The 253,791-nt window shown below is 44.7% G+C and overlaps 24 protein-coding genes across 26 annotated transcripts; 11 read left to right on the top strand and 13 right to left on the bottom strand.

The window, feature by feature from the left end:
• Window positions 1–16,747: 16,747 nt before the first annotated feature.
• On the top strand, window positions 16,748–17,743 carry LOC128720473 (zinc finger protein 677). Its single transcript, XM_053814143.1, has 2 exons — window positions 16,748–17,369; window positions 17,466–17,743. The coding sequence occupies exons 1-2, from the start codon at window positions 16,748–16,750 to the stop codon at window positions 17,741–17,743; spliced, it is 900 nt and encodes a 299-aa protein (XP_053670118.1).
• An 11,951-nt stretch (window positions 17,744–29,694) lies between these two features.
• On the bottom strand, window positions 29,695–31,490 carry LOC128724277 (aprataxin and PNK-like factor). The gene is made up of 3 exons (XM_053818013.1): window positions 31,281–31,490; window positions 30,392–31,217; window positions 29,695–30,010 (listed from the first exon to the last, which is right to left on the bottom strand). Exons 1-3 carry the CDS (start codon window positions 31,374–31,376, stop codon window positions 29,835–29,837), a joined length of 1,098 nt encoding a protein of 365 aa, XP_053673988.1. The 5' UTR covers window positions 31,377–31,490; the 3' UTR covers window positions 29,695–29,834.
• A 907-nt stretch (window positions 31,491–32,397) lies between these two features.
• Window positions 32,398–34,675, top strand: LOC128732137 (uncharacterized). The gene is made up of 4 exons (XM_053825306.1): window positions 32,398–32,430; window positions 32,515–33,770; window positions 33,842–34,070; window positions 34,423–34,675. Exons 1-4 carry the CDS (start codon window positions 32,398–32,400, stop codon window positions 34,585–34,587), a joined length of 1,683 nt encoding a protein of 560 aa, XP_053681281.1. The 3' UTR covers window positions 34,588–34,675.
• Window positions 34,676–34,812: 137 nt separating this feature from the next.
• Window positions 34,813–36,731, bottom strand: LOC128724266 (guanine nucleotide-binding protein-like 3 homolog). Its single transcript, XM_053818009.1, has 2 exons — window positions 36,643–36,731; window positions 34,813–36,575 (listed from the first exon to the last, which is right to left on the bottom strand). Exons 1-2 carry the CDS (start codon window positions 36,662–36,664, stop codon window positions 34,813–34,815), a joined length of 1,785 nt encoding a protein of 594 aa, XP_053673984.1. The 5' UTR covers window positions 36,665–36,731.
• A 1,120-nt stretch (window positions 36,732–37,851) lies between these two features.
• Window positions 37,852–39,115, top strand: LOC128724255 (4-hydroxybenzoate polyprenyltransferase, mitochondrial). Its single transcript, XM_053817999.1, has 3 exons — window positions 37,852–37,922; window positions 38,005–38,821; window positions 38,898–39,115. The coding sequence occupies exons 1-3, from the start codon at window positions 37,852–37,854 to the stop codon at window positions 39,108–39,110; spliced, it is 1,101 nt and encodes a 366-aa protein (XP_053673974.1). The 3' UTR covers window positions 39,111–39,115.
• A 795-nt stretch (window positions 39,116–39,910) lies between these two features.
• Window positions 39,911–40,576, top strand: LOC128720058 (dolichol-phosphate mannosyltransferase subunit 3). Its single transcript, XM_053813704.1, has 3 exons — window positions 39,911–39,998; window positions 40,082–40,318; window positions 40,388–40,576. The coding sequence occupies exons 2-3, from the start codon at window positions 40,169–40,171 to the stop codon at window positions 40,520–40,522; spliced, it is 285 nt and encodes a 94-aa protein (XP_053669679.1). The 5' UTR covers window positions 39,911–39,998; window positions 40,082–40,168; the 3' UTR covers window positions 40,523–40,576.
• A 1,448-nt stretch (window positions 40,577–42,024) lies between these two features.
• LOC128730389 (GILT-like protein 1) lies at window positions 42,025–45,151 on the top strand. Its single transcript, XM_053823433.1, has 3 exons — window positions 42,025–42,345; window positions 44,192–44,680; window positions 44,749–45,151. The coding sequence occupies exons 1-3, from the start codon at window positions 42,283–42,285 to the stop codon at window positions 44,920–44,922; spliced, it is 726 nt and encodes a 241-aa protein (XP_053679408.1). The 5' UTR covers window positions 42,025–42,282; the 3' UTR covers window positions 44,923–45,151.
• Window positions 45,152–48,312: 3,161 nt separating this feature from the next.
• LOC128731880 (dedicator of cytokinesis protein 3) lies at window positions 48,313–97,464 on the top strand. The gene is made up of 11 exons (XM_053825032.1): window positions 48,313–48,349; window positions 53,276–53,517; window positions 53,620–53,768; window positions 80,157–80,277; window positions 80,355–83,168; window positions 93,070–93,179; window positions 93,632–93,649; window positions 93,819–94,191; window positions 94,272–94,493; window positions 94,592–94,986; window positions 95,059–97,464. The coding sequence occupies exons 1-11, from the start codon at window positions 48,313–48,315 to the stop codon at window positions 96,788–96,790; spliced, it is 6,213 nt and encodes a 2,070-aa protein (XP_053681007.1). The 3' UTR covers window positions 96,791–97,464.
• On the bottom strand, window positions 55,267–65,406 carry LOC128731884 (innexin inx3). Of its 2 annotated transcripts, XM_053825036.1 has the most exons (6): window positions 65,097–65,406; window positions 58,296–58,953; window positions 58,093–58,209; window positions 57,898–58,022; window positions 57,493–57,824; window positions 55,267–56,932 (listed from the first exon to the last, which is right to left on the bottom strand). In XM_053825036.1, the coding sequence occupies exons 2-6, from the start codon at window positions 58,881–58,883 to the stop codon at window positions 56,892–56,894; spliced, it is 1,203 nt and encodes a 400-aa protein (XP_053681011.1). In that variant the 5' UTR covers window positions 58,884–58,953; window positions 65,097–65,406; the 3' UTR covers window positions 55,267–56,891. The 2 variants fall into 2 exon arrangements, with proteins under 2 accessions (XP_053681011.1, XP_053681012.1); XM_053825037.1 differs by lacking the exon at window positions 55,267–56,932 and having other exon boundaries at window positions 57,132–57,824.
• On the bottom strand, window positions 83,991–85,604 carry LOC128731883 (pre-mRNA-splicing factor RBM22). Its single transcript, XM_053825035.1, has 3 exons — window positions 85,473–85,604; window positions 85,348–85,401; window positions 83,991–85,277 (listed from the first exon to the last, which is right to left on the bottom strand). The coding sequence occupies exons 1-3, from the start codon at window positions 85,524–85,526 to the stop codon at window positions 84,072–84,074; spliced, it is 1,314 nt and encodes a 437-aa protein (XP_053681010.1). The 5' UTR covers window positions 85,527–85,604; the 3' UTR covers window positions 83,991–84,071.
• Window positions 86,670–91,317, bottom strand: LOC128731881 (transmembrane and coiled-coil domains protein 2). Of its 2 annotated transcripts, XM_053825034.1 has the most exons (2): window positions 89,774–91,317; window positions 86,670–89,569 (listed from the first exon to the last, which is right to left on the bottom strand). In XM_053825034.1, the coding sequence occupies exons 1-2, from the start codon at window positions 90,727–90,729 to the stop codon at window positions 88,438–88,440; spliced, it is 2,088 nt and encodes a 695-aa protein (XP_053681009.1). In that variant the 5' UTR covers window positions 90,730–91,317; the 3' UTR covers window positions 86,670–88,437. The 2 variants fall into 2 exon arrangements, with proteins under 2 accessions (XP_053681009.1, XP_053681008.1); XM_053825033.1 differs by having other exon boundaries at window positions 86,670–91,317.
• Window positions 97,465–103,682: 6,218 nt separating the features above from the next.
• Window positions 103,683–104,464, bottom strand: LOC128724243 (ubiquitin-binding protein Rv1468c-like). The gene is made up of 2 exons (XM_053817994.1): window positions 104,440–104,464; window positions 103,683–104,254 (listed from the first exon to the last, which is right to left on the bottom strand). Exons 1-2 carry the CDS (start codon window positions 104,462–104,464, stop codon window positions 103,683–103,685), a joined length of 597 nt encoding a protein of 198 aa, XP_053673969.1.
• Window positions 104,465–104,979: 515 nt separating this feature from the next.
• On the top strand, window positions 104,980–105,506 carry LOC128721880 (partner of bursicon). The gene is made up of 2 exons (XM_053815681.1): window positions 104,980–105,127; window positions 105,211–105,506. Exons 1-2 carry the CDS (start codon window positions 104,980–104,982, stop codon window positions 105,504–105,506), a joined length of 444 nt encoding a protein of 147 aa, XP_053671656.1.
• Window positions 105,507–105,892: 386 nt separating this feature from the next.
• Window positions 105,893–113,217, bottom strand: LOC128721879 (uncharacterized). The gene is made up of 4 exons (XM_053815680.1): window positions 113,168–113,217; window positions 110,224–110,777; window positions 109,326–110,156; window positions 105,893–108,943 (listed from the first exon to the last, which is right to left on the bottom strand). Exons 1-4 carry the CDS (start codon window positions 113,215–113,217, stop codon window positions 106,041–106,043), a joined length of 4,338 nt encoding a protein of 1,445 aa, XP_053671655.1. The 3' UTR covers window positions 105,893–106,040.
• Window positions 113,218–114,256: 1,039 nt separating this feature from the next.
• On the bottom strand, window positions 114,257–116,969 carry LOC128724232 (TATA box-binding protein-associated factor RNA polymerase I subunit B). The gene is made up of 2 exons (XM_053817991.1): window positions 116,605–116,969; window positions 114,257–116,533 (listed from the first exon to the last, which is right to left on the bottom strand). The coding sequence occupies exons 1-2, from the start codon at window positions 116,967–116,969 to the stop codon at window positions 114,490–114,492; spliced, it is 2,409 nt and encodes an 802-aa protein (XP_053673966.1). The 3' UTR covers window positions 114,257–114,489.
• An 11,950-nt stretch (window positions 116,970–128,919) lies between these two features.
• Window positions 128,920–141,425, top strand: LOC128724221 (protein phosphatase PP2A 55 kDa regulatory subunit). Its single transcript, XM_053817988.1, has 5 exons — window positions 128,920–128,989; window positions 132,364–132,669; window positions 139,098–139,249; window positions 140,151–140,960; window positions 141,057–141,425. Exons 1-5 carry the CDS (start codon window positions 128,920–128,922, stop codon window positions 141,423–141,425), a joined length of 1,707 nt encoding a protein of 568 aa, XP_053673963.1.
• A 3,918-nt stretch (window positions 141,426–145,343) lies between these two features.
• LOC128720471 (allantoicase-like) lies at window positions 145,344–146,678 on the top strand. The gene is made up of 2 exons (XM_053814141.1): window positions 145,344–145,430; window positions 145,498–146,678. The coding sequence occupies exons 1-2, from the start codon at window positions 145,347–145,349 to the stop codon at window positions 146,608–146,610; spliced, it is 1,197 nt and encodes a 398-aa protein (XP_053670116.1). The 5' UTR covers window positions 145,344–145,346; the 3' UTR covers window positions 146,611–146,678.
• A 122-nt stretch (window positions 146,679–146,800) lies between these two features.
• On the bottom strand, window positions 146,801–149,698 carry LOC128730945 (protein Skeletor, isoforms B/C). The gene is made up of 3 exons (XM_053824037.1): window positions 149,599–149,698; window positions 148,685–148,904; window positions 146,801–148,618 (listed from the first exon to the last, which is right to left on the bottom strand). The coding sequence occupies exons 1-3, from the start codon at window positions 149,696–149,698 to the stop codon at window positions 146,812–146,814; spliced, it is 2,127 nt and encodes a 708-aa protein (XP_053680012.1). The 3' UTR covers window positions 146,801–146,811.
• Window positions 149,699–153,008: 3,310 nt separating this feature from the next.
• LOC128720239 (protein fem-1 homolog C) lies at window positions 153,009–155,180 on the bottom strand. The gene is made up of 3 exons (XM_053813898.1): window positions 154,691–155,180; window positions 153,323–154,605; window positions 153,009–153,233 (listed from the first exon to the last, which is right to left on the bottom strand). The coding sequence occupies exons 1-3, from the start codon at window positions 155,178–155,180 to the stop codon at window positions 153,009–153,011; spliced, it is 1,998 nt and encodes a 665-aa protein (XP_053669873.1).
• A 2,683-nt stretch (window positions 155,181–157,863) lies between these two features.
• Window positions 157,864–158,942, bottom strand: LOC128720664 (luciferin sulfotransferase). The gene is made up of 2 exons (XM_053814349.1): window positions 158,599–158,942; window positions 157,864–158,506 (listed from the first exon to the last, which is right to left on the bottom strand). Exons 1-2 carry the CDS (start codon window positions 158,940–158,942, stop codon window positions 157,864–157,866), a joined length of 987 nt encoding a protein of 328 aa, XP_053670324.1.
• A 3,614-nt stretch (window positions 158,943–162,556) lies between these two features.
• On the top strand, window positions 162,557–164,381 carry LOC128724210 (uncharacterized). The gene is made up of 3 exons (XM_053817979.1): window positions 162,557–163,515; window positions 163,669–163,951; window positions 164,058–164,381. Exons 1-3 carry the CDS (start codon window positions 162,557–162,559, stop codon window positions 164,379–164,381), a joined length of 1,566 nt encoding a protein of 521 aa, XP_053673954.1.
• A 1,126-nt stretch (window positions 164,382–165,507) lies between these two features.
• LOC128724199 (ADP-ribosylation factor-like protein 3) lies at window positions 165,508–166,410 on the bottom strand. Its single transcript, XM_053817968.1, has 3 exons — window positions 166,384–166,410; window positions 165,643–166,140; window positions 165,508–165,546 (listed from the first exon to the last, which is right to left on the bottom strand). The coding sequence occupies exons 1-3, from the start codon at window positions 166,408–166,410 to the stop codon at window positions 165,508–165,510; spliced, it is 564 nt and encodes a 187-aa protein (XP_053673943.1).
• A 205-nt stretch (window positions 166,411–166,615) lies between these two features.
• LOC128724188 (E3 ubiquitin-protein ligase HERC2) lies at window positions 166,616–168,091 on the top strand. The gene is made up of 3 exons (XM_053817957.1): window positions 166,616–166,682; window positions 167,024–167,516; window positions 167,590–168,091. The coding sequence occupies exons 1-3, from the start codon at window positions 166,616–166,618 to the stop codon at window positions 168,089–168,091; spliced, it is 1,062 nt and encodes a 353-aa protein (XP_053673932.1).
• A 23,709-nt stretch (window positions 168,092–191,800) lies between these two features.
• On the bottom strand, window positions 191,801–251,847 carry LOC128724177 (mushroom body large-type Kenyon cell-specific protein 1). The gene is made up of 7 exons (XM_053817946.1): window positions 251,754–251,847; window positions 213,199–213,558; window positions 212,757–213,131; window positions 212,333–212,682; window positions 212,016–212,259; window positions 211,714–211,948; window positions 191,801–198,180 (listed from the first exon to the last, which is right to left on the bottom strand). The coding sequence occupies exons 1-7, from the start codon at window positions 251,845–251,847 to the stop codon at window positions 195,066–195,068; spliced, it is 4,773 nt and encodes a 1,590-aa protein (XP_053673921.1). The 3' UTR covers window positions 191,801–195,065.
• Window positions 251,848–253,791: the final 1,944 nt, after the last annotated feature.

Genomic DNA, 253,791 nt, shown 5'->3' with positions numbered 1-253,791 from the left:
TTCGCACAGCAACGGGTAATCGGAATCGATACTTCAACAGCGAGCTACTTTTGATTTAATGAGTTTTACTTTCGTCCCCTTTTTATGGGAATTAGAGGCATTTTTTTGGAGTCTTTTACCGGTTCACATCAACATTCTAAATCGACTTTCTTGAAGAACGAGCGGAGATGCAAACATAAGCGGAAAATAAGCTGAAAGTAGGGCTCCAGTTACACGCGAACTCGACCAGCAATCACCTCAAATTAAACTCTCCGATTTCCGCGTTTTCCACAAAACTACGATTGTGATTTTTCCAATTAAGCCCTTCCAGCGCATAGAAAAAACCGAAAGTTCTGACAAGTCTGATTCCTTTCGAACATCGTAACAAAAAAAAGAGCCTCATCGAACCCGCGTGCACCGTTCCTGTTGCACCAACCATGCATAGCTTCTTACTTATCCCGCCCAATACCCTTTTTGCCATCGTTAGACACGTTTATGCACGTCTTTTACTAGGCCGTCCAGCGTAACCAACCACCTTCACTCCACATGCATTTCAATTACTCTGTGATGAATAATAAATGCATGCTCATCGAGGCTAGGTAGGAGAAAAGCAGTGGAGAAAAACTAACACAAAATTTCACCACGTCCTTCCCGAGGGCTACATGTCGTGGGGTGTCGTTGCGGTTTAATAATTGCTTTATTTGCGCGTCCACAACCCGTGGGTGAACTTGGCGACCCGTCGTCGATGCATGGACGGAATACGCAATCACTTGAATTGCTGGACGTGTCCGTGGGAGCCAGCAATCCGTCGACCGATTTTCGCCATCGTTCGTCCCACCCGATGCCGGTGGTCTGGTTGTGAAGTGTGAAGTGTTCGCTTTTTTCCTCAAGCGCTTTCATCGCTTCGTACGCATCACTGTCGTTTCCGGCGTGGAAAAGTGGAAAAGACTCGCCGGCCGCCAAGGCACACCCACGAACGACAGTTCAACGGGGAAAGGACTGAAAAGAATGGACCGGATGAGGTCATTGAAAACCATCGGAAACCACGTTGTTTTGTGGACATTTTTTTTCTCAAACTTCACTTTTCGCGTCCCCATTCGCTGGAACGCTCCTCTAGCTGTAGTGTAAGCAGCGAGTGATTCACTAATAGGCCCCCATGGAGAAGGATGCGATCGTGAAGCTGCGTGCAGTGAAATGGAGCAAATGGAGAAAGGCGCTTAATGTGGAAAGGCGGATGTGTACATTATGGTGTTCTTTTCTCGATTTACATTTCCTGCTTTGGCAAAGCGTACCGTTTCGGTTAGTGAGAGAAGCCCTCCATTCGGTTAGGAACAGCGTTAGGGACGTCCTTTGCCCTGTGCTAAGTTTGGCTACAAAGAACAGGTCACTCAAGGACGAGATCTCAAGTAACGAAAGCTGTTTGCCTTCCACATAAGCGACTGGTTGGGAATGAGGAAAACAAGAGACCGAGAGAGACGAATTCATTTACACGCAACGAATTGCCCACTCCGGTCCGGCAGCCAGGTGTAGCTGGCAGGAAGAAAGGACAACTTGGTCTATCCCGGTTGTGCGAAGGTTTAACGCGATTAGAGCAGTGAGTGTTTTATGAATAAACAGCGCTTAATGAACTGGGGAACACCATGGAGGGAAGAAAGCAAGGGAGAAAGGCGTAAGGTTCCGATCCCAAGGATGCTATTTACGGACGGCCACTCCCGGGGGGTTGGAACCGGGGAATTCAATTTGCCCGACTATGCGACCAGCGGGAAGCAAACGATGGCAGCACTAGGAACCGCGTTAAGCCCTGTGCCGTTCCAACGCGGGCATGCTAATTGAATAGTGTGCGTTAGCAAGTTAGTTCATCTCGCCGGGAATTGAACAATGTTTTAATCCCAACACACAACCCACCCACACATTGTCTCACCGGTCCCGGCCGGGAGGGAAATAGTTGACGTTGCATAAAAACAGGCGTGAGGGTGAAAAAGCGTTTACTCACGTGAACCTGTTGTGAAGCGTTTTCGTACGAGCAACAATAGTTCAACTGCACTCGTCGGCACACGGGACTTTTGGGAAAACGGTGCGTCAATTATGTTTTTGTTTTGGGGCACGAAAAAGGGGGCCTTCATTTGTGTTGCGGTTTTTGATGTGGTGGATCTTCGTCTTTGGACCAGTCAGCTGAAGCCAAAAGAGCACATTTATGCCGCTTCATTAGGAAAATGACTCATTAATGCGCGCAGAAAGCGCGTCCAGGCTTGGCACGACCACCATAGATTAGATGAAACCCTCCAGTCGAGGGGAGGGAAAACTTAGACACAAGTTCCACGTTTTGGCGTGTGCGGGATTGCGGCTTGGTGTGTCCCTTCACGTGCTTCCCACAAACTTGAAGGTCGACGCAAACCCACACAAATGCTGTCGCTGGTTTGCTGCCTTTTGCACCCTTGCTATTGACGATGAAACCGAAGTTCTCGGTGGCGCAAATAAACACCACGACCACAGGGATCAACCACATCGCACAGCCGTTTTGTTTGTGGTCCTGCCATTTTTGTCCCTTTTATTAGTGCCCGTTTTCCGTACCGCAACGACTCCTTGTGTGTGTGTGTGTGAGTACGCGTTGCTTCGTTAATCCTCGTCCAACCGGTAGAAGTGCAATTATGTAACGAAGCTTATGCTCCTGCTGAACCGGGACGTCGCGACTTTTGCCATTCGGGCTTTCGCTAGTCAGCAATACAGCTGTCAGCAACGCAGTTGAGACCCATCGTAGCAGGCACAGACGTACGAAAATTCTTCCCAAACTTCAAGAGGATGTGTAAGGGTCCGAGAGAGTTCAGGATATTTTTGTATGTATTCTACATGTGTGCGCTTGGGTCATCACATCTTGTAATTTCTTAAGTAGTTCCAAACTCATTGAATGTGGTCCAAATTATTGGTAGCTTTGGAAGGTCAAATGGGTCACTATATCGGCACTAAACGGGATTGATCAAACGACATTCGCACACGAAACGGTGCCAAAAGTAAATACCAATTAACGATAGCGCATGCTTTTGAGTCGTTTGCTACGACCGCCGAAAGGACAACGAAAAAAAAGAGCCCATGAATACGGAGATGAGACTGCAATAATCGAAGGGAAACCGAAGACGCCTCCAGCAAACATCGAAGCTGCATCGAAGGGACATACATTCCAAGAGGGTTCGAGCTCCATCGCCGTCATCGATCGATACCGTCGGGATGATGAGCATGTTTTGGAGAAATGTTTCCAACCAATTTTGCTAGAGCATGCGACACAGAGCCAGGATTCTACTCCCCAGATCGTTAAGGTGTTTTATTACCCACAGCTAGACCTTTCGAAGTCCGCGTCTGATGGCCATATTCCGCTGGGTGACATCGGCGGACAGTTGGTGCAACTGGTCACATAAATGTGGGCCCCCTCCCCGTTTTTTACTGCCCTGCTTTCCACCATCGACACTGCCGGCTGGACGGTTATCGATTTGTTCCCGTTCTCCCGTTTCTAGGCGCACCGGAATGGCCCTCTAGCGTGTGTTTCGGGCAGTTTTGCAGGATGAAAAGCTACAACCATTGTACATTATCGCGTCGCATTTGATCAGCGCACGTGAATCATCATAATGACGGGGCATTGAACGAGTACATGTACATGTATCAAACGGGGTAAGCACACCAAACACACCTTTCCGATGGATGTTTCCGAGCACCTGCCTTGTGAAAGAGGAAAATGCTTGCTTGTTGTGTGGTGCGATGTATTAAAATGAGTGCTATTTTTGTAGGCAATGGCTGGGCGTGTGTGTGGTAGAACGTTTACCGATAATTTTCACGCCTCTTATCACTTTCCCACGCCACTCTGCTTCCTTCAACGGCCCTTTACTACCCACGAAACGAGACACCGATGCGTGACTGGCGCCCCAGCATTGAAGCTGTGTGTGAATGTGCCAAAAATCGTTACGAGTGCTGGTCGACCCACGGTGGAAAACTGTCGGAATCCGCAGCAAGCAGATTTCCGTATTCCGTTCACTCACTTTGCAGCTACATTATTTCGCTATTCATTCGGCCGATTTTTCCTCGCCAGTCGCCAACGTTTCCGGCCACGTTGGGCTCGGTTTCTCCGAGCGGCTCCATTCAAAAGTACACCCTGCTTAAGTATTCCTCCCGGCTGGTACGCAAAAACAAACGACCGGTCCCGTGCCAGGCGCCATTCTCGCCCTCTCGCGATTATTACACCCCCACCCAAACACCCTTAAGGAATCGCCAAACCACGGTGAGTTCCCGTTCGTCCTTACGATGCGCGCAAGCTGCCATCACGTAACCTTCGTTTTGTACGCTCAGCGACCCGAGAGCACTCACGTGGCGCCACTCGGCGTTTTGTGGGTTTTGTGGAGCAAAAATAAAATAGCAGAATCCACTAAAAGCACACCTTCTCCTTCTGCACCTCCTCCTTCCGGGGTAGGTTTGGAAAAACGGAAAAATCCGTGCCCCACGAGCCGCATTCTGGCCACGAGCGGGAAAAACGGGATGCTTGCCCTTGTTTCGGTGTTGGAGCAGCACGGCGTAGTGCAGCACGGAGCGCTCAGCATCGGATCACGAATCCGGTACGACCTGCCCGTTGGAAAGCAGTGCAGTCAGCACAAATTTTCATTGATTTTCTATTTTGGATGCCCCCGTTCATGGTGGCTGGCGAACGCGAGATAGTCAGCCATGGTCGAATGCCATGTACCGAGCGTGTACCGGTTAAGATGGACACCGTTGGTCTTTGCTTCAACCTTAGCTTACGGTGCAAACCGTCTGGTGATGTAAGTCGAAAAACGCAAATCAAAACGCTCCCAATATCAGCGCCAAAAAGGATCCCAAACGATCTGCATGTGAGAAAGTGAAGAGGCTTATTTCTACGATAAACCCCCCTGGCAGGGAAACGTTTGCTTCTCGTCACGGTTCGATGCTGTACGAGCCGTGTGTAGTACTCCTTTTCACGTTTTCCTCTTGCGTCACACACTGCTTCCGTTGAACGGAAAGATACCGACCGACACAGGCTCTTCAGGAACGTGTACCCAGGAATTCGGCACTACGATGTTCACATGTTTCGTGATTTGATTTCCGGAACTTACACACACGAGTCCCACTTACATTCCAGAGCCTGCTACGCCTGATGTGAGCTGATTTTTCTCGAAGAAAACACTGAACAGGGGACCGAAATGGAGCTGGCAAATTTGGCAGCTGCGTCGGGGTTTTGCTTTCAGAGTAGCCTAAAAGGGCAAACGGTCCCATCGGTTAAGGAAGCACAGTTACCGAGTGCTCCCCTCCGAAATTCCATTCACGAGCAGGATGCTTTTCCATCGGTTTTTTTTTTCATTGCTCCAATTTATCCTAGTGCCTTTCAACCTTTTTTGCCCCAACCTCCCCACACCCACACAAAAACACACACAACCATGCACGCGCGCACACTCGGTCAACGGTACGGTACGATACCTTCCCCTAACACACGCTCAAGCACACGAGTGCACGTGTACGTCCACACAGGCACACACACACACACATACACCTACCCATACACACAAGCGCGCGCGCACACACATCCGCATACACTCGTGAAGAGGTGTCGTACCTGTACTTCGTTCAGCCTACCTTTGGAAGCCTTCTATTTCCTGCTTCTTCTAGTGTGTATGATTATCCGTTGCGATAGACGCGCACACGCACCCACACGCACCCACACATGCACGGCACACACGTACACCGCGCACACTCACCCACACACACACCCTCGCACAGGGGCTCCACAGGATTGTCCACCGCTCGGTGACCGGCCCGGACACGGACGAGCGTACGCGCGAGTCACAATCGCAAACTGAATGCCGATGGCTCGTCCATCGACAGGCTCCACCAGCGGACGTCACGACGTCACGAGGAAAAAGCATTTCGTGAAAAGCGAAGCTACTCGTTGAGTGCGAGACGGGCGCCAATCCTCCCTCGGTGGCCAGGTTTTCCACGGTTGCGCACTGATGCCGTTTTGTGGGGAGCTCACGAATGAGCTCAGTACTCCGGATACTCGTGGTTCGTTTGTTCCTGCCGGGCTGGGAAAACCTGCTGGACCAGACGATGTTTGTGAGTCGCATGCTCAACACCACCTACCTAGATGTCGGTTGGAGCGAATTTGAGCTTCGGCCGATGCGTCTAAACACGCTTTGACAGGGTGTAATCGTAGTAGGCCGCCCTGGATGGGCTCTTGGGTTCTAATCCCTTGACAACGGCTCTTGAGCAATGGGATGTGCTTTCCGGAGGAAATACAAATGTAATACCCCACACGCTCTCGAGACGACCCGCTCTGATGCACTTTGGTGTCTGATTTAGCTCTGTTAGCCTAGCTGTGTCTGCTGTGAGACATTCCTTCTTCCAGTGGGGAATGTTTCCCCAAAGGAAAAGGAAAGTAAATAAACACATCATGCCGTACCGTTTGAAACCCTTTCTAGTGGCACCTGTTGCGGTTCAGGCGACTGTTCCATCCTCAAGGATCAAGTCACCGGTGGTTTAGAAAACGTGGAATAAAAATTGATCCCCACACAATCCGAGCTGTAAGGAGCAATTTCCACATCACCGATTTCCATAAATCACCATCGGAATGTAACCCACCAGGGAATGCAGCGATTGCGGATTCATTTCCCATCCCACCAGCACGGATGCTAAAAACCACAAAACTTACCGCCTACCGTGAAAATTGGTTTCCCCCATGCGGATATCCGTACGCCCGGTCGTCCTTTCCCACCGTACCGCGAAGGGATGCACCGGGATGAAACATTCGCTTACGTCAAATTGACCTAAGGGTTCATGAAAGTTAGTGGGAAAAAGCTGACAGCACGCTGTATTGCGCTAAGCAGGCAATACACACCGAGAAAACCCGTCTATCCGGCGAACGAGACCCCGTCGTGGAAGAAAGCAATTATAGACACAAAGTCTGCGCGAAGTTGCAAATTCTGCTATTGACCGGAAGGGAACGTCAAGACTGCACAAAACTATCATCTCACTCGAATGGTACATTTTGCCGTTTTTGCCATTTTTCTTTCCACAATTTACTCATCATGCCCATGTATGCACACACGCTCCACGGGAGAGCATAATGAGAGCAAATCAAAGCGGCACAGCATGGGGCGCATCCAGGCGAACTTGAACGCCGACGATTTACGGCAACGAGCCGTTACGGAACGAAGAACCACCCGTTGGTGGGAGAGAATTTGCGGTTGGGCAAATTAGTCACCACAGCGGCTGGGAATCGTTTTCAATGCGCGAAATATTTGTCATCGTGCTGGGATGAACAAAATGATGACAGTTTTATGTTTTGCGGGGTAAGTTTCTGGTTTTGAGCGACATGAGCAAAATCCCTCATGTATTTTTATAATTTTCCGAAATTTTGCCACATACAGAAGATCACATTTGATCATGCATATAATATTTTATTCTTGTCCTTATTCCTGAATGAAAGGAATGTGACCTGGCATATTAATATGGCTGGGATGAAAGGAATACAATGTTGGAACAAGAGGTTCACACGATTAACCTTTCTATTTACGACCGTTCAACCAAAAAAGTTACCATCCATTTCTATACTTAGTGTAGGATCTCGCTACCATACGTGGTTCAATAAACGACTCGGAAACCGGTAGTTAAGCCAACACGGTTTTATCGTAACTGGTGGGCTAGGACATTATCGTTAGAACCTTTTGGCTCGGATGCCTAAAGTAGCCTAAGATATCTTGTTAATTTAATACACAATTTAATATTTTCTTACTTATCTTTAATGTATATGCCAAAAATGTGTAAAATAGAACATTAATAATACAGTAAACGCAATGCGTTAAACCATGGACGAAACATTGCTTAAAGCTATGTCGATTTCGGTATGAGCGAGTTTCCTGTTGTATTCGATGATCACAAAAAGTAGTAAGGATATCGATAAATTAGACATGGGAACCAATTACTTATGAATGGTGGTAATCAATCGCTCAGAACGAAAAGAAATCTTCTAAATGCTGATCGATCATTGCTCACACTATCGTTGATATAATCAAAACACGTATGCCACTGTTGTCGATTTCGCACGCATTATAAAGTATAAGCTAATCAGCTACTGTGCTGTGGTTTACTTTTTAAACTTGCACTTTCACTTTCACATCGACGAACGAAACATGATCGATCGATTTGTAACGACCGCAGCCAAACGGGGAAAGTGTTAAAGGGGTTTTTCTTATTGTAATGACATATACGTTCCATGGCCGAAACCCGTGTTTAAATTATTCTCCGTAAAAGGGGTTAGAAAACAGGCAGATCGATGAATTACGACCGAAGAACTCCCATGCCCGTGACTGTTGCAAGTGTTCGATCGAAGAAGCAATATGTCCCTGCTCGCTAACACGTGATCGATTCTGTGCATCGCGAGACACCCGTTTTGCTGGTTGAGGGCGGAATTGGTAAACTCTCTTGCCGCTTGCCCTCTTCTTGCTACTTCAATCCATTATGCGCCACCAGGACCCCTGTACTGAAAAGATGCGTCGATCGTTCGTATAGAATCGCAGGAGTTTAGCGAGGACAACGGTAGCGCTGACAGTTCAATTTCGCTCGCTGTATCGTGCCAAAGGATGCCAAATACACACATCCGCCCGTTCGGCCTGCCGATGACACTTATGATGATGACCCGGGAACCTTTGTCACACGTTTTGCAAGGCGGGGTACCTTTTCGCACCTATTTCGTTCACATTTCACGTGACTTTTGAGCGTCATCCTTTTAAGCGATTTTACCTCTGTTGTTGTGGTGCCGCTTTGTGAAGCTGCCGTTGGGCCGCTTCGCCCTCCTTTTTTTTTGTTTTCGGCAAACTTTCCACGAGGACCTTTATCGCAAAACCAACTTTAAAGCTGTGTCGGTCCTTTCGAGCTGAATCTTTGCCGGTTGCCGCCATGCCGGCAACTTTCGTTTGTTGTTGCACTGCCTTTTTTGTGTCTTTGCCCGCTCGCACTCACAAAATCCCTTCCACCCAAAAGGCCACGTCATTTTTAATGCACCGAACATCAACCTCAACAAAGGTAACGCTCGAGTACAGGCCCATTGAAACCCGCTCTTTTTGACGGCACGCCTGAGGAATGGTTCCTTCCAGTTGGCTTCTGGCTGAAGTGCGTTGTATCGATGGGTGCATCTTCATAATTCAATGCGAAATATCGGCATCGATTTAGTTTGCCTGCCAATTGAAATGGACCGAATCTCATGCCCAAAATCCATTGTGTGGACGCTGTTTGTTTGCCACACGGCGATTAGGCTGACTGTCTGGATGGTTTACATGGTACTTAACTTCACGCAGAGCAATTGTTACTGGTCAATACCAAACCCAATGTAACGAAGACGCTACCGGTATTCCCGCCGTCCTAAAGTTCAGTTTTCTCAAGGACATAAAACATGAAAGATATACGAACAATAATTGCTATATCAGCGCTCGGGAAAGTGCGTCTACTGAACAGAGAAATGAAATCATACCGTAAGATACTCAACGGTCGAAAACCTACTGAAAATGGTTTTAAATAAAGTTTTACTCAGCAGCCGAGAATCCAATAAAATCCATGCACAAAAGGAATGAATGTTAATGCATGATAACAGCACCATCGAGACGTTTTAAAATGGCGCCAGCATTCAAAGAGTCAAGTTGATTAACCATCAGAAGGCGAATCTGCGAGGCTAGAGCGAGAGGTAAAATTTAAACGAATTAGGCTTCTCCATTGCCACGGTTGCCACCGTTGTGGCCCAATTCGGATGAACGTTGCAACGTTGAGCAGCCAGAGCGCGTAGGCTTGAAAAGGATGCCTGGTCGCCTGGTCTGGTTGACTTTGCGTTGGTAATGAGATTTTTATCGTTACACTTTCCCCGCTGTTTGGGATTTACTGCAAACAATCGCTTCGGCGGTGAACAAGAAAGCCCTTGTAGACGCGAGGTAAACACAAATGCGATCGTATTTACTTAGATTTTTCATTGATTACTCTTTGGTCGAACTTTTTCGAGGAAGGATCCGGATGAAACGCTTGTACCAACTCACATCCGACAATGAGTATCACATTCACACTAGTAAAACGGGAGAAGACTTCAATTTTACTGTGCCTAAAACTAAACTGACAGCAAAGAATTTAATGGTATTATATACGTTCGATTTTATCCCGGAACTTGTTCTCAAACATAAGCCCAACAGATAGCAAACATTATACAATTTATCCACAATTTCAGACCATCGAAAGTTAAAGCAACGAGCGCCACTTCAGCCCGAGATTCATCTTTTGCGGATTACCATTTTGAGCGAGCAAATTTACGCTTATCACCTACTCCAGCAGCTACGGGTTTTTATTCTTCAAATAACTTTGTACGGCATTCAAACTCGCGCTGTACCGTCTGGTTCCTGGAAGACACCCGGACGATTCCTTCCCAGCGGCCTCGAAGAGTGTAAAGGCTAAAAGGTAAGCGTCAGGATTTATTTCTAATGCCAGACAGCCTGACGCTGACTTCTGCCCTAAGTTGCTTTCGTTCGGTCTTTCCACGAGCCAGACTATCATCATTCCATCCTGACCGTGATCGACCGAAAGCGTTGTTCTCGCTATCCTCGCAAGCGTGTCCTTGTTTATTCCAACTCCGTGCCATTTCGCCTCGGTCCCAGCGCCCTTGGTCTTCGTGGTTCTGTCACTCCACTCGTTCCTTGCTCTGGTGCATTCCGTACGCAATCCCAACGATCGCCGGGGGCCACATCGAGAACGGTTGGCCCGAGCCACAATGCAACAGCGTCCGTCCGTGGGCAATTGATCGGGCCGTTTTGGTTGGATTTTCATCTTTCATTACATTTATTACATCCTTAAATGACACCCAAAGGAACAGCGCGCGATGCTTCTTGGGTCGAAACGGGACAAATGTTCCTGCCACATTGCACCTTTTCCATTCGTCGCGTCCTTGTGCTCACATTTCAAGGGGAAACTCGGCGAACTCGGCTCGTCTTGCACGGATGCACATTCCTGCGTTTGTTTTTCGGACCACACTTACGTGCGCTCGACTCCCTCATAGCGAAGGAATTGAGTTGTTCCCCATTCATTCGACACGGATTGTCCACGGTTGGCTCTTGAAGAGGCAAAAATCCGTAGCTAATGCAGCGCGACGGCTAGGTGAGTTAATTAACATGACATTGCCACCCAATAATCCGGCTAACTTCGGGGGTTGCTTGGTCGAGTTCTGTTTTTTTTTGTTTTTAACTCCCTATTCATCTGCCGACACACCGAGATCGCTGTCAGAATGGACTTCGAAAGTGGACATTCATTCATTACTAACGCTGCATCCCGCTGCCTGGCCCTGAAAAAAAGGACATCTCGGTAAAAGCTCGGTTCCTAATCCCACCACCGTTCGTCCAAAGGAAGCGTGCGGGTTGTGCCTCGACTTTAACGTCACCGGACCGGTTTACACATCTGCAGGAGTGCCTGCTCTGTCATCTGCCTTGCTCCCGATGGCCGGTGGAAATGATCCGGAATGGGATTAACCATTTTGGCAAACCAAACAAAAATCCTAATCCCCGACCTGAGGTGCCGGTGCCGGTAATGAATCGACGGTAAAGGGAAATTACTCGTGCGAAAATGGCCTGAAGCCGGTGCCCGGTCGGTTGGCACGCACCAAAACTGCTCGTCTCGGTTCCGATCAATTGGGATGGTTGTGAAAGGAATTATGCTAATATTTGCTTCAATTTGTCCCGATCCCCGTGCCGCGTCGGATCGTTGGCCTGGGCGAAGGATTCAATCGGGAAAAACTTTTCCCTCCAAAGGCTTTACGAGTGTTTGGAGTTATGAAGCACGTTCTGATGAGATCAATTACCAAGTCTCGCTGAAGTTGATTTAGGTCGACATCCTATTTCTAAGCACGGTGCAGTTGCTCGCAGAAACTCAATTGAATACTTTGGAGGAAAGGAGCGCTTCGAAAATGCTTCCGTGAATTCATTCACGTATTCATCAAAATAGGCAAGAAAAAGATGCACAAAACGAATTTTTATCGACATTTTGTGCACAAGCACAACTATATTTAAGAAATCTGGCGCTTTTGATCTTGTACCAAAACTATATAAATGTTGTAGCGTTGTTGTACAAATTTATAGCCATAGAAGTTTTAGTATTAAAACAATAATATTTGTTCATCGCATCGGTTTGTGCAAAGCCTTTTGTATACAATTTATATACCGTTACTTATATGTTTGTTTCCTATTACTTTCTGTTTAGAACTTTAAAACAGAGAGCTAAACATCATGCTTAATTTTGTAAGTAATCACTTTATATAAAACAAGTCCTTGTTTATTCTTCGCATTGTTCAGAAGAGTTTTGTGAGGTGAAGAGAACTGATGGAGAATGTTGAATTTTTACGATTTTTCTTGCTGCAGAAACTAGATTTAAGATTGTAGCAAAACAGATTTATTGCTGGCACTCCATAATATCTCACATACACCGAATATCAAAGAAATAAATTCTTCAAAAATACCATTACGAATTAACCTTGCATACTATTTCATTCAATTTCATTCAATATTTTTTGTTGCTGCAATATGTAGCTGTGTAATGTATAGCGGAAGATGTTCATATTATGCCAAACAAGTAAGATACATTTCAATTTCTGCTTCAAACAACTAAACTAAAAATATTTTCATATTATTATGCATTAGTGTTTTAATTTATGTTTTATATCAACATCCTAAGACTTGTATGTCATGGTAAAAAAATGTATTCCATGGATATTAGAAACATGGACACGATTTTATGCATATATTTTGATGATTGAAGGAAAATGTTCATCAACGATTTTTTGATGATAATCAAAAAATATTAAATTACAGGCGCGTAGCGAGCTTAAAGTAACCTCTTGCGGTCATTGCAACTGGTTCATGTTTAACTTTCCAACATATTCTGCATCAAAAATTGCACCCGCCATTTTGCAACATAAAATCGCCACCATTGTTGTTACGCATCCTTCATCACCCCTCGTAAGAAGCGTTCGAGTATGTTTCGAGGGTTGGCATAAGGGGTTCTCTGCGTTTGTAGTTACGGCATGTGGCACGGGGAACTGTTGGAAATACATGAAAGTCGGCAAAATTGTCCCTGCGGAGCAAATGCTATCGTGAGGTTTTCTAACCAACCATTTTTGCTAGACACGCAAAGCAATGTTAGCATCAATCCTCGATACTACGGCCATTTGATCATAGATTCTTTCTCTACCACAGCCTGTCATTGAGCTGTTTCTCTCTATACAACACACTCGAACGATACAAACCATCGCTCGACGAAAACTCCACTGACCAGCAGTGTGTGGCGACACCCATTACGAGGTAGCAATCGTGTTCAAAAGCAAAGGTATAGAACACCCGGCGATCCTGAAGGCACCCGCCACGGGCACTACTTTTGTTCGAACGTTCTACCGCGCTTCGAATCCGAATATACGGGGGTAAAATGATTAATCCTTACCAGTTGTGCGGCAAACAGGACATGAGGCCGCAGCAGAATCGCGGCAAACCACAAGGATAAAAGAACCGATCGCCGATGCTGTGGGGCTAGCTAGATGAGCCCAATAGGCAACGCGCTCGTTGACAAAGTGTGACACATTATTTATGACATTTTTTGGAGGTTCATTTTGGGCGCTGCTGACATTCACTGTAGTAGCGTTCTGAACGGCTGCGATCCGCGCGCGGTTTGAGAAAGAGCAAAGGCATAAAAGAAAACACGTGCTCTTATTTGATCGTGCGGATCGTGACCGAGCTGCTTGGATGTGGTAAGGATGTAACTGACCAGCCGGCCCCTAGTGGTGAATGGTTTTCGTTGAAGCGATCTCTGAAGAGGACACTCGAGCTAATTTACGATGGCTCGATTCGTTGCAAGCATGAGCCTGTGCTGGGTGTCATAAATAGTTCTTTATGGCTGTTCGAGTGAAGCTCTAAGATGAAAATTAAATATATTTTTTTTACTACATACATACAATTTTTATAAATTTTGGAATGTTAAGATCTATAAAATCAGCCCTTTCCCCACTCTCAACTTAACATTATTAGAATAAAAGTGATATCCCGTGTAAAGATTGATAAAAAGTCAATACTATGTTTACAACATTAACGTTACGTTACACAAATTTATTAAATTAACTTCGATATGTTCCAAGTTCCCTTCGCTAACATGGTGTTGTTGAAAATATTATATCATATATTTACTCTTCAATCCTGCTACACTATATGAACTATATATATATACCCTTCTTTGCTCTACATTTTTGGCTTGAATATGCTTAATGATACATAAGAGTGTGTTTTTATGCAAAATTATTAGTAAAAAATAGAAAATTTCATAATTATAAAACAACAAGTTTTAAACTGATCTTTAAACTTATACATAAATTGGTTCACAGAATGTTTTGCTATTTATGTCGTATGCAATATATATTCAATGCCATTGATAAACGAAATAAATTAAAATTTAGGATTTCTTGTATTTAAAATAATTGTGATTATTACAATAACTATTTGCTGTGAAGATGTACTGTATTCAAGTTTATTGTGAAATATAAAAAATATAACAATCGTGATCTGATAATGTCTAATAGTCAATATATATGTTTAGAGAAAGCTAGAACGAACAAAGAAGACGTTATTTCACACGTGCAAATGTAATTCAGAAGAAAGAAATTTGACTTTGATAAACTTTCTAAATTTGCTGTCCCAAAAAGCTTTCCAACTTCGTATAGATTTATAAATTTAAAAAAAAAGTTGAAAAATCTAATCGTAAAACACATGTACCGTATCACAATATGCCTTGAAGTTTTAGTTTTAGTGCGACAGAAGGTACCGTAGTTATAAATTTATTTTCTTTTATTTTTATAAATTTATATTTGTTTTTATAAATATTGCATGAATTGTAAACTTTGTACTTTTTAGTTTTATTGAAGAAATTACGTTATCTTTTTATAACTGTGATTTTTTACATGAAAGTTGAGAAGCGCACTTTTTCAACGATAAACATCACTCTTCGTATTTTTTGTTGTAATTTTTGCTCAAAAAAAAACCTTCCGTATCGATCATTCGATTCCTATTTGATTCAAGTGGCCGCTTTTATGTGCGGAGGTACCGAGAACAATAGAGCATTCCAAAAATACGCAGAATTTTCGTGCATTGGTCCGGTCTAGCGGCTGAAGGTTTTTTTTCTTCCTCTTTACAGGGTCCTGTTTGATGAAAAAATAGGTCGCTTCCACTCCTGCACACAATATGACGCCGATTGGGGTGATGCGCTTTTATTCGGGCTAATGCTAAAATGGGTGTTTCTGCTTATTGAAAAAAAAAAACATCTTTTTGCACCATTGGTAAGCTAGGCGAACCGCTAGTGTAGTCCTTTCTTGCGCCTTTTTGCTTTTCTCCACTCTTCGATGACACCTTAAACGATTTACAAAAGAAGTCCTGGATCGTCTCAAGAAACGCTACAATAAAAACCACTAATAAATTTCGAATAGACCGCTCGTGCTCGTGCGATCGTGCAGTATTGATCCCTACAGCCACAGAACACAAAGCAGAGACACACGGTGCAACGAGACGATCCATTTTGACGACGATCCATTCCAAGGACGACTGGCGCGATCCGTCAAAATTAGCGCAAAATGCCTGCCAGTCACTTAGACTTCGGTGCCGGTGCGAAAGAAAAGATTTTCGCATGTCGAATTTTTGACAGCAGCAAGATCGGTTGATGGATCATCCGTTTCGGTGTAACCTTTTTTTTTTTGCTATCAGAGTTTGCCTTCTTATCTTTGCAATACTTTGCAACGTACGCTCATTGTGCAATTCTTCGTCCCACACCACCAAAATGTGCCCTAGCTCAAATAACCCTCCCTTGAGTACTATTGGCCCCTTCACGCCAATGAATTTACGCGAGTAGGCAAACGTACGCATTCCGGGCGCTGTTTCAGATCGGATAAAATGGGGGACGCGTTCCTCGCGTTGGTTTGATGCGAATTCATACTCACCACATACCGGGGACGGCAGTGGTCGATTACATCAACGGCATTAGGGATTAGGTCGACGAGAGTGCTGAAACCCGTGTTGCTCTCGAGATTTGTGGTTCTACGCACTGCCACGCACAGGACACGCTTTTCCGAGTAGGAATTGAACGGGCTGAACGGGATAGCGCGTCATGGGTGAAGCGAGAAAACGATCGAAATGGAGGGAAAAAAAATAAGCGAACAGGACAAAGCGAAAAACTGGGAGGAGGCTATGGCACTGCCTGGCATGGGTCGGTTAAGTTGCTGGCCCCTTTAGGGTTTGTCTTTGGTACTTCGCAGCGAAAAGGGCCTTCTACGCACCCCTCCTGTTTGGTGAAAAGGCATTCTAAGCCCCGCAGCCTCCCGTGGCCCAATCGATGTCCTGTTTCTTCGAACCTTCGCAGACAGTCTGTCTGTAGGTTTTTGGAGAATGTTATGGGTAGGTTCGTTTTTTTTTTGTTCCAGGAGAGCTCGAACGAAATCGAAAATAGGGGAATCCCTCTGTGTTCCGTTCAAAAAGGGGCATCGATCCCTGTTGTCCATCTCACTCTTATCCTTGGCCGGGCTCCGGGCCGTGTGTTCCGTTTAAATTTGTCAGTTTCCCTGCTCCGACATCTCATTCTGCGCAAGGCTTCGCAAGTGTGAACATCTCGCGCGTCGTATTTTCCCAGTAATCCACTCCCGTTCTGTGCGCTACTCGGTGCCGTCGTCGTCGTAAAAATGTCGACTAAAACGCTACCACCGCCGCAAACGTATTCGCGACTGTTTCGTCCTTGGGACGGTAAAGAAGCAAGGCCAGATTACCCAGTGTCGGGCGCATTCTGTGAATCGGATTCCACCCGCAGTCATGTAGACGCCGAAGATTCGGACTCATACAGTGCCAGTGACAGTGAGAGTGACCAAACGATCAAATCGGAACCGATGGACTACCACAGCCCAGTGAAAGCCAAGCTCAGTGAAAACAAAGTGACGCTAACCGATCCTGCCACGATGCACTATCCTTCAGCGGAGGTGGCTGCGTACTACCACTACTGTTACCAGCAGCAGCAGCAGCAGCTTGCCGAGCATCCTTTGCCAGCGCAGTTACACGCGTTAGCGGATGTGCACCGAGTTCCGGGTTCGATCGGAGCCTTCGGAAACGCCTGCATACCTCCGGTGGTCGACCCGTTGGGATTCACTTACGATCAAATGGAGCAAGAGTACATGCGTGTGCTGAGTGAGGATGCAAAGGCGAAGCTGCTGGCGAGTCGAAAGCAACGACCGAAGAAGTTCAAATGTCCCCACTGTGATGTGGCATTCTCCAACAATGGTCAGCTGAAGGGACACATCCGCATCCACACCGGTACGTCGTTGTTCCTTGTCCCGCAGGACACACTTAGTCAAAACCCACGCAACATCCCATCTAACTCCAACGTTGTACGCTTTTCTTCCCCCACAGGAGAGCGACCTTTCAAGTGTGATGAGCCGAGTTGTGGCAAAACCTTTACTCGCAATGAGGAACTGACGCGGCACAAGCGCATCCACACCGGCATTCGACCGTACGCGTGTCAAACGTGTGGGAAAAAGTTTGGCCGTCGGGATCACCTCAAGAAGCACACCAAAACGCACATGCCACAGGAACGGTACACGTACGGGCTGATGCCAGCGTCGGCTGCAGCGGCTGCGGCAGCAGCCATGCTAATGCCAATGTACGCAACCCACGTCTTTGGTTACTAGATGCTTGATCAGGCGTAGTCGGGACTACTCTACCGGATACTTCTGCTTCCCAGTGATCGCTTTGAACCGTGATAAATCTGCAGACCGGCACGGAACGAGCCTGATCCGTGCTCGTTTGTGGTGCAACAAAGACTAGTAGTAATAAGGACAGAGAACAGCAGCGAACTATTTTGTGAGAATTGTTTTATTTTTTTCTAAAATATGTCAAACCAGGTCTTGTGATCTGTTGGTGGCGTGTTAATAAATCAGTACAAAAAATGTAACTCCATATGTTTTTTTTTTCGGAAACAACATTACAAAGCTCTATGAATGAGGCTCAACATGCATTGGAACTTTTTAGATGCATTGGATGTACTTTTCGTTGCCGTCATATTTTAGCATGCGACCATACATACATAAAAATATGCATAAATTGAAATCCTTCATAAAACTAGCTAAATCTTGGTAATCTACTCTCCTCTTTTAAACTTATGGGAGCGTAAATAGCTTTCTTTCACCATAAATAACACAGTTCCGAAATTATTATGAACAAGTTTGCATTTTGACACGGCATCTAATTTACGGTTTTCAATTTTTGTAATCAAAATACTTTCTTGGTAGGTGATGGCGTAATTTTGAAGACCTTTGAACATGTTATTTTTTATTAATTTAAAAGTACTTCATTTGGAATGCGCGAATAAACGACGGTGTGCATTTCTATCGTAACTGCTTTAATTGCTCTTTTACACAGGTTGCAAAGCTTGCACCTTCAAAGCACGGTGTACCAGCGGCAAGCTGTGCGAGAAATTGGCGAATCAAATTTTGATGACTTGTTTAACGCTGCACAACGGAAGCATATTTCCCGCAGTCCTTTGTATTTCGCACTCCCTCCTCGAGGCTTTGATGCTGTGAGCAATGAGTAAGCTGTACGGTTATTATTCATCAAATTAAGGAAAAGAATCGTGTGCGAAAGCGAAGAGGTGTAGGTTACACGTTCCGCTTTCTGAAGCATGGTCAGCTTGCGAAATGTACGGCTCTATTTCAGTTGATTCCCAGGATGACTTGAAGAGCTCATAGAGACCGTATTTAAAGCTACCTGTGCGTCAGTCGTGTACGGTGTCGTAAAACAATCATCGCTTTCCCGGCAGGACCTACGAAACGAACCATTGTTTTCCCGCAGGGGAATAGGACTCCGAATAGGTCCAGGCGAGCTACTAGAAGAGACATCTAGCCAGCCTAATCAATCGTCCTACAGTGCTGCTTCTCAGCATGAACCTGCCGTGATGGTGTGTGGGAAGATGAAGGCGAGAACCGTAACCGAAAACGACATAAAAGAACCGGAGCTTGCACGCCTTTTTATTATCATTCTGTATCCTATTATCCCATTTTCCAGTCGTTCAGGCTTCTTTTTTTGTCCCACATCCGTCGGTGGAAGGTGGAAAAGTGCTGTGAGGAAGATATCCTTGGACAAGTGAATCGAAAGACTCGCACTCGGTCGGTTGGCATGCTGGGAGTCAAACCGAACAGAAAGACGGATCAAATTAGCCCCGGTAGGTAGTGGGCTGATGGAAACTCAACCAGCATTCCCACCGGGACATTCGTTCACCTTGACGACACGAGGTTTTTATCATCTACGCTCCGTCTCGCTCTGGCGAGGTTTGTCCCTTCCCGCCAAGACTGCTGTCTGCGAGCTAATCTGGCCGACTCCCGTAAATGTTGGTTTTTATTTATGGCCATTTATGCTGTTACTTGTGGAACCGTGTTCCCTGAAGTCAGGTATCCCACTCTAATCTTCCACCCTCTCGAGTTATTTGTACCACGAGTGCATTGAGCGAGCGGGGGAAAAAAAAGTTTCAATAAACGTCCATCTGAAACACCCACTGGGTACACGGTCACGGGGATGTGCTGGCGAGACACGACGGCGACGGCCAAAAGGTAGACAAATTTGGGAAAGCCGGTGCCAGGCAAGAAGTGGGAATAAAAAAGTTCCCTAAAGGGGAATACACCTTGTTCCATGCATGGGCCAGTTGTGGCCAGTTGTCCGAGTTTATGAATGAATGGAGGCATAAAAAAGGACGGGGTTCTAGCAAAAGGGCTTAGATCAACCCATGAATGGGTACCCAACGGCCCAGACAGCCTGTCGTCATCGTCGTCGTGGTCATAAGCAGTTCCCGGGTGGGCAGCCTTAACCCGGAGGTCGTGCGAAACATGTTCGAGAGGGGTTCGATTGCATACCCAAGCATTGATCGAAAGTGGTCAAAATCCCGGTGATCCCGAGCTGGTTATCAATTGAGACAGGTCTGTGTCCGCGATGGAAAGTGTCTCCTTCAGCGATGAATGAAAGGACACACATAAATCAGACACCTTAAAAAGGCGATGGAAAATCAGAGCAGGTAATCGAACACGCTTTGCGCGTGAAATTCCTTGGAAAGTGTGCATTTTTTTTGTTATTGAGTAAATTGATTCCGATTAACGAAATTGGGCAATCGGTGCGGCTTGCGGTTTCATTCAACAACTGATGGATATCGTTCGCCTGTGCGTAGGCATCGTCCGCACGGTGGGAAACTTTTGGAATTGTTCTAATTTCTCAAATAATCGTGTCAAGTTTTTTCCGCCCTCGGTACCATGCTTGCGTTTTATAGTATTTTTTGTTCTGCTCGAAGCCTGCGAAATCATCGCTTGCGATATCAGGTGTCTCGGAGATTTATAGGATAGATTTGTGTCACATTTCAAGCAATTGTTTTTTTTTCGAACGCTCTGAATGTTAACAGGATTTAACAGCAGCTTAATCGATATCCATTCACTAGAGTTGTTTGCTCGACTAGCGTAATGCTTTACCATATCAGAATCGTTAAATCAAATACTATCAGATCACTCACGGCTTAGTAAGACTAAAATTTACGCGTTTTATGTTCTTTAAATACTCACTTATTTCAATATACCTGTAGCGTACGTGTTATTATATCAGCTCTAGCAGTTGTTACAAATTAGTAGCTGATTTTTTTTAAATTTCATTACTTGTTTGTTTATTCACCATTCCTGTATGATCCGTAAACATGTGTTTGCATCGAATAATTGTGCAATGATAGCATGGTATATGAGAAGATTTAGAAGATAATTAATATTTTATCAAAGTTGCTTTTGGCTATGACTAGATATTTATTATATAAATATTAAGATAGATATTAAGTTATTTATTTTTTATCGAAATCATTTATGTATACTGCGTTGAATGGGCATACACAAAATACATAAATTTAAAGCTGCTATCTGATTTCTATGAATTTTAAAAATTGCTACAATGCGAATATAGATATTGGACTAGTTTGAACTAAAAAAGGATTGTTTTATTTAGACTTAATTGATTAGGCATAAACACCTTTACAAATATGAAATACATTGGCCCAGACTTATATCCTTTGCAATAGCTATGCTTACTAATAATATACTTACTATGCTTACTTATAAGAATAATAATAATACAACGAGAAGAATAATAATATATTGTTCAACCGTTAATAGTAATAATAAATAGTGCCAAAGTAAATAGAAATTTGTAATCAATCATGCACCAACATTAGACAGCTGAATCAAGCTATCTATCAAGCATTTCAAATATCTACTGAAAGGATTTGTATTTTTTAATCAAAACTAGTCTCAGCATGTAGGCAAACATTCATTCACAGAGCTTTTTGCTTACCATGGTCAATAGCTCATAGGATAAGATGAGATAAGATAAGAAACCTATCGTTTATAAAACAAATTGATGGCTTTACCTTAATTGCTCGTTGGAAGTTACTTCATTCCGCCCGTTTGATTGTAGATATTTTAAACAATCCCTTCATCTCCTACGTAAAACCGTCGTATTCTTCTGCGGCCTATCACAAGCGTGTCGCATCCAAACGCCCAACAAGTTCGTTGGGCTAGCGAAAGGCCAAATCGGACGGCAAGGGGAAAAGCCATGCTAACTAACCACACACACACACACACACACACACAAGCACGCCCGATATACGAGGCTTTAGCAGAACGCATGCATGATTGAACGAAGCGCTAAGTAGACCTGCCAGTGAATCCCCTCAGGAGAACAGAATTTGTCGCAAACGTCGAAGACGTTAGTGGCCGCATCGCACCGATCGCTTCGTCTTTCAGCCATCAGACCCATGCCATGGATGCTGTTATCGTTGGGCATTCCATCTTGCCAAAACGCGCGACAAGCGCACTGTCAGGCGGGAAAACGGGCACACGCACGCACGCACGCCATTTTTCAATTTCCCTCCACGACGCGCATCCCCGGGACGTCATGCAATGAGGGCACCGCAAAACATTCGTTCCCTTCGAATCGCCCCTCGAATCGTCGCCGTCACCGTCGGTCAACCATTATTCTTTTATTCCTTTCTCCTTTACCGCCTCTCGAGGGTGCCGGGAAACGGGCGTTGGGTTTGATTCGATCGAATAAATAATAGGCAAATGTGGCCCTCCCGAGTTCGGTGACGTTCATCTGCCGGCGGGCATTGGTGAGGTTAGGTGCGGTTTGTCATCGCGGCACCGACAGCGGGGCTTGTTCCATTTTGTGCCGCACAAAAATGGCAGTTGCACTTATTTTTTCCCCCCGGCCCGAGGATGCTTCGGCACGGAAGACACCGGCAAATTCGAGGGAAAGACACCCCTACCGGGACGATTAAATCACCAGACCAGAGTGAAGCGTCGGTCGGTTTTGGGCTGTCGGAGGGCAAGCATAGTTCCCTCCTCGGTTGTGCCGGAGTCATGCGTGGAAAAAAGCGTGGAAAGGCAAACAAATGGTTATGGGGGTTTATCCGGAGGGTTCGTTGTAATGTGCATATTCAATTGTGGCTGCGAACGGGGCGAACAGTAACGATATGATATATTACGATTGTTGGGTTGTCTAATCGTGTTATCCGTTTTGCTTCACTTATTTTGTTGGTTTTGCTGAGTGCAAGTACTTCGTTTTTCGCACACGATGCATCTCGAAGGTTGTTAAACGGTGCCATGGCGTACGAACCATAAAACTGCCACGCTCGGGATTTAGCAAGTAGGTCTCATTTTTAACGATATTTGCATCAAGCGCAACGCATTTCAGATAAGCAATTTGATCTTTTGTTGTTACCTGTTTAAATTGTGTAGAGATGAGCGGGCGTAAACATTTTACCGCCATAATTAACTTGTTTAGCTAACTTAGACCAGCATGTATTGGATAAAAATTAACAAACTCAAATAAATACTCATGAGCTTTGTATTTTGTTTTCCTTGGTGAACATGAAAGCCACAAAAGAAAGAAAAAGCCATAATTTAGCTCCAGATTAAGTAGGTACCATTACTTCCATGTCGAAACCGTAGAATCACCAATGTATTTCCACAGATTACATTCTACACATTTGTTATTGTTATTGGTATTTATTTAAGAACGGTCTGGCCGTATTTAGATTTGAATAATTATTTGTGAGCTGAAAGGCATTTCCTCCCAACAGCCGCAGAGAGCCTTATCCCGGGCTGACTCGGATAATCTACACATTTGTGTTAACGTCACTTTCCGGTCTAATGGTCTTGTACCAAAAATAGCTAAGTGTAAATAATAAACCCGTGTTAAATTTCTGTATTTATCAGTCACGATCATTTGCAATCACAATGTTAAAGAGATGCTTGGTTTACTGTTTTAGCGATAGACAAATTTGAAAAAGCAGTGATTTAAACAAGCACGTGCTCTATTGTATTTCGTCGATTCAGACCCATGCTACGCATTCTCAAGCCACCTTTCGTCTAGTTGGGCCACACAAAAGGTGTACTTTGGAAAAACGCAACGTATGGAAGACTACCTACAGGGACCCATTTGTTGAATTAACGTCACAAGCAAAGGCATCGTAGATAGTCCCGCAGATTATTGTAAACGTGGCGAGCGCGATCGCATTCTGTGTGCAATTGTGGGTGTTATGTTGCGAGGATGTTAAAAATCTTTCGAGGCGCTTGGATTTGGGATCTTTCAATCCGATTCGCTAAGCGACGCAATTAACAAGACGGATCTCTCGTGAAGAATAGCGATCGAAAGAATAGATAATTTCACCAGAACTAACTCGACACAGGGTGCAAAAGAAACGATCCAAAGACCCATATAGGCACACTGACATCGGGCGACATTTATTGTCCTCAATGGTGCAGCGAACTTGCTCAACCTCCCAAGTAGTGATCCGCACAGGATTATTAAACGATTCGACAACTCAAACCGTGCAGAACAGAAAGGGATCGTCGTAGATTTCGCTGGCATCGAAATACGATCGATCTTAGCTCCTCTCTTCCAAGGACGATCGCGCTCATTTGGGGTTGTGATGGTACGACACATCCCTGTTGCGTGTGCGTTTACAAAAGAATTACGTTATAACATCGGTTTGATGGGCAAATAAAACCATATCTTCGAGCGGATGAAATGTGTGCCAAAACTATAGAGCAAAAAAAAATGTTACGAAAAAAGAAAATGCCATAATTCTCGTAGATATCGATCAGTTAGCATCTCTTTCTACTTTCACCTTCGCCTGAGTGGTACACGCGATAGATGCCTCGCTCAAGGGTTCGAAGCAGCGAAAAGCAAAAAGGATAACAGTGTCCAGTGCTGGGTCGTGTAGACCTTTGCATCGTTGGTTAGAATAGCGGACATTAGAGAGGCATCTAAAAATGACAACTCGTAACACAATTGTTTCTGTTACAAAGCGACTCGGTCTAAGCGCAAGATTCAATTTTGCAATCTCCCAGGGTGGTTTGCCGTTTTCCAAAACTTATCCCTACGTATCGATGCTTCAGAAACACGGCGACCCAGCATCTGCAGCGGAATTTGATGATTTAATTAACAACTCGATGCCAATAACTTACTGAGGCAATGATGGTTGTTTGTTGCTTCTTCCTATTTCCTCTGCCAGTGATTAGTCATTTTGAAATGACAAAAACCCACCCCAGCGCGAACCATCGAGCTCTATATTTTCTTTCCGACGCATACAAGGCTTGGAAAGCCTCCCGAACAACGGTAAACAAACACCGGAGGTGGCACCATCGTTGCATTTAATCCCTGAATGGGCCACCCGTCGGCTTAAGGACAACTGATTCTCCCTGTTCCCAATTTCGGTAGTTTCCTGAGACCGGAGCCACTTCGCCAGTCCGGCCAGTTCCGTTTTTAGCCTGGCTGTGTCATCATCAGGTCCGGTCGTGGACGTTTGACTTCTCGGGACAATTGATTTCACTTCCGCAGTTGCTCGTAACCTCAATGTTTGTTCCGTTTTTGTGTCGATCCATTTCCCTGTGTCCCATTCCTTGGTGACTGGTCTATACACACACACACAAACAAAATGCCCACCAGCGCGTTGTTGCAAGCCTACGACAATCCCAGAAGGCAAACACATTAGGCTTCATAATTCCACCTCAATTGCACAAATGACTGTCTACTTAATAGAGCTTTTTTTGGTGCTTCTTACGGATCCTCAACATTTATTGAATCTTATTCCGGATGCACTTCCGATACTGTGTACAGTTCTGTTTTGTTCACAACGTTGATGGATGCCTGTACGGGTTGTTTCTTTCTCTTTTTTGTAGCAACAAAATCGTATGCCGTCCATGTTTGAGCTTAGAAGAATGGACCTTTTAACACAGCAAATTCTATGCATCTCAAAGCGTACCCAACGCAGGTGTGGTCTGCTTGAGATGTTATGTATGAAGCACTTCAAAGCTGCAATTGTTGAATTCGTCAATGCACTACAATTTATGTAGAGTGTAACAGATTGCAATTGGCAGCATCAGTTCGCGATTGATCCAGCTAATTGCATATTAATGCATCAAGTGATACATAGGAAAGAAGACCTTTTCGTTGAATGGAGCAGGAAATAACGGCTGCATCAAACGAGTTGTGCCGTTCAACGGATTATACAAAAAAGTTTTTACAGTAGGCGAACAAAGTAGGCTATCAAAAGCATTGTTCAATGCTAAAAAAATGTATAATTTTCTTACAGATATTTTATCAACCCACTCAAACTAATGTTATAAGCAATCTGTATGTAGTAGATGATACTTATTACCCAAAAAACTTTCGGTGCATACATTAAGCACTAAGACAGTTTTCGGCCCAAAACATGAAAACCATCATTTAAAGGTTACAGTTTTTACTTTATTCAAACATCAATTTTAAAGCTGAAAACAAGGTTACAGTTTTTACTTTATTCAAACATCAATTTTAAAGCTAAAAACATAATCTTTTTTATGGCCAATCGGGGCGTATCGTTTGTTCTTTGTAACTAAACTCGGTAATGAATTATAACTGCTATTTCTTCCCATTTTAGCGTTGCTCATAAATAGATTGTATGATCAATTTATTTTTTAGACATTCAATGTGCGACCAGTGATTGGCTTAACAGACTTATAAACTAGAGTTTTAAAATAATATAAAACAGCAACCACATTTAACACTTAATCTCATTCAGGGAATCCAAAGTTTTCTGTTATTCGTACCATTTTTCATTGTAGTCGGAGAACTTAAAAAATGTTGTTAAATTAGCTTGTGGTTTCAGCGGGGCGCATAAAGCTTATTTCATTTTATTTTTTACTTCGTCTTTTTCTTCCTCTTCTTCTTTACTAAGGTTTTAATACGGTACGATGCAGAAGTCCAGCTACCTGGGCCCTCCTTTATTAATCTGTATTCTAACTCCACTCAACCTTAGTAGTAAATAGGACCGGCGACTAATGGCCATATGTCCAGGTCAATTCATTTTATTTCAAAAGCAAGTTTCAGCAATGAACGATACCTAGAAGTGAGTGTTTTGATATTGAAACTAATACGTTAAAAAATTTTCTAGGCGCTGATGTTGTGCACCAGGACGTTAGCAAAAAAAACTTGCGCATTTCTCCACCTTTATGGAAGTGAGATTAGTTCTTGCAGAAGTTGGTGTGATCGTTACGGTGGCAATGAATTGCTATCGTTAAAGTTTACATTGAGCAAAACAGGACACTTTTCACTGTATTCTTTCAATGTTGCTACTTCATGATTCCGCATACAGCCTACTTGTGTGTATTGCCATACTCTAGGATTATCCTAACTAGTGCAACAGTACAATGTATTAAATGTTATTTGATCATTTAAATCCTTAAACTAATGAGTTTACTGTAATGGGTAACCATTAGAAAGCTTAGGTTACCTAACACGAAAATACCGTTAACATACAAAAAAAACAAAATTGGTTTCTGGAGAAAGACTGGACACTAAGTTGAACGAAATAGCCAACTATTGTACAAATTTTAATCTACACAAACGATCAGTCAAATACGATTGGAGCCAATCAGGGATGTGCCGCGATAATCCAAGTTTTTCAAGCTTTGCCAACAGTATAGTCTATGCTGTCGAAAAATGTTTTAAGATTTGTGTAAACACAGTCTATTTGATGGCTTCTATCTAGACTGTTTAAGCAATCGGATTCAAATTGAACCTAAATTTGCGAAAGTTAAGCAATTTGGGATGAATCCATGCTGCGCAGTGCTTAAGCTATGAACATGTGCTGAGACCCTTGCGAGAAAATTATGAAGGACGATTTCAATGTGTTTAATTTGATTACTAAGATAGTTCGCTATGGTAAACTTATTATACCAATTTCATTATTTTGATCAATTTGATCAATATATTATTTTCCAAATAGATCAATCTACTTTAAAAAAAAGTATAATTTGATCTCAACATAAATAACTTTTGCTCGTTTATTATTGCTGCTTACAGATTTTGGTATTCGATTTGCTTATCGCAAATCACATCTCAACCACGGTTTATGCGCTGGTCTTTCGCAAATCACTCAAAAATGTAAACGATAAACGTTATGGCTGATAATTGGCACAATAAGTTTTTAGTAGTCTTTATGTAGAATGATAAAGAAGTGCTTCTAATATAGTTTTCCTTGCCGAAAAAAAGACAAAACCCCATTCACGGTCCTTCAATTTAAAAAAAAAGGATCAAATTGTCAATCGTTTTAAGTTGTGTTTTTTAACGGGCTCTAAAGTTCATAAAATAAAAAATTTTGTTGCTTGCTTTAGATTTTAGCTAAAAAATGACAACTGATTCAGTATTCCACAAAAATACTTAAAAACTACTTGGTTCCACACAAACGGGGAGAAACCTTCTGACCTTGCTAGCAAACAAGGGTAAAAAACATGGTTCATCGTCGATGGATGTCCACGTCTCGTAGGCGTATGTGAATATTTAACTTAGTCAGTAGAACATGCAAGTTGCTGTGTGGGAGAGAGGAATATTCCACGATTTTGATACGCAGTTTGGCGTGCCCGGACGTTCTCACGACGGCAAAGGCCGAAAAGATTCTTTAGTTGAAGCATATATCAAGAACACCAACGAGGAACTTAAGCCCAACCAGGAAGTAGTTTGTCTGCGGCTACAAAAGTAGCACAAAGCGCAGAACTTACTGGAGATTGTATCAAGCAAGGGTGCACGATGTACTGAGTAAAAAATCGAGAGACCTAGAAAACGATTTACAGTTGACAATGTCAGCGCGGTAAATCAATCAATCGATCAATTATGATCGAGTCGGCAAAGAAAGAGCCCCAGATTCGTCTGTATTGGTATTTTGAATGGTATTTTGGCCCCAGGACGAATGATATTTAGCATGGAAAAGTATCCTCATGCTATAGTATGAACGGTTGACTGATAATACACGTATTTCAATGTAAATTTTATTATCAGTGCTAACTTTGGGATAACCGCTAGTATGTCAACATCCTTTTTATTTTTCTCACGTTGATCATCAATTTAGTCTATCTTTGATATAATATAATCCTATCTTTGATATAATATAATAGATAATGTCAAGATTCGAACTCAAGATCACAGCGTATTTCGAGCTACTGTATTTTTTTTATTCTTGGTTGGAACGGCAATTTTGTTTAACACCTTGCGTGCCAAGCGTTTTTTTAGGAAAGTGCACAAAATGCCACGATTCAAGCGTCTCTTGATACGTCAGAGCCACGGTTGCACCGGCACGTTCTTCGTTTGTGATGAATTTTTAGCTTACTTTACGTTCATTCGTATTTCTGTTTGGTCAAAAAAGTGATAAGTGGGAATAATAGCTGTTCTAAATATTCAAAAATTGCATTTTAAAATGAAGGGTTTTTTCCGTAACCCAAAAATGGGTGACATGGCATTCTAGCAAATTTTCCGTCAGTCACTCTTTGGCTGACATGGCACGCAAGGTGTTAACATTGTACAACAAAATATTAAAAAAAAAACAAGAAATATTCATGCACAAGTGGACTGAAAGGCATATCCTCCCCACAGCCGCTGTGACTATCATCCACAACTGATTGGGTTTATGTATTGTTCTTATCTGAGCTATACTTATTTCACATGCTCCTACGAACACGACCACGTGGTCTAGTCTGGTGCTGCTGCATTGCTCAGTAAGCGCAATTTTTGCATTCGTTCAGTTGACTTCCTTCAGCCATTGCACATCAAGCTAGATCTGATGTTGCCCGATGTGGATATTCTACAGTTTATAATAATCATTTTTAGAGAGTTGCACCTGCACGCAACACCATATTGAGTTTCTGATAGTAGAAACTCTCTGAAAACGAAATCTTCCCCTTCGATGTAACCGTGCAATTATATGCAACTTTTTAGTCCATTAAAACTCATTGTTTCATGACATATATGGCTTTTTCAACAGCATTTTAATGGTATACACTTAAATGTGTTTAGTTCGCCAGTATCAAAAATAAAATATATTTCCTTGACATTATAAAGTAGAATACTCCCTTAGAGATTTATTTGTGTTCAGGAATATTCTTGTATTAAACAATAATTTTAATATGACACGAAAGTGTCAGACTCAGTACGAAAGCCTATATTATTGTTCAACAGTGGTTTTATCTTGAGAAAATTCAGTAATAGCCTAATTTGTACGCACAACAGCTACAACATTGACGCGCCAATCCACAAACCAAGTAAATAAGCTTTTTATTGATATTCTTTTCCAGTTGAAATTGTTTGATAAACGTAAACTATATAGAGTAGTAATAATAATAATAAACTTAATAACTAACATCTCTTAGAAGTACTTTCTTTTTTACATCATTCTTCGTCTCCATCACTGTTTTCATCAAGCCATGTTATGCTATATTCATCCGACGATGTTTCTCCAAAATCGATGTCTGAATCTTCATAATATTCATCGTCGGTAAAGTCATCAACAGGTAGGGTTCTATGAACGATTAATCGCACCGGTCTGCTCTGGATAAAGCTCACACCTAAAAGTATAAATCTATTAAAAATCAAAACCATCTTTTAACACCACCAACAATTATGCAGCAATTTTTACATAAATCTCTTAGTATACAATACTAAATTACCAATTTAAGCCACATAACTGACCGAATAAATAAAACATGGCAGATGCTTGATTTATTCCAAGTAACAATTTTAGATACAATTTTTAAATAATAACTTCCTATTTGCGTCTATTTTAATATTTTTTTCGGAAAAAAATTAATGCACAGTTGTTTATATACAAAAATCAAATTACATTAAATAATCCTTAAATTTTATCGGTAAATTACTGACTCGATTGGAACGTCTGCCAAAATTGGTCGATGGGGTGGACAGACTATTCAAATCAGAAGAATACTTACTTGGATCGGGATGATTAAAATCGCGAAAATGCTGCGGATTCCTTCTGTAACAACGAACTCCAAAGGGGCACAATGGCGAACCTGGTGGTGCAGGTGGAAAGTTGGGTCTTCGATAGTCAAGATCACCGGGATGAGCAAGCATGGCGCGATGATCACTTCCGCCTCTGTAACAGCGTATTCCAAAATCACACGAAGGACGTATAACTGAGACGTTTCCTACGCTATTCAAGGTACTTATTCCGGCATTGCTATTAGAGCCGTCCGGTTCAGGTTTAATTGTAACTTGATTCGAGTTACTGTCCGATGGCACATTATCTGGATCCGGTTTAATGGTAACTGGCAAAGCCATACCGCCTGTACTGCTACTATCTGGGTCAGGTTTTACTGACGGATAAGCTTGCGGGACTGCCGACGATGTCGATGGTTGATCATCACTTGCCTCACGCGGTCGTTTGGTATTATCTTCAGAAGTATCGGCTTCATGCTTACGTTTGGAGGAATCCTCCGCAGGTAACATGGAATCATTCGGATCTTTGTTACTTTTGGAAGCTGTAATTTCCGCATTTAGGAGACCATTTTCAGTGGAATCTGGTTCACATTCATATTTTACTTCGAACCAGATTCCATCTGGCAAAAGACGAAATTTCTCTCCTTCATCCAGCAGTATGGTATCATCTTCTTTCAAAATAAATTCCTGGGTATCATTATTTTTCCGATAAAATATTGGATTTGTATGGTGCAATGCCTGGAGAAAGAGTAATGTTTTTGGGCCTTGTAATTGACTTCTGATAATGCCATGATTTCTCGAAACTCTTTTATCGGTGCACTGCAATAAATAACAACAATGAATGTTACAAATCAAACAACGTGTTTGCTACCTCACGCATACCGCCAGAAAATCTCCTCTGCCAATTATTTGATCTTTGTCCGATACAGTAATCCATTCTTTCGTGGACTCGTTGATAAGTACAAGCTTTCCCATCATGCCAAAAGTTAACCATCTACCTCCGTAGAATCGTCTTGAACAACTGTTACTTGAACTAACTTGAATTCACGATGACTCCTCGGTCGGAAAATAGTATACTTCTTCTTTTTATTATTCTTCTTTTCCTTCGTTGATTTGAACTGCGATGTAGCTTATCGCTTCTATTTTAAAGCACCACATTGGACGCCATACTAAACATATAGCACATCCTAAATGTTAGCATAAAACTTCCAACACTTTTAAACTGAGCACTTTAAAGTTAAACAATTGATAATTACAGTTTCAAAATCACTTATTTCTGCACCGATTGTTAACAGCAAACAAAACAATCACGCGCAATGTAAAATGACATTAAAAACGTCACTGTCGTCATGTGAAAAAGGACTTCAAAATTCAAACTTCGCAGCCAAACAAAATATCTTAGGCGGTGAACTCATTAATGAAACAGAAATGTGGTTTGCTATTTTTGAAATATCAAAAAGTAATCACCATACAAAACTATAGAGATAAATTCAGAGTAATCACCAATGGGTTGCAGCTAGTATTGTCATGATAGGGATTTACAATCATTCAGCTCTAATGCTAGTTACACACTGATAAAAAGCAAAAAAAAATATTTTGAAATGGAGGATGTTAAATGTAATAAATATCTTTAAAAGTAAATTGTTACCAACGGCTCCGTTTATCGTCCTGGCAGTCCCCCAAAGTGTGAAGTAATAATTATATCATATGCACCCTGTAAGGAGGAATGTAAACTTAACTGTCACAATTAAAACAACTTTCGAATCGAGACCATAAATTGTTTACAAAACATTCATCATACCTGAAAGTTTTAACGAATGTAGACCGTAATAATCCCCTTTATTATCCCGACAAAGTGTGTAGGGGAAATGGCGTGAGACTTGAAGTTCTTTTATTTTCGTTCAAATTGTTTTAATATGTTGCGCCATATCTATCCTTAACTGTAAAAAAAAATTGCATATACATTATTGCCTTGTTTTACTATTGTCGTTTTAAAATGATGCCATCGTCTCATTTGATCGAAAAGCTCAAGGTAATGCTACATAAACTCGTGATTTAATTAAAGTATGCGGTTAATAATGATAACGCTTGCGTTTTTTCTACAATTCCTGTATAGTTTGGAGAAAAGTATATTCTAGTGGACTTGGTAGTAATGCCTCTAGTGTCGCTTACAGAGAGTGAAAATCAAAAAGAATACGAGCATGCAGCACAGAATAAATATTTGACCCGCGATGTCTGGCAGTCGTTTGTCTACAGAAAACTCTATGAACTATTCCGCAAGCATTTGGCTGAGCATGATAAAGATAACGATCGTCTGTTTCAGGTGAATAAGGAATACCGCTTGCACTATGCTGAGCGCCCGTATCTACAAATGAAATATGCATTCCGCGATAAAACGTACCGTAACAATCTGAACATTATTTTCAAAGAGAAGCTTTCCAGCTTACACAATAATTGTATTTACGTTGAGATCAGCGATCAAGGTCGCATCGTTTTTGATAGAGTGGAAGATCGTGATAAAACTGTGTTAAGGTTGCTGAAAGAAATCGATGAATTGAAGCAGGAAAAGTCCAAAATTGCCACGGAAGCAATCGAAAAAACACAATTCCGTAGCACACAACCTGGGACAGAGATCGAAGAATATCACCCAGAGCCGATAAAGAAGACACCTAAAAGTAACGTTGAAGAATATGTACCCGTCACACGAAATGGTCTCACGCCTGGTATGAAGAGAACCTACAAACCGTCAAAAATAGTAAACCCCACTATCAAGCCACTGGCACTGTTAGAACCGGACCCCTATACGCCTGGTTCTACAATTGTGTCCCCAAAGGTGTCTTATATTCCTTCACCTAGTCCAAACAGCAAACCTGATCCTCACAAGAAACTCCCAAAGGCTGTTAAAGTCGAACGAAATCTATTCGGTTCCGATGATGATGAATATGACCCGGCTAGTGCTACTGTGGCTTCTAAACTTGCGAGAAAAGATAACATCGTGAACGACAGCTCGAAAGATATATTTAGCGATGGAGAACAAAATTCCATGAATGATGATGAAGGGAAAAGACAACCATCGGACTCCGAAAAGTGTGCTCCTTCTGGCGTGATGAAGCGTGAACAGTTGCCTCGGAACAGCAAGCTAAATTCACGCCCATTGATGTCGGAAACTCCGGAGGAAAAAGAAAAACAAAAGGTAAAGAGTATCAAGAAAACTAGAGTTTTAAAAACGGAGGAAAATTTGAATTCACTTCTTAAACAGAAAAATGGTATTCGCAAGAGGATTGGTTCAAAAAAGGAAGGTTTCCTAGGAAAACAAGAGAAATTGACTGAAATAGCATCGGAGTTGAAACGATTGTCAAAGGACAGAGTACTGTAAGTAGATTACATTTGTTTTTGCTAGAAGCATGGGTATGGTATAGAAAATATCATTTCTTGTTTACCAGCGACTGTACGAGTTTGTCGAAAGAAGAAATTCTAGACACATTCCAACGATACAGGCAGGAATTAGAAGACATTTTTATGCGATTCAAGGATAAGACGGAACGCCAATGGAAATCTTCCAGCGAGCTGTGCTACTTTACCGACCTAGGGAATATTTTAGATGATGAACAGAAATTTATAATGTTACAACATTTAGAAGATGAGTTCGTGGAATCGCAGGAGCGAGGAAAGGTAAAACCCTTCTTATCCTCGTAAATCTCTCCTTTTTAGCAGGTATGTCAAACTCTGTCTCTGGCGAGCCACTTTGATTTCATTACAGTAATAGAAGATTTGTATGCAACATTTAATAATAAGAGCGTAGAGAATCGGCTCTACTACAATATTTACACTTAGCCAGCAGTTTACCTGATTCAAAAATATTGTTTCAATACTAAAAAGCATCTAATGCAGATGTGTGCAACAGTAATCGCTGGCTAATTACGAAGTCGTGACGAACCGCAAGTTTGGCATACCTGTTCTACGGACATAGTTGGTTTACTAGTCAAGTTACAACATATTTCTCGCACTGATATCGCCTTTTCAGTATACCGAATTTTTCACTTCGTCTTTGTTGATGGAATGGGGGCTACGCATCTTCATGGACAGGCACCAGTTCGAAAGTCGCCAGTCGGCATTGGAGCGCATCAAACAACAGGAGAGATCCTATCTTGCATCTCTTCCAAACGATTTTCTGATGAAATATCCATAGCGTGCGTGAAGTTGTGCGTATTAGCGAACGCCACTGCTACAACGTATGGACATGATGTTTGCCCCGTGAACGTTATTTTTATTGAACATACACAGATAGATCTTTTGACTATTTTTTATTGATATTTAGTTAAATCGAAGTGAGTTAACATAGCTTGATACAACTCCTGCCAGCATGGTTTGAAAGAAAATGAAAAAAAAAATAAAACAACGGTTTACCGATCATTCAACTATCCATCCCGTAGTCGTCATCGAAATCGTACGCTTCTTTTTCATCTTCCATTTCCGAGTTCGAGTTCGCCGTTTTGTTTTGTTGCTTTTTGCGCTTCTTCATTTCCTGTTTTAGATTTCGATTGGCCGTCTGGTTTCCTTCCAGCAGGAACATAGGATCCTTGCGAAACCGCTTCTCTTCCTCCGCATAATCGTTGACCTTCCGCTTGCGTCTCCTTGCGTCGTTCTTGTCTACATCCATAGCGTCATCCTGTTCGATGATCTTACCTTCGTTTGTTAGCGCTGATAATTGATCATTTTTCGCCAGGCGCATGTTCACCGGTCCTCCGGTGTCGATATCCATCGTCAGGATATCATCTTTCGTAATTTCAATTTTCATGCCCTCTTCGTCCTTCATATTGAAGCTCGCCTCATATTGCTCTCCCAGTTGCTCAACGATGGTATCGAGCTGATCGAGATTGAATTCTGGGACGCTCTCCGATGGGGCGACAAGTTGAGCATCCAGATGTACTTCGTCGGTGTTATCTTCCGGAGGATGAGTGCAGTATTTGATTTTTCCATTGTTCCAATCCTCGATCAAGCATCTGGCTGCTTTCTTTACGTCGGGCACACCCTTCTTTGCTAGCGCTCCCATTCGAATGGCTTTTTTCGCAAGAAACTCATCCGTAGAATGGAACTCGCTAATGTCGTACAGCTTGCAGAAGTACATCATCGTACCACGTTTCAGAATATCGTTAGCAAGCGGGAACGGATCTTGTATTTCGGTCACTTTTTGAGCGTTTTTAAGAGCGAAGAATCTGTTCTGATCCTGATCCTTGGGCCGCTGGAAAACGATACCAGGACTGTCGAGCAGTTTGACGTGTGAATCGATCTGCACCTCTTGCATTTGCTTTGTAACACCCGGTTTCGCTCCGACCATACAGGCCCGTTTACGTTTCAGCGAGTTGACGAGCGAACTTTTGCCTACGTTTGGTAGTCCTACCACGCCGACACGAATCGAGGTGCGAATATTATCACTGCGGCAGTAATTTGCCAGCAGCTCCTTCAGCAAATCGGCCCCTATGCACGGAGAGCACTCGAGCGTTTTGGCGGCTTTGAATTTTTTGTGGCCTATGTTGGACTTTTGCGCCTGAGTCGTCGCTTTAAAAGGGATCACCGGCCCCGTTCGTCGTAAATACTTCATCCAGCGCTCTAAGTTCTCGCGTGGAACCAGATCGGCTTTGTTGAGAATCAACACCAGCCGTTTCTGGCCGGGTGCTTCGCGGACGATCTTAGCCACCTCGGTGCATCGCGTGCCTAGCGGGTCACGAGCATCGACCACTTCCAGCAGGACATCAGCAGCGTCAATTACTTTCTTAAATTCCTTGAAATAGGCCTTCAGTGAGTTTTCCTTTCCTCCGTTGGACGCATTGCCATACTCGTCTTCCTCGGTAGCTTGCGGATTAAACTGATCATTCCGTTTCTCGGCTTCTGCCACCATCGTTTGGAGAGTTTTTGAGCGCAACTCTTCTTGCCGGTTTGCCTTTTGCAGCTCCCTTTGCTGTTGGCGCAGTTCTTCCTGTTTCTTTTTAAATTCTTCCACTTCAGCTAGCACTTCCTTTTTAAACGGGCATATGTTCGGCACCTGAATCAGCTTCTGCTTTTTACTCTTTAGCTTAGGAAGCTTTTTCGCTTCTTTAGCCTTCTTGCGCTTACTCTCGGCAATCTTTTTGATAACCTTGTACCGTAGCGAGGATTTTTGTCGCTTCGATTTACGACCTGTAATAGCATCACAATAAAAACTGTTACAACAAATCAGCTCGTTGCAGATAGCAGTGTTACTTACACTTTAACGCTTTTAAGGCCATTTTATATCAACTATTTCACCGTATATAATCACAACACTTCTCGAGAGATTTTACACGTATTTTTCCGGACCGGGGAAATCAAGAAACAAATGTCACATTTTACCGCATGGTTTCTCGACTAGAATGCATAGATACAGGTTGCACAAAAATAACTCGAGGACTATCAGAATGCGATGCGTGTTGACAGTTTTGCATTCACAATATTGTTTGTTATTGTTATTGTTAATTATATAAGAACGGCCTGACCGTATTTGGTTTGGATAATTTGTTGTGAGCTGACAGGCATTTCCTCCCAACAGCCGCAGATAGCCTTATCCCGGCCTGACTCGGTTAAACACAAAATTGTTTGATTAACCTTAACTGTCTGCTTCAAACAACTGAATCAAATGGTTCTGATGCAAAATTCCTTACTCTAGTTCCTCAATGTTCAATACACCAATTCGGCTCAACTAACCATTTTTCTGATCGCCAATCGGCTACTAGGCGTGTGGTATTGGAATGGGAAACAGAAAGCGAAGTAAATCTTCTAATTACAATGTAGTAAACCTCGTATGGCTCCAATGTGGAAAGCTGTATTTCCTTCGGCCAAACGAAGATGATGAAAATGAAATTTATTTTCGATTGGTACGGGAAATATCCTAACAAAAAGTCTTATAAAACATTTTTGAACAACTTTTAATTCAATAAAAACCTTTTTTGAATAAATCTAGCCTTTACACTCGTGCTCGTGAAAACGTCAAACTGTGTTGTCAATGGAATACCTTATTGCTAACCTTGTTGAATCGATGCACTGAAACCCGCCAAGCTCATTGTTTTTGATAAGCTCACCTTGAGCTGTCTTAGTCACGTAATTGTCTGAAGATATTGCAAAATATTGTTCTTTTACGGTGCTACAAAAAAAATCTTCGTTTTCTGTTGATTGCTTTCGTCGCATTATCGTACCGGGATGACACGCTGAGAACAATGTTAGCATCCACAACGTAGAACGTAAATTGCTATCCTCAATTGTTTCGATTGTTTTTAACGACCGGCTTCTATCCGTGCGAGGCGATGATACGAACAATATGCAAAGCAAGAGCAGGTACTACAGTTGCGCTTCACGGTTGGACATGGAGCAGAAATACCACTATGTCCCGGCCAACACACCTTCATCGTACAAACTGTTATATACCAAAGATCAGTGCGAAATGTATTTCTACGAGGATAATTCCAGTGCACGGGCAGGCAAGGAACAAGTTACACATGTGCAATTCAGCAGGTAGCCTGCTCCGAAAACCAAATGTACATTTGTACGGAGTACATGCGACACACAATATATTTGGGTGTATTCCTTTACGAAGTATCGGTAGTGAAAAAAATGATACGACACGCGCTGGCCAGCAGCACAGAAATGCAGAGCAAACGTTACAGCAAAACATCTCGCCATACGTGCGGTTAATGCGTATTGATCGACCGATTGGATCGTGGCTGCTGTTTTGGCCATGCGGTTGGGGCATAGCGCTCAGCGCTCCTGCAGGCTGCTGGCCCGATCCCGTCATGCTGGGCTTATTTGGCGTTGGAGCATTCATCATGCGCGGTGCGGGATGCACCATAAACGATCTCTGGGATCGGGACATCGATGCGAAGGTTGCACGTACTCGAAACCGACCCCTGGTGGCGGGAGAAATCACCCCGTTTGATGCACTCGTGTTCCTATCCGGTCAGCTGGGAGTGGGTTTGCTCGTTTTACTCCAGCTAAACTGGTATTCGATCCTGTTGGGCGCGAGCTCGCTAGGTCTAGTCATAATCTACCCACTAATGAAACGAGTAACTTATTGGCCGCAGTTGATACTCGGAGCAACCTTCAATTGGGGTGCGTTGCTTGGTTGGAGTGCTACGCAAGGATCGGTTGAGTGGTCCGCTTGCCTGCCGCTGTATGTAGCCGGAGTGTGCTGGACGATTGTTTACGATACGATCTATGCTCATCAGGATAAGAAAGATGATTTGATGATTGGCATCAAATCGACCGCTTTGAGGTTCGGAGACAATACGAAACTGTGGCTTACTGGGTTCACGGCAGCGATGCTGGGAAATTTGGTAGCTGCTGGGCTGGTGTGCGATCAATCATGGCCATACTACACTTCGATCGGGCTAATAGGAGCCCACTTGGCACATCAGGTACCCTTATCAAACGCCATCGCATTTCTGTCCAGTGTTACCGGCTAGTTATAATAGTTTTGGTATTTTTTTTCAGATATTCTCTCTAAACATCCATAATCCCACCGATTGCGCCTCGAAATTCATTTCGAATCACCAGATTGGACTTTTATTATTTCTTGGCATCGTGCTTGGGACGCTTTACAAAAGTAAAGGCGACGAACGCGCAAAATCTACATCAGCTAGCACTGTCAGCAGTAACGGCCAGTTGAATGCTACCGTCAACAGTACAAGGAACATTGTCGTATAATCGTATTGGCCAAATTGTCGAATTCAATGATATCTAAAACGCCTAGACGAAGGGTACTCTTAATAAAGAGTCTTGCTATAAATTTTCGTGTACATCAATGTCGCTCGTAGAAGATCATGTATTTGAAATATTCTTAAAAAGGTTAATTTTTTATCTTACCATTTGCTTTCAAAAATTCATTTCAATTTTCAAGGCATTCCCTAATTTACATTAATATTTGCGAAGCTTACGCTACTACTCCGAATGTTTTGCTGACATGACATATGTTTTGCTGAATAGATCCATCAGCTGATTTGCTATTTAAAAAAAACTAGCCGTAATTTTTATGGGAAAACTATGGACTAGTGAAAGGACATTTTTTTTGCATTAACTATCCATCAAATCATAACACCGATCACAATTTTACTTTTGTGTGGCACTGTAAAGAAAATGAATAAAATAGTAGTATTATGTTAAGGCGACAAAATAAATAAAGAATAAATGCTTTCCTGCTCAAATTAATGAATAATGTGGAAAGTATCTTATTAGTAGGACAGCGCTGAGATAAATTTTCTCAAATTGCTGTATGTTATGAATGCATCCGGAGTGAAAAACACTCATTTAGTTCAATGTGCGTGCAAAATAATTAAAATGTGGACGACAAAACACCCCACTGTCTGGTTTATTTACGATAAATGGAAAAATGCATTCACAAATTTCTTACAAAGCTTTGAATTGCATGGTGTATACAACGACGCGGTGTTATTGTTTCGTTGGCAGATATAGCATCAGCCTTTAAATGTTGTGTTGTTTTGTGTAGTGTGAGATAGATGATTCTGTTTTGTTTACTTCTACTTGATATTAGTTGTTTTATTTAGTATCTATACTAGCATTTCTCAATCGGACCAAGTGAGTAGAACTCTGTAGTAAATACGTGGGTACTCGACTGCAACCAAATAGTACAGTGTGTACACATTTATTTTCGTTCACAGGCGGCGTCGATTGGAAAAAAAGCACGGCTCGTAATCGTCGAATTTCCGTAAATTTTGACTTGCAAAGTTACCGCAATTCATCAAAAAATGACAAAGCTTTTCGAATGGTTCATGGCTGCGGCTTGCTTCTTTAGCGTATACTTTGCAATTGTCCTTCGCCAAGTAAAACATGAACTGCTAGACCAATACATGTGGGAAATACAACTTTCGCCCATATTTCTGCTGGTACTATTTGGGGTAAGATGGCACAATCATGTGGCTCCACAACTAGTATCATATGCATTTACGTGTTTTCGACATCTTCAGTTTTTCTCGGCGACCGTGGTACTTTACCGAACCTTCACCTTTAACAATTGTGAGGAAGCGGCCAAAGAATTGATGGAACAAATCAAAGAGGCTAAGGCGGATCTACGTAGCAAAGGTTTGGTGCTTGGTGACTAACAAATGACAGGATAATTAATTTGTTGTGTAAATAAAGTGAAATATGTTTTATTAAGTGGATAGTACGATCTCATCGATTTCCTGTTTTTATTACCTAAGCTTGCATTTTGTTTTAAATGTTAAAATATCTACATGCTAATAAAATCCAATCTTTACAATATTACGATAACTTCGCAACATACACGTTGGCACACAGTAACAACTATATGTTGCCTTATATAAAATATAAAATTTTGAATATAATACATTGCCTTTTCGAAAATACCTGTTTTCAGCATATTTTCGTATTGAAAAAAGATAATACCAATTCGCTGGAGGCATTCGGTGTTTGGAAATATCTCGAATTTTGATTGGCCTAAGCGATCGAACCGTCTTTGATAAAAAGGGTAATTTCCTTTTGAAGTTTTTTTTTGTGCTTGTCGTACCGGTTTTCGCTTCTTCGTTTGCTGTCGTTCTCTCGTTCCAGGTTGTGTATCGAAGAATTCTTTGGCAAAATGTTAAAACAGCACCAAACACAAAGAAGATATACGAACGCTACGTATCCCGGTTATTTACATTTTGGTCGTTAGAGCATCTGGAATGTATGTACATGATGATGATGGGTTTGGCGTTACCAAACGTTTAAAAAAGGCCTTAGTAAAGTTTCACAACGTAGATGATAACACTAGCTTTTCAAAAGTGAATTGTTGTACATAAGAAACGTTACATACATACTCGCTGTATTAGCACCCAATACCAGCATGCGCTTGCGGAGTTGATTCGTCCGACCAATACTCGTTAAATTACCCATTTCAACAGATGCATCTAAAAAACGACCCCCCTCGGGCTTTCTTAGGTAGTTACGTTTGCACTCGAATGGCGATTTACACCTGCAAGCTAATGAATAATGGGATGAATAAACAAAGGATGAGTAATAGTTGCTCACCGCGTACTACAGCGGTAGAAATAAAGGGGTTTTTAATACATTTTACATACGTATATGAGTATAATAGAACTTATTCCCAAAACATTTTGAGTGGATAGTTAACATGCTGCTGCAATATTGACATATTCTGATAAAAAAATAAATTAACCGATTGAAATATATAGAAATAATATGCAAAAGGAATTGCAATAGTTCGGAAATAATATCTTCCAAAGTTGCTTGTTGCTTCATTGAAATACAGTTTGCTTGTGCCTCCGACGCATACTTGAAGTGAATGTAAATTGTTGCAAATGTTTGGTTGTTTGCTTCTGTACCGTATACCAAATTTCATACATGTATCCATCCACGCTTAGAATGCCACAAGCAACGGCGCCCAGGACAGCTCGTGGCCGCAAGCGTGCGAGCCAAAGCGAAACAGTAGATCCGTGTGTGGTTGGCTCTCTTTTTCCCACGGGAGACCGGCGGTACGGTTCGCTTTGGTTGACTCGGTTTTAGTTGCCGCGTTCCAGCAGTGCCAGCAAAGCTGAAACGAGTTTCTAACCCGCGTTTTCATTCGTGTGCGGTGCTTTCAGCGAAAAGGAGCCTCATCTCCACGTCTCCAGGTGAGCGAGCTTCGCGAGTGAGCAAGCGCGGTGTGCCAACCAAGCGAGCATATAGCATTATTCCATCGCCTAACGATCGCCACAAGATCGCACCCTTTTGATCGCAGTGCCCGCAGTGCCCAGCCGTTTCAATATCTTTCGATCGTAACCTGTTTTCGGGGGAAAATTTGCTGCTGTGAGTGTGAGTGCGGGTTGAAGTTTCCTGTGCGTTTCATATTAGAGTCTCCCCAAAGATGCTGTTGAAGAGCTTTCTGCTGCTGGGTGTCTTTGCCGTCGCCTGCCACGGACAATCGAAAGTAGGTATTTTAGCGTACTCTTTTCTTTTTTTTGCATCCACTAGCGTCGCCTTCTCGCGCATGATCGCGGCGACGATCGCTATCCATTGGTAGAGCTCACACGCCGCTTGTGACCTCTGGCGTTGCGCAAGGGGAGAGAGTTCAACGACGCGCGACAGCGAGCAAGTGGTTGTTGAATGGTGTGTGAATCACGAGGGCGCTTCCCGTGCGGCGGTTTAAGGTGTGGCCGGCGTCATTGCACGCGGCGTGGAAATTGGTAGCTTTATCAGCATTGGACCGGGTTTTCCTCCGTTGTTTGTTCGATGCACATGTCTGTGTTGGGGGGGAAAGTCAAGCGCAGGGTTCGGCTTTTAACGGGGGGGGGGGGGGAATGAAAGCTTCCGCAGCGAGTTGACGGAAACGGTGCGACAGGTTCCGCCGATCGGGGGAAACGAACGTAAAGAATCTACACCCGGTAGTTATCTATTTACATGAACGAGCTGGGGACGCAAGTACAAAGTGTGCAAGGAATGAAATGGTATTTTTCTACCATTAACTTTCAGAGGGGATGTTTGTACTAGGGGTACGAATACCTAATAATAATCGGTTAGTTTTTCATGTTTCAGGGAGTATCGATCGATGTTTAATCGAGTTTTCGATTTACCCTGCAAAGCATATAGTTATTTGTGTGACTGCATTGCTTTGCGATATCGCAATAAATACATATATAACAATCATCCTCATCGACACTTTCATTTAATACAATTCATTAAAAAAAAAGGAATACACTTAAATGAATACATTTTCTGGAAAGTCAATTTTTGTTCTAACCAAAAGTTTGTTCGTTTTTAAATTGTCCAGGTTATAGAAGTTGTGCGAGAGTTGCATTGGCATAGAAAGTTCGAATCGATTGCCCCCAAGAATCATAACGCTGAAAAAGCATTATTGATTTGTGTGGCGCATAATGTTTCGCTAAAAAAGGAAGCGAAAAAAAAGCATGAGCGAAACGTCTTGGCTCTATTCTTACCCTTTCCCTTTTTCCTTTCCTTAATAGCTCTCATCCCCTCTTAATTTACATAATACAACCTAACACGGAAAGGCAGCATTTTGTCGTTTATGCAGTAGGTGAAGGTTAGATTTTGGTCCACACGCTATATCCGGGTTTTTGCATCCCTGAAGCTTGTTTTGTCAAATGCCCGTTATGCCGGCGAGTGCATTTAAAAGCTTTCGGTATGACCTCACGCTGGAACGTGTGACAGCTTTTGAGCGATGCATTACGACCGCTTTCAGATAACTGCATGAGTGCAAAGCTTCGAATATGGTGTGTTTGCTAATAAACGCTAGTTACTGTCGTATGTTGTGCCGGTGTGTATTGTAAAGTTAGATGAATCGTTTAAAAGTTAGTCATAGAAGTGACCGTTATATGTCACATAAACGACATTTATTATTTATTCAACATTAGATGAATTAATAGTGCTTACAATGGCCTCCAATAATCGACAAGTAGCAATTTGCTAGACAGCAATTTTCAATGCAAGGTCACCGACGTAATTTTGTATTATGCGCGACGAATAGTGCGAATAACCGGAGGATATCTGTGAAATCACGTTCGTATGCATGTTTCTCTGATTTTTTTAAATACTGATACCATAAACGGAACTGGGATGACTATCACTTGTTCAGACGAGCTCTCTATGTACCAATGACATGTTTGTGCCAACAAACGAGTTAACGTGACTAGGCCATCTGTGGAGTTAGTGGATTGATTGGACAGGGGTTTTTACTATCGTTTCGTAATTGAGAATTGTCTCCTATGCTGCAATTGTAGGAGTAGATTTTTAATGGAATGTTTTTCATTACTTTACAGGTGGCCGTGTTTGTGTACTACGAATCGCTCTGCCCCGATAGCGCACGGTTCGTAAACGACCAGCTCTACCCGGTGGCAAAAACCTTTAAAAAGAACCTAGAACTGCATCTAGTGCCGTTCGGTAAGTCCAGCTACGTAACGCAGGGCTCTGACGTCATCTTTACGTGCCACCATGGTGAAAATGAGTGCTACGGCAACAAAGTGCATGCCTGTGCCATCGAGCACATCAAGGATAACTCGTATCAACCGAACATCTCGAAGGAAGACCTTACGCTTGACTATGTCAACTGTTTGATGCACCGCGCCCAATTGAAGGATGGTGCCTTCCCCACCAAGCGTTGTGCGGATGAGGTGAAAATTGATCAATGGCAAGCGATCATGGACTGTGCAAACAGCACCGAGGGAAGCCAGCTGTTAAAACAGTACGGCGATGTGACCAACAAGCTGCAGTTGCCATTGAAGAGTGTACCAACCGTTGCATTCAAACAGGTAAGTCCCATGGACTATCTCGAACATGCGTGACATGCAATAGAATCTCACACACTTATGTCTTTCAGACGTATGACGATGAACTGCAAAAGCTCTCGGTGGAAAGCTTCCGTCATGCATTGTGCAAGAATTTGAGCCCACAACCGATGGAGTGCCTCGATCTTCCTGGATCCGCATCTGGCGTTACCTATTTCGGGATGGTTGTTACCGTAGCCATTGTACTTGTTACCAGGCTGTTTTAAATAGCCCTAGTATCCTCGTGCCCGGTGCGAGAAAATAGCTGAAGGGTGAAACTTTTAGAATTCGTAATGCATCGTTCGTAGGCACAAAACAAATGAGGACTTTTAGAGTCTCCTTTTTTAATGCCAATTCATTACTTGGAACAGCGCTGTTCCAATATCCGTCCGAAAAAATGTAGTTCATCTAAATCATTCCAAGATGATGTGTTTTAATAAAAAGATGAAATCGAAAGCCTGATAGAAACGAAATTTTTTTACAACCGTAGTACTGTTGGTAAACAATTCCCAATTACGCTATTGCCCAAATACGCCCATGCATGATTTTACGCAGCTAGGATTTTTTGGGCGAGAGCACAGAAAAATATTGTTAGCTGGAATGCATAGCATAGTCTTTAACGAACTCCGGGGCACTGAATTTGAGCTGTATCTCCCAAACACATCAATTCCTCGTGAATGAGTATCTGTAGAAATCGAATACTAGCTGTTTACATGCGACTGCCGTAATCAACTTTATGAAAGCTCATTTAAATGATAGTTGTGTTTTAACTAAATTTTATACCCTCTTCCATTTATTAAACTGCTTTTCCAATACTTCTACGCCCCGTTTAGCTTCATGAATTTCAATTATTTGTATGCTCCAGTGTGAGTATAAAAGCGTAAGAATGGGTGATTGGTTACACACATAAAGGGAGGAAAAGCGAAAATATTCAAGAAAAAAAAACTTAATACAAAATTTGACATTTCCAAAACAAAATTATTTCTCTATACTTTTTTTAAAAATTTTGGTCATAAAAATTTGATCACTAACTCTAAAATCATGGTCATAACCACTCTTTTTCGATTTTGAATTGAAATTGTTATTGAGCTATCTTCCAGATAGCTACTGTCCAGATTTTGTTTTAGAAACCGATACCACTCGTTGATTACTTACATACTTACTTATCAGGTGCTACAACCGCTTTGCGGTCTTGGCCTGCTCCAAGAGAAACCGGAACCGCTCGCGGTCGAGCGCCGTCGTCTGCCAATCGTTACACCCGGTCTTTTTGGCGAACGCATTCACGCCATCACTCCATCACTCAGTTTCGCCTACCACGCCTCTTCTGTCCATGTAGGCAGTCTAAAAGAACTTTACGGGCTGGGTCGTCCAGTGCCATTCTAATAACATGGCGAGCCCATCGTAGCCTGGCGAGTCTAATTCGCTGCACGACAGTGAGGCTATTGTACAGTTCGTAGAGCTCGTCATTATATTGGCTCCTCCATTGTCCTTCCACACATACGGGGCCAAAGATCCTTCTGAGCATCTTCCTCTCGAACGCGGCTAAGAGGGTTTCGTCAGCTTTGGACAAGGTTCATGTCTCAGAGGCGTATGTGGATTATCAAACATAAAAAAGGAACTAAACAGTGGTATGAACGCTGGAAAAAAAATGTATACCAAGTTTCGTTCAGAGCAATTCATTTTTGTGCTAGTATCGTTTCTCAATACTTTACTTTCAAACTCTACCAATACTGATTTTCATTCAATATATTTTATTGGTACTTTCCTACCCCCCACTTTACTGTCAAAAGTTGTATCTATGCTTACACCTATACTATTACACATTTTTGACATTTGTCGTAACTTTTTTTGCTATTCTCTCGCCGTTGTTACAGGGTTGGTACACGAACTTCGAACACCAAACTTTGTACAATTTGGCTAAACATACTATCCTTCGATAGAAGTGCACACCTGTAAGTTCCTCATTTGCGGTTTACCATGTAAAACATCAGCTTTCAAATGAGTATAAAGTGTATGTTTTTCAATATCGTTTAAAATTGCCAGCTTATCATTAAGTACTAGTGTCTTCATAGCAGAGTGTTTTAATACCCCTGTATCGATAGCGAATGCCGCGCGCGCGTTTGCTTTACAAAGGTTTTGCTTAGGTCTATATCTTTCTTTTGTGCGATGTACGGCTAGCTTCCTGCTCGTTTCATATTAGGAGATGTATACGGAAAAACCATACTTACTTCCTTGTAGGTGTTGCTCCCCGGTTTGCTTTATTTGTGTCCCGTCCTTTTCTTGTTGACGTTTGTCGCCTTCTTCCTTCTCTATTTCTTTTGCGTGGAAAGTGCATCGAGTTGGGTGGGAATGGGAACGGACAGAGCGAATCGTGATGATATCGTTCTATTTCTAAGTATTGCAAAGCTGTCGAACGATGCTTATGATGGTGTGCAATGCGTAAAGCCGAAAAAATAGAGTAGTGTTTGCCATTCGCGTGGTTCAAGACGGGTGCCGTACCCATCAAAATCCCAACGGAGCAGGTTTAATTTGTGAAATTTTGGCGAATATTTACCTCAGCATGTGTGTGTGTATGCGTGAAGGTTCACGTGCGTGCGTGCTCTATGGTGCTTTAAGGCGTTTCTCTGCCGCATCCTTCGGCCATTGTGATTACCCGTTGTTTGCGTACTTCTATGTGTGCCGTGTTAATAATACGGGTGTATGGTAGTGCCGCTCCCTTGATTCTCAGTAGGCCGTTACTAGTGTAACCTCTCGGATATCATAGTCGGCGAAAGAATATACAGTCAAAAACGTCACATCAGTTGCAATAGATATGGGGCGGTATTTACTTTGGCAGTGATGCAAATTTCATATTTTACATTACAAGAGCAAGTGTAAGCAGGCGAGAATGGTGTTTTTACAAATTCTGCACGGACGCTCAACGCAAAGGAAGCTGTAGAATCGAGCTCATGTAATTGCACACATGAAGTTCCGGTACAAGCAGCTACTTGCGGTGTGGGTTGGGGAGTTGTAAAATGGTACGCATGTATTTTCTAGCACGTTTTTGAACATGTTGGGAGTAACTTGAGGTCGAAATTAAAAAAAAAAAAGGATGCGTAGTGTCTGCCAACGCCAAAGGTGTGGTGCATGAAGATGGTTGGTTATATTGATTTTTCCATTGCATTCCTTGCGTCTGTAAATATCTTAACATCACAGCAGATAAGTGAAATGCAGTGAGAGAGTTTTTTTTGTAAAGAATTGAATGTTCTGTGCTGAAAAATATCCCGAAACTATTACGCTGAATATCGCAATCAAAAATCGTGTGGAATGTGGAATATAATGGAATTGTTCGAATATATGTAAGCCATAAAGTGTCGGTAAAGTTCAGTTTGTGGTTTGTAAGATTTGCAGATGGCTTAACCGATGTCAGTATCCCAATGTGTAAGGTGTTCCAATAATCCGTGATGTAAAGACGTGGTGAAGTAGAAAATATGCTGTGAATATTTGATCTTGTTAGTGATGTTGCTACCACAGAATCTCTGTATCTAATCTCCGCTGGCAGTAGAAGCAAAATAGCAAGCATTTAAGTTACGAATAAAAAAGTCTCTCTACATCGAAAAATAGCATAATACGTCAACATGATTTGGTCACCGACAAGCAACAAATACGGTGTTGGTAAGTAAACGTAATGTTGAGAATATTTGATACTAGATACCGTACTTGTATTGTCATATTTACAAATTGTCAAGTTTACTACAAATGTTGAACATGTGTAAGTAAATTAATCTGTTTGAATATTGCTCGATCAACCATTACGGTTTCAAACAAAACGAAGAACATTATGTTTTGACTTCTAATAAATGTTACCATTGTTGTGTTTGCACGTTCCCGGTTAGTAACACTAAATAGGCTTGATAAAACGAAACAAATCGTCAAGTTGTTTACTTCGTCGGTTTATTGTACAAGTGTCATTTTCTTCGTTTTGATCCTTCGTAGTGCAGCTTCTGTCTCACTTCCTTGCTTAGGTATATCTTTTCCATAATGGACAGCATTTTTCACAACGGAAAACGTTTGGGTAAAGTATATCTTTTCCACAATTAGTGACTGGACACACAGATTCATTGCGAGTTAAAGTTTGCAAACGATTGTAATATACGAATGGACAGACGTCAGGGGCTGCACACACAGAGGTCGTTGAGATAAGAGACGTCTTTGCGCTCGTGTTTGTTATTGATAATAGTACAGCATCCGTTGCTGTGCACACCGTTCTTCCTAGAATTATGGTGAGAAGAGAATTGAATAATTTGTGCACTGGTAGCTGGATGACGATGGTTGCATCTGTTGGGAATGCCGGCGACGGGTTGAAGGGCAAAGAAATTACATTATCGTGATGATGGCTGGAATATATATACATGTGTACGAGTGATGGTATTGGAAAATGGAACTAGAGTAAAAAAAACTCAGAAATCGGAGTTTGCATTTGTTTTTGACAGACGAATGATGATGAAACTACAGACTCAGTCGCAACGAACGCTAAACCGCTCAAATATACTTGAGATGTGATGCGTACGTTTAAAAATTATTTATTACCGTGCTTATCGTTCGGTGATGATGATATGATGGTACAAGATAGCATAAGTGAACCTACAGCTTTCTGATTAGAGTTTTTCCAGTTCTTCAACATTTATTACCTTCACTTATTGTGATAAATTGTGTCTGTTGCTTCAATCAAAACACATAATAATTAATATCAAGTAAGAAGGACTGTTTGCGTATCAACTGAAGACCCTTTCTAGGACGGTTTTCTGTGTTCGGCAGTGTTACGCCGGAAGTGAATACCGGGTAGGTAGATGCGTGATTTCCGGTAGAGAATGATTTCATTATTGCCTGTCTGTTAAAGATTGCCCAATGGGAATGTTACGTGCTAGCAAAAAAGTAATGTTTTTTTTTATATATTTGTTAAAACATTCTATTTTACGTTGCTATAAAATTGGCAATTCAAAGCAAATGATTGGTTTTCAATTAGTTAGCGGCCAGCACATGATTCAATTGATGTATTTCAATTACTCAACCATCATTTAGATTGCATTTAATTATCTACATATATATTGTGCCGTTACTACGATCTCACATTGTTAATCATAAGTGTTGTCTTTTGATTTTAGTTTTAATAAAACTGAAACGTTTTGTGATTTACTTTGCAAAAAAAAAAGCTTTTCACTGTGAACCTACGTAAATCCGGCATGGTTTATTCACGATAAGCACATAGTATGGTTAATGTGGGGGCATGTACTACTATCTGGTTCTGTACTGCCTGGTGCATGATGCTCTACTACTACGTGCTGTAGGTGTCATTCAACTTTTGAGGCAATGGGTATAGTTTAGTTTTCATCCTGTCCTTTGTGTTGAAAGATTCAACTAACCTTAAAGTCTCCGAAGCAAAGTATGGAGCATTTATTAAAAAAAATACAAGAAGAGGCATCCTTCAAGAAGCGAAGGATTGAAGTTTTCTTTTCTACCGTATTTTATTGCGACCAGCCGGGTTTTTGCTACTAGCGTAACTGTAGCGTGTACAATTGATTGAGTATAAATACTTCAGTAGCTTGTAATTTGTGTTTGGATGAAACAAAAATTCAATTACCATTCGTAGAACATTCTTGAATCGGTGTTATTACCCATTAATGTAGTACTAAATTATAAAAGGAAACAAACAAAAGTAAAGACGTAAACATATTCATAATTTCGTTTTATTTTGTGAATGTGAGTACGATATTGATGTACGATAGTAAGTAAGTAAGTAAATATTATATGTAAGCTTTCGTTTTGTAAGCGTAAGCTGTTTTTTTTTGTAAGCGATTATTTTAAAAGATACAAAAATAAAACGTGAATAATAAAAAATGTCTTAGTAAGTCTAAAAGAGGCAAACAATAAATTGAATTTAAAAAAATTAGCCAACTTATGCACCTTGCATTTTGTTGTTGATACGGTAATATTAAGAAGAAACAGTGTTGATGAACGGGATAATCGATCATTCAAGGTTACTACGCGTACGTACTTCCGTACAGCTTTTTTTTGTCTTTTTAACCCGTTGTATGCTTTTCAAGAAACAAGTTCGTTGACGATGTCTCGTTTAAAGTCAAGCTTGGCCACAGGGCAACATTAATGCTTACTGCCACCAAACACCCTTTATGTATCTTTTGAGGCAATGCATGACCATGGAAGCATGCATTCTAAAAATAAGCATTCAGTACACGTCTGATTGTCTAGCCACTTACCGGAAGAACGAAAAACCTGTTCGCGGGATGGGATACAATGTCTTATAAAGAAAGAATGAATGAATGGTTATCATGGGGAAGAACACAAGAAAAGTCAATAGTTTGACGATAGCTAGATTTGCATATTTTTATGCGATTCATTCTACCTAATTTGATTTTACCTCAGGGATGTTTTTTGGATCATGGTTTTATTTTTATTTAATGTAGGAATCGAAAATAAATAGTCCGTCAATCGTATCTTAGATTGTTACATTCATAGGACTTTTTAGAAACTGACTCATCTACATGTGCTACAAATTATGATTTCAATTTGCTCCAACTACTTTACACAAATAAATTCAGGCAAAAGATTCGAGAAACGGAAGCAGTCTCCGCTTCAAGTCTGCGTAGTAATTCATCATTGCTCTTTGGTCGTTATTATTCTCCTTTTATTTCGTTTCGTTTTTCGTATTGCCTTCAATTTGATTCTATTTTTGTTGTTGTTGTCCTTTGCTGCATCTGTATGGTGTTTTGGAATCGTGAGCGTTCTTTTTGACGTCACGATCATGCTGAGCTGCTGTTCGTCTGGTGAGAAAACAATAAAAAGCTATATTTTTATGCGCTTGTGCATCCTTTTCATGCTGATGCATGGTTTGGTATGTCTGTTCTTCTACGGCTATGCCAGTCGTTTAGCGATGGATTGTACGGCATGTGAATTATGGAGTTCTTATTTCCGGTTCATTCACTGCTGGCTCGTCTCAGTTGCAGATGTCTGCATTTAGCGTGAACTTTTAGTTTGTTTAACCTTATTCCCAATCTAACATTTTCCGGATTCCTCTGTTTTAATGTTGATGTTAATAGAAAAAATATAGTAAATGATTTTTTTTAACTGAACAATTGTGAAATGAGAAAGTTCCATTGATAAGTTTCAAGAAATGAGATTTTCTAGTTTTTGTGATAATTTTAAAATATATTAAAATAATGATAGATTAAAACACATTATAAGAGCGACATTATGTATTAATTGTTGGGCTTAAGGTTTTACTGACAGATTATTTTTAGAGATATTTAAAATTTATTTTTCTTTTTTTTACGAATTTTGATATAACTGTCAGTCAACTTTCCTTCTGAGTTAACTGTCGTTCGTTTAATTTAGACCACAAACGGTCAAATTAGGATGGTTAGAATTTAAGCAATTAACTCAATTTATTAGCATTGATCGTTGTCAGTGCTTTAGTCACCACCGACGCAGGCCAACCACACATGTGATTGTTAACTTTATAATACTCTAACAAAGATATGTATATCGAAAAAACATGAAATGATGGATGAGATTCGAACCATGTGATGATGGTTGTGCGAGAGTAAAAATGCAAAAGTTTTTCTTCACAGATGCCTTAGCCGAAATGACAATAGCTATGATTGTAGCGCAATACAGCGTGGCATGAGTAAGCTCTGCTTTCCATGAAATACGTTTATAAACATGGATTACCATGCCGCTACCATGTGTAGCCTTCGGGTCTTTTGGCAGATAGGAGACAGATGACCCTGTTGCGTTTAAACCAGTCTACTTAAGGTCTGCGAATAGCTTTCTTTGAATGTGTTTTTAGTGCTTTCTTAAATTGCAATTTTGAATGCGATCGTAAACAAAATTGTTGCTATTCTAATTATTGTATAAAAATAAATTCTGTGTCTACTTCGTTGTACTGTTAATTCTAGATATGTCTACTTCGTAAATTCCTCGAAATATATTCAAATATATGTCTACTTCGTAAATTTGTATCAAGATATGTTAGGGGGTGTTCAAGTCTTATTTACATGCTGGTTTCGACAGATTATGCTTGTTTATGCTGGTTCGTTTTGCGACGCCAAATGCTTTGTATCTATTGTAGACATCTTGAGCAATCGAGGAACTAATTTTCCAGTCGGTCAAAACTCCATGAAAAATGTTTTGGCTTCTGGGAAAAAATCGCTGGCTTTTTCTATGTTCAGTCAATATCGTAACACGTTTGATATAATATTATCACTAAATTTCTGTGTTAATATTGGACCAAATCATTAACTCAGGATATAGACAAGGTCATGGAATGAATAAGTTTTTGAATGGAATTAATGATTTTTTTAAGGTACATCCCATATTACGACGCAAATATTATGACGACAAATGACGATGATAGACAAGAATTATAGTTGAACGAATGATTTTAAAAATTTAATTACGATGGGTTTATTAAAATATCGATGCTCTAATCAATTGTTTCGCGGTTTTTGATATTTATTTATTTAGTTAAATGGGGTTTTAAAAAAATAAAATTTATTAAAATTTCTTTTGTTTTTTCTTTATTAGCCATTCACAATTGGCATGGCGACGTAATGCATGGACTGGCGTTAGATGTGGGCGATTGTGTGGAAATACTCGAAGAAACAACCTATTGGTTCCGTGGCACCTGTCCTCGAAAGCCCCGTAAAGTGGGCCTCTTTCCAAAGTCGTATATTCATCTGAAGGATCTGTCGAAGGTAGACCCAGTAGTGGCAGAGTGTACGTTGGTGTTGCGCGAGTGGTCCGAAATTTGGAAACGATTGTTTGTGGTGAGTATAATCGGCATTATCGATTGTATGTAAATTTCAAATGTAGTTGACGTTGCATTTTTCGGTTATTTTATTTTCGATTTTTTTACATTCTATACATAGGAACGCGAAGAATATAAATTTACATCTCTACGCAAGGTAATGCTAGCGCTCCTCGAAAGTCGTCGAGAATTGCTCAGCTCTACGCTCACGCAGGATCAAACATATGAGCTGCAAATGAAAGTGATATCAAAAATTGATTGGGGCAATCGGTAAGTAAAATTATCAATCTTTGTGTTTCAATGGATTCTACATAATATAAAGAATTAATGAATTTCACTTGATAAAAGTTTCCATTATTTATACAAACAGTTATTATTAGTTTATTACATTATATTAATTAGTATTTTGCTGTGCCAATTTCAATTTAAATAACGTGTAGTAAATACAATTACTTGTGATATTTTCTTTCCAAACGTATTGTTATTGTTACTTTACAAATTTAACATTTTGAGTCACACCAAATATAAAGTATGTTAATTACGAATCATAAGATCTTACTTTGAAAGGTTATTTGGAATATATACTTCTATGATTTGTTATTTGTTTCTTTTAGTTGATTTGAATAAGTTAAATTTTATCCGTTGTTAAAAGAGAATTTAATTGAACACTTTCAAAATCGAAAGACCCCACAGTCTTTCGATTTTGCAAATAAAAGAGTCAAAAAATTGTCACCTGTTTTTATTTGTTTTTTTTAACGTGCTCTAAAATTCATAAAATAATAAGTTTGTATTGCTTTTTGTTAAAATTTTATGCAAAAAAAATTAATGACTCAGTGCTTCAGAAAATTACTTAAAAGCTGCTTGGTTGGTTTCAATAGCAATGAATTCTTTTTTTTATAATTATTACATAATTTAAATTTCATCACATTTTTCTTTTGCCTAGAACGAAGAATTCTATTCATAGTTTCATGAAAATATCAAGTTTCTATGAAAAGCTTTTTAAAAGATTTGCTTGTGCTAGAACAGCAAACTTAGCATTCTCGTCACTTGAGTCAAAAAGTTCCATTTTTTTATTTTACTGACGACCTAACCGTATTGTTTTCGAAACTAAATTTCTAGTTCATAAATGCACAATTAATTTATTCTAATTGTATAATTTCACATAATCCATGGCTGGTGGGCGTTTCCTTTCGTCAAAAATTGTAATAATATGGTATTACGATTAAATTACAACAGAAAAAAATTCCTAACACATTTATTCATGGAGAATCTATACATCCTCATAAAAAGTGAAGAAATAACAGCACACAAGGCAAATGAGGTAGTATCGGTATCGAATCTCGTAGGAGCCCCCCTCGTACGCAGGACTGACTATCCAGCTACGAGTAATTAAAAAATGTCATGAGAGCCTTGGCTAAGCATAGTGCCTGTGCAAAATGCTGCCTGTGCACTGCTCGGACAAAACTGTGAAAGGTGTAATATAGCCTACACTAAAAGGTAGATGGATAAATGAATTTAAAATTGGGTTAATTATTCTTTAGCTTTGTTAATGTTTTTTAAGGTCATTAAATATGAATCAGATTTGTAATGCGCCTATGAGTATGCAATATTTGTTTAAAAAATCTTGTTTGAAGTCTCACCAGCCATTTATGCATTTGCTTTTTATACGTAATTAGTTTCATCTGAGTTGTGATATTAAAAAAAATTAAAAAGCATTTTAAAAAATCTAGATCATCTTTATTACGTTTCTCTTAATCTTATCGTTGTAATCACAATTAGAGTATGCAATTCTTGCGCTTATTCTTGATCTTGGAGTTTTTATCATCTCATTTGACTTCAATCGTACATAATTTACTCATGAACCATTTTGGTGTAGGGCGAGTAGATGAAATGATAGCCCAACAATACAGAGCGAATATACTAATGATACTAATACTAAAGTTCCATTGATAAGTTTCATTTTGCACATATGGATACTCGTGATATATATGCCTAGCTATATATTGCTCTTGTTGCAGTTTTGAGTTTCTTTAGAACCTTTTTTCTGTTGCTGTATTTTTGTAGTCCTCTCGTTTAACAAACCGAAAAATTGTACAATTTATAAAATAGCTGTTTCCTTTTTTCATGTCGCATCTGCTTATTTGATCAAGTATTTTCGCGCGAGGAGTTTTTTCTTAATAAAATATGTTCATTGTCTTTATAAAGCCTAAAAAAAGTTTACATCTTTATGGAAACTACAGCACGAGTGATTAATTTCGTTTCACTAACGGATTCTGTATTCACCCACACGATATTAAAAAAAAAAACATTAATTTTGTTCATATGCACCAAATCAGGAATGGAACATTTGTTTTCAATTAGTATCAAAGCTCATTGCTGTGAACTGTTTTGCTAGTAAATATTCAGTCATTGAGTAACATGATATCCTAGCGGATAATTTTCCGTCTTACTAAACATTTGACGATCATCTTTGTCAATAAGGCAGGGTGTTTCAATCGTACTTTATAAAATAAGATAAAACATGTCTTAAAGTTTGATCGTTTCATTATTAAAAACCTCTTTTGGGTTTGTGAAACTTGTTAGTTTCCTCATTAATCCAGGTTCGGTTGTAATGTGACGGTTACGATATAGAAACGTCTTTTTACTATTCATTTATACTTCTTACAATTGTTGATTTGATCATAAAACGAAAAGTGACCTATTCCACGGAATTCGAAAAAGAAATGTTAGCTATCAATTGCAGAAGCAGAAAACTAAATAATCGCATTTGACTGACGTGTCTGGCGTGTTTCATTTTATTCGTTACGTGCCATTTAATTATATAAAAATGCTAAAATTTGGACGTTGCTCGAAATTTGTAAAAAACTGATAAAACGTTTTTTTTGCACAGAATTGGATAATTTATAATAAAAATAAACAAATAGTACACCACTTGACAGTCTTCTGTTGCTTTCCTACGCTAGCTAAAGGCCGAAGGAGAAACTATCCGTCGCTGAGGCTAAAACACCGTTCTGGCGGTTATCGCTTAATTACGGATTTTCCAATGGCTTGTTTTTATGAGCCCTTCTTTTCGATTCTAATACACTGCATAAATTCTATCAATTATGTTACCTATTAATTTCTAAAAAATGAATTGACAATGCCAAGAGTCCGTAGCGACGCTGCAGTTTGCCACCTATTCTGCAGATGCTGATTATTTTTCCTGTTCCTTTATCATGTTTAGCTTTAGATAAAAAAAATGAGAAGTAGCTGGTATGATCTAAAAAATACGACCTCATTTGCATCCTCACGTAGAAGATGCTTCGTAAAACTTAAACTATGCCTACGCATTTGACGATTGTACGCAGTTACATAGCATCATCACGATAACTCACTTATTTTTCCAGGCATGATTTATGCTTCGTAGTCTTGATGCAATACCTCCTTTTCCTTGTCTGTTACATACCAATGTGATATCGAAGGGATATCAATATAGGCAGCATCGATCAGTTTTTCCGAATTCCCGGTGAAGGTGCCGTCGACCGCGCATGGTAGTGAAGATCCAAAAATTGAAAATAAATGTGCGTTTAGTTGGCGTGACTAATGTTTATGATTTTGACCAAGAACATTTCGACGACGGCAAATGGCATCAGGTTTACATCTGCTACGTTCTACTCATGCATTATTCCGGTGAATGTGGGTTCAACTAAGGCGATCAATGTGTGTGCATTTGTTTAAAAGGAAGACGATTTACGGGTTGATACCGAGGGTTGGGATATGAACATTCAAAGGATTTTTCATTCGTTACCGAACAAGAATGCGCAATTTAATCTAGGGCAATAAACAGAAAATACACAGTTAACAGGAAAGTGTGGATGGGAAATAATTGGAATCTAGTAAGGATGCTAATTGGGGGTGTATGAAATCACGTTGCTAGAAATCTGCCTCAGAATCCAACAGAACCTGAACACGAATTGTTTGGCTGGTCGGTGAAGTTATGTTTCTGTTTCTTTACCGTATTTCTCGATTGCTGGGTACATGGGAGACATTTCGAGCGTTGACGGGGCAGATGGTGTATCACCCGAGATCGGTTGTCCTTCTTCTAGCAAATTGATGAAGGTGTACAACATTTCGCCATACGAGGTTACATTGAGGTTCTGGCCTAACAGATGAATCATGAGGAAATCGCCGATCTGAACACGACGGATAAGATTGCAGACGTCGTCAGGTTTAGCTTTGCGGAAGCGGCGTTTTATAACGGCTTCTCGCGTCGTCGGCATCATGACAATGGCAGCGGAATAGATGATAGCTAGGCCAGATGCAATGGCTAGGGCAATGAACCAGAACCTAGCACGTATGAAAAGAGAGAAAAGCTTTTAGATAAGGCTTCCCAAATTGTATGCGACGCCTCTATACTCACCACAAAAAGATGTAGATCTTTTCATTCAGAATGTTCAATGCCAGAACGCAAAGTGCATCGTGCTTTTGAATGCTACCCGAGGAGCCATATTTATGGAATGTACACTTGGTGACTCTTGGGAATATCTGTCGGTTGACGAAAGTGGCAAGCATTAAACTATGTTGCGAACTGTGTATCACTTAGGTTTGATCTCACCTCAATCATGGGATCCGAACGATTTTCCTGGTTCATGTTCGAGAATTTGAGCACATCAGAACCATACGTCAAGAAAGCACCACCCAGAAACTTGTCAACAAAGAAGATATTGCCGACCTAAAAAAAAATGAAAATGTTATTGTTCATGATTTGTGGATAATTTTGAGAGCTTTAAAAGATGTTGCATTCTCGATTCCACTTACGACATTTATAAAGTTGAGCGCCTCACAAATAAAGTAACCAAACGAATAGGTGTTATGTGTATTAACACTGTCGAACAGGTACTGCGCCAAACGATCATGGCGCACCTTTCGTTCCGCAGGACTCGCTGTCGAAACACCGCGCATGCCTTCAGTGATCATACGCATACGACCCTCTTCCCAGTTCTTCCAGATCCAGTGTGGCACGTAAAACAGCAAACCCTGGAAGAACAGCATGAACGGCACCCACTGGTAGTAACTGTGGTACGTTCGTTCTTGATTGTCATTGCCCAATCCGGAATGAGCCACCTCCGTGCCCATTGTACGCCCGTGCTGACCAGGCAGCGTGAACGTGTATGTGATCCAGCAGTATGTGTTGATCACGTGCCCGGGAACAGCACCATCGTTAATGCACGTGATTGGGTCTCCGATCAAATTGTTAGCCGTTACGATGATGCAGCAGGCAAACAGGATAGCGCTGGTGATGCGGTAGTGGCATCGAAATACCATGTTGTCAATGATGGCCTTATCGTGCAGGTAGCGCACCTTCACAAACCCGGCCACTGCCGATACAAGTCCAAACACAGCCATGATCGATGCAAATTGTTGTAAGTTTTGTTTCTACACTGATGTGACCGATGAATAGCGATACTAGTATTAGCTATATGAAGAAGAAAAAAGAGGAATAAATTAATGCCGGTCATTTGACGAATGTGTTAAAATCATTCCTATGCTTGTTGTGTTGCAATTTTACAACTACTGTATGTTGCTATGCTTTAACAATCTGTCCACCACATTTGTTCATCTGTCTGTTCATGCCTATTAGAATTCATTGCAGGAATTTAGTTCGTAATGGGCAGGTGGGCGGCACAAGGGCGGACAGCAGTAGGTTGATTAGTCAAGGGTTCGGTTTGTTACTTTTTAAATCACTTGCGCTAGTTGTATCCGACAGCGCAAACAGCAGCGGCACCTTCAATGTCAAATCCATTGTTTTACTAGATCAATCTGGCACCCAGAGCTTGTCCTCTAATCCAATTCAATCCGCGTCCTCGTTTGCGTTGTATGGAATCACGGGTAATTGCGTTCGGGAAATGGGTATAGCGACCGCTTGTTGTTTCTGCCAGGTGTCATCGTGACACTTCAGTTTGCTGTTAAAAGCCGCTGAACAGCAATCAGGTGCGTGAATTAACTATAGCGTTGTAAACATTTTTTTGCATAATCATCAATCGCTCGGTTGCAGCAAAATTATCGTTACCTATTGTGGATGTTCTGCTGGAGTAGTGCAACAGGTATCAAGAAGGTAAATAATTCAGCTTATGTGTTTAAAAGTGACCGGAGTATTGTTTTTACTACTGAGCTGAATCTTGTGCCTTATAAACAATATGAATAAAATTTGCATCGTAATCCGTCTTCCTACGATACAGAACAAATTTAATATTTAGTTCTAGGATACAGACATATTCAAATCATTGTACATATCTAATGAACATTGATGAATAAAATTTGTTTTATTCATTATCATCCGTATCGATTATTCTTATGGATACATTGAAGTCTCCATCCAAATCCAGCCAAAGTAGTTGGCCAAATATTTGACCCCCATTCAGTTTACCATACATCTCATTTATATTTGAATAGTACATAAACATTACGCAATACAATACACACATGCGCAAGCGACACACAAACGTTTTTCGAACAAAGCTGTCTGGAGAGCAGCGTGCTTTGTTAACACGAAAAAGCTATCCCCATCAAGTCACGATCAACATCTCCGATTTTTTAGACCCTGCGTGCTGATGAACAGCCAATATTCAACCTGAAATACGGTCCTCGTGTTTAAGCAATCTCTTGGCCTTTGCCGGCTTTTAGTCTTGATAATGGCGCTCTCACGAATGTTTGGCACATTTTTGCCATAAGAAGTGGCTAGATCGCTCGTTGACTGGTTTTGCGGGCAAGAAAAGGATAGGAATAACTGTTTCCCTCCATGTGATGTCGTAGATCACTCCGCGTGGCTTAGAGTATCTGGTGACACATGACACTGTTTGCGGACGAGCGCGAAAAAAAGACTCGTTCGGAACTGCATAACAGAGCTACAGGAAACACGTGGTTTTGTTTAGTGAACGTTGGGGAAGTAATAAATTTTTACTGGCATACTATTGTGTTAGAAGACGGTAGTTGTAGTAGAAACGTGATCGCTGCATAAATGTGCCCATAAATTTGCCTTTGCATTGGTGTCATCGTTAATTAACTGTTACTACTAATTTGCTACAATGCACAAGATGAATGCAATTATTCTGTTTAAATTTTGCTTATGATTTTTTTAACCCTTTTGCAACCACTGTGCTTCTAATGTATGAAGAATTAATATTATTTCATGCTTAATTCTCACAAATAAATTGCCGGTTAAAACTAAGGATTCGATACTAAGTTATTAAGGATTCGTTAAACTAAGGATTCGTTTTTGAGCTTTTGCAATTTTTCATTCCTTTAAAATAAAGTTCAATCAGCAACATATAAAAAAGCTCATTTTGTTATCATACAAGCACAATTATTTAGAGGATTAAATTCAAAAGCTCTTGTCCTGCTTTAGTTCCTTTCATCATTGACCTTATCATAAAACAGGATTGTTTGGTGTTTTAGACGCCATTGTACTTCCAACGTGTGATAAGATGTTCAGTAAGTGTGCAGCATAGATTGCAAGCATGGAAAGGTTATCATCCCGGTCTGTGCAAACTGTATGAATCCGTCAGAGTAAAGGTTTAAAATAAAACAAAAATTGCACCATTCTTGTCCGTTATTTTGCGATTTCGAGGGAAAAAGACGTTATATTCTATAGATAAGTTCAACTCAGCAATCTCGAAACCATGGTTCGCTCAGAAGCCTTTATGTGAGAGCAATTTGAAATTTATTCAAGCAACCTAGACTCTCGATCGTAAAAGCTGACAATATGGCGTCCATCGACCTCACACTGCACTGCTTCTAAACTGCCATTGCTGCCGAAGAATCTCCTACCTTTTCACTCGGTATGTCGTATGTTTTCTTTTTCCATCCGGCTTTTCCCGGCTTCCCTTTCTCTCGGTTGCCCCTATCGCTTTCGCAGTTTCTCTTTGTTGGTTCATTTATCGATCGTTCCTTCGTTTTCAATGCTGCGGCATTTTTCGTCCGTTCGACATCATATCTGAACGGGATCGGGAAGCCACAGCTCTACTACTTCTTCAAGCACGGTGCTGTAACGATAAATCATTTCTGCTGTTTGTGTTAGCGGCTTGCTCCATCGCATTCCTTTATGGCGTTCACTATAGAGTTTCCTAGCGGAGAGCAAGGGAAGGAGACTCAGTTCAGCGCACTGTTCTTTGTTGCCATGCTGATAAATCTATAGCTGTTCCGGCGAATGCATCTCAGGGCGCTCGTCCGGCGCATAAGAAAAGCAACAAAGTACAAGTAACAGCAACCGATCAACTCTTTTGCTGTGATCATTTGGTATGATAATAGTGTTTGGAGGTTTGTTTAATTTTTTCGTAAACTAGCGTTGGTTTTACGTTAAACAACATTAATAGTACAAACGAAATATTCTAATAAACCATTTTAAAATATATTTTATATCTGCAGTTAACAAAACAAACATTCGGTAAAAATGAATTAAACCATTCGTAAATGTGTAGTGGTAGTTATTTCGTATCCGCCTTTGTATATAAATCACAGCAGGATGAACACAATTTTATCTCCATACTTTATGTTTTAACACACACTGTCGCATTTTTCCGTCTTGTGTTTAACGAATGTAGTGCATGAAGAAATGCACATATGCGACGGGTACATTTAAACTGCAACCAACTTGCAGGAGACCATATTGTCCAAGCAAGAAGAAGAAAAAACCTTATGGTGATCGTTATGAGTTTTCCTTAAATGCATGCAGCAAAGCAAGCCCAAAAAAAGTACCATCTATGTTTGAAGGAGAAAAACATGAGACGAATTAAAAATTTTATGTTGAAAGATACCGCTTGCTACTGAATTTGTGCGTTATTCGTATGAATAAACCTGACAATTGATTGTCTATACAAATTCAATAATGTTCCTCGGATGTCCAAACATCTCACTGAGCATGCATCTCGGATTTTTAAACATCTCGCTGAACATGCAGCGAATGTAATAACGCAATTAAGATAGAACCACAATAAAGTAGAAACAAGACCACATGTGTCTGCTGGTAGGTAACTAGAGACGAAAGTAGCTTTCAGGTCAAAGTCGTTTTACACGTGTGGAATATGTGAGGTTTTGTTTCTGCTAACTGTGACACTTTCCATTACTAGCAACGCCATCAAGCCACGGGCAAACATGGTGTCTTGCAAATGCAGTGGCTTTGAAGCCTGCTTGTGTGTCTGTCTATTGAGAGGTAGAGCACCGCAGGAGGAATCTCGTTTGTGATAATTACCGCCTCCAGTTTCAAGCGTTAATCAACGATAAATAACTAGGTGAACTAGCAGCTACGATAGCGCAGGAAATGGTGTATAATTTTTAAAGTGATAAAGCTTTCACTGCACCATACACGTCGCGATGCAACACTTGAACGATTGCTCTACAAATTTGTTCAACGCGTCATTAGGGTAGTAAAACTGCCAAACAGATTAAATGTTCTGATGAACAGCATTCACAAAGTAGCAGGACGGTGCGTTGTTATTAATGAAATGCTAGAAAAACGTGGAACGTTGAGGGAAAGGAGTTAAAAACTCGAAAAAAAAAACTGCATCTCCGTTTCGCACGTACGTTTTCTATTTCGCCCTATCTTAGGATAGGACGAACAAAGTCAATCGACATGGTTACATGATGCTGCCACAACTGGTTCATCGTCGTACCAGCAGAAATCTGCATTTATTGTTCTCTTGTGTGTTATCTATAGGGCAATGCTCACTCCAATGTAGTATAATGGTTGGTCGGCATAAATAGCAACTACTGTTTTATATTGCCGATAAACCTAATTTATAACAATATGAAATAGTATTTAGCATTGTTTGGTCTCACTCATTGCTATCCTTATGTATTCGTAGATAAAAAGAAATGTCTAATTTAATTTCAAACAAATCTCGCAATGATAGGCATTTTTAGAAATTGACATCAAATTATAGGTGAAAAAGTCATTCAACTAACTGTACGTTGACATACGTTGAATGGCATTCACAAAAAATAACAATATTTCATCATACATTAGGTGGCGTTGCAACATCTTTACATTTACCTCGTCATCGAATGGGAGAATTGGTAAAACTCTACTGTTCGTTTTTCGACGAGCACGTGTCATTTCATTAACTCGGCTTGTCCAGCAGGATAGGGGACTTTCCGTCCCTTCGAAAATTGTTCAAAAATCAACGTGATTCTGAAGCGCCATTTTATTGCAGGAGCAAAATATACGACCCATCGATTTCATAAGCAGTCGCTTTCCCCTTCGTTTGAGTCCTTTGGTTTTTGTACAGCTCGTCGCAGTATGTCGTCCTTGCCTCTGCTTGTTTGTGTATATGCCTGTGTGTGTTTGTGTGAGAGATTGTTCCACAGTAACAAGGGTACGTTTTCGTGAGGGTCGGGTCGTGGTATGCCTAGCGTAGTATCTGACTGTTTAGAATCAGGCATTTCTAATAGTTTTCCCGCATAAGTCTTTTGTATGTGTTGGTAGAGTCTACGATTTAATGTCCATGGGTACAACTAATGTGCCGGGCCGCGTCAGGTATAAAGCCTAAAGCTGTAATATTTTCTGCCTTGTGAATTTCTTTTGGCTTGTCTACTGTTGTACGTGAAGTTGGTGAACCCCGAGGTAATACGATATCTAAGTACTGAAGCATGGATCAAATGGTCATGTTCCAAATCCTAGCGTCGGATGGCATTTTGTTCATATTTCATAAATATTTTTTAAACATTCCATCCAGGGAAGGGGGTTCCATTGAGATGATAGGCTCTATATATACGTTTTCTTGCCAACAGCTGCACGTATCCTGTTCTGCACACCTGGGCCCAACAAACGTTACACACATGCTTGCATTCAAGTGCACATACACTCTGTGGGATATTTTAAGAGCATGATGTCGAAGTGCAAGGGCATGACTATTTTTTCTATGAATAATTGGTGATATTTTAATTTGTCTTTCATGTTTTGCGTAATTAGACAACTATTGCCAAAGGAAAGGAATCTCTTGGATTTTCGACAAGCCCTCACTAGTGACACGTGACTACATGCCGTCAGCAAAGGGAAAATTATCGAAGAAGTAATTACTGCGTCCTACATGAATGCAAAACGATAGCACTTTTGGTTGGTTGTTACTAGCGTTGTAGCTTTTGGCTCACTATTGTCACTGTCACCGTAACTGAACGCCGGGTGTTTCCATTCATTTGAAGCGGCCTGTTCCAAGCCAAACTAGCTTTGCAAACACTTTTAATATCTGCACGGAGTACACAGTTGCTGGTCGCGCGAAAACGCATTGTAGCATAGCCGTAGCGGTATGGTGTTTTGCTATTTTGTCGTTTACAGTGCCGTTTGTCGCTGGTATGAGCAATAAATGAAGGCCCTTGAGACGGGCGTCATTTGGTGTATTTTTTGTTTCTACTCGTACCATGTCGACGCACATAAAGTCGCCCGTGTCGAGACGAACATCTTCTTAAAGATCGCGGAACACATTAGGGAGGGACCTAGGCTACAGACAACTCCGGCGAGTGGGAGCGGGAAAGAGAAATCCCTCTTCGTTCGGCTAAGACGAACAGACAGACGGCAAAGACAGATGTGGCAGCGGACACGGTTGATGGGCTTCAGCATTTACCTACTTCTAAAACCAAGCGGCGACAAAGACGATGGCGACAAACAAAAAAGAAATTGTGTACACGACGAGATTCAATGCTGAACAGTTTCACTTCAGTAAACGACTCTGGCGCTGGCGTTCGTCGCGAAGATCAGCCAGCAAGATTAACGGAGGATGATCTGCTGGGGAGGGCACACACACGCGCACACATATATACACATGCACACATACACAAATCTGTACACGTAGGAGTACACAAAACACAGCCGCGTACGCGCGAGCCACGATCGCGAGCGCCAATGGAGCAGCAGTCGGCGCGCTAGTAACAGAATAGGAGAGTCAATCTCTACTGCTCGATCATATTTGAACCGCGGACACGAAATCCATTCCACGCTGGATGGCGGACTCGTTGGAATTGAATGCAGTGCGTTGAAAAGTTGGCGTTGGAAGCACGCCTCGCCACCAAGCGGAGGGCATGTATCTGCACCGACACACATACCCACGAAGCACACATTCCCGCCGGAAAACGCATGCGTTGGAACGAAACGGCAGCATCATCGCACGAACTTCCCATGCTGGCCGCCATCCTGCTTTGTGTGTTTGGTGCGGTGTGCGTACGCGTGAGTACCCGAGATGAGTGACTTCCAGTGGGCTTGCGGCCTTCTGCACGCGTATGTGTGAAATTCCTTAGCTTTCTGTCCCACCACGGCCGTCGTCGGGGTGGGGGATCGTTGGATGTTGGGGCTGCGCCTGCTTGAGACGATCCCCCTGATCCGTGCATTTCCCACGCCTATGTTGGCCTACCGGATCACGATCGATGTGCTTGGATTGGCTTTTCTTCGCGTGGAGGACCGGTTTCGTCGTGATCGGACGCTCGAACGAGCAGTGTCGACGCTGCGTTGATATTGGCAGCACTGCCGCAGCATTGAACGATCGTGCCCCGACCGCATGACCACCGATTTGGGGCTTCTGTTCGGCTGTGCGTACATGCAGGATAGACAGCACAGCAGAAAAAAAAATCATGACACATAATCATGCGTAGATGCGTCGTTTCCCCGCGGGATCCGTTTCTCCGTTCTCTGCTTAGCCTGTCTGGCAGACGGTAAAGTAGGCCGTAAAGCTCACAAAGGCAGGGCGGGCGCGATCATGAGGTGCCACGGGCTTGCCGCCTAATTCTTCGACTTCTGCTGAAGCGAGTGTCTCCTGGTGGAGTCTTTCGTCTGTTTTTTAGGCTTCCAACGACGAACGTATGGATAAAAGTGATCATGGCGCTATCATGCGTTGCGTTCCCGATCTGCGTGTGTGTGTGGATAGGAGGGGGCTATCCGCAACACCGGTAGCGTGAATCGAATTTCGGTGAACACGTTCCATAGCTTTTTTTATAGTTCAGGTTTTTTTGTCTCATAGATATATGCTGCCTCTATCGATTGATTGCTGTTAATGAGGCAGCGAAAGTAAATACGTCTTTGAAAATTTAGGACACATCACATATGTGTATATTGCACTTTAAAAATAAACCTTTTAGCTAAAACTAAGCTATCGATTAATTACTTGATAAAAACCGAAGAAACCATTTTGTGGTTTGTTGAATTAAGCCAGAGCAGTATTGTGAAATAGTACGGTAAAGCCCATTGTAAGATTGAAACAAGACTGTTGGCTGACGAAATGCGGATGGAAAGCGATATCATGCTCATGGAATGTTGTGTTTCGAATCGATCTAACCATAAACCAGCGTGGGTTGTTTCATCATTCATTTTCGAAGCTATTTTTTGCTGCTCCGCACAGAAATCATTCATTTAACTTGAGTATGCAAATGAGCAAACGGGTGACAGATTTGTGAAAGTTTCATTATAATAGCAGAGTTTTGTCTTTTTGAAACAATTGCCTTCCGTTTACCAATGCTAGCGTAATGTTATGCTCAAATACGTGTTCAAGTTTCTTTTGACAAAATCGTTCCTATACTGCCTGTGTAGCAATGTTACTCACTGCACATGGTTTAAGTCCGCGTTTGTCGCTCGCAACATTCCTGAAATACCCAAGTTCTCACAATGTTCGTTGAGTCACCGTTTTATAGAGTACAGGTCCTGTTTTTTGTATTTGTTTGATTCGTCTGATTGATGACGACCTCAAAAACACGTCATCAACATAGCAGCTTAAGAGGATAAAGTCTCTCATGGGTCTAGCCTAGCAGTGTGCTTTTTTTAGAAGGAATCTTTCAACCCTCTCATTATCGGCAAGATGATTATATCCATCAAACCATGGTTTGCGAAAGGCAGCTTCCAAGGGTCACACAAAACCCCATATTTAAAATATGGTTCGCACGATAACAGACACTTTTGTCACTCCAAAATCAGCAATCTTTTGCGTTAAAATCAAAACTTAGCAGCGACAATGCAGTTCAAAAATTCGGCCAATAATGGGAAACATTTCATAGCTAACTTAATTTACTTTTTTCATATTTGCAATACTTTATTCCGAGCTCTATAGCTCTGACGCACATGACGCTGTTATGCGAGTAGCAGTGAGTTGATTTGGACTTGTTTTATTGTGCTTTTTTCCCATGCAAATTTGCAAAATTGACCGGAGCAAACGATTTAATTTTGATGACGTTGCCGTTTATGTTTCTTCCCTCGAACTATTGCAGTCCTCATTCCTTCGTGCTCCTGGAGTGACCGAGCTGATAAAGTGGTTTCTCATGAGTTTTGTTGGTTGCCATATGAAACTCATGACTCCTCGAAGAATGTGGTTTGTGCAGAGTTGGTCGCTTATATTTGACATTAGCAAAATGTTCGAATACCATCGATTAATTTGAAATGAAAGCTGATAAGTAGCCTTTAAATGAAAGAGTATTCATATACTCCAAACCATTGGTGAACAGATGATTCGCGCTACATCTGTTTTTTTGAATCGTTTTAGTGTAAACATTAGCGGTGTATTCAAGGAACGATTTCTATCCCAATAATCATATTTGTCCACGTCGACCACACCAACCAAGATTGAATTCTTTTGCCTGAATGGTATCATGTTTGTTCCATTAACATACATGTATAGCTTTCCAATGTCCTCAATTTCGCCAAAACATCTCCGAGTCATTCGGACATTGGCGGCGCTTATGTTTTTGGACATTCTCCACATACTGCGTATTGGTATTTTACTTCGTATGTTTATGTGTACATATTTGTTATTGCTGTGTTATGTTACTCGTTGGGATTTACTTTAACAGTTTTCTCTACCAAGGAAATTATAGATGAATTAATACTCGAAATCGCGAATTCAACTCTAAATATGTCTCTTGCTCGTTAATTGGTAGCTACCTGTACGACAACTTAACGACGTCTCATTTATCATAGTGCCGTAATATATTGCTTTAAAGGAGTGCCGAGGACGGTTACATAGCGCTTGTTACCAACAGCCATTTGATAAGTGCATGGAAAGGGATGCTTAAGACTCACTCACTACGTTTACTGGCGGATGTAAATGGAGCATAGAGAAAAAAGAAGGCAAACATTATCCAATCAAGCATAGTAGCTATATCTGAGTCTGGACCCATGAACTCCGAGTCCACTGAGGAGTGTAAATGGGGCTGCCATGATTATTCGCAAAACGAAATGAAAACGAGGGAGTGATCGCAACGAAACGCAAACGAAAGAGTGACGTGTGTGAAGATGAAGCATGGAAAGCATTTTAGCAAAGTGAGATGATCGTAAAGAGACGGTGCTCTTGCCCTGGCAGCTAACACATTGGCTACGATCTGAGGTAGGGTAGTTTTGAGACAGAATCCGCAGACCACAATCCATCCGCCATGCATAAGCTAAGATAACGTGTTCTGCAAGCAGCAACAACAGCATCAGCAGCAGTAATAGCAGAGAGGTCAGTCGAACGTGCTTCGCCTGCGAGGTTGCGCCTGTTGGAGCCCATACGCCCGTTTGTATGTGTGTGTGCGGGTATGTAGGCAATGAGACGCATACCACGCACGGAAATATGATGCGGACGATCGAGGTGGGAACAGAAGGAGAGCCAGTTTGCAAACAAGTTTTTTCTCTTTTCCACCAGCAACTCGTTTCTTATCCTTTACCATTTCTTGTCCAACGGAATAGTTCTCGCACTTGCATTTTTAGCGAATGTTTCACGGATCTTGTCTGAGTTTTTCGTTATAGTCCCCCCGTAACGTTAAACGTTGAGATCGTCGTCGATCGTGCAACGTGTCATTTGTTGAGAGTGGAATCTTGCGCATGAGATGCGATGTGCATGTGCTTGCCTCTACTGCTCGCCTGTTCCGGCGCATTCAATGGGAATTCAAAGCATGGTCGTTTTGCTCCCTGTTTTTGGTATTTTTGTGTGGATTTTTGCTTTACCCTTTTTAAGCAATATGCAGCTTTGAGCGATAAAAATACGAAAAAGGATCACGCGACAGTCAATGGTGAAAAAAAGATGGCGATCTGCGGCATGAGTCCCGATGGTCGATGTGAAATGCATAGGAAGAAGCTCTTGGAGGAATGCGGACATATCTCGCCGCGGGATGCTTACAGGCTGAGCCGCATCATGGCTATGGTAGCCGCCTCCCCAGAAAAGACAGAAGCCCCCGGTTTTGCTACGAAAAGACAGAAGCCAAAAGCTACAGCCTCCGGTTTTGCTGTGAGATCGGGACAAGCCATACACCGTAAATGGCTTTAGCTTCTTTGCTGTTTGCACTGGTGCCCAGGAATGGCTAAATACGGTAGTTGCTCGTTTGCGTTGATTGTAGTGAAGAAAATCATCCGGTAGCAGAAAAGGTAGAATAGTCATTGCGAGAGCCTGATGGTTGGAACACACTCCCCGTGGTTTTATAAAAGTATGTTGGGTTGGACCAAACTCTACCAAATAACACAGGATGTCGATCGAAATAATTCAATACAGCTCGCTCGTAACCCGTCATTTTCCGCTCCTTTGGAACGATTTTGAGAAACGATATCCAAAAAGTGTTAGCGCTCGTAGAATGTATATTCGCCATTCTCCCCACTGCATAGGTCAGTGTGTTGAAATACGTTTGTCATGCTCACAGTTTGGTAGCTGCTAGCACCAACCGAATACAGCTTCGTGCAAAATTGCAAGCAACCACACCGCAGGCGGGTTTTCAAAAGAAACACGAATGAATTATTTGGCATGAGCGTTTCTTGGATGGATTCCATCGAGACAGGGTAAACGAAAATCAATGGAACGGCTCAAGGGCTGCTAGCTTGACATGTCCTTTAATTGAAAGGCCCTTCACTTTTCAACGGTGATTGTGTCGCGGTTTTCGATGTAGATTAAGTATTGCTTTTTGGATGTCGAACCATTTTCGTTTGCGTAGCGGCTGACGTTAATGCAGTCATCATTTTGAAGAATTTTTATTATTATCCTTTTATTCGCAACAGAAGTTCAACGGTGGTCATTGTCGTATTTGTAAATTTATTATGATTTTTCTCCTAGATCGATCAATGCGTTACAAATGTGGTCGTCCGTGACTTAATTTTCTCATGTTTAGTCCCTCGAAGCGTTACGGTCAACCATGATCACGTTATGCGATCATTAATGGGCTGGGGAGGGTTTATGCAAAAAAAACGTTGATCCTCACGTGATTCGAAGCCAGTGACAATTTCCTTGTGTGCGTGATGTCGCAGTACTGACTGATCTCGTGAACATACACAGTTCATTTTGTTGTTATTTCATTGTTAATGTCTAAATTCAATGCGACAAAAATTACAGACAGTAAGTTTGAATCTAACATGCTTAAACAAAACATTAAGGCGTACTTAAACAAACATTTAATAAAGATAAACTTTATTAAGATACTAGGAATATTCTACAAACTTGATATTTTTATCTTTCTCAATAGGTCCTTGGTTTCAAATCATATTCAACATGTTAACTGTGTTCAATTTATTATTCAAAATTAATTCGCTTAAACCGATCCTCAACAATTATGTCTAGTGTGAATGAGTTCTCGATAAAACGGATGAGTCTGCAATGTAAGGCATAATATGGCCATACCATTTATGTATTTTATGTTTATTATTCTAAAGCTTTTGTCATGTTTGCGTAATTTCTGACGATTGTATTTTTGGACGATATTTATCATATTGTAGACTGTTTTTTGTTTTGAGTTTCGAATGTAAGTTAAAGTGACATTCATTCCAAGGTTTCATGCTCATTACATCGTTTTATTTTTCTATGTCGCTTTTCCTATTTCCTTCCCATTCTTTGATTATTTTAGACTCTCGCACTCGCTTCGAAAAATACCGTCGACGTCTTGATCGTATATTTACTTAGCGTTACCGTTGTTGTTTGCTTGTTGATGGAGTGTTTTTTATGGTTCATGGTATTATTTTTCTACAAACTGGGCATTGAATGTAGAAAACTGTAAAACGCGCCGAGTTGAGGTAGAAAGGGCACAGCAAGAGAGGACAAACGCTTCGAAGGTGCTTAAAAGAATGAAACAGTCTCGAGTGTGCTAAGACTAACACCGAGGGAGAGGCATACGACGATAGACGCGGCTGGGTTTATTGACTTTGATTAAGTTGTTTGCGGCTTGACGATGTGTGAGGCATCGGTCGGAGTATCTATTGCCTTATGTTTGGAGAACTGATCATCATGACGTTGGTGCTTGAGCCTGTACGAGTATCTCTTTCGTGTGGTGGTGATGGATGCACTGTGCAATAGGGGACCGTACGAAGAGAGGAAAAGGAAATTTTATCATCCGTTTTACAGGCGTAAGTTTTGTGCGTAGGCACAAGAACGTTTCAATGGTGATTGCAACCACGAATGCCTGGTTCATCGGATGATTCGATCAGTGATCTTCATTTGCCGATGGTTCAACATGTTTGTTTCGCCTATTCTTCGCTCTTATGGATCGATGAAGACGCGAATGAGAGAAGAAGAAAAACTTGAACTTGATTCTGCCTAATTTCCATCTGCTTCAATACCAAAAGATTGCTGGTGTCGATCTTTCCCGGTGCTCTGGTATGTTGGCACGCTATACTGTAACGTCTTTCGCGCTGAAACACTGCTGTTATAAGGCTGCTTGAAATTCATCTCCACCGATCGACGGAAAACCAGTTTTCATCCTCTGGTTGCTGCTGCTGATATACCACATCGTGTTTTCTCTTTATTCCGTGGACTCCAGAGCCTTCCAGCTCCAGTGCAACAGTTGGCTTTTTGGAGGTATCGTTTGTGCTGCTTACAATCGCTATTTGTTGTGCGCGTACGTGAAGGTCTATACCAAAAACGGCAAGTAGGTGCAGCATATGGCGAGGTCCTGCATTTGTACGTCGTTTCTTTTCGCGTCCCATTTTGCTCGGCTTGGCAGGCCATAATGGCCGGTTCGGGCTACTGCGCTACGAACTTCAGCCATGCCATGTTGAGTTTTCTCTACCTATTTCGGTTCATTCGAAGGGATGTAACTCAGCTCATCATGCGCTACCGTTTCGAGCTCGAAACTGCCCTGATCGATCTGTCTCGAATGGTACGGCGTGCTTTTCGAGATGGACGCGCTCACTCTGGTAAAATATCAATTTAACTGCCATAAATCAACACGTCACGTAGTGTAATTATCTGCGAGGTTTGTAGGCCACTGGTTGAATGCAAAAAACTATAAGATTGTTTTGCAACTGTCATGAAAGACTTGATGCAAAAACGTAGCCCGTGCTTGCCTCGAGGCATCATAACGAGTCTGCGTTTGTACTTTATATTTTTGTTCAAGTCATACTATAAATCTCCCTGATGGCTCGTTCGATTTAGGGTGTCTCTGGAGCGACATGCAGCTGACAAGACTCTTCGCCACAAAATAAATGCTTCAAGTTGTGAGGGAGAATCGCGATTATTAGTAGCACGTCTGGCGTTTCTCAAATTGACCTGGTCTCTTGATATACCGCTCAGCTTCATTTCAGTAAAACCTTACAATATTCGTGGAGATCTCCGACTTGCACTCAATTCTTGCTACGTTGTTGGAATAACGCCTTGCATTTTCTCATAGCTGGTGATTTTGGTTCTGCTACCTTTATTGCTTTCCTTCTGCCTTGACGTTTATGGTGTTAATTTGTCCGCCCACTTTGCAAGTTCTCGCTGGTGGTCAATGTTAATTTAATATTACCACTTAACCCAAACGTATTCACTTATGGAGTCCAAATTTGCCATTTCCAGAAACTCGTTAGCTGGCTGTCGTCAGATAATTGGTAGTTTATGCTGAAACATTCGACAAAAGAATGTTGTGCAAGTTTGATTTACCAAATTGAATGAAGGAGTCAATGAGTATTATGTAGTTTAACTATCACTTGCTCTCTTCTTCAAATCTTATGCTTCCATTATTTACAAAAAGAAATGAGGTAAAATATTTGAACTATAAGAAAATTTGTAAATGGTGTGCTTAGTGCTTGCAGTGGAAGACCGGTAGTTAATGAACATACAATGTGTGTTTAAACTAATAATTGTCATAGTACATAGTCTAATTTCCGTTATAAATCCATAATCCAGAAGGCTAATTTTTTGTAGTGGATGCTATGGTTGGTGCCGGTATTTCTTCTTGGATGGCTAGAACCTTTTTTTATAATTTTAACCACAAGTAATTGGGCGAGTAAGATAGAAAAAAGAAATACAGAAAAATATGTGTGTGTGTATGTGCGTGTTTGCTTTTCAATTTTATTATATGTATCGCTCGTATAATATAAAGTTAATGGATATTTTATTCATGAAAGTATAAATCTATCATATTAAAGAGGGAAAGGGAGGAAAGATGTGATTAACATATTAACATACGCAAATAGGGTCTGTTTACGCTTCAATTCCACGAAGTTTGGTACTCAAACAAATGACATCAACAACAGCGTAGGTAACGAACCTGCCTTTGCGACGCAATGATGAACTTCCGATTCATGATGATCTGCGTAACAATAAGGCTTTTTTTTGCTTTTGAAACTTAAGTGACGTTGAGTAAAATGAAATTCGTCTTAAACAATGTTACATTAAAGGTATTTGATTTACTTATTGGTTTAATGACAGTATTGATTAATTGACAATAATTCAATACTGTCATTAATTTCAATTACAAACTTGATTCTACGAACTGATTCAACACAACAAGATTCAAACTGCATACATTACTGAATACTGTGTAATATGGAATATGTACACATGGCTGGTTTGTTAGACAATGATGCAATTAACTAAAGAAATATGTTGCCACATAAACATTATTTTAAAGATAAAAACACAAAGATAATCTTAAAAGCAGTTTTAAAGCATATCAAGACGAATATGTTTGTTGTTACATTAAATTCTGGAAAATTTCGTAACATGTTTAATAATATATTTTTCATATAATTTTATGTTTTTAGTCGTGTAAATATTCATGACGATATAAATAGAAATAATCGAATAAACAGAAACCATTCACAACATTATATAGCTATAATACAGCTTGGTTTGGTCGAAATGGTTGTGTTATTTGCGGAAGATAATCTAAAGTATACATAGACATGCCCAACTAGAACACCGGATGTTAGATATAGTTTTCAAGTTCAACTTTGCCAGGGAAATTCACACGCATCATGCGCTGATCAAAAAACCAGGAACGTTATGTGAATGTGAAAGCATTGTGAAAACACAATGCATCCACCAGCACATGGCGAACGTCTTGCTGCAGGCGCACATGGAAAGGAAAATAAGGCAACCATTCAAAGTCAAAGTATCTGTTGTTGGATTGGAGCATGCCTAGGTAACGCCGCCGGGTCGTGCCGTGGCTTTTCACGCTCACCTTTTGTGGATTTTCCAATCCAATTTTCATTACCTTCAACCCCCATCCGTCCAATGTGTTGGGGTTTTCTTTCAAGAGCCAGAGACGGTTTTAAATCGGTCGCGTGCACAGAGCGCTCCACGGCGGGGATATTATTGTCATCGACGATGTTGGTTGGATGGATGTGTGTCAGTAATGAGTTGATAGTACGTGTACGGTGTGCGGTCGCGTGCCTTGCCGTGCGTTGCCGTGCACACGGTTTGACGCTAGCCGACAAAGTTAACCAATGTGTAACATCAGTTAGTTATCACTTTCCACTCGAAAGGTCCACAAGAAGGTTTGTGTGAGCCATCTCGGCTGCAGGTCAGGTGTACGATACGATACGTACCACCACAAATCAGCAACGTGAAAACTGCACGTCACCCTTTTGAGTTGGATGAAAAACTCGATACCTGTGAAACGTTGTCATAGTTCCGGTAGGAAGTGGAAGTTTTTGTTTGGTTTCCCTCACTTCTTGTCGTATGCTTGGGATCTGTCGTATGCTTGGGAAAGCAGTACTTAAGTGATTGATTGATGTATCAGTGCATTTGGTTCGCGATCGACGTGTTTTTGGCAGAACCTGTCGAATGTATCATGTGCACCATTTCCGTTACCCAATAAGGTGCTAAACAGTGCGCTACAAAATAATCATTCACAGCATGCCAAAAAACGTGTGCCTCTATACCAAGAACGGAGTGCACGTTTTAAGTGAAGCAGTTGTAACGCATTAATAGACACCGTACAATATGACATTTTATGTGCCGCTAAACCAACAGCAACGAGTCAATTCACAATGGGGTAGCCATGATAACAGAAACGCAAGGAACAGGTATATCAATCCATTTATTTTTCTGAGCGGAAGAATGTATGCGTGGGATGACCTTGCTGTAGATACGAGACTACATTCGGTGCTGGTAAATTGCTGATAACTTAGATGAAACACACATTCAAAATACACATAAATACATTGCACTCATCATGAGTCGGTTTTGGCAAAAAGTGTGGGAAAATATATTCACATTAATAGTGATAACAACATAAAACAATGATCAAAAGGCGCAGATGAGAAGAACCATACATAACAATTCATGCATTTGAAGTTATGTCAGCTATACATACAGATTTATGCGCGGAATACTTAAATTTAATAAAAATTATATAAATTAAACACAATTTATGTTCTATCTTTTATATATCTATTGAAGATAATATTAAAAAGGGTTATGTTTGTATTGAAATAACAAACATGTGTTGTGTTAGCATGTAAATTACGAAATGTAAATTACGAAGACGAATATTTTACAGTTTACATCGATACAGTTAATCGAGAACTTATTTAAAGAATTTTAAATAAAATTTTTAATAAGTCTTATCATCAAAACGCATTGTGCTTCGTAAAAATGGTCTATTTTTAACTTTAAATCCATCCTAGGCTGGTAAAGGATTAGGCTTAAAGACAAAATAAAGTACAAAACGTTCCAGCTATGTTCATTGGTATGGATAATTTAATTAGTACATTTTGTTCATTCAATTGTCAATTGAATTGCAATTACTGAATTTGGAAATTTTGTTAAGTAATTAATTATAATAATTTTGTTAAATAATGCCGATATCGCGATTTATGTAGATTTAATGTTTACAAAACACTTCGCATTGAGTTTAAATCGGTTTTCCAGGATATGTTGCAGTTGCCGCTTTTGTTCTGGCTTTGTCGTAAAGAAAATTTCTGCTTGTTTTTATTACTAACATTTTTCCATATTTTGTTGAGAAATCAAAAAAGTTTCATTCATCATGTTATATCATATTATATTTGCAATTTTTATTGTCACAGTAAACTTAAGTCCCTCTTACGTAATTTTCATGCATAACATTTCATACTTTAACATGAGTATTATCATACTCGTAAATTCATGCACGAACAGCCGTAACAAATTTAACAAAGCTTGTTAAGCTACTTAGTAATTTTATGAAACAATACTTTTTGTACATTTTGACTAACCTGTTATAATAGTCTGTCTTATATAATCTTAAATTGTTTATTATGATTAAGTTGAAGACTCTTGTAAATATATTCACGTGTAAATTATTATTGAATTTGCTATTCGGCTACTTGAAATCTGAAATCAAGAAAGCTTAAACATGACAGCTGCCAAACCGCAAAATTAAGCTAAACTTATTGCACCACTAGAGAAGAAGAAGAAGAAAAGTGTTTGTTAAAGGAAAGTGTCATGGGCTCTGTCTTAAGATACTCTGTACACATGCTGGCATTTTTTGGAGTTACATCAATCATGTGTCGTTTCATTTTTTATTGAAATTTCAGTGTCTCCGCATTTTAACTCGTCATTTGTTCTTTAGTGCCCCTAGTACAAGAACGGAAGTGTGTGTGTGTGTAAATGATTGGAAGTAAATCACGGAAGCATGCTGGGTGGTGTTAAAGATTAAAGTTTTAATTTCGTGCCGCATCATTTATGCTTTCTACTGAATTGCCGCGACGGATAGAAAAGGCGAAATGGAATCAGACAAATTCGTTACTTGAAGATCGTTCAGCTTTGCCTTCTGGTTTTGAGTTCGCCGCCCTTTTGCACTCTTGCTTGCACCCCTTGATTTCGAGGCTTTAGTGCTTCAGGGTAACGTCCAGCAACAGCAGCATCAGAAGCAACCCAGAACAATCACCAAATTGGTTTCTAACGAGCCCTGAGCGAAATGATTTGGTTCAGTATTCCATTTGCTCTTGGCTTACTCTTTACTCTTGGCATTTGCTCTTTTTTACGTCATCCTTCTTCTCTTTTTCTTGCTGTTGCTCATTCATGCATTCTCGCTCTCTATTTGTGTTATCTTCTCTTCTTTTCGACTTATTTTCACTACAAATCGATCTAAAAGGGTTGAGGATCTTCCTTTCGGTTTTCTGTTCTGTTCTCGATGCAACCATTATTGTTTACTTCTTAACTGCGATATAGTAATTTTCTATGGAATGCTACTTCTCTTTCACATTACATTTCACATGGCATTACACTACGAATGACATATTAATGTATGGATTATTTTATGGAAAATATTCACTACACTTCGAATTGGTATTTTTTATCAAAAATATAAGAATTTCGCCACCTCTGATTTATAGTAGTTGAGTGTGTGTTGGTAAAGTGCATGCCGATAAATATTTGTTCCTCTGTCATCTTCCTCTTCTATCCATTAGCAGACCGTGAGAAGCACAGGCTTTGTTAAGGAAGATCCAGGGAAAATCTTACCAATGCTTAAAGTAGCTATAAGAGAAACCAAAAGGCTTGAAATTGCTGCAAGAACAAGTTTCAACAGAAGAATGGAAGAGAAAGAGAGGTAACCGATTCCCATCGAGGATTGAGAAGCAACGCAATGAAATATGTTTTAGGGTACGGCTGGATGATGGTACCCAGTTCAACATCTCCAGACGCACCGAATCTCACTGGAAGGCGAGACGATATACTGGAAAATGGGAGATCTCATGGAGAGACCTCCTGCTAGGTTGAACTTTTGCAAAGACAGCATAAGTGGAACTGGTTGTATATATATATATGTGTGTGTGTGGGTGTGTGCCTAACTGAGCACCGGCTCCTGTGTTACCCTGGAAAGCTTCCCGCGATCGCGCACGGCGTTTAAAAGAGCAGGAGGCTCGTTTCTGTATATGGGAACAGGTTAATTCTCCTGGCCTGTAGAATCCCTTTGGAAACTGCGTGAATGTACACTTGCATCTCGAAGATAATGACGAATCATCGCCATCTTTCGGTTGTGCACACAAACACACACACAAGCTCAAGTAGCGATCGTCGGCTGGATGGGATGAGTTTGAACCTCCGCTTTCATCCACCTTTACCGGCTAGGTAGCCCGTTTGCATTTGATGTGTATTTTCTTCGCGAGTTTCTTTTTGGAGCGTTGAAATTTTCGGTGGCTCGTATAAAATGTGCAACGTTGCCAAGTTGTGGCGAGGGGCCGTATGACAACAGGCATTGGCAACAAGAGCATAGGTACGTCTATGCTTTCGCGTACTTGTTTTATGCGCTGAACTGAACGAGACGTACGCGGTTGCGTCGTTTCGACAGCGAATGGTTAGACTTGACAACGGTCACGGAACTGGATACATTGCTGCTGCTGCTGCTGCTGCTGCAAGGGAAGGTACAACAGGATCATGTGACGATCATGTTCTTTTAAATTGCTTTATTTTTCCTGCCTCACTCCTACCGTTTCCCTTGCTGCCGCTTTTCACTGTCCCTGACGATTAATGTGTTGCTGGCGAGAAAAGAAACGCTGCTGGGCAGGAAAAAGAAGTTTGGATATTCGGGTTTTATGTTTGCCCGTCATTTCAGTCGGAACGATCGTGCGCTACACGGCGATCGGCACAGTAGTGTGCGTATCGGCAATCAATTTCACTTCAATACTTTTTTCTTTTCGTTCCATTCATCGTCGTTATCCTCACTAGCAGGAAGTTTCCTTTGCCACACTTTATGTTTTAGGCTACTCTTTTACTTTGCAATGCGAAGAGACCTGAATGAAAATGAATGATAAATTGGCTAGTTTCTGTTTCGAGCTTGTCTACGATAAGCTATCGGAGATTGCACTTTTGGATTATGAAAAGGTTTCTGTGTAAATACGGTTGAATCATATAAACACAAAGCATAAGTTTAGCATGATGCGATCAATTTAATTTTGAATTGATTTGAATTAATGCATGACAAAACCCACGTGCCATGCAACAAAATCTCAAATAGTTTAGTAACACAATTGAATTGTGAATCCGCGCGATCCAAATTCTACCCTTTTGACTGCCTAACAAAATTTAAAAGTCCTATGTCAGACGAGGGTACTCAAAGGTGACCTGTTTACCTCTACGCCATCATCGTCTCACGTGGGTATTATCCAGATTATGAACAACTGGACATTTACACGTTTGGGGTACAAATAGGGGAGATCCTATTGCATGGGTGTTATTTTCATCTCAATGTCTTAAGTGGCGAGCACAGCTCGAGTGTTTGTGCTTTCAGCAAACGTTGATTGAGTACCAGTAAGAAATATGTCTTGGATAGAAATCAATCAAGGATGATAAATATGCGTATGCGTATGAGGATAGTTGAAAAAGAATAGTTTTATTTAGATTTCATGCTTTGCCACAGTTTACTCCAGCTTGTAAACTCGTTATAGAACATGTTCAAAAATGTGCAAGAACATGGTCTTTACTAAGTACGAAATAGTAATATTGGGCTCATCTTTTTTATAAAAGACAACAGAAATGGTATACGAGTTAATTGCTTCTGTTTTTTTTTTCGCAGAAAACTCGGACTAGACCTTGTGCCACGCACAGGAGCATTAGCTGTAGATCCTCAAAAAATTGGTATTGTGTCACTGCACCAAGTACACGTGAACAGTGCAGAGAATGCGAAGGCAGCTTCGGTAGGTCGCAGCGGCGTGTCCGTTATGGTGTAACTCGTCAACATTATACATTTATGCTGTAACGCTTTATTTTTCAGAATCGAGGAACTCTTAGACGAAAAGCAGGCAAAAAAATCCATACCCATCATCTTTACTTTTGCATGCGGGACTTTGGGCATCGGATTGGGGACGATGCAGAAATTTACTTTTATTTGTACGATGGCAACACAAATAGGATGCGTGCACTCTCGGAGCGATTTCTTGTGCGTATTGCTCGTGATGGCTTTTCAACGTACGTGGAAACAAGCCACAACTGCACCATTTTCACAGATCTAGGAACGTCCGACCTAAACCAGGATCTGTATTTGATTGCGAACGTGATGCGTGTCGGCAAGATGTTGCACTCTGAGTCAGTGAAGAAAGGTGACAAACTGACAGCAACAACCCACGCCTATCGTCGTCCGTACGGAGTTGGTGTGTTACCGTTGAACGAAATTGTACAGTTCGATTACAGCGTTGAATCAGAGGAAAAGGAGTTCAGCTTTAAAATTTTCCAGTGCGAAGAGAAAGACTATCATCAGTTGCACGAGCTCATTATTAAGAAGGCTAGCGGAAAATTTCAACCGATCAATGCTAGCACCCAGGGCCACTACGGGCTAGTTGTGTCGATGAAGCTGCTGCATGGCGAGATTGGACAGGCTAAACTGGAGCAGCCAATTCTCTTCCAAGGGACAGCGATCACGAAGAAAATTGGCTTTCCAGATGTCATAATGCCGGGCGATGTACGTAATGATCTATTTCTTACGCTCGAGCGTGGAGAATTCGAACGCGTCGGCATCAGTACTGCTAAAAACATTGAGATTACAGCGCTTGTGCTGGATGAAAACGGACGTGCGGTACAGGAATGCATCGCGATCGCTTCTGGCATTCCGCTACAAGCGTTCTACAAATCGATGGTACTGTACCACAATAATTCGCCAGCATGGAACGAAACCATCCGGATGTTTGTACCGATCGATAAATTCAGCAAAGCTCACGTGCGCTTTGAGTTTCGCAGTTGCTCAACTCGAGACAAGTCTGATCCGAAGTTGTTCGGATTCAGCTTTGCTCGGCTTATGGAACCAGGAGGTGCGACCGTCGCAGATGGGGCACATGAGTTGTATGTGTACAAATGCGAGGATGTTCTGAAGGTGCAGCCTAACGTTTATTTGCGGCTTCCTTGTTCTGCCGGAGACCGGCAGGCGCAAGGTGATTCTCCATCGCCCTATCATCGCAGCTCGAAAGAAGCTTTCTACGTACGTACCGTCCTGTGCTCGACGAAGCTCACGCAAAATGGTGACCTGTTGTCGTTGCTTCAGTGGCGCAACCGACCGGAAGGTATACAGGATTCGTTGCAGCGCGTGTTACGGCTGCACAATGAAGAATTGATTAAGTTCCTGCAGGACGTTCTGGATGCTCTGTTTGCGTTGTTTTCCACCGACGATGGTAACAGTACTCCACATTCTGGACTTGTGTTTCATGTGCTAGTCAACATATTCAGCCTAATGCAAAGCAGCAAATTTCAACACTTTAAACCTGTAATGGATGCCTATATTCGGGACCATTTTGCAGCTCCTTTGGTTTATCAAGGATTACTTTCGTCAGTGCAGCATTTGGCTGACTGGCTGACAACCACCGACAATCTGGAACCAATCGTACAATGTTTCAGTTCACTGGAGTTTATCTTCAAGTTGATAATACAATCACGCAAACTTTTTGCGCACGCATCAGGAGGTCAGTATGAGGACAAATTCAAGAACGATCTGTTTTCGGTATTCACCTCCCTAAACGGAATGCTTTCTGTGCCGAGCTCAACGCAAATTTTGGCTACGCAGGAAGCGCTGCTCAGTAACGCTGGAGTGGTATTTGAACAACTACGTACAATCATTTCTCGACCGGAGCTGGAAACACTCGTAAAGTCTATGTTGGATGCGATTCCTAAGGACGCTCAACCGCCACTGATACAGGCGAAGCTGAAATCGATTAAGGATATGGTGTCCGGACAACTGTTCGAAGACGATGAGCTACGTTCTGTCATATTGAATATTGCATGCAAGCATCTTCGCATTCACCTAGCTCGACGTGATGAGTTGCGGCTCTGTTCAGAAATACTCGCGGAAGTACTGATCAAGTTGTATGAAGCAAAAGCAAAGATGGGCGAAAAACCTTCCAACACTATCCACCACGATCTGGACACGTTATTTGCGAACATCTTTCCGATACTGCTTCAGACGATCAATGTACTGAGCAATGGTGGAAACGAAAATCTCGTATGTTCGTTGTTCGCAGTAAAGTTGGGTCTCCTGCAGTTATTGGACGAGTCTCATTATCAGCGCATGTGGGACCGCCAGCAAAGCGGCTGTAGCCCAACTGGTAGTGGTCCTGTGGTTAGCGGAAAAGAGCTACGAGATTTCATTCAGCAATGTCTGGCCATCTTTAAGGATATACTCGAGCAGGATTGGATGATATTTTCCAAAGATTGGCTAGTAATGAAGATGGCAGCCAATGATGTGTTACGGCGAACACTAGAAGAGTTAGCGAAGCCACTCGTTTACCGGTTTCTTGGACAGCAGTCATTTGATTCGCACCTCTGGCGGTCGTATTTTAGTGTCGCTGTGATTTTCCTTACACAGCCATCGCTACAGATCGAGCAATACCACGAAACGAAACGACGCAAAATACTTAGTACCCACGGCGACATGCGCGTTATGATGGGATTTCAAATACTAAGCATGTGGGCACAGCTGGGCGAACATAAACTGCACTTCATTCCGTCGATGGTTGGACCGTTCCTAGAGGTGACACTTGTACCAGAACCGGCATTACGGAAGGCTACTTTTACGGTATTCTACGATATGATGCAATGTGAGCAGGTAAGTGATAATCCATTAACATTAACAAATGTAATTTTTTTTTTCAAATTTGAAGGATTTTTTTAAATTATAGATATTCTTGTAAACAAAGCCAGAAATATGCGTTTCTTAAACATGGTTTTGTATGCATGCCTGATAATTATCGTATTTTATCGAGTATATTCCGCACTTTTTTCAAAAAAAATGCTGATAAAATAGTACTTGCGCACTATATTCGGAAGTCACCAAATCAACAAGTGAGATAAGCTGAATAATTTTGTGCAGAGAAAGATTTGCCGGGTGAAACAGCATATTGAAGGATAATATAAGAATTAGTCAACATTTTTTTTTCCAAAAACTGGTTCTAAAATTGAAGGGTGCGGACGGTTTGGGGGAGCTCGATAACCGAAGCGTTAGCGTGCGGCACAAACACACGATAGTATCGGGATCGACTCTCCCGTACGCAGAAGTGACTATACAGCTACGAGTAATTAAAAGTCATGAAAGCCTTGGCTTAAGCCATAGAAAGGTAGGCCATGCCATTACGACATGCTCAATTGTGAGCGGGCCGGTAAAGAAGACTATACTCGATAAAATACGGTACTTCAATTGAAATCAGTATTGGATGAATCAGTTTAATGCACTGTTCTACGCACCATGCTAACAGAGAATTACGCTGGTAACATTTCAATAGATATGTGTTTCACATATATGTTCCTAAGTTAAGCAATTTTGGTGCTTGTTTGTGTGAAGAACAAATTCTCGTTTGTTTTATATTTAATCGTAAATTTAATTATACCTTATATTTCAATAACGTGTCGAACAAAACTTCTTTGGGCTAATGTGGTATTTATTGTTTATCGAATAGTTTTGGATACAAACGCACTACTTGTCAATGGTGAAATGTACAATGTGCTTATGTAATTACTTCTTTAATGCTCCTAGTCGAGCTGGGTCTTGACTGGGATAATGCATTTGCTGTTGCTGTAATGATGGCGGCATTATAGCAGAGTTGCTATTCCCACCACCACTAGAAGTGGTACCACTCGAACCGCCTGTACCAGTTGAGCCGGATGCTTGTTGTTGTTGGTACATTGAAGCGTAATTTGGCGCTCCTGGAATAAGACCCGGTGGTAACTGATGTATTTTCATTCCTGGCGGCAGTACAGCCATCTCCGACGCCTGCAGATTAAAGTAATCAGTAGGATTTGGAGGCATTGGCAGCTGTCCGGGGAGTCCAGGTACGGGATCGAAAATACGATTGGTACCGCCAGGCCCGCGAGGTGCAGAGTTCTGTGCGTAAGCTGTTGATTTGGCTTGCGAATGCGCCCACTTGATTGTTAGCTTTTTTCCTCCTAGTACAAGTTTGTTGAATGTTTTCTCTGCAGCAAGTTCCGCTGCCGCCCGTTTGGTGTATTGCACGAAAGCACACTGCTGCCGCGGTACCAACGACACAGAACGAATTTCACCATAATGATAAAAATTATCGCGAATGTCCACTTCTGTTAGGTGCTCGCCCAGATTTCCAACATATAACGTGGTGATGGTTTTGTCTTCCGGAGGATCTAGCGTCGGTATGGATGCCGCACGTTTCATAAGCTTATCAGCTACCGGATCATTCCTACCGTAATACCGATCGCGAATATTTTGTTCGGACAGAGGATCATCTGGTTCGACCGGTTTGTCGTGCCGGTAGGGACACTCTTCTCCACGCTTACATTCTCCCTTCACCCAGAATGAACAAATGTGGGGCAGGTTTCGCTTATAGTAAGGCGCCGTTCGTGCCAATTTTGCTAACATATCGCTAGCCGCCAAAGATTTCCCAACGGCTCCCGCGGCTACCGTATTATCGCCTGCCGCCTTTAGTTGTGACTCAATATTTTGGATGTAAAACTCTTTGTTGACATCACTCTCAGGAATTTTATCCTGAATTTTCAGTGCCGCGTCACGCACTTGTGTCGGTAATCCATACTCGAGGTCCAGCAGGCATGTTTGACATACGTTTTTTAGCTTGCTACATGTCTGACAGATTTCTGTTTTCTTGAAACGCATTCGTGCGCCCGGACACCATCGAAAAATCGTAAATGGGCGTGTACAGATCTTGCATTCTTTACCGTACCGTTCTTTGATCTGAAATAGTTCATAATGGAATAACTTTGCTTCATTTTCTTTCGCAAAGAAAGATTAGTAAACAACTTACCATGCGGACGTAAGGATTGTCGCCCAAACATGTTTGGCAGAGAATTGGAAATTCCTGAAAAGATTTGATTTATTAGGTAAGATTAACTAGAACAAGCGATCGCACTACTGCTTGCAGAAACATACTGAATCTTCCCAGTTTTGTCTATTGTAAGTGTTTGTTGTTTTTGACATCGCCATTCTGCAGGCGGATGTTTCCTCTTCGGAGGTTATCTAAGTTTAATATTAAAATGTAATGACACGCAGCGCAATTCTTCACTAACTTTTTCACCGAACGTTATGGGTTATTAGAGTCTATAGCATACTCCAAATTTTTACAAAAACATTTACTCTCCATGAACGCACTACCGTAAGAAAAATCGCTTGGACTAGCTTGGCTGTCAACAAACTATAGTCTTTATCATCACGCTTTCCGAGCTGTCATGAACGAGGCGAAAATGGCAGTGTTGCCATATTTATTTGAATTTCAGTTGAAAATCATTTATATGGGAATACTGAAACATGCTGAGCATAAAATTTAAATATTTCTTCACGATTGGAAATCATTTCGAATAAATCGGTAGGATCTAATTTATATGTACATATGATTTGGATTTTAATTTTCATAAAATATAAATCTGAAAACTATGTTAGTACAGCGGTCATAATATACCTTTAACTCATCAATGACGCACATAAGCATTGTACTTACGCTACGCGGGCAACGACCTCATAGCATGGTCAATTTGGTCATTTTTAAGGAAGTCGGAGTGGTATTTGTTCTTGGTCTGGCCTTTAATGACACGAATGTTTTACCAACAGTGAGAAAAATTGACGGCGATACGGACGTTTAAGAGTTAGTCTGTAAAGTTCACGTCATGTTTTTCTATGATTAAAAAACGAATGGGATCTCAGAGTATGGCTTGAGAGATAACCGACTGCTTGCTATGGAATTGGGTTGTATCAATCAAACCGAACGCGATAAGAGCTAGCTTCAGGTGCCAGAGTAGAGCGTTTTTTCATGATCCGATTTTCAGTACGTTTTGTGTAAATTTTGAATCTTACATTTCGTTGTACAATCACAATCATGTTCGTTGAATCAGTTCGTAGTAGATTGTTCCAGTTACCAATGCTGCCCACCGATTGTTTAAGGGCATTCGTTCCTTCGTAAAAGCAATGATGAGGGCTGATAGTTAATCACCATCGAAAGCACTTGAACTGATGTTCTTCGGAGAAGGATTCAGTTGGGGTTGATTATTGGTACTGTATGTACCGGAACCTCCCCCTACTTGTGATTAGGGCTTCCATAAAGAAGTACAACACAACACATAGCTTTTTATTTTATCGTCTTTCCTTTATTTTCCGAATCTCTAGAGTGAGAAACATAAATATATAGAGAGAGAGAGAGAGTGAACGAAAGAAGAAGTCGGCTTCATTTGGTAATGCTGATGAATGTATGTCAATCATGCATTACTACATGAATGTACCACAATGTCCGACTCCTATCTCCCGCCAAATCGCTTATTTCGGAAATATCACCCGATGGTTGGTTACTAATGTGTGTGTTGTTGGTTTTTGTTTTGATTGAACATTGAAAATTGAAATATTCTTAAATATCCCACTAAATTGTGTCCGTAGGAGCAATTTCCACCAAGTCATTGCCAACATTTTTTCAGGTGTCGAACGTTCGTGTTTGTTTAGTTTGTGTACTTTGTCGCGGTTTGGTTTGCAACCTCATGTGTTATTGTTTCCTTTCTTTTTCGTACGATTGTGTACCTTGTGTAGCCGTGTTTATTTTTAATATTATTTTTCGCATTCGGTCACACACATTTGCTTCTGGATCGCTTTTCGGTGTAAACCCTCTAATGTTTCTACTATTGCTGCTATTAAACGACAATAACGCTACATATTTCGCATCGTGTGCCCGTTGTCCCTTTTTTAAACTCGCCTAATTATCGCGCTGCCTTGAATGCGCTAATATTCCGTATTATTCCGGTCCAATATCAATAACTTTTACCACAATACATTTAAAAATTGTAGCTTATAAGCTAACTGTGTTTTTTTTTGTTTCTATCATACAAATAATAACTTAATATTGCTCTTATCGAATGAAAAAATCATATACGAAGCTCAATAGCATAAGAATATACATATAACAACGACCGTTAAGCGATTTCATTCTTAACTTTCAACGACGAACTGCGCACAAGCTACCTCTTTTCCTGGTGACGCTTTTGCCGATCTTCATCTGCCGGGACAAATACTCAAAAGTGAAAACTTGAAGGTAACTGTTACGTATGTGCTACAGTAATGTACCGGTTTTATATTCGCATTATATTGGGAAACAACCACATAGATCGTCGGTACACGTTCGCTGTTCTAGCATTGACTACGAATATGGCAAAAACGCGCGCGAAATTTTCTAATGCTGCGCCAACAATTTTGCGGCTGTGTGACCAAGTCAAATAATTTGATGTTTTAGCTTTACTGTCTGCATCAGCAAATGCACTCATGATCGTGTTCCACTATGATGAATTTTGGCGAGAACTTGAAAACACTACTACATTTGCACTGTTGCCTCTATTGTGAATAACTGCAATGAATGCTTTTGAAGATAATAGCTTTGAGAGTAGAAAAACAATCGTTTAGATCCTACGCAAAACTGACTCAGGATTGTGTGTGATAATATATGGCCTATTGTAACAAAGAGTATTGCACATGTTCGATACTTATTGGACCGCTAGTATCCCGTATTTTATTCTACTTGCATTAATACTACCGATTTATCTGTTTTTTTTCTTCTTGTGACTATTTCGTATTCTTTGTGAGAAGCTTATCGTGGATGGATTCTTGTTCTGCTAACAATATGCCAATATTTTAATAATTCGTTATCTGGAGGGTGATACTCTTCGAATGCATTTTGAGCAAATTTCGTTATTATGTCTTATCAAACGTGTTCCATTTGGTGATCGGATCGTCGTTTCATACGCTCGTGCGTACGTCGTATGAGCATGCAATTAATTTGGTCTTTGCGTCTTTTTCCGAGTTATCGCACTCATTCTCTAAAAATACAAAGCCACAAAAGGCAACGGGCTAGATCAACACCGCACTACTAGGTTGTGCCGTCGCTAACGACTTGACTACGTAAAATCCGTATCAGATGCACTCCGGTGTCGCGTACATCCGGCCACTGCCGCACAATTGCTATCAGCACAAGTGTGCAGAACAGCGTCGTGAGCACACGCAGCCGTGTTTTGAGAAATGGCACTATAATCCCAGCAACCGTAGCCACCAGGAGCAGGATCACCTGCAACACGGTCAGCACGACGTTGATCAGCTTGACCACCACGGCACGCGCGTTCGAGTTGTAGATGCCTTCAACCGTCACGTACTGCTGCTGGGACAGTTGCTCCATTTTCGAGATGCGCGTTTGGCAATTCTCGAGGATCTCGTTCACGTCGCGTAATCGCTCGTCGCTCTGATATTGCACCTTCTCCTCGAGGTCGGCGATCGCTTGTTTCAAGTTTTCTCTCTCGTTCTGGTGCAACTCCGAGAGATCGTTGATTTGCTCTTCCAGCCGATCCGCTCGATACCGCTCGTTTTCCAGCGACATCGAAAGCTCCGAGACATCCTTCTGGATCAGCTCGACCCGGTCAAGCCGCTCCTTCAGCTTCTGGTATTCATCGCGCAGCTCGGCTAGGGCTTTGTAATTGACGCAACGCTGGCTGCAACTCAACCGATGCTTATCCGAGCCGAGCGGGATGCTATCACTTGTAACGCTGCTACATTCACTATCGTGCTCGCTGTACTTTCCTCCAGGGCCAGGCCCGTGATGACGATGGCCCGAGGACATTGCATGCAACTGCTGATGTTGTCCTGCTGCTTGCCCATGAGCACCACCTGCCCGTCTGCCTTCGCTGTCACTTATGCTAGTGTTATGTTGATTGCTTTGCCCTGTCCCTGCGCCAGGACCACTAGTGTTCGGTGTCGTTTGCTGCCCCTCCGCACCACCCGTAACGTCCATCCCGGAGAGCTCGCTATCAGCAGCACTCCCAGTGTACCAAGTCGACGTTAGCTGATTAATGTTATCCGCACTGCCGAACTTGTTCCGTATAAGATGGGCGAATTTACGTGGTTTCGATATCACAGTAGCCGATAGGCCAGTCACCCCATGCCGAATATTGCCCCCGACGTTTCTCAGCCCCTGACCAACGTCCCGGAGCATCTCGCGAGGTTGCAGAAAGCTCTGCTGCTGCTGACTGGTTGCGGTTGCAAGCTGTTGAAGATTGGGCGGTAAGGTCTGGCTACCGCCCGTTAGTTGTACACCCTGTTGTTGCTGTTGTTGCTGCTGCTGCTGCTGCAGCAGCATGTTGTTAGCAGCAGCTGCAGCCTGTTGCTGTTGTTGGTGCTGCAGCTGCTGTGAATGTTGCTGCTGGTGTGCAGCCTGCTGTTGTTGTTTTTGTTGCGTTTGCTGCATATCCTTGTAGCGCTTGTTGTACGATTCCAGCTTCTTCTGCAGTTGCGAAATGTTGTTGGCGCTTTTCTGGTTCTTTTTCTCGAACACCGCCTTGATGCGTTGCAGCTGCTGTTTGTCGGCGTTCGCCGCAAGCTTCAGATACTCGTTCACGTTGGAATCGCGAGTTTCCTGCTCCTTGCGGATCAGCTCCTTCGTGCAGGCGATCTTGGTCGTGATACGATCGTACGCCAGCGGGGCACTGCTCCCCCGGGAGTGTCCTTTATGGTGCACATTACCGTGCGCCTGACCGGTGGAACCGGCCAGCCCAGTGCGCTCTATCGAATCATTGCTGTGCTGCGAAACAGTCGTAACATTACCGTCTATTTCCTCCAGCAACGGTCCGACACCGGAAAGGTTGCTGTAGTCCACGGCCATCGCGCCCCTCATCATTTCCTCCAAACCACTTCCACCACTGCCGCTGGTTACCGTTGTACTGCCAATCGCGGACGAATTGGCCGTCGCAGGCGTGGTTGTTGTCGCTGTCGTTAGCATCTCCATCGTCGTCGTAGTCATTGCCAGCGGTGCTCTTCCACCCACTGGTGTCGTCTCCTCCCGTGTCCTTTCTGTGCGGAGCTTATCTCTCCGGCCGCTCTCGCTGCCTCCACCACCGCAAGCACCGGTGCTGCTGCCACTGCTGCCTAATCGTTGCTGCCTTGGCTGATGATTCCGCCCCGCCGGACTGTGAATCCGTCGATAATGCGATGTTGTGCTGCTTTCGTCGAACTGTTGCTTTTCCAGCCTACTACGATTATTAGCACTACTCTCGGCTGCCGTCGCGGAAATGTTGTGTCCCCCCTGTAGGAGGCCTATCTGTGGTGAAGTCGAGTCCAGAAAACTAGTTCTCGTTGAGGGTCCCGTCACTGCGTCCTCACCGTCATGTAAATCCATCCGTTGCTCGCAGTCAGTCTCCTCTTCGCCTTCACTTTGTCGATAATTGTTGCGGTGACGCGACACACACGCACGCCCAACGTGTACCGTCGTCCGCCGTTGTTCTATGTACGCGTAACGCACCGCGCACAACACCAGCAATCTGCTATGGCGCCGCCTGCTACCGCCACCGACTACCGCGACCACGGGGACAGCGCCCAATCACGGACGGTCGTCGCGACGTCTGAATGCACACCACCAATTTAGCTTAGCTTTTTACGAACGTACACCTGAGGGTTTTTCACTTTTACGACTATCCCTAGGGGTTGGACCCGGAGTGTACTCTACCTCCTACATCCACCGGATCGCCGGAGAGTAGCTGCCTGCCGTACGCGGATGCCTTTTTTGTCTTCCTTTTGCACTATGTGTGCGCGCTTTGTTGTCGTCTTGGCGAACGCTGGCTCCGATTAGTGAGTGGGGAACTGTGACTGATGATTCATGCTTTGAGTTTCTTCTCTCCGTACCGTGTCGTAATGACGCCCCTGTTATGCTTGTTCAATTTACTACAGTACACAGGCACGCTGGAGCGACACCGACACCTGTACTTTCTGGCGGATCTACGGCTTGCTTGCATAACGACGCTTGCAAAAGGGTTGCTGCGTTGCCCCAGTCAAGCGGCTGATCGGAAGGATTTATTTTGGTTGCCAGCCAGGATCTCTGCGTGGTAGTGCATTTCCTGACGGTCCAGAGCTTGAGAGCCTGTGTGTTGTGCCGCTATCGTGCTGGTGCTGCTTGAAGCGACAAAATTTAACCCTTCTGCGCGCGCGTGTGTGTGTGGATATGTACTACACCTAATCGACCACTTCCCTAGTCACCACCGGCCGTCGTTAAATGTCAATTAGACACAAATCGCATAATTGAGATAACGACTGGGTAACGCACCTTTTTTTCCCCTCCCCACAAAGCCCAAAAGGGTTCTTCTTCAACCCGCCTGGCGTGCGTTTCTGCTGTTCGCTAGATGAGCAACCGTTTCGAATGCATCATTGCACCGATGCATCAAAGGACACTGCTTTGTCGTTGTGGGTTAACCCCCCACGGGAAGACTTGCTTCCCACTACTGTCCGCCTGCGGCAAAGATGCGATGCATCTCGCGTTTGCCAAAAGTTTCGCTTGCACCCTCTTCTGGACCAGCCAACTGAGTGGATAGTACGTTTTTTTCTCGCTTTTGTAACATTCACGCAACCCTCCCCTCTCCCAGCGAAGGTCGGTCGGCAGCTGCAATCAAGGCGAAGGAGGCGTTTTTTTACGCACTCTTTTTTCGTTTCACTTTGTTGCACGGGTCGTGTTCTCTGACCGCTGCGGAGCGCGATATATGGGCACTGACTGAATCACATTTCACAACAATCGCGAACCCCTCCAGCGAATTTCAGCCGACTCACGGGGTCCATTTGCAGCGCGCCTTGGGCGAGGAATATCCTGTTCGTTCGATGGGTGTCCCCCGTGAATCGAGCAGCGCACACACTCCGCGGATTTTTCTTTTCCGTTCCGGAGGCCCTGTTGTTCTCGTTTCGTTTCGGCTGCCCTTGTCGTCGTCGTCGTTTCGGGTGGCCGTCTGTCCACTCTGCCTTCTGGCTTCTGACAATTTAGACAGGCAATTATATTGTGCTGCGCGTGAGAAAAGAGCGAAAGAGAGCACGCGCTCACGATGAAAAGGGAGTGCCGAACGAAGCGAAGAATGACAGCTTTTATTCGCCGCTTGCGCAGTTTTTGTTTTTCGCCCCACCGATTTTCGCCCGCCGTGCTGTCACTTCAAATAGAGGCGATGTACGTTGAATCGCTTACCACCGCACCTGCATTGTATTCGAGGAAATATCGGCCAGCGAGCGTACGAAATGTGGATCGCACATATTGCACGCCCATAGCAGAGAGAGGGAAAAAATAAAACCATCTGTAAACGAGATATCAAGGCGCGTGATGTTTATGTTGGTCCGTCACACAACGCTTACCGATAAGCGAGAATATTGATTTTTATGCCACGATAACGCATACGGCTGTGTAATTGGTTGATTAGTTAAAGCTGTACGTCGATGCTGCCTGATAAACAGGGTTTGAGGGTCGAATTTGTGACTCATGCTTTGAAAATGTTCAATGATTGAAGCTTGCGCGCTTATCATTATTTATGGGCAAGTTTATCTATCCTGTGGGAGGGAGAACAAGCCACCTGAAAGACTGTAAAGTGCGCAAGAAATAGTTTCAATTCGTTTTATTTCTTGTTAATAGTTCATTGGACAAAAAAATGGTTTCAAGTTCACAGTTTTATAGTAAACTGCAATTGTTTCTTGTTGATCGTTCTCTACACAGGTATCACGTGGCTCATTCCGGCTGGTGGAAAGCGAACTAATCGACAAGCTCGACTTACTTATTAGCGAAAACAAGGGCGATGACGAATACCGGGAGCTGTTTAGCACGATGTAAGTAACAGGCCTTACCCTTAATGCAAGCATATCGAATCAACCCTATCAATTAGGAGATGAAAAAAAAACAAGTTGTAGGAGAAAAAATTGGAATTCTCAAACGATCAATTTTTTTCTTATATCACAAATATCTTATATAACAAATCACAATATACTAACATATATCGCTTTTCTTAATTGTACCATTATGACTCGTAACTAACGCTAACTGTGTCTCTTATCACGCGTGCATTGCTCTCGGTGATCAATATCTGCATACTACTCATCATCACCAATTTCATGTTCATCATCCTGCGCTCGATCATCGCCGGTCGGTTGGTGGCTCAAACTGTTCTACAAAATGCGTCCCTGTCGTGTTTTTTTCTCTCTCTCTCTCTATTTTGTTTGTGCCTATCCACATTGAAAACACAACAACGGCATACGCACATGTGCACCCGAACTAACTGTAGGGAGCAACTGTGTTTAGCGTAAGTTATCAACGTACCCCTAATGTGCTCCTTGATAAATGTGTGCTCTTTGTTTCTAATAACACAACAAAAAGAAAGACACAGTGGAATGCAAACAATAAATGCACTTAATATTGTTTTTCAATTTACTGAACTTTTTTTTTTAATACGCCACTGTTCGGCACGGAAGTTTGCTGGAACGCGTCCAAACCGAGAATCCTTCGTGGCGCGAGTCAGGAATTGCATTCATTTCCTCCGTGACCCGGCTGCTGGAACGGCTGCTTGACTACCGAAGCGTCATACAGGGCGACGAGAATCGCGACAAGCGTATGACCTGCACCGTCAACCTGCTCAACTTCTACAACGACGAGATCAACCGGAAGGAGATGTACATCCGGTACATCTACAAGCTGCTCGATCTGCATCTTGGCGCCGAAAACTACGTCGAAGCCGGGCTCACGTTGAGGCTGTACGCCGACATGCTTTCCTGGGACAGCGAGAACGTGACCGATGAATCGAACGGCCCTCGCGAGTGGGAGCAGAAGGAGAAAATCTACAAAAATGTAATACACGTTTTCGTGTCACGTGGCTACCGAGGCTTATGGCATTGTGTTTTTCTTCCTTTGGTTCGTACTTGCTACAGATCATCAGCTATTTCGATAAGGGCAAATGCTGGGAAAAAGGCATCCCACTCTGCAAGGAGTTGGCAGTATTCTACGAGCGGAAGCGCTTCGATTACAACCGGCTCAGCGATGTGCTGGTGCAGGAGGCAAAGTTTTTCCAGAACATTCTGACTCAGCTGCGCCCCGAACCTGAGTATTTCCGTGTCGGATACTACGGCACCGGTTTTCCATCATTCGTAAGGGTAAGCATCACTGGGGGAAGATTTCGATCGATTTCGGTATTGAATGGTGGATGTGTTTTGTTTCTCTTTTTCGATGCTTTCGTTTTCGAACTCTCAAGAACAAACAATTCATCTACCGTGGGTTAGAGTACGAACGCATCGGTGCATTCATACAGCGCCTGCAGACTGAGTTCCCAACGGCGCAGATTCTGGATAAGAAGCAGTACCCACCGGATGGTTCGATACTGAACTCGCCCGAGCAACGGTTTCACGTCGTGAACGTGCGCCCAATCGCTGATCCGTACCACCTGAAGAGCGCTAAAGTAACCGTGCCGGAGAAAATTTCCAAATACTACGAGGTGAACGACGTGACACGCTTCCAGTACGATCGCCCGGTGCACAAGGGCACGGTTGACAAGGACAACGAGTTCAAGTCGCTGTGGATCGTTAGGACAATCTACGAGACGTCCCAACCACTGCCGGGTATTTTGCGATGGTTCGAGGTTAGCAAGACGTAAGTACTCCATTCCCGCCGTTTGCTGCAAAATGGCCTGTAACTAACGTGCACCGATGTGTACCGTTTCAGATCCGAGCACGAGCTGACACCGGTAGAATTCGCCTGCGAAACGATTGCCAACGTGAACAAAGAGCTGTCCGATCTGATCGTGCAGTATCGGTTGGACCCGAAACGGAATCTCAATCCGTTTACGATGCGCCTGCAGGGATCGGTCGATGCGAACGTTAACGGTGGCTTCAACAAGTACCAGGACGCGTTCTTTTCGGAGCGTTTTGCCAAATCCACCGAGGGGCGTGATCAGAGCGTGCACGTGCAACGGCTAAAACGTTTGATCTTTGAGCAGATGCAAATCCTCCGTCAAGCGCTGGAACTGCATCGCAGTCTCGCTCCCGAACAGGTGCTGCCGCTGCACAACCGCTTGTCCGAAGCGTTCCTGGAGCTGGAGAAAAGTACGGCCGAGTGGAAGACAAATATTACCATTCCAACGAAACCGTTGCCACCGTTACCGATCGGCCAGCCGCAGCAGGGCACACCGACGGGTGTGGGTGGTACGGGCAGTATGAACGGTGGAAAACTGGGCACGACAATGAACGGTGGGGCCCTGCAGGAGCTAACCTACTTCCCGGAGGACTACGACGGGACGTACATGTCGGTGAACAAGAAGGCACTCTCACTGTCAGGCATCGTTCCGATGACGGCCCTTACGTCTTCTCCGATACCGCATATTCCGCCACGTGACAGCACCGGCGGTGGAGCAGGACCACCTGCAGTTTGTTCGCCTACCGCACCACCGTTGCCACCACGTGGCCATACGCCGGACAAGCGGAGCTCTAATCCGATGCCATTCACCGAATACGTTGAACAGCAGCAGTTGCAACAACAGCAGCACAGTTTGCCGGGAAAGAATCGGTCGAAGAAGTACTCGCTGTATGAAATATCCCTAAACGACTGTGGCAACTACGGTAGCCCGAGAGCACTGAACGAGTATAGACAAGGGTTTTATCGTGATTCGGGCATTTCCACCAGCACGCAGGAGTTGAACAATCTGAACAGTGCATCGCAGGCCGGTGCGGGTGCAATTGTTGGCTCGCACGGAGAAGGCTGTGTACAGACACCGCAACAACAGCACTACCATTACCCGGCATCGGGAACAACTCCGCATGACGATTACAATATTATTGCCAACGGTAACACGTTGCCTGCGATGTCCCAGCCATCGGTGCGTGGCCACCAGAAGACGAACTCCAATCCAGAGGCATACCAGAGCATTCCAATGACACAGGCTGTAGGAGTGTCGTCGCCATCGTCGGGCGGAACAACGGTGGCTCAACCACCGCCACCGATACCGCCAAAATCGGCATCACTACACCATCAGCATTCGTTGCCAGTTGCAACGAACAACAATAACTGCATCGCTTCCGGCGGTCTGCAGCATTTACCGGCGCATGGGGCGCACTATCATCACCACCAGCGTAACCAATCGCTCAACCTAAGCACCAACAGCTCGTCCGACGGCGAGCAGTTGAGTTTGAACGACATCAGTCCCGCACCGCCGCCAATGTTTAACGACAACTTTAGCGATTCGTTCAGCGACGAGTGCGACAATCCGGCAACCGGTCAGCAAGCTAAAGCAGTGGCTCCTAGCCCAGGGCGCAGTATCGCAGGAGCCCCAGGATACGTGCTGAATGGTGGATCGATGTCGTCGGGGGAGGTCCTCGAGATGGGCTCGATCACAACGACCACAACAACGACCACCATCATTTCCTTGCGGCGGGACGATGAGGATGAAATCTTTTACTAAGCCCAAGGTGTGTCCTTGGCGTCCTTCACCATCCGCATCCCTGGGCATGGTTGAGAGATAGCAATATGGCTGGGTTACTTTGATAATGGTCGTATTCGATCGATGCTAGGATATGCGCACGTACGGTTGTACGGTATTATTTGTGAACAAACGCCACAAAGACCATTATACGGTGTGCTCGGGTGGAAATGTTTAAATCTAGTTCTAGCGCTCACGAAACAACTTCATACCAACGATAACTATATTCAGGAGGTGCGCAATTGTGAACCGGTTCATAATACCTGCGAAACTATTGCAAGCCATTTGCTCTATTTATATACAACTATATACATACATGCGCGCTCGTGCATACGAATGTTCGAATGCTCGAATTTCAGTGCAATATAAGTTAGCGACAAACCAATTCCATACAGTAAACATACCTCTATACATTTGCTCGTTTTCCCGCCAGTAACGAAAGGAATCTCTCAAGTAGGAACAGCCGAGATACATCGGCTCTCGTCTAGTAGTGAATATGTGTATGCGTGTGTGTGTGTGTCTGTTAAGAGTGAGAATCTATTTGCCAAAAATGAAAAAAAAACTTAGAATGAAAAAAAAAACTAAAATTAAGGAGAAAATGATAAGAAAATACTTTTGAGTAAAAAACGAAACAAAAAAAAGAAAGTAAAAAAGAAGGTGCTAGAAAACATACCCTCCAGAGCATTCGTGCGAATGCAAAACCGAGGAAGATGAAACCAAAAAAGATATTAACGAAACTGATTTGAAAATTTACGCTACGACAACAATCTATGTCAGGAAGGGACAGGTGAAAACGAGGGGTGAAGTTTAAGAGAAGGCGAGTAGAAGAAGTAACGCAAACGATCGTGATTTCAATCTAGTATTTTAGCCATCGGACATCCCGGGAAACTTCTCCAAGGGGGTTGGGCCCTGCAGCATAGAAATGAAGGCAAACGCGAGGTCGTCCTCGCCGGTGAGAAACCGATCGACGGAATGGTGAAGTTAGTTTTGATTCTAACCCGTAGGTAAGGTAGGCTAGAGCCTGACGATAGGATACTGTTGCAAGATATTCGCTCTATTTTTATCCTCATGTAACTATGCATATACATTTACATACAATAAATCAATACCTCTTCACGGCTTGTTCCAGTTTCTGGTTCTCGATTTGCAAAGGCTATCCTGCAGCATATTTTCCTAGTCAGTGAAACGGATCGAGAAACGATTCTTGAAAGTAAGTAATGCATTAGCGTTCGGGGTGAGAGGTGACAATGGGGAATTCATTCGAAAATTACATTGCAAGACAAGCGTAACGAATAATTCGAAAAGGGCAACGCACAGGAGGTTTTAAGGCATTGCGTGTGAATCGGTGTGAGCTTCCGGGATGATTCTGATTCTGTATGCGAACACCACTCACGGTCCACGTTTGCTGCTGTGCGTTTGGGAAAACGAACTACAATCATGTACACCCGAATTGCAATAACTAAATATAACCTATGCTACCAGAGGATTTTGGGTGCGGTATCGTGTTTAGCATGGACACATCCGAACAATGAAATGCGAAATGCCCACCTAAAATGGCTGCCAGTCATGGCCTACTCAACGCGAGGAATCTTCATTCTACGGTTTTGCTTTTTTATATATGCCCTAAACGCATCACACACTGGGTTTTCCTCTGCAAGATGCATCTCAAGCCAAACAGTTTCAGTAGTACGTGTCTAACATAAGCAGGTCAGATAACAGGACGTTACAAGGACCGACTTTGTTCCGCTTAATTTCAACTCCTTCGCTTTTTGCGCTGTTGTTTATTCACTTTTTATTAAGCATGTGTATATTCTCTGTTTAGTGAGTGGTGCTTAAACGTAGCAAAACATTAATCGCTTGAGCGATTGTGTAGTTTAACTTTAAATTAACAGTAAAGTGATAAAGTGCTGCCCTAGAGCCAATTTGATACTGACAAAAGGGATTTGATTCATCGTGAGTGGATCGTGAGCGTTTGATTCATCGGATGTTCCCGAAATTCAAATCGGCACAAAAGAGATCAGATATTCCAGACGGCGTACAAAACGAATTAAACAGTACATTTGTTCGGATGAATTTTCAATCATCACAACAAAAACTTCAGAGATTTCCATTTGAAAGTGTTCCCGGAATAAGTAACCAATTTGGAGAAAATTCGAATAGAAATCTCACATTATTCATTGAAAATAATTAATTTAATTTAAAATTAAAATCAAAAATTAAAAATAAAAATCGCGATTAAATAATCTACAGTTTTTTTTTGCTTTTTCTGAGACAAATATATTGTGGAATTGAGTACAATGAAAACGAATCGATATGGTGATCAATGCAAGAACGATCAACTGCAAGAACGGATATGATACAAGCTTTCCTACAGACAAGTCCTATAGACGCTTTACATTATTTAAAAGGTGTATGGAGTTTTATGAAAATGCTACATAAATCGCAATACATAAGAACAAAAACTTACAAACAAAATAAGCCCTATTGCTCCACGACTAACAACTTTTAACTTCTCCAAGGATAGCAGAAATAACATTGCAAATCAAAAAAAAAACTATTCGAAATTATGAGAGCCAATAAGCAAGAATTGTGCAAAGAGCTCCAACAAGATCTCCAAGAAGATAAAAATAAAGAAAGGTGCTTACCGTAAAAGTAACAGTTGTGTCGTCAGATGCAAACGTGAGAAAGAAAAAAAACTATGCTTACCACAATTCCTACATTATGGTACGGTAGGAAACGGAAAAAAATGAAACAATCCGATCGGAGGAGTGGATAAAGTATAAAATTTCGCAATGATTACAAAGGGTGGATCAAACGAGTTTGAATTCGTCTCTTCTATACAAAAAACAAGGAAGCATGCAAAATTCACGTACAATTTCGACTGGATTTAATTCAGTAAATGATGAACAAATTTGAAGTAAAATAGCAACAACTACCCAGTGTTACTTAAAACTAAGCAAATAACACGGTAGTGGTGCAAAAATTAAAAAAATACAAAAAAGGACTTATTTGATGAAATGTTCTTTGCTTGTTGAAAAGTTCCAAAAGTGCTAAAAAAACCAAATTGCTTTAAATATTTAAAGAAAATTAACAAACAAAAAATATATAATTTTTTGCAACATAGGAAATGCACAAGCAAACGCAAACAATTAAATTGCATTTCTACTATCCGAGTCACAACGAATCGAAATAGAGTGTAAATAAGCATAAGTTAGAGAAGATGCCATCGTAGTTGATTTTCTCGTTCTTGCTTTTCTTTCTCTCCTCGTTAGTGAGGGGATTAAATTTCACCCAGTAGACGTTTTTCGTATAGGATTTTTTTTACTTTTATTTCAACAAAAATACATCCTTTGTTAGTTATGATTTTGTTTTTGCTTCTCCCATGTTTTCCGTTTTTTTTTATTCCTGCTTAGTGTACGCCTTGATAGCGGTTACGTTAGTAGACAATATTGCCAATATTTGGAGTTGATTTTGATTCCATTTGTTTTTTGTGTTTGCGCTTCCTTGATCTCAGTGCCTGCGTGCCTACGCCGCTTCTGCACACGTATCGGCGCGTATAGATATTGCAAAAGAGCTACGCCAAGCGGATCGTGCGTGGTTTGCTTGTGATCCGATCTGCGATACGACGAGAGCACATCAATATACATCCCCGTCTTGGCCCTCGGCTCAGCGCAAACGTTGATTTCCAGCGTGCTTGTGTTTTACAAGGTTTATTTTTCCTGCGCGGTCGCTCTACGGAGTCGCGCGTTCGTTTGAAGAATGGAAAGAATTTCTACTACAATCAACAACGTTTGAACGGATTGACTTAAAACGCGAAACCACGCGTGCCTCGAAAGTTACGTTCGTCTAACAGTAATAGTATTGCATCGTTCATTAACCCAATATCAATAGGTTACACCTAGCGGGGCCCTTCTTGTCTACCTTTTATTTCGCTTTAACTACTACACATGGTTTTGTGTGTTTGTTTTACTTCTCTTTTGCTACTTCTTCACTGCATCTACCTGTAGAATGTATGAATGTATATTTTTACACCTTTTCGTTGTGAGTATATTTACCCCTTTGCCCGATTTGGAATACGGATCAAAGGCTCATCAACGCTGCTGATTTCGTTTTCCATGTTTTTTTTTGTTTTTCACTCGAGTTCTTTAAAGCGTACACACAAATGCACAATGCCACCGTGCCGCATTATGCTACGCCGCCGTCGTGTCTTCCACGTTTGGCCATTTGGATTTGACAAACAAACAACGAAAAAACATCATCATCATCATCATCATCATCTTATGCACTTAAAACCTTTGTTACCAAATCTTTCGCGATATGTAAATTTTCCTCTTTTATTTTTTGCTCAAGTCCTCCTCTCGATTGCGAGCGCTGGTCGTTCATTTCTATTTCAATCTATCGTGTTGTTTTTTTTCATTCTTCATCTTCTGCTACAGCTATCTTTCTTCTCTTAGCGAATAATTAGTTTTTTTTCCACGTTTCATCTTCCATAGCTTGTTGATCCATTCATTATTGTCGTTACGCGATCGTACACATCACATCAAGGCATTTAATGCACTCGCGTTTAGATGTCGTACGAAATTAAAGGATGCGCGATGATCGCGATCATGTTCAATACCCACGTGGGGATGTAAAAAGAGCCAGAAAATTAATAAAAATCGATGCGTTTACTCTGGATGAGTTGGGACGGCGCACGCCAATAGAGAATGCGCACAAACACCAGCTAATTTTTGCTCGATGGTCCTCTCTTTGCGACAGAATGTGAACAATGTCCATGTACGTGTACAAAAACTGTTTCCCAATAGCGCGTGTTTTTTGCTTTAATGAATGTGCTACTAAACAAACTGACATTGGTATAGTCGTGTTAAACAAAAAACAACAAAAAAAAACACAATTAGCAAAGGAGAGACAATTCTTCGCAATTACTACAACCCTACTACGGGTGCGGAAATACGGATCGCTACACAGTGGCAGCTGTTGCCGCCGGTTGTAAACTCTTACAGGATATACCTTCGCCCATCCGGCTCTGTCGATTAACGTGTGCGAAATAGTAACATAAATGCTGCGTTGGAAGCAGAAAAATGCGAGACCGGCGGAAGATGATCGGGCCGTGTGGAATAACGTGGAAATAGAGCGAAATGGGTACGAAGGTACGAATATTATAATGCTAGTCTGGAGTACTAGAAGCCCGCCACCACAAAATTAATCCCGTGCATTGCAACAACAACAACAACAAAAAAAACAGTCAGGCGAGACGAAGTTTATACTATATAAGAACACGATCACCGTGTCCGTCCGTGAAAGCAACGAAACATCATTTTCTATAGCTTACGTTTACGTTTCTTATTGCAATCACAATTGTAAATTTGCGTAATAATACATACATACATCGCGCGTGCCGGGATGTAGCTCGTGCGCGCGCGAAAACACGAGACAACATTGCATTTGTTAAAACGCAGCCCGCTCCTCGCGTAAATATGCCCTACATGTGGTTATTTCATAGTTTAAATATTCTCCCCTCGTTCGCGTTTAAACTTTACAATTTGCTTCACTCAGCGCATTATTCCATTTCACGAGTGTTTTCGTTTTGTGCAGAACGTTTCATAAAACACCCACACACGCGCTTAAAACGCCCGCCCCGCTGTAGATCTCCGTAAAAAGGGTTCGTTTTGAAAATATTTCGTTAGTTTTTTGTTTGTTTGTTTGCTATACCAAAAACGTTTGAAAATAGTTCCTTACGCACTCGTTTTACGTTTCGTTATGAACAGTGCTTGAATGCAATATTTGAATGCTTCACAGTCTGTGCTACACAACACTGAATTTCCTTCTCGATTCCGCTCGATCATGATACCCTGTTAATGTTTCCGTTCAATGCAGTAGTTTAGGACAATCGTCCCAGTGTAAAGGGGAGCTCAGGCCCGCGGTGGGGCTGAGCAACTGTATGCATTTTTTTCGCTTTCGCTTTTGCTCCTTTATCATAATGTAAAAACAATCAAACCACTTTTAAACCGGTCACCGTTCGTCCTTCGCTCTGGGAATGATGTGTGTGTGTGTAAGGAAAAACAGTAAACAAAATGGCCAACCTAATGCCGTTCACTTGTGATTGACCGCAATGACAAAGGTGGAAGTGTAAATATTTGGAAAGTCCGCCGTCCTGTTGCTGTTCTGCAGCAAATGTGATTCTTTACGTTTTGTGAACGTACGGCGGTTTGCCAACGATCGTCCAGCATAATGTTGGCAGCGGCAGAACATCAAATACTGATTCAGTTCGGTAAATGTGATCCTCCTGTTTGCGGATCCAGACAAACACGGATCGCGCGCCCCGCCACGTTTTTAGCTAATTGATTTGCTTCCCTACCTAAATGACTAAATTGTATGTTGAAACCTAGCAAGGAAATATAACACAAAATAATATCGTTCATACACGTGTAGGCCGCATTGGTTAGATAGGTTTGCCGTGATGGGGAGTGCGTGAACATGCGACAACCGACACCGTGGTGTTTGGCAGGTGTGTCCACGTGCACAAGGATAACCGGGAGTTGGATGGAACGAGGAGCGAAGGTCCTCAGGAACCGCAGGGGGCCTGCAATGAAAACCCTGCACTAGTTGGTGGGAGAGTTGATTGGGTTGGCTTCTGGAGGATTACGTTCTATGTGTCCCTTTTATCATTGCATCACATCACATGTGAAAAGGGAACAAACGGCAGCAAGGCAAACGACGGTCTTTAACTGGACGCTCATTTTTTTTCTTCTATCTCTCTCTATCTCGCACGCTCTCGCTTCTATACACACTAATATATCCTATGCGGGTGCATCGTCCACCAACTGTGCTAGTAACAAGGGGCCGCCAATGGTTTGGCCGGGCCGGCGTGGGATCATTGAAACGCGTTGAATGCCCCAAAACCAGCGCCACCCCCGGCGGATGTGGAAGAGTTGCTACTATTGCCATTCAGAAAGACACCTCCACCGATGCCGCCGACGCCACCGCCGCTGCCACCACCACCCATCATCATCCCCACGGGGGGTTGCCGCTGCTGCTGCTGACCGGGAGCCATCATAAAACTGGCCGGCATTGCCATACCGGCACCATACGGTGACTGGGGGCTCAACGGTGTTGCCGGTTGGTGCACCGGACTCGAGTTGATGCTCTTTAGCTGATTCATCGAAAGTGCGCTCGAACCGGCTGCGCCTCCACCGGAACCACCACCACCTCGACCGCCGCCTTTGGCGCCGTTGCCGAGCAGATTGTCCAGGTTGATGTTGATGTTGCCGGCGTTTTTCCAGGTTGTACCGACGTTCGCCGCTGCAGTCGGCGGCTGCTGCTTGCCCTGACCCAGCAACAGGGACTGATTGTTGTTGGCATGGTTGGCGCTTGCATTGGCCGCTAGAAGGGGCGTGGGCTGCAACAAGCCGCCGGTTCCGTTGTTTATGGGTGAAAATAGGGTCGCTGCAAAAAGGGAATGATATGAACCATGCGAATCGAACGAATTAGTAACATGGTCATGTGGGAAAAGGGAAACGAAGAGAGAGAGAGAGAGAGACCACCATAACCTAAGAAAACAGCAAAAGACAAATGTTGTCATCATTTTTTTGTTGTGGCTTCGATCTGGCTGCCTCCTCTAAGTATTTTACCACAGGGCCACAGGACCTTGACCATTTCGCGTTGATCAAGCGATTGATTATGGCATGCGACACGGGCTTTTGTGGTGTCCTGAGTGGTATGTCCTCGGTCAAAGGTCGGTGGGCATATCGACGCCACCTGGGGTGACAGAACAGCCACCCACCCACACATGCATGCGAAAACGAAAAAAAATGCTGACCTGACCTATGTGTTTACATTGCCATTGGTCGCACCCTCAAGGACCACTGGGTACCTCCTCGTCGAGCGACAATTACATTCGCTTTCGACGCAGCATGAAATCCTTGTTGGAACACGCTCCTAACAGCTTTCTTGTCATCCCCACGATGATTCGCAACGGAAGAGATGCTAAACGGCTGGCAAGAGACGAGTATAAAAGTGCACAAGCTAACGCTCCATGCAAACAAGTAGTGCCGGTCTGCGCGTCGGGATACACATCGCTCCAGCGGGATTTAGTGGCCAGTGGCCTTCGGTTCGTGAGAAAGCCTTCCTCAAGTTCAGTCAGCACCGAAATGAGCCACACGCCATCCGTAATGGCGCTTCCCGCAAGCAGACGAAAGCCCGTTTTACTCTGCTGTGCCCTGCTAGTCACGTTATACGGGACAATGCCGGCAGCAGCTCAGCACAATCACGCCGATGAAACGTGTGAAACGCTTCCGTCGGAAATACATCTTATAAAAGGTGAGAAACATTACCGTACCCCGTACGGTACGCCTGCTATCCGTGTGGCGGTGACAAATAAGGACACTTTCTCTTCTCACTAGAGGAATACGACGAGCTGGGCCGCCTGTATCGTACGTGCAACGGTGACGTGACAGTCAACAAGTGCGAAGGCAAGTGCAATAGCCAAGTGCAGCCGTCGGTCATCACGGCGACAGGATTCTTGAAGGAGTGTTACTGCTGCCGCGAGTCGTTTCTCCGTGAACGGCAACTCCAGCTAACACACTGCTACGATCCGGATGGCGTACGGATGACCGATCACGAGTCGGCCACGATGGAGATACGCCTTAAGGAACCGATCGATTGTAAGTGCTTCAAGTGTGGTGAAATGGTACGTTAATGCAGCACGCGCACGATGTCGCTCGAAATGCATTCCATCACCAGCATCTAATGCAGTTTGGAAACAGTATGGAAAACAAAGCATAAAAAAAACCCGTCGCACTAAAGCATCATCCCAGTCATCTGCCCTTCAGATCTTCGACACCTTCGTTTTAATTGTTTTCCGATCGATGCTTAGCGGGGTTGATCCGAAACAAACGGCACCGGTCCCAGCGGGAATGTCATAGACGATAATTCTAATAAAGCAATCAATACTTTATGCCACCTATTTCGATTCTAACAACATGCATCGCAGGTGTTGATGGTACAACACGTGAAAACGGCGTCGTTTTCGGTAAGCTCATCAAAGAACACGGAAAATAAGACTCTGCATTTCGTCCAGCGGGCAACGTTGGCAGTACCGCCGGTTAGGCTTATTATTAAAGATCGCAAAATCGTATTTCGTTTCACTTTCATACACTAATAAGCGCACCTCATCTATGACCTCAGCATAGGAAGAGAGTATCCGTGATTGTTCGGCTTATAAGCCTGCATTTTAGCAGTCCGTTGTTCGTTTATCAATTAACGCATCGTAACACATGGACAACACATGACGTGCTAGTTGACGACACTCCTCATTCGTTTCCGCCTTGCGAACGACGTCATCCTGTATGCACTCCTCGAGCCAATCTTTCAATTCCAACAGCTCCTGGTGGAATTGTACATGCAACAGGTCCGATTGGATTGCCAGGAATATCGCCGCAAATAGTTGCAAAACCGACAGTCGTATCTTCGGTTCGTCGCTGTAACGCAGCAGATTCGCAAGGGAAAATACCTCCCTAGCCATGCGCCCTGCAATGGGACAGTTCTCGGCGCATATCATGAGCACTGATAGAGCTTGCAGGAAGCTGACGAGCAGCAGATCTTCCGCGTCATACGGTAACTTGAGCCCAGCTGTGAAGATGAAACGATTACCACCAAATCCTTGGACTAGTGGAAAGAAAAACCAGCCGGCAACGTCGGCATATCGATTGACGGATGTCTGCACGACACTATTGCTCCGGTTACGGCAACCCGTCCGGAATCGTCTCGTCTTCAGTTCGATGCGTTCGCGTACAACTCGCTCCGCTTCCTCACGACGTGATATTTTTTCAGCCTCGTCGCGGAACATAAGCGTTAATTGGTTTTTGTGGTTCTTCGCTCCGTGCGGTGGCGCTGAATGTGACACGATTGGCGCACTATCCTCGCGCTGGTCGGCATTACTAGACGGCTTAAAGTTTGACAGTACTTTTGCTACTTCAGCAATTACGTCGAGCATGAATATACGCCGGTTCAGTGCGTACCGACTCACTTCGGCATGAAATTCGCGACACAGAAACGTGGCACATTCTTTCGGGAAAACGATACAAATTTCCACCATAGCACTGAACTTTCGCTCACTGAATGTTGGCATGTGCGTTTTTTCTTCAAGCGTCAGGAAAATGTTCAGCAGATCGAGAGCGAGCTTTGCATCGTTGTTGGGCAGCTGTTGAGAGATGAGTTTCGGTGCGACATCTACGGCCATTTCGAACGCCTCGGGAGCAACGTTTGGATCTGTTTCAATGAGAGCATCACGCATGTCTAGCAAATACTTTGGACGATACCGTTCAACATCGATATTTGTGTCGTTCGACATATCATACGCTGGCAGTTCATCATCATCGGAGTCCAATGATTCTAAATCATCCGGCAACTTCTCGTCATCGTCACTATCGACTTGCGGTTCGATTTTTACTTTGTTTAACGTTACTTTTGTCGCCAAGTTAGATGTTTCCGATTTTATCAACGATGGTGGGATGATCTCTCTTGTGGTACCATCTTCAATCAACTCTTTAACAGCTTGCTCCAGAGCCTCTTGTTTGTTAGATTGTTGCGTTTGCGCTTCGTCTATGTTGGGCTCATGCCTTTTTTGTCCCAATGATCTCAGTTTGTCGATCAAAGCAAGGGTAGCAGCATCGAATCCTTGATAATCAAATCGCAACCGATTTTCATTTTTACTGTCTCCACCTGACGGCTTCTCATCATGCTTGTCATCGATCAGCCCCATGATCACCTCAGCCGTTATCATACCGATACAGCGGACTTCCTTTATGGGCGACTCTAGATGAACTGTTAATCCGTCAAATAGGAACCGACGATATTTGTCTCCATAGGAGCTCGTCCAATCAAAATCCCTGGTAGCCTGCTCGCTAACGGCAACAAGAACCAATTTCGTAACATACAGATGTTGCTCGAGGCTAGTTCGCTGGATAGCTGTACGACTCGACCATACCACCAGCAGTTGCTCGATCAATCGTCGCAATGGAGTGTCACCTTGCTGCGTCTTATCCTCCTTTCCATCTCGCGAAGAGATTCGCCCGAGTTGAATGATCAGTTCTTGAATGAGCGCCTCGTTATTTGGATAATAATTGTACAGCGGTATTTTTTGCAACAACACGTACGACCAACTGGCAGACAAAGAATCGCCGAATATAGGAGAAAGATCCATGCGCTCGCTCAGGGCAATGTATGCCACGATTTCCACCGCAGCTGGATTCAATTGATCAAATATTTGTCTAATGAAATTGCCTATGTTCGGTGACCGCATGCTACCATCGAGAAGCAGGCGCAAGGCAGCCCGTAGTGGGGGAGATTGACGATTTTGATGAAAATCGGTAACAAGTTTGCTAAGCAATGAGGATAGAAATTTGCTTCCTATCGAGCCTCCTCTTTTCGGTATGAATATTTCCTCAGTTCCATAAAATGTTGCCGCCTCGTGCAAGGTCACGATGGTGCGCATATATTGTCGAAACAGTATTCTGCTGTACGCCATTGGTAGCAGGAATTCCGGAGTCTTGCCCATCAGAACGTTTGCCACTTTGTTCGGAACGGCCACAAGCAGATGCAAAAACTGATTGAAGTCATAGCATTGTACGTCGTTGTGCTCGATTGAGAATTGAATGAAAGCAGCTGGTAAGACGGAAGTATCTTCGAGAAGATGCGTTAACAACTGTAACGCAACTTCGCACGACGAACTGTGTAGGACGGATCGCTCTGTGAGAATGTTGATCATTTCATGTGGAAACAAAGCGGTAGCATCAAGTGTCACGAGGCGATAGAGCAAAGTTTGCTCCAGATGTGCGACCAACGGAATCAGATCTTCCAGTAGACTTGGATAAGCTTCCGCTGCAAATTGATCCCAATGCAATGTATCTCTGCCAAACAGTGCATCCGACGGTTGTACCGGCCCCGGCAGACATTCGAGCAGTCGACCTAACTTATGGTTCAACATTTGACGTTCCGTTTCCCGATCAACGACGTGCCGAACGCCGTCTCGATCCGATTGTTGACGTAGTTGCCTAACGTACTCGAACAAATCATTGTAATGACGTTGGAGTGTGGATTGGCTGCTCGTCGGTTTGATACCGCTGTCGCTGGATGCTGAAAGGGGAGAAGGCAGAACAGTTGGTGCACCAACATCTTACCCACACATCCATCACTCGCCCTCCTTTGCTTACATCCACGAATAAATGTGGACCTATCGTGGTAGGCAAAAGGAGGCTTAATAAAAGACAGACTAAAAGAGCAACGGAAAAGTTCTCCACAGCAAGCAAAAAAGGACGCTAAACTGGAACGGCTCGCATGTTGTTGAGGATCATGATGAAGGAAACGAACGGTATCTATATACCTACTAAACTGCCACTATCATACTATCAGATGGTAACCGATATCCCAAATCATAACCAAATTAATAGATCATACAAGAGGCCAGATCAGTTAAGCGACAACTAATATTGTTGTGAATGGAAAACTTAAAACTTACCATTAGTGTTGTTTCCGAGCGAGAGTCCACTTAAATCAGATAGAATGTCCATGGGAGCACCAGTACTATTGCTATTTCCGACAGACGATCCAACGCTTAGTCCGAACAGCAAATCGGTATTCGCTTCCGATCGAGCAGCAGCCGTTGACGGTGCTGAATCGCTTCCGAAGGCAGCAAAATCAGCAAAATCGTCTCCTTTTGAAGACGTTGTAACAACGCTTGGAGCCGGCTTGGCTTGGGTACCACCTCCGAAGGCCGATTCAAAATCTCCAAAGTCTTCCGCAGCGCGTGGATTAAAATCATCCTCATCCACGAGGGGTGCTCCGTCAATCGCATTGGCTGGTTTTGTGGGGCATGTCTTGAAAAGATCGTCAAGCACTTCTTGCTGCTTGTCTGAGCTACCGGTACCGACAATTTCTTCCGCATGCGTATTGCGATGTGTTGGAGAATTGATGCCAAACTGATCGGCCCCTATCGATGCTGATCCCGACGCTGTCGACGCCGTTTTGGCAAAACCACTAGCTGCACCGAGATCAATTTTTTTCGTAGCTTTCTGTGCGCTTCGGTGTGTACCACTCGATGCAGAGCTACCGCCAGTACCAGTGGGTTTGATGTTTAGGTTTATCTTTCGTTCGCTGCCACCCGTGCCACCACCACCACCAAATGCTGTAGTTGAACCTGTCGACATACTGGACGATTGTCGGGTGGCAGGACTTTTCGATGGCTCACGATCTTGGTAGCGATTGGAACGATCGTTCGATTCCTCATCAGAATCTTCTCTTTCACCTTCATACTGATAGTCGTACTCGTGATGGTCCCTTGATTCATTATCTGCGGAGAAATGGAGAATATCGGGGTAAGTAAAAGCAAACCGCTATCTCATTGAGATTGTACCTACATCGATCCTCACTTCGCCGATCATAGCTATCCCGATAGCCACCATAGTCCATTCCACTTGCTCCGCCACCACTGCTGCCTCCATACCGCATTCCCATCGCTTCCGAACTCATACCGATGTACTTGTCCTTGTTTTTCTTCGCCTTCTTTCGCTCCTCTCGCAATCGATCATCGTCCTGGATGAAGTCAATCAGCTCTCGCACCTTATGTCGCACATTTATGCCTTGGTCTTTGCCATTTTCGTCCACAAAGGTATAGTTTTCAAGCGATCGCAGATCGTAGATGTGCTCCCGAGAAGAGGTGACCACTCGTTCTGACCCGTTGCGCACGAGATAATTGAGCAGGAGCAAACTTTTGTACGTGCGCCTCCAGTTCGTTTTGTTATCCTGGAGCATACGTTTCCATAGCATTGACATAACCTCCGGGAAGTGTTCGTAGGTGAAGGTTGCATGCGCTAGCTCCTGCATCAACGGGCCAGTGGGACCCCAAGGTTCATCATTTGTGGCTTCTCGTACCTTCCCTTCGATTTCAGTGTAGTTCATGACGACATTTGTACTGGGTCAGTAGGGGTAGAGAAGAACACAAAAGCGGTGATATGAAAAAGAGATGCAGCTTTATACTCAACAACTTGCCAGAACAAAACCACATGCATGAATTTCAACCACACATAAATAAAATAATGCGACATTACGTACAAGAGCAGCAGCTATTCATGCATTTCGATCGATTGTAGGTCATTTAAGAAAGCCTACGGAATGTGGTAAGTGGAAAATGTCACGCTCGGTTGAAAGTATGCCAAACGATTGATATGGAATTCAATTATTCTTTCGTCGAAAACGAAAATGACGGTGGTGCCGATAAGCACTCACACAAAAGTGCAATTTGGTTCTTCGTGAAAAAAATGTCGTTGACAGCGCTTATTCCGTCGTTGTTAAACACGTTTAAAGGATAGAAATTCTTGATTTGTGTATTCTTTTTTGTTGCAGGAATTTTCTATTAAGATAGTAAGTACTGGAGAACCAACCTCATAAAACCGTTTAGCGCAAAATTTCAACAAACTATTCGTATATTGCATAATTACAATTGAGCTATGCATTGAAACTGTAACTAATATTCAGTACATTTGTGCCACTTATCAAATACATTGCAAGCAAAAAATATGGATGCCATTGCACGGAAAATTTCAATTTCTAAGCTATAAGTCATTTATCACATCACAAGTTTCTCTTATTCTGATACACTCCCTGTTCTTTCGTAGCATATTTTCCATTATAAATTAACATAATTTTAGAGCAGTTGGAAACCAAATTATCGAGGTGTGGCAAAGCGCTTAGTAGGCGAAAAAGAGACCCGCACAAGTCTGACCTTGACGGCTCAGAGAATCACAACGGTATATACCTTCATTTGCTCTCTCGCGATCGTTTAGCCTTCACCGATTTAGTTCACTGTCTTTCCCCATTTTTGGAGGGGTGACTACGAAGATCACCTTGGAGAAAGGAAGAAACAGTTCTGGTCGGAGTTTAAGGTACTTAAAAAGAACAATGCTACTACAAAATTATAATCCATCCTTCAACGTAAAGAAAAACAATGATCGTGGTCTTGTTTCATTAGAAAATGTTCAATTAAATTCACCGAATGAATGAAAAACTGAAAAAGCTTCTTATAAGCCATATACTTCCAAAAACTTGTCGTATATTAATAAAACTAATTTTAATAAAAGGATTAATGGCCTTTAAAAGAGCTAAATGACGGCAACAGAGAAAGCACAATGCAGACAATAGAGTAGAATTCGTTGATTTCCAGGCAACGCGATGGTAGGTCCACTTGTTCAATAATTCAACACTCGCGCCTTATGCCGCACGTCTGCAGCAGTTTTTGCGTTTTTATCATTAATATATAATGCACAATTTCGTTCGACATAAACTCAAAGAGAACTGTTTTGAAGATACTCCATATTATTGAATTCCTTGGAATCAGACATAAGCACATATTGAAAAGCTCGATTAAAGTTCACAATAGTAAACCAATGATAACGTATCAGTAAAGACTTAATATTAGTGTCATAAAATGTATTATTTGTAAAGCAACTTATGTTAACTGCAATTGAACATATAATAGAACACAGAGTGTGTGTGCATATATGAAGATTGATTTTTTAACAATTTCATAAAATCTATTCAATTTTAAAATCGAATACAACCAGTAGCATTGGAATAATTAAACTGTTTTTGGTATGTTCTGAATTCAATTTATATTGCATGAAATCCGAAATCGTGAAATTGTATGAGAATTTAGCGTAAGGCAAGTAAAAAAAAAATAAAAATAAAGTTATCAACAATTGTTTGAAAAACAAAATGAGCAACATTTTAGGCTAATTAAAAACTTCCAATAGACCGATTAATTGTATATCAATGTTGAATAAAAAAACTGAACAATAATCAAATCGCTAAAAATCTAAACATAAAATAATCACTACTTGAAAACCGCTACGGCACTGGATTACATGCACCATAAACGGCCAAAAAGAGAAAAAAAAACCCTGCTGAATGATCGCATTATAAACAGTCTACATCAATGCAAAACGAATTTTATTACAATTTGTAAAAAATCTGTCCAAGAATGTCCCTCCTAATTGATTGCAACACCAGGCAAAATTGTAACAATAGAAATGAAAATCCTTCACATCAATTACCAACCACCTGATGGTGGCACATACATAGTCTACCAGGTGAAAAAAGCGATAAAAGAACACAACGTGCCGAGCGTGTAAGAGTTTAATGGGTTAATTATCATTTTTGCTCAACACCAAAAACATCATGAATATTTTCTTCGCTAAGCTAGTGCTACCATCACGAAGAGAATTTTTGGAGACTAGTATTTTCTTATCACACCATTTTTCAGAGGCAAGGCAAGACTAAAGCAAAGCAACTGGAAGAAATACTTACACTTTATCGGCGAGTTCTCGCACTTTCCACATGCTGATAAACTTATCCATGATTGCGATTGTTTTCGATGTGTATTTGTACTGGTATTTGATGTTGCACGTTTCTTTAGTACGTCCAAGCCGTGTTTTCTGCGATAACTATATAGTTGCCTGTTCTGTTTGCAGTACTGTGAGAACTGCTACATAAGGCAACGCGAATGTTGTTCGGATAGGGGAGCAAACTAATCACAACACCTTTTGTAAAATGCGATTCGCAACAACATAACTGATGCGTTGAAATTGAATACTTAGAATGGATTCCGCCGTCCTTGTATTCAAAGGAATGTTGAGCGGCCACCGTATATCGTAGAACGACGAATACCGATGTTTCTTCCAGTCACTCGCACGTAGCCATAACCTGGAGAATCACGTCACACGTAACCAACCGCACCGAACGAACGGTTCCACGTCGGTTGGCTTCTTCCATCAACAGAAACTGGAAGATGACGTAGTCGCCTCCGTAAATACGATCCAGCTAGGCAAGCAGAAAACAAATCATCCGAACTTCACTTCTACTGCAGTTTGGGAACATCTGTTATTACAATTCCTGCGAGTGTGGCTAAGCGCCACTGGCTAATTTAGAGCGAAAACAAAAAAATCAACCGAGATCAGGATGTCTATCCGCGCTGACGAAATCGCACCTTTTCAACCACACTACTGACAGGCCAAACAAACTGACAGCTAGCTGTGCTAGGTAGCAAAGAAAATGTTATGTACGGCAATTTCTGTCAACCAACAAACTTGTCTTGTAACGGCGATATCATTTGATATGGACGCTATTGGACCGCTCTAATGGAAATGTGTTATTTACTTCTTGAAACATTTTTTTCACATGCACACATGAACACAATTTTCATCAAGCGTCTTTTGAAATGTATAATAATTTATTTTTGCTTTACACGTTATTCACGAATTCAACTGAGTACATTCGATATATGGTGGGAGGGAATGCATAATCAACACTTGTACATAATATATGTTTTATAAAAATATTCAGCTACCATATTGTAAATTGTACTGTTTTAAAATTTGTAACTAAAATAATGTTCGCTGTTCAGCCGAGTCAGCCCGGGATAAGGCTCTCTGCGGCTGTTGGGAGGAAATGCCTTTCAGCTTATAAAAAATTATTCAAATCTTAATACGGCCAGGCCGTTTTTAAATAAATAACAATAACAATAACATTGTTCGCTGTAGAATTAACATGCATTTATGTTCGATATAACTATTTTTTGGTAGTCTATTTTCAATCCGAATTTAAGCCTAATGTAATTTATCAAACGCGTATTACTTTATTCGACGGTAAGCTTTAAAAAAATACTTTTCTAGCTCGTTTAGCTCGTAATATAAATCATACGTAGAACATTGTGCAATGTATGCTGCTTCGCGTAGTAAAAAGCGAAAACTGGGTGGAAATTTACTCGAATATTCTTGTTCGAAGGTCTCCGAACTAATTTCTTGGATATAACCACTATTTACCCAGTAATGATAACTCGGAAGCGCAATCTGAGCTGACTCGCTGCAAATGTCTTCGTCGGGCAGAATTTCATTTGTTTTAGGGTTGTTAACATAGGGGTTTGTTTCATTAGTGTCTAGATCGTCTTCTGAGGCGATAGCAGCACAAAGATTGTGTTCGATGTCTTCGAGTACATTTCGGCACAGCACTTTGTGTAGTAAATCCTGGGGGTTGGAGCGCTTTGCTTCGCCTGCGGCATTTATGTATTCTAAAATGTTGGCCTCCTCATTACCGGCATCAATATCATTCAAATTATCTTCATCCGCTAGGAGTACATTTGTATGTTTATTGTGTTTAAGATACGCATCTATGTCCGATCTTTGTGCTTTGAAGTGGCTCATCTTTATGTGCTTCAAAGAAGGTTTGATTGTTTTCGTATTTAACAAAATTTTTGCATGCTTCAGCATAAGTCGCTTAAGAGGCAAAGGGTTAACGAATGGCGCTACTACTCGTTCGCAGTGATCCGTTCGCATGTATTCTGGAATATAGAGATCAATCAGGCCGTCCTCTTCCATTTTCAGCACCTCGGCCATATAGGAACGTTGAGGTTGCAAAGAGTGATCAAAGGAGATGTGTTTTTTAGAGCGTTTGTTCTTCTTTTGCAGCTCTTGAATTCCTTTTGTAGCTATGATGGTGTGAAGGTTTTTGAATTGTCGTTCTTGAAATGGGCCGTGCCGGTTCCCAGTCACAAACGATTGATAACCGGTAGCGTTATCTTCATCAGGAACGATAAGGGATTCATGATAATCAAGAAAAAGTTCATTGTCCAATGGGCGATTTACGATGGCTTGTGCACGCCAGTGATTTGTTGGATAATGCACTTGTTCTAATATAACTCGTCGCATATTCACGTATCGTTGCCACTCGTGCCAGACGAATAATTTTGGTAAGGTGCTGGATTGAGAGATTCGTTCGTTGAACATTTCCGTGCTGGAATCTAGTTTGGTTTCGTTTACACCATCCAAGCCAAAAAGCAGCTTCATAATGAACAATATGTACTTTAAAGCGTGTACCTCATAGTTAGGAAGGTAGTGTTTCCTCTCGTTCTGGGAAATAGGAGGTGCTATGGCGATTAATTTGGTGATATATGTTGCCAAGTCCAGTGGAAGCGCCAGTTCACCTAAAAATCGTACACAGAGTGCATTCATATCTGGTGGTATAGGTACAATACCCAAGTCTTTGGCCAGCGACGATGAAATAAATCTACTTTCATCCAATCCTACATTTGTGCAAGATAGTTGTATTAATGTCTCGGTGTAGCATATCGGATGCAGTTCTTCTGGTAGGTACTGCTTCAAATTGTGAAAAGGGAGATGCCCTTCTATTCTCCAACGCCAAATATCGGACATTTGAACCTGACTCCGTGTTTGATTAACTGCAAGATTTATAATACACATAAGAATTGTCTTACGATGAATGTTTGCATAATTACAATCATCCAACTTTCTCAGGTTTTGCTCAGCAGGTGCGAAGGTTATGGAATGACATGATGCATTTATAGGTGCTTCCTCTTCATGCCATTTTATATGTTCCTCGCTTAATACTTTTGAAAGATTTTTACGTGTACGAGTATTGAATCGAAAGCCAATCAATTTCTGTGGTATATTTGAGGATTCCTGCATGGAACTAGATAAAGTATCCAATGTAGATTCTAAATCCGAGCTTTGACTTTGTGTTAATACATCAAACTGTTCCTCAAGGACCTCTTTGTTGAGCTTTTTCCGTCCTCTGATAGTAGATGTATCGAAATTTTTCATTTTTCTTTTGGATTTATTTTTGTCTTGTAATATTCGGTTGTATATGAACTTCATATCCCTAGAAAGAAAATGTCAATTTCAAGACTTAGAATTTTTTTAAATTTCATGACGAACAGCATCGTGTCGAACCATTTTTGGTTTAATAATGACAAGCGTGGTCGCTGCCGTTGCCTTTTATTAAAAAAAGCAACCTCCGTTAGTCTTAGATAAGAGCACCATATTTGTAAAGCCGTCGTTTTCAGCTCCGGAGGGGCGCCCAGCTCGACCATCCGTTCCGTAAGGCCATGCAGGAAATAGTTCATCTGCTCCCAACTACTAATTTTATTTTCCACCACTTTCTCATCATTTACAACCGCATCGTTGCAAGATGAATTAAATACATCCAGAACTTCGCGTTGATTTCGTAGTTTTGTGCCACATTCATTACAGTAATAGTATCCATCTTCTAGTGTATAATCTTTCATACCACATACTTCACAAGAACTAAAAGCCATGATCTTCAAGATTTACTTTAGATATAGAAAAAAGTGTTTAGTAACCTAGTTTTAATATTATAATGACATACAAGAAGCAATATGTGACGGCACTTGCACTAATTCATTATTTGGCATTTTTATGCACCCATCTAAGAAATAGAGCAGAGTAAAATCACTATTTCGAATTGTTCCGTCGAACTGACTTTTTTTGTTTGTTGTAGGAATAGAATAATTCTGCACTATGAAATCAAACTTATATTTACATTTTTTGCTAATGTGATTATTGATTGCTTTTGTAACAGAGATCCAGAAAAATGTTAAGCAGAGCACTCTCAATTACACCAAAGTTTTGCTTTCAAAAGAACATAAAATATTTCCTATAGATAAAAACAAACTTCTAGCAAGAACCAAATAAAAACGCGCGTGTGTCGCGAAAGATATTTGACACCAAGAATGTCAAAAGTGACATTTTACATTTCAAAAAAGTTGCTAGAGCCGTTAAATCAAGCACTGATTTTTTATTCAATTTAATCCAATTACTTGTACGACAAGAGCCCAGAATCAATAAGCATCAATTTACATTGAAATGAAAATATAAAGCTTTCTGAAAAATTATTTGAATAGGAAAATGCAGCGTATTCTATGTTAAATGTATGTTAAACGTTACTAGTTTTAAATCCTGATTATATCTACCATCAAACAGAGAATAGCAATAAAAAAATTCACGATCAACGTTTCAATAGAACAACTAGTTTCTTCTGCTATCAGCAATTTAGTATTGATAATATGTAGAGTATATCGTATGATTGACAAATCTATTATTTTCGTGAATTAGCCATAAAATTTCAAATATACTTTATGCATATTTTCAATGCAGATTATTGATTGATACTACTATAGTGATCTTTATAACATTCTTTTACGAAGGTCGATGTCTACGTTTTTATCATTGACAAACAGCCATAAATAATGAGCAATGCATTTCGGGGTATAATTTCTTGTAAGAAAAAGAACAAAATGTTAAAAGTATCAAGTTAAACGCCTAAAATTGCTTTTTTCGATAAATTTTGATTTTTAATGCATTACGGTTCTATCTGGTCTGGTGAATTTCCATAACGTGTGAATGGAATATGTTCACTCGTTCGTTGATGAATCATACGATGCCGAAGGTAAACTGCGTTCAAAGATACGAAGAAATATATAGAAATGAAATGAAAAAACAAACAAAATTCGAAGCATATAAATAAAACAATATCCGAAGCTCAGCACTTCTATGGTAAAATAACAAGCTAGAAAACAAAAATTGTGAAGGCCACAAACATTTTCGCTAGCTAAAACCGTTCATATTATTGCTTTTGTGTTTTTTGTTCTTTTGTTCCTGCGTTTGTTCATGCGTTCATTCGGTAGTTTGATCCTTCGGTAAAGTTCCCGTTCGTTCATAGCTTCGGCAATCCGTGTAATCACCCTATGTTTTGCTCGGAAGGAGAAAGGACTCATTTTAGTGTAGTTTGTTATCTCGAAAAGAACACATTTCATAGTAGCTTAGTCGTCGTTATCGGCTGCTTCGAAAGCCGCACCTGACGTTCGATGCTTCTGTGTGTATATTCGTGCTATCAGTATTTTAAAACCAATAACATGTAAAAAAAATCTAATGGTTTGTGAACAGTATTTGCAAAGTGGCGATAAAAGTGGTTTCAAGTTGCAAGGTATAAATAGGAATGCAACAGTTACCGAATACATGTGTTAATTCGCAAAATATTTCAATAACAAAATGAATAATAACCGAAACGCACGCTAAGCCTAGTGAGCAAAGGATAGCGGAAGAAAGTATCCTCAGCAAACTGATGTGAAGAAATAACCTAGGTATAAATGAGTGAAAGTGAAAACTTGAGTACTTTCTCTTTCTGGAACAAATCTTTGATATGATTTGTGGGTTAGAGAAGTGCAAGGGCGCGGTATCAGCCAATGGATATATTTTTCCCAACTAGGCACCCCAACTGGTGCAGGAGGCTTTTCTGTAGCGATGTGTAAATGAACGTGTTTCATACCACGGCTAACGAATGTATTGTAATATCAGCGAAAATTCCCGCGTAGCTCCCTAAGCAATAATTTCAAAGACACAGGGTGTGTGCGTGTGTTTTCTTTCTCTATGTTTTGCACCGTTAGTTGTGTTTTCCATGTATTTCTTGCTATCCTTAGGTAAATGGCTGCCGGTCAAAAAACATGCTCCTTCCCGTCCGCTCACTAGCCTTCTACTATTATGCTCGAGGTGTTTGCTGACACGAGCAAAACAAATTAATACAGTATTTTGGCATATTACGTGATCTCAGTGTATATTCTTTTTTTCTTGTGTTCTCAGGAGCTAAATGTGTATAGCGAAACTAATGTACTCGTTATTGTTTTCATCAACAAAAGAACAACGCTACAAGGATTTGGAGAATATCCGATCTACATATACTGTCACTATCGTTCAGTAAATTCCCAACGTGGATGGTTTCTTATTTCTCTCTTTTTTTCACTCTCTCTCTCTCTCTCTCTCTCTCTCTCTCTCTCTTTCTCTTTCTCTTCTGATATTAGTTGTAAATACTCTCGCGTAAACACAACCATACGCCGCAACAGCTGGCAGCGTCGGCCACTGTGTACGCGAGGGAAGCTATGTTCTGCACGATGGAGCCGCCTGGTGGCGGCCACGTGTTACAGAAGTCATGGGCGGAGAGCTGAGAGGGAGATTTTGCTAGAGAAAATTTGTTCGTAAATATTTAATGCCCTTCACCAGTTCGATCGATGAAAATCTGGCAGAGTTTGACCTTATCATCTGCGAAGTGCGACTCTTGGCAGGGCTTTTATCATTTTCTCACAAACATTTCGTTTTCTGCATTATTCTTCTCTCTTTTTGCTTGTATTCATTTTTTTGCAGAGTTTTTTGGTATAATCACAGTACATCAAATCCATGTGATGTATTATTTTGGAAAAGAAAAAAAAACAAAATTTGTAAAATTATGAACAAAAAGAATCAGTTTTGTTGTAATTATGAGAGTGTGTTGTTTTGTTGCTCCCATTGTATGGTGCACGTTGTTCGCTCTGGCCGTGTCATAAACAACACTAATTTGAAACAAAATTAAAATGATACATAGAAAATAAAATATTAACAATTGTTTACACACCACAAAAAGAGCTGTTTGATGCCCATGAAGTGGATAATAAAGCAAAGCATGAGCAAGTCTATAAATAAAGAATTGAACCTTACACAGCCATTTGTATGTTTTTCTGCATGCTTTCAGTTGCTTAAATGCTTAGAAACCAAGCGTAAATTAGGTATTTTCTCCCGCCCAATTGTCTATTCATCCGTTTTAAATAGCTACATGTAACGATATTTTATGAACGCTATTTTTAAACGTGCTTGCGGAGAAAGCTTCTATTTGAAACGTAGCAACCAATACCTCTAGAATGTGCTCGGAATCTGCCTTCTAAAGCTTGAAGTAGTGCCGCTTTTGGAATTTAGCAATTGGTTGTATACTGGACAGTGCAAAGACAGTAATCATTGTTTAGTACGGTATACATAAGCGTGCTGTGCGGACAAATGGTGATATATCCGGTTGAGTTTGTGTACCTTGAAAAAAAAAGCGTAAAAAATAGAACCATCTGCCTTGCGGGTGAATCCACCGGCTTCACAGCCTCCAGGGAAGGCACCCGTGAAAGCATCAGCGCGACAAAACGTTCGATCGATGAATGCAAATGACTATGCAGCCTTCCGCAGCCTCTAGCGGCTTGGCAGCAATCGTCAAGAGCGACTGATGTAAAGTGGCAAAAATCATGGTTTCGTTCCACACAACGAATATGTCTCACACAGCGAACGGTTGTGTGAAAGATGAGAGAAGGGTATCGTGCTAAAATGCTAAGCAAATTGAAGAAGCCTTCGTCACTCCTCCGGTGGATGATAATGAGGCTGAGATGCGGGTTCAGTTCATAGTCCTTTGCTTGGTAAAGGCTGGACCACGGTGGTGCCCAGAAGCCTCATGAACGATCCCACATCGTGCCCGTGCGTGCATGATGAGCGTTCGGGTAAGATGATAATGCTGGAGCAACCAACTTCTCTGGCGGTGCTGATGGGCAAAAGTGGAACGATGACAGCAAATGGGTGGAATTTTTTTCCTAAAATTTACCCCAACGACACGGCGACGGCGGTAGATGTGGTTGAACATTCTGTTGATAAAGCACAGAAAAATGGCAAGGCTAAAAGCGGGAAGAAAATCCATACCAGCGGGTATCTCATTGGTGTGTGGGAGTCCAATTTCAAGGGCGTAAAGAGAATGCTGCAAAGAGTATGCAAACCGGCGGAAACCCAGTACGTTTTGTCAGTTATCCGGAAAACGCGACATCGCTCATTGGGGACGAACACCAGGAGCTTCTAATTATGAGTAAATCACATTTTTATGCATCTATTCTTGATTGACACACGCTTTGCGAATGTCCGTTGAGGATTTGTGAGCCACGCTGCTTCTGATAATACGGACCACTAGCCTCGAAGGTGCGATGAAGCACCTTCACACGAAGGATAACCATGCGGCTGCTGTAAGTGGTCCTTCTGACTTCTGAAAAAGGGTAGACGGCGGTTTCAAGTGGACCTTCCAGCACCGAGAGAGGTCGTGCGCGATTGTTCATGGCCTTCGGGCACAACCTGCCCGTTTCGTGGGCATTTAAAAAGGGACAAAAGGTAAGCGCGATATGAGGCCCTACGTCCTGGAGTATTCGCGCGTCTCGGGTATTTCAAAACCTTAAATAACACGTAGAAGTATGTGTGCGATATTTCCTGCCTGAATGATTACCATCGGACTGTTGGGCCCATAATTAACATGAGCAGCGCTTTTCCACCCATTTAGCGGTAGCGTATAGTATATACACTGTGCTGTAGGTCTGCAGAGTAAGGGATGGAACATTTCACCTTCAAGCATGAGGTTTTGTAGAGCTTTACGAGCCGACATTCTGCCCCTTGCGCGTGTGTGTGTGTATGTGAGGAAATATCCTTCCAGAAAGCCCACTCGTATCGGACTCCTGTTCTCTTTCTCTCGCGCCTGATCCGCGTGTTTGCAAGCCTGCTGCTTTATCGTTGCGATTTTTATCCCATCTGGTGTACGGTTCAAGCTGGGACTTTGGTAGGCTTTATGTTTTTCCGACTCGCGAGCATGTTGTGGGCATCTCATCAGGTTTGCATCAACATAAGAGCAATCCTGCCCTTTCGTTGTATATTTTAATAAAGTTAAAAATAAACATACATACAACTTCATGTGACGCCCTAGTTATTTACATATTACCTACATACACTGTTCTACTATTGGACTCGTTTTTTTGCCCTCTTCCCGTTGGGATAATGTATACGGCGGGTGAGCGAAAGATACTGGATCGGTTCGTTGCTGATAAATAGGACTAAGAGGACCTTTATCCCAGGAGCATGCTAAAGCTGTTTCAATTTGGTGTGCTAATACCCCAACCTTCCGGGAAACACCTTTACGGAAGTTTATAGTTTTAAATGAGTCAACACATTTAAAGGCGAATACCTATTTATACGAGCCGTTTTTTTTTTGATATGCGAATTTTCATTTTTTCTGAAGTACTGAAGGTGTTTGGTCGGTGTAAAGGAGGTTAGGCTTGAAGATCAAATTAATTGCAATGTGTTAAAAATTGATAGATTCCCACCTTATTACCACGGGTGTGGGCCAGCTTATGAATCGATATAGAAATGTGACTGTAAATAATGTTATACAGATTCATGTAAATTTGGTAAAAATTTTTACCGTTTTTTATATATTTCACATGCTAAGTTAAACATGCTTGGAATTTTCGGAACGGTTCTACGAATGATGCATGTGTTCGCAGCTGACGAGAGCCACATCTTATTTCGTTTTTAGTAGTTTTGTATTACGTGCCGGTGTGTTTGTACGTTTATTTCCATAAATTTCTCTGCGATCCCGTTGCTCTAAATGCACATCTTTCCAAATACGGATGTAGATGCGAACCTGAAAGCAAGTAGGGTCGCTTTGACAAACGTTGTATAAATGGATATATCAATGTTTGAACAAATTTTGCAGCAGTACGGCAATTGACCGAGTAAACACAGATTCCAGACAAGTATCCACTGCTGGGACCAATTTGTTCTGTATCAAGCATTCGTGTTCGAATTTGGTATAAATGATTTCAAAAATATGTGGGACATGCCACACGAAAAAAAGGAAGCTCCTCACCGGCTACCAAACCGGTGTTAATTGAGTTCAATTTTATATCTGTTGAGTTCAACGATTTTTTGTGAAATTCTGTGTTGTTTTCTGTGTGTGTTTGAATGTCACAATAAGACATTTGATACAAAATGATCGACAAAATGAATCGTTTGTAAAATCTTTCACAGTTCCACCGTTGCTGCCATCCAAGAATGGATACGCTTATGACCATTTGTTAGGCAGCATATTGTGGCGCTCGTATGTTAGTGCCAAGGTTTCGATCACTATTCATCACGTGATCGTTTCCGTGACTAATGCACATAAGTCTTTAGCGTAAGCTTCCGTTCGTAGCAAACTGCAAACCACGCTTATGATTCGATCGAGATGCAATCGGGCGCACCTTAAGATGCAACGTAGTTTATCGACGCTGGATCAACAACGATATTGACTTGTGAATGCGATCAAACGATGGCTAGTGTTAGTAAACACCAGCTGGAACGATAGAACCGGAACTGCAAGGCTTCTATTTGTCTCATTACATCGCGGTCTGTTGAATACCAATGATCGACTATGCAACGATACTTCCTGCGTGCACTCGTTGTTATGAATGCATAACGCAACTACTAATGGTATAAATAAAACAAACAAATAAGCGTATAACAGCGCTACATCGATACGCCTGAAGATCAGCTAGAATTAATTGTGGGAAGGCAACAGGAATATGACGTTTCATATCCATAAGCCTTAAAATTATATTCCGTAGAGGTTTACTTACATTCCGTTGTTGAACATCCACCTCGGCAGAAGAAATAAGAATACCATTAACAACAAGGAACAAAAACTCGAATAAACAAATATATATACGGCCCCAGCAGCAGAGGCGTATGTCAACAAAAACCGCAATTGAAATGCCACATATTGACGCTAAATTATGCATTCGTCTATCAACATGATCAGCATGATGATGCCAGCGGCTCATCAACTAGCGGCAGCTGCCGAAAGTGTTTGGCTGTGGAAATAATTTACTGATATCATCTTCAACGTCTCACCGAGCAAACGCTGAGCATGGTTTGTACTCATTGATTTAAGCACGTCAAACTCAATCTTGATCGTGGATATTCATTTCATCTCACTAGTTCAGCTGCATCAGATCTGCCAACATTACATAACTGTCTCGTGTCGATTATCCTTGGAAGCGTGGTGTGATTTATCTATTTTTTGTTTGTTAGCAAAAGCTTCTAAACAAGAAATTATCTGCAGGAATGACTGACATCGGTTGGAATTATGCGGCTTGCTCTACCAGCTTGCCAGCAAAGCGAACTCTCTGACGCACGAACGAACGAGTTATGATGATACCCGAAGGGAGCACAGAATATATCGGGCTGTTTGGGATAAAAACACATAGGGCAGGTTGTGTGTGCGTTTGATTTTTGTTCCCTCAACCCCATTGCTTTATTGTTATACCATAGCCGGTGCGGTTTTTGCGGTCGTGCGGAAAAGGGACCTGAACGAGCTTATGATACATATACCCTAATATACCGGTCGAGCAATCGCCTTGCCAGTGGAGGTGTTCAATTACAACCATCGAATTCCGCCGCCAATCAATCTTATCAAATGCCGGTTCGCTATTTCGCCAGATGGGCCTCTCTCTCTCTCTCTCTCTGACTCTCTCCGGTGCCGCAAACATACACGTCTCTGTATATCGTGCCATGCATGTGCCGGCGGTCAATGGCGGCAAAAAAGCGTTACACACGCAAGACAACTAAAAAATAAAATTAAAATTCATCGTGCACAAAAAAAAATCCATGCACGCACGCGTGCGCTCCCACGACGTGAGTCAATGACAGTCGTGCGTCTCCATCGCGGCAGAACTTGCCAGAGTTAGTTCGGGCTCGTGTCTTCGGGAGTCCGTTCTCGCTCGGATGCTGTGGTTTTCTCTCGCTCTCGCAAGATGAAGTGTTTCTCTCGGTTGTTTCAGCCAACGATGCCCGTGGGCTTCCCGGACGACCTTGTTGGAGGTTTTGGGGCGTTTGTCCGATTTTGTACAACGCAACATCGACACAGAACGCACTCGCGTTTACTCGAACGCGTTTTACCATTATCATTCCCACTGAGACTCTCCCTCGCACACTCGCTCTCTTGCTGGTGTGCGGCTCTCTCTTTCTTTCTCACCCACATTTTATCTCAAAATAAAAATGAAAAAAAAAACAAGAGTAGTGCATTGATGCGTTTACTCGGTCGATTGTCGGTTAGTCGGTCGGATTTGTCGGTTGGATGCTTGCGTTCGGGCCGCGTGGTTAGCAGCTCATTCCGACGACGGATACCAGCAGAGCAGTGTCGTCGTGTTGGTTGCGCATAACGCCTGTTTTTCGTGCGATTACGCCTAGCAGACCAGAAGGGGCAGCATTCTGTTCGGTTTCGGTGAGCGATAATCCTCGCGATCGCGATCGTCGACGGTCATGAGATAGCTGGTCAGGACAGCGGGCGCCTGCATTGGTGTGTTGATCGGTGAGGTGATGTTTGTTTGCACAGGCAACAGCATCCCAGGCGTTGGCCCACTTCTGGAAGTGCCAAGGACAAGCAGATCTGATGGGGGTGGATAAAAATAAAGTGTTCACCGTGGTGGGGTCATAAATCCGCATATGCCTTGAGCTGGCTCAGGGCGTCACGGGGGGAAGGCAAGCGCAAAATCGTGATTCAGCAGCACCGTGTTCGTTCAGGCGAAAAGGTGTCACATAACGACTCCTTTTTCGGTTTCGTTCCACTGGAATGCGATCCCATCCGCACGTCTAATCTTGAAACCTCGTGCCATTTGGAGGTTTGTGTTTTTTGTTGCACTGACACTTTTTCATCCATCGGTTTCTACCCCAAAGACAACACAATGCTCTTATCTTGAACCAGTTTTGTTTTGCCGCTCTCACCGCTCACCGATCCAACCCCACGAAGGGCTTGCGGTTAAAGTATGGCCAGCTTGGGGCAGCTCGCGTAAAAAGTGGAACCTTCCCGAGCACGAGTGCTTTTCGTCTTTAGCTGTTGTGTTGCGAGCCTAGCCTTGCTTGAAGTGGGGATTTTGGTGTGTTAGAACGATAGTGTTAATTATATTTGCTTAATGTTTTATATCTCTCTTTCATCGTCGAGATAGTCTCCCCAGCCGTAACGCTTGTATCATGGTGGTCTGGTAAGGTGTTTTTGTGCCGCCCAGTGTGATGATTTTTCACCCTATCGTGTGGTTAGAATGAAAGATGTGTCTGTAAAGCTTACACCGCGTTGCAGATCAAAGGTGTTAAGAGGGCTTAGGGTGAGGTCCGAGAGGGCCTTTGGTTGGTGATATGAGCAATACTTTCATTGTGTTTATTCGCACATTTTTTGCAGATTTTAAAACAGTGTTTTCTTATAGTTGTGTGAAAGTGGAAGTTGTGTGAAAGTGGAACCAGCTTATTGTGTTGTGCGTAGTGTTACGATGTGTTACTGACCATTACGAGCCACCAGCTCGCTTTAACCGGGTAGACAGGCTCTGGTTTAAGGTTATAGCGTGGCATCGTTCTGTGGAGCTACAAAACGCTTCCAAAATAGTGCGACCGATCAATCCTAGTGACGTCATAGGGCTGCATCGTCCACCGATTGGGACGTTTTGGCTGTGGATGCCTCATTGCGGGATTCCACGGTCATTCGCTGGGGAGTCCCTACCGAATACGATCTACACGATCAAGAGCCGCTGGAAAGGCGAGTCGACCAACGTCAAGGATTGCTGCAAAGCCAAACGGACCAAGTCAAACCGTCTGCTTCTTCTGTTGTCGCCATCGGCACGCGGGTGAAGGTCTCAACAATTGAACCGGAAGTGCAGTGTTGTTTGATGCTGATTGCAGTTCAAGTTCGCACACGTCGTGTAAAACCGTTCAAAAATAAAAGTCTCTGATTTTACGGCAAAGAAAACAAGGTAAGGCGAAATCGATTTTTTGTTTCAAAATAAAAAAAAAACCTACGAACAACAATATGTTCCCAAGATGCGAAAATAATGAACGATAAATGCAATTTGGTCTGGTATGGTAGCTTTGGCGTGTTGAAAACCTTTTTTTTCGCTCTATTTGATGGTTTTATTTCTGTATGTCGAATGGGTTTTATCACATTTTACAGTTTGTTAGCGCCTTTCCGCTACTTGGTCCGTACAGTTCCCGGGAAGAATCCTTCTGTCAACATATGGCTGCAAATTAGGCATTGATCGTTTTAGATAGCGGATAGTTGACAAATTCCGTGCAATATATTAACACTACGAACTGCAAATGCCGTATCTTACATCAATCGACAACTTATGATCGCGCAAGACCTGCCAACGTGTTATCGAAAGTGCGTGACATCAATAAAAAATAACGTTAATTGGAGTTTTTGAACTTTTTTCCTGCACTAAAAATGAAAATTCATTAGTTACACGACTTGCTGTGCATATAAGTGTTCAGACGCTTCAATGTTCAGGCTGGTTGTAAATTTGGATGGAGGGCTGTGGCGCTTCCGCAGCAATTAAAATTAACACCCCAAAATGATCTCATTGCTACAAATGCTGTACGCATCAATCCCGACCACACACGCAACCATTTTCCAATCTTGCTACTCTGACGCAGCCATGCCTTAGATGCTTTTTTTACCGGAGAGCGCGGAATGTGTGTCCGTCATAAATCAAATCAGTGTGACCTGCGTAAAGATACACACAAGCACAGGCTCGCACACCGAGTCACCAATCAGACACACTCGCGTACGATCGATCGTGCTCGAATGCTATCGGGGATGGATGGCGCGAGGGTGTCCTTTAAATCCGTAAGCTTACGATCGTGCGCACGTAATCGCCTCGATCCTGCTCGATCTCTACGTGAATCGACTACTTGCAACAGATCTACTACCTCTCTCGAGGTTATGGCCACCTCGTCGGATACGCCAGTACGTTGGACAGGTTTGACCTGAGCACCCGACGAACCTCGACCGGTAACCGGTCTCGGACACGTTTGGTCATATTGTCCACCTCCAACAGCTTCGCCATCGAATACTCGCTTCACTTAACACCGGGTGCGATTGAGGCGAAGGTTGTCATCACATCGTCCGGCTACTCCTCGTCTACCTTTCTGGGCCCTTTTCTCTCTCACTCTCTCTCTCTCGCTCTCTCTACCGACGGACACATTCGTCCACATTAGCTTCGATGCAGACGTGCAGTTGTTCCGATGCACCTGATGCGATTTTTGCGTTAAGTATTCCGAGCCGGTACGAGGTGCATTACTCAGCCTCGAGTCATAGACTAAGGCTAACCGGCCCGAATTGGCGACCACGTTGCACGTTTCACGCACGATTCACAGCGAATGGTGATTAACGTGCGGTTTGTGCGACATTAATTAGCTCCGTGCAAGGAGCACTGTTTGCAGGCAATGAAGCAAGGTGTGAGAAATGGGTTGGTCTTGAACGCTGATTAGCGTTGTGACCGCCATTCGTTTGTCTAAGGCCTAAGCAAGTTTGGGAAGCCCAGGGAAGTAACGCAAACATTCGCCCATCGATCATGGGCGCTGTCCATTGGAATCGATTTCGATGATTGCACCTTCCGTAAATCGAAATTGACGCAGTTGATACCATCGTCGTGGTGTGGGTGTCCCAGGTCTTGCGTTGTAAAATAAAAAAAAACAATGACGCAACACCGATAACACCGACAAACACAACAGAAGAAGATAGTAAGTGCGTTTTGGCACAGCCCAACCTGTGCTAGCTTGCTGACCCACAAAATGTTGGCGTTGACGATGTTGGCGAACGGATCACGGGAGTCCTCGTCTACGCTTGTTTGTTTGCACGTGCGTAAGTTGCGCTTGGCGCAGTTATTTATGGTTCGAGATGGCAAGTATTTCGTTTAAGTATGTGTAACGGCTCGTCGCGGTTTGATCTACGCTGTGCCTAATTTTTTCACCTTACAGCGCAAAGAAAACGAGGCATGTTTTTGTAATCAAGTCCGATTCGTTGAACATGACGAGTGAACGATTTAAAACTGTAATACGACCAAACACAACACATCATATGTGTTTAGAACGGTTTTGATTATTAATATGCTACGTACGCTTACCATTATTGAAGCAATTTGAGCACTTATGTGTTTGATCGTTTAATTTTTTTGCTCACCGTAGTACATTGGAAGAATAGTTGCATTCAGACTCGAGATTTTACTTCGAAATAAGAATTGAAATTTTGATGTAACTAATAAAGTATTTTTGTGATCATATCGCTTTGGCAGCAAATGTATGATATGTACTCGTTATTTTTGAAAATTTTTCAACATCCGTTGCAGAGAACTTGCATGAAAAATTGTTTCGCATTTGTGCAAGCACTTTATGTTTTACATTTTTGTTGAGGGTCTTCAATTCGGGTCTGTTTCACAGAAGCTGTCTTAATCATTATTCAAACTTGTGATAACTCATATACTTGTATATCGAATTACCCATTTGGTACAGAAATTAAAAAAAAACATACATACACGCAACGTACAAATGGCGTGGCGCAATACATCTCACGGAGGCGCTAAACAAACCGTCTAACTACGCGGCAGATAGTCGCCGAAGCTTTGCCTGCACCTTCTCGTCTAGATGGTGAGCATGGATTATTGCGCCATTCGTTGCGTGTGTATATGTGTGAAACTTCTTCCCTACGGAACACTGAGAGCGATCATGCCCGAACCGAAAACCTCCTCAAGATCATCCCACGAGATTACGTCCGATCGTCTTGACAATGGCGATCGTTGGTATGAATTCCGAGAAAGAGAGATGAAAAAAGCACGAGAGAGAGAGAGAGAGAGGGAGAGAAAAAGGCGGAATGAGATCAGGAGGATTACGCTAATCGCGCGATAACAATCTACAGCGAGCAGCTGTACCACCTTTGCTGACCTGTTAAATCGAACTACCGGAACTGGCACGGGGCGCGGCAATGGCGGTTCTAATCGATTCACTTCTGTAGAAGTTAGCTTGCCAATGCCACTTGAGTTGGAAGGGGAGGTCACGTGAGCAAAAGTAACACAGCGACCACTTGTACGGTGTCGAATACACCAGCTTTATGCATTCGTATCTGACCAATTCAACACTGCCGTGTAAGACTGTAAGCTCAGATAGCAAAACATATCGTACGTAAAACGAATTAAGATCTCTCGTCTATCGAGGAAAGGTTTTTCTTTCAACTAATTTTTTTTTCCCCGAGACACGAGACATAATATGTATTGCAGTATCTTAGGCCCTGACTTGATACTGGCTGAAATATACATATTTTTTAAAATTAATTTCATATAAATTGTATCGGATTTCACATAAAAAAACTATAGGAAAATGTACACTTGCAACTGGTGCATTATTGCTATTTGAAAAAAAATCCCATCAGTATAGGAAGTTCGCCAGATGCAGGGATGTTTTGATAATTTTCATAATAAATATTTAAATGGCTGTAAAAAAAACATTGTCATCACATATCATAATTGTGCTATAATATAGATGATAACTATCGCCTATGTTGGGAAAAAAATGAAAACCAACAAAATCAATCCAATATTTATTTATTAATTGTATGTACTTGTCTCCAATCATTATAAAACGATTGTTTGACTGAAAGTGCAAAGCAAATTCATACGGCTTTCATAACTGATGAAATGTTTTATCATACTATTGCTGAAATTTATGGTGAAGTGCTCAGGAAACAAACAAAAAAGATATTTTCAATCATTTAATGAATTTCAAGGGTGGCTTTTTATTACTGGGCTTTTGAAAAACTATATTAAATGTATTTAAAGAAACTATTTTGCCAATCAGCATACAGCAACAGCTGAATGCGTTGATGAAATATCATTCACAATCCTGAGTACTTTTCTTTACTTGTCGTGCCATATTTGTTATTTGCTTTCCACTGATTCTTCGTAATCACTTTCTACGGAATACGGAGGTTATTTATTGCACTGATAAAAAAGATCATCGTAACCAGCTTTCGTCGCGTACTTGTGTACAATACGTACAGTATTGTTTCATTTGTTGAATTTCAAATACGTGTATATAGTAAGTTGTTTTGTAACATTTCTCAAATCGTCATTATGGTTAAACACAGGTTTATGATATGTATCAGTAAAGATTTAATTTGGAATTGTTAAGATAGATTTAAATTACTGATCTTCCAACGTAATTTTACCTTAATTAACCCAAATAAATGCCTTCAATTTTATTTTTCGTTAAATTCGTAATTAAAATGTTAAATTTGTTTAATTAATATTTTAGCATCCTGAATATCATCGTGCGGCAGTATAACATCTCGTACACCCTATTATCAATCGACAGATTATGGCAGAAAAGTACCGGTTTAAGGCCTGTTTCTGTGCTTGATTCATGATTCGCATAAAACAACACTATCAACAGCATCGCAGCTATCTTCCGCTTCCCGATTCATGGTATCAACTTCCGATCGCTCAATGAAATGTAAGTGCTGTCCTAAAAAGGGTATTTGAGATTATTTCTTGATAAGCTTATTAGTAGTTTATTATTGAAGCCGTAAAGATAATTTTTCAGTTGAGCTTTTTTTAAAATTAAATTGTAAAGCATTTTTCTTCGCGTAAAGAGTCAAGCTATAGATGATATGTGTATGTCTCGAAACAATAACAAAAAAAACATCATCCCAACATCAAACAAATGTTTTAGATTTTTTTTACGATTCATATACGTTGAGCAAGTTTAGTATCTACATTAGCGATGACATATGGTTTGTTTATTCATATAATTTGCGCGCATTCTATAAGGAGTTCCTCGAAATCAAGGATTGAGATGAAATTCTATAACGATTAAATAGCAGAAATGGTTGTAGTAGGTGCCCATTGGAACTGTAAACATTTCCCAACCGCGTGGATGGGAAAAGTAGACTTGCCTGCTTGTAATGGCGGCTGAAAAAAGAAAAGATTATTTACACGTGTCAATTGTTGTTTGCTGCATGGGGGTGAGGTTGTAGATGCGAAGCCTAACGATGGATCATTCTTATCGTTTGGGAATCATTTATTATCTCTTCGAATTATTTTATCTTAAACCTGTATGGAATTGTATTTTTAAAAAGACTTAATCGAATTGATTTTGACAAACGATAAGCTAAAAGAGCAGGATAATATTTGGATTTGTGGTAAATTATGTAAGACTCAATATTGGATCTGTATCTTTCTCGCCCAGCTAAAGTACAGACGAGCTTCAGACAGAATGCATCATCAATCGGGCGATGGGGACGATCGACAACGACGAACCCGGTAACCATTCCAGGTAGTACGGCTGGTGTAACGACGGACGGATACGGATACACATTGACTAGCAGTCCTAGTCCCCCGCACAGTCCTCCCATCAATATGCCGCCTCCAATACCACCTCGACCTGTGATACGGCAGTCAAGTTTCACCAAGATAGGATATATGATCAATACAGCCGTTAACGGGACCAAAAAGCAATTCAGCAGTGGCAGCAGCAGCAGCAGCAGTAGTAGCGGTGAGTGTTTTCCTACTTGAAATATTACGGATTCGGGAACCGATATTCTTCGGGCCACTTGAGGGCCCAAGCTTGGCGAGCCCGAAGACTTATATCGATTGAAGTTGATCTGTTCCTGCAAGCAAACAGCGAACCTCTAACAAACGCCTCTAACAAACATATGCAAAAGTATTGTATCTGAAATTCGTTCAGTTGTAATTTGAAAATAACGTAGAAAATTGTACCATTGGTTGTTGCATGTGGCTCGTGGGTCGTAGTTTAGAGACCTCTGATCTCGCTAATTGCATGTTATTTCCTAGGATATCCTTTTCTGTCTATGTTTGATAGATGTCGTTTTAATCACATATGCTTATTTTTTCTTAAAAGTTTTAAATATGATTAGAATTGAAACTGATTTGATATAAGTTTGAAATTGATTACACATATTGATAAATTAATCGAAACAGCCTGGTATAAGACTGCCTTCGGCTGTTGGGAGAAAATGTCCTTTAATCCAGCTGGCATGAGTATTTAGCAACGCTGTTATCTTATGTTAAACAAAAGTAATGTTTACACAAATCGGCCTGGCCGTTCTTACCAGTAATAATTGACAAAAGCAATACAAAACTTTTTTTGCTACAACTTTGACTGAAGCTTAGTTTTTGACTGATGTGCTACAAAGTTTGATATCAATGAAAATAAGTTAGCAAATAATTTTGTTTTATGCAGTCTACAGTGAAATAATATGGTGGTTATTATTTTCAATCTTGATATTACATTATTTTATACAGCATTTAAAATTACATCACATTATCACATTATTTTATACAGCATGTAACGATTTTCGTCACAAAGAAAATTAAATTTATTTAAAAGTTGTAAAGTACTATAAAATACAATTCATATTACAAGCCACTTGTTAGAATTACATCTACATTAAATTTAATTTAATTAAACAGATTTATAATCTGAATAATGTGACAATTTTGTGAAACTAAGCGATAGAAATAGATGATTTTTTTTGATGAACTTGCTTGTGTCCATGCGCGCTGAAAATAAGGAAAGCCGCCATAAATCCAAGCAAATAGCAAGTATACCAGCACTGAAGTATAAACTTGATTCATTGTGATCCAGTTAAAAGTGGTATACACTAGCAGCGGTCCAGTAACGGAGCCGCCATTTTGAGTACTGATTAACTAACAGACAAGTTTTCTGCTTTGTTAATTTTTGTGCGTGGAACGACATGTCGTTGTGAGATTGTACAACAATGAATTTGAAATTAAGATAACCATAATTGAGTAGTAAAGAATTTTGTATTATTTTTTCTTTCTATGTTAAAAAACACCTAAACACACGTGTTGCTAGAAATATCTCGTATATAATGTATTGAAAACATGAAAGTATCCATCGTTCCAATTTAAATTAATTGTGCAAAATGTATTTATACATAGTGAGAACACGATTACCGGTGTGCAATATTTCGAATTTGGTCAGATGTTGTGTCACCGTAGTCATATTGTCTAACCTGTATGCTACTGTGAAGTTGAAACGTCACGAATGTCAAATCAAGCTTGGGCTAGATGTCAGAGAAGCATATTCCATTTTCGCAGAATAAATTCGTGACTCAAAATCGTGCTAAATTCTTCGTAGTGCAACAATAATCTTACCAAACAACCGTATCACATAATCCATCATCTGATGCGTGTGCAAGGTGCCCTTTTAAATGATTATTTTAGGGATTTTGTGGTGCCTTTTACTACTATCTCTAAGAGTAGCAAAAAAACGCGCTATTGAGATTGGTCTGGTAGTTGAGTGAGTGAGATGATAGCGGAACAGCGTGAGAACATGCGAAAGATATTCGCATCAGTCTGGAAGTGAGAGAGACGAGGGATAAAGCCTTGCTTATGTACGACACGGATTTTGTAAGAACACCACGCATCCGTATGCCATTCCGGTTTCTTTCTAGTGTGAGATGTTGCTTTTTGCAAAAGTTTTGCAATTTGTGTCTTATTGGTGCAATTTACTAAACAGTGACGGATAACTATGAATATTGTAAGGTTAGCAGTAAAGTAGCACTGCACGTATTAATTGGACATCATCCACTTTGGTGGAAATAGTTTCCAAGTGGTTATTTGACAAGTGGCGACATTCGTATATCCTGTACGCTAAAAATCCTGGCTTATCGGAAGTGGTAGCAGGCGAAATAATCGAAGAGTGTTGTGTCGGTAGATAAGGAGTGTTACAAAAAAAATCACGATTTCTCCGAGTGAAACGGCGAAAACGATGAAAGAATACAATTTTCTTTAACCTTCGATCGAGCGGAGACGTACGTGTGGTAGCCGATAGTGAGAATTTTTGTAGCGAAAAAAGGGAATCGAAAATCGTTTGTGTGACGCAGAACTGCGTATGTCACAATAATAAGACGAAGAACGCATTGGAGAAGTGGGCGCATTTGGCGTGGCTGCGAAAATTCTTAACGTTTGGCGAAGAGATTTTGATGGATAGTTAATAATGAACGAATGTCGGGTTGGAAATTTCGGCACGGTCGTTTCATGTGGTCAGTAAATCTTTACCTTGCTCGGCAAGTCGACCTTGCAGGTGGTGCAGGAAAGTGAGCTGTCACATTCTCCCAAAGGGGCTTATCGCGGAGTGGTACATACATAGCCTACTTGACTGCCGACGGTCGGTCAGCGCGATTGTGCGACTTATTCTCTCTCTCTTTTAGACGAATGTTTGGGACATTTTTGTCTCGCTTGTGTGTATTGATGAATGGTGTAAAACTAAGAAATTTTGATTTAGGCAATTCGAACTTTAATCTAAAATTATTTCTCACATGTATGTGGTGATGATGCTTTCACTGCGATATAGGGGGATTTAAGTTAATCAAGTTGATGGCAACAAGCACGTTTAAATATGTCTATATTTTTCTTATTCGTGCAAAATAGCACTAACAGTGATCTGTAATGTTCTGTTATATGTTTTGTATGTGTTTTATTATCAGGCTAGCGGGCTAATTGCAACCTAAATGTACTTTCTACCGTAGTTGTGACGGCAGTGAATGAAACATAAGTGCGCAATATTATATTGCTACAAATTGTAAACGACTGTGCTATTTTACATCAAAGAAAATTAAAAATAAAACATTAGTTAGCCTGGCTTTTTGTAAACCAAACAATTTTTGTAGCACCACGAGCTTTCTGCAGCAGAGGCTTATTTGAGTTAAACGAAGATTTGCCGTTCGTCTTGCTTGTGGTTGCGCTAGTAGAGTTGAAAGCGGTGAAGTCGGTTCGTGTATGAGGTCTTTCTCCGGTAAAGGTTGCGCTTGGATTTGACATGGCCGGTAAGTAGGATTTTTGGATCATTTGATTACTGGTCTTGCAACAATGGCATTCGCTATGGTAAAAAACGTGATACTTATTATGTGATGAGCAGCTATGGGCCGCTATTTCTTCCGACAACAAATGATCATCATAACCTCACTTCCAGTATTCGGTTGCCCCTAGCCGTATGCATGGGATTTGCTCTTCCATTATCTTTCACTCTCTCTGTCTCTCTCGCTCCATCTCTCTCTCTTTAACTTTATCTATGTCTCGCTCTCTCTTTTGAGAGTCCTTTCTTCGCTCTGCTTTATTCTCACACGCGCTCTCGCTTTCGTTTCAAAACTTATTAATTTGTTTATGTAACTTATTTTGGTTAATTTTTAAGTTTAACAATCATGTTTCGATTAATGCACGTTGTTTTTCTAACAAAGATTGATTGTGATCCACGCTTCCGGAATGCATCGGATGCATTCCTCTCTTGGATCGAAGCAATAATTCGCTATTTTATATAAGATTGAAAAAAAATCGTAATATTTTTTGGATTAATTGATATTTATCAAATTATACAGATCTCTTGAATAACGGTCTCGTTATAAATAGTTAGTTTTTCATAGTGCGTTCGGTAATTTTTCGAAGTATATCTATCGCTTATCTTTAATCTAATAATGAGTGAAATCGAAAATAAAAACCCTTTCACTAGCACTGTTCGATCTAGATAAGCATCTTTATTAGAGCGAACTTTTGCCAACAGATATTTACCGTGATCAGCTTACAACATAATAAATATTCTTAGACAGCAATTTTTTTTGTTGCTTTTGAACTCCGCAATTAATAATTAGTATGTATACTTTACTCCGCAATTAATATTTAGTATGTCAAATGTGTTTTTGTTTTTAGTTATCTCTATTACAGATTGATAAACATTATAAAGTTAAATTGAAATATGAATAATTGTACGTTATTTGGAACATTCACAAAAATTTATATAAGTTGTGATGCATTATGAATTTAAAGATTGTTGTTGTTGATATATCAGTCAAGGCCTTAAAATTGTGTTTGGAAAAGAGAGTATTATTTTCGCAAGTTGATTGTGTAGCATAAATTTCAATGTACAACAAAATTGATTGTATCATTTTCGGGTTCAATTGTCGCCGATTTTGACAGATGAGTATTTTGTTACCGAGCTAATGCCCATCTATATAACCATATACCCAAAGATAATTGTCGGTTGCATCGAAAAAAAATGGACACATTTTAAATTTTTTTATGCTCATTTTTAATAGGGTTGAAGCGGTCTTGGAATCATATTCTGTATGCACAGAGCCGTAACTTTTGATTTAGCGATTTAATTCCTACACCTGAAAGCAGATTCTCTCTCAAATCTCATTCTGGCACATGTTCAATTGTTGCGAGAGTTTAATTGCAATTTAAAAGCTGGTATTAGCACATGGCTATCAGCTTATGAGTGTATGGACACAGTCGATACGATTGAACATATTTAGCTTCTTATGCTCATGGTCATGGCATTAAGTTTATTGCACTTTAGTTTTGTTTTGGTAGGAATCTAATCGAAAATTATACAATGCAGATAAGTGTGGGTTAGTAGGGAGTATTTACGTCGATTCAAAATAGCAGCTTTTCTATCGGTCAATTGTTGTTGGGTTCTAAACTTCTCATTTTAGTTGAATTCATAACCAGAAAGTATTATATAAATATATTCTTCAGCTTGCTGAACAACTAAGATGAATATTCAAATCTTGACTTCAGTAACTGTGTTCATAAAATGACACAATTGTTCGAATCGTTATCTATCAGATCCCATACACAATGCAAGCTGTTATATTACCATATTATTCTCCCCGTGCACACTGGAGGTTAGGCATTTCAATTTTCAAAACAATTTAATAAAAATTTTGTTGGTAAAAAAAACAAACAATAAGAAAGAGTTGTCATTAATGACAATAAAAAAACAATGAATTGTATTCTTTGATATTACCATCAAATTCCTCTCTACTTGTTTTTCCACTATCCCCAGCTCTAACATTGTTCTTGTGTTTCTGTGTACCAACATGTGATAAACACTGATACCAGCGTATAAGATACACCTCTGGTTTTGAAGGGCAAATTTTGACAAAACAGAAGAAATATGTTAAACCACTAACGAGAAACGCAAAAAGAATTTCTTCAAAATGAGGGAAAATGCTCGTGGCTACTAGAAAGCTGCACTAAGCAAAGGTTGCAACTCTGCTTTCGAGCACAAATGTTTTCCTGCGCTTGCATTACCCGGTTACCGGTAGGTGACATTAATTTCCAATCGATGTCATCCCATTTTATCCATTATGCACGCAGTAAATTACCTTCTTCCGCCTTCGGCAATGCCCTTGAGCGAAAGCTAAACTCTGTTCGAATCTCGTTTGTATCTAGTGCCATATAGCTAGAAAAAGGAGCAGGAAATAACAGAAAATGCTCCACAGTTAACCTCCTCCTCCTTTTGGGCTGCTGTTGTTTGCATCTTGTGCGTGCGTGCCGGTCTTTGGAATCCGTTGGAGGAGCGCTATGGATTTGGCTATTTTTAGTTTCAGGATCTTGGGGGTTACAATAAAGTTTTGGTTACTTGATTATTCCACGAGGAAATCCAATTCGTTAAATCATGGCTGCTTTTCCTTCACATACTTAGTCAGAGTTGCTTTTCTTCGGGTTATTTTTGGGGTGTGTTTTAGTTTTTTGGCATGGTGCTTTTTGCCATCGTTTTGATCCAGTCTCATTGATATATTGCTATATTTAAATTTGAGTCTACTTGCGTGCATTACAATTACGTCTAAGATAATTAAGCGCAATGGTATACCTTAAAGTGCCCTTAAATTTGGACACACTGTACATTGTCCCTTAAATTTGGACAATGTATTCGATTGCTGTAAAGTATCTGTTTCACTTTAATAGCAATTAAGTTGAAACTAGAATTATATGCACATCTGGCTGCTTGTGATATTGAATGTCGTTTCGCTCTAAGATCGTATGATCAGTGTGTAGTAATGGCGAACCATGGGTTCGTGAACTAATTCGTATAACGTACAATGGAGTTTACCGTATGCTAACTATATCATTTCTTATCTTTCATTCCGTTTAAAGGTAATGGCGAAACAACGTGGTGCTTTTCACAGATAAAGGGTGCCCTGGATGATGATGTTACCGAGGCCGACATCATTTCCTGCGTCGAGTTTAATCACGATGGTGAACTTTTGGCCACCGGTGATAAAGGTGGGCGGGTCGTCATCTTTCAGGTGAGAAGACGTTGATAATAAACATACATAGTAGATCTGTGTGATCACGAGATAATGAAACATGAGCTTGAATAAGTCGACTACAACGTGTTCAAGCTCAAGCGAGGTTCAATCAAATAATGACTGGTTTTGCTTCGTGGACAACATGACGTCGACACATGCGTTTCTAGCAGGATTTGAAAGTACACTGTACGGATAAAGGGTGACCAAATGTGCCCTGTTGGTTCACGGCCTGTTTCAATATGGACAGCCATTATTTATGTAATAAGTAAGTCGACTTCTCAAAACCGGTCATGCTCCTTTTTTTCGTTTTTCGTTTTTGTTTTTGTTTTTTGTTTCTCACGATATGTATCGCAAAAAAAAATATATATATATACCACCATGATTCACAGATTGTGCAGTGTTGTAATTTGTTGAATAGCAATTTTTGATTAAATGTAATTTATGTACCATAATTCATCGATGTGTACTGTACGTGAAGTGTGTTACTATTATTGTAACGATAAAAAAATCGACAAAACATTTTAGAAATTAATCGTGCCGATTATAATAGGATGGTGAATATAAATAAACTCTTGGATCGATTTTGAAATCTATTGGATGGACCCCTGAACGATTGACTAACTTGCACAGAAAAGGAATGATACTTTATTTAGAGAAGGCTTGCTTCTCGTAAGTCATATGTCCTTGTAGGTCGTACGTAATAAATCAAAGTAATTGAAATGTGATAAAAATATAAGTAACATTGACGAGATATGATGAATTTTTGTATAAACATAAATGTAAGCGCTTTGATAGAGCTTGTGAGTAACAGTGTAAAATGGTTTACATATTTGCGATCGTCTTGTTAAGTAACTATACGCACGCTAATCGGATTTGTTTTGCCATTTTTACCCCACAGAGAGATCCTTCATCGAAAGCGTCAACTCCAAGACGTGGGGAATACAACGTTTATTCAACCTTTCAATCGCACGAACCAGAGTTCGACTACTTAAAATCTTTAGAGATCGAGGAGAAGATTAATAAAATCAGGTGGCTAAAGCGAAAGAATCAATCGCACTTCCTTCTCTCAACCAACGACAAAACGATCAAGCTATGGAAAGTGTCGGAACGCGATAAGCGGGTCGAAGGCTACAACACTCGAGAGGATAATGGAAGCATTCGCGACCCGGCCTCGATTAACGCGCTGCGAGTTCCGTCGATCAAACCGATGGATCTGATGGTGGAGGCGTCGCCGCGTCGTATTTTCGCGAACGCGCATACCTACCACATCAATTCGATCTCGGTGAACTCGGACCAGGAAACGTACCTGTCGGCGGACGATCTTCGGATCAACTTGTGGCATCTGGAAATCACCGATCAGAGCTTCAACATTGTCGACATTAAGCCGGCGAACATGGAGGAGCTAACAGAGGTGATTACGGCGGCAGAGTTTCATCCAACCGAGTGCAACGTGTTCGTCTACTCGAGTAGTAAGGGTACTATTCGGTTATGTGATATGCGCTCTTCGGCACTATGCGATCGGCATGCGAAGCTGTTCGAAGAGCCGGAGGATGTTGATATCACCAACAAGAGCTTCTTCCGTGAGATCATAAGCTCGATCAGCGATGTGAAGCTGAGCAACTCGGGTCGGTATATGATATCGCGGGACTATCTGAGTATTAAGGTGTGGGATTTGCATATGGAAACGAAACCGATTGAAACGTATCCGGTAAGTATCCGCAGAGTAGCATTATGCAATTTCGCTATGCATTGTCGAGCTCCTAGGTGAGTGAAAAGTGAGTCTAATTATGTGTGCTGTTCACAGGTTCACGAATACCTCCGTACGAAGCTGTGCTCACTGTATGAAAACGATTGCATCTTCGACAAGTTTGAATGCTGCTGGAACGGCAATGATTCGGCCATTATGACTGGAAGCTACAACAACTTCTTCCGCATCTTCGATCGGAATTCAAACAAGGATGTTACGCTTGAAGCTTCGCGGGACATCATCAAGCCGAAGACGGTGCTGAAGCCGCGCAAGGTCTGTACCGGTGGTAAGCGGAAAAAGGACGAAATCAGTGTTGATTGTTTGGCCTTCAACAAACGAATCCTCCATACCGCTTGGCATCCGCTTGAAAACATCATAGCCGTGGCCGCCACCAATAATTTATTCATATTCCAGGATAAGTTTTAGCCAATAGTAATAGTAGTAGTGAAAATAATTAATTATTATTATTATAATGATTATTATTATTATTATTATTATTACTGATAGAATTTCCTGAGTATGCTGAAGAAGAGAGAAAGAACGAGATAGGGGATTGATGAGTGAACATTGAGATTTATGTAAAACAAGTTCGGGTGAAGAGTACGAATTGATAGAAGCCTAATATATGATACACACAGAGAGGTACGGTGCAGATATTCTAGCAATAGTGCATATATCTCACTCTGATGAGCAAAATCAGATGCATAGGGCCATTCCTGGAATGGAAGGAACGAGTGCCCCCGAAAATGTTGGCATGTCAAGCATAGTAAAAGGGGTTAACAGACAGAAAACAATCAAACAATGAAACAAAAACATTGCTCGAAGAAACTGATCGGTGAACAAGATAAAGATCGAGATAATGTTAAAGAATGAGAAGAAGCCAGGTCAATCATTTGTTGCAAAAGAAGAGATCTATATATGTTCCCAAAGTTTGGTGGAGGTCTCTTGCTTGCGGACATGAATGCATTGCTTGTCCACACGCGAGCGTAAGATGCATGTGATCTAAAATTGCACAGTTCTTGTTGCATGAGAGCAAGTATAACAAGCGCACCCGTGTCGTGATCAGATCGCAAAAAATGCCCCTCTTCGCTTTCATGCTTTACTTGGATTCGACCCAGCCCACAGTAAACGCATCGTCTACGGGATAGTTTTTGATTTTTTGTTATTGTGTTCTCTTTTTGCAATTCGTTTGATTCGCGAGCGCAATGCCGACAAGTACGAGCAAAAGCAATCCGTTAGCTATCTGACCCAACTACAAAGTTCATGAGTGTGGCTTCAGCCGCAGCACCATTACAAAAAAAAAACAAAAGATTCGCCATCTATAATAGTGAGCGAGCATAGGATGATTTGTATGCGGCAGAGTGAGAGGAGGAAATGAAAGGTTTGCGTGATTGAAAGCGTGTGGAATGGAATTGGAAGCGTAAGGACATCGTTAATTGTAGATTTTAGAAAAATAAAACAGTTAGTCAGGGACACAGCTTACGGAAATGAGGCACACGTGTAAAAACATTAACAAAAAAAGAAACAAAAAAATCCCTACGTCAGGAGCTCGATTAAAGAGGCGCTGTATAAATGGATGCGCTGTCTAGGTGATAAGCGAAACATATATAGCGCATATTTAAGGGAGTCAGGAAAACGCAGTAAGCTTCATACCAAGGGAAGGCACGCAATTCAAGTCAGACAAACACCAAAGTCAAGACCATTTTAGAATGGGATGGCTTACTACGGTGTTTATGCGGGTGAAAGTGAAAAGTTTGGCTCTTGGAACTTTTTGTGAATAGTTTCAACAACAACAAAATCACAGAAGGTCAAAGAGAGCGTGAAAACCATACACCTAGCAGACTAAAAGAATTCCTCACCCCATTCCCATCTACACAGCACGGCAGCAGGTGCAGTAAGTGCAGCAAGTGTAATCTTACTTCGCAGCTCAATTATTGTGTGAAATATCAGTACCTTCCGTATTTTGTTGAATCATTTTCTGCTTACGGGGGCTAGAATTGGTTCCTACATTTGTCTTTTGTTTACTCACTTTTGGCAACAAATTAAAATATAATGGTTATATATTGTGTAAAGAACAGAGGGAAAATAAGAGAGCAAACTATTTTGTCTCGATAATTTACCATAGATGCAATTCCTTCTCAATGGTTGCTGTACCTCCAATAACACTAAAGCAGCCTCCGAAAATATAGATTAAAGAAAGCATTTCCGGTTGCTCGTTGGAATCTATTGCAAAGTGTGATTAGATTCGCGAGGGAGAATTATTCAAAAACGGAATATCCACTCTTCTAACTTTGCCCTTTTTCCGGTTTTGTTTTGCATTTATAGAGCGAGGCATATACGCTCAATAAGAATGGACGTGGAAAGGAAAAGAACGGAAGGGGGCGGGGGAGGGGAAGAAGAATGTAATTATTAAACATCTGCAAGAAAATGGGAACGAACTCTGAACTCACGATGCATTATAAATACCAATAAATCGAGCAGAAGAAGTAAAACATTAAGCTAAAAAGTAGCGAGAGATAAAGACAAAAAGAGAGATAGAGAACAAGAGAAGGATTGTATTGACATTGGAAAAGCATTTGGCGGGCCAGCTGCAGCTATCAATGTTGGCTGACTGGGGTGGGTGGTGGTACAGGTAGTGCGTGAATCGTGTTGGTCGCTTGATTTCCGTGAGCATTATCGCTGCTGGGTCGCTGGGATTAGTCGCAGTGCCGACTCAACTTGTGAGGCAAACTACTAGGAAATGTGTGTTCAAAACATCGCTTTGGTCGGTATTGTGTAGGCGTGCGCTTAGCTCACTCGAGCAAAACACGTACGCGTTACAAATAGTGTTTTTTTTTAATTCCCTTTCGATTTTTTGTACTATTTTAAGCTACGTTTTAAGATTTTTTACAGTTGTTGCTGCCTTTGATTGGATTCATCATTATTTGATCCCTGGGGTTGTTCCAAAATTATTCGTGCATTAGCGCGGTACCGTTGTAGCATGAAACGCTCGAATGCCTTGAATCTTGCTAAAAGATTATGGGGCGAAAGGAAGAGACGTGCATCAATAATTGAATGAAAAACGCGGGGCTGAATCGCTTGTACATGATGGCATGTGATACTCGTGTTTATTTGGTCTTGTGCGATCGGAAAGACTAGACAAACAAAAATATATATAGGAAGTTTGAATTGCATATATATTAGGGAAAGAAGAACAACGCAGGAACAAAGTAAATACAAATGATCGGAGAGTGCATGCGCACGGGGGGATAGCTGGTATCGGGAAAGGTAATAAATAAGAGAGAAGAACACGCAATGGGCAGCGACAAGGAATGAGATATTACGATTAATCGCGAAACGAAGTATCATAAGCGGCACAACAACACAACAAAAATCAAATGAAATAAACCAGCAAAATAACAGAAATCGACGCATATGAACGCAGCTCGATGAAGGAAACGCAAATAGAATAATGTTACGAATATATAGCAAGAGAATGAAGACAAACAGAGATCATGCTTCATACGATGTATATTGATAAAAATGGACGAATTCATTCACCTCACCACATGCATCGTGTGGTGTGTTGGCGCTGGAAAGAAACGCATTCCAAGACGAGGAAATCGTGTCTAGGTTTGTATACTGGATTGTGTTACGAATCGCTTCATATTGTGTACATCTATAATGTACGCCTCGCTTCCAACAGTCTATCTTCTAATTATATTTTTAGTCGACTTCTACTGACATGAAACAAATTACAATGTCAATGTTTGGTTTGGGCGGAATAATTGAAAACCCTACTAATGGTTGATCGTGGAGCTGCCTGCCCTCAAGACAATAAGATCGTTTCGGTTACCGGTGCACGCGTCATCGGAGTTTGTCCGCTTATCTCGAATCGGTGGTGTACATGTGTTTGCCAAGCGCTTTATATTGTTAACGAAAAATGCATCGTGACCGTGAACCAAACAGGAGAGCTAGATAGGGAATGATTCGCATTCGACGGTAAAAACAGCGATAGCGAAATCTCAGGTTCTGATGATTATTCCCTGCGCCATTTCATGTTGTTTGTGCGTTCCCTAACCGTGATTGAGTTTTTGTTGTTGAAATAGTTGAGATTCAAGCACGCGTTATCTTCTTTTTTGAGACGGAATTGTTGACGGCAATCTACCAAAATCTTTGCTCGAACTTCAACTAACCATAACTATAGTTGTGGAAGCTCATTGCTAGTCTGAACGTCAACACGTGTGCAACAAATTACGACTTACGGCGAAGAGAGCAGCACTTTATTACTACGCATTTGATTCGCATAGCATCACGACGGACGCAGTGTGTGCCGTTTCCGCAAACGCAAACGATCTGCATCCTGGCATGGAACCTTCGAAAGCAGCGTATTCGGAAGAAAAAGAAATTCAGCCCGCATTTACGGAGCTGTGTGAGGTGGCCTCGATTGGTGTGAGTGTTTGTTCTCTTCCGGCGTGCGCCTCAGTTGTGTAATTCTCGTTCGGCGGTTCATTTGCAGAGCAATGGTTCGATCCTGTTTGCAACGGACGATTTTTTTGCACCCGCCGAAGGGATGCTGAAGGACTCGGATCCCGTATTTCGTGCCGACCTGTACACACCGTACGGAAAATGGATGGACGGTTGGGAGACGCGTCGGAAGCGCATTGCCGGTCACGATTGGTGCCTGGTGGAACTCGGCGCACCAGCGCAGATCGCTGGTTTTGTGATCGACACGGCATTTTTCACCGGTAACTACCCGCCGCAGTTATCCATATCTGCTGGCACGTTGGATGATACGGCGAAGGAGATGCTGTTGGCAGCAATACCACGGAAATCTGGCATCGATGGCGAAGAAAGCATTGGAAAAGGTTGCACCCAAGAAGAGCTGGACATGGTGAATCAGCTAGGAACCGATCGGTGGGAGAATCTGCTGCCTATTCGCCAATGCAGGGTTGATCTGAAACCGGGTTACGAGCAAACGCGTCGGCACTATTTCAGCGTTCCGGCGAGTGAACAATCGCGCGTGGTACGTCATTTGCGGGTTAACCTATTTCCAGACGGTGGAATCGCACGTCTGCGCGTCCACGGGACGATCAAGCTGAATATGAGCGATGATCTTAATGCGCAACAAACGATCGACGTTGTGGCAAAGCAAAATGGCGGTCTTTGCACGGGATACTCGAATGCGCATTATGGCCATCCGAAGAATCTCATAAAAGCTACCGAAGCAGCGAATATGGGCTTCGGTTGGGAGACTGCCCGGCGCCTCGATCGACCACACGAATTGAAACTCGATGAAGATAACGGATTCCTTATGTCGCAGGGTTCCGAATGGGCTACCTTTAAGCTAGCTGGCGGCATGTGCACGATCGAACGGTTGTGTATTGATACTAAGCACTTTAAGGGAAACTTTCCGGATTGCGTGTGGGCCGATTATACACTTGACCCCTGCGCTGACTCTGAAAACTGGCAGCCATTACTAAGAAGGAAGAAATTGGGACCGGATCAGATGCACGTATTTGAGGGAGAAGATTTGAAGCAAGGAGTACAGGCCTCGAAGGTACGGATCACTATCGCACCGGATGGTGGCATTGCCCGACTGCGAATTTTTGGGAAAGTTTTGAGAAGTTAATACACTTCGCAGAGTGACGAACAACGGTTGGCGCGATGACGAAACCGAGACTCGTTCGATCGATTTGTCCGCAAGGGCTATAACAAAACGAGCTTAAAATACAACATGAAACCCGTGACGCAGAAAACGCACGATTCGATTAACAAAACATCCGCGTTAATAACGCGTGATGATCAAGTGTAGAGCGCATTTGTGTTTTATTCAGTTCTGTAACCATAACCAAACAATCAGGCTTCCCGTGGTAAGCCATATCCGAATCGTAGAGCTGAACAGCCGGTTCGGCCGGGTGGCCTGGTTCCGCGCCGACTGGCTGTAGCTATCGACGACGTGAATCTTCCATCCCATGTTCGCGTGGGTGAAACTGTTGTAGTACACCACATCCGGCCAGCTGGTGTTGGGAGTGATCTCCAGAACGGCCGGATCTCCGGAATCGCAGGTCCACTTAAGCGTGCGGTTGAACTTTTTGAACGTCGCGAAGTTATCGTCTAACCGTCGATCCTGACCCTCCGGGTGACGGGCCAGGCAGAGTGGCCCGGCAGCGGTCGGCTTGGGACGACCACGGCGTGTAAACTCAACCCCCGCAAGGACTCGAATCTCGCTTTGGCGCGCATCGGACAGCCTATCGAAGCCCCCGTGCGGTTCATCCGTAATCACGAGCGGGTGATAGAATTCCGGCGAGTGTGGATTGTTTCCGCCTCGCACGCGAAACGAGTACGTAAGCCCACGGCGAAGCCACAGCTCCGGCACGAGAAACCCATTGATATACCAGGCGAGCCCGTTCGAGACGTGCCCGGTGATGCCCTGGTAGCCGCGCTTTCCTCCCGCTGGGCCCAGCGTGGCCGTAAAGGAACGGATGGAGCGGTCGAAAATCTGCTGCCGCTCCCAGACGTCCTTTAGGTTCGCCTCGCGGCTGGTGAAGCTGAAGCAGTCGTTCACCGGCTCGGAGGTGTTGAAGCGGATCTGCACGTTCCGCTTCGGGTAGATGTCGTGGTAGGTGGGCTCGTTGTTCGAATCGAGCCGTCCCATGGCCCACACGACGTACATCGGTCGGTCGAGCAGGAACTCCTTGTCACCCGGATCGGACGACACGAGCGTGCGCCGGAAGGTGATCGTGTTGATGTCATTTTCCCGGCTAAACGTGTGCAGCTGGAAGCTGTCCAGCCCACCCACCGCATCGTCCCGACAGACGCCCTTGTTCTGGCCAAGTACCTGCACGCACGGCGCCAACGAGGTGATGTTGTAATCCACCGCGTACCCACGGTGGCCATCGATGAACGCCACGACGACGTCTGCTCCCAGCATCTGGCTGCGCTGCTCCGAACCGGAAAGCCCGAACGACAGGTACTCGTCCTGCTGCACGTTTCCTGCCAGCTGAATCGTGATTTGCGGACCAAACACCTCCCACGAGACGCGGTAGTCCTTGTGCAGCTGCCGGCAGTTTGGCAGCGATTCAGTGTGCGGCGTGACTCGTACCAGCGAGGGTGGCACGTTCAGATCGTCCGAGATGAGAAACGAACCGTAATCCCGGCGGGCTTCTACGTCGTACACGCTGAACCAGTCGATGTCGAAGATCGTCATATCACCTGGCAGCTCGAGGGTGATCGTTTCGCGATCGTACGCCCGAATCGGATCGAGATAGCCCATCTCGTCGGGAACCTTGCTGCCTTTGGATGAGGGTGAAGGTCCTACACCTACCCAGAAGTGCACCGACGGTTCCTGGCCACCCGTAGCGGCGTGCCCGTCGTAGCTGAAATCCGTGATACGGATGGTTTTCGAGTCCAGGATGTCGATGGTGTCGCTTGAGACGACGGGCCCGCCGGCAATCGCGGTCAAACTACCCGCCTTTTGCGGTACGGGCGGTTCGAAGTCCTCCGGAATGTACACGTCCGCGAAGTTGTTCTGCGAGTTGAGGTCGTACACGGCAAGCCACTTGACTTCCGTGATTTTCTTATTGTCCGGCAGGCGCAACGTGAAATCCTTATTGAAGTACCGTTCGAGGATGTTTGTTCTGTAAGGAAACAGGGCTTGTAACAAGGTCTCACAATCGATCGTTGGGTGTACCGATAAAACTCACTTGCCGTACTCATCTGGCACGATGAACCCTTGCGGACCGGGACGATTGCTTGCGCCGGACCAGAAAAACGTGTCCACACTGTTCCCGTCATAGTTAAACCCGGTCAGCAGGAACGTGTACTCGTCCACAGCGTACACATCGCCGGAGGCTTGATGGTGGTATGAGTTGAACTTGCCGATGTACTTCCCCCGATAGGGACCATCTTCCGGTTTTTGGCAAGCTGTTGTAGTGCGAGAGAACACAAACAGAATAATCAGAAGTTGGCTATAGTGACCCATAAGAAACGAAAAAAAAACTGTTCCGGCGAGAGATCGTTAGTGATCAGTTGGTGTACTGAAATTTGTGGTACGCTTTGCTTCCGCATATTTAGAGCACAACAGACGGCGATGTGCTGTGACAAAGGTTATTTTTTGCAAACCTTAAACGACTCATAGCCTTTCGTGCAGGGGGTGAATGTACGCAATGCGTGACTGTCCACAGTGCTCCTTCAAGGACGTTGTCAATTAATACTATTACTTCGTACAGCCCATCAGTTTAGGATTGGTTTTATTTTTTTCTGCCCACAAATCATTACATTTCGCTGCTACTGTATGGAATTCCAACACCAAAAAAATACAATTCAATTTTTACTCTAATACTTCAAGAGTGTGAATAAACAGTAGATGCATTTCCGGAGATCTCTTCTCGTACCATACGTTGCGCTCAGCAGCTCAAGGTTGCACACCACGCGTGAGTTCACTTCCGCAGTACACACACACACACACGGACAACGATAATGCAATTCCATTCATTTAGTTTCCTTTGGCTGTTTCGCTTCACTCTTCTTTCCGGTTCGTCGCTTGCCATTCTCCGGTTGAAGTCTTTTGTTTCGCACCTGTTTCCCGGGTCCGCTGTTAGGCGTTTCTTTTACTTACCAACATTGTCTACGATCGTAGCGAACAGCAGCACCTTCGGGAGGATCGCCAAAACGCGCCACCGGACGGCGGATCCGTACAAGAACCGCATTCCTTTCATCCTTTCTCTCACAGCCGTGTTCTGCGCGATAAGGCAGGTTGGTTTAGCAAACTGACACCGAGTGTCTGGGATCCTTGCTACACACACACACACACAAACACACACACGCGCGCGATCGATATAATCTGCGGGGGATTGCAACCAAACACCGCACCGCTCTTTGCGGACTCCTTCTGCTTGGGTGCTTTCACTCGTGCCCCTGTTTGACGTTGCGTTTGGAAAGCACGCGGACGCGCGTAGATTCCGATGGCAATGCACACCAAAAACACACACACACACACACCTCCCTACTCCGCCGCTGGCCGTGTTGATAGCGCTTCAAACATATTTCTATTCGCACCGCAGTTCGCGAACCCAGTGACGACAAACCGGATATAATGTCCGGTTCCGAAGGAAACTCCAAGCGCCCCTTCTAGAACAGCGCCTTAATGTGCCTACGCGCTACTGCAGTAGTCTGAAGTATGACTGGACCGACACGTAGCAATCAGAGTAGCCGTCGCACACACTTTCTGTTGCCGCCTTTCACACACTACCAGCGGGCGCGATCCAAGCAACCGTCGACCATCGCAACTGATCAACTGACACGACTACGTTACGGCTGGTACGCACTGAAGAAACTTAACCAAGAGACCCGCCCGAAACGGTTGCGATCGTCGGTCCCAAGCGCGGTTGCGATCGGTCCGGTTACTTTCGCGAATAAATAGAAGAAAGAAAAAAACGCACACACACCAATGCGTGTGTAGTGGTACACACGTGCGCACACCCACACACATATATACACAAGCGCGCGAAAGCGGGAGTTGTCCAGAGAGCTCTGTCGTATTCCGTGCTTCCTATTTGCCACTACTTCCCGTTGCACACGCAGGCGTTAAACCAGCGGGTTATTTTTCATACTCTCTTATGAATGCCATCAAAACCGTGCTGTCGAATGGGCTGCATTGATTGCATATCACATAGAATGGTCTTTTATTGCTGCTTTAAAGGATTTAAAGGGCGAACACGATCATCACGATACCAAAATGAAGGCCTTTTGGTTAAGTTACTCGCGTGCAAAGAAAGTGTTCCCAAGGCCGTTGAATAGGCCACTCACTGAAGTGTCCGCGTAGGGCCATGCGTCATTTATAGTTCTCATGATTTCTTTGCGAAAATGCTGCAAGTAGCTCTAAGTAGCAATGAATCCCAAGAATTGGAAATAGTTTGCATACTTATGTAGTTCGTGATATTGTGTGGACATCTTCAAATACCGACTCGCACAATGCAGAACACATTTGAAGAAAATCAAACAATAACGGCCAAATGCAACATCAGTTCCGGTTACTTGGTTTTATTCATTAGTTTGTTTTTTTTTTCTATTGTTACTTTTTCTGTGTACATTCTATGCCAGACATACATTCTAGGACAAACCAAGTCTCTCATGTTAGGTTGCAGTTTAGGTTTGCATATGCTTTATTTCTTATTGTGTGGTTAATAATCACAATCATTTGTTAATAGATCTCTCGGGTCCATCGTTCTACAAACACTGGTATATGCTTATCAACACGAACGTTGTATTTTATATGTGTGGTGTATATTGTAACAACACTACCTATATTTACAGGTGTCTACAACATTAGAAACGAAATACCAGGTTTTTGCAGGTTCTAATCAAATGGTTCGCTTTATGAGGTGTATTTTCCATTCTTATAACAGTTTTCGAATTGAGTAACTATATAGTGAGCTTCTATTTACTTTCTTGTATATTCAACGGTATAATGTTTCCGTAACTCCTTTATAAACATATTTCATTTATACATAAGTCGTGCATTAATAAATATATGGAATGGTAAATAACTTGCAGAGCGTACGGTATATAATGCATTGGGAATGTTTCGGGAATTATCGTTAATAGATCGCTTTGAAAATTAATTTATTCTCCTTTCTTCCTATTTTTCCTTGCCATGTTAGTATATTAATTTAAAAATTCACACAAAAATGAGCTGGAAATGGGCGCTAAAGATAAAAATTCCGTGGATCTAAACCAGCATAGAATAAAGCAATGACTAAATGAAATGCTGCATCGTTTCAATTGAAACACAGCACACCCAGTCTGTTTTCCTGCACGGATTCAATCAAGCATTCCCCACACAAAGAGAGACATTTCTGCCATTTGTTCTTCCGCTCGTAGTTATAATTAGACAAGCTAATGTATATCTTATTGGTAACAATCGAATTTTCGGTTTTCCTCAAAAATTTCGCCAGTCTTATTTTGCCTTTTCTGTGCCAGAAAATGGCGCAATTGCTTTCCGCTTTTCTTTGAAAAAAATTTCTGATCGTTTCTAGCATAGATTGTTGAACTTATCTTTAAACACACAAAACGATACCGGCACGAAAGCTACGTGTAATTCGCATCTACCATCTTTGGTTAGTTAGACCGTAGTGGATATTAAAAAGAAACCACAATTTTTAATTTCACATTGGTTGGAAATAAAAACGTTTTTATGCAAATACGACTTGCTGTGAGTTTTATTCGGCTGTGTCCTCGTTATTCCATTATCGATTTTTGTGGTTGTTGTTGTACTACATGTCGTTTGACTAAACCGAACGTTATTGCGCAACCTTAAACATCTTATGTAGCTGAACCTTTTATTCATAGAAATGAAATTTTGCCTAAGGAAAGACTTGCTGTGGTTTACAGTAGGATTTGCTATGCTTCGGACAATACATCATAATACATTTGGTTAGGTGTAGCATAGTGGCCTCTGTGCCATACTTTTACGTATATAACCTTCACTGCGTGTTCCCTCTGGCTTATATGAGCGGTTTTTGGCTCATCTAAAAGACTTGTCTACATGTTGTGACGAACCATATAGTTTTGTGTTCTCTTTCTCTCTATAGATTGTTTGTAAGTAGAAGCGGCAATATTGTGTTCAGCGTAACGGAAGATCTATCATGCGATGTGTTGCATTTGCGCAGCACGCTTGTTTTGCGATCGAGAATCTCTAATTGGTTATCATCCCCCACCTCAGAATGCCCTCAGATCACCTAGTTATTGTAAATTGACAGTGAGCTTACACAGCGTTCGGCAACGTGCTCTCCGAGACTATAAATTATTAATCACTTTTCTACCCTTTGAACGCTACCGTTTGTTGTCTATGAAATCACAGATTTTGAATGTTACTGAAGCAAAAATAAAATAAAAATAAAATAAAATACCATACCAAATAAATACGCAAGTAACTCAACTGATACACGTGCATTCCTACTGAGTGATGAAAGGAAACCTACCGACCGAGTGTTTTGTAGAGCAGCGAATGGGACGCGGACAATGTAATTACGGTTCGTGGCGTTTTACAAATTCCTCCAAAGTGCGGGGTATCTGGTTACGGTACGGTATGCCAAACCGCACGATCACCGTAGAGCAGAGACACTTCAGGGGAAGATAGTTCACTGTCGGGATGTCGTTGATCGGATTTTTGCGAATCAAGTTCAACGGACGATCGTCGTGTCGGTTGGGCTCGTCCAAATGCGCACCATACTCAAGAAGAGTGAAGATCACCTGCACACAAACAACGCAAAGCATAGCAAAAAGTGTTAATATGTTTCCGATCACCGATGGCTGTCACGCAGCGTAGAAAGTGTACTCACATCTCGATCATAATTGTAAGGCATCCCAGCAACCAGCAGAGGCGTCGATTTGGATTCATTTTTGGCATTTACATCGGCCCCACAGTCCAACAGCAGCTTGGCAACTTTCAGGCTAGGGAAAACGATTCTGAGAAATGTGGATTCGTCGTTGAAGTAGCCGCTCTTGATGACGTTCAACCGGGACACGGACAGGTGTAGCAGCGTGTCGTTGGTGATGGCGCTGCGAACCTTGCTGTGCACGAGCGTGTGTACCGATCGATAGATCGATGCTCGATCATCCTCAGTTTTCGCCGTTGCAAGCATGAGAAACATCAGATGGGTCAAACACTTCATGACGCGGTCGAAATTTTCCTGTTGCTTTCGATGAACCGGTCGCAAGCTGATGAGTTCTCGCGCCACCGTTATGTTGGCCGTAAGGATGCTAAACACAGCGAACACGTCTTCGAATCGAGGTACCGTGCCTTCCATGTGCTCCTCGGGCATCAGCTCATCGTACCCGTCGATCAGGTCGAGCATCAAGCGAACGAGAGCCTGCGCCGTGAGACAAGTGTCGGAGTAAAGGATGGAGTACTTTTGCACCCGTATCTGGAGCGCGAGCAGCCACAGATCGATGCAACGCTGAAAGCGATGCGCATCGGCGTATGACGCCCCTCGGAACATTATCCGGAACAGTGTATCCCGGTGGCCGATACCCAGTATGCGTTCGTAAATGAGCAAGCTCTGGACGCGCATGGCATCCATGTCCGCTGCGATGTTGTCCAGCTCGGGGATAGTGGTGAATTCGGTTGCGAAAGCATACGCCGCCCGCGGCTCAACGGTGGGTTTCTTGGAAATGTAGCCGGCCTCGCGTAACCGGATCTGGTGGGCCAACCGCCAATGCAGAATGGCACCGCGGGTCACATTGAGGTCGTCGATAAGCGTCGACCCGAAGAGCTCGTGCGCATCCGCCAGCCGTTCGGCGGAGTAGTTGATGCGCTTTTTCAAAAAATCGAATATGTGATAGGCTCCCTTGAGGCAGGCCATCTGCAACGCATCGTCCCCATAGCGGGATTTTGCAAACGGGTCAGCACCATGCTCCAACAGAAGCTGTGCTGTCTCAAGTCGATGCTCTTGTATCGCGTAGTGTAGTGCCGTTTTGTCCTGAATGTCGCGGGCGTTCACATCCGCGCCTTTGCTGATTAAATACGTACACAGCGTGACGGATTGTACCGAATTGATGAGGCACGTTCCACCGTTGTAGTTTGGTTTCTTTATGTCCGCTCCGTGTTCGACCAAAAATTGAACTGCAAAAGAAAGAAAGGGAAAAACGGACTTTGGCCATCAATCGCGCTTTCGGAATTTGGCTCGCACAGGTCACACACCACCTACCGATATCGATGTGTGTCATGAAGCAAGAACTACGCAGCGGAGTCGAGCCAGTATCGGAAAGCGCGTTTATGTTGGAACCAAGGCGAACGAGACATTTCACGACGGGCAGCTTGCCGGAAACGCAAGCACACCACAGCGGGGTCACACAGTGAACGGAGCGATCTTCGGGAACTTCGTAGAATCCTTTCTGCTCCGTGTTGGCGTCACAAACCGTGATAAGATACTCGGTGATATCCACGTTACCACGGCGACAGGCGATGAAGAGCGGGGAGCAACCATCGCTGGTCCGTTTTACCACTTCCTTGCGTATCTTTCGTGGTAACCGTTCGACCCGTTCGCGGAGTCCTTTCGAGAGGCGCGAGTTTTCGTTGCAGGTTTTGCATTCCTGCAGCAAGTCGTTTCCGATCTGCTCCAAAGTACGATGTTGATTCACCTGCTTCGAAGACGACGGCGTTGTTGAATGCGACGAATTCGTCGTAAATTTTCTCATCAGATCGGATTGCTGGCTGTTACGGTAACAGTGCCTCTCAAAACCGTATCTCTAACCGTGGGCGGAAAATAAAACAGAATGAGTCGAGGCGCACGATCGAAGAATAAACGGGGGGAATGCTGCTAAAACACCAGCAGTACGGAATTTTCGGTCGAATGGAAAACGGAAAAGAAAATTAAAACCTTGACGAAGCAGAGGACTTTTCACTCTTTTTTAACGTTATTTATGATAGTTTGTTGTGACTGCACGATGGCTGTCACTCGTGCACTGTGGCATCGTCAGTTGGACCATGCATTTGACAGCTTACCGACTCACGGCTGCTTCGTTATTATTTACAACGAACGAAGACGAATATATTTTAAATGCTAAGTATTTTACTTGCTGGCGTGCACGTGCTCTCTCGAGAGGTAGCTGTTCTGTCGATGCAGATCCATACAGAGTTTTAAAATCTCCATAATGTGCAACATTTCTTAGACATATTTTTTCCCGATTTAGACGAGAGGAATATAACTTCCGACGACATAGTACCACCAAATTTTCCACTGGTTTTTTGTTTTCCATTGAAAGAGTACCTCATGGTCGTAGCTGATGTTTTTTTATAAATAACTTGTTAACCAGGTGTTATATTGTCTTGTTTTTAAAGTTATATTGTCAGCTTAAAATATTATTTTCCAGAATCACCTCACGCCAGAACAATGTGCTAAAGGTTCTACTGTAACACTTGCGCAACGCGTGTACAGGGCTAAGTATCCTTGTAAAAAAGCGTCTACAGTGAAGACTATTCGTACATTTCAGACGAAATTCAGCATCACAGGACCATTGACAACGTGTGTCCGTCGGAATAAACTTCGTACCAGAGTATGGAGTATGGAGGCAATAGTAGCCGCATATGTTGACGTTGTGGAGCAACAACAAACTTCTATCCGAAATCGTGCTCAGCAGTTTGGTATGTCTTCTATTAACATGGGACGGCTGTTGAAAACCTTGCAACAATTACTGCCTATAATTAAGCCATATCGCATTCAATACGGTCGCGAATATGAAGGCCATCCTTGTCGAGCAGCTGAACTTCTGGTACTTCTTGATCATGATCAGCTCTACCAGATTTAATCGATAAAACCTCTGCTAAAGCCCTGATGCTAGCTACAGGAAGATATCGTAGTACGGGTATTCAAGCTTTGAACTGTATTTCTCATTTCAAAGAGGAGGTACAATGATAAGCAAAGATGGATGTCTGCTTGACAAAGAATAAAACGATATAGATCAAGTAATAAAAAACTAATAAAGGCTTGTAGATCTATTCATTTTATTACATAATGCGTTCAATAAGCAAGCCTACGTTTACATCGAATTTGTGCTATGGCTTTGTCTGGTTTCGTAATTAAAAAAAAATAAAGCTCGATCAGCTTACAAGACTCTACAGCATGACAAATATGTTAGTAAATCAAAACAAAAAGCATACATCGAAAAGTCCGTTCTAGTCAATGATTGTACGAAAAGGATCGTGTATTGAAGTATACGTGATCAAAAAAGCTGTAAAAATAATTATTTAACCCAAGCACGAAACATTAGTTTGCATTGGTATGGTGTATATCAAGCCATTTGCAAAGTCTCGCTAAAATTGATTTCGAATTATGTTATAAATGACCATATGATTAATGTACGCCTATAATAGAGCAAAGATGAATAGTAATTACACAAAGTGAAAGGTATATAGTGAAAATTATCATCTTTTACACTTAAACATGAACTTGAGAACGTTTGCTATACAATAATTTATTTGAAAATGTTCAACTCAAAATAAACCATTGTCAGAAAAAAAAATCTAATGTGTCTTCATATACCAACCAACCGAATGATGAATCTTGACATGCTATATTTCCTTCTTTTTTTTAACGCTAGCACGTGTTTGAAAGACTTCATTTACACATTTCGAACATTCTGATATCCCTACCGCCACATCCAGGCTTCAACGTTTTTCCCGATCTTCGGTTAGTGCAATTATATAGAACCTAAACCGAGATAAATTGTTACCGTTACACTTATTAGTAGTGTACACACGATTCCAAGACGCCCCATAGCAGCACATAGCTTAATGCGGCCGGTAACGGTGTTTACGAGTGATTTGTCCGCACGGGTCTTAAGCTGGAACCGGTTACCGTCCTGGTGGAAACTCTGCCTGCCCTATCCGGTGGCTCGATTGCCGATCGGTCGCTGGTCCGGTCCGGTTAGCTGATCTAATCATTTACTTTCCTGGTGGGTTTCAGCACCCAGGAAAGCCACCTGCTCTGTCGAACGGACGATGGCGCACGATTTGCATGGAGTCCGGAGTGTGGTCGGAAAAACGGGTGGTACGGGAAGGAAATCGTGTTACATAACCTCCATGTGGATCGTAGCGCAGCGAACTGCGGAAGGATAAAACGAAGGTGGTACATCACACGGAACTGTGCGGCTAATTGGCGTGCATCTAATGCACCGGTTTTGCATGCAGTTTGTGCAGTTTCTTTCGACGGTAACGGAAGTTTTCCTTCGTTCTACTTGTTGTGCATTAAACGTTCTCATCCGGGAAACTAACATCATCGCTGTCTAGACGCTACAGATTGGGGACGACCCCAGGATAGAGAGAGAGAGAGAGAGAAAAGCCAAGCCCACCGTTGATTTACAGACGATGGCGTGGTTTATTTCATTCGTAATCGAACTCAATCCCAGAACCCTCGAAATGCTCCTCGATCCAGGCATCAAACCTCGCAGACATCTTCGCGTCCATGTGGTTTTTCCAATCGCCAATCTCACCCTTGCGAATGAACTTTACCCCGTTGGCGTCGTTTTGCATCACCGACGAGTCCTTCATCAGCGGCTCGAGATTGACGGCCGGATTGCGTTGCATGCGATCGAACTGGAGGTGTTCGCACATCCGTTGCACTTCGTCGTCGGTAAGCTCGCGGCCAAAGTCGAGAAATTGCGCACAACGACGTATCACCTGCGGTAGATTGCGCTTCATATCCTCGTACCGGAGGAACAGAATGTTGCCCTGATTGCGGCGCTTCCAGAAAGCCAACGCGTGCGCCCACATTGGCCCGATCGGGGCCTGATCGGCAAGGAATATATCGCACAGCTCCTCAAACGTACCCTCGGACCGATGGATCAGCTGGCAGTAGTAGTAGTACGAGACGCACAGATCCTTCGGATTTCGCACCACGTAGATGATCTTTGGCCGCACCGTGTCCAGCTCCCGGGGATGCAGTTGCCACGGAAGGTGAGATTTGATGAACCGTCTTCCCGCCATCTGGTGTACACACTGCACCGAATCAATTTTCTCGTGCCGCCTGTACACGACGCATTGAAAACACAAACACACACACAAAAACGCATTACATTGGTGGGCTAGAAATTGGTCCGCATGCTCATGATATCTTACGTCACGGTATCCTCGACACTGCGATCGTCGGAAAAGATGACCGAAAGCTCGAGCAACGGTGTGCGGACCTGTTGCATTTGGTTCCGGGCTGCCTCGTAATCGAGATTGTTCCCCAACAGCCACACCATCTCCTGGGCCCAAGTTGATCCGGCTCGTGGAAACGACATCAGCCACACGTCATCCGGGCGGATCGGTAGCGTCCGGATCGAATCACCCAGCTCGGTGATCCGCCGTGGCATAACCACCCGGCCTGGGTTCACCTCGACGAAGTGATCCTTGCGGCCGAAGAACGCCTCCAGACGATCCCGCAGATCATCCCCGAGGGGACTATACTCCAGATCCATTGCTCCAGCCAGGAAGGGGAAACACCAAAAATCGTCGTCGGGATTGGCACGTCGGAACGCTGGATCCTAGCGAGCACTTTCACTGACCATCCACGGCGCGGTACTGTGGCCGGAAATCAGCTGCATAGTGGCATTTATAAACTGCATTAGACATCCCCTTCTCTAAGGCTCGGGGTTCACCTTCTCTCGCCCCAGACGCACACGAAGGCGCGATGGCCGTTCCCAGGAAGAAAGTGGCCAGCGTTTTATGCGGCGTCGACACCGTGCACCTCAGACACCGAGCTGGTGCACTAGTGCATTTCCGCGTTTTTCGTGGGAGGTGGGGAGTGAAAGCTGCTTTTTTTTCACGCGCGTAAATTCAGAACTATAAGCGAAAACTAATCGCGTGGCATCGAGTGTGCCTTCCCTGCCGAAAAAAAGAGCGCTTCCTTTAGTGAGTTTTTTTTCGGTGGTCAAATTGAGATAAAAAACAATCAATGATGCAGTCTAGGGATCTAACAACGATCAACGTAGGCCATGTTCGCATGCGTTTACGAATGCATTTGTAGGGATTGATCTCGACGAGCGATTACGGCAATGGAATCAACGCATCGACGGTGTACCGATTATCTAACGTGATCGTAAAGCGCGCAGTTGGCATAAAACCGTTGGGGACAACTGTGCAACTACGTTTCGATGCAATATGCTAGCTATAAATACCGCGCAGATTAGCGAAAGGCTTTCCGGACAAGGAACGTCTATAATTTTGCTCCATAAAGGTGCATGGATAAGCATAGGTTCACTTATTTCCACACGTACCCTCGGTTATCTAATGCGTTTTGAGTGGGGTTGATTCTGGACGCAAGGAACAAATTAAACAACAATCGTAAGTGGACATTTTCCATGAGACATTGCAGGATAAATCTTTGGAATGAAGGAGGGGATTTATTTTAACTCTATTGCATACAATTTTGAGTAACCTAGTTGGAAAAGCCCAGCAAGAACGGAAGCTTTGTTTCAGATCATCGTTTTAGATTCATCTAATAATTCCACATTCTCTTTATTAACTGAAAATTTGAAGACAAATAATTCTGGAACCCCACAAAGCCAATTGTATACTGATTTTCAACAATGTCTTTGAAGCTGAACAGAAAATGCCCATCAAGAACAGAAGCTTTTATGATCATTGTGTTTAGATTCATCTAATAATTTCACAGTCTCTATGAACCGGGATTTATTTTAACCCTATGGCTTACAGCTTATTTTGCTGTAAACTTTCTGCAAGCGAGCAGAGCAACAGAGCCCCAGCGAGAGCAGAAGCTTTTCTAGAACCCCCTCTTTCGTTAGATTCCTTTAATTCCACATTCTCTTTCTGTGGCACGGGTGACCGCGTTTGAAATGGAAAATACGGCTGACACATTTCTACACCTTGTTTTTTGTTACCTTTAAATGCCATCATTTTCCAGCCCTGCTCCTGCTTGACCTTTCTCGCATTCTGGCCCATCCCGCCGACACCGATCGCCTTTGGTTTCTTTTTCCGCCTTTCGCTCACACCCACCCACCCACTCACCCATCTTGTGGACCGGTTTTGAGGGGCATGTGCCGGGGTAGCAAATCTGTGCTTTCAAAGACGATCCCTCGCCGTTTTTTTGTGGCTCTCTAGCGCCCGCTTGCCCTGCGCTGCCGATGCCGAAAGATGGCCTGCTTCAGGTTCCCGGTTTGAGCGGCCCAGTTTGACCTACTTCTGTTCTTGTGTCGGCACATCGGCACAGCGTTACAGCCGTAGTGCGTTATTCCTGTGCCACAAACCACACCACTGATCAAGCGCGATCGATACTGAGTTTGGAGAGAACCAGAGACGGCAAAATGGGAATTGAAGGAATTCTTGCTCTCTCAAGTTTAGTTTAGGGGTTATAATAACGTTTTCTTCGGCTTTCTTTCGCCGCCGACTGTTAACACCATCACAACATACAGGTAATGTTTTGACCACAAATCACAGTTCCATGGATGTTGCGTTTATTGACTCCTGAAGGAAGGAAATCCCACCTTCCACCACATGGGCAACGGGATTGCCGTAAGGCCGTTTACTGTGACCCATTTGCGGATTCTGACGTCTGTTCGGAACCTGTTCCTTCGAGCAGCCTCCGTCTCCGATAGGTTGCCTGTGATCATCTGCAGGCTCTCTCTGCATGAATAATGTGCGCTCTGCTTCTTCGTTCACTGTTAATCGCATTTGTGTTGTCATTTTTCAGCCCATCGTGATGATGAGAGTGTTCCCTTTTTTTGTCTTGTTGGTTGGTTGTTTCATATTTTTGGTGAAAGTTTGCCACCACAGTTCGTGTTCAAAGAACGCCATTCTGTCTGTTTGCTTTGCGAATTGGCACATCTTCTCCCGCTGGCGGGCCAATGACACCCAAACGAGTGATTCCGTTTTCCGTGTCACGCTCTACACCATGGCGCCGTTTTCAGGGAGCGATACAGATTCGCGTGAACAGGTATCTAGCAAGCGCTCATCATCAGCCAGCAGCAGCACGTTCCAGTTAGCCAGCTAGCGGGCTGTTTATTGCCAGTGCGGTCTCTCTGCTGGTCAATTACGAATCGCGAACCGGCTCGACAAGGCACGCGAAAACCCACGGTTCTAGCCCACTGCCCGTTCCGTCGCTGGAACTGATTGCTCTTGTACGGGGACGAGACAATCCGGTCTCGCCAGAGCAGTGGCGAGAAGCCAGCCATCACATGCATATGTGGTTGGAAAAAGGGGCAAGAAAATCGCCCAAGAATTACTGTTATAAAAATGTGTGGCTCTCTCTTTCTCTCTCACTCTCTCTTAACCACCAGAACCAGAAACGCATTATGAGCTAAGGGGCCCTGAGCTTCAGTACGATCGCATGCTCACTGATCGCTAAAGGGAGTGCTCTAGCTACCTTTTTTTTATTTTGGTTCGAAGCGATCGGAAGTAAAATCGCCTCCTTTGATTGTGCATTTGCCCAACAACCATCTTCATGGCGTAGATCACTGAACTAAGCATTTGAGCCTGATCTTACACAACTTCTACACTCTTAATTATGACAGCAGGTCGCCAAAGATCTTAGGTAGACGAGATCTTACAACCGAACAAAAAAAAAAGATGAAATGAAAAACTCAGAAAGGCTCATACCAGCGGTCTGTGACTCAGGTATCGTTGCGAGATCACTTCCTAACTTCTTGCGCCTGTCTGCACACAAACACACACAAACACACACACACCCACACAACCTGTTCTAGTGTTTCGCTTCGTTTCGTTTCGTTGGCCATGCCCGTGGGTTTCGTGATTCCTTTGTGCATCTTCCTCAAGCCTTTCTCTGTCTCTTTCTCTCTCTTTCGCCCATCTCCGCCTGGGTTCCTTCGCCTTCCCGTTCCCGTGGTCAAACAATTGCTCTTGCTTCTTCGCTATTCAACCTGGCCAGGGTTTGTCTCGCTTGCTTTCTCGTTCGCCCCAAAACCCAGGCGCAACCTTCGCCGGGGAACGTGGCCCATTCTGTGATCCATTCAAGTTTGTGCCGTCCTGCGAGTCGAACGTCTGCGGATCGTGATCGCGAAAGATCGAAAGAACAGTGTGTGCGTGTGTGTTTGGTGGGTGAATAAACCAACCTGCGATGGGAAAACATCCGTTGCTTGTAACGCTGGTGGTTCTCGCGATCAGTGGCGGTGCATTTACGGCGCATGATGCCGACGAGGGTAGCCCTTTTCTCGACATGGCCACCGAGTTCCTGTCGTCGATGGGGAACCAACAGGGTGGTGGTGGTGGAGGTGCAGCAGGACTTTCCGGCATAGCGTCCATGTTGTTGCCGCTGATGGCGAACGCGAATGGTGGTGGTAAAGCCGGCGGTGGCAACGACGGAATGGGTGCTATCCTGTCCGGAATCGGAAGTATGTTGGCTGCCGGTGCTAATGGCGGTGGTGGAACCAACGGTGGTGGTTTTGATCCGGCATTGATCGGAAATGTGATTCAAATGTTTGCTGGTGCTGCCAGCGGCGGTGGTGGCAGAGATCACGATGACGACACTAGCGATGAGCCTATTCGACGACGTCAGCAGCAGTCCAGTGGAAAGCGCCAAAAACGGAAGGCTCCGGTGGATCAGGGACAGAATCCGCTCGTTGATACTGTCCTTACGATGGCCTCAAGCTGGCTTGCGAACTACAACAATGTCGAGCAGGATCAGCAATCGTCCGGTGGTGGTGGTGGTGGTGGAGCAGATGCCCTTGCCAACCTGCTACCACTTGCCGTACAAGCCTTCCAGTCATTCACTGGACCGGAAATGGAACGCACTCAGGAGAAGCACAAAGGTCACGCGTGGGTGTTGCCACCGTTCCTCGAGAATCTGCACGTTATGTGGGACCAATTCACGCAGTCCGAGCTGGCCGAGGCGTTGTGGACGAAGATGGGTTTGCACACCGTGTTCAAAGGTTTTGTTGGACGCGCCGGAAAGCTGGACTACGACAAGCTGTTCCAGTCACTGCAGAACCAATCGTTCCGGCGACGTTGGATCAAAGCGGCCACCATCTACCTCGCCGAGTGGGTCAACTACATCGCCAATCCGGAGGTGTACCAGCGGTGAGTGACACATTGGAATTTCCCTCCTTCCTGTGTGGCCAGATTACCGTTACGAACGGATGACGTGGTGGCAACGCGCCCGAAAAAGTAGGTCACTGACTGAGCAGCTCGAATAATGTGCGATTCTTTTTGTCTCCTGTGTGTGTTTCGCAGCTACGTCGCTACCGGGCAGCTGATGGCCAACGGATTCCTGCAGTCCCAGGGCTACCCCAAGCAGACACTGCTGGACATTAACCGGCCCAGTGAGACGATTTCGAGCCTCATCGATCACGTGGCGAAGCGGTACCTCGCGGTGAAGATATCCTCCATCCAGTACGTGAAACCGGCCGTACACTACGTGAAGGATCTGCTGAAGCTCGGCAAGGCCAAGCAATTCCTGCAGCAGTACAACGTGACGGAGATGACGGACAAGCTGACCGATACGCTCAATCTGGAGGTGAGTGGACGAAACAAACTGGAAGTGGAAGAACAAGCGATAGAAAACTGTGAGCTAATGAGATTTACTTCTTTTCGTTACATCCGGTATTCCGGTGTTCCGGTAGGTGATCGAGCCCGTCCTGAAAGTGCACCGTGCGTATCGGCAAGCGATCGCGACGCCCCACTGCGACAAGTACATCCTGTGTGAGATTAATTCGCACGATCCAAGCGAAAAGTTGGGCCTGGGCGGATTTAAACATGGCGTGACACGATTCGGCAGCATGGCGGCCGCGTGGTTCATCGCGCTGGAAACACGCACGCCCTTCTGGACGCTGTTCGCGATCATTAACGATCCGCACCACTGTGATATCAAGCACCCGGTCGATTGCGCGGAGTATCACGAAAGTGAGCAGCGTGTCACTACGGACTACCCGCACAACGAGCTGTAAGGACGTCCCGGTTGGCAAAAGGGAATCCCGGGAAGTGAGCAATCGGCGCACGCATGTTGTTCGCTTCCGTTGTTAGCTTCAGCTTGCTAATCCCCGGTGCCGAACGATGGCCGGTTGGCATGATCAAGCATCAAGCAAAAACAAAAAAACACGCACCCACACGTGATTGTTGACTCAAAAACCCCACAAAACCTCTTGTGATCTTAGCTCCCTAGCCCTATATATCTCGGGCTCACGTCTGCGTCCCCGAGAGGAGGGTTTTAATTTACATTCGAACTCGTGAAGCATGATGTGCATGCATGGATGGAAAAAGAGCCTCAAACGAGTGCGCGTGCGATTAGAATTAGGCTCTAGTGCGGTTATCGTGTGTTTTTCGTTCGCTTTTAGAGCGATGAATCGCAACGCGGGGATTTATTTTAAAATATTAGCAAGCAATCAGCACACTTCGAACGAACGAAGCGCAAAGCACGCAGTACCGGCATGTTAATAATGTAACGGTAACATTGGCGGTTTTGATTTGGGAGTTGCCGTTTTTGCGCGTGCTGCTGAAGTTGCGGTGTTCTCTTCCCCAGCTTCCCGGGCTTTATGCGGGTTCTCCGTTTAGCGTTTAGGCATTTAGCAGTGCGCTTTACACTGGAAAAAAGTAGTACTTAAGTTGTAGTCGGAGGGCGATAATAAGTTTAAGATTAAGCAATAATGGTGCGTTTTACGTGAGCGCTAATGAGCACGCAGCCGTACGGAATGTGGAATATTCGGGTGCTTATTTGCGAGAATGAACGAGTTGCACGTGGCGAATTCGAATGTAGATTTCATGCCCTCCCTCCCCCCCAGTGAAAGCACTGCGATATGGCGATATACCCACACAGGACGAGATCACGATCCAAAAAAACAATAAACAAAACAAAACACACAAAACAAAAAATCAAATAAATAAATTTGAAATAGAAAACCCCAACAACAACGAGTGTTTTGTTTTGTTTTATAGCTCTATGTGTATTTATCGCGTGAGTCTACGCTACAATTTTTTGGAATGGTTTCGCATTGCACTTCGGTGTATAAAAGGCTGACGAGATACGTGGGACGGAGTTCGGCGATTGGTGCTGGTAATCGACAACAAAAGGCACGCTTATTTCTTTATACATTTGCAAACCCAATCCATTCCCTCCTGATCGAGAAGCAGCATGAATGAGGAAAGAAGGTTGTTGATGTTAGGAGCTCAGTAGAAATGAATGAACCGCTCAGAACCGTTTCAAATACTCACCTTCACACCGGCACCTTGCAAAGCCGAGCAGCCTTGTATTTGCCAGGTGCGATCCATCAGCTTGACGAGCTTCAGGCATTCTGCTATCTCGGAAGCTTTCAGCGCACCAGCTACGTCCTGTTTGTTGGCAAACACCAGCAAAGGCACGGATTTTAGTTTATCATCCAGCAGCAGCTCGGTAAGCTCGTCGCCGGTTTCCTCCAGCCGCTTCCGGTCACTCGAATCGATCACATATATCAGGACGTCCGTGTTGTCAAAGTAGTTCTTCCAGTATGGGCGTATCTTGCTCTGACCCCCTATATCCCAGACGTTTAGTTTGAACCCGTCGGAGACAACGGATTTAATGTTGAATCCCGCCGTTGGGGTCACTTGGGTAACTTCCTCTGAGGCGAGCTGCTTTAGCAGCGTCGTTTTACCGGCATTGTCCAATCCGAGCAACAGGATACGAAGTTCTTTTTCTGGTGCAGATCGTAGTTTGCGCAGCAGAGAGAGCAGCCCCTACAAGAACAGCAATAATTAAACGATGAATTGTTTTCGTCAACTACTTTTGTTGAATACCAAAAAGCATATTGGACAGCCCTGCACACAAGTAATTCAAAATGCTTTCGCTGTGTGAGCGAGACAACAGAGCCAGAAATAACAGGGTGCTTCCGAAAAACTTGATTTTGATGTCAAAAGCATGCAGCCATCGTTACCCGGGAAACGAGCAACAAACAAAGTCGCCGTATAATCACATCGTACGAAGATATTGAACACCATCACGCCCATCTTAATAGGGCACATTATACAGAGCTGCATTCACGCGTGAAAGTTTTCTTACCATCTTTAGTGAAGTAGTGATAAAAAGTTGTCAAACGAATTGTTGAAATTCTCACGAATACTGGAAGTCGAGAGGAGCTGCAAATAAGTGGGAAAGCAAAACAACGTTATTTGACAGCACGCAGCCAGCTGTCATTGACGTCTAGTGCTCGAAATGAGTACTAAATTGTGGATAGCAGGGCTGAATCCATTCTCACCCGAATCAAACTGCGCTCTGCAAGGTGTGTGAAATTTTTGAAACTGCTCGTTAAACTGCTCGTATTTTTAGCGTGACTTCTAATCTGCTAGTGTACATAGTGTTTTCTTTTCTATCAATTCGAACTAAATCTTGTGATCTTAATTTCATTTTTTGATGACAACAACATTTTTATCTTTCATTTCTCAACATAGACAAATTATTTCCTAAATTTGTAATTTTGTTTGTTTTATTAAACAATAAATATCCTTACTTTTTACGAGTTTTGAAGAGAGTCAATACATACAACTTCTTTTCCAATAAGATGTTAAGAAAGATGGATCGAGCGTAACGTTACTAAATGTCGTACATTTGATGTCGTTGCAGATATCAACCTCAGCTCGGTGTTGCCCTTGGAAGAGCGCTCACCTAAATTCATAATTAGCTTCGGACCACTGCACGCCTTCATCGCGCAAGATAATAAGCTCTACACCTTCTGCGTTCTCTCTGAACAACGAAAAAGTGTCGGGTTTGAGGCGGACATCCTCTCGCTGGCAGCCAACAGCAAGTTCTGCCTTGTTCTCCTGGCGTCAGGCCGGCTGTTGAAGTATGACCCATCAGTGGACGTGTCCGTGCCGGTGGTCGGGTTTCTTGGAATCGAAGGAAACGAACCGAAAACTGTGAAGGACGAATCAATCACCCATCTGGCATGCGGGGAATGTGTCACACTCGCGTGTACATCGACTAATGCCATTTACAACATCCCGAACCATACGGCCACCCTCCCGAAACACGTGAAAATAAGCAAAGTGGTGGCCGGCTTCGAGCATTGCCTGTTGCTCACGACAAACGGAGACGTCTACAGCTGGGGAGGCGGACTGTAAGTGGCCGAACGTAGGGAATGAGAAATTGAGAGTTGGTCTCCATAGTAACCGAGAATTTTCTTTCCACAGCCGCGGTCAGCTTGGGAACGGTGAAATCGTGGCCATCGTAGATCAACCCCACCTAGTGGAAGCTTTGGCGGGAGTGAAGATAGTAGACATTGCTGCGGAAGGATGGCACTCGGCAGCCGTGTCCTCGTTCGGGGATCTATACACCTGGGGTTGGAACAACCAGGGCCAACTAGGATTGCTAGATCACGAATACGATGGGCGGGTAGTGTCTCAACCCCAGATCGTATCATTTCCGGGTAATGCAGACGCAACAGTGACCAGGATTCACTGTGGCATTGGACACACGGTTGCCGAAGTAACTACGGTCGATGGGACGCATGAGGTGCTGATCGCAGGATGGAACTTGGAGAAGCGTTTCGATTACAGCCGTGCTCCATCGACACCGGCTTTCGATGGATTCCGGAAGCTACCCCAACCAGCAGCACCAGCCGATGCAATCGAAGTAGGCGCTGGTCCGAACCTGGTTTACTTCCTGCAGCGAGCAGCGTGCGCTGAAAAATGAGACACCGAAAATGAAACTGTTCCACACTATCCTTGACCCGATTCCTTCGGCGGGTTTGGCCTTTTTTTTTAATTCGATGGGGAAGGGCCAACAGCAAGTAGACAGCCAAAACGACACAAGAAGGTATCGAGGTATTGAGTTCGTTTCTTTGCCACGAGACGGACGGACGCACACATAACCATGCCAGTAAATCAGCTTACGCAGGGTGGCAGGATGTGGTGTTCAAGGCTGCAGGGTTGGCCGAAAAATTGCCACGAAATGAGGTCACAGCATCTTCGCCATGTGCGAGCTTCTGCGGCTTGTTCGTCGTGTTGCGTTCGCCCGAAAACGGAAAACGTCGTTACCACGCGTGCAGTTGCAATGCTTTCGCTGCACCAAAAACGAAAACAAAAAAAAAGAAAAAAAACACACACACACAAAAGCCAAACCAGAAACAAGTGGAAACGGAAGAAACGAAAACGACGAGCGGCGCGAGCAGAAGGATCACGCAAGGCGAAGAAAAGCGAGAAAGAAATTGAACAAAAAAGCAAAAAAAAATAAAAGGAACACGCCAACGGCCAAAGACACGCATCGAGCGCTTCGAACCAGACAGACCCCTCGGTCGAACCCTCGAAAAATTGAGAGTGAAAATAAGATCAAGGCCAGCCGGTTTGCCGGTTGTTCCTGCCGCGCGTGTTGTTGCAAATGCGCAACTGCAACCGTCGGGCCGGTGCAGCGTGGGTAATGCATTTTCGTTGCATCGGAAGATGTGGTAATTGAGTGTGCAATTGCGACGAGGACGTCGAGGACGAAACCCGACCGGTGAAGACGAATGATGGCCGCGGATGAGTGCCTTTTGTCCAAAATTGAGCGAAAATTATGAAAAAGGCCCCCATTCGGACTGCCGAGCGGGATCGGTCTCTCTTGTGGCCATCAGGCGGCAAGCGGCCACTGGCTGAACCGGTTCTTTTTCACGCGTGTTGGGTCATTCCGGAGTCCCGACCGCTTTTCGGGGTGGATGATGGCCTCGATCTTTTGCAGAACCCACAATGAAGGGTTCTCGTTGCCACCGCAGCCTTTCTGCCAGTACGTGGTCATTAAATTGTTACGGCCTGTGAGCAGTTTCACTTTTTTTTCGCTTCCCATTCCACGGAGACAACCGGGATGTGCATGCCGGTTTGGGGGTAGCTTTTTTTTTTGCTTTCGGGAGGTTAATAATTTTCGGCGCGCCATTGTGTGAGCAAATGCACTTTATTTTTGGCCATGTCGATCCCGAACTCGGGGGTCGCAGATCGGCTACCAGATCGTGCGTATTTAGTGCAGAACAAATTGAGGAATTTTACCAACATTACGTTGGGGTTGGGCCGATTTTTTTCTTCTGTGTGTGCCACCAAAAGACCCGTTGCTTTATTGCAACGGGGGATCTTTTTTTGTTGTTGTTTTTTGATGATGGGTTATCTTGCTGCCGTTGATGTTGTCGATCGCGGAAGTACGGAAGGACATGTGCAAGCGTTCTTTGTGGCTTTGAAATGCACTCGCGCAGTTGGTTGGAGAAAAAAAAGCCACATTCAGGTATGATTTGCATACGGTGATGGTAATTTAGAGCACAACCCGTTATGCAATGACGTATGCTGTAGCGGAGGGAAAAACAATGGCAAGTAATAATGCATGCGACGAATTCACGAGCACTAACAATTATTCAAAGTGGGCCCAAATCGCTAACAATAATGCCTTTTGAATGCCGTTGATTGGGGAAGCTTAATGACGCAATAGATTAGGCAACAGTAAATATGTTTTTTTTTTGCGAAGATCGACATCTAAAATCGATGCAATTGCACTCATGCCAATGCACCTTGGTCTGTTGTGCCATCGTGTTTCGAGGGTTTTCGTTGCCCTTTTTTAGAACCATTCGAAGCAACACAAAAAAATATCGTCGTTCCCACCCGCAAAGAACCGTTATGTGCAATTATTTTTTTGAGAACCCCAAAAAGAATATGGGGGAAGCCAAAAACGACAAAAAAAAACAAGAGAACCTGCAACAAAGGAGACCGAATGCACCCGGGCCGAATGCGTTGCCTCGGGGGTCGTCGTAGTAACAAAGAAGGCGGTTTTCATTGCGTGTCAATTTTCGTTTCTGATTCCATCTGTCAGTGGAACCGGGAAGGTGCATTTTCAATCGGCTAAATTAGGGCACCTCGAAACTGCGAGTTAATAAACCCGCGCAGTCCTTGAAAGGATGTGCAAGTGACCGTTCGGAGCATCGAGATGCATTTGCATCGCTTATTTTCGCCGGTCATTTGCCGTGTGCGCACCGATCGGGTCGCTTATCGCTTGCGGTTGACGTACGTCCTTGGACGCCATGTTGGCTTCGTGCTCTCCAGACGACGGCCACAGCCGCGGTCACGACGCGCCAAGCCAGACGTTAGAGACAAATAAAACAAAATGCTGTCCTCGGCTGGGCCGGGCAAAGTTTCTTGACACGCGAAAACGCGAGGCAAAAGAAAAAAAAACGAAAGCAATATAAGCGGAAGGCAAACATTGCGTCTGATAGGGAGATAGCGACCGGCGGCTCATCCGAGTTGGCTGTGCCGCGGCACGCAGTAGTAGTGGTGTGCGAAGGAAAAAAGTGACAGCTCACCGGTTCGCCATCCCGGACCTAGCCTAATCTGTTTTGAAGTAGCGTTGCTCCCGTCAGAACGAGGGCACTGCCATTAGGGGGTTCAACGAATTAGAAACATTGTCCGAAGCGCGTGCGTTTCGCAAACTGTTGACTGTGGACTGCGGTCAACGCGATTGACAGATCATGACGTGTGATAGCGAAAGAGAGAGAGAGAGAGAGAGAGAGAGAGAGAGTGAGAGAATGAATCAAACTGCGCGAAACAACGATCTTGCGATCTTCATTTTGGTTGGCTAACTTTCGCTTTCGATGTTGGATGCCAGACAAATGAAATTAAAAAAAAATCCGCATACCCGCACACCCGCTCACCGGGCATTATTCCTGTTGCCATTCCAACCCTCCAGACCGGACCACGACCCGGGTCGCGATTTCAAGGCCACATCACCGGGGCACCCAACGCCCCGTGTCTGGATGCGCCATTATCGTGCGCGTTTGTTTACATGGCGATCGTTCCGTCTGAGAGAGTCGCGAGAGCCAACCTCGAATGAGGTTAGGGTTTGGATCGGAACGAAGAGAGGACGTCTGGGGACGACAAAAAAAGGGAGGCGAACAAAAACTACCCCACAATCTGCAACCCGGGTGGGTCGAAATTGCCGTTCGGTCGAATGTTTGTTTATTTGCAGATTTCGTTATTCGTTCTTTCTTCATTCGCCGTGGTTTATTTTTTCGGAAGTGCAGCCGACTGTGGCCTCATTTGCAGGCGTCTGCTCTCCGGCGATCAAGGCCCACGGGCTCCACGTTTGCGCAATATTTGACCACTTGACGCTCCCGACAACGATGGCTCTCGACGGTTCCGTGCAAAGCCAGACGCCCCGTCGCGGTTGGTCTCCGTATCAGGCGTGAATCTTGGGGGGTTTCGCAAAAAAAACCAAAAAAATAAAAAAAATAAAAATCGCCTGCCTCCACAGGAGTAGGTCGCGATAAGGCCGGGTGCGTTGATTTAGGTCAGTTTCGCGCCTGTCTGTTACGCGACCGAAGCAAATTTCGGCCAGGCCCGCGAATGTGGGTCAGCTGAGAATTCGACACCGACCGGGGGTTGGGTGCTATATTTAGCGGATTTCGAATTCGCTTTACTTTTTGCCCGTCGAGACTGCCGGTTCACAGATAAGGGTGCGTGGCGGCACCCTTATCAGAAGACGCAAGTTATTGTTGGGATGGCGCTTTTAGACAAAAAAGTTATTCATCCCAAAGGTTTCGGAGTGTTTCCAGCTTTGTTGCAGATATGCACGGTTCGGTTGGTCGACGAAGGTAACCTGTAGGTCCTTGAATTTTGGGGTCCGTACAGGTATTCCATGATGTGGTTTTTGGCCATTAAATATGAAACATAAATCGAGCAAAACACAAGCCATAGAGTTGATGTAGCTTACTTTTCTTGTGAACCCATTCAATATTGAGTAAAGAGTAGATAGATTCTACGCTTCCACAGATTTAGAGTTTGTTTAATAGACTTACATGATACGGACTTTATTGTTACGTATAATTAGTTTCAGATAAGAGATAAAAAAGAAGCTGAACATATATCATCATGTGATCATTTAATACATGACATATGGCTTATAGTTGACATAACATATGGTATATATCCTCCAAATCTGGTTGCTGTTTTTTCGTTACATATAGTATATGAATTTTTGAGAAAGGAATTTTATTTTCGATTCTTCTAAACCTGTTACATATTTTTCGCTAAGTACCGTAATGAAATATATATGTTTAATCTGCGATAATTAGTAATTACACTTTTGTAGTTTATTTTGGATGCCAAACTTTTTTGAAACTCTTCCACTTCCAAAAAATTATTACAATGTAGCGCAGGTGAACGCATAACAAACATGATGCAAAGTAAACAGACGCAAATTAATAAGCACACATATCGCAAGCCATAAAGGGCACGTAGACGCATTTTGATACTGAACGTTGAATAGTTGAAGTCGATCACATGACACATCTCAAAAACGTCCCTTGCCATTTGAACCATAGGGTCAATGTTGCCGTACTCTCTACACCGGAAGTCAGCTGTCTGGGTCTCAGTGATCTGCTAGGAGCCGTGAGATTAATCTTACTTAAGATGGAGGGAGCATCGATGTTGCTGTTCAATAATTTAAATAAAAACATACATTTGGCCATCTTTCGTCTGTGCTCAAGCGACTCCATGCCAAAAAGAAGGCACCTCGTTTTATAGTTGGCTTTGTTGACCCTACTAGCCCAAATCATTCGGTTATAAATTATTTTTGTCAAACCTCTTTGAATAAGCTCAAGTCTGTTGATGTGTTGCTGGTGAATGGGAGACCAGACAACACTAGCAATTTTTAAAAATAGGTCTCACGAGAGTGCAGTTTAGGCTTTTGACAGAAAATAGGTTATTTGAGAGCTCTTTGGAGACTCTCAATATGAATCCTAGAGAACGAAGATCTTTTGAGACAATATACTCGAAGTTTTTCGTTAAAACTAACTTCTGGTCAAGTAAAACACCGAGATCTCTAACTAGGACAGCACGAGGAATTGAGGACCCCGACAGAGAATAGTTAAACGTGACATATGACTTTTTCCTTGAAAAGGATACAACACAACGCTTGTTGACATCAATTGATAAACAATTTGTTGTGCACCACGAATTGAGCCGGTCAAGACACTGTTGTAACCTCTGGCAGTCGTCGAGTCCTTGCACATGCGAGAAAATTGTCAAGTCGTCAGCATACAGCAGCTTCGATGCGTCAGGAATCCATAACATGATGTAATTGATGAATACCGTAAACAGGAAAGGTCCCAGTATGCTGCCCCACGGCACTCCAGAATGGAGACGAGAAGTCATCACCGATATTAACCAAAATGCGTCTATCAGTCAGAAAGCTCTTGAGCCACCGCACCAACTCTACGTTTACTTCATATTTAGTCATCTTGGCTAGGAGTAGAGGGTGGTTGACCGAGTCGAAAGTCGAATAAAAGTCGGTGTAAATGGCGTCAACCTGCATGCCTTTGTCCAAATAGGCGTAGCAGTGGCGGAAAAAGCTTACTAAATTAGTTTCGATCGAGCGGTTTGGCATGAACTCATGTTGATCAATACTTAGAGAGTGCTTGAATCCATGCATGAAGTATCTCGCAACCTGGAGCTCGAACAATTTGCTACAGGAGCAAAGCATAGAGATGCTGCGGTAATTTGAAAGCTAACTTTGGTCCCCTTTCTTGAATACCGGATACATCCAAGACGATTTCCATCGATGGGGGAAACATTCCAACTGTAAGGATTTGTTGAAAATCGACATCGAGACAGGAGTAAGAGCTTCCTTACAGTTTATGATAACCGCGCTGGGAATGTAGTTAGGCCCAAAAGCGTAGGATAGTTTCAAGTCGTCAATGGCCATGCAGACCTGCTCTTCGGAAAACACCGGTATGGACAAGGAGACTTCTTCGCAAATGGGTTCCAGGGCAGAAGCAAGACTGTTTTGGTCCAGGCTACCAATTGAGTACATTGATGCAAAGTGTAATAATCCGCCACCTACCAAAGGAAGGTAATCCGCCACCTTTACACCTATTGCCTTCCTTAGAGCCCGAAACTGGGGAACAAACTCATCGAAGAGTTCCACAATAGTATGGGTAAAGGAATCAACATTCACGTTGAGATCTGACAGAATTTTATTCCAGTGAGCATTTAATAACACTGACGTTAGACCAGCAAAATCAGCACGACGGAAGTTCCAACGGCGCTGCGGCAAAGCAGAGGCAGATGCATGAGATAATATTACGGATCCAAGATTTAGAATAAAGGATCCAACGGGTGATTGAATAGGAAAGGGGAGTAAAATGACTGGTACAGAAAGATAAGAGAGGTTTTTATATTAAATCGAACAGTTGATATGATATTAGATAGATGTGATAGGGATAGATTTGTTGAAAAAAGAGTCCATGGAATAAGTTAGTAATAGAATGAATGCAGCTAGAAATCAAAGGAAGTACACGTCAATGTTTGTGTTGCACCATAATTTGAAAAATATACTCTTAATACTCTGTTGAACATCATTTATCCGAATAGAATTGGGCAAATCACCTAGTATTAAATATTAGCAGTTAAAGGCTTTGCGGCACAAGCAAAGGGAGAAAGAAAACCGTCGCTAAAAGTTTTTATATAATCGGGTCTAATCAGCCTAGCTAATCAGCGCACCAATCGATACGAAAAGCATCACAGGATTATTCTATTTTTTCTTTCGATAGTATTCTTCTCATTCTTTGTTACGAATTGTACTCTCTGTCCTCTGCGAAAGGATGTAAGAAACTATGCTGTGCCGTGGCGTGCATTATTGAGTGATTATGAGGCCATTTAATTAACTACTAAAACCCAGGACATGCTGTCAATATGCCTTTTGATTCCATTTTGCATGAAATGTAATTGATGATTTTATGTTATTTATTATTTTATGATGATTTTAAATGCTGAAAAGATTTTATTCTAAAAAAAGTGGTGTTTAGCTCAGTGATTTAGAAAAATACTTTAAAAACGGTTGCAATAGCTGGTTTGCTTTCAAAATCAATGAATTCTATTGATTGAATTCTAACATTATTTAAATTTTGCAGTAGTTTTCTTTGGCCTAAAGTGAAGCATTCTATCCAGAGTGCCACACCAGCGGGATAATATCTAGTTTCTTCGCGAAGCTTTTTACTGCATTTGCTTCTGCAAGGACAACACAATTTGTACTCTCGCCTCTGTGTTAAAAAATTTGAAAAATTGATATAATTATTACGAATTTACCAAAACATAGAAACTGCCAACACATACATTCGCGGAGAACCTATGCATGCCTACGAAAAGTGAATACACATCAGCGCATAGGACGAATGAGGTGGAATAAAGAAGATACAATATTGTCCGAGCACTGATCAGGCAAAACAGTAAAGTGTTTAAAGCAACATCTTATTTAAAGGTCAACATCATGGCCATCAAACTAAATCATTAGTTTGACGGATTTTGGCACATAGCTTTTCCCAGCAATTACCTATTATCTAGTTAGCAGAGTAAAAATAAAGAAAATTTTGATTTTCAGCCTACTAAGCATACAGCCCAAATTCTCAAATCTCGACTGAAATCCTCGGTACTGACTGTCAAGCTCAGTATGCTTTTAACGTCAGAGGCTAAAGGTTCTGACGGTAAAATCATTACTCTACCACCAGTGTCTATAAAACCGTGTCAGTTAAACTACCAATTTTCTAGTTGTCTGTTGAACTCCTAGGCTCCAACATTAAGTGCTGAAAGTAGAGAGGCGGCTCGATAAGATTTTTGAACGAAAAGGTGTAAAGTTACTCTTGTGATTGCAGTGTAGTGAACCTTGTATTGCATCATGACCGTATTTTATCGAGTATAGTGCGCACTTGAAAAAAGTATGCAGATAAAATAGTACCTGCACACTATATTCGGAAATCATCAAATCAACAAGTGAGATTAGCTGAATAATTTTGTGCAGAGAAAATTTACCGGGTAAAACATCATATTGAAAGATAAGCTTTGTAACTTTTTGATAACTTTTTGTTTGGTTTATTTATCACGATCTCTACAAAGATTCAGAACCTGAAGATGTAGCTGATCTGAAACTTGATGAGACCGACAGCAATGATGAAGAATTAAAAGGATTTAATGATGACTAAACCTACTCATTTTGTAAAAATAATTTTTTCGAAATGTTTTTATTTTTCAAAAATTAATTGTAAAATTTTGGTGCGCACTATACTTGTATGCGCACTATACTAGATAAAATAAGGCAATGAGCCAATAAGTGTAATGAACTCCCTGTTCCAACATCGTAGTAGGCCATATTTTTTTCGCCTAACAATAATTAGAAGTTTATCGAGCAGTTTAAAAAGCAGTAAAAGCATAAATTTCATTCTGTACGCCATGGCTCACTGTTTGGTAGCATGAAATTTGGAATATTGGTAAGTTCTACTCTTTAGTTGCACTTGATTGAAAACTTAAACTGTCATTCCATACAAATTTTCGTTGCTGACACAGGTGTCTAAGCGCGCTCGTTGAAGCTATCAGTTGTGCAAAGTAGTTGGATCGTAGTAAATCGAATTTACGTTCGGAAAAATCACATTAAAGCAAACATTCATTTAAATTTTTCTTTAGATTTAAGATGAGCATCTTCGCGCACACAAAATGATGTACCACTGCCTGAAGGTAGTGCTAGATTTTATGTTTTGCCTCATTATACCTGTTTTCATGTTTGTTACTCCTTTTCTTTCCTGTATTTCTTTTAATGCCGTCCTATTTTTGCGATACACACATTATTTGAATAAAAAATTTTCAAATCCGATCGAGTTATGTCCGGTCATACTTACACGTTCCAAGTTCGATCCATCAGCACAGCGAATATGATAATACATATTACGGCATGTACGCAATGCATACCTGAAAAGAACAATTCCCTAAATTCTTTCAAGATTAGTTTACTTTTTAAATATATTTTTATTACAGTATAATAAATACTGGTTATATTCCAAATTCACATTATAAATATATTACAATAATTATTTTTCTTGTTTATTATATAATATCTCCTTCCGCCATTTTTTTCTCCGCCACTTGTATTACATTTCTGCATCTGTGTGTCAGTGTGTATTGTGTGTAGTTTGTGTGAAAGTATAATGTTTTTTTTTTTCATTTTTATGTATATTCCTCGCTCGCATAATCTCTTTGCCGTATTTTCTCCTATCGAACGGTTTATGCTTAGTAATTTTTAGCGCATTTTTCTTTTTCGCGCCAGCTCGATCGCGTATTTTCTCCGTGGTGGTTGCAGATCGTCGCGCAATTTTCTACTGCATTTCATCAGACTAAATCTCCTATCGCAAACGGACCCGCAGCCAATACGAGATGTTCTAGACATCTAGACTTACTAACACTAGCCGTACCTTTCCTTCCAGTATCAGTGTTCGGTTGCATCCCATTCGTTATCCCCTTATCTACTTCCATCGGCTATTCTCACTATTTTGCATATGATGCATCTGTATTATGATTAGCTTTTCCTCTTTTTTCAATAACAATCCCACAACGTTTAATATGCATTCAACATGTTTTGTTTGATTTACTCGTTTACCCCCATCGCAATTAACTTGCACAGTCTGTGGCGCGTCTTTTTTGCTACTGCACTTGATAAGCAGCATTGGTTTTTTTATTCATGTTTGTGTTACCGGATCCCCTGAAACGTTGATACCATTTTTTTCCTCGAAAACTACCCCTAACATACGTGTTTGCGTTTGTTTGGCTAGTTCGTGTGTTTGCGTGTGTTTTTTTGTCAACACTACCGGACGAAACATTAATTTTTTTTGGAACCATCAATTAGCCAAGTTAATCGATCTCGCGGCGGTAGTCTTGATATCTACCCATATGTTATCGATTTTTTCTTACGATATTTGGTTTGTTGTGATAGATTTCGGGCCCGAACGATATAATTTTTCATAATATTACACAGTTTTTCTTCACACTTGCTCTAGCCCATTGCGTTCTACATAGTCGTAGTGCCCTCGTACAGGGTTGAGGATTCACGTGTGCCTTCCATCAAATACGAAAAGGCATCAATATCTTCGATATCTTTCAAAATCCGTTCCGCAAGGTATCGCATTAGAATGCTGACAGCTTCCGCTCCTATGGTTCTCCTAGAGTTCCAGGTCGAGCGATCGTGTGCTTCTTGCTGTACCGACTCGAGCTTCGCTCGCATTAGATTGTAATTTTAAGTTTTCGACTCGATATGGACTTTTTGGAAAGCTGATTCTGGAGGTGCTTTTGGTCCCAAAACAGGTTTTGTTCACTTTTTTATATTTTACCAAGTTCATGTTTTTGAAAGCCCTCGTGTTCTAGTGCCTTGCAGCGAATCGTCCTTTTCATTTTTTTCTATTATTCACCCACAGGTATACTAGAACCATTTCCCCCAAACTCGATGGAAAGGTGAGCAGCTTTCGATTTTTAATATCTTCTTTATCTCTCTCTCTCCTTCTCTCACCTAAAGACATCGAATTTTTTAAATGTATCAACGAGTAGAAAGCCAAAACAATGATTTAGATTAAAAAAAGGTTGGCTTTCTACGCTCTGCGATCAGAGCGGTTATATTTTCGTGGGAATACGGGAAAATATGTGAGGAGAGAGAGTCTGTCTATGTGTGTGTGTATGTAATACTATAAACCATTTGCACGGGTGGAAAATATTTCTCTAAGTACATACATGTACATGTTTCCCGTTTCATTTTGTCTGTAAAGGGTGATTTGATGGTTTTTGTCAGTCTTTGTTTAATTTTTTTTCATTTCAGTTTTTGCGGTAATAAGATAAAGCATGTTTTTCCTCGCCCACACAGCACATGCGTTTGATCCTTTGGGTTTGCCTAAACATTCGAGCCAACGGTGTTCTAATGTTAACGTGGTCTCTGCAACCTCGTGTTGCAGGATTTTGCCATGATTGTTTCTGTTTTGGTGTAACGATGTTAAGTCAAATGAACGAACTTAAAGTTACACATCTCGTTCTGGGCTATTGCTGCTATTGCTTTCTCTGAGGTGGAGTTAAAAGGGTATAACTGTTGAGTGGAAACGGTTCGACTGTTGGTTGTTGTTTTGCTGCCTTGTTGTTGACTTTTCTGTGGTTCCGTTCTATTGCAGTTATGCATGGGTTTGGAGAGTTACTTATCAATTCGGTTGTTATTGTAGCTGTTGTTGTTGATCTTGCTAACGAACAACGACGAGTTATCGCGACGCTTATGCAATCGTGGGAAAACAAAACGTGCTTAAGACTGCCCAACTGCAGCGAAATTGTAGCTGCGCGTGCAGCTTACTTAGGACGAGCTTAAGGGCTAAAGTAAAATGTATATTCCCTAATCCAACACCCAAATTGGCCTTACTGTAAACATTGCGCTCTCCTTAAAAAAATCTTGAAACATAAGCTAATGACGCTTTTTAAAATACGGAGAATGTACTCTAACTGCGCTACAAAACTAAAACCGACTCAAATTTAATCCCCGTAAACGCTTATTGTACTTCGTATCTGAAATGCGCCCACGCTCCTCGAATGAACGAGCGAATCGTGAACAGAAACCTTAAAACGTAACCATTGGCTTCAGAAGAGGGAGTGATTAAAGCTAGTTGCCTAATTAATGCAAAGAAGTTCATCTCCGGGAACCGAAAATCGGTTGCGTTCCGACGAATCCTTGGTTAGAATCTAAACGCTTTGCTGGTCTTGCTGTGACATGCGCTGTGTTTCAAGCTTCGTTGTACAACTTAAAAACAAAAAAATGCTATAAACTAATACCCCGTAGTTAGCTCAAGTAAACAACTAAACTTAAAATATTATTTCCGTAAAACATCTATATCTCTACCGTTAGCTTCCTGATCAACAAGCCATACGAACATTTGTTGTTTGCCATTCTGTGGCTGTTTTCGTTCTGTCTGAAATGCTTAAAAATTGTACAATATTTCATTACCTTCCTCAGTAACGCCCCGATCGCTTCATTTTTATCAAACCAAATGTGGGCGCTTTAAAACAAAACGAAAACAAAACTAATGTCAACGTCAAAGTGTGGCTCATCACCAGCACCAGTAGAAGTGATCCTAAACTGGCACTACGATGGAATCCTTAGGCTTAGCAATTAATTTATGATACGATTGCATTCGCGGTCGCTTTTACGTTCGCCGTGGAGCTGTTCGTTGAACTTATTCCAAAACTTGTTGGACTGTTAGTAAAAAAGAAAGAAAACTAAGCCTCACATCTATTGTTGTTTCGCTAGCATCGGAAAACTCAACTCTGATCCGGTTTGATTTGTTTGTGTTTTCTAGGTGTTTGGCTTTCGTTCGGGCGGGCCCCCTTGTTTGGCCGCGATTTTGCTCGATTTGTTGTCTCCATTGCTCTGTACGTGTTTCGAGATGGATAAATCATCTGCTTCCGTTGAAGCTGTAACTATCTCGAGATGGCCGCTGACTGTTAAGCATCGTCATGCGTCGACTTCTCGTCTAGTTCTAAGCGGTTTCTATCGATTCTAGTACAGGATGATCTTATCGGTGTGTTGGACTCTATGTACATTGTTAATTTGCGTTCCTCAAGATCTTCTGTGGACTTGCACGATGCAAATCGCTTTTATTTTGTTACTGTTTAACAAGCCTAACATGCTTTACGAACAATTTTTGGTTAGTTCCCACAAATAAGCACGCTAAACGCATTTTGATGAGTCGGCTTCTAGGATTCCATCATCTGTTGGACGAATCTCTCAATTAGATCGTGACCGTGATCGTTTTTGCTTTTCCTCACTCATGTGTGCACAGGCTGTTACTGTTACAGCACACACAGGTTCTATTTCCTGGTCAGATGATTAGTTCAAGCTGTTCGTAGTGTTATCTTTAATTGTTTTGTGTTTACTCTTCCATTATCGTAATATAGTTCTGTATTAGCGGTGTGTAGTTTGTTTGCTGCAACGGTGGCATTGCATTAATCCTGTCTTATGTTATCACTATTGTAGAGTGTGTAAATGTGAGTGTGTGTATGATCATGTTGTATAGCTTAAATGTACATTTCATGCTGTGTAGATTTCATGTTCTCATTACTATTCTTAGCTGAGATGCGTGTTCTGTACATCGATACTCTTCAATCACGTTTGCAGTAATCGATAGTTGATGGGAGTGTCCGTGAATCTGCGGACGTTAAACATTCATTTCATTCTCACCGAATTATTCTATTGTAGATCACCATCTTCCCTATAGCTGCGTTGTTTCAAATGTCCTAGCTTAGGCTGTGATCGTGTCACGTCCATGAACAACGGGCCTAGCCTAGCAAAGGTGTGCCGTCTGTAAATAAGCGACTCCTAGAGGTCGACGTGCATTTTCTCTGAATTTTCTGCTTCCGTTGGTTCGCAAATTAGATGCTCTCGTTTGTTGGTACGCTAACGTGTCACTAGTTTATCTCCGCTTATGAGACGAACAAAAATAAACAAGTACTTTTCATTACGGTGTTCAGTCTCTAATGCTGTAAACAAATATGGAAACATGCTAGAAATGGCAAAATAGATAGGTTAACAACGTGATGATAGATTCGGGATAAACGACAATAAAAAAGTAACACCACATAAAATAATGTAAAAATGAGCAATGCGTGTTTATAACAGAGATTATAAAAAGGAAATACGAAACTATGAAAACTACGAAACACGAAAACTAGACTATTGTCTGTTGTGTGATATGCGGGAACATCGCACTAGTAGAAGATTCTGTAAAATCTTTATCACAGAGCGATGGAAAAAGTTAATCAGTATAACAGCATGGTTATAGCACATGGAACAAAATTAACTAATAATTAAGCGGATCCAGCGATATATAACGTCCTGGTATGTGAGCAAGTTGTTTCGTTCTCAAGATGATGCTCGACTTGAGGCTTGATTCAAAGTCCACGTGTTGATTGTTCCTAGCTGAAATTCGTTCAAACGCGCCTTCTTTATGCCTGTTTTACGGCAAGAGGGCTCGGTACGACTAGGAAGCGGTGGTTCTTGCGTATTAACCGTTAAAGAATGTCGTACCCAAAACGATACGAAGCACACCTGCGCTGCTTTGATGGGGCATTGCTAAGAATGCGTTGCAATTTGTCTGCGTATTTTAGAAACTAATCTGTAGACGTAAAGGTTGGAAACAAAATTGCAAAATATAGTTCCGTTGCTGAAGATGACAACTGACGGCACGTGCCAGTTTCACTCAAGCTGAGAGGTGTTCGCCCTCAACATGAAGCTACTAATACGAAAGTATTCGCTCGTCAGTAAGCCGCTTTCTTCAGGCGGAAGGATCATAAATTGTTATAAGAGGTTACGAGACAACGTAACCGCCTCTGCTATTTGGTTGCTGTTAACCTATTGTTGTATCTGTTTTCTGCTGTTGCTATTTTCCCGTAGATATTGTTCTTGTTGCTGTTGTATGTGTGAGAATATTTTCAATAATTAATTGCGACTTTCACTTGAGAAGTTTTTGCATGAGTGTGTGTGTGTTTGAGTGTATGTAATGACTTAAGATGACTATTTGCTGCTGATGTATTTCTTCTATTGTAGTAGTTATATTCTGTAGTGATGATAGTACTGTTAATCAAATTATTCCATTACTTCTTACTTATGTATCTGCTGTAGTTGTTGCTGCTGCTTGTTGTAAGATGACGTTATGTTCTGCGTCATGTGCTATCATGTTCTATTGTGGATGTGAATAACGCTGCTGAATTCTGCCAATGTTTTATGGTGAGTACAATGTCATGTTGTAATTTTTTATTGCACAGTGCTCTACGTGGCACGCTTGCAAAATAAAAAAAAAACGTACTGTGACGAGAATGAAATGAAATGCTAGTACCGTAGAAATAAGTTTGTTATCGATTTATCATTTTGCAATCATTGTCTGTATGGTGCGTGCGCTGTTCAGTGGCTTTACTCGATTTAGATTTTCATTGTTTCGACTTTGCTGTTATATTTTATCCCAAATCTATGTTTAAGGGTGTTGTTTTGTTTTCATTTTTTGCTTCTAGTATCAAATTTGATTTACCATTTTATCTCATTATTCCCGTAAAAACTTTTAGCTTGACACACTTACTTTAGCTTGACATTTTTCCATTTTTTAAGATCCGTGAATCAAGAACTCCTTTAATTCGTTGGGTCTGCATGCTATTGAATGGGTGTCGGGTTTTGGTTAGTTTATTTGCGTTTTAATGGTTATTTTTCTACGTTTTTTGTTCACATTCGCGAGACTGTGGATTCCGTAATAATAGATTTTATGTTTCGTTCACGATACTAGTTATCATTCCCGATCGTTTTCATTTAGCCAACACGTTCTGATATATCACATTTAGACATTAGATGAAATAAAATCGGACAAGCGCTTCCCGACTTGCCAATAATGGTGTGACTTTTTCTGTTTGTATTCATTCTAAAGTCGTACGTTTTCAATCACTTCGTTTTGCCAGCATCTACAATACTTTTCACGAAGCCGGATAAAGCTTCATCGAAAAATAGTGTACACGGGCGTTTGGATTAGTCACACTGCAGTAAAATTTTGATGTAAAAATGTGTTTACTTTGGACAGATAGTAAATATTCATTCGCTGCAGCTCGTCGGCTGCCCTATATGCGATATTTGTCCGGGTTTCCTTACGTACTCTCCCAAAAGATGTATAAAAGCTTCATTCTATACCGCAATTTTCTTCTACGTTTGTCAATATGAAATTAGGAAGAATCTATAAACATTCCCTAAATCGTGTAAACAATCTTCACTTCTAACACTACCATTCGTAGAAGCACACTAGCGTACACAGACATTTGCTGCCGAAGAGATGATATCAACAAAATAACAATTTCTCATCCGTGTTAGAGGTGTACGTTGATCATTGACATTGCCTACTATGTACAAAAATTAAAAAATTTACGTTCGAAATAGAAACAACAAGTTAAGCGTGTTTAAACTAAATTCAGCATTTTGGTCTGCTTTGCTCGACTCCTTGCGCTGGTAAAATGACAAAGCACCATGTTATACTGCACTCGAATGCAATTTCTATCTAATTCAATGGAAAACATCCAAGATGAACCAACACGTTCAATCGGAAGGAGTAATTGGTAAATTTCGCCTCACATGGTTGCTTGGATTGCGAAACTCAATGCTAAAAGCTATCCAATTCGTAAAATACCTTTCGTCCTTCAACATCCTAATGTTTATTTTAGCACCCCTACAGTAATATGTGCATGCACGGCACATCAGTTGGTTAGAATTTAGACTTTAGACACAATCGATTTTGAATGCTTGAAGCAATGTAAAAATGTAATCACAATTTGGTGGCTTTTATGCCCGCATTACCGTAAAGGTTGGTGTAAATTTTGTAATGCCAATGTTTCGTCTTAACTCATGGTGTTGTTTTTATGTCACTTTTCATATTTTATCGATGGTTCAAAATTATTGACAAATCGTTTTGCAATCACATTTTTGTTTGTTTGAAATTCGATTCCAATTTGTAAAGCTAAAGAACAAAGTTATATCAATTTTGGCCAATCATGTAGGGGTTTTCTCTTTCTCTCTCTCATTAAGGGACGTACAGAATAACTGTAAAAGGACAATTTTTAGTGCTAGAATGGTGGAGCAGCAAAACACTTTGTTTCAGTTGGAGATGCGAATAATCTTCGTGATGCAATTCCTTTTCTATGAGGGTAACAGGATGAACAGAAAACTTTACGAACCAAAAGAGCAAGCAGCATCGTGTGTGTCTGAAACCATGTTTCGATATTTTTACTTTTTCTCCAAATATGCTTTTGCAAACTTTTTGTACATACCAAATACACGTGCTTGATACGAAAACATAGAGCACAATTTGATGAACATTAACATGTATGTACAGATATACATTCATAAGAAAACGATTAGCTTCCGCAGCCTAATCAATAGATGTGTATATTTGATCTTTAACCAGTTTTGGATAAATTAACCGAGACAGCACAGTACGGATGCTTCGTTTCCAAAAGACATAATTCCATCTGTAAAGTGTGCGTTTTTTATGCTGCTAGCTCTTGGCCGTGTGGACATCGCTCAAAAACTATATCGTTAATAATGATCAGTGATCCTCGTTTTCCTGCAACAACGGTTACTCCGCATCAGTCTGACAGGCCTGTTCCATCGTGTGATTTCGATCACACGGCCCTGTTCTATCGTTTTCCGATGCTCCGTCAAAAATTCTCCTCAATTTATGTAAGAATAATTAATTTATTATTTTTCAATCTGTTTACTTCCGTTATAAGGCATTGATTTTCTGTTTTGCTACGTCTATACAAAGATAAATTTAGAGCACTCCCATGTACGCGTTATGCGTGCTATGTTTTAGAGTTTGGTTTCACAGTAATCACTTCGTACTCCTAACTAAGGGTGCAGTTGGGATGAAGTTGCGCTCATGGTACCGGTTTGCCAGTGGAGACACATTAAGTTGCCGGTTAGCGTATGATCTTTCTCCGCTAGTTTGCTAAAGATTTACATGCTTACGCTGAACACACAAAAAACGCAGCATCATTCTGGTGGCAAAGTGTTTCATCCAGAAAAGTTAAAAAATGATTCTTGAACTTTAAATCACCTTAGCTAGTCGTGTACAGCATGTGCCCGATAGAAAGCTGAAGCAATAGACGTAAAACTACTTAAAATCGCTGCATTTTATACGTCGCCTTTACGCTCGTCGTGTAACGCCCTCAACTGTGCTAGCCGTACACGATTCGTATTAGTTCTCATTTCTCTGGCACATTTTTGGTGGTAAATACTTAGTTGTGTGTGTGTGTGTTTTTTTTACATTTTAGTCGGTAGATTTGTTCGCTTCTTTCAAAGCTTATCTTAAACCATCCCTTTCTTCGAAATACATCGAATTGCACAACAGAACACAAAATGGAGAAGAAACAAAATTAATCAAATAACCATGAACGTATGAAATCGATGGACATCCACAAATATTGCCCCACACTAAAGCGGTTCAGCTTTCTTCTTTCCATGTAACGTAGGAAATGCATTCGAATTCCGATCTTTTTATTGAGGGTAAATAAAAGACGATTTAGACCATACGCGATACATTTGTTGGACACGCGCAGCTGGGATGCACAGTTGTTGTAATCCGGCAGCTAAACATAAAAGTAATATTGTGCCAACGTAAAACGTGCCTTTGCTCACTGTTTTCTTAGAACTATGATTAATCGAATGATTTTGTATTGATGCGTTTGTAAGTATACTATTTCCTAATGTATATTTCTATTTTCTAGGCAGCCATTTTATCAGTGTTTGAGTGTGTTTATGTATGTGTGTGTATGTGGTTGTGTGGGAAAGTATTTGAGTGTGGTTGTGTTTCTCATCCGTTCTTATCCTGCTTGCCTGGGTGTGTTTGCTTCACATATTGTTCGTGTTGTGTGTCAGATTTCTCACATTATTGTTTGTTTATTGTTCCGATGGGTACAGAAAACCGGTACTTCTCTCTTGATTGATCAATATTCTATCAGGCATCTCACCGTTTTATTACAATCCATGGTGGCAGATACAACTCAACCATTGCCGAATGCGATGGTCTCGACTCATTAGCAAGAAGCGTTAGGTGGTAATCGTGAAACAATGCTGTGTGTATAAAACAAATGAAATTAAAAGTAAATCACTATACAACAACTGCATCTGGTGCACCGGACACACCCCGTTGGGTGGGGTGGAGTGGGCACAGGTATGCAATAACATCATTTCAATTGCTGGTGGAATTCGCCCGGCGTGTTTCTCATGTTTGGATAGTTCCTTCCCCTTCAGTTTATACACTATTTAACTAGTCTTACGCTAGGCAAAATAATTTGTTTCCTCCGTCCCATCGGTTTTACTGTTTCGTTTAGCGTTAAACGTCTGGCCTGTTTCATTTGTTCCGTACACCTTATTACTACGAACGCTCTCCCTACCTACCTTGTAGGTGCGCGTAAAAAAAACTAGAACAAAACTAAATGTAATCTTAATGTCGTCGTCCCTTCAACGAACTATGCACTCGGGCGCTAGAGCTAATCGTGTTATCACTAAAAGGAGTAAAGCAAACATAACCTCTGACCAAGAGCGGAATTAAAATTGTGCCCATCACCGGACCGCTTCCGGTCATCTTGCGGCGAGAGCACAAAGATCGTGCTGATCGATCCTTCTCCTCGTGTACTGCACTCGCTTCAACAGAGAATTGAACCGGACATTGAAAACTAGACGACGCTGTGTGCGTAAGCCTCCGGTTCATCGTTCATTCGACAAACAAGCAAATCTCTAGAATCTAAGCAGCTCGTTCTTCTTTGGAACTCCCTACGAAGCCTGCACAATCCATTCGGACGATTCACTCACACAGGAAGCGAATCCTTTGCTAGTTTGCATGTTTTGGTTGCCACGAAAACGGCCTTTGGGTTGTTGATCGCTGTCATTTTACCGGCTTTGCGGCTCTGTGTTTGCTTCGCACGCTGGCAAATGCTGATTAACCAGATGAGAATGTATGTTTGTCGGTGTTTTTATATCCGTATCCTGCTGTTTCTTTATGTGTGATTTTAGCTGTTTGCGAAAGCCACTCTGGACCGTATCTGCTATTTTCCGCGAGAGTGTTTAGATTCATCTCATTCGTCTCAACTGTTTGCAGATTGTGCTTATATGAATGGATTTGCTTGTGGAGAGCTGTTGGTTTGAGTATGTGTGTTTGCTTGTGTGAAAGTTTGACAATGAAAGAATGATCGCTAACTGGTTTTGCTGTAGCATTCTCTCTCTCTCTATCTTTCTCTCTCTCGATCTATTAAGTGCACCCTTCGTACGGGCGCTTCTATTACGAGTGTTTGCTGTGTGGTGGTGTGATTTAATGCTATCCTGTTTGATATAGGTCTATTGTTTCTATGGCATCGAATGGTCCCCCGCCGACAGCTGCGCGGTTTTCTGATTGATGGTGGTGTTGGTGTGTTACTACGTTCATCATTTAGTGCCCACGGGGGAACATCCGATTCGATATATTGTTTGATCGTACTGCAATCGAAGTACTGCTTGTAAATGTGCTTCATTATTATGTTTGTTTTTACATTGGTTTACAGATCGGTTGCTCTTATTGTTTACTATTGTAACTATTGTAAGACTGCGGTGTATTGAATTGAATGTGATCGCTGTAGTTTGCTGATTTACTGTTACTGGTTGTAGAGGATCATCATCAGTTTGTTTGTTTTGTTTTGTGTACGACGTAACGTAGGGGAAAGCGGAAAGGAATTAGGGGTATTTGTATTTTTTTGTGTTTTTTTATTCCATCTATTATTATTTTCTGTGCTACTCATTACGGTTATTATTACTGCGTAGTAAGAGAACTGTAACAAAATTTAAACATTAAACACAGGCTCAGTTCGAGCACTGCCGTATTGTATGTGTATGGTGAAAGAGTTGAACAAGAGGGTAGATAAGCAGGTGCTTATCCGACGACTGCGTTAATCCTGGCTATTGTACAAGTTGCGTTACGTGTAACGACACGTAACGGTGTCGGTTTGAAGTTCGGTGCCCAACGCCCACAGGCGACGGCACTGAACTTCGCTGATCGGGCTATTGTAGTTTGCTGAACAGAATGATTCCCGTGGGGAACATGAGATGTGAGATGTAGTTTACTAATTCGTCCCTTGCTGAACGGACTGTAGCAATAATAGTTATAACCGTAACAGGGAGTTTGAAGTGTTGGTTGTCGCGGCGGAATTTCATCCATCACGTCGTGCTATTGGTCCCCCAAACGGGGGTTTTGCTTTGTGTTGAGTTCGGTTCTATTGCAGAAGCTGCTGGCTGGCGTGTGTGGCTATTGTAAGTGAACTGTTTTTACTGTTGTTTTCATCGGTCTACTGTCTGTGTCGGTTTGTGTGATCACCTGACGTGTGATCAAGTATATATATATGAATATATATATGTATATTTATTTGAACACTGGGATGTATCGCGGCAACCTCAAACGGAATAACGCTTTTCATCGCTTTGGAACGCGCTTTCCCGGCCACGACGCATCCGAGTGCCAATCGACTGTCGGCATAGGCTAGTTTTCAAGGAAGTTTGAAGTGTTGGTTGCTGTTGTTGTTGTTGGGAGTGGTTCAGGATGGTTAGGTTATATGTGCTGGTTCGGTGTGATTTGTCTGTTTTGTTGGTGGTGAATGAGGGTGGCGTTATCTTGTTGGTGGTGGTGATGATGGTGGTGCTATTAGGTTTTCCTCTTTACATTACTTTGTAACTGATCGTCTTTGATCTGATGTGATGTTAATCTGCTCGCTCGAATTCTATCAAGTTTATCTGTGAGTATGTGTGTGGGTGTTTGAGATGTTGGTGAGAGTTGTTTTGCCAAAACTTGCAATCCAGAAGTCTTCGATTACCGTGATTTTACTTCAATTCTTTGCTGATACGTTGTTCTCTTGCATCACACACCGTCCTTCGGTTCTGTGTGTGTGCATGTGTGGGTGTTTGTGTGCTTCACCTGTATTTTCTCGGTTGCAGATAGTAACGGTGATGTGTTTTGTACGAACTGTTATACATTTGCCAAACGTACGATCTTTCCAACGTGACATTCCCAAAGTGAACAAATATTACTAATTGTACGACAAACAATCGAATCTTTACTGTTGAATGTACTCTTATCGTGTGCAGCTCAATGTAGCTGTTGTTGCCGTGGTTGTAAGTGGTTTGTAAAAGCTGTGTCTTCTTGTGTTGATTTATTGCGCAGTTGTTGTTTGATTCAGTGGTGGTTGGTGGCCGAAATCCGGTTTATTTTCTGAAACTTTTTCCGAAACAAAAATTTGCTCGAACGTTTCTACCTATTGGTTCCAGATGCCGCCCTACTACCGAAGTTGGGCCAGCCACTGTTTGATATTCTCTTTCTCTCTCTATCATTCTCTCATTCTGTTTCTGTTGGTCCGTTGTTAAACTGAAGGAGTTGTGTTGAGAACAAATGGGACACAGTAAAAGAAGAGTTACGCAGGTTAAATCATAGGTAGGGTTGAATGGATCATTGCTAACGGGGGTTTGTTACTTTGCATGAATGCGGCTCGAAATGACTTTTGTTGCACCGGTCTAAATGCAGCGATTTCAGAATTCTTCGCGATCTGACTGCCGTTTACGTGGTTTGCACTTTTGTTCTGCAAATCTGCTCGATGTTCTACTCGAATGATCGAATTCGGTTCGTGAAAATCCGCGTTTGAATATGTTTGCTCTCTCATCCGTTTCTGCTGCTGCTCGTTTTTTCTCTCGCTCTTTGTTTTGCATTTACATCATCGATCGTTCTCGATTCTCACGCGTAAGTTCAATCTTAAATGTTATTTTTGATTTCGTTCACTTAAAGCACAGATAAAAGGAAAACATGGAAGGTTCGTTCATATTTCGCATTAATAAAACAATAATTAAAAAGAAAAAAAAAACATTGCACTAGCTATTTGTTTTGAGTTCTCTTCCACCGGTTCGCCTTGCTCTTTCGGTTGCTCTCGCAAAGAGGGCACCGTTTTCTTTTTACACTCATACAGGAAGATAAAAGGAAAGGGTTCTCGGATGGCGTGGACGGGGCAGGATCATAGGTATAAGAGTGATCAGGGAGGTGTTGAGGGAGAGCGGGTCAGAGGGATCAACTTAAACTGAAAACTGAAAACTATCGTAAACCATGGGAAAGAAAAGTAAGTTCTAACAGGACGCTTGAGAGTTTGCCCATTCAGTAGCGTTCTCGTTAAATGCCTCTTCAATCTCGTACCTCTCTCAAAATCATGTCCAAAGCTACTTCGCACGCTTTCTCTGTTCGATTCCGGCACGCCGGAAGCAAGCGTTCGTCGCTTATGCTACCGGCCTCCTAGACGGCGGAGTCTTCTAGTTTAGCTGTCTTTCCCCTAAGCCAGCTACCGAGAAAACGGGAAAAATCCTCCGTTATTCGGTGCTGGCAGTTGGTGGTTCCGATAGTCGGTTTGATTTGCTTCGTTTTCGCCTGCCGTTCGAAGCTGAATGTAACGAACTTCCGACATGGTCTTTGCCCTTAACCTCAAAAATGCGTTCAGCCTCCGCCGCCACGTTTGCTGCCTGGTTCGTACGCCATTTTTAGTTTGTAAATATAGAATTAAATAATTTTCCCTATATATTTAAATTTATTACACCTACCACTTTTTTTACTCGCACGATCGTGTATATGTTTTGTGTGTTATGCGTGTTGTTGTTTGAATGTGTTCGTTCCGCTTTCTTTTGTTTGGTTCTCCGTGTTTCGCTTCGGGTATTTTTGTAATTTTTCTTAGCCATTTTCAAATATGTTCGCGTTAATATTTTTTGTATGCTTTTGTTTTGTTTAGCGTTTCTCTTTTTCTTTTTGTTTTGTTTTGTCAATATAAATAACGAATATGTTACGGTTTACATCGTTCTAATTGCACTTTTTGTTTCTCCGCCATTCGCCACCCCCGGGCGTCTCCGCGCCCCGGGCCCGATCGTTCGACCGTTCAATATTCTACATGCTTCAATCCACTATCCCTACACCACCCCTACATGCCTCTATTCCTTGCGCATTCTCAGTCTATGGTGCGCACCGTCCTCCGTCCGTCTCCATCGGTTGTCGTTTCCTTGGTTGGTTTTGGGTAGTCATTTTGTTTTGTTTCCTTTGTGTTTGTTTTTAATGTTTTTTTTTCAATCCACTATCACTAAAATAGAAGGACAAAATGCGCCGCTCCGCTCGCCTTTCGCTTTCCTCCTCCCCAGCGCAGCGTCCCTTTACGATTTCGCGTGCACTACACCTAGCACGCGTGCTATTCGAAAGTTCGCCTTAAATAAATCCATCTTGTGTCCATCCGGAGCTGCGCTTTCCTCTCTTTTCGATCTCGTCTGTACGTGTTTGCGTGCGTATGTGTGCCTCGGTTGGGTATATGGATGTGTATGTGTGTGTGTGTGTTTTTATCTTCTTCCCACGACGCTGTGCTTTTGCCTACCGCCCTGCGCTGCGCTTACGAATTACTGACGAAATCTTAGTTTGGTCGAAAGATCAACATAACAAAAAACGGGTGGAACAAAAATCCCATAGCACATTGGCGCCGTGTTCGCGCGGAATGGTCTGTAACTTGGTCGACAGCCGGGCGCGACATAAAAACTGACACCATTTTGATACTCTTCTTCTTCTGTACGTCTTATTTCAACCCTCGTTTCACGGTGGTTTCAGCCCTCCATCGGTTTTGCAACGGTTTAGCTCCCTAGCTTTAGCTCCTAAATTTTAAATTTTCTTCTTGCTTCTTTTTTTGTTTGTTTATTAGAGAAAAATATACATCAAAATTTTGGATTATCAATCACAGATAGTGTATAAATATATATTTTTTTTCTCGTCCTTCTTCTCTCTCCGTCTCGCTACCGTCCATTCCATGTCATCAAACATGCGTCGTGTTTGGTGTAGAGCGTTCTGTGATCGCCTCCAAATTGTGCCTCCCAACCAGGTCGCCCGCCGACGGCTGTTTTATGCTCGAGATCGCGTGCCATGGTACTAAATTTTGCCTACCGTTTCGTGTCTAGCCTTCGTGGGCCCTTTGCCACCCCTGGCCCTTTGATCAGTTAATATTTTTTTTCTTGTTTTATCGTTTGAGGTATACGCGACGTGAAGACACACACATATAATATATTTCTTACTTATTTTCCACCATTTCCCGTTTTCTTGGGTTCAATTTTGACTGTCTGTTTGCTTTTGTTTTTTCTTGTTGTTGTTGCTTTTTTGTGGCCAGCGAGAGCGGGAAGGACGACGTGATACGTCCCTTTCATTCGAGCATCCTCGCCCCCCCCCCTCCCAAACCCTTATCTTTTTTTTGTTCTTACACTCCTGAGTTCCTACACTCGCGTGTTGCGCAGAGGGATCGTGAAGGTCAACGTCAAGGTCAAAGACGATCCTTTTGGGTGGGCTTTGCTCGTCAGTCCGCTTGCGCTCTGGAGTATCTGGACGCACCAGGCGTCTCCATTTGACGGTTTCCCCCAAACTCAACAAAACACGCATGCACGCGTGTGTTTGTGTGCAACCCCACCAATGCCATAGATTTGGTTTAAAAAAACATCCAGCTATAGAATAGGTAATTTTTGTAAGTTGTTTTTGCCCCCTTTTTATATAGATAAATTTTGATAAGGTTTTGTTACACAACATCATGCAATCGCTTGCGCCCCTACCCCCCCATTCTCTCTCGTCTAGGACGATATTCCGTTAGGTTACAATGTAAAAACGTCGAAACATAGAGTGATGCCTTTTTTTTTGTTCATATACTTTTGGATTTACCTCTCAGTGCCGTTGCAGGTTTGCCTTAAGGACGAATATGAGTATGTGTGTAGCCATCGTTCCTGCAGCGAGTGTACCCCGGGGGTGAGTGACTGTGTGGAAGGGTGATTTATCCACCCTGCCCTTTTGCCCCTCGCCCGGCACCCAATGCTAAACGGGTTATCACATCTTCTCCCGAGCGCGTATGAATGTGTGTATGTGTGTGTATATATATATATATATGTATATGTATTTGATTTTTTTCTTTTTATAGGATGATAGAATTTTGAACACCAAATAGGTTCCGGGTTTCTCTCGATCCCCTCCTCCGGACGCTTAGTAATAATTCATATTCGCCGCCGCCGTTGGACTCGTATCCTTTTTTCCCTAATATGGGCTTCGATCCTCAGCGGCGCGATAATACTTTTGCAATTTAGATATAGCCACAACATTTAGGTATTTTTGAGATTTTTTTTTTTGGATTTTGATTTTCCTCACTTCCGCCCCTACTGGTGCGGAATGTCGCCGAAACCCGAACACAAATAAAAAACGCATCCTATCACGATACACGTTCAGGGATATCGATGCTTCACGCCCTCACAAATACTCCCTCTCTCTCTCTCTCTCTTCCCTAGGGGCAAACTCATTCGTCCCCGTGCACTCTCGCGGGTTACATTGGCTCACTGAGGGCGACTTGGAATGCGACGCACTGGTTGTGGATGTGTGCGAATGTATGTGTGTGTGGGTGTGTATGTGTGTAAGGGGGCAAGTCGGCCATTCTGGCCACCTCTGGCCGATAAAAAGATGTCCAAAAGTACGGTGTGTGAGTGTGTTTTCTTTTTCTCTTCTTACTACACGCTCGTCCGCCCGGGGGTCTCGAACGCGCGGCAGACTCGAGGGCTCGAATTTGGGCTTCGCGACGTCCTTGGGTCCTTGAAATGGGCGGTGTTTTTTTCGCGATTTTCCTCCCACCCATTTCACGCACGTCCGCCCGTCCGTCCCTTTCGCCTAATCACCTTCCGCTTCCGATCGCTTTCTTGACTCGAGGGGACGTTTTCAATACGGGGCATGGGGTGTGTGTGTGTGTGGGTGTGTTTCCGAGTGTTTGTGTATGTGGATGTGTGAGTGTTTGCAGATCACACTGCAGCCTACTTGTCGATTGTCAAAAAACGTTTCATGTGCACTACCAAGCTCCGGCGCCATTTTCTACCTGCTTGCTTTCGCTTCATCGCGGCCATCTTGGATTCGATGGCCGAGCGAAATTGGACGATCGCGATCGCGCTGACGAGGATCGCAATCCGTGCGAGGAAAGCGGCACAGGTTTGTGTGAGTGTGTGTGTGTGTGAGTGTAGATCCGTCCTTCAAAAGCTTAAGTTAAGTCTCGCCCCGCTGGCTGAATGGATAAAATTGTTAACACTTCGTGCTCTCCCACCCGCCTGTCTCTCTCTCTCTCGTTTGCGCCCTGCTCCTTCCGGCCCTGCCGCGCACTTTGACTACGATGATATACGGCTAATGTAAGCATAATATTTGAACTATGGATTCCCCGGCGGTCGCCTAGCAGACGGGGCGTCGCAGTTGCAGTTGCAGCCGGCCCTACGAGCTGTCATCGGCCATCCCCCGTTGATGGTGGTTGTTGTGGTGATGGTGTTGGTGGTGGTGCAGTCCATGTCGCAGGCCTCTTCCAAGGTGGTTGGCCATACCAGTACGTAGGGCGTCCGGATCCGTGCCCGTTTCACCGTCTGAGCTCAGCAGCCCTTCCGCGGAGTCACCGAGGAGTCCACGGGTCGCACCCACACCACCCTGGGCCGCTCCGTTCAGATCCTCAAGAGCCGTCCGGTGTAGATGGGCCGCCGACATCGAGGACAGGTTTTCGTGCAGTTTCATCAGACTCTCGACGTTCTTGGCCAGCAGTTGTTCGGGTGTGCTAAGGGCACCGGTGGGTGCATGCGGGAGACCACTGCTACCGGTGGAGGAGGTGGACGAAGCGCCTGGACTGGCCCTTTCCCGCTTAATGCCATCCGGGTGGAAGCCCATCGGAGGGCTTGGTGCCGCCCGTTTGCCAGCCATCCGTGCCAGAAGGGCCGCATCATCGGTCGAAGGTCGTCCTTTGCCCTTCAACAGCTGCTCGAACAACGCCCCATGTCCTGTGGCCAGCTCACTCGACTTCTTGTCGAGGCTCTGGCGGATGATGTCGTCCAGAAAGGAGCCTCCATTGGTGCCACTCCCATCGTACAGCTGCTCGGCCATCTCACGTACGGAGCTGCCCTTCGGTAGGGCACCAGCACCAGCACCAGCGCTGCCTGCAGGTTTCCCGCTTGCGTGAAGTCGCGTGTCGCGTGTCGGCGAAAGAGCTCCCAGTGGCTGCAAAGGCCCCAAGGGTGATCCAAAAAGACCGTCTGGGGCTGAAGGCTGGCCACGCGAGAAATCCACAGCCGGTAGACCTCCGAAACCGCCGGCTGCGTGTGGCCAGAAGAAGGGTGCTCCGTAGGGCAGCTGGGACGCCATTGCCGTCGAGTCGAACATCGGCAGTTTCGGTCCAAGGCCACCATTTGGAGAGCCCGTTGCGTACTGCGCCTGTTGCTGCTGCTGTTGCTGTTGCAGGTGATGATGGTTCTTACCAGAGTGGCCTGCGGCAGCGGCAGCCGCGGAGGTGCTTGCCCCACTACCCGAGCCCTTTGGCATTCCAAGGGTTTTGCTCTTGTCGAGACCGCGCAGAGAAGACGCCGCATCCGAAGGACCTTTAGCCGAAGAAGGACCTCCCAACCGGTGATCGTCGAGTCCGGGTTGAGGTTTGGGTTCACGTTTGCGGGGCCTCATGAGGTGCCGCTCCTTGACCTTGTACTCCAAGGTCGAATGAGGAACACCGTAATAACTGCCCGCTCGATGTACCGACATCTCACCACGTTGCACCGCCTTCACGGCTTCCACGAGACTGTCGCGATCGTAGTTGCGATATTTGCCTCGTTTAGGTCGCGTGCCCTTTCCGCCGGTGCCAGTGCCGCTGGCGGCTGCCGCTGCCGCTGCCGCCGCTAGTTGAGCGGCACTACCGACGGGTCCGAGTCCGGCAGCAGCTGCAGCACCAAAGTGCGAGATATCACCGAGCGTCTTGATGACGGAGATGCTGGGCCTCTTGAGTTGCTCCATTTGCTGCTTTAGCGCGCCACCGTCCGTTTGATGGTGCTGCTGGAAGTTCTTGCTGATGCTGCGTGCGATCACCTCGTGTACGGAGAGCATCGATTTACCGCTGGGTCCAGATGTCGCTGTTGGAGGTGGTGACAACGATGGGTCACCCTTTGGCGCACCTCGCAGACCAAGCAAGGGCGGTGACACCACCGACAGGTGATTGGGAACAAGTGAGGTGCGCTCCTGCTGTGAGGACGATGCCACTGACAACGAGGACAACGGGGAAGAGGACGCTAGTGAGGGTGCAGCGATGGGAGGTGCCACACTTGTCTGTGGTGACGCCGACGCTGAAGGATGAGACGTACGATGAGTTGGAGCGGCGACGAGACTGCTCAGGACGGCCGCAGCAGCTGCTGTTGGAGGTGACGGGGTGGCTAGACTGGGGTGGTGTAGATGGCGGTCCAAATCCCCATTCTTACCTCCAGCCCCCGGTGAGCTTCCCGGGGCTCGACCGTAGGACGGAATCTTCAGGATGACGTGTGGGTCGTCGCTGTTGGTCGCCTCGTTCAACTCCATCGAGGACAGAGAGGCTGGCGTGTCCGGTGTTCCTGCTGAGATGGTGCGCAGCTTGACGTGCTGCTGGAGCTGCTGTTGTTGCTGGTGATGTTGCTGCTGCAGCTGTTGCAGGAACGGAAGGTAGCACGAATCGAGGGTAGCAGCTTGTGACGTGGTTCCGTTGGCGTTCAGAGCAGCACTCAGCGATGGTGAGGGTCCACCAAGGGCTGTGGCACTTCCTGCGTACGTCGTCTGAGAGGTCGTCGCAGGTGTCGTCTCACCAGTTGCACTTCCACTGGCTCGCTGGATCTGATCCGTGAGCTGTTGCTGCTGCTCTAGCACCTTACGCAGCAGATTGGGCAGCTCTGCCAGTGCCTGTTGCGCCTCTCCAGAAGCCTGCGCCTGCGTCGAAGCCGTCACCTGCAGCATGCGTTGTACCTGCATTACGAGGCTGGGATCGAGCAGGGTAGAGGCGGCTGCCGCCACCAGGGGGGATGATTGTGGGGGTCGGGTGGTAGGGGGTGTTGCGGTCACGGGAGTTGGTTGCCGGGCTGCGGTTGGTGTGGGAGTGGGCAAAGGACTCGAGTGCGCCTGCAGACTGAGGCCGGAGACGTCCAGTGAGGCTGGTTCGGGTGTGGCACGAGGCTGGGCAGGTGAAGTGGCGGTAGCCGGAGGTGTTGGGGTGAGGACGGGCTCGTGTACCCTTCCCGATCCACCGGCCTCGGCGAACATTTTCAGCAACACATCAGCCAGCACGTGCTGAGGCAGCTTGTCCAGCAGATCCGCATCCTTGAGATTGCCGTCCTGCGAGTCCTTGTCGTCGTCGTCCTCTATGAGGGCCGCTACGCCACGTTTACAACCGAGCGCCATTTTATAGACCTTGTTGCGTAGAGTCGACCGCGGGATGCCGTACTGAACCGCGGCACGTCGAGTTCCTAACCGCTTACTCAAGATGTCCTGCAGCGCATGTTGAAGCCCATCTTCGGTGTAGGTCTTGCGTCCTCCAACAGGAGATAGTCGCGGTTTTGCCCTATGGAAGAGAATGGAAGAATCGAAACGTGTGAGTTGACACCCTGCAGTCGTTTTCAATCACTCTGACTTCACTGATCGATTTACTGAGCGATTCATCGACCGATTCGTCGACCAATTCATCGACCAATTCGTCGACCGATTCGCCGACCGATTCATCGACCGATTCATCGACCGATTCATCAACCGATTCGTCGACCGATTCATCGACCGATTCGTCGACCGATTCATCGACCGATTCATCGACCAATTCATCGACCAATTCGGCGCATCAATCGGATGCTTTGACGTTTGTGACAGCCGAAAAAAGCCCAAGCATTCAAGATGGTCTCGTGCTATACGTTGGAAGACGTGATTTTTCATTAGTTTGCTGACGTGGGATGAGGACCTCTCTTGGGTACTTGTGTTTGAGGCCCCGGACCGGTCCACATATCGCCAACGCCAGCATCTCCTTCGGCACTCGGTTCTCAAGCCGCAAGTGGCGCCCTCTCGTGGCTTGGTGAAAAATTTTCGCCTGCCAGAATCCAAGTGGCCACTCATCGGCATGTGTGCCGGGTTGTCCAAGGACGAGGCTTTGGAGCCTCAGAGCTTCAGCATCTCGGAGTCTGACACAAAAGCGCGGACACGGCGAAACGGTCGCGTGATGAAAATGGTGAAAATGAAGCACGTCGCGAGGACACCACTTTCGACGACCACTTGCCCTAATTCGGTCACGGCGCAATGGCGTCCCAGCTCACGAGCATGTAAGGTTCTGTGTTGTTGCTCCGTACAACGCCTTCAACGGAGGGAGTGAGCTTATGCACGCCTTACGTCGATGTGGTGTTGGAGCCGTTTTTCTTTGCGGAATCGACTCCTGTTTATCGTAACACGACACCTTCGCATTTCCGGTGCCATAACACGCCGGTCGACCGGCCGAGGCTACGAGCGAAACATGAGCCGCCTAACATAGCGCTATTTCGGAGATGTGGAACGCCTATCTGCGGATCTGTACGATGGATGAATGGTGGAACCTTCAATCAACCGAAACGTACCAAAACCGATTTCAACTGATGGAAGCTAAATCAATCTCACCGATCTCAGGACGTACAACAGAAAGAGAGAGAGATAGAGAGAGAGAGAGAGAGAGAGAGAGAGGCAGCAAAGTGGCGATAATTGCGTTATAACACGCGTCCCTGGAGGCCTTTTGGATAGAAGCTGGTCTTGCGTTAGGTTACTGACCACCGCAATTCAACCATTCCAACTTGCCAATGGGTTTGCCTAAAAATCGAAGGATCTGTTTGCTCGCGTTTGCCTTGCACTTTCACAAGTGGCTGTAGAGGATGTCGTCGCTTTTGGAGGTTACATTCACGGTGTTCTCTCACCACACAGACACGTCATCCTCGGTTTGTCGGCATGCAGAGTGCAGCAGAAAAAAAGGGGTTACTTCGCATCGCAGTCGCGGACGTCGAACAGGCCGCCCAGATAAGGGCCCATCCAGAAGGGCATCCCAGAAGGGCGGTCCCGATGGAAAGGAAGAGCCCGTGTGTCTAGACGTGTCGATTTTTGCGAGGCCTCTTGTTCGGCTGTTGGCCCAAATTCCTGAGGCCAGAAGCCGGAGAGTTGCCGAGGGTGCGCAAAGGGTGCGAAATCGGGTTCAAGTGGTCGCGTCATTCCGGGAAAACTCTCGCAGGCAGTTTTCGGTGGGGCTGTGTTGGGTGGGAACCGAACCCGGGAAGGGTGTGAACAGAAACCACCCCAGTGGAAGCAAAAGGGAAAAGAAAAACGGTTGACGCGGCGAGAGACTCCTTGTGGTGGCTTAGGTGGCGTAAACATTTCCTCGAAATCTGGCTTGCCAATAATAATCGACGCCCATCACTTTCGGCACCTTTCTTCCGGGAAGCGAAGTCTGACTCCACAAAAAAAAAATGAACACTCCTCGAACAAGGGCTGTACGCGAAAAGAAAGTGCATTCTAAGCAATCGCCTCACTGCAAGGGGTTGAGAATTTTGCGCGTCTTGTCAATTTGGTAGCTGATTGAATCAAAACCCGGTCGCCAGGCAACCGACCTCGTGAATGGTGAAGCGATAATTTCTCACCGAGCTCAGGTTACTGAGATGCAGTGTAGGTGACGTTCCAAAACTTCAAATCAATGTATACGGGTGGGGGACTGGAAAGATCTGTCATCTAATTTCCTCGACTACCCGTGATAGTCCGACTTACGTCGAAAAGTGGCTACAAGAAGGAGACACGAGACTTCTCTTGCCTGAAAGATAGAGATACTTTGAACTAGCGCGTGTTCGATCAAGCATAGCCGTTTGAGTGCGATCAACCATGATGGTCGCCGTTGGCTCTGGGACGGAACAGGTTTTGTTCGAGTGTGTTTTGGTGTTCGATGTTTGGTGCGATGTTTTTTGGTGACGCTTCGTCTGATGGCGGCGTGTTTAGATGGGCTCGCGAAGCATGATGCGAAGCAAACCGACCGATAATGATTAGGAACGCCTTCCAAATATTTGGCCACATACGGGCCAGTGGAGGCCATGTTGCATATGACCTTAGAAAAGAGCTGAAGCGATTGCTTCGGTTGGTTTCAGAGCCATTAAAGCAGGCTGTGAACACTGATGCAAGCGCTGACGCAACGCGAAGGTCTTGTTGGGGTTTGTTTGGTCAAAAGCAAAGCAAAATTGTATGGCACTGTGATTCGAAGATTGAACTGAGTTCATTAGCGTGTTGAACTTTAGTTGAATATAATATTAAGGTGGAACTAACCGGCAAGAAATGAAACCAGTTACCAGGAATATTCGTTTCGAAATAAAGAAGCTATCTTTTGCATACTTAAGGTTTTCAATGTTAATAATTTTGGAAGGTATTGTTAAGTTTATTCGTTGAGTTTATGAATAACTTTTTAAATTGTTCCATTTAAGGTTCGTATAGCTCTTCAATAACTCAAATTGCCATAAGACCTTTATTGTCTTGTGTACTTTTTCTTTTGTTTTTGGGTATGATTCAACTTTTTGCTTGAAAAACGATACTGATAGGACAGTTACGAGGCTGGGATACAACGTTACGTGATTTTACAAGCAATTTTACACGAAATATTCATTGGAATGACACTTACAACTGCAGTAACATTCATCTTTCGATGTAAAAGGACGTTTTTTCGATGTGGATCGCATGTTATCGTAGCATATATTCGCAGCCAGACAGAGCCCTTGAGTTTCCAGATGGAGTTACGTAGGCAACCACCACCACCACATGCACGACGTGATGCAACCGTACTGCACGGAGATGCAACTGCACGTGCAAAACCTGTCAAAAACAGCCGCCACGCCGGGAACCTCACTGTGGTTGAAATAATTTGGATGCAAACGCTAATTTGTGTAAGCAGCCCTTCACAGGGAACCGACGCGTTTGGGCGTTCAGGTTGTGTGGAGCAAGGACTTTGAAGGCAACATTGTCAAGCACCTTCGAAGGGTGCATTCGTGTGTTGCACAAAAATTGCCAGCGATCTGTGAAATCTAACAGTTTACCACTCGCCTGCGTCTGCTCTTCTTTTTTTGTTTTTGTTAACAAACGAAGGAAAAAGCATTTCAGTGTCAGCTCAGAAAACAGCGCGCACAACGCGCTAACAAATTTGCATTTTTTTGTGACACACGTGAGCCAGAACCGCACCGTAGCCGTGGCAGACAATTTCCGGCGTTCGATTACTGACGAGACATTCGAAGGTGAACGCGTATGGCGCTCCTTGGCAGGGATATATTGTTTCGAGCAATGCATTCATCGTCACATTGCACACGATGCACATATCGACTGGCTCACCAACACAGGCTCACAGGGGACGAGGATGGCCTGCAGTAAGGGCATGTGGCTTGTCCTTCGAAGACAGTGCCGCCTGCTGCCCTCTTTGCCGCCGTGCAGGCGCCTCTTCCGATCAGGGTTCTTTTATTTTGACAATCTTCACCCCATCGCGCTGTCTCCCGGAAAAGGGCTTCCACGCGTTGGTGTGAGTGAAAAGGAAATTGCCAAACCCGGCCAAACCCGAGACAGCACGAAAGTGCATCTTTCCGAGGGGTTTCACCCCGCGTGACGCTGAATGCAGCGCGCTTTTCTTTGCCATTCCGACTTCCCGGACCAACTTTTCGGAACGCGATGCATTTGCGCGACCACGCGTGTGTGTGTGTATGTGTGTGGAACGCGAAGTGCAGCAGAGCCCATGCACATTGAGAATGCAGTTTTTGTGCATTTCGGAGGTGAAAACGGCACAGAAGGGATGTGAAGTCCCTGCAGTGGTGCAACATGGTTCTTCGTCGTTGTCCTTCCCTTCTTGTCGGTACAAGAGCAATGCAAACAAGCGTCGTTCGTACTGACCAGGACTCCCGGCTGCAGTCCGCGTGTCCTGTCGGCCAAGGGGGTCGGGTGGAATATTTCGGCGAGCCTCCTGCGGCCGTCTGCAACCCACCGAAACGTGCATAACATGCATTCGAACCCAAAAGGTCCTCCTTTAGCGCACACCATGCCCTTTTGCGTCGAGCGCACTTACACACCCGAATCGAGCGCAGCCCGTTCGAGCGCAGCGTGTGTGTAGAGGTGTTTTTTTGCAGTGTTTTTTTGCGATGCATAATTTGGTGCATATGCAACCGGCTGCCCTTTTGCGTCTCCGCCGGCCGATCCTAGACTCGGGAAGGGTTTCTTACTGCGAATGCTTCTTCTTGTTCGTTGGGGTGCAGCTACTCCGGTTATGCTTGGTCCCAGAAGAAGTGTGCGCCACTTCAGAGAACGATGGGATGGGATTGTTTTTTATGTGCGTGCGTGTGTGTGTGTGCATCATCCGAGGAAGATGTGCTTCCCTAGCGATTTCGCGCACCCAGGACGAGCGGAGAATCCTTGCACCATTGGCAATAATTGTTCGCGGGAAATGGTGCACCCAACGTGGAGGGCTGTAGCCGCGAGAGAAGAGTGCGAATAATTTCTTCAACTTTCCATCAGCCACGCCAGCCAACCCGCCTCGAGAGCCTGCCACCTGAAGTGATGGAGGTAAGCGTGGCAAAAAAAAAAATCAGCACCCAACAAAAGGAAAGAACCAACTAAAAACGGCACGGAACACGAACGGAGTGTGAGTGTCACAGGCGCAATCGTGCCGCTTCATCACGGGTAAATGGTGAGGCCAAAAATGGAAAAGGCGCCAAACGGGGCCGAGTGGGTGGGCTGACTGGCAGGCAGGCAGGCAGGCAGGCAGGCAGGCAGGCAGACAGGGAAAGGAAACCGAAACCACCTTCGAAAATAAGAAACGTGTAAAAAAGCACTCAGTCACACATACACACACACATGCGCGAGCGCGTGTTAACAAAAAAAACGCATACACCAAATCGGGCCTTCAGTTTGTGGTTTATTCGTTTGAAGGGTGAAGGACGGTAATGAGCATGTTGGTGCATTTTCGGAGCCGGTGCATTTGTGTCGAGGAAAGGAGCATTGGGTGGGAGCATGAGAGGAGCTCCGGTTTCGTGCCACCGAAAAATGCATTCTAACATGCATGTGCGCGCAAACATATATTCGTTCGTGTGTGCCGTTTTTGGGATTGTGTTTTCCGAGATAGGGTTTTTTCCGGTGCTGTGGTGGAGTTTTTCCGTGCGTGTGTGTGTGTGTGTGTGTGTGCGAGAGAGAGGGTGGAAAGTGGCACAAGGAAACGCGGGGCACACTCACGTGTGGGTGGGGGGTGGTGTAATTTATGCAACCATCGAAAAAAGGCGTTCTTTAAAAAACTTCACCAACACTTACGCATGCCTTTGGAGCGACAAAAACAACAAAACACAGGAGTGGGACACAAATGCAAGAAAAAAAAAACACGCAAAAAAAACACATACACACGGGAAAAGGAACGAAATCCCTCGGCGTGGTGCATTCGAGGACGGCATGTAAAACGAGACGGAGCAACGGCGAGCGGGAGCGAGAAAGAGAAAAGGTTTACACGGTCGGAAATAAAGGTAGTTTTTGTGGGTTACATGCGGCGGGTTGGCTGGCACGCCGGAAAGACGACAATTCGTCCTTTCTTGGGGATTTTTTGCTCACCCCCATTCACCTCTATCGTCCCCGTATCGGCCTCGTATGCACCGGCGAAATGCACTTTTCTGCATCGGGGGCGACTGCATTGGGACTTGGCCGGTTTGAAAAAGCGACCGTCAACCTGGCTAATGAACGGGTGGAGACTTAAGGGGAAGGGGCGGGGAGGTGGGTTATGGAGGGCTTGGGGCAGTTGGGAAACCCTTCCACCCAACCCGTGCTGCCCCGCCCGTCCGGGTGCATAGATTACGGGGATATGACGCTTAGGAGGAGTGCGCCCTCGTTTGGGCTGGCTGGGCGTTTGGTGTAAGTTTAAAATTTTGATGAGAACTCGCTTTATTTCTTTTTCTTTCTTCTTCTTTTTCTTCTCCCGTTCTCCGACCCTTGCGCGACAAAATGCATCCGCCCCGAACGTTGCGGTCGGTCGCCCTATGCGCTGGGGTGTGCTGCATGTGTGCATTGGGGATGAGTGTGAGTGGTTTTTTTTTTTGTCTCTGGTTTTATTTTTTTTTCTGCACGTCGCTTTTACTCGGGCGATTTTCCGCGCGCTCACATACATGTACGATTTCGAGAGTTGCACCATGTGTGTGTGTGTGTGTGTTGGTGACAGAAATGCAAATCCAGTGTGAAATGTGTTCCCGACGAAGAACGCGCCCTGGCCGTGGGGACCGCGGGTGAAGGTGAATCAGGAATCCCCGATCGCAAAAAGGACCGCTTTAGTCTAGGAGCACGAGAGACAGAGAGACAGAGAGAGAGAGAGAGAGAAAGAGAGAGCGAGAAGGTGTTGTGAAGGAAGTAGTGGAGTGGTGCAGGGCGAAAACGAGACAGCGCAGCCAGAGTGCATCGTGTATGCATTTTTTGAGCTAATAAAAGGAAGGACCGTCCCAAAAGGAAGTTCCTTCCGCAGTTTTCAATCACAGCGAGCGGTCCACGGGCGATGTCGTGAAAGGATTGCGTTGACGTCGCAGGGAAGGAGCCTTAGAAGGAGCGAGAGAGAGAGAGAATGAGAGGGAAACGCGGTGCATCGAGCGAAATGCATTTAAGGACGGCGAGCCCTCGCGTCATACGTGGCAACGTGACACACGTGTGTACGGAGTACCTTTGAAGATTCGGCTCCTTTTTCTTTTCGAGCTACTGCAGCAGCAGCAGCAGCAGCAGCAGCAATTGCAGCAGTAGAAGTGACAGAGGCACGAATGCAGTAAGCTGAACGGAAGTTCGGCAAGTTCATTAACCTTCCCGGCTTTGAGGCGGCCGTGCATTAGAGGAGGTGTGCGTACGTGTGTGTGGGAGAGTTTTTTTTTATGAAAATTTGATGACACGCTTACGTGTCGCCCGTTGGTTGGCGGTTTTGCATTTCGCAGCAAGGAAGCGTCTATTTTTGATAATGTATCGATTTTTCAAAACCATGCGCGGATGAAATTTGCTTTGTGGGGTGGCGTGTTTTCTTGGGAAACTGATTCAACATAGAGGGTGAGAAAATAAAGCTCCTTGATTGCATTTGGTCAAGCTGAATCATTTTAGTGCAGGTCGTCCGATGATGCCAACTGTCGTCGAGTGCTCCACGAGCTCCCTAAGGTCGAGGTTTGGATCCTTAGAGGAGTTTTCATTTCCCAATGGACACGAGACTCCAAGGAGACGATCTGGTCGGATCCCCCCAAGGAATCCAAAGAGATGCAAGCTGTGTTGCGCGAATTACGAGATGTGACGACGTGGCTGCTTAATTATTAATCTGATTGCGATATTTTGGACATTGTGGATCTCCAATAGCGACAGGATGGTTCCAAAATTTTCCCACAAACGCGACGAATCGAAGCCATTGCGCTCGATTTCCGGTGTCAAAGCAAGCGTGCTGATCAATTATTTCGCCACAATCTAGCATCCGCCTGGAGATCCTTGGCGGCGGCTTCATATGCTTCTTTTTCGTCCTTCTTCTTCATCTCTCTCTTTCGCTCATCCGCTCTTTGTCCCTCCTCGGAGGTCAGCCGAGGAAGCCGTGAGATGAAATGGCATAATGCGAAGCTATTTCTGTCGTTTGCGCCATGTTTTCCCCTTTTCGCGGCTCGAAGGGAACGCTTTATCGCCGCCTTTGCCCTTCTCGCTGCCGACCCACCACATAGTGGTGCCGAATGCGAATCGATGTGATTAAATATTTTAAGGTCAGATTTATTATTTATGAAACTCGCGTACTCCTTCGAACGGATCGCGAGCCGCGTGGGGCTTGCATCGCCGAGTGCTGGCGGTAATTTTCGATTAAAATTGCAGTAATGCAACGCACCCGCATGGGCGATGCGGCAGGAGCAGGGGAAGGCAGCAGCAGGGGCCAGCAACAAGCTGCCCTTCATCAGCCCTTCACCACCCTTTTGAGCCCTTTTGCCCCGAGCCTAGTACGGGTTTTCTTTGTCCGAAGATCGCGGACAACGTCGCGGACAAACATGCGTGCCATCGAAGCCCGTTTCAAGGAGGGGCTCGAATATTACAGCACACAGGGGAAGAAAAAAGCATTTGCTCACGGGTGAGTGAGTGAAACGAAACGAACCAACGTAAAAAGGTCACGATGGCGTTGGGGTGAGTTGCGAGGTCGCGCGTCGTAAACCCCACCGTCATAGGGCGGCTCGAAGGCGCGAAACGCCACCGTACGCAAGTGGCATTTCGTAACGTCGCTGACATTTGATGGTCTGATCGGTGGCTGATCCACATCCGGCTGGTTCGATGGTGTGGTGGATTTGCTGCGTTAACAAACGCGATGGTGTGATCCCGAAAGGGCTCCAACGGGATCGCCGCGAGTGGAACGGTGAGATTGTTTAGAAAACGTCCGGTGCACTTCATTTTCGAGGTTATCTTTGGTGTGGACGAAACCGGACGACGGAATCTTCTCCAAATGCACACCCAAGCACCCTTGAGGGCGCGTTCACGCAAGCCACACACGTGCGCCGAGCATCTCGCGTTTCCTTCTGCGTATTCGAGCACGAGAAGATGATTTTATTTGGACCGTGGTTTCGTGGAAGCGGGTGTGACAATCTGGCGATGCTTCATCGACGTCGAAATAGGATATTTTGCTGACGGAAGTGTTTGGGCCGGATTTCTTCTTCAAAAGTGCTCAATTTTAGAGCACTGCTCTGGCCTCGAATCCGACGTTCCTCGAATCAGATCGTCAACGCAAGATCGCTGTTGTGGTCGTTCCACGAGGTGTGGCATTAAAATAGTTTTATCGAGCTTGGATTTCGATCGCAACGATTCATTTCAGTCGTTGAGGAGCAGATTGCGAAAGAAGCCGCTTGTGTGACCCGTTCGAAATTGATCCTTTGAACGAGGTGGACAAATGTACAGGCAAGCAACAAAAGCTGCAAACAAAATGGGACCTCTTCCTGCTTCTAATTGGAATATCCCCGTGCATAAATATTGTTGTTTTTTTTTTTTACCGATGTCCGTGCGACTGTTTGCATTATGATTGCGCATTTCCAACCCAAGGCCCATTGCAGCCCATCCGGTGCGAATTGCTTCCGCCAAAGTGCCACTGAAAATAGGCGCGAATAGTTCCGAGGGGATGCGAAAAAGGCGATTACGCGAAAAGAGTGCAAAAAATACAACGCTCGACGGTCGAAAAAAGAGAGGCAAAAATAAAATAAAATAAAATAAACGGAAATGATTATTTTGAGAGCGATTTGAAACTCTCGGTGCTGGCGACTGCGGGAATAGGCAGGAATAAACAACAAAAATATGGTCGCAAATCCATAGAATTCTTTTCCATCAATTTTCGTTTTTGTTCGGCGCCCGAGCCCACCCAGTGCATATTGTGGAGGCGCATAAAAACGTCCATTTCCAAATGAAAGAAGGGAGGGGCGAGGCGAATGGTAAAAGCAGGAAAGGAAATAAAATGCGAAAAGAGAAATTCCGACAGGTGCATCATTCAATTAACGGCTAGAAACAATAGATCGCGGGAATTCATCCGCTTTTTTGTGTTTATTTGAAATAGAAAAATTCTTTTGATGGTACAACATTATTGGCCCGATGGTGTTTAAGCATGGGGCAATGATTTAAAAAAATATACGAGAGAGAAAAAGGCAGATGGCTGTGTTTGCGTGCTGATAGCGTGCTGGTGTGTGCCGTGAATGGTGTCACAGCCTGAATGACGCTGCATACAAAACTCTTTTATGCGTTCGATCAGAGCATTGTGCAACAAAGCTCTTGCCCGAGTCACACGTTTAGCTCGCTCCTGGGTCAATTCTGCAGTGCTTGGGACAGAGGTAAAGGATCCTTGAAATAATAATAAATCAAAAAACTCTTTCTGACCAGCAAATATAGCCATCAGAAAAAAATATTAGCACTTCTAGTGCTTATTGTTATACCAAAATGGCGCTAATGTTGAATTGATAAACTTCAACAGCCAGTTGGTTGTGGTGGAAAAAAATAACGGCTGTTCTTAATTGTATTTATTAATGGGGAGAAGCTCCGATGCAGAAAACCGTATTGCACGTTTTTCCTTCGTATAATCACGAGCTGCCCCTTTAAATTACATAATTTGTCACATTTTTGACACCTTTCTTGTGCCGCAAACCCGGGTCCGTACTAATTTGTCATACGGGAAAGCGAAGTTTAAATGCGTTAAGGGTTCAGTTGCAGATGAAGTTGAAAATTCAAGACATGCCCGATGCATTTGCCTGCTCACGACACTCGTCCGTATCACAGAAGGCAAAACCGGGGGTTGATGGACGAGAAAAAACACTTTCTTCCTGCCGCGATGGCGAGAAAATAAATGAGAAACAGATTATCCTGCCTGTTCACGCATCTGTTCGCTGGAATGAGCGCTGGAACATCCGTGTGGCTCCATTTCCCCTTTTCATGGCGTGCTGCGATTGTTTCGCGATTCTGACAGCTAGCTGATGGCGTCAATTTTGACTTGTGTTGTTTTTGTTTGGCTGTCAAAAGTGGGTTAATCATTGTATAGAAGCGTTTTTTAATCAAACGATTGCTTCCAGTCCCACCGAAATCCCAGTTTGAGACGCATTGTTTCTCGCTTCCTTCATTTCGGATGCACTTCGAAATGCACTCCGCTTGAAAAATGCACCACCACAACAAGGCGTGGTGCATTTCCAGCAACGGCAAATTTGGACCATATGGGGTCTCTCTCCCCAGTCCCTACGCCGTATCATCTTGCCAACGGTTTGTGGACGGGGAAAACGCATCAATCCAACGGGAGCGGGGATTAAACCCCGGTGCATTCAAAACCGACAAATTCGAGAACCGCACTCCTGCATGCAGCGTAAATGTTGCATTTGTTTTTCCTTTTCGGGAGGTTGTTTTTTTTCTGCGCTTCTTGCTGTCACCAATCAGCTTACCCCAGCGGACCCTGGTTTGTGGCAAAGCGAACGAAAAGGAAAGTTAAGAGGAAATGCCCGAGAGCAATGACCCCACGAGCACATTGTCGCCACATTCGATGCACCCCGGGGTGAAGGGTTTCATTTTCGTTCTCATTCTCGTTCTTCCAGCATACAACAACAACCACTCGAAAGGGTTCGCATGGAAATTGCTGCAGGGCACGTCGTACAACCGAACGGTGTATGCCGGTTTTGGGAGTCAGTGCCGTTTTCGGGAGCACGGGCCATTTATTAGGGGCTCGCGTAAATCAGGAAAGGGCAACACGCGAGAAACGGCGGAGAAAGTGGAAACACAAACCCAAGCAAGAACACACGGTGTCGAGCTGCACTTTTTGACACATTTGCCACATCACTCGCCCACCCGGTGCACGCTGCATCTGGATGCATCTGGGTGCATTCTGGCCACCGCCACGCAGCCTTCGGTCTTTGTTTTGGGCGCTTCACTTTGCAGTCCGTTTCGCAACATGATTATTGCTGCTGTTATTGCCCCGTTTTTATGATGATTATTTTGGCGGCAAATTAACCTCACGCGTGCATCTGCCGCCCTGGAGTCCCTGCCTGCCCTGTTCTCTGGGGAGTGAACGAACTTTGCGGTATTTTGGATCGGTAAAGCCCATATGGGCCGAAGAGGCATGATAGTGTGGTGCTGACGCAGTACGTCAGATGTAAGATTGCACGATGCATGTTTCTTTTTTTTGTTGCTGTCTCCCTGTGGCAGCTCCTTCGGATGTGTTATTTGCATGTGCCTTCGGACGACTCATCAACCGGTCACTCGAAGTGCATTGCCTTGCCGGCAGAAAATGCAGTGAAAGCAACGTGGGGATGCGTGCTGACAAATGGTGAGTTGGTTTTCAAAATCTGGCAAACAGACGCCAAGACCCAAGCTGGAAAATCTCGGCACACCAGATCCATTTTTCACGGCCCTTAAACGGTGGCATGCCACAGGAGGATGAGTGTTTGATCGCTGTTGTCGGTGGCGTTAGGGCGAAGTTACGACCGGGATTAATGACGCGTGAATTAATTGCAATAAAATGCGCAATAAAATGGTACATCATATTACATTGGCACTTTCTTGAGGAAACTCGTACATCTTGGTTGTTGGTGCAAAGTAGTTAAAGCCCACCGGTGAACCGGCTTGGCTTGGAAAGTGTGGAACGAAAAGAATATCGCATATGAATGGCAGATGAGAAGAATACACAATTTATCTGGACCACGGAGTACCGTGATCATTAAAATAGATAGAAATCGATTTCCGTTGGGAGGCACACGAAGCTTTAAAAAATGTATCTCTCTCTGGTCTTTTGCTAGCCAGGCGGCGGAAACCTTAAGGACACTCCACTCCTCCAGTGAGTGTTCGACTTGCCGTACGCATCAAAAGTGGTATTGAAAACCAACACTTCGAGCGATCCGAGCAGCACTCGAGGTCCTTCCACTCGGTGAGCGTCCTTTCGTCCTGTGAGCCGCATCCGCGTAACGAAGGTGCCGGCAGCCAAGGATCCAAGCAGGGGCGTTCGAATTACTAATTAAAAATTTATCCATCGTTAACAACGATCACGCTTGCGATTCTCCGCTACCGGGAGCGATCGAGTGAGCGAGAGCGAGATTGGAATCGCGATTCTTTTTTAATGACTTTTCGCGCGCTGCTGGAAAGTGGAAGTTCCCGTTTTCAATCTGCGCCTCGAAGGAGGATAGAAGCGAAGGTGTTAATGAGAACGTGCCGTTAATTGCGGGGGTTCGTCGAAGGAATCTCGGATCCGGAAAGCCGTCGGACGCGGAAGCACCGTCAGTGGGTGAATCAAAACCAATCAATCGAATCGCCACCGTTCCTTTGCCGTGGATGTGTGGGGTCGGATCGTACAGTTTGGGATGGGAAAACAATCGGACGGACTCGGCACATTGTCCTAGCGATATCTTGGTGCCCGCATATCCCTGTAATGGGTCACCGTCGGTGAGATGGTATCGAATTTCAGCTCCATCAGCAAAAAGGAGGGGGCAAAAATTCAATTAAAAAAATGGCACCGATGACGACAACTGGTCGTGGATTGGATTTCTCCCCCACTATGAGTTGGAACAATGGAACCGACTCGGACACGTGTCTGGGTGGTTTGACTTACGGCTACACTTACTTGTACATGTGCTTCGGGTCCATCATGCTGCTTAGCAGCGAGCTCATTCCGGAAGTGCCTGGTTTCGCGCTGAGATCGAGCGGTTGCTCGCCGGTTCCACTAACACCAGCACCCAGTTCGGCCGCCATTTTGGCCGCCGTTGTAGGGCTTAGGGCTGCCCCGGACGAGGCCGACCCAGTCGCGGTGTCCACCGTCGTTGGAGACATCTGCTGTTGCAGCTGCGAGTACCAGAGTGCTGCTGTCGAAGGAAACCCAGCAGAAGTTAGCAGATAGATCCGTGGTCGAGATCGAGGTGTACTTACGATTGTACAGCTGGGCCAGGTTTGGCTGCAGTCCCTGCAAGGAGGCCGCCGTCGAGTACTGTGCAACGAAGGACTGCAACGATGGCAGGTTCTGAGATGCTCCAGCTTCACGCAACATCGCCGCCAGCGACTTGGCCGACAAGCCACTTGCAGTTCCAGCGCTCAGCAGATTCGCCAACAGTTCCGGTTCACTACTCTCGCTCGTGTCGGAGTCTGACTCTGCAGCCAGTGCGGCCACGGCAGTCTGGAAAACCAACCAAACCGAGTTGTTTTGCTTCTTGAAGGTCCCCAGGTCTTGTTCGTTAGCTGACACTTACCCGTCGATTGAGAAGGCGTTCGCTTTCGATAGGAGCTGGACCTGATTCCGGAACAAGCTCACCGGCCTCGTTCATCGTTAGCAGCTTGCCATCGACGCAGAAGTAACACTTATCCTGCGGCTTCCAGTCGACGGGTGTGGCCGTCTCCGCAGGTGTATCTCCAGCAACGCAGGACTCATCCTGCACTGCCAGACCGTTGCTGCGATGCGGGATCGTGTTGTTGTTGCTGCTGAGGGTGTTGTTGTTATTCGGCAGGATGTTCACCTTATCGGCGGAGGTTTCACTCGTGTCCTGGCGCTCTAGGTTCTCGGATTTAACGCGCGACGGATGTTCCAGGTCAGCTGCGAGTTCTATAGAGTGAGATGTCATCAGTCACAACCGATCAAACGGACATCTGCGGGGCTTAAGAATGATTTCGACTCACCTGGAGGTTCTTGCTTCACGATGGGTTCGGTTAACCGCGCGAGATCGGGGCTTGTCGCAGGAATGGCGGCCTGATTGGTATGACCTTCAGAGGTCACGCGGTCACCCGCGGGTGAAACTGGCCCAGAACTGGCCCCATCTAGGGCTAAACCAGTCGCAGGTGTGGCGATGCCATTGTCCGAGGTGTGGCAGTGACGAGATACCGGTGAAGTGACCTCGGCTTCGTCCTTGGCATGCCGCGATGGCGATCGAGCACTAGAAGGAGCAAGTTTGTCGGCCGCCAGACAATTGGCGGCTCGCGGACTGCCTGGACTGGCGGAGGCTGCTGTTTTTGGGTCGATTTCGGCGTCCCCAGGTGGACAGTGGCCATTTCGGACTGTGGGATGGTCAAAACCGTTCGGTTAGCGAATGAAGGACGAAGACTCTGGCCCTAAACGACTCACCTATGGCCGTTGCGGCGGCTGAATTTGCGGCCGCTTGGGCAGCAGCTGGCGTTGTGAGAGCCGCCACGGCTGCAGCATTGGCGGCGGCTACAATGGCGGCTGGATTGGTTTTCTGATCGATCATACCGCCGCCGACTAGCGAAAGGGCAGCGGCAGCGGTTGTGGCGTTCGCGGAGTTCATTAGCGGCCCTTGCTGTAGTTGGGCGGCTGTGGCGGCTCCGGGTGTGCCACCGAGTAGGTCGTCCTCGGTTGAGCTCGTCGTGCTGGGATCCAGCAGGTTCAACTGTTGCCGCGTAAGGACGTCCTGGTAGTGTTTCCATTTCCTGCGTCCCATCAATTCTTCAGCGACACGTTCTAGTCCTGCAACGACGGGGGATCGGGCTTGGTTTAGTCTTTTGGTTCGGTTCTTGGGCAATCAAGGCGAAAGGTGTTAGTGGAAGATACACGCACAGAGAGACAGACAGAGAGACAGAGGGACAGCAGAGTGATTCCCATCGGAAGCGATCGGAACATTCTTTCGAAGGTTTATTTGAGTGAAGAAATGAAGATGAAAAGTCGCTTCTATTGCGTTTGTGTGGTTCGAAGAAGTCATGTGGATAAGGCGTGCTGAAATTAATCAACATTTATCATGCACTACAGAGACTGAAGCTCTTTTGATCAAGCCAATTCACCAAGAAGCCATTCTTCTATCTCCGCTTCCCGATTGCGGCTAGTAAGAAGCATTTCTTCCGAGGTACTCGCAAGCATGTTTTCGATGCGGAAACATTCCTCGGGGCGTAGAGGTCTCGAAATCGATGTTGCAACTAATTACAAATCAGTTCCAGCCGATGTTACCATGCTCAAAAGGTGGCTGATGACGGCAGGACGACGGTTCGGAGCCAACGTAGGAACTTTGCTAATCAATAATCATTTACTATGACTCCCTTCCATGACCCATGCCTAGGGGGTCCTCGGTTTTTTGTTGTTGTTACTTCATTCACTCAATTGTTTACAATTCCCCAGCCCTCTTGGCAGCACAAAAAAGCCCTTCCCAAATGAGCGTGGCATGAGTGGGGTTTTTTTTTGCCTCTTCGACGGTCTTTAACGTTGTTAGTTTTATGCTTTTCTCCACTCACACACACACACGGGGAGATTTTTTTATCCACCAAGCACATCCAGCTCTAGTTTTCCCCTAGCTCTATCCTAGACTCCTAGCGCAAAGCAGCGTGTAACGAAAAAAGGAAGAGAGAGCGAAACAAAAAAAAACACGGTAAGAAAATTACAAACCCTGCTACGAAGCACGGGGCGCCATATCGAAACGGCTCGATTCGAACCTATTTTCAAATTTTAATTACTTTCCGTTTCCGTAACCTCCTCTCCCTCGAGGGCCACCATCCCACCCCCTCACCGAGCCACCGAGAGTTTCCTTCACCTGCCGGGAGCGTAAAGGACTCGCGTTCTGTTTGGAAGGGCTGGCGAATTCGAACCGCACGCAATTTTGACCCATTTAACCTCTATTCGGTTAAAACTGCAGAGTCCCGCAGGGCGTTCGAGTTGCACTGCGTACGCGTCCTGCCACCCTGTGCAAGGGAGCGGGTAAAGGATAATAATTAAGGAAACCCGCCCAGGACTCCCAGTTCACCTGCGCCACGATGCATCACTTATGGAGTCGATTTTTCACCCATCACCACCGCCACCACCTTCTTCTCTCTCTCTTTCTTTCGCTGTGCCACGCGAAGTGGCCAACATACACGTCATCGATCGGTGGTGGTGGTGGTGGAGGAAACGCATATTAAAACAAAATCACCCTCCTCGTCTGCCGTCCGGTTTTAGGCGCGTTTCTGCGATATTGTTCGAGAGCAAGTACCAGCCACCCATGGGTATGGGTGTGTGTGTGTGTGCGTGTGTGTGTGTGTGTGCAGCTAGTAAGGGGGGAAGGGTTCTGGCTAACAAAATGTAGCATTTCCATCCAAGTGCTTTACCGAGGGCACCGAAAACGGGAAGCAACAAAAACAAAAAAAGAAGGTGCGGATAATAGCCCTGAGACGGGGGTAGGTGGTTGGGTGAGGAACACTAGATGCAGGGCTACGATTGCACACGCACTGCACATGCACATGCACATGCACATGCACATGCACATGCAGTGAACAGGGTGCAAAACAAAAACAACGACCATCGGCGGCAAAATAAGGGCCAATGGACGAGGAGGGGCCCACCTTCCCGTCCTGCGTGGGTGCGTGTGTGCGTGTGTGCATGTGTGCATGTCATTTACGCGCACCCACACGCGAACCACACGCGCCCCCTGCCTCGTAATCGAAACCCAGCAGCGAATCTTAAGGATCGAAATTCCCTGGCAACTCCCAGCGAAACCCCCGTCGGTGGCCCTTTTGCACCCCCCCGTTCGGGGTGAGATTGTGGGGTGAGTGGGTGGGTGGGAAGGTGGGTGGCTTCATTTATGCGTAACAAGCACAAAGTGCGTTCGGAAGGGTTCGGAGGCAACACGCCTTCATTGCAGTGCGGTTCTGCTTTTGCCAAACTTTCTTGCTTGCTTCTGGCCGCGTGTCCGTCGAGCTCGCGGCGGTGCAACTGCAGCGCGATGCAACGCGGTGCATCATCTGCACCCAACACCCTATACACATTCCGTTTGCGCGTGCTACGGCCCTTCTTCCCGGCCTCGGCGTGCGTAACGCACGTACATAAGTAATAAATAGAAAATCGATAATGCATTTCATTATTTCAATATTAGTTTGCATTAAGTATTATTATTTCTGTCCGGCCCGCACCAAGACGCATGACGGTAGGAGGACGAGAGGTGGGAGGTGGGAGGGGGGGCAAATGGACATTTCATTCCTCGCACGCGTTCTCGCTTTCGCGCACAGCCCGTCGGGTTTCTCATTTTCCCAAACCTGACGGTGTCCTTATCACGCCGGTCCGGGTTCCAGGAGATCTATGTACCGCTCAGCTCATGTCCCTGTTCCTTGAGTTGTAAGCCCGACTGCAGCGACTTCCGTCATCACCAAAAACCACCACCCACTCGGTTGTCTTCGCCTTCGACGCCGGTTACGCACACCAACGCAACCGACGGATTTCCCAACCTGAACGGTTCGGCGAGAGGATGAGCGGGCGTTTCAATCGGGTTGGTTGTACCGAAAATCATGAGAAAATGACCACGTATTTCTTCATCTTGCCGGTGCTCGTCTGCGCCCCATTTACCACCCACACCCACCGGCACCCGACACCCGACACCCGACACCAACACCGACAACAAGGGTTGAACAGGAGTTCGATTCTCGAAAATTGCATTTTCTGGCCACACGCCTTTGTGTTTGCTCGACACGACGTGGCTCGGACGTGGGCATATAAACACGCACGTACACACGCACGTACACACGCACGCACGCACGCACGCACGCATGCACATAGTGAGCGGTGCTGCAATAAGGAGGGCTTCAAATCTTCGATCTGATCCAAAATTCACCATTCCCCCCACCGGTCGGGTTGGCTCGAGAATAAGAAGCCGGGTTCTTGTTCATTTCCGAGTGGGTGGAAAAACCACAGCCTCCAACCTGTCGGGCGGGTGGGTCGGTCCTTTTCAGCCTTTCCAAGACGACCATTAGAGCCGGTCCGAGGCCTTCTCCTCCAAGGGAAAGAAGTCCGAACCGGACGTATGGGTGTATGGGTGTGTGTGTGTGTGTCGTGATCCTCAAAGCAGGCGTCCTGCTGCGCCTGGTAGCCGCCCGAGGCCCACCGAGGCGCTTTACAATCTAATTTCGACTGCCTGCTGCATTATTGATGCATCCGAAATGCATCCGAAAATGTGCCCACCCACGAGCACCATCACCCCACCGGTCGTACATATGTGCACGCACGTACGCAAGGCGCACACGAGTCCTTGCCGAAGTCCTTTTGCACCGTCGATGTCTTGTGTCGCCTGGCAGGAGATGAAAGCGCCGCATCGTTCCGGACCGATCTCGACCGATGGCCGCAGAAGAAAGTGCACATTCGTTGGAAGGAGGTTGGAACCGGAAATGCTTGGTGAGGGGGAGGGGGACTTGGGGTGGTTTGGGTGCTGGCGCCTCCCTTGTGCGTGTGTCACTCTCTAATGCACCTTGCAAGAAAATTTCAACCCAATAATCCTGGCTCTCATCCTTCTCGTTTTCTCCGGTCGGCTTATGTGCCTGGGCGGGGAGTCTTGCCTTCAAGCGTTGGTGGGTGGATGGGTGGGTGGGTGGGTGGGTGGGATCCTTACCCTCACCCCCTCTCCCTCCCCCCCCCCACACACTCTAAAGGCAGACTGGTACAATCGAAGAAACTACCCTTGGAAGCAGCAAGCCGAAGACGAAAAGGGGTTTCGTCGTCTTGGTCGTCTGTCTGATAGGGGACAAAGGCCGATGAAGCGACGGGAGCACGTCTTGCACTCACCTGCACGTCCCTTTTACTGCTGACTGTAAATAGGATCCAGTTTCCGAAATCCTTTCGCACCACCACACACACACACGCACGCAAGGAGAATGCACAATTCGACCTGAACCACCGCCCCTTATCTCGGCTCGACCAGCACCAGCAGTTGGGAAATTTTCGGAAGCCATTTCCACCCCACACCCCACTGCACCTGGTGCACCTCCCCCCCCCTCATCCCCTCATTGTCCTTGGCATCGACGGTGGAGCTCCGAAAATCCTTATCATAAACATAATAACATGTTTACGTAGGTTTTACACACACGAATAGCGCCATAAATTATTCGGCAGGATCGAATGTTTCTCCGCCTGACTCTGACCTCCTTCTCCTTTCTTCTCCCGCGAAAAAGGTGCGTTTGGGTTGGTGAAATTGTGGGTGGTGCGGTTGGGTGGGGTGGGACTTCTCCTGGCGACGAAGGACTTCTCTCGATGAGAGTGCACTTTGACCAGTCGGCCGGGTTTGCGGTTTTGGGTTGTTCGCTTGCAGGCTGAGATGAAGGCGCAAGGATTCGTTGCATAGGCCTTCCACCCACCCACTCACCCCTTACTCTTCTTCACATTCACCACCCACGTGTGGCCGTGTCTTCGATCGACGTGTTGGGCGCTCCGAAAATGTGATTAGCAACCGGAAGGAGCCGCATCCTGCGTAAGGATGTAAGGAGAGCGGATGGCGGGAGTCCTTTTCGATTGGGTGGAATCACCACCCCACTCCTCCTGGGGTTTCTTGCTTCTTCGGGTCATTTCTGGCCACCGGAGGGAGACCCGAGTTTCTTGTGCTTGATAAAATGTTGCAATTTTTGGCACCACTCGAGGATCTGAGCTTGAGTGATGCGAGTGATGCGGGTCCTTGGGAGGGAACCCGAAAGAGGGTGTTGTAATTGGAATTGGATTGGATATTTCACCGAGGACACTCTCGTTTCGGCAGCTGCCGAAAGGTCAAACGAAAGAACGGAGGTGAGGGATTAGTGAAAATGAAGTTTTACAACTCCGTCACCGGCCATCTTGCGCCGAGTTGGTTGGTGGTTGGTTTTTGAAATATTCTCGAACATTGTAATTGTTATTGAAAAGCACACACGCGCGTAGGAGTGCCGACGAAAGGATGTCAGTTGTTGGGATGTGTATTTCTCAATCAGGTTGAATAATGTAAATGTGCTTTTTGTACAGAGCGTATAAAGAGACTTTCGGTTGGGGTGGACATCGCATCGTAATCAAACGCCCAACAAGCGAAGGAATCGATCCCTTGAAACCGTATCGTCTTGAGGAACCCATTCCGACGTCTTCGAATGGTCTCATCGCACTTCGGTCTTTGTGAGGACAGCCGGAACGGATGCAACATATTGTATCGGATTCCCTGCTCACGTCCCAGCACCGAGAGACGTCGTCTGGACCTTTCGAAGCAGGATGCTTCGTCCTCGTACGTTCCCTTTGGAAAAGCAGCACTTCGGGGCTCGAGAGGTGGCACAAATTTAGGTTTTAAACCACATTTGCATCTTGGTTTGGCATCTCGAACGCATTTTAATAGAGTTTCTACATACTCGGCAGGCGTCCGTCGTCCCTCTGTCGCTCGCCCCGAGCGCCGTATGACCCAAAATTCCGGTCAAAGAGATCGGAATCCGGACGGCTGAGCGGTGGTGATCCGAACTATTTCAAGGATCAAGGATGCAGCCCAGGACGACGGTTGCTTTTTCTCGCATGCGAATGTGCAAATGGAACGCAAGCGAAGGGAGAATTCTCTGATTCGGGAGAAGTGCACTGTTCGTTGCCATTTTGTGGCCTGCAGGTCTGCTCCTTCTGTGTCGTGTGCTTCTTTTGCCAAAGTCCTGGCGCCAAGGAGCTGGCGTGTCCTTGGGCTATAGGGGGAGAGGAGGAACGGGTCGGTGCACCGGACGTGGGGATATTATTTAAGACAAGACGGCAGGTGGACGACCTCCCGAAGTTATCGAAAGGATATCGGAAGGCATGCATAGTTTACAAGGAGCAATTAGATTTGCCACAGCACACTCGGACTCTTCGGCTCCGGCACAAGACGTTCGCAGTGGGCCGGAAAACCTACCCATTCGAAGAAATAACCACCGAGAGCGAGAGAGTGTGTGAGTCGGTTCGGTTGGATGTCTTTTTAAAATCAAAATTAATGAAATTTCCAACCCATGCTTCGGTTGGGTGGACGACTTCGAGATGCAAGGCAGCTGTCTGGCATCTTACGGTTCCTCCTCTTGAAGCAGGTGCTAGCTGAAGTGAGTAGCTTGAGGATATTTCTCGAAACTTTTGGATCCTTTCCGGGCCGGATTAGTCCTTCACCGGCAGTCTTGGCCGGGGCGTTCAAGACGTCCAGGCTCCTTGGATCTTGTGCTGTGTCCGTCACCGGAGCATAACAGAGGCGTATTGTGGCCGTGTGTCGGTGCTGTGTAATAAATACCGATCATAACTCGATCATCAATCAATTCCTTGGCCCGTTCGGGTTTCTTATTGATTGTGAGTTTTCTGAGCCTCCGGCTACCGGCGTCTCGGTTCGCCTGCCAACAACCATCACCTCATCACCGGTGCACGAGTCTACTTCTTCGGTTTTCGTGCATCTCAAGCTCATGCATCTCAATAAATTCACATTGTTTCGCCGGCATTCCGGTGCCCAAAAGGGGCTACCAACCCACCTATCCCATCCCATCCCATCTGGTCGAACGAGGCTTCCTTTAATTTATATTTACCACCAGCACACCCTACACCGTACACACACACACACACACGCACATACAGCCATAGGCTGCCCATTATGCGAGGGAAATCTGTGAAGGCGGCAGGAAATGCAAGTTCGCCCGCCGGTTCGGGTTTGGGTTGGGTGGAAAAGCACGAGGACGTTTCTTCAAAATATTATGCCTATCGACCAAGGATGCCGTTCCAATTAGGGGATGAGAGTGAGTGAGAGAGTGAGAGGCTGCCTTTTGTGTGTCTTGCGTTGCGGAAATCATCGGCGATAAGAAAATCTTCCCATCCTTAGAAATCACTTGCCCACGCCAGAGAGCCATCAGAGGGTTGCATCAGCAGAAAGGGGTTTCGATTTGCACGAACCAGCCAATATTCCGGCTTCAGTTCCCAGCTCGGTACCAATACCATCAAAAAACCACCCCCAGATGCGTGCGATGCGGTGCGTAAGACGGTGGCAGCCACACAACCCACAGACAGATCCTTTCCCTGCGAACACCACGCATTGGCCATGGCCTTAAGATTAATTCGAGAAGATTCTAAAATTTCGCCCGGAAATCTTACGAAAGCAAACGGCTCGCATCCGACGGTAGGCATACGTACACACACACACACACGCACACAGACGGTACTCGGCAGGAGTAGGAGTCCAATTTTATGTACCCCACACCAAAGGACCTTGTCGTGGTACCGGCAGGAGAGCCAGAACCGGGCCTCATCAAGGATTCCCTTCGAGTGGGCCGATTCCTTGCACGGTCTCAGATGGATCGATTCCTGGTGTGGTGAGGATCGGATCGAATCCTTAATAATTTTCTTAAACCACCCGACCCAACTACTACCACTACTGGGAAAACCTCCCGTTTTTCTTGGCTTTCCGGCCGGGGGGGGTGCATTTTCTTCCCTGCCAGGATGTTGTTTCTTGCTTGTGATAAGATTATGATCCCGGCCGGAGCCCGGCCGGTGCAATAATCTTTTATCCGTGCACCGAAAGGTGCACTCGATGCACCGGTTGGATGCATCTTATCTACCTGCGCTCGGGATACATGGTTCCTGCGTACGCAATCAATGAACGAATCGACAAACGCACCCGGACTCGAGAAGGTTTATGTTTTTGGAAGCGACATCACACAGACCGGCTTTTCTCCGGGCCTTATTTCGCCCGTAGGACGCCCCAAGACGCCCAAAGTTCGCCGAGCACATAAAGGAGGCCGGCGATAAGGAGCCGACCATATTCAATCAAACCTGGTATGCACCTGCTTTGGTGCAACGAGGACTTTGGTGAGCCTGAAACTGCAGCCTTTTCAAAAGCACTTGCGCTGTAACGGGTTTAAAAAAAAAAGGGAACGTGTGTGTGTGAGAGAGTGGGTTTTTTTGTTGTTGTTTTGCTTCTGTTCGTTACACTTTACCTGCAAAAACTTTCGCAATGTCAAACGCATTCGCAACAGTGCAATTGCAGTACGGAACCGGTGCAGCGTTGCACGGCAAATTAAGGCGCGCAATTTTCACCCCAAAAGAAGCTCGAAACTGTGCGCTTTCTCGGGCGCCAGGTCGAAAGAAAAACCGTGACATCGTTATCGATTTTTCCGCACCCACATTGCTGCGTGCAAATGGCACCGCAATGGCGAGGCGAGACGCGCTTTGGTGGTGGGATTTAAAAAAAGGACGAAAGAAGGAAAAAAAAATACGAACCCCCCTTTCCCTCACCACCACTTCGTTTGGGTTTGTCCGCGGTCGTAAAATTTCTCCTAGTTTTTTTTTTTTCCTTTTTCTTGTCGTCCTTTCACCACCCACTCCTGCTCGGTTGCTTGGCTAATCCTGGCCGGGTCGAAACCGGGTGTGCAGGGTTGGTTTTTAGTTTTCTACTTTCTTTCACGCTCTCTCTCTCTCTCGCTCTCTCTCTCTCTCTCTCTCTCTCGCTCGTTCGCACTAGTGTAGTGTCGTAGGTCGGTTTCGCGAGGATCGCCCACACCCAGGCGGCAAAGGATAAGGAAACGCGGTGACGATGACGCCTCGGATCGATAGTGTGTGAAAGAAGTGCGAATGAATCGTGGCAGGAGCGCATCGTGGTGACGCGTTCGTATGTGTGTGTTCGTCGTCCTGTGTGGTCGTCTTGTGTGTGCAGTGGTTCTTCGTTTCGTTCTCCTCCTCGATCCGGACGGTTCGTCCAATTTCCGGACGACAAATTCCCCACACTATTGCCGCGCGTTCGAGGAGTGGCCCTTAGAGTTACATGTCAGAAACCGTGAACGGATGGTCGAACGGTCTAGCCTCCAAATCGGGTGATGGTGTCTGCGTTTTCATACGCTTAGCCACAGGGCGAGCCATACGGTCGAAGGGACACTCACCCAAATGGCCAGCACCAGTGGTCGATTGGGAAATAAAAAAAAAAATACCCGGGGACCCGGATTTAACGCGAAAGTAGCGCTCGGTATACACAATCGTGAAAAAAAGAAGCGAGCGAGAAAAAAAAAAGCCTCCAGCGAGCCCGGGATTCTGCATCGATGAGGCATAAATATTTCACTTTGTCATTTATATCAATTTTGCATGAATGTTTTTACAAATAATGATAGGATAATAATAGCGCTCTGCTGATGGATTCGTGTGGATCCGGTGGGGGGGGGCAGAAATGGCAAATAACAAAAAAAAAAAACACAAACGAGAATATATAATACATAATCGGGTTGTTCAGGCGTAAATACACGTAAATCGTCGTCCCCGAGTGCATCCTGGCGATGTGTGGGGGAGAGCCGGTGGACTACCCTGAGGGTGGGTTAGACGACCCCAGCACCCCGAACGCCGCTCCCCTTCGGAAGGGAGCCTTCTTCGGCCTTCATGCCCACTTTCATGTCATTTTGTGGTATCTTGTCGCCCTTTGGCGGGTTGGGCCTGAACCAGCAGGGCCGAGCGGGTTCACGGCGGGTTGAGGTGGAATGCAAACGCTCGCTCACCCTTCAGTTCACCTAAAAAAAAAAAAAAACAGGGAAAAAGCCAACCCCTCACACACCCACACAGATACACGGGCACGGGCACAGGCGCGCCATGCCAGGGTTCAGGCGTGCTACTGGGCGTCTCCATCGCCAGGCAAGCGAAGAATAGCAAGTGGATGGATTGAAGGGGACTCGGGGAGGAGGAGGAGGAGGAGTGTGAAGGTGAGGCGCTTAAAACCGTGTGCCGTGCGCTTTTATCTGCGCGTGTTCATTTTTAATTTACGAAAAGCTGAAATTCATTTTCGGGTTCAGAAATTCAATTTGCCACGGAAAGGGCAGACGACGAGCGGCCTGATTATCCCCGAAAAGGGATGACGACGGGGTGACGACGGGGTGGCCACGGTGGCCATAATTATGCTGCACATTCCGTGTGTGTGTGTGTGTCCCCTCCAACACCTCCCCCCCCCCTCATGGTCACGTCCCAGGGCGCACATGTGCAAATATGTGCGTATTGGTAATTTCGTTGCCAAACGAAAAAAGGGGGATGAAAAAAAGTCACCACAATCGTGTGTGCGTGCGTGCGTGTGTGTGTGTGTGTACTGGGTGGGGGTTGGAAAAAAAAAGTGCATCGATCGGCGGCACCGTCGGTACCCTTTCGTCTGTCAGCCCAACCAACCATCGGAAATGGCGGCAGTAATGGCAGTCGAATTATGTGAGCGAGCGTGAAGGGGTGGGAGTAGGGGGGTAGGGAGTGGGTGGTGAAAAAAAAAACCAGAGTCCAAATGTGCGACAGGCTGAGGCTGAGGCAGAAGCTGAGCCAAAGGTGGAAGGGGTGCGGACGGAAAAAAGTACATTTCGAGCGTACATAGAAAAAAAAACTCGTATATTAAAACGTAAACCCATCCGCATCCCTGTCACATGCCCGGTTCCGTTCCGTTCCGTGTCCTTCGCGCGCCGTGCTCGCTCGCGTTCTCCACCTCGCACCACTCTCTCACCCATCACCCACTCTGGCACCGCACACGTTGCAAAAGGGACGGAAGGCTCCGGTGGCCGGTTTAGGCGTCTCGAATGAAACATACGCTTCATAAACATGAGCACCGGGCGCACAATCATCAATCGGACGACCAGATGGGGGGGTTTAGAGGTGGTGGTGGTGGTGTCGAGGAGGAGAAAGGAGGTGTGGTGCCAGCGAAAGGGACGCAGTCCAGCACCGGGCAGAAGCATTATTTGGGAAGATATTTTTTTTATCGATTTTTCGCCCACCCCCACCAACATCAGCGGGTTGCGCTATTTATCGGCGAAATGGAGCGTGGGAGGGAGGGAGGGAGGTTGGGTGGTGAAGGCCCCCAGGACTCTCCGGTACCCCTAATCCCACCCTCGCCTCGAGCCCACGTTTGCCGCCGTATCGGCTGCGTGCATTTACATGCGCTTATGCATGGGAGCGATTTTTGCGAAACCATTTCATGAAGTGCGCTCCACACGCGGTTACTTTTCACGCCACCCCTTTTGGGTGGTGGAGCTCTTTTTCTTCTTCTTCTTCTTGTTCTTCTTCTCCTTGCTCTCTTTCTCTCTCTCTCTCTCTCCTCAAATTCGCGTCCATTTCTAGTTCCAGGTTTCGGTTTCTCGCCACACGCAGAAGGAACACACACGCCCAATCGTCATAGTTTGTGTGTGTGGGTGGGTGGTAAGTGGTTTATTTGATTAGTAGCACGAAACCACAACCTGCCCCAACGAATCGGTCGGAACCGCTTTGCGGAAAGCCCTTTGCCTATTTTTGGCGTCCTAAAACGAACTCCCCAACCCAAGCGTCTAACCGGAACCAGGAGGAAGGCAACCACCCAATGGAGACGCATGGTTGTCTGTAGGGGTGGGTTGAAATGGGGCTCGGTTTTCCCGCGTGGTGGGTTATCACAGAACCTATTATTAATAACTTTCTGCAGCCCACCATATTTTTTTTCTTCTTTTCTTGTTGCTGTTGTTTTTGGCATTGTTTCATTGTAAATCCTTGGCTGTTGGGTGTTTCGACTAATGCCACCCTTTCGACTCCTTTCCGTGGGCAGTTGGTATGCTGGCATGGGAAACCGGAAACGCCATTACCAAAGCGTTATAAGCTATCACGGTTACATACGGTTCGCGTCCGTAACGTTACACGCCAAGGAGTTGCCTTTTTTGTGCTCGTTTCCTTCATTTCTCGCTCTCTCTCTTTCGCTCTCCTGCTCGTTTTCTGCTATGCAAAGCCAAAATGCAGCACCGGACCTGCCTAGCTTACGCATACTTGCTGTGCTGAAAAACTCGGCACATAAATATCTCTCGCACCGGTGGAAACCTTCAGCACAGGATCGGTGGTGGCCCTTTGGACCGAAGGGCCGTTCGCACGTTCTGCTATCGTCGAGCCGGAAACGAAACGGCTCAAATCTTATCCTTCAACCCGCACCCCCAGGCAGTGGTGGCAGAAACGGGCACAGAGAGAAGCCATTTCTAACTGGAGCTTATTTTTGTACGCTTTAAAATGCCATTTTCTGCATTAGTGACACAGTTTACCGTCCGTTTGGTTGCTGTTTGCTGCCTTTCTGTGGCAATCCGGCTGCCGTAATGCCATTAGACGAGCTGCAGCGGGTGCACGTGCACGTGTGTGAGTGTTTATTTTTGGGAAGCGAAAAAAAAAACACTGCCCACCACACAAGGACGAGATGCGGAAGATTGCGGCCTAAGCAGACAATGGAACGCAATGTGCGCTAATGATTTGCCACCGATCGTTCATTTCACGCGCATCCTCAGGTGGTATTTAAGAATGAATGGACAAAGCTGCATCTAAGCACCGTTTGGCCCTGCATTATTCATTCGCTCTCGTGCGATCCATCGAAACGGAACAAAACGCAAGGCCACGAGGAGACGGCCAAACAACGATCATTGTGTGTTTTCCACAGCCCAAGCACGGCTCAAACACGACCCACAACAAAGAGCTTCTGGGTGGAATAAAAGCAATTCAGCTGACGGCAACAACAAAAACAAAAAATGCAATAAAATAGTAATAATAATATCGAAACAAGAGCAAACCGCCACGGGGAAAGATGATGATTCACACGACGTACGGACGTGTCACGGTGATACGTTCTCGAACCGAATCTGAAGCGATCGGTGTTGGGGTTGGGACATGACAACGTCGATGACGACGACGTCCACCACCACTAACTGGCCATTTCGTACGGTGAAGGGCGACTTTGTGCGATCGTGCGATGTACAACAAATAATGCCTTTGTTCATTGGCGCGCGGTGGCAGTGACTTTGACGGTTAGAACCGAAGGGTTAGCACAATTTTGACACCTTCCCTGTATTTCCCCGTCGGATGGATGGATGGATGGATGGCTGGATGGCTGGAGAATGGAGGGAGCTCGAGAGGAATAAGCCACATTATGTACAATTATCATCCGGGGGTGTTTTGCTAGCCATGTGATGTTTTCACCGTGTAAATGGTTTCGTTTTTGTGAGGTGGAGTTTTATTTTTTCTTTCGTTCGCACATTTTTGCATTTTTGTTCCCCGCGTGTTTTGTTGTTGTTGTTGTTGTTGTTGCATCCCTTTTGCATCGAAAAAATCAATACTCAACCCTGCGTTTTGGTCAGTGCCACCGTTTGGGCGGACGCTTTCCCAGTGTGGTTATTTTCCGTGGGTTTTTACGTTTTTTTTTGCCGGCGGTGTTTTGTTCGTTTTATGTACCCCTCATCAGCACACACACACACACACACATGCACACCTGCATACGTGCACACGCAGGTCCTCACTCGTTGGTCCTTTCGCTTCTCGGTGCGTGGAGTATGTTTAAAAAATCAACATAATTTATTCATTTCCCATCAGTTTATAATGTACTTTTTGCTGGTTTTATATCGCCCCGTAGCATTTCGGTAGCCTGAGGAGAAGCGAATCGGTTTGAGCCGATCATGGCGCCACAACTCCAACACTTCCATTGGGAAGCTCTTTTTTTTGTGTGTGTGTGCAAAGGGCAAAGGGACATTGGAGGGACTTTGTAAATGCGCGATGCTGCACAAATTCGAATCCATTTAGAGTTGTAGCTGACAAACCGGGCGTACCTTCTTGTTGCCTTCTAGCATTGATTCGAGGCAAAAAGCATGGGACAAATAATGCCGTCGTTTTGGACGATATGTAGGTACCATTGCCAAATATGGGAGCTTTGATAGAAAAATCCCCAAATGCAGTCCGCAATTTTGGTTAACTGAACTAATTGAGTGCTCAGAAAATCGAGTCAGTCCAACTATTCAAACAAATGCCAAAAGAAGCCGGTAAATGAAACAAATCAGGTCGTAAATTAAAAGAGCGACACAAAATTGAAGGGCCCGTTACAGCGAAGAACCGAATTGAAGGGCCACATTACGAGCGGGAAATGTGCATGATGCATGAGTCTTTACGCGAAACCAGTCGGCAGCGTGCTGCATCGAAAGCGTTAAGGGCCACCGAGCCGATGCACCGATGCAGCAGTGCAGTTTTCGTTGCATGACGAATGCACTTCCGCCATGGTGACACGTGGCGAGGAGCGAAAAATCTCCCAAAATAAAGCGAATAAAAACCTCCATCCAAAACCAGACCGTCGTCCTTCGCAAAAAAAGGACAAGCGTCACCGAATAGAGCCCGAAATTTTTGTCTAGTTTATTTTTCGGCGAGCCAGAAGTTCAACGATTTGCCTGCGTGGCCCAGTGCGGTTTTGTTTGATTTTTTGCCGCTCTCGCAAGGTCGAGGACGCCATTTGGATTTTCGTTTTTTAGTTACTGGCGCCGGAATGTTTTTCCCGTCCGGCCGTTTGGTGGAGTGGGTGGCGGTCGGTGAGTGAGAGTGGGTGGGAAGGAATTAAATAATGGGAGAGAAAATGATGGCGAAATAAATAAAAAAAAACGAAATCGAAAAATAAATGCCACATCCCAAAACCACCCCGACTGAGCCCGGGTTGCGAATTGGTCGGTGTGTGTGCACAAACACGGGGACAGCACGTTTCAATGTGTTGGTCATTATGGCTGCCCGATGGGGGAAAAAAGGACGATTCGAATGTATTTATATAGAAAAAAAAACCACCCTACGGCCAGCCAGCACGGAAGGATTCCGTTCAAAAATCGACATAATGTTAAATACTTCAATATACGCCAAAGCACGTCACACACGTGGCGCCCCTTTGCGTGGATAGCCACACATGCGAGTTAGTTTATTTGTGAGGGTTTCTTTTTTTTTTGTCTATGCTGCGCATCCGTCTAGAGGTTGGCAAACATGGGAGGCAGTGGGGGGGGGGGGGGGAGGAATGAAAAAAAAATAAACCCGAATCTTGATGGAAAAAGGATCCCGGCTCGAAGGATGCGGCGAATGGCTCGCTGCACCAATAAAACCATTACAATAAACAGGGCGCACACACACGTACGCTCGTTCTCTCATTATACCATCATCATTGTCGGCATCATCATCATCGTCGTCGTCATCGATGGTTGCGATGGGGAAACGAGTGAAGCGGAATGCGCCTGCAGTGAAGTGCACCGGGGTGCATCGCGTTTTTAATACAAAAAAAGGGTGCTCCGGACGGATCGAAAAAATAAACCTTCATCCCGTAGCGTTAAAAATGAATTTTTAATCGGTGGTGATGGCCACCCCACCAGTGCGGCGTATGTGGTGAAGGGCATGACATAGCGCGAGAACGAGAAACAAAAAGTACACTGAAATCTATATGCAGCGGGAGCTACCGGCGAATGAGTGAAAAAGAAAGAGGCATGAAGAGAGAGAGAGCGAGAGAGAGATGGAGAGAGAACGCGCGAGTGATTTTTAGGGATCCGGAAAAACCGGCCCGAGAGGTGTGTGCAGAATTCGACGCCAGACGGGAAAGGGCGTTGGGAGGATGAAGATATTTTATTTTCCAACCCTGCCACGAAAAAAGGCCCCGGCATACGCGTGCGTGTGTGTGTGTGAGTGTTTTTTTTTCTTTTAATCCGAACGGCCTCGCAAATGTACATACATGCGCGATTGCAACATGTGCAATTTTCGTGTACATAAATCCACACACACACACACACACACACACACACACACACACACACACACACACACACACACACCCATACACACAGTTGTGTGTGCACCCACGCGATGCACATGCAGCAGATGCAACTGCACCCATCCCTCGTTCGGTCGGTGTGTGGAAGGGCGATTTTTAACGATTAATTTGCAGGAGGAAAATTTTTGAACCAGAGTTTTGGCACCACAAAAGGCAGCTTCCTTCCTGACGATTGTATTTTTTCAATAACCCAATCTTGAGCACCGTCCGTCGAAAGCCGTTTCGGAAGTCTCCGTACAATCCAATGATTTCTGCTTCCGCACGTAACACCGGAAACGGATGAAGCCCGTGCCGGGGCGTCTGTCTCGAGTCGAAAGACGACGACTCGACGCATCGTCGTCTTATTTGCGCGTTTTCGCACACACAAAGGGTAGACGCGCGAGGCGATGCGTCACTACCAACGCGCCCAACAACGACCATGACCTACCCGAACACACGTAAGCGCGTCAACAGCGATTACACCTCCCCCGTAGGACCAGAGACAGAGGAGCGAAAATAATTCGGGCTACGCAGCGCCAGATAGCGCGCGCGTGTAAGAAACACGCAAAAGCCGCCTCACGCGTAAGTAGGCCAGGTCAGTAGGGGGGAGGCGAGAGTGTTTGGGTGGGTGGGAAAGCCACCCCAAAAACAACAACCACCGTCACCTCTTTCACGGTCGCGGTTGCACTCTTCTCTCCCCGAGAAACGCAACGCAACCAAGGCAGAAAACCACACACGCGGTATTCGGTCGTAGGCTCGACTTCGGCAAAATTCGGCCGGCATTTCGATTGCCCCCAACACAATCGGTGCCGAATTTCGCGACGGTCGACGTGCGTGTGTGTGAGCGAGAAGGCGCGATAGGCACGATAAGCGAGCGAGAGTGCCGAGTACGGATGAGTGCGGCTTTGTTTATCTCGCGTGTGTCGCGGATGTCGCGCGTTCGCTTGGGCCTTCGACGTGTCTGGTTTCCTCGGTTGATGAAGGATGCATATTTGGGGAGACTTCTTTCTCTCTCACGCTCACATGCACGCGTTCTCGTTCCCGTTTTGTGCTGACGTGCTGATTTTCGACAAGATGCAACGCGAAATGGGGCCAACGCGAGCGCGCGTCTTTTGCCTTCCTTGGTTTTTTTTGTTTGTTTGCGACGCGCCAAAGTGATTCACGCGAAAGCGAAAGTGATGATCTTATGCGCAACGCGCGCGCTCTCATGTGTGTTGGTGGTCGTGTGTCTTTGTTGCTGCTGCGTTTCCTGCTCATGGAGTCGCATTGCGCCGCGGCATTCTGCGGAAGTCCAACGATGACCAACGCGATAAAAGGTCCATTACGGAGGATCGCAAAGCCGCTAAAGATGGCCGCCTTTTGCTTTTGGTGAAATTTTCGATCGAAGCATGCGGTGGTGTCAATTTTTGCCGTTGCCATGGTACCATGGTGTACGGGTGTGTTTGTGTGTGAGGCTCATTTTGCATTCCATTCACTTCCGGGATGCGTGTAAATCTCCAATCTCGCTCGAGCATCTAATTAGGCGTGTGAATAAAAAGCTCTCTCTCTCTCTCTCTCTGTCGCTCGTGCGCGAAGGACGAGTATCCTTGAACGAGCCACTTGGCTGGGTGGCGCCAAAAATGGGCCGTTTGCTGCACTTCTCTCCCACACTCCCATTCCATCACACTTGCGCGCGTGCTGCACAATGAAGGAGCTTTGCTGGCGGCGTGATGAGTCGCACTTGAAAAAATGCACCCAAACTCACGTTCAATCCGGCTCGTGGCCCTACAGGGCGCGTCCCAAGCTGACTGATAGACGAAGCGGCTCGCGTAAACACAAAACACAAATTAACAAACACGAGCGGTGGAAACAAACAAATGAAGCACAACAAAAAATAGCCAACGAGCTTCTTATCCCAACCGTAGGGCACCGGCTTTGGAGCTCGTGTAGCGATCACAAAGAACCGCGATTAAAAAGGGCGCAAGTTCTTAGCATGAACCAGAGCCCAGGGAGGGTGGTAGAGTAGTTGATGGTCCGAAAATGATCACACAAATAGCACACACACACACACACGTGCGAGCCCAGAATCGACAGCTGCACGTGCACAAGACGTGACGCCCCGCGAGCCTTTTTCTGATTCTCAGCAATCGGCTTTGGTGTCACAGGTGCGGGTGTCTTCTTTGAGGCATGTGTGGTGGATAAGGCCATAAGGGAGGATCGGTTCCGGAAGGCGCTTATCGCACGTCCCACACAGCCGCCGTGGCTCGATAAGGGGGTGAGTATTTTCCAGCTCAAGGTCTCAGATTCGTTGAATTCTAACGTTTTGCGTTCTGACGAAAATAATAAAAAATCCCCCTACGATCAAGGAAGTGCATTGAGTGCAACCGGTCGAGAAGCAGCTGTGGTGGCTCTATCGATCGTTAACGATCTTGTGCATTCTCCGTTGTGAGTGAGGTGGGGTTGGAAAACGAGGTGCCTAGTGACCGCTCGTTAGGCACTAATTACGCACGTTCGCCCGTTTCCCCCAAGCTCGCCATATTGCGCTCCGTACGATCGATGATCGAGGAACTGAAACGATGAAGGACACACCGCTAGCTCGAGGAGAGAGAGAGGGGGTGAGAAGAAGAAGAAGAAGAAGAAGAAGAAGAGAAAGAAAAAAACTTGAACCCCAGAGTACGGTCGGAGGTGGGAGGGTTAAAACCACGCCGAGGTCTCTCGCGTCGATGGCGATGGTGGAATTTCAAGTTTAGATTTATTTAAATTTATCGAATTAAGCTCTCGCCGTACCGGGCAGGAGGTTAGGAGGGTGGTGGTAATGGTCGTGACGCCAGGGTAGGAATGAAGGGCAGCACGATCGAGGTAAGACGCGAACGTTAAAAATGGCCGTTTCGAGGGTTTGGCCTTTGGAGGGGCGCACGATTCGAAACGCCATCAGGAAACCCGTTTCGAGAACTATTCTAAACGACTAGCCTAGACTAAACACACATGCACGACGGGTGGCATTGAACACACACACACACACACACACACACACACACATGTCATAACCTAATTTGTTTCTGTTGCGGTTCATTTTTTTTCTCCTCCTCCTTCTTTCAACCATCTATTATTGTTCTAAAATGGTCGCAGCACAATGTCTCGCGTGAATTGCGCAGCAATGGCATACTGGCGTGAGGTGAAGGGAGCGAAGAAAGGAACAAGAGATGGGGGGTCAGCACAAAGAAACACATTCCACCGTGAAAAGCCATTCGCTTTGGCCCACGAAGGCAACGCCAATCGAATGGTTCGAGATCGACAAACGCTCGAGGATCGTGAATTTCTCCACGAATCACGTTGGTGCGTTCAATCAAAATCTCATTAAAATCGTCCGCTCGGTGGCTCATTAGGGTCAAGATTGTATCAGAACCAATGCTAGAGCCACTGTTGGTCCGTTTTAGCGTCATTTCGGTCAAGTTCGGTTCGGTGCCGTATTCGATGACGTTGAGGTGCGCCAACGTTAACGAGATTTAACCCGCGCATTTGATTCGTTCGAGTTCTGATCGACCAAAAACCGGCTGGCCAAAAACGTCCCCAAGTTTGAATGCATTTCGAACTGCACGTTCGTTGCTTGCTCCTTGAAACACGCCATTCAATCACCCAAACTGGTCCAACCGACCGGTGGCCAATAAGGACGGCCCCGAATCCGGTTTTTTTTCTTTTCTATGCACCTATCTAAGCACGCTTTTTTGCAAACACCTCCACCCTCGAGCTCGGTCGTTACGATGCATCGATGCAGCTCGCAAATGCACCATCGCTTCGTCCTTCTCTAGCGCATCAACATGTCGAGCCGACGCGTACGGTGGTGGGTTTTTCTAAATCTATTCCCATCCAACCTGCTGCACGTGTGGATGTGTGTGTGTATGCATTTGTGACTTTTCTAAACGTTCTGTCGCTCTCTCTCTCTCTCTCTCTGTTTGTCTCACTCCTACGTAAGCCTTTTGCTCCGTTTTCTCTATCTGTTGCATCGATTTCGCACACACAAGGGGTGGGCTTTTATTGTTTTTGTGTGTGGTTATGCGTGTGTGTGCGTGTGTGTGTTTCTTTTTTTTTCGGCAACCGTGACGGATGCACTCAACACTCCTGGGATAGATGCACCGATGCGTCGAGGCAAGCAGACAGTCACTCGCACGATTAGATTGCGGTGCATTAGAACACACACCCACACATGCACGCACGCACGTACAAAGAGTTCCCATTTGAATTTTGTCAATTTTTAGATGCACCTCTGAGAGAGAAGGGGAGAGAGAGAGAGAGGGATCGCCCGAAACCGATGCGACCGTGCACGTGCAATTCCGGGTGCATTCGGTCGGTTGCATCGGAAGTGCATCACGTTATACGATCGAAGCCGGCACAGGGTGGTTCGAATGCATACGCGTGCACTCTCGCGACCGGGTGGCTTCACTGAAAAAGGGTAAACCCAACCCAACGAGGTGGTCGAGGTGGTCAGCGAGATGCACCAGTTGCATCCACCCACACCCTCACAGCGTGCCAATCGATACGATCGGGACCGGCGAAGGAGGCAACATTCAAGAAAACCCCCACCACCCACAGACACTCGTAGCTTCAAGCCCGACCGATGACGGCTGGAAAACTCGTCGTGAGATTGTTGCTCCAATTCCCTGTGGTGCACACACACACACAGAGTCCGTGACGTATTTATAAAGGTACACCGACACACCGGAGCATCGTGTCCTCGAAGGCCAGCCACCGCCGACGACGACCTTCACGGAAAACCATTACCATTGGGTCGCGTGAAAGCCGGTTTGTGTGTTGTTGCGCCGTGATTATGCAACTGCAACTGCAACTCCACATCGTCATCGTCGTCGTCGTCGTCGTCGGCGGCTGCATCGGAGATTTTCCCTAGTTTAGCTCGAGTTGGAGAGAGGTCGGTGTGGTCTGGCGTGGTTGTTCGATTGGCGATTTGTGACGCTTTCCCTCCATTTCCCACCAATTTCCACGGCATCGCACGAGCGCTCGCTTACGATTCATTCACAAAACGGACGCTCGCCCAACGAACGAACGAACGAAGGCTCCGGCGGGTGGAGGCCATTTTGTGAGGCCCAGCGGTGGTGTCACTGAACGCGAGATTGCGAAACCGGATGAAGCGTCGGGAGCCCCTTTTTCGAGCCGCAAACCAAGCACCTTACAAGAGGCCAACCGATGCATGATGCAAGACGCTCGCATTGCAAAAGGATGACCCAATCGACGGCCCAATTGGCGAAGGGCCAGCCTTTCGGAATCCCTTCGGGAACGTTTTAGCACATGGCAATTTTTGTTGGTTTTGCTATTTCCCGCGGGTTGGCTGGTTTTGGCCCGCTTCTGGGTTTGCGTCGCGATGCAGCTTTTTGTGCGACGCGAATTCGCGGTTTCGTCACACTCGACCGACCGACCGACCGACCGCGCCCGTGTAAGGGGTCCGTTTTCTTGTTCTTTTCTCCTCGGTGTGCTTGTGTTTTTTTTTTCATTGCCCACGACCCATCGTCGTCGCTCGATCAAACCCCGATGGTTTGCTATTTGTGTGGTTTTTCATTTCCTTTTTTTTCTCTTCCGCCTGGGCTGGCAGGAAACCGGCGAGAAAGAAGGAGGAGCTTCCAAAAGGTGGCCTTTTTCGAGCAGTGTGTGGTGTGCTTGTGTCCGAAGCCAACACGGAGTGGAAATGTCCATGGGAAAGAAGATAATGTCCTCCGAAGGGTGTGATATTTTAAGTTCTTCGGTCGCCCGATGCTGAAGAAATTTTGAGACAACGCGTCTTGTAAGAAGCTAACCGGAAGTTTGCACAAAACACTTCGATCTGGTTGGTAGATTGTGGCTTATCACTCGCTATCAGCGTTATCCCCGTGCATAAAGGTGTTGAAAGGTGTCAACTATCAGCTGCCACTTCATCGAGCAACACGCCATTTCGATTGAATAGCGCCATTTCCCCTTTGAGAAGCTTTGTTGTTTAAGTTGCGATTTTTCCCGAGCACAACACTTTGAGACCGCAACAACGGAAGCCAATCGGGACACATGGCGCATAAGAAGAAGAAGAAAAAATTACCCATCCAAAAGCAGGGGATGAAGCGAAACAAAACAAATGCACCAAACCCACCGAAGGGTTCATTCGCAATGCAAACACATGTTCGTCTGCTCTTCCCAATGCGGGATTACTCCGTATCAAATGCAAACCTAGTCTGTATGCGTGATTATGCGATTTTTTGAGCTGCGATTTCATTAAAAGCATCGGCCAGCTGCTTTAAATCGCCAGCGGAAAACGGCTGGGAAAACCCCGAAAAGGACCTCACGAGCTTTGTCATGGGAAATTTCGCTCCATTTTGGATGATATATACAACGGAGCAGCAACGGAAGCTGGTTAGTGTTGAAGAAGGTGACACAGAATAAAAAAAAAAGCAAGACGCCAGCGGATGATGGTTAATCACAGGACAGCCACGTGCAGTTGTGGGACCAACACACAAAAAAGATGAAGGACCACGGGCACGTGGAGAGTAGAAAAGAGAAAGGTGTACTAAAAACTCACGCACTCATGTCTTTTGCCGGCAGGAAGGAGGATGCCTCGGAGAACATCACGACATCGAATTGGGTGGGGGCGAATAATGCACGAAACGTTAAAACGCCGCCTCAGATGGGTTCACGCCTCGGGTGGGTGGGAAAAACGGTGGGTGAGAAAAACACTCCACCCTTCGCGAGGAAAGCAAGCCGAAGTGGGAATATGAAAAACGCTGAAAACTCTGAGGACGACGCCACGTCGGGATGCCGGGATTACTCCGCAGGCAGAGCCGGGCCGGGCTCTATGTGGGAGTGAACACGCGGAAATTATTTCACGATCCGCGTGCGTCAGGATACGAGCGCTTCAGGATGCGATCGTGGTTTTTCCTTTTTCTTCGCAAATTGTTTAAGCTCAACATCGGTGATCGCGCCGATGGCGACACTTACCACTTTTCATTTAAAGCACACACACACACACGCGCGCCGTCGTACACACACACACACGCGCGCGCGCACGTACATACACACATACACACGCGGGCGCACACACACACATATATATATATATATATATGCGCACACTTCTGCCACACGTCTGCTGCGTACTGCGTCTTCACTGCTCTCTTTATTGGTGCGATTTAGCGTGGGACAAAACAACGCGCACCCCGCTCGATTCATATATATATGTACATAAAATAACAACTACGCGCACGCACTAACGCACACTGCTGCTGGAGCACACAAATGGGGATGACAAAAAAAAAAGTTGAAGGCAAAAACTAGCCGATCAGTCTCGGGCCCAGAGAGTTTTTCCGCGCGCGCGATCGCAATCGATCCGCGCAAGTGGCCGCGCTTCTCAGAGTGTGTTTGAGTGAGTGCGTGTGTGTGTGTGCGAATTCGTGTGCATTGCCGCCAAAGCACAACTGCACATGGAAATCACACGGTTCCGGTTGGATCGAGACGATCACTAGTTTGAGATTTGAGCTTGTTTGAGCAGCGCTTAGAAGCGTCAGAACTCGAGCCTTATTTTTTCGGAGGCGTTTTTCGCGACGTTCGCCGCTGTTTCCGGTTCTATGGAACCACTTGTGCGGCTAGGCGTGGGCCGTGAACTGATCGCAAAACACACACACGCGCGCGCACACACACACAAGCGCGGGCACACGAGACAGAGCAGCTTGAGTATGAACACAAAATTAAGCCAACCGCAAACGAGATCGAACGACTGGGAGCTTTCGATCATTCGCACTCGGATCGGGACAAGTTGCAAATGAGTGAACATAATGAAAGCATAAGGCAACGAAGACTGCACCACTAGATGTGGGCTAACACTTAGAACCGTCACCAAGGGCTGTTTTGGAACCTTCAATCACTGAGCAGGCACACGCGCGATTTGCATTGAGGAGGACGAATAGACGAATGAAAAAAATTAAACCAAACGACTTGCAAGTGCCCGGGAATGGCAAAAAAAAAAATAATACCATGTAAGATCACACGAAAACAAACACCAACAAAAAAAACGGCAAACAACCGAAAACACGAATCGAAACCAATCGTACACGAAACGCGCCCAAATGGGGAAAGTAAGGAGAAAAAAAATACCAACGAAGGAGCCCGCAGGAATTGAACGAAAAACAAAAAATCTGCCGACTGGCGGCTTTTTGGAGACGAAAATAATTGTTTAGCGCACTTTTAACACGAAACCGGGTGGGGTAATTCTTTTCTGCTTTTTATTTTTCGTTACGTTCACCACACACCACTCGCACGTTTCGGGTAGTAACGGGATAAGTTTTGTCGTTTTGCGGATGTGTTTTGTTGGTGTAATTTTTTTTTTGGTGCGATTTTTTTTACACCTCCTTCGGGCCTGATTGCTACCTAGCCACGGCTCGTGCCAACATATTTCACGCTGATCGTCAAATTACAGCCGTCCAGTGTGATCGAAAAGCCACACCACAGCGGATGGGTCGATTCCACCGTCAAGTTCACACACTTTGTTCACAGATGTTGAGCCGTCTCATGAGCGAGCCCTACGGACTCCTTCACAACATCCACACACACACACGGTTTGGAAGCACAAACACACACACACCCACCCATCCACCCACACACGGTCCCACACGCCCTTAAGACAGGCCCCATCCCAAAACACGGCACACAAAAACTAAAAACCACCCCACGGCAAGGAAGTTAAGCCGCCGGAAGCGCACTCTAAGAACGACACGCGAAACCGACTTCCAGACGCGCGTGACACTTTGCTGCTACAAAAACACCGAACTTCCGCTTCCGTGCGTGCGTGTGTAACACCCGGATTAGTGGCCACTTGGTCAACCGGGGCCGGGTTAATTCTGCGCCACCGGCTGGAAAACGGGTTTGGGCCTAAAAGGGCTTACTCGGGTCGACTCGGGCCGCGTCCGAAATTGCGTTCCGGTGCATATCGGAGCAGTGCGTTGATGCGACTGAAAAAATAATGGGGAAAACGCCGCGCCACGCGAACTGAGTGCCGTCTCGTGCCGTTTCGCTCGAGTCAGCTGGTTGTCTCGCTCACACCGCTGCTCGTTGCAGTTGGCGGGGAATACTGCGTTTTGGTGGGTTGCTCACACGGAGTGGGTAACTCACTCGGGGGGTGGGTAACTCACCAACACAACGATGCACGATGAAAATCATGACCAGCTTCAACAACGGCCGTGAGCATGTGCGCATGCGAAACGGGCCCCAAAAGCGAGTCGGCAACCCCCTGTGGGAAGTGCATCCGTTGCACTCGGTTTATGGTGGCTCGTGCACTCTCGCTCTCTCTCTTTCTCTCTCTCTCTCGCTCTCTCTCTCTCTCTCTCTCTCTCTCTCTCTCTCTCTTTCACACAGAGGGTGGATGTGGGAGCGAGATGGTGCATGTGTTTTCCCCTCACATGTCGGGAGGGTAGGGATGTGGAATTGCGGAGGGCACCCGTTGCACATGCACCCGAGAGCGAGATGGCAATAGATGCACTTTTGGGATGCACGAACGAGGACGGAAACCGGGCGGAAACGCCGTACGAACACCAGCACCCGCGCGTGTCTGTGTGTGTGTGTGTGGGTCAGAGAGCGGGGGGGAGGGGGAGGGGGTGCACTTCCGCCCTCCACCCACTCCCCAACTCCCCCAAAAAGCACACGCCAATTGCGAATGGGGATGAATTTAGTGGCCTAAAACACGATGTCACCACGCTCGCAGCTCACGAATAGACAAAAGAACAAACGCACAAGCTGGGTGGGTTTTTGTTCTTAAATTTTCTTATAATTACTTCCCCACCCCCTGTGCTTCCTCCCCGTCTTTGCTTTCCACCCATCCATCGTGCGCTCTCGCCGAGTGGTGGCCATGCGACTGGAACGTGCTTAGAAAATTGGCACTTCTTGCGTACTTGGAATTATAATGCGCTCTGTGGCGGTCGAAGCAACCGATGACGATAATGTGACGATGAAAGACGGGAGAGTGAGCGAAAGAGCAAGAGTGTGCGTGAGAATATGTGTGAGTGTGAGAGAGACAGAGAGAGAGAGATGCATCGAAGGACACGAAGACGATGGATTGAAGTGAGAGGGCTGTTCGTGAGGTAGAGCGAGAAAGAAAAACTTGTTGCATCTTGCAGCAATGCCGCTGCTGCAGTTCGCTTGCCGAGAGATCGCTTCTCGTTCCGCTCCGGTTCCCCACCTCCTTCCCTCCCTTCGTGCGTGTGTGTGTGCCCGTGTGTGTGTGTGTGTGCCCCGATTCAGCTGCCGGAGGAAACATAAGAAGCCTGCCTGGTTGCCGTCTTGCAGTGGGGATGCACTTTCTGGGGACAATACGTCGCGACGTTTCGGTGCCGCTTTGCAAAGTGGGTGGGTGGGTGGGTGTTGAAGAGCGTCTCTCCCTCGCTCCCCCATCCCCCGCTCCCCCCCCCACCCCTCTACCTAAAGCCTACACCACACAACCCCCACCAGCCGCACTGATTGGCGTATTTCGGGCGGCTCAACGGCTTCAAGGCGCTCCAAAGACGGACACCAAAGGACGTTCGACCGTCGATTGGTTCGTTGGTTTCGTGGAAAACCTTGAGCTCACGCGCCGTGGCTCTTTTTCCGCCTTCCGTGGTGCATGTTAGCACACACGCAGGCCAGCGATTAGCGGCTGGAGCGTTGATAAGGATGGCTCCCTTCGGTTGGTGAATGCGTGGCGAAGACTGCGTGCGGTGGTTCGCAAAATTGCCAACTGATAAGCGCTCTGTGGATGGCCTGAAAGGGCGCATTAGTGGCTGAAACTCGATGTGCGATGCAATCGAACGTTGGAATGGGGGTTTGAAAAATAAAACACCACACGCGCTGCGATCGAACGGAAATAGGACGAGCAGATGGTCGAATGATGGCAAGCAAAAATCGAGTTAAATGCATACAATCATTCCAAGAGTTTACGAAAGATTCATCAAACACTCACAAAACGTTCAGTTGCATCAAGAAATAAGCCTCGGTTGCTTTCTTATAGCAAAACAGCTGGTTCACACACAATTCAACGAAACGCTCTGATATTCTCGTGCAATGCTTGTTGTATCACGAGTGGTGTGGTGAAAGGAGGAGGAGGAGGAGGAGGAGGAGGAGGAGGGAGGGGAGAGGTTAAAACTTGGAAAAAAATTGATAACTAAAATTGGGTGTGGTCACTACTCGACTTCAAGAGCACTGTTTGCTCGGGAGGATGGAAGTTTGTTACAATATAATTCTCTTTGAATTAACGGTTCAATATGACGATATTATTCTATTTCCAATATATTTATTGCCACTCCTTGTTTAGCGACACTCTCGTTTCAGGTGTGTCTTTAATTTAACCCGTCATTTAACCACCAGGAAAACAACGCCTATTGTACAAGAGACAAATCTCAACATTTGCTCCATCGCACTTTTTTCGAAGTTCGCTCAAACACTTTGCTGTAATTCTTCGATGAACTTCGTGTGGTTCAAACTTCAACAGCCTCCGTAGTTCTCAGCTGTTGCGAAGTTTCGTTCCAACATTTCCACAAGCACTCGGAACAACTCCTTCCTGCATGCGAGCAAAATCAACAGGTTGCCGTCGAGGCAGCGATCCAATCCAATGCCCCAAAGTCACCACCAGACGCTTGCAGGCAGTTTTCGAACTCAAATCGTTCCATGGACGCACGTGTGTGTTTCACGGAACGTTCGTGAATGGTTTTGGGAAAGCGTTTTCCATCCAAAATGACCAACCGACCGTTGACCAGTGCGACTGATTAATCCACCCAAGCGATGATGAATCGCGCGTGCATTATAAGGGCAGCTAGCCCGTCTAGATAGATTTGTGCCGATCCGATCTTCCGAGATTCGGCGGGGATTGTTTCGACTCACCGACTTCGTCCACGGCACCATCCATGAAGCTTGCTGTCGGGAAATGCTGAGACAATTGTGAAGAATGATGCACCGAAAGATGGCGATGGGGATGATGCAATCGATGGGGTTGCAATTTGGGCTGTTGCTCGACAAATCCACCACCAGTTGCAGTACCAGCAACACCTCCACCAGTAGCACCAGCACCGGCGGCAGCAGTTGCCTCACAACCCAGATAAATCATGCTGCTAACTTGTCTTCGAGGTGCTTGTCGAGCTAGCCTACGTAACGTTTATAGGCGCTCAAGTGGGCGTTTTGGGACACTTAAATCACCGGAATTTTCTCGTGATCACATACACACACACACACGCACACACACGTACACACAGTGGTCGCTGACACAAAGCACCCAAAAATGGGCTTCGAATGAAACACCATGCGTCTCCACCGAGAAAGGCGACTAGAAAACGGTCTCAGCTGATGTGTATTTCGCTAAACCAACGAGCCGCCCACCCAACAGGTGGTTAGCTGCAAATGTTCCGCTTGCTATCGCGCGTGGATCAAAACGCCGTGTGACCTCGGGAAAAGGACATCCCCCGAAAGTACGCGGGGGTTCGTTGGCTTCACTTTGCAACAGTCTTCACAAGAGGGTCGCAAGAAAATCGCTAGCTGGCCAGGGCAGGCTCGCACTCGCAGGCTCGGGATCACTTCGAGCAGCGCACGGCATTGTTGTTCGAGAACTACTACAACATCCGAATCGGCCCGGTCTGGGCGAGAGTCACTTGTTGCACTCGCTGGTAGCGACGAAAAACTTGTCCAAATAAAAGCGACGACATCGCCGAGAATGCGGAAGTGCAGGGATGCGCCGGGATGTGGGGGGACGGGAGCGAGGTGAACGGGGGTGGTTCGGTGGTTCCGAAAAATCACCCCCGTTTTCCGCCCCCCCCCTACCCCACCTCAGGGGGTTGGAAAAACAGGGACGAGCGCACTAGGGTTTAGGTGCTGCTAGTGTCTGGAGCCACACTATTCGACGTCTTTCCTGCATCCTGCAGCCATGCATACCACCCTCTGCCGGCGCTTCTTGGGAGGGAGCGAGTGAGAGAGAGAGACAGAGAGAGAGAGAGAGGGAGAGGGTGGAAAAAAAGGAAGTAAAACGAGGACGAAGCACGAGCACACCCAGTTCCGTTGGCTGGCTTGGTTGGTGAGACGACCCGAAAAGTGCCGAACTCTGAGCGAACCCCAAACGAATTCACATTTCGACCGGACGCATACAGTGAAAGCACCCGTGGGGAGGGGGTTGGGAGTCGAACCACCACCCCCTTCCCCACCGGGGGGGGGGTGCTAGTTTTTCCTCACCACCAAGTAGTGGTGCAGTCATGGTGTTGGTGCCAATGCAACGCCAAACGATCCAAGCATGCCAGCCAGTGGGTTAGAGGGAGCAAGCAAGTGTGTGTGAGTGAGCGAGCACGAGAGCTACGAGAGAGTGAAAAAGCAGTAGTAGGCGATGCCGAAATGCATCGCGATTGCACGATCGCAGGAGCTCATGGGCAACAGGACGTCGTCAGGTTTTGATAGCAACAAAAAATGCACAAAACAAAGAGTTAAAAAAAAAGCGACACACACACACACGCGCGCACGCGGTTGTGGCTGTGTGTGCGAACGAGACCATCACCGGGAATGGGGCATCGCGTCGCTCGTTCTGCAATAGAGGAGACTAGAAAATGGAAAATACGAACCAAACGCTCACCATCCTTCGGGATTTGGTGCTCCAAAATGAGTGCGGGAAGTGAGAAAAAGAAGGAGAAAAAAAAAGGCAAAAAATAGCGCGCCCCACACCGTGGAAAGGAGCGTGGAAAACGTGGAAACGAGACAGCGAGTGCGGGATCGAAGCGGTGGCGAGAGCGAGCACGCGAATGCACGCGCGTCGAATCCAACGAACGAAAAGTGACGAACGAAAACTGATAAAACGAAAGTAATAATAAAAAGCGTGATTTTTTTTCACCATTTCTTCCTCCTTCTGCTGATGCCCATCACATCGGAGTGTATGTGTGTGGCAATGAGCAAAAATAAGAACGAAAACGAGGACATAAAGTAAAGCTTCCTCCTCCACCCCAACGCCAAGAAACTGCACGAAGCGACTTAGGGGGTGGATGGGTGGGTGAGTGGGTGGAAAAAATATAATAAAATGAGGAAACGAAAACTAGCTATCTACGTAGAGAGGAGCCGGTCGCGATAGGTACTGGAGATGGACTCGAATGGCCGCAAATAGGGAAAAGTGTGGCAGAAAAAAAAAGAAACACACAGACACACCATTTTTACGATAAAGGAAATGTGCAGTGGACAAAACGGGAGAACCGGGAGTCCTCCGGCCAGCCAAGCGAACCGTGTGACGGTGTGTGTACGAAAACTATGGAAAGAAAACTACATAATGCATCTAAATGTTATTATATACACACACTTTGCGCGTGCCGTCCTGCTCGCGCGCCGCCTTTTCGGGGGCCATTTTTCCGTCCCTTTTACGCGCGTGGGTGGTTTGGTGTTTTGCAAAACCAAGTGCAACAACAACGACAACGAAAGACGAAACTCTACAATTGGTGTGCCCTTTTTTATTCTTTGTTTTCGAGCGAAAGCGAAAGAAATGCAACCCCATTTTGCTTGTTCGCGGATTGCAGGCGGTTGAATATTTGAAATTTTTGTGCAGCAACGTTTTGCTCGCTCGCGAATACTTGCTCACTACAAACGCGTGCCCCAGGTTGACGCGTTTGAACGATGAATAACTGACTTAATAACCTTCCGAGCGGTGGTGGGAAAATTGATGTTAATATATTAGACCGTACCGGAACGGGCCATCGCTTCCATTAGCGCGATCGTTATTCCTGCATTAATGTCGAGCCATCGAAGAAATATGGTGCCGATGTTGCCTGCGCAAGCCACGGAAAATGCGAAATTGGTGTGGGGGGTTTTTCTTTTTTTTTCACTATTTTTCTCCACCACATGAGACGCATCGAGTCTGAAACAGGCGTCTGCAACCGGCTAGGAGGGCCTTTTTTTCTCTCCATCTTGCATCAGCTCACAGCTTATGCTTATGCTTGAGCACCAGGCGGCTCCATCGCTGGCTGCCCGAGAGACACACGCTGACTCGGAACCACCTGTTGGTGGTTTGTTGATGCATATTGGCTGGCCGGATGCCAACATTCCGGCGACAGACTGTTGCTTTCGTCTTCGTCGAGGATGGTGGATGGTTTCGAGCCTCACTAACACTCGTGTGGCGATGCTTTAATCACGTAATTGATGATGATGGCTTAACGGCGATGGGCGAATTGCTGCCAAAGGCTTTCCACGATCAATGCTTGCAAATCGAACGGCAGGAAAGTGAAAAAAAACACAAGCAACAACCAACGAGTGCCTCGCATAATTTAGGGTTTAGGGCTACCGAGCGTGCGGAAAAATGAAACGGAAACCAAGCTGAAATCACCCAAAGAGTCCACGATCCGGTGCTCCGGTTTCCCGGGCATTCGGGATTGTATATAAAATGTCTGGCCCTTAGCGTGAGAAACCTAGCGAGCAGACGGAACGTGGCATTCGTGGTGCTGGTCAGTGGCCAGGACGCCAATTCCGGGATGGTTGGTTCGTCGAATTGCTCAGCCCTCGCTCGGTTGCGCTTCGTAACGGTATTTGTGAGACGGCGTGTGCCCGAGTGGCGTCTGGCGATCCTTTGCGCATCGTTCGCGTGAAGCAAGGATGGCAAACGAAGGCATACACACAGCCACACGCGCGCACGCAAGCACACTCAAAAAAGCAAGTGGAGCCAAACAAAAAAAAAAGTGCGGCACACGCGAGCAGCACACACACAAAAAAATGGCAGGACCCAACTCAACCCAACTTCATCTAAAATCGCGCTGGTTTTTCTTGCGCTTTGTCGGTGGTGCAGTCCTCGCTGAGATACTGGAGAGCGAGAAGAAGAGAAGGAAGAAGCAACAGGCAAAAGAAACAAAAAAAGAGCTGCTCGCCCCCCACCCACGAAGGCGAGAAGAAGTCGAGGCGATCTGAGAACTGGGCGAAAGAAGCGCGAATCTCGAACCGGGCAAAAGAGCGCCCGATCGAAGGGAAGAGAATCGAAATGGCGCTCGTGCAGGGGTGGGTGGGTGTGGGAGGGGGTGTGGGGGGATATCGGAGGAGGGAGAAAAAAAATCTCCCACCCATCGTCCGGAAACGAACGGCAAACCCTCCACTGCCTGATGCAATTTTTATACACTATTCGTGCGCAATTTTTTTTCTTCTTCTGTTTGGTTTTTCGTTCCTGCGCGCTTCTTCCATCCAACGCGTGTACGAGGGTGTGCGTGGGTGGGTGTGTGTGTATGAGTCAATTTTGCCATTGCCGTCTCAACCCGCTCGGGTTTGCGATAGTTTGCGTCTTTTCCACCATCCTCGAGCTAAAACATGGCGGGAAGGACGAAACGCGACGATATCATCAATATTTTTTGTGTTTGCTCACCACGGAGAAGGAGGAGAAGGAGCAAAAAGAAAGAGAGAAAAAAAACAGAGGACTCCAAAACCCCTCTGCACTCGAGCTGGACATCTCCAGTCCAAGATGCACTTGCTGCGAGCTCGACGGAGGTTTGAGCAAACGAATCGAACGGAGGATGAGCCTGATTTCTACCGGACCCACCAGCCCACTTTTTCCCGCATCGGAGCTTTCTTTCCACTCGGCAAGGAATCGAAATTGTGGAAGAGTAGCAGCTCGGGCTTTGATATTTGGTTTTTTTTTTTTTATTTTGCTGCATTGACCCTTCGAGTGCGCTCAACTACACCGACAGGTTTGGTTCCCTTTTGCACGCTCACACACCCACACACCCACACGCAGGGGTGCGGAGAAAGGACTCGATATCGCGCACCCTGCCCTCGGTTGGTGGTGGCTGCAAAGTGTGGAATGAAAATGAATAATAAATAAGCACATAAGGAAGCGCATCGCTGGCATTGCTGTTGCAATGTCCGGGGCTCGTCCTGGAACCGACTGGCCAGGGATCTTGGCATGGGTAAGGTTGGTAGTGAGACGAAGCAAGCGGAATCGCGTTGGGAGGGAAAATTAGATCCTGCCCGAAACCGACCCGATCGCTCACACCGGGGTTGGTTGGTGGTGGAAAGCTTGTGTCCGGTGGTGGGTGGTGAAAAAAAATCATTAATTTTTGCCCACCTTCCCCGCTTCCCGTTGGGTGGTTCCCGTTTTTTTTTGCTTTTTAAAGCCGGACGTATGGACGTCGGCGTACACACACACATACACACACACCCGTTTTTTTAATCTGCGCTCTCCTTTTCTCGCCTTGCGAGTCCTTTCCCCGTCGATGGTCAAGGAGTGTCGTGGTGAGGGTTCTTTTTTTTCTGCTTTCTTTTGTTGTACCACTCCCGTTGACCAGCCTTCATGCGGGAGTGGGAGCTACGAGTGGGGCTTGAGGCCAAAGCGGGCTTGAGGTTCGGAAAATTGGTGTGTGGGGAGCGATTTTTTTATTTCATTCGCGTTTATTGGCCATTCGGTGAGCGAGATGGAGTGTATTAGCTCTGATGGAATGGCAGCTCCAGCAACTCCAAAGGATCATACCAACGCTCAAACCAAAAAGGATTCGAGCCATTCGCGACGAGTCCGAAGTTTGATAGTCTTTCGTCCTTTTTTTTTTTGAGAGAGGGAGTATATGATGGCGACGAAAACTGCCGGAAATGAATTACGATTTCGCACACTCACACACACATACAGCAACAAAAAAATCGGTGCGATCTCGAAATCCATTCTCGTGCACGCCCAATGCAGAAGAAGTTCGATTGATTTCGGTTGTCTTAATTAAACGAGCGCTGTGAGTGCAAATGGAAAATCGCTTCTGATGCCGCACGGGACGACAAAACGACTCCTTTACGAAACACGACCTGGTTCACTAGCCATATCAGAAGATCCTGATGATCCTTTCCCCACCCACACGCGCAATTGGCGTAAGTCTGCGTTTCCAACGTTTGCCGCGAACGCGAGCAAATACCGACGAACGGCGGCATTTTCATCCGCAACTGAATCACCGAACGACTACGGCCACCTGTTGCTGGCTCGGAATGCATCGAGACCTAACCCATTTACAGCGTTTCGAACGCAAGGAACCATGGAAGCATTTGATGGCCAACCAGTGGTTAAAACCCGCCCCCAGCAGAAGCTCTCACTCGGCGCAGTTAGCGAAACCGTTTTGAACCACAAAAGGCAGGTCCGAGGTCCTGCCGAACGGACGGATGAAGTTTACTTCCCAGCAATCGTGCTGGTGAAATTCGACATCCAATTCTAACCGTACACGGCCCCATAGTGCACGGCCCGTCTCCAGCTTGTCTCACCATTTGCACCATTGCTGAAAACCGGAAGTGTGCAACAACAGCAACAACAACGACGAGAGCGACGAGAGCGACGTAAACTTTTGCCAACATTCCATTCATCCGGGCAATACGACACTATCTCCCGTTTGCCTCTCGCTCGCACACTTTCAAAAAGGGTCGTTTTGAGTAGGCCTTCCGCTTGCCACTCGACCCCAGGCCTAAAGATACGTCGCACCCACACGAACTGCCATCAACAAGTGTTTTTCCGGCTAGCGGTTGGCAGGCAGCCAACGAAACTGCGGCATCACGCGCGAGGCCGCCCATTGTACGATGGCGCGTCCAAAAACGCGGTCCAAACCACCACCGAAGAGCACCCGCCGGATGGACCACTGATGGGCATCGCGCTTAAGTGCACCACCCCACGCGGTGGGTGGGTGGAAAATTATCTTCGTATCGCATTTCCCAACCGAGCCTTTTGGTGGGTTGGTGGGTGGCGTTCGTTCGACGTTGACGGGCGAACAAACAATATCCGCTGTACGCGCGGGTTCGGTACGAAAACTCGCTCACTGTGGCGGTCCTGGTTCGCGGGAAAATGCCTTCATCCGGGAAGTCGGCTGTCTGCCCTGGGTTTAATGTTTGGCGTTTCGCGTTCGAAGGAAATTCGCGTCACTTGGCGCTCGGAGTGGGCCGTTTTTTCCCATGGCCAGCGGTGACAGCGAATAAAAATAGCACCATGGAGGCGCCTGGTAGTTGGTGTGGAGCAAAACAAAAAAAAAAAAAGGAGCCATACCCCACCATCGGGTGTCCGCTTTTCGTTTGATTTACGTTATCAGGTGTCCCCGAAGCAGGGTGCAGTTCAGCGTGCTGCCCACATCTAAGGAGCCATGCAAACGGTTGAAAATGCCCACCACTGAAATCATCATCGCAGCAACCAAAGGCAGGCAGCTTCCAACCGACGACCGTTTCCATTGGCAACTCATCGAGCGTGAGCCGGCTCTGTGGCACATTCAGACAATCAGTGGCATCACAGGAATCACAGGAAACGAATCCGACAGCCCTAACTGGCCGCCACATGCAACAGTCTGCCAGCTGGCTTCCGCCCAGATTTTGTGGGTTTTGCCACCCACCGGCCAAAAGTTGAATCTACATCCGGCCGACAGGGTGATGGGAAAATTGGCTTCCGTTTTGGCCCGACTGCACCACGAAATGGAATCGTTTTTCCTCCTTCTCGACCTGCTCGAGAATGCTCGAAGCGGAATGGACCGTTGCATCTGAGGCCGCTTTTCGTAGCTCGTGCCCGTTCTTCTTTTTTTCTCCTCTCTCTCTCTCTCTCTCTCTCACACACTCTCAAGCCCACTTCACGTGCCTAGGCCACTTGCCCGAAAATGGTCGATTCTGTTGGTTTATGGTTGGGCGGGTTTCACCACGACTAGGGGTGGTTTTGTTGGCTTTTCCGGATCCTTCCACCGGTCGGTGCTTGTCCGATTTAACCCTTTCCACGGGCCAGCCTTGTAGCTGGCTCGATGGATACAAAAAGTGCCCACTTTTCCGAAAATATAACACACCCTCGAAGCCGTAGTGCCCTCTTGGAAACCGAACCGTTTCATTTCGTAGCCACCGTACGGTGGTCCGTAAATTTAGCACCGTCACCGTCACAGTGTGGCCGTGTTATCTCGCTGCATCAATTGCATGAAGTGGATCCCCTGGCAAAAAGTTGATCGTTTCAGATTTCGGTGCCATTTAGCTCTCGGTGGCCCCTTTTTTTCTCCACGGCACATGCACGGGACGGCGAGCAAGCACATGGTCGGTTTGGGCCGCAAATGTTTTTGGCCGCTCGGTTAAGGGGATTAAGTCGTCAGGTGATTTTGGTGCGTACGGATGCAACCGTCCCTCGTCACTAGCTGCCGGAGCTTCCGGACACACTGTGTGCTAATTAATGGTGTTAGCAGGAATTAGGAGATGCCTGTGGGCGCCAGGAAAAACAACCCACCCACCAGTGGTCTCGGGACAGAGACTTCTTTCTTGTTTTCTCGTCACCGTTGCAGCACTATTTGCATTAAACTTCATTAAACGTCGTCCTCGCGCGGAAAACCACCCCCCCCCCCATCAGATCGAAGGACGATCGTCCTGCGAAATATCGATTTCAACGGCTAAATGGCGGACGTTATCCGATTGAGTGCCGCACAATTTCGGCCCCAGACGCCATCCATCAATCGGTGCAATATTGGAAAACTCATCCCTTCCAACCTGCTCATTGATTTATTCCGTGCACAAAAGAGCACACACACACAGGCTTCCGGGGAGGTTTTTCCACCCCACCCACACCCCTCCAACAATGCACCAGCGATTTTGTGCGAAAGAAAACTTTTCCTTCGTCGTCGGTGGCGGCGATGGCGTCGTTTGTCGTTGTTTTCGTCGGTCTTGCGAACGGAAACCTGTTGCCTGTGGCGAGCTGCACCCCGGAGTGTGTGTGTGTGTGTGTGGGTGTGGGAGTGCCACCACCACCACCACCACCACCACCAATCGTTTCCGTGCTGTCACGTGTTTTGTCCCATTTCTGCGGTGCTGCGCTCAACTTCATCGACGGAAGGCGATAAGGACGCTGACGGACGGACGGACGGGCGGAGAGAGACGCTAAACGGGAAGGGTGGGAACGAAAATTGGACCACGAACGTCGGTGGAGCGGATAACGTCGGTTCGGTTTTAGGGAGGGGGGGGGGGAGCGCAAGGAAAAAGGAAGTGACATTTCCGCTCCCTTCCGGTTGCACAGGGGGGGGTGGTTTTTTTTTTTTTATTTTCGGGGTGAGCCATGAGGGGTTTTGAAGTTTTCCCGTTCGATCCGAAGTCCCCGAGTTAGCCAAGTGGGCGGGCGAGAGAGGGTGGAGTGGGGATGGAGCGGCAAAGAAAAGGGCAGCATTTCCCCCCCCCCCCCCCACAACATGCGCGCGTGAAAATATCATCTCAAGGAGGTGGTCTTTTTTTTTTCTTTCGATTTCCCCACAGGAGTGTGTGTGTGTGTGTGTGAGCAGGAACGCCACAGTAACAGTGAGGGAGGAGGCGGGGGGGGGGTGGGCAAGACGCCCTTTATCACCCACCCCCCGTCTCAAGGACCCACGCGCAGGTCGATGCAGGCCGCGTTATACAACAAAAATTGATCGTTTTTCCGTATGCAACTGTAGCTGCACCGTGCCGGATAGGGGGGGGTTGGCACGAATTAGGAAAGTAGGAACGAAGGGTGAGGAGGAAAACAGGAGGGGGAGAGCCTGCCCCGGAGAGCTGGTATTTTCGTGTTTGCTCAGGAAGCCCAAGGAAGGCCACGCGGCCGAAAGGAAACGGCTGACACACAAGCGCAAAACCTGATTATATTTCCTGTTGCCAAAGAGGCGCTGGCAGATGGGAGCTGGCACTTTTCCACCCACCCACCCACACCTCTCTGTGTCATGGCAACCGATGCCACCCGCCTGCCGGCATTTTCCCCGGATCCGCGAGCCAGACGGACCAGACGAAGAGATTCGGGTTATATACAACGGGGTGCTTTCTTTCTGTGTGTTGTTTGCCCGCTGCAGTTCGGGTTCGCGTTGTTCTCTCTCTCTCTCTCTCACTCTCCGTGTTCGGTCTCTCTCACTCACTCTCTCTCTGTCGCTCTCTCTCTCTCTCTCTGTTCGACGTCGACACGCAAGTCGGGCCCCAGAGGGTGCGCGCCTGCAAGACATACCCGGCAATACCTACGGCAAAAGAGGAAAAACGAACCGAGCGAAGAAAAGCCACGCCAGGACGTGCCACTAACAACAAGTGCAACCAGTAAGGACCTTCAGGCGTTGGTGGTGGTGGCAATGGGGAAAGAAATCGACCGACGGCGTCGGAAAGCAGCTCAGAGGGAGCAAACGCAAAGCAACAACAAAAAAAGTGGGAAAATTTCACTTGTTGCACATCCCGCCCGGAAAAGCGAGCGCGCGCGCACCCACACTACTATCACTAAAGAAGGCGGGGGGGGGGGGGGAGGACGGGGGAACAATAAAGGAAAATGGAAAAGGAAAAGTCCTCCCCCCCTCATCCCCCGCCATCTCCGAGAAGGGTTCGAGAGACCGAACGCGGACCTCCTCGCGAGCAGGTGCAAACGACGAAATTTGTGCATCGGGATCGATTATTTTTGCCTCCTGGCGCAAAAAAAAAGGACACGCGCCCACGTGTGTGTGTGTGGGATAGGGGGTGGATAGCGATAACGATGGGAACACTCACTTACCGACTATGTACACCATGTTTTTCGTCCACTTGGTCAGCTCGCGTCTTATGTAGCGCCGTTCCTGGACGCATCGGGCGTACGAGCAGTCCGCCATCGTGGAGTGTCGCTTTTTGGAGGTGGTGAAGTTTGGCGGGCCAACATTTACCGTCCCGACGTGGCCACAGGTGTGATGGGCTTTCGTTTGCACCGGTGCATCACCCCAGCCTTACGATCGTGTGATCGTGCGAGTCCTCGAGTCGACGTTCACCAAACACAAGACACAAAGCACAACACAAGCGAACAATCCACTAACCGGGAAACCACGTAATCGGTACACCTGTTGCTGCGTTTCGCACCGCACTTTTTGCTTGTTTTCGTTGAAATCGGTTCGTCCTTTGGATCGTCCGGTGGATCGTCAAACAAACGTCGTTAAAGGTGACACGCGCACCGGAGAAGCACAATACGCGCCTCTATTCGGTCTGGTTCACTCGTGGTCCTGGGAAACTCACACAAACACGCGAAAAATGCACGCACGCACGGCCACGGTGACAGCAGCTGGTGCAGCACAGAATACTGCAGGCTTCTGTCGGTGTGCTGAAAGAGAGAGAGAGAGAGAGAACGAGCGAACGAGTGAGTGAGTAAGAGTGACGCGAGACAAATCGCTGGACGGGAAAATAGCATAATGGGAAATTATTTTAGAAGAATATATCACCAACAACAAGTGGTTCGGGGGGTTTTTCGAGAGTTCGGAAGGTTTTTCCCAGAGAGAGAGAGAGAGAGAGAGAGAGAGAGAGAGAGAGAATTAAACCAAAAAAAAAGTGAGCCCCGAACCGGAACAGACACGCGAACGGTGTCTTCCCGGGCGGTGGGTGGGAAAATTATATACCTCAACCGAAAAAAAAAAAAAGCTACTACCACCCGATGAAAAGGAGTAGCGAGCGAGACAGGACACGGACCGCGAAACAGAGACGGATGCATAAAGTGAACCGGAAGGTGGAAAATAAACGAAATACACAACATTAACTTGCAGCAGCGGGAGACTGGGCGTGAGGTGGGTGGGTGGGTGGGTGGATGAGAGACGGCACAAAATGGAGAGCAACAACAACAACAAAAAAAACGCACACACGACCAAAGGAAGAAAGAAATCGTTCGGCAAACGCAACGCAACGGCGGCGATGCAGCAACGACGGAGGAACAAAAAAAAAGGCCGGACGGTGAAAGAACGAGAGCCACTTCCGCCCATGTACACACACACGCGCACACGCGCGCGGACACGAAAAGTGCAGTAGTTGGAAGAAAGGAAGCGAAAAAAAGAAAAAGAAAAGGTCGGTATACACTCCGGTCGGAGGACGAAAGTCCTTGGTCGGTCGTCTCGCGCACCATCCACTAAGCTGCACTGTTCGACTGGCTGCAGTTACTTAGCCGGGTGGATCCTGTCTGGCCACCCACACACACACACACGCGTGCACGAGCACACGGACACTATTACACCACATTTCACAGGGGGATGGTGGTGCATTTTTCTGGGCGACAGCAAGACGCCTTCGCGTTCTGGCGTTAGTTACCAGCGCGCGTTTTACTTCGGACGCGAGCAAAAGGACGGACTACTTTTTGCTTCTTTCGCTTATGTTTCGAGGGAAAACATTCCGCGCTGGATTCGATTTTTCTCCACTTCAGGTGTTGGGCCGTGGAAAAGCAACAAGGCATTCGGTTCACACGCAAATTAAAAACCTCCCTTGTTTTGGGTTTTTTTTTTTTACATGGCCGTGGGTGAATTTGACGGACTTCCGAGAGGGCTACAAAGTTCGTTGGGGCGATTGCGAATAGAAAAACAAAAAACAACCCACGAGCCGTGAATGAAACACGAGCCGTTCGAGGTTGAAGCTCATCGAGCACAAACCGATTGCTCTATCAAAAACCGACTAAGCTAAAGTGATCATCCTCATCCACACACAAGAGCCCAACGGAATAAAATCAACACTTTCTCAACACCGAAACGGGGAAACAGATGCACCCAAATGCACCCAAATGCACCCGATGGTGCAGCATGCAACAGGTT

Source organism: Anopheles nili, chromosome 2 (genome assembly GCF_943737925.1).
Source record: "Anopheles nili chromosome 2, idAnoNiliSN_F5_01, whole genome shotgun sequence".
NCBI lineage: Eukaryota > Metazoa > Arthropoda > Insecta > Diptera > Culicidae > Anopheles > Anopheles nili.
This window is presented reverse-complemented; position numbering and strand designations above follow the sequence as displayed.

What these genes read in the sequence shown, in the direction of transcription:
- LOC128720473 (XM_053814143.1), top strand. Translation starts at nt 16,748, where the DNA reads ATGTCGACTAAAACGCTACCACCGCCGCAAACGTATTCGCGACTGTTT. An exon ending in ACACATCCGCATCCACACCG is followed by an intron (nt 17,370 to 17,465) that starts GTACGTCGTTGT and finishes CTTCCCCCACAG; the next exon opens with GAGAGCGACCTTTCAAGTGT.
- LOC128724277 (XM_053818013.1), bottom strand. Translation starts at nt 31,376, where the DNA reads ATGATGGGAAAGCTTGTACTTATCAACGAGTCCACGAAAGAATGGATT. An exon ending in GCAGAGGAGATTTTCTGGCG is followed by an intron (nt 31,218 to 31,280) that starts GTATGCGTGAGG and finishes TATTTATTGCAG; the next exon opens with TGCACCGATAAAAGAGTTTC. An exon ending in TTTTAATCATCCCGATCCAA is followed by an intron (nt 30,011 to 30,391) that starts GTAAGTATTCTT and finishes TTATACTTTTAG; the next exon opens with GTGTGAGCTTTATCCAGAGC.
- LOC128732137 (XM_053825306.1), top strand. Translation starts at nt 32,398, where the DNA reads ATGCCATCGTCTCATTTGATCGAAAAGCTCAAG. An exon ending in TTGTCAAAGGACAGAGTACT is followed by an intron (nt 33,771 to 33,841) that starts GTAAGTAGATTA and finishes CTTGTTTACCAG; the next exon opens with CGACTGTACGAGTTTGTCGA. An exon ending in AATCGCAGGAGCGAGGAAAG is followed by an intron (nt 34,071 to 34,422) that starts GTAAAACCCTTC and finishes TCGCCTTTTCAG; the next exon opens with TATACCGAATTTTTCACTTC.
- LOC128724266 (XM_053818009.1), bottom strand. Translation starts at nt 36,664, where the DNA reads ATGGCCTTAAAAGCGTTAAAGT. An exon ending in GGCCTTAAAAGCGTTAAAGT is followed by an intron (nt 36,576 to 36,642) that starts GTAAGTAACACT and finishes ATGCTATTACAG; the next exon opens with GTCGTAAATCGAAGCGACAA.
- LOC128724255 (XM_053817999.1), top strand. Translation starts at nt 37,852, where the DNA reads ATGTATTTCTACGAGGATAATTCCAGTGCACGGGCAGGCAAGGAACAA. An exon ending in ACACATGTGCAATTCAGCAG is followed by an intron (nt 37,923 to 38,004) that starts GTAGCCTGCTCC and finishes TCCTTTACGAAG; the next exon opens with TATCGGTAGTGAAAAAAATG. An exon ending in GAGCCCACTTGGCACATCAG is followed by an intron (nt 38,822 to 38,897) that starts GTACCCTTATCA and finishes ATTTTTTTTCAG; the next exon opens with ATATTCTCTCTAAACATCCA.
- LOC128720058 (XM_053813704.1), top strand. Translation starts at nt 40,169, where the DNA reads ATGACAAAGCTTTTCGAATGGTTCATGGCTGCGGCTTGCTTCTTTAGC. An exon ending in TTCTGCTGGTACTATTTGGG is followed by an intron (nt 40,319 to 40,387) that starts GTAAGATGGCAC and finishes CGACATCTTCAG; the next exon opens with TTTTTCTCGGCGACCGTGGT.
- LOC128730389 (XM_053823433.1), top strand. Translation starts at nt 42,283, where the DNA reads ATGCTGTTGAAGAGCTTTCTGCTGCTGGGTGTCTTTGCCGTCGCCTGC. An exon ending in CCTGCCACGGACAATCGAAA is followed by an intron (nt 42,346 to 44,191) that starts GTAGGTATTTTA and finishes ATTACTTTACAG; the next exon opens with GTGGCCGTGTTTGTGTACTA. An exon ending in CAACCGTTGCATTCAAACAG is followed by an intron (nt 44,681 to 44,748) that starts GTAAGTCCCATG and finishes TATGTCTTTCAG; the next exon opens with ACGTATGACGATGAACTGCA.
- LOC128731880 (XM_053825032.1), top strand. Translation starts at nt 48,313, where the DNA reads ATGATTTGGTCACCGACAAGCAACAAATACGGTGTTG. An exon ending in TTTGGAAACGATTGTTTGTG is followed by an intron (nt 53,518 to 53,619) that starts GTGAGTATAATC and finishes TTCTATACATAG; the next exon opens with GAACGCGAAGAATATAAATT. An exon ending in GTTTTCCATCATTCGTAAGG is followed by an intron (nt 94,494 to 94,591) that starts GTAAGCATCACT and finishes CGAACTCTCAAG; the next exon opens with AACAAACAATTCATCTACCG.
- LOC128731884 (XM_053825036.1), bottom strand. Translation starts at nt 58,883, where the DNA reads ATGGCTGTGTTTGGACTTGTATCGGCAGTGGCCGGGTTTGTGAAGGTG. An exon ending in GTTCGGATCCCATGATTGAG is followed by an intron (nt 58,023 to 58,092) that starts GTGAGATCAAAC and finishes GTCAACCGACAG; the next exon opens with ATATTCCCAAGAGTCACCAA. An exon ending in CCCAGCAATCGAGAAATACG is followed by an intron (nt 56,933 to 57,492) that starts GTAAAGAAACAG and finishes GGTATGTAACAG; the next exon opens with ACAAGGAAAAGGAGGTATTG.
- LOC128731883 (XM_053825035.1), bottom strand. Translation starts at nt 85,526, where the DNA reads ATGGCGATGTCAAAAACAACAAACACTTACAATAGACAAAACTGGGAA. An exon ending in GACAAAACTGGGAAGATTCA is followed by an intron (nt 85,402 to 85,472) that starts GTATGTTTCTGC and finishes AAATCTTTTCAG; the next exon opens with GAATTTCCAATTCTCTGCCA. An exon ending in ACAATCCTTACGTCCGCATG is followed by an intron (nt 85,278 to 85,347) that starts GTAAGTTGTTTA and finishes GAACTATTTCAG; the next exon opens with ATCAAAGAACGGTACGGTAA.
- LOC128731881 (XM_053825033.1), bottom strand. Translation starts at nt 90,729, where the DNA reads ATGGATTTACATGACGGTGAGGACGCAGTGACGGGACCCTCAACGAGA.
- LOC128724243 (XM_053817994.1), bottom strand. Translation starts at nt 104,464, where the DNA reads ATGGTCAAGGTCCTGTGGCCCTGTG. An exon ending in CAAGGTCCTGTGGCCCTGTG is followed by an intron (nt 104,255 to 104,439) that starts GTAAAATACTTA and finishes CCCTTTTTGCAG; the next exon opens with CGACCCTATTTTCACCCATA.
- LOC128721880 (XM_053815681.1), top strand. Translation starts at nt 104,980, where the DNA reads ATGGCGCTTCCCGCAAGCAGACGAAAGCCCGTTTTACTCTGCTGTGCC. An exon ending in GGAAATACATCTTATAAAAG is followed by an intron (nt 105,128 to 105,210) that starts GTGAGAAACATT and finishes TCTTCTCACTAG; the next exon opens with AGGAATACGACGAGCTGGGC.
- LOC128721879 (XM_053815680.1), bottom strand. Translation starts at nt 113,217, where the DNA reads ATGGATAAGTTTATCAGCATGTGGAAAGTGCGAGAACTCGCCGATAAA. An exon ending in TCGGCGAAGTGAGGATCGAT is followed by an intron (nt 110,157 to 110,223) that starts GTAGGTACAATC and finishes ATTTCTCCGCAG; the next exon opens with ATAATGAATCAAGGGACCAT. An exon ending in GCTCGGAAACAACACTAATG is followed by an intron (nt 108,944 to 109,325) that starts GTAAGTTTTAAG and finishes CTCCCCTTTCAG; the next exon opens with CATCCAGCGACAGCGGTATC.
- LOC128724232 (XM_053817991.1), bottom strand. Translation starts at nt 116,969, where the DNA reads ATGGCTTTTAGTTCTTGTGAAGTATGTGGTATGAAAGATTATACACTA. An exon ending in TCATTATTAAACCAAAAATG is followed by an intron (nt 116,534 to 116,604) that starts GTTCGACACGAT and finishes TTTTCTTTCTAG; the next exon opens with GGATATGAAGTTCATATACA.
- LOC128724221 (XM_053817988.1), top strand. Translation starts at nt 128,920, where the DNA reads ATGTTGGCGTTGACGATGTTGGCGAACGGATCACGGGAGTCCTCGTCT. An exon ending in CAGCAGCAGCAGTAGTAGCG is followed by an intron (nt 132,670 to 139,097) that starts GTGAGTGTTTTC and finishes TTCCGTTTAAAG; the next exon opens with GTAATGGCGAAACAACGTGG. An exon ending in GGCGGGTCGTCATCTTTCAG is followed by an intron (nt 139,250 to 140,150) that starts GTGAGAAGACGT and finishes TTTACCCCACAG; the next exon opens with AGAGATCCTTCATCGAAAGC.
- LOC128720471 (XM_053814141.1), top strand. Translation starts at nt 145,347, where the DNA reads ATGGAACCTTCGAAAGCAGCGTATTCGGAAGAAAAAGAAATTCAGCCC. An exon ending in GTGAGGTGGCCTCGATTGGT is followed by an intron (nt 145,431 to 145,497) that starts GTGAGTGTTTGT and finishes GTTCATTTGCAG; the next exon opens with AGCAATGGTTCGATCCTGTT.
- LOC128730945 (XM_053824037.1), bottom strand. Translation starts at nt 149,698, where the DNA reads ATGAAAGGAATGCGGTTCTTGTACGGATCCGCCGTCCGGTGGCGCGTT. An exon ending in TACGATCGTAGACAATGTTG is followed by an intron (nt 148,905 to 149,598) that starts GTAAGTAAAAGA and finishes GCACTACAACAG; the next exon opens with CTTGCCAAAAACCGGAAGAT. An exon ending in GTGCCAGATGAGTACGGCAA is followed by an intron (nt 148,619 to 148,684) that starts GTGAGTTTTATC and finishes GTTTCCTTACAG; the next exon opens with AACAAACATCCTCGAACGGT.
- LOC128720239 (XM_053813898.1), bottom strand. Translation starts at nt 155,180, where the DNA reads ATGAGAAAATTTACGACGAATTCGTCGCATTCAACAACGCCGTCGTCT. An exon ending in CATGACACACATCGATATCG is followed by an intron (nt 154,606 to 154,690) that starts GTAGGTGGTGTG and finishes TTTCTTTTGCAG; the next exon opens with TTCAATTTTTGGTCGAACAC. An exon ending in CTTACAATTATGATCGAGAT is followed by an intron (nt 153,234 to 153,322) that starts GTGAGTACACTT and finishes GTTTGTGTGCAG; the next exon opens with GTGATCTTCACTCTTCTTGA.
- LOC128720664 (XM_053814349.1), bottom strand. Translation starts at nt 158,942, where the DNA reads ATGGATCTGGAGTATAGTCCCCTCGGGGATGATCTGCGGGATCGTCTG. An exon ending in AGTGTCGAGGATACCGTGAC is followed by an intron (nt 158,507 to 158,598) that starts GTAAGATATCAT and finishes CGTCGTGTACAG; the next exon opens with GCGGCACGAGAAAATTGATT.
- LOC128724210 (XM_053817979.1), top strand. Translation starts at nt 162,557, where the DNA reads ATGGGAAAACATCCGTTGCTTGTAACGCTGGTGGTTCTCGCGATCAGT. An exon ending in AATCCGGAGGTGTACCAGCG is followed by an intron (nt 163,516 to 163,668) that starts GTGAGTGACACA and finishes TGTGTTTCGCAG; the next exon opens with CTACGTCGCTACCGGGCAGC. An exon ending in CCGATACGCTCAATCTGGAG is followed by an intron (nt 163,952 to 164,057) that starts GTGAGTGGACGA and finishes GTGTTCCGGTAG; the next exon opens with GTGATCGAGCCCGTCCTGAA.
- LOC128724199 (XM_053817968.1), bottom strand. Translation starts at nt 166,410, where the DNA reads ATGGGCGTGATGGTGTTCAATATCTTC. An exon ending in TGATGGTGTTCAATATCTTC is followed by an intron (nt 166,141 to 166,383) that starts GTACGATGTGAT and finishes CTGTTCTTGTAG; the next exon opens with GGGCTGCTCTCTCTGCTGCG. An exon ending in TGCAAGGTGCCGGTGTGAAG is followed by an intron (nt 165,547 to 165,642) that starts GTGAGTATTTGA and finishes CTTCTCGATCAG; the next exon opens with GAGGGAATGGATTGGGTTTG.
- LOC128724188 (XM_053817957.1), top strand. Translation starts at nt 166,616, where the DNA reads ATGAGTACTAAATTGTGGATAGCAGGGCTGAATCCATTCTCACCCGAA. An exon ending in ATCAAACTGCGCTCTGCAAG is followed by an intron (nt 166,683 to 167,023) that starts GTGTGTGAAATT and finishes ATGTCGTTGCAG; the next exon opens with ATATCAACCTCAGCTCGGTG. An exon ending in TACAGCTGGGGAGGCGGACT is followed by an intron (nt 167,517 to 167,589) that starts GTAAGTGGCCGA and finishes TTCTTTCCACAG; the next exon opens with CCGCGGTCAGCTTGGGAACG.
- LOC128724177 (XM_053817946.1), bottom strand. Translation starts at nt 251,847, where the DNA reads ATGGCGGACTGCTCGTACGCCCGATGCGTCCAGGAACGGCGCTACATA. An exon ending in CGTGAAGCAAGAACCTCCAG is followed by an intron (nt 212,683 to 212,756) that starts GTGAGTCGAAAT and finishes CTCACTCTATAG; the next exon opens with AACTCGCAGCTGACCTGGAA. An exon ending in CCTGGCCCAGCTGTACAATC is followed by an intron (nt 211,949 to 212,015) that starts GTAAGTACACCT and finishes CTTCGACAGCAG; the next exon opens with CACTCTGGTACTCGCAGCTG.